Below are 247882 nucleotides of genomic sequence, written 5' to 3' on the forward strand. Positions count from 1 at the left end.
GAGAAAAATTGATGAAAGGTTGCAACGCAGGATAGTCCGGATGGTGGATAAGCAGCCCCAAACAAGTTCCAAAGGAATGCAAGCTGTCCTGCAGGCTCAGGGAGCATCAGTGTCAGCAAGAACTATCTGTCAACATTTAAATGAAATAAAACGCTATGGCAGGAGACCCAGGAGGACCCCACTGCTGACACAGAGACGTAAAAAAGCAAGATTACAGTTTGCCAAAATGTACTTGAGTAAGCCAAAATCCTTCTGGGAAAACATCTTGTGGACAGATGAGACCAAGATAGAGCTTTTTGGTAAAGCACATCATTCTACTGTTTACCGAAAACGAAATGAGGCCTACAAAGAAAAGAACACAGTACCTACAATGAAATGTGGTGGAGGTTCAATGATGTTTTGGGGTTGTTTTGCTGCCTCTGGCACTGGGTGCCTTGAATGTGTGCAAGGCATCATGAAATCCGAGGATTACCAAAGGATTTTGGGTCGCACTGTAGAGCCCAGTGTCAGAAAGCTGGGTTTGCGTCCGAGATCTTGGGTCTTCCAGCAGGACAATGACCCCAAACATACGTCAAAAAGCACCCAGAAATGGATGGCAAGAAAGCGCTGGAGAGTTCTGAAGTGGCCAGCAATGAGTCCAGATCTGAATCCCATTGAACACCTGTGGAGAGATCTTAAAATTGCTGTTGGGAAAAGGCGCCCTTCCAATAAGAGAGACCTGGAGCAGTTTGCAAAGGAAGAGTGGTCCAAAACTCCGGGTGAGAGGTGTAAGAAGCTTATTGATGGTTATAGGAAGCGACTGATTTCAGTTATTTTTTCCAAAGGGTGTGCAACCAAATATTAAGTTAAGGGTGCCAATAATTTTGTCCGGCCCATTTTTGGAGTTTTGTTTGACATTATGTCCAATTTGCTTTTTTCCTCCACAGGGAATAAACCTGTGTATAGCAAAACATGTGTTCCTGCAATACTTTTCTGTGAGAAATACTTGATTTTCTGGAAAAATTTCTGGGGTGCCAACAATTTCGGCCATGACTGTAGATGTTAGACACATAGATGATAGAAATGATAGAGAAGATGATATAGTGAGATTATAGACAGATATGATAGATAGATAGAAATACAGTGTTACAATATCGTCTTGTGGATGCTTTGTTTTTCTGAACTACAGGATTCTGGCAGTGGTTAAAAACACGTGCATAAATAATCCAGTGTCCCAGGACAAGATCCTGAAATTCTTGGTAAGATGAAGAAAAAAAAAAGTGACCCCAGGGCTTTCCCTAAACAAGCACCTTCAGGCTGGGTTCACATGTGCTTAGCTAGGGTACTGTATTGACCCCATTTGGAGAGTTCACAGGAGGCTCTAGAGCAGGGGTCCTCAAACTTGGCAACTTTAAGACTTGTGGACTTCAACTCCCAGAATTCCTCAGCTAGCCCTGGCTGGGTGAGGAATTTTGGGAGTTGAAGTCTACAAGTCTTAAAGTTACCAAGTTTGAAGACCCCTGCTCTAGAGAGTTCACAGGGGCACAAGACGAGAAGCACACCCCTCCCCAAGCTTGGGATATTCACGTGATCACGCATTCGCACGACCCGTAACTGAGCTTGGGCACAGGAGGCCTTCCCCTTTGGGCTCAGCACGATGGGTCTTGGGGTCGGAGAAGGGAAGCCCCGCAGGTGGGGAAGAGAGGACCGTCCCCACGTGCTAATCGCGGGTATTTAAACCCGAGTTCACCAATGAATTGCCACCTGCGCCGACCCAAGCAGCGGGCTGGGTTCCCTCAGGACCCCCAAGCGCCCTTCTTGTGGCGGAACCCCCGCGAGGGCGCCCCAGAGCATGTACAGAGTGCCTTTTCTGACGCCGAGCGCCAAGCCCCGGAGAAACACGCCTCCGAGCGGAGAGGTGGAAAGGAGGGAGCTCGGCCAGCCCGGGCACGAAGGGAAACCCCCCCCCCGGTTCCCCCCCCCCCAAAAAAAACCCCACCGGGCGCGGCGCTTACCTCCGAGCCCCTGACCGGCGGGAGCAGCGGGAAAGCACTCCGGGCGGAAACCGCGCCCGCCGGAACCTTGGGAGCCAGGAAGAGGCGTCGAGTCGGGAGGCTAGAGCGGAGCGAGGGACGGGGCGTGGCCACGTGCCGGAGGGGAGAAATGGCGGCAGGACCTGAAAGGGCGGAGATTGGAGGCGCCCGTGGAGGCCTCGGTTCCCTCTGTCTGATTGGATAACAGGAAAGGAGAGCCGTCCAATGGTGAGGGCCGACTGTCGCGGTGTGGTACTTCAACTCCCAGAAGCCCTTGCCGCGCATGTGCAGTGACGCAGAAGTCGAGTCGGCTTTAGAACAAGGGTCTCTCCAAACTTGGCCGCTGGAAGACTTGTGGACTTCAATTCCCAGAATTCCCCAGCCAGCGTGCGCTGGCTAGGGAATTCTGGGAGTTGAAGTCCACAAGTCTTCCAGCGGCCAAGTTTGGCGACCCCCCTGCTTGGGAATGAAGGCAGGAAGGCGCCAGGCTGGGAAGCGGGTTCGAGTCTCCTGTGTGAAAAGCAGCGCTTGGGGCTGGATCAGCTCCATCCCTGGAGTTAGTTCGAGCCTGAGAAGGGCACCCGAAACAGCTTTCATTTCCAAGCTGATTCCTGCAAAAGGATGGCAGTCGCCTCCTAAAGTACTTCTGAACACGTGCAGAGTGTTTTTGCTTTGGCCCCTGCAAAATGGAGGAGCATGCAGGATGAGGCCCTGGGATGCCTGTCCTGGCCTCCTCCTGCCCCCAAGGCTGCCTAGGGCACCGGGAAAACTGGGGAAGGCAGGAGTCTCCCTTCCAAGGAGCAGCCACGATTGGGCGACAAGGATAAGACACAAAAAATGACAATCCCACAAACTGGAGCTTTGGAGCAGGTTTTGCACAAGGCAAGATAAAAACTGCTGCTATTGTGGGATCCTTCGTGGTCTCTGAGCTGGGTTGTTTTCTTGCAGACGTTTTGTTACCCAACTAGGTAACTTCATCAGAGCTAAAGTGGGGCTTGTAGGGAGGAGGAGAAGGAAGGAAGGACTGTGGAGTCCTTGGTGCTCTCTGTGTTCTGTACCAGCCTGCTACCGGCCCTGCAGAAAAGGCAGGGACTACCCCTTTACAAACGGCAAGAGGCTGGAATTACGCCTGCCAAATTTATAGCTACAAAAACAAACAAGACACGAACCAAGAAACGGGAGCTTTAAGAAACACGAACTATCCAAGCGGTTGCCTTCAGCAAACCAGCCCACCCCACACATTCCCCTTATATAAAGTTCAGAGCGTGGCTTCTCTCTGCCTCCTTCCGAGAAGCCCCATTGCCTTCCTCTGTTTACTCCTAATTGACTGCCTCCTGCGTCGGGCGTCCTTGAACAGGGCCAGCTGTGGGTCATCTTCATCCACGCTGTCAGACTCACACAGCTGGGTCTCCGTGGTGACCAAGTGGGAGGGGCCTGGCTGAGGGCTCTCATCAGCAAGATCTTCAACCCCCTCAGCAAGGTCTTCAACACCCCCCTCCTCCTCCTCTGAGTCGTCCGACCCAACTGCCGAACCCACAGGCTGACCCTGAATCACAACACTGGGCCGGGTGGTTTTCTTGCAGATGTTTCATGACCCAACTAGGTAACTTCATCAGTTCTAGAAGGGAGTGGAGTTTGTGGAGAGGAGGGGCCTGTGGGGTCCCTTGTGCTCTGAATTTGGCTGTTTTCTTGCAGACGTTTCATGACCCAGCTAGGTAGCATCATCAGTGTTAGCCAGCTGATTGAGTCATAAAACATCAGTAAGGAAACAAACTCAGTTCATTAGAGCCTGTGTCTGCAAAAAAAAACCCCACACACACCCATTTGTGAGAGGAAGTGGGGGGCTTCTCAATTTTAGACTCCGGGGTCAGGATCCATCCATTGAAAAGTAGCCCTCGCACCCCTCTGAGGCGTCTTCTGTCTTGACCCTTTTTTCCCCAGGGTCTGGCTCTATTCAAACAGCACACGGACTTCTTGATATGAAATGTTAGAATCCATGGGTTTTATTTAGCCACGGCGAGACATGATGTGGTAAAAGTTACACCAGATGTAAGTCCACAGCCCACCTTCTGCCCAGGACTTCAGACCTTGCGGTCATTTCCCGCCCCCCCCCAAAACCATTAAAGTAGTGTTAGTATATGCAACAATACTGGTAGTGTGTGTTTTCCTACCGCTGAATATCCATAATGCCCCCCCCAACAACGTCCTCCCCACTCCAAATTGGACTGTATAGAGGTGGTCCTCGGCTGACGGCCACAATGGAGCCAAAAATTTCCCACTGCTGACAAAACAATTGGTGAGTTTTGCCCTGTTTTACGACCTTCCTTATTGTTTAGCGAATCGCTGCAGTTAAGTTAGTCACACGGGCCTTAAGCGAATCCGGCTTCCCCCATTGACTTTGCGTGCCGGAAGGTCGCAAAAGGGGATCATGTGACCCCCCCCGGACGCTGCGACCGTCATAAGTACGAATCAATCGCCAAGTATACCTTAGGGATAGTGCAATAGTCATAAGCATGAAAAATGATCTTAAATACAATGCCAGTTGCCAAGTGTCTGAATTTTGATCACGGGACTGTGGGGGATGCTGCCAGGGTCATAAGTGTGAAAAATGGTCATAAGTCCCTTTTTTCCAGGGCCGTTGAAGCTTTTAACGGTCACTCAATGAACTGTGTATACCCCTCAACTGGGTTGGTAATTCAGCCTCCTTCTTTAATCACTGGCCCTGGTGATGTTCGTGAAGATAGGATGAACGCGTGTTTTTTATTATTTTTGTCTGAAATGGTATAGGGGGTTGGACTAGATGACCTCCTAGGTCCCTTCCAACTTTATTATACATATATATATATATATATATATATATATATATATATATATATATATATGTATGTATGTATGTATGTATGTATGTATATGTATATACATATATACATACACACACACATCGGCAAGTAGTCTAAAAATTTGAGTCCCAGGTATATATGTTTGTAAAAGATCAGTGTTTTAATATGTCTCTTTTACAAACATATATACGCATACATATACATAATAAAATATAATAAAGTTGGAAGGGACCTTGGAGGTCATCTAGTCCAACCCCCTATGCCATTTCAGACAAAAATTATATATATACATTATTTTAGGCGTAAGAAGGAGACGGCCGAAACTGCCCACCAGTGCCAACTACAGCTTGCTCCGATCCACGCCGACTAACTCGCAGTATTTTCTCAAATGATCTGCAACATAACAGGGAGCTTCCAGGCCGTCTCCAGGAGACACCAAACTGGAGGCGGCAGTTACGGAGAGTAACTATATATATTCCTTGTCCCATTTCCGACACGCTTTTTCCTCTTCCCCTTTTCGTCGCTTATTTTCCCCTAATTTTCATTTTCTTCACATTTCCGCATTTTACATTTTGATCGACTAATAAAAAGTACTCCAGTGGGACTCCTGCTGGCTGAGTCTCTGTGCTGTTAGGCACTAGGCTGATTCTGAGACTCAGTACCAGGCGCTCCTGTTCACCTCTGAGCTTGGGTCGTTTTCCTGGTTTATACCGCTGGGACTCAGTAGCACAGAACTAACCCAGTTAGGTCCACGTTGGTCTGTACCAGCTCAATCTCCAGGGGGCCAATTTTAAGCCGCCTCAGTTGGTGTTGTGCAAAGCATGGACAAATCTAAGTAGAACATAGAATAGCGGCGTTCAGAGGGGTTCTTGGAGGTCATCTAGTCCAACCCCCTGCTCAGGCCGGAGACCTTAGACCATTTCAGACAAGTGGCTGTCCGGTCTCTTCTTGAAAACCTCCAGTGATGGAGCGCCCACAACTTCTGGAGGCAAGCGGTTCCACTGGTGAATTGTCCTCACTGTCTGGAAATTTCTCTTTAGTTCCAGGTTGCCTCTTGATGCATTTCCCTCCGTTGTTTCTTGTCCTCCCTTCTGGGTGCTTTGGAGAAGAGCTCGACCCCCTCCTCTTCTTTGTGGCAGCCCCTCAAATACTGGAAGACTGCTATCATGTCATCCCTGGCCCTTCTCTTCATTAGATTAAACAAAGCTAGTTCCCTAGGTATATTATATTATACCTAGCCGGTATACCTAGTGGGTATAAGCCGTGTTGTTGTTGTTGTTTTATAGGAAAGTCATTCCCTTCCCTTGCATAATTCTGTTTGCAATACAGCGCACATCGAAGGCGATGAATTCAAATGATCTGGCGGAAGGGCTTTCCACACTCCACGCCTCCGGATGATTTGAAAAGAGGGTTCTTCTCTTCAGCTGCCCACTGGCCCATGGTGAAAAGCTGCCCTGGCGTGGGAGTCTGAAGGAAAAGGAGAATTTGAGTGTCATTTGGCCCATATTCCTGTGTCTTTTGGGGAACTTGGAAGGGGTGCCTAGGTGTATGTCTGGGGAAAAAACAGACCATGCACCTGTGGAAGGAGGAGGGGGAGGTGAACAACGACTATGGGCTGTTAGGTGTTCTCTGAGCTTGGTTGTTTTCTTGCAGATGTTTCATTACCCAACTAGGTAACATCATCAGTGGGGTTTGGAAGGAGGAAGAGGAGGAGGTAAAGGTAAAGGTTCCCCTGCACATGCGTGCTAGTCGTTTCCGACTCCAGGGGCCGGTGCTCATCTCCGTTTCAAAGCCGAAGAGCCAGCGCTTGTCCGAGAACGTCTCCGTGGTCATGTGGCCGGCATAACTGGACGCCAAAGGCTCACGGAACGCTGTTACCTTCCCACCGTAGTGGTCCCTATTTTTCTACTTGCATTTTTTACGTGCTTTCGAACTGCTAGGTTGGCAGAAGCTGGGACGAGTGACAGGCGCTCACTCTGCTACGCGGAACTCGGGATTCGACCCGCCAAACTGCCGATCTTCTGATTGACAAGCTCAGCATCCTAACCCACTGAGCCACTGCGTCCCTATTGGGGAGGAGGAGGAGGGGTGTATGGATGTCTCTGAACAAGAATAAGGATTCAATAAATACAATAAATACTGCAGAAGGGGAAGGCGTGCTGGTGCAAAAAGTGAAACTGGCGAGGTGGAGACGGCGGACCTCCAGGTTAGGGAAGCCCCCCCAGGAGAATGACCCAGGTCCGCCGATTCAGATAGCCAGAAGGAGAAAAAGGCCTAGAATTTGAACCCTGGGCCAAGCTTTCCTTCCTGTCTGCTGCAGTGGACCGATCTTTTACGTGGCCGTGGCTTCCTCCTTCCCGGCCACCAAAACCCTGCCAGGCCACGTCATGTTTGAGAGCCCACGGAGGAATTTGGGGCCACGCGTGGAAAGGCGAGATTGACAGCCGAGCCTCAGGTGAAGCCGGGCGGGTGTCCCTGGGCGCCTTCCCCGACAGCTTGCGCAGGCCTGAGCCCCCCAAAAGACCGCGCACCCCCCCTTTTGTGTCCCTGACTTGGCCGTGCCTGCAGGGGGGGGCAGTGCTGACCGGCAGGAGCGCTGCAGTTAAATGGCGATGTGGTCCTCGAAAAGAGAGAGCAGCAGGAGGATGGCCCAGCCGGCCAGGAGGCCCAGGTTCTGCAAGCCAAACAGCAACCAGGGTCGTTTGTCCTGCACGTTCATCATGGCGGGAAGCTGGAGGGAGAAGCAATCGTGGTCAGACGTTGTGAGGGGCAGTCCTCCGCTTACAACCTGTTCAAAGTTACAATGGCACTGAAAAAATGGGGGACTCTGGGCCAATCGCCAGGAGACGGTGAGTTCTAGTTCCACCTTTGGACATGAAAGCCAGCTGGGTGACTTTGGGCTAATCGCCAGGAGACGGTGAGTTCTAGTCCCGCCTTGGACATGAAAGCCGGCAGGGTGACTCTGGGCCAATCGCCAGGTGACGGTGAGTTCTAGTTCCACCTTGGACATGAAAGCCAGCTGGGTAACTTTGGGCCAATCGCCAGGAGATGGTGAGTTCTAGTCCCGCCTTAGGCATGAAAGCCGGCAGGGTGACTCTGGGCCAATCGCCAGGAGACGGTGAGTTCTAGTCCCACTTTAGGCCTGAAAGCCGGCAGGGTGACTCTGGGCCAATTGCCAGGAGACGGTGAGTTCTAGTCCCACTTTAGGCCTGAAAGCCGGCAGGGTGACTCTGGGCCAATCGCCAGGAGACGGTGAGTTCTAGTCCCGCCTTGGACATGAAAGCCGGCAGGGTGACTCTGGGCCAATCGCCAGGTGACGGTGAGTTCTAGTTCCACCTTGGACATGAAAGCCAGCTGGGTAACTTTGGGCCAATCGCCAGGAGATGGTGAGTTCTAGTCCCGCCTTAGGCATGAAAGCCGGCAGGGTGACTCTGGGCCAATCGCCAGGAGACGGTGAGTTCTAGTCCCACTTTAGGCCTGAAAGCCGGCAGGGTGACTCTGGGCCAATTGCCAGGAGACGGTGAGTTCTAGTCCCGCCTTAGCCATGAAAGCCGGCAGGGTGACTCTGGGCCAATCTCTTTCTCTCAGCCTGACCTACCTCACAGGATTGTTGTGGGGAAAAGGACGAGAAGGGTGTATTAGGCATATTCACTGCTTTTGAGTTATTTATAAATAATAATAAAGGTGGGACATAAATAAAGATTTTTCCACCTCCGGCTCTTCCAAATGTAGACTGGAGGACCCTTGCCTCTTTCCGACATTCTTTCATTGCTTTGGCATCTAACCATTAGTCCAGGGGTAGGCAACCTTGGCGCTTTTATGACTGGTGGACTTCAACTCCCAGAATTCCTCAGCCAGCATGGGGGAACTATGGCCCCTTCATGACTCGTGGACTTCAACTCCCAGAATTCCTCAGCCAGCGTGGCTCAGCTTGGAAACCTCTCCCTTTCCCCTCAGCATGGCTGGCTCAGGAATTCTGGGAGTTGAAGTCCACCAGTCCTTAAAGAGCCGAGCTTGCCTACCCCTGCGCTAGTCACTCCTTCCCCCCAATAAAGTATCTCACAGACCCCTCCAGATTTGCATTTGGATGGTCCCGGTTCTGCCTTTTCCACGCTGCTGCCCTTTTGGACCCCAAGCCCCATAACTCCCACCCTTCGCCAGGGTGGGATTTGCAGCCCAGCTCCCCCCGCAGGGCCGCAGGGCTGGGGAAGGCTGCCGGCCCAGAGAGTCCGGCTTGGAGGGGTGGGGGCCAACAGGGCTGACTCACCATGTCGCACAAGGCCACGTAGAGGAAGAGGCCCGTGGCCACGGTGAAGACCCAGGCCTCGAACTCCTCCCCCGTGCTGACCGAAAGGGCGATGTAGAGGCCCAGGAAGGCCGTCAAGGCGCTGACGAAGTTGAGCAGCAAGGCCCGCTTGACGCTCAGCCCGGCGTGGAGCAGAGCTGCGAAGTCTCCTGGGGGGGGGCAGAAGGGGCCAGTGAGAAAAGAGCCTTGGTGGAGCAGTGGGCTGATGCCTCCTTAAGTAACACCAGCTGCCTGCAATTAGTGCAGGTTCGAGTCCCACCAGGCTCAAGGTTGACTCAGCCTTCCATCCTTCCCAGGTAGGTAAAATGAGGACCCAGATTGTTGGGGGCAATTAAGCTGACTTTGTAATAATGCCGCTTGGGGTGTGTGTGAAAGCCCTAATAAGCAGGCATATACATAGAATGAAGGCTACTGCTAAGCTTGTAAGCCGCCCTGAGTCTTCAGAGAAGGGCGGGATATAAATGGAATTAAAATAAAAAATAGAAATAAAAAAAGGCGGGTGGGTGGGTGGGGGAGGGCTTGGCCAGGGCTGGCTGGGTCCTTTGGCCAAAGGGTGAGCTGAGCTGATGGCTGCAGCCATCCCCACGGCCCAGCCCTGGTAAGGTGACTTAGCTGGGTCATGCAATGTCTGCAGGGGAACAGCCAGGCTCAGAGCGGGGGGGGGGGGGGAAGGAAGGGGGGAAGGATAATGGTGGGTGGGGAAGGGAAGGGAAGAAGAAGAGAAGGAATGAAGAAGAGAAGGGAAAGGAAGAGGGAAGGGAAGGGATGAAGGAATGAAGAAGGGAAGGGAAAGGAAGAGAAGGAATGAAGAAGGGAAGGGAAAGGAAGAGGGAAGGGATGAAGAGAAGGAATGGAAAAGGGAAGGGAAAGGAGGGGAGGGAAGAGAAGAGGGGGAAGGGAAGAAGGGAAAGGAGGAGGAAAGGGGGAAGAAAAGGGAAGGGAGGGGATGAAGAAGAGAAGGGAGGGGGAAGGGAGGAGAAGAAGAGAAGGAAAGGGGAGGAAGGGAAGGGATGAAGAAGAGAAGGGAGGGCGAAGGGGAGGGGAGGCGAGGGGGGAAGAAGAGGGAAGGGAAGCAAAGAAGAGAAGGAATGAAGAAGAGAGGGGAGGGGAGGGAAGGAAAAGGGAGGAGGGGAGGGAGATTGCTGACGACCTGACAGGTGCCCTCCATCCCCAGGGGGTCCCATTCCCCCCCCCCCGCAGCCCACCTAGCTCGTGGGGCAGCTCGTGGCAGAGGACGGCCAGGGAGGTGGCCAGCCCGGTCTTCCAGGAGGCGGAGAAGGCGGCGCCCATGGCCAGCCCGTCAGCGAAGTTGTGGATGGCGTCCCCGATGGTGATCATGTAGGGCAGCATTTGGAGCTCTGGGGGCGAGAAAGGGGGGGGCGGTGAGGAGAGTGGGTGGGGGGCTCCGGAGGCCCACGGGACCCTCCTCCTCCTCCCGGGGAGCCCCGGCGCTCAGCAGCGTCTCCGGAGGGGCCCAGGGCCGCCTTCGCTCCTCACCTCGGCTGAGCTCCGTCTTGGGCACCTGCCGGCCAAAGTCGGTGTCCTCCACCGAGACCTGCGGGAATCAGAGCAGGGAGTCCCGTGAGGAGACTTTGGGAAAGGGGGCTCCCCCCGTCCCGCCTGGACCAGCCCCTCCCCAGACCCCCCCTCTCTTCCTCCTCCTCCTCCCCTCCCCCTTTCCTTCTAGCACTGATGATGTTACCTAGTTGGGTAATAAAAGGCCTGCAAGAAAACCACCAAGCTCGGACCCCACAGCAGTCGTCCTACTCCTCCTCCTCCTCCTCCTCCTCCTCTGCTTCCTCTTCCTCCTCCCCCTCCTCCCCCTCCCCAGACACCTTACTCCTTCTAACACTGATGATATTACCTAGATGGCTAATGAAACGTCTGCAAGTAAAGAGCCAAGCTCAGAGAGCACCAAGGACCCCACAGTCCTTTTCTACCTCCTCCTCCTCCTCCTCCTCCTCCTCCTCCTCTCTGCACAGTCCCTTCCCTTCTAGCACTGATGTTGCTACCTAGTTGGGTCATGAAATGTCTGCAAGAAAACAACCAAGCTCAGAGAGCACCCAGGACACCACCATCCTCCTCCTCCTCTTCCTCCTCCTCCTCCTCCTCCTCCCCCCTCTTCCTCCTCCTCCTTTTCCTCCTCCTCCTCCCTCCCTCCTCCTCCTCCAGGGCGTTTGGCACGGAGACCCACCAGGTCAGCGTTTGAAGCTCCCTTCTCTTGCTTCCTCCTCTTCATCTCGTCCTGGTACAGCTGCAGCGACAGGCCGTGATCGCACTGGTGGCCCTTGCTGGACTCAGAAGACTCCTACGAAGAGAAGCGGGGGGGGGGGAATGTTCAATCGGCCTCACCAAGGTGCCCACTTCATTTACGGATAGTCCCCGAGTTAGGACCATCGTTGAGCCCAAAATTCCTGGGGCTACCCGAGATGGTTGCCCCATCGCCTGACCTTTCTTGCCATGGTTGCTAAAACACAGTTGTTCAGTGAATCCGGTTTCCCCCCATTGACGCAAAAGGGGATCACGTGACCCCGGGACAGTGTGACCGTCCTAAATACGAGTCATTTGATCACGTGACCCTGGGGACGCTGCAACGGTCGTAAGTGTAAACAATGGTCGTAACTCCCTTTTTCCGGGCCTGTTGTGACTTTGAACCGTCACTAAACAAACTGCTGTAAGTCGAGGACTACCTGTACATAAAAAATAGTGGTACCCCGAATTTTTAAGTTAGTGGATTTGAGGGTCCCTGACGCAACCCTCGTTCTGGTGTGGGGCACCGTTGAACTGAAGGTGACAAAGTTTTAGTAGTAATTGGACTATTCGGCTCAAGTTACCAATATTTGGAGAGCCACTAGGGGGCAGCAGGGTGCTTCGGAGAAGTCCTCCATAGACTATTTTGGTAGCCTGTTTCCTGCTAAACTAGAATAGAATAGAATAGAATAGAATAGAATAGAATAGAATAGAATAGAATAGAATAGAATAGAACAATAGAATAGAATAGAATAGAATAGAATAGAATAGAATATAGAATATAGAATATAGAATATATAGAATATATAGAATATATAGAATAGAATACAATAGAATACAATAGAATACAATAGAATACAATAGAGAATAGAATAGAATATATAGAATAGAGAATATAGAATAGAATAGAACAGAATAGAATAGAATATAGAATATAGAACAGAACAGTATAGAATAGAATAGAATAGAATATCAAATATAGAATAGAATAGAACAGAACAGAATAGAATAGAATAGGAGCTGGAAGGGACCTTGGAGGTCTTCTAGTCCAGCCCCCTGCTTAAGCAGGAGAACCTATACCATCTCAGACAGATGACTGTCCAGTATCTTGCTAAAAGTCTCCAGTTATAACTGCTCACTTAATGACGGGGCAAAATTATGAGGCACCTATCTGGGGATACTTACAATGCAACACCCCCCACATAATCACATGGTCACCTGCTTGATAACCAGCCCGAATTTACAGCCATTTGTAGTCTCCTGTAGTTAACATGTAATGACATTTTTTGCTTAAAACTGGCATTTACTTCTGTTTGCCCCATAGCAAACAATTGTCTCACTTGACCACCAGTGTGGACCTTTGCACTCTATATAATGGATGGAAACTGACCAAAGAGAGAAGCAACCTGGAATTAAGGAGAAAGTTCTTGACAGTGAGGACAATCAACCAGTGGAACGCCTTGCCTTCAGAAGTTGGGGATGCTCCATCACTGGAGGTTTTTAAGAAGAGGCTAGACAGTCACCTGTCTGAGGTGGTATAGGTTCTCCTGCTTGAGCAGGGGGCTGGACTAGAAGACCTCCAGGGTCCCTTCCAGCTCTATTCTATTCTAATTACCATTCCAGACAAATGGCAGTCCAATCTCTTCTTGGCAACCTCCAGGGATGGAGCGCTCTCAACTTCTGAAGGCAAGTCGTTCCACTGGCTAATTGTTCTTACTGTTCAGAAATTTCTTCTCAGTTCCAGCTTGCTTCTCTCCTTCATAAGTTTCCATCTTTTACGCCTTGTCCTGCCTTGAGGTGCTTTGGAATGACAGAATTACAGAGTTGGAAGGGACCTTGGAGGTCTTCTAGTCCAACCCCCTTCTCGAGCAGGAGACTCTATACCATCCTGGACAAATGGATTTTCAATCTTTTCTTGAAGAAAGACCTCCAACCATGGAGCATCCACAACTTCTAATGGAAAGCCATTCCACAGATTAATTGTTCTCACCTCTCAGAAAAATTCTCCTGAATTCTAGGTTGAATCTCTCGTTGATAAGTTTCCACCTGTTACTTCTTGTCCACCCCACACCCCCAATTCTGTTGCCATGGGAAACTGGGGCACAGAAGAAGCAGCCAACTCACCTTGCTGTGTGAATGTCCCAGGAGGATGAAGAACTTCTCCAGGAGGAAAAAGAGGTAGAGACCCCCCAGCACGGCCAGCAGCCTCCAAAGCATGTCCTGACCTTCAGGTCCATGGTGGATGTGGGCATCGTCCCCTCCGTGGGAGTGAGAATGGAGGCCCAGGAACTGAAACGAGAGGGGTGGTCCCACTGTAATTGCAACCCCAAACAGGAGGACAGAGTGGTCTTTCAAAGCCAGCAGATCACGAGAGGGTTGGGTCTGGCAGAGCTACTAATTACACTTCCGTGACATTTCTGCACTGCCCAGATAGTCCTCGAGAAACTAATGGAGCCTGCCCATCGCGAGAGGTGGGGTCTGGCAGAGCTACTAGTTACACTTCCACTACATTTTTGACCTTCCCAAATGCAGGTGGACCTTGAGATACGGTCATAATGGAGCCTGCAGCAAGGGATGACCTCCGTTAAGTGAGAAACGTCCAGAGATCTTCCAAAGTTTAGTATGCAATGGGTGACGGACACGTGGCAGGTAGCTCCAAGGCCCATGGGGGCCCTAGTGGGGCGGGATGGAGGGGGAGATAGGCAGGGGGCACTGCAACATCCCTGTGGTTGGTTGTAAGGGTCAATGACTGGGGGTACCACAGTCCCCATACCTTCAAAACAGGGTCATAAGTAGCTTTTTTTGGGGTGTGTGTCTGTTTTGTAACTTCAAACGGCTGTTAAGTGACCGGTCGTATCTAGAGGACTACCTGTACAGCACTCTTCTCAAATACTTTGGGGGAGGAACAAGGCTGTGTTAGACTTAGAGCAGGGGTAGGCAACCTTGGCTCTTTTATGACTGATGGACTTCAACTCCCAGAATTCCTGAGCCGGCATGGGGCAACTATGGCCCCTTCATGACTTGCGTACTTCAACTCCCAGAATTCCAGAGCCAGCATGGCTCAGCTTGGAAGCCTCTCCCTTTCCCCTCAGTGTGGCTGGCTCAGGAATTCTGGGAGTTGAAGTCCACCAGTCATAAAAGAGCCAAGGTTGCCTACCCCTGAACTAGAGATGGGAAGGGCTGAGAAAAACAGTGGAAAAATTGGGGGGGGGAGTGTTTTCTTCCATTTCTTTGTTTGCCCCCCCAAAGCCGTTTCCCCCCCCCCCAATTTTTCCACTTTTATTTTTCCTCAGGCCTTCCAATCTGCCCTCCTTCACCTAATGTTAGACATTTTGGAGACCCCCTCAGATCCCTGAGCATAAAAAGGATTTGTCTCACTAAAGCCTCTTTTCAGTTGTATCTGGGGCTGCCCCCAAACCCAGCCCAGAACCCCACCCTTTCTTCTCACAGCCACCTATAGGTAGTCCTCGGCTTATGACCACAACGGACTCCAAAATTTATGCTGCTAAGTGAGACATTGGTTAAGTGAGTTTTGTCCCATTCCACGACCTTCCTTGCAACAGTTGTTAAGTGAATCACTGCAGATGTTAAGTTAGTAAAACGGTCGTTAAGCGAATCCTGCTTCCCCCCATCGACTTTGCTGGTCAGAAGGCCCTAAAAGGGGTCACATGACCCCAGAGACGCTGCAGCCATCGTAAATGTGAGTCAGCTGTCAAGCATCTGAATTTTGATCACCTGACCTGGGGATGCTGCAGCGGTTGTGTGAAAAATGGTCATAGGTCCCTTTTTTCCAGTGCCACTGTAACTTCAAACGGTCACGAAGCAAAAGATTGTAAGTCGAGGACTACACCTGCCCCTCTTTTCACGCCCAGAGTTCCCACCTTCGGATGGGAGGAACCAACCGGGCTGCAGACCCTCACCTAAACCAGCCCCTCAGGGGGACCCCAAACTGTGACTTTCCCCCAAACCTTTGGGTCCCCCTTTCAAGTCCCCTGCTCCCCCCCACTGCACAGACCTTGGGGATGAGGTGCAGCATGGCGTCCCCAGTGAGGGATCCGACGGCCAGGCTGACGAAGGTCTGGATGACGTATTGGTAAGCGCTGATGCAAGCCGTGCAGAGCAGAACCACAATGCCGAAAAGGGCGCACAGACACACCAACAGCGTGGCCAGCGACCCATAGAGGTACTCTGGGGAAGAGACTAGGTTAGACTAGACTAAACTAGACAAGACAAGACAGGACAATATTAGGCAAGACTAGTCTAGACTAGACTAAAGACAATATTAGACTAGACTAGACAAGACAATATTAGACTATAGACTAGACTAGACAAGAGAAGACTAGACTAGACTAGACTATAGATGAGACTAAACAAGACTAGACTAGACTAGACTTGACTCAACTAGAATAGACTAGATAAGACTAGACAAGACTAGACTATACTAAAGACAATATTAGACTAGACTAGACAAGACAAGACTAGACATATTAGACTAGACAGGACTAGACTAGACAATATTAGACTAGACAAGACAAGACAATATTAGACTACACAGGACTAGACTAGACTAGACAAGACAAGACTAGTCTAGACTAGACTAGACTAAAGACAATATTAGACTAGACTAGACAAGACAATATTTGACTATAGACTAGACAAGAGAAGACTAGACTAGACTATAGATGAGACTAAACAAGACTAGACTAGACTAGACTTGGCTCAACTAGAATAGACTAGATAAGACTAGACAAGACTAGACTATACTAAAGACAATATTAGACTAGACTAGACAAGACAAGACTAGACATATTAGACTAGACAGGACTAGACTAGACAATATTAGACTAGACAGGACTAGACAAGACAAGACAATATTAGACTACACAGGACTAGACTAGACTAGACAAGACAAGACAATATTAGACAAGACAAGACTAGTCTACTCTAGACTAGACTAAAGACAATATTAGACTAGACTAGACAAGACAATATTAGACTATAGACTAGACTAGACAAGAGAAGACTAGACTAGACTAGACTATAGATGAGACTAAACAAGACTAGACTAGACTAGACTTGACTCAACTAGAATAGACTAGATAAGACTAGACAAGACTAGACTATACTAAAGACAATATTAGACTAGACGAGACGAGACAAGACTAGACATATTAGACTAGACAGGACTAGACTAGACAATATTAGAGTAGACAGGACTAGACAAGACAATAAAATATTAGACTACACAGGACTAGACTAGACTAGACAAGACAAGACAATATTAGACAAGACTAGTCTAGACTAAAGACAATATTAGACTAGCCTAGACCAGAAAAGACTAGACTCTAAACAAGACTAGACTAAATTTTTAATTTATTTTTAATTTTTTAATTTTAATTTATTGCACAGAGGACTTTAATTTTAATTTTATCTTAATTTCTGTACTTATTATATTATATGTTATTGTTGTTAGCCGCCCTGAGTCCTTCGGGAGATAGGGCGGGATATAAGTCCCATTAATAAATAAATAAATAAATAAATAAATAAATAAATAAATAAATAAATAAATAAATAAATAAATAAATAATAAAATAAACAAGACTAGACCAGACAAGACTAGACTAGACTAAAGACAATATTAGATTAGACTAGACTAGACAAGACTAGGCTAGGCTAGGCTAGAACAGAAGAGGAGAACACAGAACAGAATAGAACAGAATATAGAAAACAGAACCGAACAGAAAAGAATAGAAAAGAATAGAATACAGAGAACAGAATGGAACTGAAAAGAGAAGAGTACAGAACAGAAAAAAGCAATAGAGCAGAACCTAGAAAACAGAACAGAATAGGATATAGAAAGCAGAGTAGAACAGAAAAGAACAAAATAATAGAACAAAATAGAACAGAATAGAAAACAAACAGAAGAGGAAAAAGAAAAGCAAAACAGCTTTATTTGGCCCAGTGTGGAAGCCACACAAGGAATTTGTCTCCAGTACAGAAGTACTCAGTGCACTTGCAAAATGCATTATTCAAGGCGTGTGTGTGTGTGTGTGTGTGTGTGTGTGTGTGAGACCAAAACGTTCACCCCCGTGCCAGAAGGGGTCAATGGTGCTTCCAAAGAGATGTCCTCCTCCTACGTGCCTCAGAAGGCTCCTTCGTGGGGCCCTGTGGGCGGTGTGAGCCTCCTGGCCACCTCCACCTTGGTTAAGCCTTCCGAGCTCCACCACTCCTGACCAGCAACCACCAGGCCTGACCTGAAGGAAGCAGCTCCGAGGCCTCCGAAGCAGCAGAATAACAGAAGGGAGATTCCCCACGGGAGACCTCCAAGACAGAGGGCTGATTCCGGTGGCAGCCATTTTCCTGAGCAGCTGGTGTCCAACCTTGGCAACTAGAAGACCGGCGGACTTCAACTCCCAGAATTCCCCTGGGGAATTCTGGGAGTTGAAGTCCGCCGGTCTTCAAGTTGCCAAGGCTGGACCCACCCCTGGTTCAGAAAGGGCTGGGGCAGGCGGGGGACGGACTCACTCTCGGCCGTGGTGAGGCGCCCGTCTTCTGGAACCTTCCGAGGGGCCGTGCAGGCCTGGCTGAGCTTCTGCTGCACCAGAGCTGGGCTCAGGCGGCTGAAATCTGGGCGGCTGACTCCGGTGGCATCGTCAATCTCATAAATCTTGAAGATGTCGCTGGGGCTGAGGCAGACCTAGAAGGAAAGAAAGGGGTCCCTGAGGGAGCAGCCTTTGGCTGGGGAGGGGAGGGGAGGGCTCTGGGCAGTGGCCTGTAGAGCGTGGGAGTGGAGGGGCTTGACCTCCGTGCGGGAAAGTGGAGCCAGGTTGGATCTTGGCTAAGGAAGCTGCAGGAACGGCCAGTCCTGTTTCTCTCCCTCTCAGCTGCCAACCACACGAACCCAACCCAGCTCTTCTCGTGGCGGAGGGTTACGCAGTGGACCATCCCGACCGGGCTGGGATGGGGCAGGGAAGAGCTGGCATAATTTCCACTCGGGGAAATAGAATAGAATATAGAACAGAACAGAACAGAATAAAATAGAATACAATAGAAAATATGGAATGGAATGGAATGGAACAGAACAGAACAGAATAGAATAGAATAGAAAATATGGAATGGAATGGAATAGACAATAGAATAGCGTAGAATAGAATAGAAAGTAGAATAACAATAGTACAGAACAGAATAAGGAATAGAATAGAATAGAATAGAATAGAATAGAATAGAATAGAATAGAATAGAATAGAATAGAATAGAATAGAATAGAATAGAATGGAATGGAATGGAATGGAATGGAATAGAATTGGAAGGGACCTTGGACGTCTTCTAGTCCAACCTCCTGCTCAAGCAGAAGACCCTATGCCACTTCAGACAACTAGTCATCCAATCTCTTCTTATAAACCTCCAGTGATGGAGCACCCACAACTTCTGGAGGCAAGTTGTTCCACTGATCAATTTTTCTATGAGGAAATATTTTTCTTGCAGGTGTTTTATTACCCAACCAAGTAACGTCATCAGTGATCTTCCTTCCTTCCTTCCTTCCTTCCTCCCTCCCTCCCTTCCTTCCTTCCTTCCTTCCTTCCTTCCTCCCTCCCTCCCTCCCTCCCTCCCTCCTTCGTACCGTGTCCCAGATGTTCTGGTGGGCATCTTCTTCTTCCAAGCCAGCAGGACTTCGTTTTGAGCGCACTGGAGAACTTTCACTTCTGTTTCCATGTGGCTCCATGTGGTGGTGATGGCCTGTTTCATTGCCATGATGATGGCCTGTTTCATTGCTGTGGTGATGGCCTGTTTCATCACCGTGGTGATGGCCTGTTTCATTGCCATGATGATGGCCTGTTTCATTGCTGTGGTGATGGCCTGTTTCATCACCGTGGTGATGGCCTGTTTCATTGCCATGATGATGGCCTGTTTCATTGCCGTGGTGATGGCCTGCTTCATCGCTGTGGTGATGGCCTGTTTCATTGCCATGATGATGACCTGTTTCATTGCTGTGGTGATGGCCTGTTTCATCACCGTGGTGATGGCCTGTTTCATCACCGTGGTGATGGCCTGTTTCATTGCCATGATGATGGCCTTTTTCATTGCCGTGGTGATGGCCTGCTTCATCGCTGTGGTGATGGCCTGTTTCATTGCCATGGTGATGGTGTGAGTGATCTTCATAGCCTCCATGATCATGGCCATCTGGGTGACTGTGTGTGGCATTTCCATGATCATGGTCGTGGTCATCGTGTGTGTGTCCACCATGTCCATGGTCACTGTGGTCATGTCCACCATGCCCATGGTCGCTGTGGTCATGGTCATCATGCTCATGCCCATGGTCACTGTGGTCATGTCCACCATGCCCATGGTCGCTGTGGTCATGGTCATCATGCTCATGGCCTCCATGTTTACTCCCAGGACCCACTTCCAACTGTACCATTAGTTTGGTCAACCCTGTTGGGAATCCAGAAAGGGCAGAGGTCATTGTACCGTCTTAGAGACCCATCCTACCTGCTCTTCTACACTCATCATCTCAACTTGGAGTCCTCTAGATCTGTTGGCCACTAAGCAGCCATCCAAAGTTTGAACTAGCCTGACCCAAAGAATCATGGGAGTTGCCCATCTGGGGGGGGGCAGTCCTAATCTCTCTATTTGGGTTCCTTCAAAAATGACCTATAATCCCATCAAACTATAGTCTCTTATGACCTTGACTTGGGTCTCCTAAATCTTTGTCCATGTTGACTAGGAAGTCTTGAAACCCAGAACAGCTCAAGGCCGTCCTGTTGGAGAAGTCTTAGCTCTTCCACCATGGTCATGATGTAGAATAGGGTGTCCAACCTGGGCAACTTTAAGACCAGTGGGCTTCAACTCCCAGCATGGTTGGCTGGGGAATTCTGGGAGTTGAAGTCCACAAGTCTTAAAGTTGCCCAGATTGGACACAGCTGATATAGACACAGGGTGTGTGGGTGTGTCCCAGGCCTATTGTTATTTACACCTCACTTCCATGGCTTTGTCCCCCAAGTGTAGATGGTATCATGAAATCGTTAGACAAATGAATGGAAGATTAGTAAAAGAGAATCTCTGTAGCTCAGGATTGAATTGGGGAGTCCTTGATGCTCGCTGAACTTGGTGGGTTTTTTGCAGATGTTTCGTTATTCATCTAGGCAACATCCTCAGTGTGAGAAGGGAATGGGGTGTGTGGAGCAGAGGAGGAGGAGGGGGGGGGACAACAATGATTGTGGGGTCCTTGTTAATCTTTGAGCTTCATTGTTTTCTTACAGATGTTTCATGACCCAACTAGGTGGCAATATCAGTGCTGATAGGTAGATGAGTCCAACCTTGAGCTACAAATATTCTCTTCTATCATAAGAGCTCTGAGCAGTTGCAGATCATTATTATTATTATTATTATTATTATTATTATTATTATTATTATTATTATTATTATTATTATTATTACATTTATATACCGCCCTTTCCCGAAGGACTCAGGGCGGTTTACAGGGTGATTAAAAAACCAAGATACAAAAGTTAAAAACAAATTTAAAAAAATTATATTTGTCCCTGCATAAATAAATAAAACCCCAGTTAAAATAAGATTAATCCTCAGCCTGGGCCAGAGAGCTCGAAGAGCCAGGTCTTCAGGCCCCGGCGGAATGAACGGAGGTCAGGGGCAGTCCTAAGCTCCACTGGCAGCTGGTTCCAAAGGGCCGGCGCCCCCACTGAGAAGGCCCTATCCCTGGGTGTTACCCGCCGGCAATCTCTTACCGGTGGCACCCTGAGAAGACCCTCCCTGTGGGAGCGCACTGGACGAAGGGAACTTGATGCCGGCAGCAGGTGTTCCCTCAGATATCCCGGACCCAAGCCATTTAGGGCTTTATAGGTCATCACCAGCACCTTGAATCTCACCCGGAGGGCAACCGGAAGCCAATGCAGCTCACGGAGTAGAGGTGTTACATGGGAGTATCGGGAAACCCCCATCACGACTCGCGCGGCCGCATTCTGCACCAGCTGAAGCCTCCGAGTGGTCCTCAAGGGCAGCCCCATGCAGAGAGCGTTGCAGTAGTCTAGATGGGAGGTCACGAGCGCATGATGGTAACTCTACTCCAGGGGGGTCAAACTGCCGGCCTGCGGGCCAGTTGCATCATATGGAGAAGGTCCCCACCCCACCTCTGGCAGTGCAAAAAACATCACGCTATGTTGTGACATGTCATGTGACATGGCGACTTTTGACATCTATGCTCTACTCCAGAGGTAGGCAACCTTGGCTCTTTTACGACTCATGGACTTCAGCTCCCAGAATTCCTGAGCCAGCCATGCTGAGGGGAAAGGGAGAAGTTTCCAAGCTGAGCCATGCTGGCTCAGGAATTCTGGGAGTTGAAGTCCACGAGTCATCAAAGAGCCACGGTTGCCTACCCCTGCTCTACTCCATCACTAAATAGCCCCTAGTGAGGGCAACGGGTGTGTCTCCACCGCTTCCAAATTCTGGGCAAATTCTGCTTTGGTCATAACCTCATAATGTTGCAAGACATCTCTTTAAGGCAGACTTCCCAAGCTGGGCACCAAAATAAGGAGATGCAAGGGAATTGGTGTCTTTAAAACGGGTTTTCCACAAATCCTTGGCCCCGCCCAGGGGAGCAAACCTACAGCTTGGAGACTTACCTGCGAGAGTGAGGTTGTGAGTCCCGTTGCTGTAGTGTTGGAAAATGTAATCCAAAAAGTAGTGTTGGTGAGGCAGAGCGTGGAAGCAGCCACCTCGCAAGACGTGGTAGGAGAGGAAGGCCAACATCTGCCCGGCTGGATTGGATGCCACATGGGGGGAGACAGATGTGCTGCTTTTAAGGATCTGGCCCACTTCTGCACAGGGCTGGGAAGCGGAGGGGAGCAGGTGAGAAATTTAGCACAGCCATGATTTTTTTCTCCAGCTACAGGCGGAGAGCGACTAATAAACCCAATTAATTAATAAATGAGGGCTGAGGGAGCTAGGTCTGTCTACCCCAGGGGTAGGCAACCTCGGCTCTTTTATGACTCATGGACTTCAACCCCCAGAATTCCTGAGCCAGCTGGCTCAGGAATTCTGGGAGTTGAAGTCCATGAGTCATAAAAGAGCCGAGGTTGCGTACCCCTGGTCTACCCTATCATAGAGAACAAGAACTGAAAAGCTGGTTTCTCTGTGTTTAAAAAGCAAAAGTTGCTTTCCCATGTTTCAAAGGTTTAAAGAGTGACAGGATATTTCAGCAGGAAACAATCCTCCTGGAATCCTCCCTATAACATAATAAGGGCACCTTAGAGGTCTTCTAGTCCAACCCTCTGCTCAACGCAGGAGACTCTATTCTCCATGCTTGGGAACCTATGGACTTCAATTCCCAGAATTCTCCAGCCAGCCGTGCTGCATTGGCTTTTTCGGCTGCTGCCACACACTGCCTGCTCATGTTTAAGGGATTGTCCACTAGGACTCCGAGGTCCATCTCACGGTTACTGGTTTTCAGCCAGGTTTTGCCTAATCTGTACTTGTACCCTTGGTTTTCCTTTCCTAGGTGTAAAACCTTGCTCTTCTCCACATTAGATTTCATGTGGCTGGATAGGGTCCATTGTTCAAGTCTGTCAAGATCTTTTTGGATCCTGAGTTTGTCTTCTGGGGTGTTGGCTACTTCTGCCAGTTTAGTGTCATCTGCAAATTTGATGACAATTCCCTCGCCTGAGTCATTAATTCCCTTGCCTGAGTCATTAATGAAGATATTGAAGAGTCCTGGGTCTAAGAGGGAGCCTTGTGGTACCCCACCGCTTACTTCTCCCCATGTGGATGTAGTACCATTGAGGACTACTCGTTGAGTACAGTTTGTCAGCCAGTTACAAATCCATCTGGTGCTGTGGAACAGCTTCCCTCCAGAAATCGTGGGCACTCCATCACTGGAGATTTTTAAGAAGAGACTAGATAATCATCTGTCTGAGATGGTCTAGGTTCTCCTGCTTGAGCAGGGGGCTGGACTAGAAGACCTCCAAGGTCCCTTCCAGGTCTATTCTAGTCTAGTCTAGTCTAGTTTAGTCTAGTATATTCTGTATTTCTATTCTATTCTATTCTATTCTATTCTGTTCTGTTCTGTTCTGTTCTGTTCTGTTCTGTTCTGTTCTATTCTGTCTAGTCTAGTCTTGTCTGGTCTAGTCTATTTTATTCTATTCTATTAATTCTCCATTCCATTCCATTCCATATTTTCTATTCTATTCTATTCCATTCCATTCCATTCCATTCCATTCCACAATTCTATTCTATTCTATTCTATTCTATTCTATTCTATTCTATTCTATTCTATTCTATTCTATTCTATTCTATTCTATTCTATTCTAATTCCATTCCATTCCATTCTATCCCATAATTCTATTCTATTCTATCCCATAATTCTATTCTATTCTAATCTATTCTATTCCATAATTCTATTCTATTCTATTCTATTCTATTCTATTCTATTCTATTCTATTCTATTCTATTCTATTCTATTCTATTCTATTCTATTCTACTGTTCTGTTCTGTTCTGTTCTATTCTATTGCTATTCTCTCTTCTATTCTATTCTATTCTATTCTATTCTATTCTATTCTATTCTATTCTATTCTATTCTATTCTATTCTATTCTATTCTATTCCACATTTTCTATTCTATTCTATTCTATTCTATTCTATTCTATTCTATTCTATTCTATTCTATTCTATTCTATTCTATTCTATTCTATTCTATTCTATTCTATTCTGTTGCTGCCTAAGCCACTTTCTCAGAGAAGGTCCACCTTCTCAAACCTTGACCCAACAGCCTCTTCCTGGAAATCTGGACCAACTTCATTTCACTGGAGGCCCACTGAAGTTCATGGTTTCTCCAGGACTTTAATTCATCAGGGAGGGTTTATGGCAAGTTTGCAGGCTTTGTGGTAATTCTGAATTCTATCTGCACTATATCAGTTTATGTGTCAGGCTTGATGATTTTGTGACTGTTAGGATTTACTGATTTTTATGACTCTGGAGTCAGCTGGAACCCAGCAGACCCCCAACGCTGGTATCTCTATGGTGACCTCTCTCATCTAGGACTCTTCCCAGGCCAGCTGTGGCCCCACCACTGCCCCTTACCTCATCTTTTTTGACAGACTTGGCGTTCCTCTGGATTACAAGCATCTGCCGGGCAACTTTCTCCGAGGTGGGCCCGGTCGCTGGGTTCCCATCGAAGAATTTGGTTTGGAAACCATGGACCTCAGACACCCAGTGTTTCTTGGTCATCGCCGTGCAGGCAGCCACAGGATCAGAGAAGTAGACCACCAACCCTGCCGAGAAGGTTGGCAGCTCCAGGGACGTGAGGTTGACCTCTCCAGAAGTTGTCTTCCCTACGAGTTCAAAGATGTTTGCGGGCGAGAGGCACTGCAGAAGAGAAGAGGATTGACACGGTCTCGATCTCGGTCAACGTGGGTTCCGTCAGGTTTATTCCAAAATGGGTTTCAACCTCGGGTTGAAGGAGCCGTGGTGGCACAGAGGTTAGAAGGCAGCACGGCAGGCTAACTCTGCTCACTGCCAGCAGTTCGATCCTGACCGGCTCAAGATTGACTCAGCCTTTTGAGGTCAGTAAAATGAGGACCTCCTAGATTGTCAGGTCAATAGGGTGACTCTGTAAACTGCTTAGAGAGGGCTGTACAAGCACTGTGAAGCGGTATATAAGTCTAAGTGCTGCTCTATCGGACTGAACATCTCTGGAATATGTGGAGATAAGATTACAGGTAGTTCTCGACTTACGGTCAAAATTGAGCCCCAAATTTGTAAAGTGAGTTTTGCCCCATGTTACAACCTTTCTTGCCACAATTTGTTAAACAAATCACTGCAGTGGATAAGTTAGCCACACGGTCGTTAAGTGAATCTGGCTTCCCCGGGGATTTCGTCTATCAGAAGGTGTTGCAAAAGGGGATCGCATGACCAGCACCCTGCCAGGACGCTGCAACCGTCATAAGTAGGACTCGGTTGCCAAGCCTTGGAATTCTGATCACATGACCACGGGGATACTGCAACGGTCGTAAGTGTGAGAAGTCACTTTTTTCAGGGCTGCTGTAACTTTAAATGGTCACTAAATGAACTGTCGTAAGTTGAGGACTGTCTGCATTGTGGAGAACACTAGAGGACCTTACAAGGATGAACACCAAGGAGACCCAACTGGTGTTTCTCAAACCGGACCCCTTAAAGGCAGGTGGACTTCGACTACCAGAATTCCCCAGTCAGCAAAATAAGTAAGTAAGTAAATAAATCATAAATCCTACAAAAGAAGCACACTGAGGGAGGAAGGGAATTAAGACAAATTAAGATGCAGGGACATCATGCTGATCACAAAGATCAATTCGATACAGAATAGAGCTGGAAGGGACCCTGGAGGTCCTCTAGTCCAGCCCCCTGCTCAGGTGGGAGACCCTTGCAGAGTAACAGAGTTGGAAGGGACCCTGGAGGTCCTCTAGTCCAGCCCCCTGCTCAGGTGGGAGACCCTTGCAGAATAACACGAATTGGAAGGGACTGTGGAGGTCCTCCAGTCCATCCCCCTGCTCAGGCAGGAGACCCTTGCAGAATAACAGAGTTGGAAGGGACCCTGGAGGTCCTCTAGTCCAACCCCCTGCTCAGGCAGGAGACCCTTGCAGAGCAACAGAGTTGGAAGGGACCCTGGAGGTCATCTAGTCCAGCCCCCTGCTCAGGCAGGAGACCCTATCCTATTGTAGACAAATGGCTGTCCAGTCTCCTCTTAAAAACCTCCAGTGATGGAGCACCCACAACTTCTGGAGAAAAGCCGTTCCACTGGTTAATTGAACTGGGATTATAGAATACCAGAATAACAGTGTCAGAAGGGACCTTGGAGGCCATCTAGTCCAACCCCCCCTGCTCAAGCAGGAGACCCTATACCATTTCAGACCAGTGGCTGTCCACTTTTCTTTTTAAAAGCTTTCAGTGACGGAGCACCACAACGTCTGGTGGCAAGCTGTTCCACTCCTTGATCAGTTTCCATCCGTTGCTTCTTCTCCTGCCTTCAGGAGCTTGGGAGAATAGGCTGACACCCCCCCTCTTCCTTGTGGCAGCCCCTCAAACACTGGAATACTGCTACCGTGTCACAACCTAATCCTTCTTTGTCATGGTTTCCCCATCCTGCTGGCAAAAGTGGGCCATCGAAAGAAAGAAAATGCACACTTTCGATTGGTGATGCTGGATAAAGTTGCAGACAATTGGACTTGGATGGTGAGCAGATATTGTGGAGAAGGCAGGACGAGAAGCCACGGATGGAAACTCATCAAGGAGAGAAGCATCCTGGAACTAAGGAGGAATTTCCTGACAGGGAGAACAATTAACCAGTGGAACGGCTTGCCACCAGAACCTCTGGGTGCTCGAGGCTTTTAGGAAGAGATTGCCTCAAATTGTATCCGGTCCCTTGCTTGAGCAGGGGGTTGGACTAGAAGACCTCCAAGGTCCCTCCCAGCTCTACTCTGATTGAACTACTGTCTGAAATGCTATAGGGGCTACTGCTTGAGCAGGGGGTTGGACTAGACAACCTCCAAGGTCCCTCCCAGCTCTGTTTTGATTCTGAACCTGAATCCTAGCAGGTTCTTAGGCGAATGAGCAGAAAAGAGAATCGAAAGAGATCCAATTAGTGTCACTCAAATCTCAGCAACTTGAAGCGGGCAGGACTTTGACTTCCAGAATTCCCCAGCCAGCAAAAGCTGGCTGGGGAATTCTGGGAGTCAAAGTCCAGCCCGCTTCAAGTTGCTAAGCTGGAGACACATTGAACTGAACAACGGCGCAGAGGAAAAACCTTGGGCACTAATCTGGAGAGCGGTTAATGGTTCGCCGGACTCCTGGTCTGTTTGAAGTGCTTACACAGAGTATATGCAAATAATATACAATACAGGGGAAAAAATGAACCTGCTCCACAAGTCTTCCGGTAAATGGGAGGTGTAAATAATCAGCTTGGACGGGTGACAGACACGGCCTGTAGAGATAACTGCCATGGTTATAGTGAAAGGAAACACCCTCATCCAGGCTGGCAACGAAGGCACCCAAGGCACGCTCTGGATTTCCTGCTCCCCTTATAATAATAATAATAATAACGTTGGAAAGGACCTCGGAGGTCCTCTAGTCCAACCCCTTGCTCAGGCAGGAAACCCTATACCATTTCAGACAAATGGCTGTCCAGTCTCTTCTTAAAAACCACCAGTGTTGGAGCATTCAGAGCTTCTGGAGGCAAGGAGTTCCACTGGTTAACTGTTCTAACTGTCGGGAAGTTTCTCCTTAGTTCTAGGTTGCTTCTCTCCTTGATTAGTTTCCATCCGCTGCTTCTTCTCCTGCCTTCAGGCGCTTTGGAGAAGAGCTTGACTCCCTCTTCTTTGGGGGAGCCCCTGAGATACTGGAAGAGTTGCTATCATGTCCCCCCTCGTCCTTCTCTTCATTAAACTACTAGACAGACCCATTTCCAGCAACTCTTCCTTGTATATTTTAGCCTCCCGTCCTCTAATCATCTTTGTTGCTTCTCTCTCCGGGGTCCCCCCAACAAATAGCTAAGATGACCCACTCACACTGGCAGCAGGGGTAGCACCAGTCCTCGCCTGACCGACCAGAATATTTATTGATTGATCGATCGCATTGATTTGCCGCCTGCCTCGTAGCCAACGATTCTGCTTCTAAGCCAGGCAGTCGTTAAGCAAGCGTTGTCCCGTTTTACGGCCTTTTTCACCCCATGGTTGTTAAACGAATTGCTGCCATTGTTAAGTGAAACCCAGAGTCGTTAAGCGAATCCGGCTTTTCCCCACTGACTGGGCTGGAAAGAATCTAGCTGGGGAGGTTACGAGTGGCGATCACATGACCCAGGACAGCTGCCTTAAGTTTTTTTTTTTTAAAAAAATATTTATTTATTTATTTATTGTTTTATAAATAAATAAACTGTGCTAAGTACATGCCAGTTGCCGAGTGCTCAAAGTTTCATCCCATCATCGGGGGTGGGGGGGAGGCTGCGACGGTCATAGGGGTGAAAAACAGGCGTAAGTCCCCTTTTTTCAGTGCAATCCTGGTGATAACTTGAGAGCTACCTGTCAGAGGCACCTAAGCTTAGAATCTGGAAGAGCTGAGTTCTGATCCTGCCTTAGGCACGAATGCTGGCTGAGTCTGGCCCAGTTATTCACGCTCAGCGCCAGGAGAAAAAGGGCGAGCGGGGCAGATGGCGAGAAAACCACACAGACTTGTCCGGGAATTGCCCGGACTCACGGCTGACTCGAGGTTTGCAGAAATTCGTCACAGCGACCGGCTTCAAGTCTGCCCAGTCTTGCAGATCGGGGCTGCCCAGAATAGCAGAGCCGGGATTTGCAAGCCAAGAAGCCTGCCCACCGCTAACCGAAGCCGGGCGGATCCCGTTGATCGAAGGTGTGGGCTTTTCCGCGCACAGTTTGCAAACGTTTTGCAGGGCAGCATCAAATGGGAGCGGAGGAGAAAGGAATTAGAGCACGTCGGAGGGCCAAGACTGGATCTGAGCAGGGCAAAGGGGCAAAGGGGGCACCGGCGGGGTGGGGGGGGGCAAACACAGGTAGAACAGCCCAGTCAAAGTTTTGCCTCTTTTCTTGGTGTGTCCGGCCACCGGCTTGACCATTTGACCGCTTCTTGTGCTCCTTATCAGCCCACCGAAACTGACCCTCCCCGGGGTATCCCCTCCTGCTAAGGACCCCCCCAGGGTGGGCGTCTGGGTGCTTCCGCGTTCGGCTGCAAAAGATCTGATTTTCTTGCTAAGGTGAGCAAAGACTGAGGCTGGGACGGGGGGGGGGGCATTCCAGCCACCTGCCCTCTGCTGAATCCCCTTTTCTTGGCACGAGGGAAGGGAAGAAGGGAAAGGAGAAGAGGAAAGGGAAGGGAAGGAAGCAAATGGATGAAGAAGGGAAGAAGGGAAGGGGAAAGGAGAAGAGGAAAGGGAAGGGAAGGGAAGGAAGCAAATGGATGACAAAGGGAAGCAAAGCAAAACAAAAAACACTCTCTCTCTCTCTCTCTCCCCCTCTTCCTCCTGCCAACCGAAACGCTTCCCTTTCTTGGGTTCAAACTTTGTGCAACCCATCTCAGCTCCTAGGAATGCAAGGCAGCTCCCGGCATTTTCCTTTAAGGCTTCTCGCTCGAGTCATATTTCCAGTTTTCCCCGTGCCAACTTTTCCTGCCTTGGCTTCGTAGCAGGATTTTCCAACTTTCCAACTTTAAGACGGGGGTACTTGGACTCCCAGAATTCCTCAGCCAGCTTAGCTGGCTGGGGAATTCTGGGAGTCGAAGCCCCCCCCCCCCCCCCGTCTTAAAGTTTCCAAGATTGGTAAACCCTCCTTTATAGGCAGAAACGAGCAAGCTTGGATGGTTCCTGGTTGCAAAGTCAAACCATCCCCAAAGGGAGCAGGGGGTTGGACTAGATGACCTCCAAGGTCCCTTCCAACTCGGTCTATTCTATTCTATTCTATTCTTATTCTTATTCTTATTCTTATTCTTATTCTTATTCTTATTCTTATTCTTATTCTTATTCTTATTCTTATTCTTATTCTATTCTGTTGTTCTATTCCATTCCATTCTATTTCCCTGATTTATAGTGCTTTGTTTAGTGGCCATTCAAAGCTACAACAGCACTGAAGAAAAGTGACTTACGACAGATCCTCGCACATATGACCACCACATCCTCAGGGTCACAGATCAGAATCCAGGGCTTAGCAAACCAGCACGGACACAGGTGGTCCTCCGACTCATGACCAAAACTGAGGCCAAAATTTCTCTCGCTGAGGGAGACAGTGCCAAAGTGACTTTTGCCCTATTTTACAACCTCCCTCGCTACAGTTGGTAAGTGAATCACTGCAGTTTTAAAATTAGTCACACGGTTGTTAAGTGAATCTGGCTTCCGCCTTGACTCTGCTTGTCAGAAGTTCACAAAAGGGGGAATCACTGCGACCGTCGTAAACACGAGTCGGTTGCCAAGCGTCTGAATTTCGACCAGGTGACTCTGGGGGATGCAACAAAGGCCGTAACTGTGAAAGACGGTCATAAGTCCCCTTTTCTTAGTGCCGTCGTAACATTGAACAGTCAGTAAATGATCTGTTGTAAATTGAGGATTACCTGTATTTATGACGGACGGTCGCAGCATCCCGGGCTTATCTGGGATCATCATTTGTGACCTTCCCAACCGGCTTCCGACAAGCAAAGTCAACGTGGGAAGCCAGATTCGCTTAACAACTGCACGGTTCACTTAACAACGGTGGCCAAAAAGGTGGCAAAACCGGGTGCCACTACCTTAAAAACCGCCTCGCTTGAGAACGGAAACCCTGATCTCAACGGTGGTCATAATCTGAGGACTACGTGGTGGTAACCGGCTCCATCCTACGGCCTCCTCTCCCCGTCACTCTCTCGAGAGACAAACAACCCCCCCCCCCAAGATTATGCACAAAAATGGAAGGACATTTTTTTAGATGCCCACAACGGGCCAACAGCTGCCGAAGTTGAGGGAGGCTGCAGAACAGGCTAAACTTTGATTAAAGCAAAAAAAAAAGACCATTACTATTGTTTCTCCTCGGAAACCGCTTCTGGACTTTGTGCTCGAGGTGGGGGAAAAAACATGAAACTTTGATTTGGGGTTTTTACCGATTCGATAGCTTTGTGGTTACAGAAATGGCTAGTTTATATTATTATTATTATGATGTAAAAGTAAAAGTTGAGGTTTGATTTGATTATTCTCCTACAGACCAAAGGGAGTCGGAAGTAAACACCGTGTCTTCCTTTTTACCGGTTTCCCTTCCCTTAGAACAGAGTCGGAAGGGACCTTGTAGGTCATCTAGTCCAACCCCTCCCCCCCCCCCCGCAAGCAGGAGACCCCACCCCACCTTCTCCCTCCCCTATTTTTCCTTTTGTCTTTTATATTATTAACTAATTTTTTTAAAAGGGAGAGAGAGAGAGAGAGAGAGAGAGATCACTCCCCAGGCTGCCTCCTCTTCATTTCAGCCCCCAACCCATTTCTTTCTCCTAGGTGAAACCTCCTTCTGGGGTCTGCCAGCCAGCCCCCAAGCCCCCCTCCCTGTCTTCTCCGGGGACGGTTTTTCCCAACTAACGCAATTCCAAAACTCCCCGCAAACGTCCAAAAGCAGAAGTTTCTCTGCGCCGCGGCTTCCTTCATCTCGGCGCCTCTGACGAAGCTCGCCAGCTGCCTGTGAAGCCAATGGAGTAGCTGGGGTGGGGGGTGGGGGGTGAGAATCCCCCAGCTTTGGGGGCCGTGGTAGATTAAGACCCCCACTCTTTCTCTAGGGCTTCCTATAAGGCGAGGTTTCCTGACGGGGAGAACAATAAACCCGTGGAAGGACTTCCCTCCAGAAGTTGTGAATGCTCCAAGTCTGGAAGGGAGACGACTGGACAAGCTATTTGTCCGGAACGTTATAAGGTTTCCTATCTTAGCGGGGTGGGGGTGGACTAGAAGACCTCCGAGGTCCCTCCCGACTCTGCGATTGTCTATTCTTTGGGAACGGTCAAGCAGATGGAGGTGGTCTGCACCCAGCTGGCCCGGGCGAGTGGCAGCCTTGGGGTTCCCGGGCACAGCCTGTCGCAGAGGCTAGGAAATTAAGGGGTGTCGGGGTTGGGGGGGGTCAGCCAAGCCAGGCCCAAGTCCCACTCCCCACTCCTCTTCCCCTGCGCTTCTCTCTCTCTCCTTTCAGCAGGAGCCGCAGCTGCTCTCGGGTCCCTCCTGCCCGGCCGGCGCCCCAGCCCTTTGCACCCAGGCTGGAGTTTGACCCAGGCTTTCCAGCTGCAGGGAGGACCCCGCCCGCCCGCCTGCCCGCCCGCCTGCTACCCCCGCACGGTACCTTTTCACACGGCACGGCCGAGCACTGCACCCGGGACCTTGCGATATTTAACAGGGCATCCACCGAGCGCCGGGGCAGAGCGCCTTCCCGGCGGCCGGACAGCAGAGCCCAGAGCTCCTGCACCGCCGGCTCCGGGGGGGGCTCCGGCAGGGCGGCCCCCAGCAGGCAGAGGAGCAGCAGGGCCACCCGGGGAATGAGGCTCATGGCTGGGCAGGAGGGCACGGCTGGCAGGAGGGCTCGGCTGGGCAGGAGGGCTCGGCTGGCAGGAGGGCTCGGCTGGGCAGGAGGGCTCGGCTGGCAGGAGGGCTCGGCTGGGCAGGAGGGCTCGGCTGGGCAGGAGGGCTCGGCTGGCAGGAGGGCTCGGCTGGCAGGAGGGCTCGGCTGGGCAGGAGGGCTCGGCTGGGCAGGAGGGCTCGGCTGGGCAGGAGGGCTCGGCTGGCAGGAGGGCTCGGCTGGGCAGGAGGGCTCGGCTGGGCAGGAGGGCTCGGCTGGCAGGAGGGCTCGGCTGGGCAGGAGGGCTCGGCTGGGCAGGAGGGCTCGGCTGGCAGGAGGGCTCGGCTGGGCAGGAGGGCTCGGCTGGGCAGGAGGGCTCGGCTGGCAGGAGGGCTCGGCTGGGCAGGAGGGCTCGGCTGGCAGGGCTGGTGCCAACAGGTGTCTTCCTGGCCCTGGGAAGTCGGGAACAGGTGCCTGGGCGCTGAGGTCTCCGGCGGCTGCTGCGGCTGCTGCTGCTCAGGTGACTGACTGGCTCAGGGTGGAATTGCCCCAGGTTAACCATTCCCCGAAACCTGTCTGGCTCCAGCGAGCCCCTGCTCAGATGGGAGGGCAGGCCTTGGCCAGGGGGAGCAGGCGAGGTGGGGCAGGGAGGGCCGGGAGCAGGAGGAGGCAGGGCGGCCGGGCCAGCAAAGCCGCCAGGAAGGGAAGGGAAGGCGCGGCGCCCAGGCTCTCTTGCTCAAGCCCGTGAGCTCATCCCGGCCGTCGGGGCTGGCGGGGGCGCCGGGCTCTTGCCTAACCCCGCTGCGGGGGTGGGCGGGCAGGGAAAATCCCTTTGCGAGCCGGGTTGAGTCACGTGGGCGGTGGGGGGGGGTTGAGAGGGGGATGTTTAGAAGAAGTAATAATAATAATGTTGGAAGGGACCTTGGAGGTCATCTAGTCCAACTATGCCATCGGTAAAAGGATTCCGGTGCTGCCAGAATTTGGGGGCCGGTTCTGATGGAAAACATCAGACTGTGCGTGTGAGCTTCAACCGTGGGAGTTTTTAAGAAGAGATTGGACAGCCATGAGTCAGAAATGGTGTGGGGTCTGCTGCTTGAGCAGGGGGTTGGACTAGATGACCTCCACGGTCCCTTGCAGCTCTCTTATTCCGCAAGTCTCTCCTGCTTGAGCCGGGGGCTGGACTAGAGGACCTCCAGGGTCCCTTGCAGCTCTCTTATTCCGCAAGTCTCTCCTGCTTGAGCAGGGGGCTGGACTAGAGGACCTCCAGGGTCCCTTGCAGCTCTCTTATTCCGCAAGTCTTTCCCGCTTGAGCCAGGGGCTGGACTAGATGACCTCCAGGGTCCCTTGCAGCTCTCTTATTCCGCAAGTCTCTCCTGCTTGAGCCAGGGGCTGGACTAGAGGACCTCCAGGGTCCCTTGCAGCTCTCTTATTCCGCAAGTCTCTCCCGCTTGAGCCGGGGGCTGGACTAGATGACCTCCAGGGTCCCTTTCTACTCTGTCGTTCTGTTACCGCTGATCTTCCCCCTTCTTGAGCTGAGGGACAGATGAGGCACAGCCTCTGCCCATGTTGAAAGAGCCTGGCCCTTCCCACCAACGGCAAATTTGCGAGCGAGGGTTTTGCCGATGCTCAGAAGAGGAGAACAACGAAGGAGACCGGGATCTGAAGGCAAATTTGCCCAAAATGAAAGAAACGCATTTGAGGCAGGATCGTCTCAAAGGTGCTTTTTTTCTGAAAGGCAACTGGATTTCCTTGGGATTTTTTTTCTGTGAATGTTTTCACTTCTCATCCAAGAAGCTTCTTTGGCTCTTCATGAACTGAAGAAGCTTCTTGGATGAGAAGTGAAATGTTTTCAAGGAAAAACCAAGAAAGTCCAGGTGCCTTTTGGAAAAAACGCTCTTTGGAGACACCCGTGATCTGGATGACTGACAGTCTCCATAAATATTGAGGTAGGATCGACTTTGATGCTAAAATATATAAAAAACACTTGCAGGAATTGGATATGTCTATTTTAATGAAAAGAAGGACAAGCGGGAACGTGATAGCAGTGTTCCAGTATCTCAGGGGCTGCCCCAAAGAAGAGGGAGTCAAGCTGTTCTCCAAAGCGCCTGAAGGCAGGACAAGAAGCAATGGATGGAAACTAGTCAAGGAGAGAAGCAACCTAGAACTAAGGAGAAACTTCCTGACAGTGAGGACAGTTAACCACTGGAACAGCTTGCCACCAGAAGCTGTGAATTCTCCAACACTGGAAGTTTTAAAGAGAAGACTGGACAGCCATTTGTCTGAAATGGTATATAGGTTTTCCTGCTTGAGCAGGGGGTTGGACTAGATGACCGCCAAGGTCCCTCCCGGCTCTGTTATTCAGCCTGCCGTTGGGTTCATGTCTGCTCAACCTGGTTTTTTCCCTTCCTTGGGTTCCTCAGCAGGATTTGACTCATCCACTGGTTTGAACCACAAGATGACACAAGCCTTTTTTGGCTTCTGGGTGCGAAACCTGATCCCTGTTGAATCACCCAGACACCTTCCCACAGCAGGCAGGGGAGGGGGCAGGCCGATGGGCTCTGCGGCTGCCAGGAGGGCTCTGGAGTCTAAAGACAGACGGTCCTCAACTTACAAGCATTCACTTAGTGGCTGAAGTTTCAATGGCCCTGAAAAAAATGACTTACGGCCTGTCCTCGCACTTACGATTCTTGCAGAAGCCCTAGGATCACATGAGCGAGATTCAGGTGCTTGGCAACCCGTATTTACGATGGTTGCAGCGTCTCAGGGTCACACGATCCATGTTTGGGACCCTCCTGTTGGCTTCCGACCAGGAAATTCAACAGGGGAGTCTGGATTCGCTTAACGACTGTATGATACAACCACAGTCATTTCCTTAATAACAATCATGTGATTTGCTTAACCGCTGCACTAATTCACTTAACAGCTGGGGGAAAAGGAGGTTATAAAATCAACCCTGAATCTCTTAATAACCGCCTTGCTTAGCGATGGAAATTCTGCCCCAGTTCTGGTCATAAGTAGAGGACTTGCAGGAGGGCTTGGGAATCCAAAGACTGGTTTGTTCTTGGCTTAAAGGAAGATGTCAGAGTATGCACTAACTTATTGCACTGAGATAACCCAGGAGTAAACACAGTAAACAGTGGTCTATAGTAAATGGTGGTTTATCTTACACTATCTACAATATCATATACCAGGAACAATATACAGACATGTGCTCATACAGCAGGATCCAACAAGCCACAATTACAGCAGGAAATGGAAGAGAGAACACTTCATCAGAGCCTTCCCTTCATACAAAGGTTCCTAAAGAGACACAGACCCTGCTGAGTCATTCCCATCGTTACATCTTACATCCCACACTACATAAGCTGGTTAGCTACCAAATTAATACCTTGACAGAAGACAAACCACATTTCATTGGTTGATGCTGAAGACTCTGCATAGCCCGGATTTTCAGTGGGTGTCCGTGAGTTTTCCAGGCTGGACCGAAGATGCAGAACCAAAACAGATCCAAAAAAAGGCATACAGATGGTCCTTGACTTACAACTACAATTGCTAAATGAGACGGTTGTTTAGTGAGTTTTGCCTCATTTTTCACCTTTCTTGCCACCGTTGTTAAGTGAATCAGTGCAGCCGTTAAGTGAGTCACACAGTTATTAAATGAATCTGGCTTCCCCCATTGACTTTTGCTTGTCAGATGGTCACAAAAAGGGGATCACGTGACACCAGGGACCCTGCGACCGTCATAACTCTGAGTCAGTGGCCAAGTGTCCGAATTTTGATCGTGTGACCACGGGGATGCTGCAATGGTTGTAAGTGTGAAAAAACATGTCACATTTTTCAGTGCTGTTGTAACTTTAAACAGTCACTAAATGAACTCTTGTGAGTCAACAGTTAATTTTATTGTATACAAATAAAATTAATAATAATAATAATAATAATAATAATAATAATAATAATAATAATAATAATAATAATAATAATAATGACTACCTGTATAATACAGGGAGTCTTCGACATACAACAACAATTCAGCCTGCAATTTCCGTTGCTAAGTGGGACATTTGTTGTGAGTTTTGCCCCATTTTACGACCTTCCTTCCCACAGTTGTTAAGTGAATCATTGCAGTGGTTAAGCTAGTCGCATGGTCACTAAGTGAATCTGGCATCTCCCATTGACTTTGCTGGTCAGAGGTTTGCAAAAGGGGATCACGTGATCCCGGAGATAAATACGAGTCCGTTGCCATGCGTCTGAATTGTGATGACGTGACGCCCGGGAGGCTGCAACAGTCATGTGACAAATGGTCGTAAGTCACTTTTTCCAGTGCTGTCGTAACTTGGGACGGTCGCTAAATGAAACATTGTATGTCGAGGACTCCCTGCATTCAAAAACAGGAGGATCAGACTGGGATCTGTTCTCCACAGCTGGGGGAGCTTGCCAAGAGTGAGTCAGCCTTTCCCAATTAGGCTTCCCGGAAATTGGACTCGAAAGCCCATCATCCCCAACCAAAAGAGTAGCATTAGGGTTCTCTCTCCCAGGAAGGGCCAGTTGGCCTTTTTGAAAATCCAGATATAGCCCTCGACTTATAATGATTCGTTTAGTGACTGTTCGAAGTTACAACGGCGCTGAAAAAAGTGACTTAGGGCCACTTTTCACACTTAACGACCTCTGAGGCTTCTTCGTGGTCACTTGATCAAAATTCGGACTCCTGGCCACTGGCTCGTCTCTATGACGGTTGCAGAGAAAATCAAAGTCAATAGGGAACCCAGATTCGCTTAACAACCGTGTTACTAACCGAAGCGTGGCAGCGACTCACTGAATACATTGTAAAAGGGGGCAAAACTCAACGTGTGTCTCGCTTAGCGACGGAAACTGCGCTCCCTTGTGGTCGTAGGCCAAGGGGTCCTTTCATCCTCTCTTTTTCGTCTTTAACTGAACAACTGCAGTGATTTACTTAACAACGGTGGCAAGAAAGGTCGCAAAATGGTGACGAAACTCACCTAACAACTCTCTCGCTTAGCAACGGAAATTTGGGGCTCCATTGTGGTCATAAAGCAAGGATGACCTGTAATTTAGATTCCTGCCCTGAATGGAGGAGGTTGACTTGATGACCTACGGCTCCCAAGAAAATCTGGATTTGGCCATTCTGAGGTCCCCCGAAGTTGTGTTGACTTTGCAACACAAAGGTCTCCAAAATCCCAGCTTTTCTCTCCTTCCCTGTGTGAAAAAAAGTCTCGGAAACTTCAGGTGTGACAGTCCCATACCCGCAAGGTTCACTTCGCCACTTAGACTTCGCCCGATTTGGATGGGTTTTTATGCAGCCACAAACAGAGAATTGATTCTGCTTGGCTGGTTTTAATTCCACCCCACCCCTGGAGACAATTATCCTTTGGAGAAACAGCTCCGGCCCAACCTGGGTTTCCAGAAATTGCGCAGGTGTGGCTGTTCTCACTTACCTGCAGGTAGAAATCTGATCCTCCTGCAGGATGAAAAAATCGCACCAGAGAGTGGGAGTACAGATAATCCGTGGCTTATGATCACATCTGAATAACAGAATGACAGAATCGGAAGGGACCTTGGAGGTCTTCTAGTCCAGCCCCCCTACTCGTGCAGGAAATCCTCAACTGTTCTGGACAAATGGCTGTCCAGTCTCTTCTTAAAAACTTCCAGTGTTGGAGAATTCACAACTTCTGGAGGCAGGTTGTTCCACTGATTAATTGTTCCCACTTTCAGGAAATTCCTCCTTAGTTCCAGGTTGCTTCTCTCCCTTGATGAGTTTCCCTCCATTGCTTCTTGTCCTGCCTTCAGGGGCTTTGGAGAATAGCTTGACTCCCTCTTCTTTGGGGCAACCCGCCAAATACTGGAAGACTATTTTCTTGTAATAACTTTTATTAATTTTTTAATTTTTACAAATCATAAGTGCTTAGTAAACCACGTGTTGTCTGTGTCCATTTTTTACTTAAAAAAATACTCATTAAGTTCCTAATCTCTACCTCTTTTTTATTGACCAATAATAAAGTATATCTCACATTTAAAATTATTCTATGTCTTTTTCTTTGTCCTTCAATCCAGCTCATCTCTCAATTATATTTGCAGCTGAGGCCACATTATTGAATCAATAGCCTGTTTTTCCAGCTTTTATTTCGATTCTGATTTCCCTCAAATACTGGAAGACTGTTATCATGTCTCCCGTAGTTCTTTTCTTTTGAACTTTTACAGAATACAAAATAACAGAGTTGGAAGGGACCTTGGAGGTCATCTAGTCCAGCCCCCTGGTCAGGCAGGAAGCCCTACACCATTTCAGACAAATGGTTGTCCAGTCTCTTCATAAAAACCTTAAAGCACCCACAACAGGCACCAAAATTTCCATTCTTAAGCAAGCTGGATGAGTTGTGCCCAGTTTTAGAATATTTATTGACATGGTTGTTAAGCGAATTGGTTATTAACTGAATCAGAGGGCTGTTAAATGAATCTGGCCTCTCCCATGGACTGCTTGATGCCGTAACCATCATAAATACATACGGGTTGCCAAGTGTCCGAATTTTGATCACCGTAATGATGTTTGTAAGTGTGAGGACCAGTTGTAAGTCGCATTTTCAGTGCTGTTGTAACCTTGAACAGTCATTAAATGAGTGGTTCATAAATCGAGAACGGCCTATATTCAACTCAAGTTTCAAAGTGAGATGTCATATGCAAGGATATCCAAACTTGGCAACTTGTTAGACTACAATTCCCAGAATTCCCCAGGCAAAAAAATCTTTTGGCTTAACTATGCCCTATTACAGAGGTGTCCATGCTCGGCAACTTTACGTCCTGTGGACTTCAACTCCCAGAATTCCCCAGTCAGCATACCTAGGATGGCTAGGGAATTCTGGGAGTTGAAGTCCACAGGTCTTAAAGTTGCCAAGCATGGATACCTTTGTAATACGTAGATAGGGCAGTGGTAGGCAACCTTGGCTGTTTTATGACTCATGGACTTCAACTCCCAGAATTGCTGGCTCGGGAATTCTGGGAGTTGAAGTCCACGAGTCATAAAAGAGCCAAGGTTGCCTACCCCTGGGATAGGGCATAATTAAAAACAAGAGTTTTAGAGTCATTTCAAGATTTATCAGGTTGCAAAGGATAGAGAAATCTTAAATCTCTTATTCTGACAAGTGTCTTCTCCTTCCTGGCCGTGCCAATAACCAGGTGAATATAGCCATCGTAAAGTCCCAAAGGGGCTTTTTGCAGGAGGCAACTGGACTTTCTTGTTTTTCCTTGTGAAGAAGTTTCGCTTCTCATCCAAGAAGCTTCTTCAGCTCTGACTGGATGGTGGGGAAGGGAAGGATTTATACTCCTTGCAGAGAGCTGGTCATTTGCATTCCAAGTGGCCTCTGCAAAAAGATGCAAATGATGAGCTGTCTGCAAGGAATATAAATCCTTGAACCCTCCACCACCATCCAGTCAGAGCCGAAGAAGCTTCTTGGATGAGAAGCGAAACGTCTTCAAGGAAAAACAAGAATGTCCAGGTGCCTCCTGGGAAAGCAGCTTCGGGACAACCATCATCTGGATGACGGAGAATCCCCACAGACACGCAGCCATCATAAAGGTGAACGACCTCTGCAGATTGATGGACGCTCATCCACCCATCGGTTGCAACCCAGGTTATTCACCACTCAAGGTTGTTCAACTCAAACTATTATAAAGTCTGAAGTCTCTCCCCCCCCCCCGCCCCTCCCTTTCCATCAAAGATCATCTTGGGGAGCTTGACTAGACTTTCCACTTCCCTTGATTGTGTGGCCCGTAACAATGAAGTCCTTTTTAAGTCGCAAGGGTCTGTGTGATTGTGAGATCGTCACCTTGCTAAAATGCAGCTTTCTCTAATCTAGCAGTAATTGTTGGGTGGTGCTCGCTGACTCGGCTCTGGTGCTGCCTAAGGAGATTTTATTTTTTATTTTTTTTAATCCCAATGCAGAGAGCAAAGTGTATCTTTGTAACAATCCTCAGATCTATTAAATCTCTCAATGGTCCGCCATTGGATTTCTGATTTCTGTTTGGCCAGAGTGAAGGAACAGAACAGAACGGAACGGAATGGAATAGAATAGAATGGAATAGAAATAAAAATTAGAGTAGAGTAGAATAGAAATAAGAATTAGAATGGAATGGAATGGAATAGAATAAAAATAAGAATTAGAATAGAATAGAATAGAATGTGAAGTGAAGTGGGCCTTAGAAAAGCTGAGCAACAACAAAGCTAGTGGAAGTGACAGTATTCCAGCTGAGCTATTCAAAATCTTAAAAGACAATGCAGTAAAAGTGCTACACTCAATTTGCCAGCAAATTTGGAAAACTCAACAATGGCCACAGGATTGGAAAAGATCAGTTTACATTCCAATTCCAAAGAAAGGCAGTGCCAAAGAATGTTCAAACTATCGCACCATTGCACTCATTTCTCATGCTAGTAAAGTCATGCTTAAAATCCTACAAGCTAGACTTCAGCAGTATGTGGATCGAGAACTACCAGAAGTGCAGGCAGGATTTCGAAGAGGCAGAGGAACTAGAGATCAAATTGCCAACATACGCTGGATCATGGAGAAAGCTAGGGAGTTCCAGAAAAACATCTACTTCTGCTTCATTGACTATGCTAAAGCCTTTGATTGTGTGGATCATAACAAACTGTGGCAAGTTCTTAAAGAGATGGGAGTACCAGACCATCTTATTTGTCTCTTGAGAAACCTATATGCGGGTCAAGAAGCAACAGTGAGAACTGGACACGGAACCACTGATTGGTTCAAAATTGGGAAAGGAGTCCGGCAAGGCTGTATACTGTCGCCCTGCCTATTTAACTTATATGCAGAGCACATCATGAGAAAGGCAGGGCTAGATGAATCAAAAGTTGGAATTAAGATTGCCGGAAGAAATATCAACAACCTAAGATACGCAGATGATACCACTCTAATGGCAGAAAGTGAAGAAGAACTAAAGAGCCTCTTGTTGCAGGTGAAGAAGGAGAGTGCAAAACTTGGGTTGAAACTTAACATTAAGAAAACCAAGATCATGGCATCTGGCCCTCTCAATTCCTGGCAAATAGATGGGGAAGAAATGGAGGTAGTGACAGATTTTATTTTCCTGGGCTCCAAGATCACTGCAGATGGGGACTGTAGCCAAGAAATTAAAAGACGCTTGCTCCTGGGGAGGAAAGCCATGGCAAATCTAGACAGCACACTAAAAAGCAGAGACATCACCCTGTCAACAAAAGTGCGTATAGTCAAGGCTATGGTCTTCCCAGTTGCAACGTATGGCAGTGAAAGTTGGACCATAAGAAAGGCTGAGCGCCAAAGAATTGAGGCCTTTGAACTGTGGTGCTGGAGAAGACTCCTGCGAGTCCCTTGGACCGCAAGGCGATCAAACCGGTCAGTCCTAGAGGAGATCAATCCTGACTGCTCTTTAGAAGGCCAGATCCTGAAGCTAAAACTCAAGTACTTTGGCCACCTAATGAGAAGGAAGGACTCACTGGAGAAGAGCCTAATGCTGGGAAAGATCGAGGGCAATAGAAGAAGGGGACGACAGAGAATGAGGTGGCTGGATGGAGTCACTGAAGCAGTAGGCGTGAGCTTAAATGGACTCCAGAAGATGGTAGAGGACAGGAAGGCCTGGAGGAATGTTGTCCATAGGGTCACGATGGGTCGGACACGACTTCGCAGCTAACAACAACAACAACAACAGAATAGAATAGAATAGAATAGAATAGAATAGAATAGAATAGAATAGAATAGAATAGAATAGAATAGAATAGAATGGAAAATTAGAATAGGATAGGATAAGATAGGATAGGATAGGATAGGATAGGATAGGATAGGATAGGATAGGATAGGATAGGATAGGGTTAACCTTAGAGATTAAAGAGAAAGAGGATTCAATTTATTTTAAAATGCGATAAATTTTACCAATGGTTAGGAAAACGAACTAGCGAGAAGTGAATGTGATATGTTATTTTGAATATATATTAGTAAGGAGAATGATATGTATTGACTAATTGATACCATTTATGATTATCATTTAGCATATATATTATAGCTATTTACTGTTATATTAATTAGCGTTAATTGAACATACGTACCTGGACAATAGAGGGACGCGGTGGCTCAGTGGGTTAGGACGCTGAGCTTGTTGATCAGAAGGTCGGCAGTTTGGCGGGTCGAATCCCGAGTGCCGCGTAGCAGAGTGAGCGCCTGTTACTTGTCCCAGCTTCTGCCAACCTAGCAGTTCGAAAGCACGTAAAAAATGCAAGTAGAAAAATAGGGACCACTCTGGTGGGAAGGTAACAGCGTTCCGTGCGCCTTTGGCGTCTAGTCATGCCGGCCACATGACCACGGAGACGTCCTCGGACAAGCGCTGGCTCTTCGGCTTTGAAACGGAGATGAGCACCGGCCCCTAGAGTCGGAAACGACTAGCACGCATGTGTGGGGGAACCTTTACCTTTACCTTACCTGGACAATAGTCTGTTTGCTAAAGCTTGAAAATGTTATTGGGGGGCAACCCCAATGTTGTTCCCAACCCCGTTCCTATCCCAATCCCGATCCTTACCCTGGTTATATCCCGTTCCTAACCCTATAAAATTCAATAAAAACTTATTAAAAAAAGAGTAGAGTAGAGTAGAGTAGAGTAGAGTAGAGTAGAGTAGAGTAGAATAGAATAGAATAGAATAGAATAGAATAGAATAGAATAGAATAGAATAGAATAGAATAGAATAGAATAGAATAGAATAGAAAATATGGAATGGAATGGAATAGAATAGCGTAGAATAGAATAGAAAGTAGAATAAGAATAGAACAGAACAGAACAGAACAGAATAGAATTTGGAGCCCCAAATTTCCCGTCGCTAAGCAAGAGAATTGTTGTGTCAGCCTTGCGTCCTTTTTGTGATCTTCCTTGCCACAGCTGTTAAGTGAATCACTGCAGGCGTTCAGCGAGTCCCACGGTCTTTAAGTGAATCCGGCTTCCCCACGGGCTTTGCTCGTCGGAAGGTTGCAAAAGGGGATCAACATGGCCCACGGGACACGGCAACCCTCATAAGTGCATGCCAGTTGCCAAGTGTCCAAATTTTGATCATGTGCCCTTGGGGAATCCTGCAACGGTCATAAGTGTGAAAAACGGCCATAAATCACTTTTTTTCAGGGACTTCGAACGGGCGGTGTTCACCGGCTTGGCTCTGGTGCTGCATAAGCATCAGAGCAGAGTGCAAAGCCTATCTTTATGGCGCTCAGATTATTTCTTATTTGTGCAACATTTCAAAATAGCAACTCGGTGGTAAAATGGAATAATAGCCTCATGTTTACATCAATGGCTCCTCACCTTAAGCACAGAGCTGTGCTTATTATTATGCCTTTTAATATTTATTTATTTATTGCACGGCACGCTCACATCACATTTCCAGGAAAACCCAAGAGAGAAGAACGCAAAGTATGAAATACAACATCTAAAATATTAAAAACGCCTGTCTAGGCTGCAGAACGCAGAACTAAGGAGAAACCTCCTAACAGCAGGAAATATTAACCAGTTGGAACAGACGTTGTCTTCAGAAATTGTGGGTGCTCCAACACTGGAGGTTTCTTTGAAAGAAGAGGCTGGACAGCCACTTGTCTGAAATGGTATAGGTCTCCTGGGAGAGCAGGGGTTGGACTAGATGACCTCCAAGGTCCCTGCCAGCTCTGCTATTCTGTAATTCTATAATCCCTGATCAACTAACCAGTGGAACCGCTTGCCTCCATAAGTTGTGGGTGCTGCATCACTGGAGGGTTTTAAGAAGAGATTGGAAAACCGTTCGTCTGCATAGGGTCTCCTGCCTGAGCAGGGGGTTGGACTAGATGACCTCCAAGGTCCCTTCCAGCTCTGTTGTTACTGTACAAATATAATTTTTTGCTTCATTTGCCAAATCAGCAAAGTCTCCCTTACGGGCTCTGTTTGACCACCTTGTCACTATATGTAAGATAGTTTGTTTTTCAGCCCCACGGTCACAATTCAGTGATTTTTTTAAATAAAATGTGGGGGGGGGTTTTCGGAATAGGTGCTTCTGATTCCTTCTTCCCCAGGACACCCTTTTCCAAACATCTTGCCTGAATTCCCTGACTGAATGGCTTTTGTTCAGACAGGTTCAGCTGGAGCTGTGTTCAATAAGAGTACATTCCCCAGACCGGGACTATTGTCTCCAGAGGCTTGGGAGAGCAGCCTTCGTCAACACAATCGCAGTCCACAATGGTGGAAAAAGTCGCTTTGATCACCCATCCTTGTCACACTTACACACACACACACAAACACAAACCCCTACGGAGGGTCAGGAACCTGATTCAGTGTGACCCAGACCTGTTACTTCTGACCTGTGAAGACGCCAACCGTCAAAAGCAGGTCACCAACTCACACCTCTGAGGCTTTCCCTTCTAGCGAAGTCAACAGCCAACACAATGACTGGGCAGCCATTTGTCTGAAATGGGATAGGGTTTCCTGCCTGAGCAGGGGGTTGGACTAGATGACCTCCAAGGTCACCTCCAACTGTATTATTATTATTATTATTATTATTATTATTATTATTATTATTATTATTATTATTATTATTATTATTATTATTATTATTATTATTATTACACAGTCAGCTAGATGTTCAGACTGGATCTGGCCTTTTTGTCTACCTATCGAGTCCTTACCAAGGACCCAGGATAAGCAGATGTGGATGTTTGGTGGTATTACAGATCTCGTCACAGGATGGAAGCAGCTCCTAGTAAGGCCGCCTTTTGCAACTGATGGCGAATTTGTCAGTGCCGATGATGGTGCTCAAGCGGTGCTCCAGTTGTTTTGGGATTGCACCCAAGGCGCCTATGACTATTGGTACTACCCTTGCTTGCCTTTGCCACAGTCTATTTCTATTTCGATTTGTAGGTCTTCGTATTTTGTTGTCTTCTCCAGTTCTTCCTCGTCTATTCTGCTGTCTCCAGGCATTGCCACATCCACTATCCAGACTTTTTTGTTTTTCTTATCGAGAATTGTTAAGTTGTTTTTATTATTATTATTATTATTATTATTATTATTATTATTATTATTAGTAGTAGTAGTAGTAGTAGTAGTAGTAGTAGTAGTAGTAGTAGTTTTCCTACTTCAAAGTCTAGGGTTTTAAGGCAGTTTCTTGCTGGAGGCAAAATCTATTCTTAACGTCAGCTGGGTGTAGGTCTGCCCCATAGCTGTGGGTCCAGATGGGGAATAATTTAATTTTTAATTTTAATTTATTAATATTTCTATACCGCCCTTCTCCCGAAGGACTCAGGGCGGTGTACAGGGCAAGAATAAAAACACAGAATTACAAAAGTTAAAAAGTAATTAAATACATGCCCACTAAAAAACAATACATAGTAAAAACCCCAATAAAATGACAGTAAAAACCCCACCATCCCCCCTCAGGCCAGGCCGGCTTGTTCGAACAAGTATGTTTTTAGATCGCGGCGAAATTACAGCTCTGGTGGTCCAAAATGGCTTGGGAGGGAGGGAGGAAGAAGAGGGAGGGCCATTTGGGCATAAAGTTCAGAGTTGTTGACAAGCCCTACCTCCTCCGTCAATCCACGGGTTTTCCCTCTCTTATCTCGCACTGGACCAGCTGCAATTATAAAGACATCAACCAAGATATAATTTGTTTTCCTTTAGGAAAGAGGGAGGCAACGGGCATTTATTGGCTCATAACTGGGCGAGTGTTTGTATTTACGATCCACAGCGTTTTATCAAAGATTCCTCTGAATAAAGTCAAGATCTTTTCTGAAACTTCCTGCAAAGTTTCATTGCCCTGCGACCTCGCGGTTTACAGTTCTCCGGCCCTTTCGGCTTCCCGGCTCCCATCATTCCCAGCCCTGACCTGGAGTTCAAAACAGCCTTTCCTGCATGTTGAGGCCTGAACACATCAGTCCGTTTGGAAATTGCCGGGTGTGCCTCTGGAAAGCTTCCCTCCTCCTTCACACAGGAGCATCGTCTTGCTGGGATGTTAGGTCTGGTTGGCCATAAAAGAGAATATTGGTAGCTCAGGGTTGAACTGGGGGGTCCCTGGCGCTCTCTGAGGTTGGGGGTTTCCTTGCAGAAGTTTCATGACCCAACTAGGTAACATTGTCAGTGCTAGAAGGCTAGTTGGGTTATGAAATGTCTGCAAGAACCAATTTCAGAGAACACCAAGAACCCCACAAGTCTCCTCCTCCTCCTCCTCCTCCTCCTCCTCCTCCTCCTCCTCCTCCTCCTCCCTTCTAGCACTGAATGTAGGAAAACAACGAACTTCTGAGAACACCAAGGTCTGCTTAATCCTCCTCTCTACAAATCACACTTTCTTCTAGTACTGATAACGTTGCCTAGTTGGGTCATGAAATGGAACGAAGGGAGGGAGGGAGGGAGAAGGGAAGGAAGAAAGGGAGGGAGGGAGATGGGAATGGGAAGGGAGGGAAGGAAGGAAGGGAAGAGGGAGGAAGGAAGGAAGTGAAGGAAGGGAGGGAGATGGGGATGGGGATGGGGAGGGAGGGAAGTAAGGAAAGAAGGGAGGGAAGAGGGAGGAAGGAAGGAAGTGAAGGAAGGAAGGAAAGGAGGGAGGAAGGAAGGAAGTGAAGGAAGGAAGGAAGGGAGATGGGAAGGGAGGGAGTTAGGGAGGAAGGAAGGAAGAAAGAAGAAAGTAAAGAAAAAAAGAGAAGAGAAGAGAAAAAGAAAGAAGAGAAGAGAAAAGAGAAAATAGAGGCAACCACCTGCCCTGCCTTTGTGCCCGCCTCCTTCCCTTCCCATCCATCTCCTTTGTCAGCTTCCACCTTCGCAAGAAGTTGCAAGGAAACGTTGGCTTGATTTCTGCCTGCCCAGTGTGGGAAACTAAGCACATTGGCTGCCGCTCCCATTGTCTACCTTGGCTTTGGGGCTGCCCCGTGGCGTCACCCCTGCCCACTTCCTCATAGCTGAGATGTCTTGGCCACAACGTCGCCCCTCTCCAAATTCCTGGGAGGGGCCGGGGGAGGGGCGTGCCCGAGGGGCTTGGGCCGCCAGCTCAGATCTTCCCTTGTGTGTGTGTGTGTGGGGGGGGGGAAATGTTGCCAGCCTCTGCCCTCGCCGGGTGCCCTGATCCGGTCGCAGCATAGAGTCAGGTCTTGCCCAAGAACACTTGGCAAAGAGGTCCCAAGCAAAGCTCGGCCGGACGGACAGATGCTGCCAAAGGAAACCACCTCTCCAGCTGTTTGTCAGGTTGACTTTTCCTGGTCGGACTCCGCACTGGTCCTGCCCAGAGCTTTTAAGATTCCATTAAGATGATGGAAGCTGTCAAAAGTACTCTTAATAAATCATTGTCAAAGAAATCAGGCACAGTTCTTGGCATGGGTTGAAACCTCAAGAGGAACAATTCGCAGAGGGATCTTGGCGTCCTAGTGAACAACCACTTAAGTATGAGCCAAGAAACACCATTGCCAAAAAGGCCAACCCAGTTCAGGACTGTGTCAACAGAAGGATAGAATCTGACAAAATGAAACTAGAATGGAATGGAATAGAATAGAATAGAATTATGGGATAGGATAGGATAGGATAGGATAGGATAGGATAGGATAGGATAGGATAGGATAGGATTATGGGATAGGATAGGATAGGATAGGATAGGATAGAACAGGATAGGACAGGATAGGACAGGATAGGATAGGATAGGATAGGATAGGATAGGATAGGATAGGATAGAATAGAATAGAATTATGGGATAGAATAGGATAGGATAGGATAGGATAGGATAGGATAGGATAGGATAGGATAGGATAGGATAGGATAGAATTATGGGATAGGATAGGATAGGATAGGATAGGATAGGATAGGATAGGATAGGATAGAATTATGGGATAGGATAGGATAGGATAGGATAGGATAGGATAGGATAGAACAGGATAGGACAGGATAGGACAGGATAGGACAGGATAGGATAGGATAGGATAGGATAGGATAGAATAGAATTATGGGATAGAATAGGATAGGATAGGATAGGATAGGATAGGATAGGATAGGATAGGATAGGATAGGATAGGATAGGATAGGATAATGGAATGGAAATAGACTAGACTAGACTAGACTAGACTAGAATAGACTAGACTAGAATAGACTAGAATAGACTAGAATAGAATAGAATAGACTAGACTAGACTAGAATAGAATAGAATAGAATAGAATAGAATAGAATAGAATAGAATAGAATAGAAAATATGGAATGGAATGGAATGGAATAGAAAATATGGAATGGAATGGAACAGAACGGAACAGAACGGAGTGGAGTACAGGTGGAAGAGACCTTGGAGGTCTTCCAGTCCAGCCTCCTGCTCAAGCAGAAGACCATTTAAGACAAGTGACTGTCTAGTCACTTCTTTTAAAAAATAAGGTTCTACATGTAGGCAAGAAAAACCAAATGCACAGGTGTAGTATAGGGGGTACCTGGCCCAATAGTAGTAACTGCGAGAAGGACCTTGGAGTCCTAATGGACGATCCCTTAAATATGTGCCAGCCGTGTGCTGCAGCTGCCAGAAAACCCAACACAGTCTTTAGGCTGCATTAACAGAGGGATAGAATCAAGATCACGTGAAGTACTAATACCACTTTACAAGGCCCTGGTAAGGCCACACTTGGAATCCTGCATCCAGTTTTGGTCACCACGATGTAAAAAAGATGTTGAGACTCTAGAAAGGGTACAGAGAAGAGCAACAAAGATGATTAGGGGGACTGGAGGCTAAAACATATAGGGAACGGTTGCTGGAATTGCGTATGTGTAGTTTAACGAAGAGAAGGACGAGGGGGGACATGATAGCAGCCTTGCAATATCTCAGGGGCTGCCCCAAAAAAGAGGGAGTCAAGCTCTTCTCCAAATCACTCGAATGCAGGACAAGAAGGAATGGCTGAAATGCCTACGGCTGGCTCAGGAATTCTGGGAGTTGAAGTCCCTAGGATCATAAAGGGTCCATAGTTGCCCATCCCTACTCTGAAGTTTGATATACCGAGAATTCACTTTTTTCTTTTGTGGGAAGATCAATTCTACATTGGTCGTTAAAGAGCAAATGTTTATTCAATGTGGGGAAATATTTATTCAAGGAATATGAACTGAACGAGAAGAAATTGTCCTTTTGGTTTGCCAAGCTAATCTGTTGCTGGATATATGCCAATGTATTCAGGTTCCTCCTTAAACCAAAAATGGGGGTACAGGGTTAAAGATGGTCTACCTCACAAGGTGGGCCTTAAAAACAGAGCCCCTTGAAGTAAAATTGCCCTTGCAGCTCTTTAAGGGGTAGGCAACCTCGGCTCTTTTATGACTCGTGAACTTCAACTCCCAGAATTCCTGAGTCAGCATAGCTGGCTCAGGAATTCTGGGAGTTGAAGTCCACGAGTCATAAAAGAGCCAAGGTTCCCCATGCTGACTCAGGAATTCTGGGAGTTGAAGTCCACGAGTCATAAAAGAGCTGAGGTTGCCTACCCCTGGAGTTCTAGATTTACAATTATTCATTTAGTGGCCATTCAAAGTTACAACGGCACTGGGGAAAAAAGGGAGATAATGGCCATTTTTCACATGACCATTGCACATCCTCATTGTTAAATAGCGGGTTCTTTGGCGCAGGAATGAAGACGCGGAACGGAGTACAGGGTAACTCATCATTTATTTTGTGCAGAATCTGTACTGAGCAAATGGCTGCAACTAGCCGCAATATATAGTTTAGATTTAGATTTAGATTTTATTAGATTTATATACTGACCTTTCCCGAAGGACTCAGGGCGGTTTACAGGGCATTTTAAAATCACATCAATATAAAATACAAAGTTAAAAGAGAATTAAAAGATTAAATTATCCCTGAAAATAAAACCCCAGTTAAAATTCTCAGCCTGAGTCAGAGAGCTCAAAGAGCCAAGTCTTCAGGTCCCGGCGGAATGAGCGTAGGTCAGGGGCAGTCCTGAGCACCACGGACAGCTGGTTCCAGAGGGTAGGCACACCCACAGAAAAGGCCCTCTCCCTGGGTGTTATCCGCCGGCAATCTTTTACCGGTGGCACCCTGAGAAGACCCTCCCTCTGCGAGTGCACTGGACGAAGGGAACTTGATGCTGGCAGCAGGTGTTCCCTCAAATATCCCGGACCCAAGCCATTTAGGGCTTTATAGGTCATCACCAGCACTTTGAATTTCACCCGGAGGGCAACCGGAAGCCAATGCAGTTCACGAAGTAGAGGTGTTACATGGGAGTATCGGGAAACCCCCATCACAACTTGCGCAGCTGCATTCTGCACCAGTTGTAGTCTCAGAATGGTCCTCAAGGGCAGCCCCATGTAGAGAGCATTGCAATAGTCTAAACGGGAGGTCACGAGCGCATGAGTGACTGTGCGTAGGGCATCTCGGTCCAGGTAGGGTCGCAACTGGCGGACCAGGCGAACCTGGGCAAAAGCTCCCCTGGTCACAGTTCGTATATGATCTTCAAAATTGAACCATGAGTCTAGGAGGACGCCTAAGTTGCGAGCTCCCTAGGCGGCAGCCAATAGGTTTAAATCAACCATTGCCGCCTATGGATAGCCAATTGCAGCACAGGAGACTTGGAGTCTGGGTTGCTGGAGAGCCGTTAGCTGCTCCAGCAACCCACGTGGTATTACTATGAGCCCAGTACATAACACCCCTCCCCTCTTAGATCAGACAATATTAACATAAGTTAGTCTTAATGCAATTATCAAGACCCATTATCAAAACTCACTAAAATAAAAGTAATAGAACAAAAAAAAACCAATAGGTTACAACGTGATTAAAAAAGGTCTGAATGAATAGGCTTCATGGCTAGCATACTTAGACAGTTACAACATAGCACTAGTTTCTGTAGTATAGTGGCATACAGCAATACACAATATTATAGCTCTTTATTTTACAACGTAGTAAGCAAGATATGAAGGAGGCTTGTGTGCCCTAGTTGAATGTCTCGGAGTCCCCATCACTTTGTGGTCTACCAGCTTACCCAGTGGGCTGGGTAGACTTGTGTCCCTTTGTGCTCCTGAGTCAAGGGGATTAGATGCACTCTGGCTGGCCTCTCCAGGTTGGCCCACCCCAGAGTCAGACTGATCAGCAGAGTAGGCGCAGCGGTTGCTGAGGTTCAGTTGGCTTGTTCCTTCAGGGGATCCATGTTGCATTCCAGGACTCCCCACTTCTCCCTCTGGTTCCACCTCAGTTATGAAGGAAAAGTCCTGAGAGTCCATGTGAGGACTGGCTTGGCCGCAAGTTTGAAGACCTTGGGAGGGACTTATGATGCAGTCCTCACTTAGTCTGGTCTGGAAACCGTTTCCTGAGTTGATCAATGTGTCGTCTGACAACTCGCCCTCCCTCCAACCCCACATCATAAGATAGGGCTCCGGATGCCTTGGTCACCTGACCAGGAACCCACAGATTCCCATGACCATAGTTCCTGGCCCAAACCCAATCGCCCATGTGCAGCCCCCTTGGGGGTTTTGGTCGAGAGGCTTCTGCTGCCACTCTATCTGAATGCAACCTGTCCAGTTTAGTGATAAAACGCCTCCCCCAACGTAGTTCTGCAGGGCTTTTGCCTGTAGCAGTGCAGGGCGTGGAATGCTGGCAGAGTAGAAAATCTGCCAATCTGTGATGCCAGTCACCTGTGACAATATGCTTGAGTGATTTCTTCATTGTCCTCACCATGCGTTCAGCTTGACCATTAGAAGACGGATGAAAAGGCGCAGACGTTGTATGTCTGATGAGATTAGCTCTAAGGAAGGCCTGAAATTCAGCAGCAGTGAATTGGGCCCCATTGTCAGAAACTAAGACATCTGGCAGCCCATGTGTAGCAAAGAGTTTTCTCAGCACCTGGATGGTCCTCGCAGTAGTCATGTTAGGAACTGGAATTACTTCCAGCCATTTGGAATGGCTATCCACAACTATAAGGAAGAGCTGTCCCTGAAAGGGCCCAGCGTAGTCTATGTGAATCCTAGACAAGGGAGTGTATGTTTCCTCCCACCTGTGAACTGGAGCCTGTGGCATTTCAGGCCTCAATTGCTGGCATGTATAACAACCATGGACTTGTGCCTCAATGTCCTTATCAAGGCCAGTCCACCAAAAGTAGCTTCTAGCTAAAGCTTTCATTCTGACAATGCTTGGGTGGCCTTCATGTAATGACTGTAAAACTCTGTCTCTTAGGGAAGTGGGAATTATGACTCTGTTTCCCCATAATATGCACCCCTTGTGGGCAGATAACTCATGCCTTCTGACAAAATAGTTTTGAAATTCAGAACCTGGGCTTTTATCCAACCAGCCCGTGTATACCCATGACAATACTCTACTAAGTATTTTATCTGTGGCAGTTTCAGCAGCAATGTCCCCCGCATGGAGGGGAAATTCAGGTATGTCCTGTATGGACAGTATTCTAACACCTGGAGCCAGATCTGGTTCCATTAGTGGCAGTGGTAGTCTGCTGAGGCCATCAGCATGGCCCATTTCTTTGCCCAGTTTGTGAATCAATTTAAAATTGTATGCAGATAGGAAAATAGACCATCTCAACATTCTTGGAGGAAGTATGTGGGAGGTTTGTTTGTCTGTTGTGAAAAGTCCCAACAGAGGTTTGTGGTCAGTGTAGACCATGAAATCCCTGCCATATAAATAGTTCCAGCAACGATGGCTAGGGCCTCTTTGTCAATCTGAGCATAGTTGCACTCAGCAGAGGACAATGTCCTAGAGTAAAATGCTATAGGAACCTGTGTTCCATTATTTTCTATGTGGCTTAAAACTGCCCCTACCCCATAGGGAGATGCATCACATGCAAGACTTTTTTCATGTAAGTTAGTCCATTTCCATGGAGCTTTCTTATCTAGAAGCCTGTGGAGGGGCTCTGCTAGTGCGGCCTTATGAGGTAGAAATGTGTGGTAGAAGTTTAAGAGGCCCAAGAATGCTTGTAGCTCTCCTTTGGATTTGGGCCTAGGGGCCATTTTAATGGCCTTCACTTTAGAATCAGCGGGGTGAATGCCGTTAGCATCAATTTGGAAACCCAGGAATTCTGTTGAAGAAACCCCAATACTACATTTGTTGTTTTTTAATTTGAGGCCTGCTTCGCGAAGCCTCTGCAAGACAGCCCTGAGCCTACTAGCCAACACTTCTGGGGTTTCTCCTGCAATAAGAACATCATCAAAATAAGGGCAGATGCCCTGAATACCCCAGAATGCATGCTCCATGATTCCCTGAAAAATACTCAGTGCAACACTGACTCCAAACTGTAAGCGTTTAACTTTGAAAGCCCCCCCCCTTTGAGTCACGATCGTTTGAGCCGTGGCTGTGGCCTCATCAACCGGCAATTGCTGATAGGCCTGTGCTAAATCATGTTTAGCAAAAATAGTACCCCCTTGCAAGGAGGCTAAAATATGATTGACCACTGGAACCGGGTAAGAGTGTTGTTTGACGGCTTTATTTAGAGTGCATTTATAGTCAGCACAAATGTGAATTTCCCCGTTGGCTTTAATTGGAGTGACGAGAGGAGTTTCCCACTACCCACCATCAACAGGCTATAATACGCACTGTTCTACAAGCATATCAATTTCTGAATCAATTTTATGTTTTAAGGCAAAGGGGACTCTACGAGGCTTAACCCTGATTGGAACTATGTTGAGATCTAGCTTAAATGAGATAGGCAGGCCTGTGTATGTTCCTAGGGTTGAATCAAAAACATCTGCATAGTCTTCACATACTGACGTGAGGTCTGCAGTTTGTGTCCGGTTTATGCCAGTAATCTGAATACCTAAGGCATCAAACCAATCGAGTCCAATGAGACTCGTTCTCTGGCCGCCTACTACTATTACATTCAGGTGCCCCCAAAACCCTTTAAACTTTACCAACAAAGTGGCTTCTCCCATAACTTTAACGTGAGCATTTTGAAAATCCGTTAGGATTATATCTGAGGGTCTTAGTTTGGCCCAATTGTTACTGTGCCTACACACGAAGTTAAAAGTGTCTTGAGAAATAATTGAAACTGCAGAGCCAGAGTCCAATTCCATCTTACATGGAACTCCTTGTAGCTCTATCATGAGCTTGGGTTTGAGGAGGCATTGAGCCCCGGTGCGGCATACGCTTCTACGGCTTCTGAAAAAACCCACACTAACTGCACCCTGGGCCCTCTCCTAGTCGGTTCTTCCGACTGGTGTTTGGGTGGCCAGTCTCTCTGGTGGACTCTGCAAACCACTGCGATGTGGACTGTCCTTCTGCAAGCTCTGCACGTGGCTGATTGGAATCTGCAATTGGCGCGAAAATGGTTGCCGCCGCACCCCTTACATCTCAGTAAGAGAACTGCCTTGTAACCGTCCTCTCACTGCTGGCTGTTGCGGTGTTGCACGTTGGGTTGCTTTTGGAGTCTGTTGATTTCAGGTTCTTCTTCCTCGGAAGATTCTTCGGTGCGTTTGGTGTCCTCATGGTGGACCGTTTCTTCATGCTTTGTCATTTTGGCGGGCTGTACTGCTTGAACTGCGCCCCTGGTGGCTTCGTCGGCCATCACTTCGTCTTGTGCTTCAGAAAATGCTAAGTTTGGTCTAGCAAAGAGTCTCTGCTGAAGCATTCGGTCCCATAGACTGCAGATGAGCCGGTCTCGTAGTCGCTCTTCTAAATTTGAAAATTTGCAAAGGCATGCAGCCTGCCTCAGGCCCGCTATGAACTCGGAAGCTGATTCACCCGGTTGCTGCACTCTTTGGTCGAACTTGAACCGCCAAGCCATTTCAGACATCTTGGGCTGGAAGTGCCCGGTTAGCTTCTTTTTGAGGTCTGCGTAGGAGACTGCTTCAATCGGTGTCGGCGCAAAAAGGTTCTCGGCCAAATCAAAGGTTGCTGGGTCGCACACGCAGAGTAGTGTTGCGGCCTTCAGTCCTTCTTCCGCGATCTGATTGGCCCTGAGGTAGTTTTCTACTTGTGATAGATATGATGGCCATTCCTCCGGGTGTTTCACGTCGAATTCTCTCAGTTTCCCGACCTTCGGCATTCTTTTGCTGTTTCCTGCGTTCTTCCGGATCCTGCTTCCAGGCTCAGGGAACGAGTCCACTGAGCACGAGGTCGCTAGCGTAGCTTGCTAGCCGACCTTGAGAGAGGGGGGGGAAAATGCCTTTTCCCTCCGGTGTGCGCTGGATTTCCCTTGTAGACTTCAACTCTTTATTCAGTGAAGCAGGATCCCACCCTCATCGCCACTGTTAAATAGCGGGTTCTTTGGCGCAGGAATGAAGACGCGGAACAGAGTACAGGGAAACTCAAATTTTTATTTCGTGCAGAATCTGTACTGAGCAAATGGCTGCAACTAGCTGCAATATATAGTCCAGTCCCTAGGTGGCAGCCAATAGGTTTGAATCAACCATTGCCGCCTATGGATAGCCAATTGTAGTGCTGGAGACTTGTAGTCTGGGTTGCTGGAGAGCCGTTAGCTGCTCCAGCAACCCACGGGGTATTACTATGAGCCCAGTACATAACACCCGTGGTCGCGTGATCAGAACTCAGAGGTTTGGCAACGGACTCATATTTATGACGGTCGCGGGGTCCCAGGGTCACGTGACCACTTTTTACCACCTTCTGACAAGCGAAGCCAATGGGGGAGCTGGGTTCACTTAACAAGGTGTTGCTACCTTAAGAACGGCAGCGATTCACATAGCAACTGTGTCAATAACAGCCGTAAAATGGGGGGTGGAAACCTGCTTAGCAAATGCTTCCCTTAGCAACGCAAATTTTGGGCTAAGTTGTGGTCGCAACCCTGAAGATGAAGCTCTGAGGAAGAAAGCAATTTTTCTGCGCTTTCCAGCGTGCAGCGTCCGGCTTCCCAAAGGGTCCAGCTCTGGGTCCAGTCTTGTCCGGGAGGCTCCGGCCGCCTCCAGCTGTGGCTTGACCCAGCTCCACCTCTGGAGCTACGGGGGGGGGGGGGAGGCGGGGGGGGAATGGGAAATGAGCATGGCGCCATCACACGACCCAGGGGAAGCGAAACAGCCTCGGAAGGTGCTCTGTGGGGGGGGGGGGACATTTTGCAAGAGATGGTGGTGGAGAAGAGCCATGCCAGCGTCATTGTGCCCGCCTCAGGCCAAGCAATAGATGCAGGACAAAAATTAAAACATGGGAAGGGAGAGAGGGAGGGAATGGGAAGAGAGAGGAAGGAAGGAAGGGAATGGGAAGAGAAAGGAAGGGAGGGAGGGAGGGAGGTAATGGGAAGAGGAAGAGGAAGAGGAAGGGAGGGAGGGAGGAAGGGAGGGAGGGAATGGGAAGAGAGAGGAAGGAAGGAAGGGAATGGGAAGAGAAAGGGAGGGAGGGAGGAAGGGAGGGAGGTAATGGGAAGAGGAAGAGGAAGAGGAAGGGAGGGAGGGAGGAAGGGAGGGAGGGAATGGGAAGAGGAAGGAAGGGAGGGAGGGAGGGAGGGAGGGAGGGAGGAAAGAAAGAAAGAAAGAAAGAAAGAAAGAAAGAAAGAAAGAAAGAAAGAAAGAAAGAAAGAAAGAAAGAAAGAAAAAGAAAGGAGGGAGAGAATGGGAAGAGGAAGGAAGGAAGGAAGGAAGGAAGGAAGGAAGGAAGGAAGGAAGGAAGGAAGGAAGGAAGGAAGGAAGGAAGTTAGCTTTTGCAGATTCTCAACAGTGACAGGTGTGCCTGGGAAATGTCTTCCTGAACGCCAAGGTCTTCACCTTGGAGGGAAGAAAGGAAGGCGTCCCCCAGCGGAGATCACAGCAGCCAGGATGAAGCCCCCGCAGAGGCAGCAATCCCCCTGTGGGAGGGAGAAGTCGCAATCTGTAATCAGCTGGCGCTGGAGATGTCACCCAGCGGGACGAGTGGATACCGGCGGCTTAATTGATGTAGAATGATTCATTACAAATGAAAGCCCAGCCACCCGGCCGGGTCCCTTGTGCCTGCAGCCCTCCCGCCAGCCCACTCTGGAAGCTCATCAGCAGGACAAGAGGACCATCAGGCACAGCCTCTTCCAGGCAAGAGTGTGCACTGAACTCCTTCGACTTACGGCCACGGTCGAGTCCAGCACTTCTGTCGTTAAGCGAGACAATGGCTAAGTGAATTTTGCCCCATTTTAGCACCTTTTCTGCCACAGTTGTTCAATGAATCACTGCACTTGTTCAGTTAGTAACACAGTTGTTAAATGAATCCGGCATCCCCTGTTGGATCACATGACTCACTCAGGGCCACCGCAACCATCACCGGTACATGTCAGTTGCCAAGCCTCTGAATTTGGACCACGTGATTTTTGCTTTTAACGTCAGGAAAAAAAAAATAAAAGCAGGGGGAAAAAAACCCCTACCCAGAATTGCTTACTTTTAGGATCTTTGCTGCTAAGCTCTGGCTGGGGATCTACTAGCTGGATGGCCAACGTGACCTGCTGCAGCTGACTTTGGAAACTATCAGAACTGATTAATTTACTGAGTGGGATCCCCCAGGGGTAGGCAACCTTGGCTCTTTTATGACTGGTGGACTTCAACTCCCAGAATTCCTCAGCCAGCATGGGGGAATTATGGCCCCTTCATGACTCGTTGACTTCAACTCCCAGAATTCCTGAGCCAGCATGGGGGAACTGTGGTCTCTTCATGACTTGTGGACTTCAACTCCCAGAATTCCTGAGCCAGCATGGCTCAGCTTGGAAACCTTTCCCTTTCCCCTCAGCCTGGCTGGCTCAGGAATTCTGGGAGTTGAAGTCCACGAGGACAAAATTGCTGTTCCCCACCCCCTAAAAAAAAGAAGGAGAAGGAGAAGGAGAAGAAAGAAGGAAAGAAAGAAAGAAAGAAAGAAAGAAAGAAAGAAAGAAAGAAAGAAAGAAAGAAAGAAAGAAAGAAAGAAAGAAAGAAAGAAAGAAAGATAGATCTGACTGGGAAGCCGCTCAAAATACAACCCGAAGAAGATTCTGGAGCATCTTTCTCGACCTTGGCAACTTTTAAGATCAGGTGTGTGGACTTCAACTCCCAGAATTCCCTGGCCAGCATGCGCCCTGGAGAGATTGGGGGGTAGTCCTTGTAGGGTTTGCTGGAATTTGTGGCTGCTCCATCACTGAGAAAAGATTGGACAACCATTTGTCCGGGATGCGATAAGGTCTCCTTCCTTGGCAAGGGGTTGGACTAGAGGACCTCCAAGGTCCCCTCTGTGTTTCTGTGCTGACAGTGCAAGAGACCTGCAGAGCGCCCTTTCATACTTTCTAGGAAATCTGCTTGGGTATTGTTTTGCTTGCGGGGGGGGGGTTCTCCTCCTGCCCCCCCCACAAGAATTTACTGCCATTGATCTGCTGGTTGGGACCTTTGCCCCCTGCCCCCTGCCTCTTGATTGTCCCTTGATCCCAGAAGAGCTGATAAGGCACTCATAAAAACAGGCTGAGGCCGGATCCTGGCAGACAGTTTAGCAGCTGGGGATAGGGGAGGGGGGGGCAATAGGACTCAGGAAAGACCCTTGGGGGTTTATTTGGGGAGGGGGAGGGGGAGGAGGCAAAGCAGGGGAGACACATAGGACAGCCTGGGGGGGGGGCTCCTCTGTCAGCTCAGGGTGGGTGGGGAACTGTTCATAGTGATGATAATGAGGTGGGGATGATGTGATAGCAATGGAATCCTTCTGTGACTCCTGGAAATAAACCCTAATTGTAATCCTTTTTTTTTTAAAGCAGGTGAGGGATCCTCAGTGCTAGATAACATGATCAGTCCTGGAATGGAGTTTGTGGAGAGAAGGGAAAGCAGGAGGGAGGGAGGGAGGGAGGAGGAGGAGGAAGACTCTGTGGGGTCCTTAGTATAATATTATCTCATTGATAAAGAGCTAGGTTGTTTTCCTCCAGACGTTTCATGACCCAGCTAGGTAACATCATCAGTGATAGAAGGGATGAAGGTTTCCAGAATGAAGGAGAAAGAGAAGGGGAAGGGGAAGGGGAAGGAAAGGAGAGGGAGGGGAGGAGGCGATGGAGGAAAGGACTGTAGGGTCCTTGGTGCTCTCTGGGCTGGGTGGTTTCCTTGCAGATGTTTCATGACCCAACTAGGTGACATCATCAGTGCTAGAAGGGAAAGAGATTGGGGAGAAGGTGGAGGAGGAAGAGGAGGAGGAGGACTGTGGGGTCCATGGTATAATACTATCTCCCTGATGCAAATGTCTCCATCTCGTTTATAAAACGGTGGGATCCTGTGGGAACCTTGCTGTCCTCTGAGCTGGCTTGTTTTCCTGCAGACGTTTCATGACCCAGCTAGGTAACAGCATCAGTGCCAGTAAGGAATGAGTTTCGCTCTTATATTATGTACTCCTGGCTTGCTCGGTCAGTCTTGCTGGGCTTGTGGCCAGTCCTGGCAAAGAAGGTCGTTTTGGTCCTCCGGCAAGGACACTCTATGAGTTGCTTCCGCTCCACTTGGCACAGCTCCCCCCTCCCCGGATCAGGGTCTGGTGGGGGGGGGGGGAAGAGAACTTTCCAGTAAAAGGATTATCCCGATTTGTTTGGAAATTCCCACCCCTGCACCTCCAGATGGCCAATAGCACTGGGTCCCCAAGACTGGGAGAGTGACCAGCCGTGGGGTCGCTATTTCCCTCTACGTCCCCCCCCCACTTTATCTTTGGCTAGGCCTCTTAGAGGACCCAGCAGGAGGACAGTGCAGACTCCCCTTCCCCTCCTTTTCCGCCAGCCTGGAGAAATTCCCTCTGATGGCGGAAGAATATAAAATAGCGGAATCCTTAAATAGGGAAGGGCCCCTTTAAATCCTAGAGAGCAACAGCCATGACCCCTTAGAAAAAGGTGTGTGTGTGTGTGTGTGTGTGTGTGTGTGTGCAGCCTTGGGAACTTTAAGACTTGTGGACTTCAACTCCCAGAATTCCCCAGCCATTCTGGGAATTGAGGTCCCATCCCCTTAAAGCATTCTGGCTGAGGGATTCTGGGAATTGAAATCCCTCCCTTAAAGCATGCTGGCTGGGGGAATCTGGGATTTGAGGTCCCCCCCCTAAAGCATGCTGGCTGGGGGATTCTGGGAGTTGACTTCCCCACCTTTTAAGCATGCTGTCTGGGTTTTTCTGGAAGTTGATGCCCTCCTTCTTAAAGCATGCTGGCTGGGGGATTCTGGGACTTGAAGTCCACAGGTCTTAAAGTTGCTGAGGTTGGGCGCCCCTGTTCTATAGGAAAGGAAACCCATTGTTGAAGGAAAAGTCTTCATCGTGGTTCAGTCCAATTCGGGAATAAACAAACATGGAGACTGCTTTAGAAAGAAGGTCGCAGTTTATTGAAGAGGAGAGCCAGACAGGAAGATGGCTCTCGAAGAAAAAAGAGAGTGAGCACATGGAGGGAGTGGGTTTTTATACCCTCTGGAGCCTTTTGTTTGGAGTCGTTTCCTGTTCCTGTTTGAGGCTCTGCATTTCCTGTGTCACGTATTCTGACCTGAGTCCGAGTGTGCCTTTCTGGTATTCTAATGGTGGTGGGTTAATCCCAGTGCTTTTTTTGTAAAAGAAAAAGGTGCCGGAACTCACACATGTCATACAACCCACCTTGCCTACCCTACAAGGTTCCATCCAAAAAAGGTGCCGGAACTCCGTTCTGAGCGTTCTATGACAAAAAAAGCCCTGGTTAATCCTATTATGTCCCAAGGGTCATATCCTGCTTCCCTGTGGCTGTGGCTGATGGCTCTTAGATTTTTGGTGTTGATTCTAGGGATCTTTCTTCCTAATCCCAGTTTCCTGATTCCAGTCTTTCTGACAAGATTATCTATCATCTGCAATTCTGCAGACTTGGGTTTCTGCTTGGGACAAAGACTTGGGGGCTTTTAAAATCCTTTAGGCAAATATATTCTGCCCTCTTAAACATTTCCTTCTCTAGGAGGCTGACTCCCCACACCACTTATCAGAAAACAAATAACGCTACGGACGCCGCGTCAACCGGGAACTAAGCAACCCAGCTTAAAAACAAGGCACCTAATTTTAGAACGGATTAAATTATCCACGGGACGGTTTCAGCCTCGCTTCCCTTTGCGAAACTGAACCGATAAGCTGCAGGAAGTTTGTGACAATGCGGTAAGATTAGGAAAGTTTCACAAGGACCCGCCGTGACTAAATGCCTTCGAAATCCGACAAACGTAAAGCTTTGTACCGAACACGGCAAACGCCACTAACCCGAGCGTGGAGACGAAACTTGCGCAAAGAAACCGCACAGAACGGCCCGTTTGAGACTTTTCCTATAAATATCTGAGCCAATATTGACTCAGGGAAGTGGACGGCGAGCCCTGCCTCTTTTTTCCGCAGAAAAACGTTGAGTCCTCGGTTTACGGCCACAGAGGAGCCCGTTTCCATTGCTTAGCGAGACGGTGGCTAAGCGAGTTTTGCCCCATTTTACAACCTTTCCCCGCCACCGTTGTTAAGCGAATCGCTGCAGTGGTTAAGCTAGTCAGACGGTCGTTAAGTGAATCTGGCTTCCCCTGTGGACTTTGTCAGAAGGTCGCAAAAGGGGATCACATGACCACCACCCCCGGGACGCCGCAACCGTTATAAGTACGAGTCAGTTGACGAGCGTCCGAATTTTGATCACGGGACCACAGGAACGGTCATAAGTGCGAAGCGTGTTCATAAGTCACTTTTTTCAGTGCGGTTGTAACTTCGAACGGTCACTAAGCAGACCGTTGTAAGTTGGGGATGAAATCCGTATTAACTGCTTTTGGGGAAGACTCCAAACCCGGGCAGAGCAGGGGCCCGTGTGCTGTTGCCAGCCTGGCGTTTTGCAAAAGTCGGTGGCCAGTTGAGCAGAGGGGGGTCTTGGGGTCTCAAAACGGGCCGGGAAGGTTGCAAATAGCAATCACGTGATGCTGGGACCGTGCAACAGTCACAAGTACATGCCAGTTTCCAAGCGCCCGAATTTTGATTACATGACCACGGGGATGCTGCAACGGTTATGTGAGGGAGGGCCGGCTGTAAGTCGCTTTTTTCAGTGCCGTAACCCAAGGACTACGTGTATGAGTGTACAGGAAGTCCTCGACTTACAACAGTTCGTTTAGTGACCATTCATAGTTACAACGGCAGCAGAAAATGCGGCTTATGATCATTTTTCACACTTACAAAAACCACTGCAGCATCCCCAGGGTCACATAATTAAATTTGGGGACACTTGGCAATTGACTCATGTTTATGACGGTCGCAGCGTCCCGGGGAATCACGGGATCCCCTTTTGCGACCTTCGGACCAGCAAAGTCCATGGGGAAGCTGGATTCACTTAACGACTGGGGTACTAAATTAACAGCTGCAGTGATTTGCTTAACGACTGTGGCAAGAAAGGCTGTAAAACTCACTGAACGAATGTCTCGCTTAGCAACGAAAATTTTGGGCTCCGTTGTGGTCGTAAAGCAAAGACCCCCTGTATGGATATAAGATTTAAAATCAGAAGGAATCGGGCAATTTCTCCAGCTCCCCAGCCTTATTCAAAGGTTTCCTGACTAGCAGGCTAACACAAAAACGAAATGCGTTAGTTGGAAAATGCACTAACTAGTCCGCTACTCATTTGCTACCATAGACTAACTCTGCTGGCCTCCCACCACGTCTCAGGTGTCACCACAGGAATTTGGACCTAAGCAAAATGGACCCACCTGGTCTGAAAAACAAATAACGGTATTTGTCTCTGCATTAGAACTCCACGCCTGCAAACAAGCGGGACAAAATTAAGCTGCGGCCAACTTAAGCAATGATGCAAGAATTTGTCTTCTGTAAAAATAAGATAAATAGAAATTATCCTATAAAAGGGAGCCAGTTTAGTAGAGGTTAAGGAACCAGGCTAGAAAGCAGGTGACAGTGAGTTCTAGTCTTGCCCTAGCCATGAAAGCCCGCTGAGTGACTTTGGGCCGATCCCTGGGTGACCGTGAGTTCTAGTCCCGCTTTAGCCATGATGTTGTTGAGCAGAGCATCTTGCATCACCCACAACTGGGGGATGATCTATCTCAGGGGGATTTTATAGTGATTAAAAAGCCGGTGTGTGTGTGTGTGTGTGTGTGTGTGTGTGTGTGTGTATTTGTGTTTGTATGTGATGGAGAAGACTCCAGGCACTCTCAAGAGATCCCAGCCTGATTTCTTTATCCCCCCCCCCCAAACTATTACAGGCAGTCCTGGACTTACCACCACAACTTAGCCCAGAATTTCCGTTGCTAAGCGAGACACTTGTTAAGCGAGTTTTGCCCCATTGCAAAACTTTTCTTGCCACATTTGTGAAGGGAATCGCTGCAAGCCATTAAATCAGTCGCCCGGTTGTTAAGTGAAATCGGCTTCCCCACTGCCTGTCAGCAGGTCGCAAAAGGGGGTGTCCCCTGATCCCGAGAAACTTCAACCGTCGCAAATGTGAGTCAGTTGCCAAGCCTCCAAACGTAAATCATGTGACCACGGGGGAATGCTGCAACGGTTGTTAAGTGTGAAAAACCGCCCTTAAATCGCTGTTTTCGGTGCCGTTGTAACATTGAACGGTCGCTAAATGAACTGTTGCAAGTGGAGGACCATGTGAATTTTTTTTTAATGGGTAGAGTCTGATAAAAAAGGTAGAGCTTTGATCCCACCATTGTGGTGTCCATTTTTTAACTGGATTGGGCCATATTTCCTGGGCAGAAACTCAGCCTCCAGTTCCCCCCCCCACCCTTTTTGAAATCTGCCTTCCGCAGCCTGACTCGCTTGGCAATCCTTTAGAATGGAATGGAATAGAATAGAATATAGGATATAGGATATAGGATATAGGATATAGGATATAGGATATAGGATATAGGATATAGGATATAGGATATAGGATAGAATATATTGAATATATTGAAACTCAAATACTTTGGCCACCTAATGAGAAGGAAGGACTCACTGGAGAAGAGCCTCATGCTGGGAAAGGTGGAGGGCAAGAGAAGAAGGGGACGACAGAGAATGAGGTGGCTGGATGGAGTCACTGAAGCAGGAGGCATGAGCTTAAATGGACTCCAGAAGATGGTGGAGGAGAGGAAGGCCTGGAGGAACATTGTCCATAGGGTCGCGATGGGTCGGACACGACTTCGCAACTAACAACTATCTATCTATCTATCTATCTATCTATCTATCTATCTATCTATCTATCTATCTATCTATCTATCTATCTATCTATCTACCTGACTGCTCTTTAGAAGGCCAGATCCTGAAGCTGAAACTCAAATCCTTTGGCCACCTAAGGAGAAGGAAGGACTCACTGGAGAAGAGCCTAATGCTGGGAAAGGTGGAGGGCAAGAGAAGAAGGGGACGACAGAGAATGAGGTGGCTGGATGGAGTCACTGAAGCAGGAGGCCTGAGCTTAAATGGACTCCAGAAGATGATAGAGGACAGGAAGGCCTGGAGGAACGTGGTCCATAGGGTCGCGATGGGTCGGACACGACTTCGCAACTAAGAACAGTTTGTAAGCCGCCCTGAGTCTTCGGAGAAGGGCGGGATATAAATGGAATAAAAATAAAAATAAAATAGAATATAAAATAGAATAGAGTGTAGAATAGAATAGAATATAGAATACAGAATCAGAATATAGAATAGAATATAGAATAATACAATATAGGATATAGAATACAATAGAATATAAAATAAATAGAATATTTAGAACAGAATAGAATATAGAATAGAACAGAACAGAATAGAGCTGAAAGGGACCTTGGAGGTCTTCTAGTCCAGCCCCCTGCTCAAGCAGGAGAACCTAAACTGTCTCAGACAAGGGACTGTCCAGTCTCTTCTTAAAGACCTCCACGGATGGAGCGCTCATGATTTCTGAAGGCAAAGGTTGAATGTGATTCTGATTCACAAGCTGACTCCCTACCAAACCCAGCTCTGGGCTTTCGTGGCCTGGCTGGGCTTGTCTCCAGCTGCATCCAAGGCTGGCTCACCCCCACTTTCCCCCCCCCCCCCCCCCCCGTTAGCTGCAGGAGCAGCAGCAGCAGCTGAGAGGGAGCTGAGGAAAGGGGGCCCAGTGGCCTAATGGATAAGGCATCAGCCTCCGGAGCTGGGGATTGTGGGTTCAAGTCCCACCTGGGTTGCACAGCCCCAATTTTTTATTGGCAGAGCCAGAGAAGGAGGGGAGGGGCTCTGAGAAGAGGCTTTAACACACACACACACCCGGGAGGGGGGGGGGCTAGTAACAGAGTAATCGAGTTGGAAGGGACCTTGGAGGTCTTCTAGTCCAGCCCCCTCCCACCCTCTTAAGCAGGAGACCCTCTGCCAGGGGTAGCCAAGTTTGGGAACTCTTAAGACTTGTGGACTTCAGCTCCCAGAATTCTGCAGCCAGTCATTCTGGGAATTGGACTCCCCTCCCCCTCCTTTAAAAGCATGCTGGCTGGGGAATTCTGGGAGTTGAAGTCCACAAGTGAGAAAAGGGCCAAGTCTGAAGAGCCCTGCTCTAACCTCTCCCGGAGCAGCAACACCACCTAGTGGCCGTAACTGGAGGTTACACCCTGAGGTTCTGCATAGAGTGCGGATTCTGCTTGGGGACGCTCTGTTTATGCCCAGAAACCCTCCTCTCCATGATCTGATGCATTTAGCCCCCGGGGACAGCTGTATTATCCTGAATATAACATGTTAACCCCAGGGAAGGATGCCCGAAGCCCCCCTAGATGCTTTTCAACACCGGGGTAAGCATTTTTTTCTTCCCTGACCATTTCAGCTTTGTATCTCATCAGTGCTTTTTAGATTTTTTTTCTATCATCTCCTTCCTAAATTTATTCTTTAAAAATCGAGATAATTTTTCAATCTGTCCAGGCAACCTGAGTTATTATATTATTAATAATTAAATTATTATTGTTGTTATTCTTTGTTATTATTTATTGTAATAATAATAATAATAATAATAATAATAATAATAATAATAATAATAATAAATAATAATAATAAATAATAATAATAATAATAATTTTATTTATTTTATTTTAATCCCATTTATATCCCGCCCTTCTCTGAAGACTCAGGGCGGCTTACAATTTAAGCACAAACCAATGTGCTTAGCAATAATAATAATAATAATAATAATAATAATAATAATAATAATAATAATAATAATAATAATAATAATTAATAATAATAATAATAATAATAATAATAATAATAATAATAATAATAATAATAATAATAATAATAATAATAATAATAATAATAGGGTTGGGGGGTCTCTGGGAATGCACCCCCGTTGCCCCTGCATGGCTTGGCCCCCGCCCGAAAGAGCCCCAGTGTGCAATCTGGGGGGGGGGACCCGGACTCCCCACTCGCTTCGGCAGGGCTGGGCCGGGGTCAAGGAGCCCCGAAAGGGACACCAGACCCCCGAACAGAGACGGGGGGGAGGGGGGAGAGGGAAAGCAACGCATTAAACACGCGAGTGGGTTCACACGACCCTCCAGACCCGCGAGAACGGGAGGGAGAGAAAGAGGGGGGGAGGCAGGCGGGGAGCCCCCCCTCCCTTCCCTGGCGCGCAGAACTACCACGCCCACAATGCCTCGCGCGGCGGGCCAAGATGGCGGCGGGGGCGGGCGGGTGGGGAGGGCGCCGTCGTTGCGGCTGCGGCTCCTCCGCCGGCGGCGTCCGGGCGCTGGGTGAGTCCGCGGGCGCTGGGACCGGGGGAGCGGGGAGGGGGGAGGCGAGCTAAGACCCCCCCGGGGACCCCCCCAGATGGCCCCTTTCCCGCCGCCCTCCCCCACCCGAGCGGTTTAGGGGAGCCCCCTCCCCAATCCGGAGGGCGCCCGCTTGGCGAAGGGCTCCCGGTCCGCCTCTTGCCGCAGAGCAGCGGGGGGCGGGAGAGGGGAGGGGGAGCAGCCTGGCCGGGGGGGGCAGGTGGGGGGGTCTCTTGGGGGCCGGTTCCGGCTCGGGGGGAGCACCTGGGCGCGGGGGTGGGTGGGTTGCAGCCGGGGGTCGCAGGGGAGCCCCCAGACCCGGGACGGGACCCCCCCCGATCCATTCCTTTCCCCTGGGGGGGGTTTTCAAACCTGGAAGGTTCGTTTTCAGGCTTTGAAGATTGCAACATTGTAACCTTTGGCCGCTCTGGCTTCTCATCTCGGGGGGGGGGGATCCGGTGAGACCCCTCGGGCCGCCCTGGGGGGTCCCGGGAGGAGGAGGAGCGGCTGCTCTCCTGCCCTCCCTGCGGGCCAGAAGACGGGGAGCGCGGGGGGGGGGGTCAGCTGTGGGGAAGCCAGGCGGAAACCAGGATCAATCCCAGGATAAGGACTTTTTCCCCCCCACTCCGAGGTTTTATCTTCCTCCTGGCCCTTTTGAACCCCTGGAAGTGTTTCCCCCCCCCCCCACTGTCCGGTGCACAGAAGAGCTGGACCTTGGAAGGGGGAGGGGCCTTGTCCAGCCCCCCCCCCACTCATTTGCGTGTCTTCAAGTCAGAACGGCTCCTCGCCACCTGGAGAGCCCCCCCTCCCCCCGGTGCAGCATTTGGGGTGAGGGATATAACGTTTGTGGCTCAGGGATGAACTGGGGGGGCCCTCCAGCCTTGTCGCTTTCTCATGACCCAACTAGGGAACACCATCAGGGCTAGAAGGGAGGGGGGATTGCAGAGAGGAGGAGGAGGAGGAGGATGACAGTGATGACTGAGGGGGGGGCGTCTTTGGTCCTCTCGTTTTCTTGCAGACTTCACATTGCCCAAGTAGGTAATATCACTAGTGTTAGAAGGGGGTGGGTAACCATGTGCACGGATGAGGTTGCCTAGTTTGGGTCATGAAAGGTCTGCAAGGAAACCACCCGTCTCAGAGAGCAACAAGGACCCCCCCAGTCCTTTCCTCCTCCTCCTCCTCCTCCTCCTCCTCCTCCTCCTCCTCCTCCTCCACACCTCACTCCCTTCTAGCACTGATGATGTTACCTAGTTGGGTCATGAAACATTTGCAAGGAAACCACCCATCTCAGAGAGCACCAGGGACCCCCCCAGTCCTCTCCTCCTCCTCCTCCTCCTCCTCCTCACACATCACTCCCTTCTAGCACTGATGATGTTACCTAGTTGTTCCTCCTCCTCTTCCTCTTCCTCCTCCTCCTCCTCCTCCACACACCTCACTCCCTTCTAGCACTGATGATGTTACCTAGTTGGGTCATGAAATGTCTGCAAAAAACCCGCCCATCTCAGAGAGCTCAAGGACCCCAGTCTCTCCTCCTCCTCCTCCTCCAGCTCCACTCCCTTCTAGCACTGATGATGTAACCTAGTTGGGTCATGAAACATTTGCAAGGAAACCACCCATCTCAGAGAGCACCAGGGACCCCCCCAGTCCTCTCCTCCTCCTCCTCCTCCTCACACATCACTCCCTTCTAGCACTGATGATGTTACCTAGTTGTTCCTCCTCCTCCTCCTCTTCCTCTTCCTCCTCCTCCTCCTCCTCCACACACCTCACTCCCTTCTAGCACTGATGATGTTACCTAGTTGGGTCATGAAATGTCTGCAAAAAACCCGCCCATCTCAGAGAGCTCAAGGACCCCAGTCTCTCCTCCTCCTCCTCCTCCAGCTCCACTCCCTTCTAGCACTGATGATGTAACCTAGTTGGGTCATGAAACATTTGCAAGGAAACCACCCATCTCAGAGAGCACCAGGGACCCCCCCAGTCCTCTCCTCCTCCTCCTCCTCCTCCTCCTCACACATCACTCCCTTCTAGCACTGATGATGTTACCTAGTTGTTCCTCCTCCTCCTCCTCTTCCTCTTCCTCCTCCTCCTCCTCCTCCACACACCTCACTCCCTTCTAGCACTGATGATGTTACCTAGTTGGGTCATGAAATGTCTGCAAAAAACCCGCCCATCTCAGAGAGCTCAAGGACCCCAGTCTCTCCTCCTCCTCCTCCTCCAGCTCCACTCCCTTCTAGCACTGATGATGTAACCTAGTTGGGTCATGAAAACCACCAAGCTCAGAGAGCACCAGGGACCCCCACAGTCCTCCCCCCCCCCCTCCTGCACAAGCTCCCCTCCCTTCGCTGGGCAACGAAAGGTCTGCAATCCTGGTTGTCCCGAAGGTGCTTTTTCTTTTTTTCCCCCCAAGAGGCAGCTGGACTGTCTTATTTTTCTTGGATGACATTTCGCTTCTCCTCCAAGAAGCCTGTTCAGCTCTGAGCGGATGGTGGGGGATAAAAGGATCTGTACTTATACGCGGCACAATGCCATGAGACACGTGCGGATCTGCACATTAGGGGAACAGAGCAGCCACCTCACAAACACCTGGCAGAACACAGGCGAGCCAGCCCGTCGGCACAAGAGTCGGCACCTCCATCTTCCTTTCAAAGACGAAGGCCGCTCTTTCGAAGACAGCAAAGTCCACAGTTTGGACAGAGAGGACCGCTGGTTTGCAAGGGGGGGGGGGTGTCAAAGAGGCCATCTAGGTCAAAACTGAACACCCCTCTCTCAAGAGAGGGGGAGGGATACGACATCCTCTATCTCCGGTCTACCGGTCCTTTCAGCAGCTCCAAGAAGGCTCCACACCCATTTCCAACTCTCAGGTGACCCCGAGGAGACAGATAAGACCTCCAGGTGGCCTCAATGACCCTCTAAAAGGAGGCAAATGACCGGCTCTCTGCAAGGAGTCTATATCCTTCCCTTCCCCACCATCCGTTCGGAGCCGAAGAAGCTTCTTGGAGGAGAAGCGAAACGTCTTCAGAAGAGAAACAGTCTGACTGGCTTCTGAAAAAAAGGCCCCTTTGGGTTTGCAAAAAAGCAACCAAGCTCAGAGGGCGCCAAGGACCCCCTCATTTGGAGTTAGGGCCGGTGGGCTCTTCTTGAGAGCGCAATTTCCGCCCTCCACGCGGAGGAGGGTTAGGGTTCATCGAGAAGGACTGTCAAGGCCAGCCATCCCGAGGTGCCTTATGCAATCCTGACACAGCCCGGGGACATGTCAGGCAACGCCTGGATGCCTCCGTGATGGGCTGGATGCAAGGACCGCCTGCTGCGACAGTGCGACAGCCCCATCAGAGGCACTTTAGGGAGCGCCTAGGAAATTGCAGGGGGCATCTGTGGTCAACGGAGCAGGAGGCTTTTCCTGGAACCTCGGTGGTCCCTGAGCGGGGATCTTTTCTTGGAGAGGTTTCCTGACCCAAACTAGGTAACGTCATCAGGGACCTCTTCCTCTCCTCTCCTCTCCTCTCCTTTATTTTCTCTCCTCTCCTCTCCCTATTTCCTCTCCTCCTCTCCTTTCTTATTTCCTTTCCCTATTTCCTCTCCTTCCTTCCCCTCCCCTCGCTGCTCTCTAAGCCTGGTGGTTTTCTTGCAGATGTTTCATGACCCAAACTAGGCAACATCAGCTAGCACTGACTGTTAGGCATATGGTGCTAGCCTACAATGTTGGGTTGAAAATATATTAACCATAATGCTATGTCTTTAAGTTGTTAATTGGCCAATGGGTGTGTAAGTGTTCTCATGGCCATAAGAGGAAGCTAGGAACGTAGCTTCTCTCTCTCTCTCTGAATTCACTGATCTCTACTATTACTGTTTTTGCTCTGCTGTTGGTTTACTACTGTTGTAAACCTGAACTGTGTATTGACCTCTGGACCGGTAAGAAGACTTTGTAGTTTGGATTACTCCTTGGACTGTTGCTATTGTCTATGACCTGGACTGTTTATTTTTGACTGTGCATTTTTGTTTTTACACCACCTCAAAGTAAAATACTTTTTGCTTTTTATAACTCAGTGTATTCTTGTGTGACTTTACTGCTCTCAGTACCATTCCTTGTCTGTGCAAACTCTTTGGTAGCACAAGGAGACCTCTGCACACTACAAATTCCTTAACACTGGTTATGGGCCCAGGCCTGTACTGAGAGTAAGTACACACAGTATTCCTAGCTGAGTTTGTATTTGGTGTAAAATGGCACAGGAACTGTTGTCAGGCATCTCCTGGATAACCCGGTTGGATGGGACAAACTATGTTTCCTGGTCCACAAAATGCTGCTTGCTTTTGCGCAAGGAAGGACTATGGGCTGTTGTAAATAACCCACCAGATACTACTGCTTGGGATCCAGATGACGAAGAGGATGTAAAGAAGTTAGACGACTTTAAACGAAGCAACGAGAAAGCTCTTTGCATTATTGGACTAACACTGAATGACCAGCAGCTTGTCCATATTCGTGGTGAGGAGTCTGCTGCTAGGTGTTGGGATGTTTTGCGAAGGCTTTATGTTCGTGACAGTGTGGGTGCACATATACACCTTACACGTAAGCTGTTTAGGGCTCGTCTGCAGAAGAATGGAGATATGCTGACCCATTTAAATTACATGAAGGCAACTTTTCAAGAGCTTCATGAAAAGGAGCTGATTTTTTCAGAGTTGCATCAGGTCTACATTATTCTGTCATCTTTGGATGAGAGTTATGATGGGTATGTTTCTTCTTTGGAAGTCCTGACCAGAGAGGAACTGACATTGACTAACATTACTGGGAGACTGCTGGAAGAGTCCAGAAGGAGGCGTGACAGAGACCAGCTGAGAGAGACACAACCACTAGAGGAGCAGCAATTCACCACTGCTTACAACGTCAAGAAATGTTATTCTTGTGGGGCTAGAGGGCATATAGCCAAATTCTGTAGAAAGGGTAAAAAACAGAATGTGAATAGCAGTGGGAAGGCTAAGAAGGGCGTTGGTTTGACTGTTTCTGGTGAATCAACATCCAGAAACAATGAATTGTGGGTTGTTGATAGTGGGGCTTCACAATGCATTACTAAAGTGAAGGATAGGTTTATTAATATGAGAAACAGCAACCAATATGTTTCACTGGCAAACGGTTGGAGGATGAAGGCCTCTGGTGAAGGTAATTCCTATTGTCCATGCATTGATGAACAGTTACCTATGTTATATATACCTAAACTAAGATTCAACCTGTTATCTGTAAGGGAATTGGTTAAAGTTGGGTTTGTGGTAACATTCAGAGGGGAGCAATGCACTATTGAGAGGAGTGGAACCTGTGTAACTGCTAATTTGAAAAATGGTTTATTCGTTCTCACAAGTAACCAGGTTAGTACAGTTAAAGCTAACTCAATATGTGAGAACAAGAAGCCACATGATGAATGTATACATTTATTGCATAGGCGGTTAGGGCATGTAAACTTTAACTCACTACGAAAAACAGTTGAATTAGTAGAAGGAATTAAACTGAAGCCATGTAGTAAGTATTTGAATTGCAATGCCTGTAATCAGGAAAAGAGCAAGGCAACTCCTGCAAACAGGATAAACGGCTTCAAAACAACTGTTCCTTTGGAAGTTGTGTTTGCTGATTTAATTGGACCCATGAAACCAAGTTTAGGAGGGTCATGTTATGTTTTAAGTATATTGGACCACTACTCTCGTTATGGTTTTTGTTATCTGCTTAAGTCAAAGGCAGATACTTTCCAACAATTTGCAAACTGGCTGAAGTTCGTGGAGAGAAAAACAAAGAGAAAGGTTCAGTGCATAATTACTGATAATGGTACTGAATTTACAAACAAGCGTTTTGTTGATATGCTACAATCAGCTGGCATTGAGCATAAACGTTCAGCCCCATATAGGCCTCAACATAATGCTTTTGTTGAGAGACGTGGGCAAACGTTACAAGCCATGATGAGAACCATGTTACAAGATTCTGGCTTAACAGATAGACTGTGGGGGGAGGCAGCAAAATGTGCAAACCATGTTCTGAATATAGTTGTTAATACTTCTACTGGTAAAATACCATATACTATATGGCATGGTAGAAGACCAAACCTTGATTACCTGCACACGTTTGGCACCCCAGCTTGGGTCCACATTCCTGCACAACTCAGGAGTAAAGGCCAACATAGGGCTAGGCAATTATACTTTGTAGGTTATGAAGCTAACCACAGATCCTATCGTTTCTGGGAACGAGGCACAACTAATGTATATAACAGTGCGAGTGCAAGATTCCTTGAGCACGTTGGTTGGGATAGGTTAGAGCAAGAAACTGTTAATACTGATCCTCTAGTGTTTGAGGACTCCTCTGATAACGTAACTAGTAATGATAATGCATCTCCTGTAAATATAAAAGATGAAGAGGAGATAGGGGAGATAAAAGATGAATCAGAGGAAGGAAAGGAGCCAGAAATTCAAAGCCCTGTAATTCCTTGGCGTTCAACGCGCATCAGACATCCACCTGATCGCTATGAAGCTAGTAGTATGTCAAGTTAGTGTAGAGCCTTCTAACTATGATGAGATCAGGATGTATCCTGAAAAGGAACAGGCATCATGGAAAGCTGCAATGAACAGGGAGTTGAATTCTTTGCAGGATCTTAATGTTTATGAGAAAGAAAAACTGCCACCTGGTGAGCAAGCTATAGGTTGCAAATGGATATATAAAATAAAGAAGGGTGTAGACGGAACTATAACCCATAAGGCACGTTTGGTTGCACAAGGTTTTGCCCAAACTACTGAGGATTATGACGAAGTGTTTGCACCCAGTCTAAGGGCAACTACTTTAAGAGCAGCTTTAGTATGGGCGGCTAAAAACCAATATATGGTTAACCATGTAGATGTTGAAACTGCATATTTACATGCTCCATTGCAACATACTATTTATTTAAGAATACCACCAGGATTGACCAGTGATAGAGACCATGATTGTTGGGAATTAAAGAAAAGCCTCTATGGATTGAAACAATCAGGCTATGAGTGTAATAAATGTTTAGTTAATGAGTTAAGTGCAATAGGTTTTGTAGCCAGTAATGCTGATCCTTGTTTGTTTAGAAGAGAACACAACGGAGCATTATCTTTTATTTTATTATTCACAGATGATATTGCAATAATAACAAAAACTGAGTTAGAAGCACAAACTATCATTTCAAGATTGCAAACTAAATTCACAATTAGAAATCTTGGAGAAATTAGCCACTATTTGGGGTTAGATATTGTGAAAACAAATAGGGGTTTTAAGGTGTCGCAAGCCAGTAAGATATCTCAGTTATTAAAGAGATACAATATGGAAATGTGTAAACCAGCTAAAACTCCGATGGCTATGGATTTTAAGGACACTAATGTTGAGAGTCCTGTATTTGATAAGACTATGTACCAATCTTTGATAGGAAGTCTTATGTATCTGAGTAATTGGACTAGACCTGATATTTCTTACTGTGTAAATCAATTAGCTAGGTACAACAATAATCCAACTGTTAGACACTGGCAATCAGCTAAACGAGTATTAAGGTATTTGAAGCAGACTATTCACTACTCGTTATATCTAGAGCCAAATCGTGAGTTAATCCTTACTGCATATGCAGATGCGAGTTTTGCCTCTGATTCAAACACTCGTAAATCTACTTCAGGGTTGGCTGTAATGTTGGGTGATTCTTTAATTGGATGGAAATCTATTAGACAAAAACACATAAGCTTATCTACAATGGAGGCTGAATTTTCATGTCTATCAGTGTTATGTACAGAACTGCTAGTGTACAAACAATTATTGTTAGATATGGGTTTAAATGTAAATGATCCATTCATTGTATATGAGGACAATCAAGCTGCGATAAAGATGGCTAATAATGCTGCAGTAAGAACAAGATCTAAACATACTGATCTTCGTTATTTAAATGTCAGACAATGTGTCAAAGATAAATTAATACAGTTAGAGTATTGTCCATCTGATGTAAATATTGCAGACCATTTTACGAAGGTACAAAGTGCTGTGAAACACAATGCTAATTGTGAAAGAATGTGCATAAGATTGTAAGAGTTATATATTATTCTACCCAAAGGGGAGAATGTTAGGCATATGGTGCTAGCCTACAATGTTGGGTTGAAAATATATTAACCATAATGCTATGTCTTTAAGTTGTTAATTGGCCAATGGGTGTGTAAGTGTTCTCATGGCCATAAGAGGAAGCTAGGAACGTAGCTTCTCTCTCTCTCTCTGAATTCACTGATCTCTACTATTACTGTTTTTGCTCTGCTGTTGGTTTACTACTGTTGTAAACCTGAACTGTGTATTGACCTCTGGACCGGTAAGAAGACTTTGTAGTTTGGATTACTCCTTGGACTGTTGCTATTGTCTATGACCTGGACTGTTTATTTTTGACTGTGCATTTTTGTTTTTACACCACCTCAAAGTAAAATACTTTTTGCTTTTTATAACTCAGTGTATTCTTGTGTGACTTTACTGCTCTCAGTACCATTCCTTGTCTGTGCAAACTCTTTGGTAGCACAAGGAGACCTCTGCACACTACAAATTCCTTAACACTGACAATGCCACTTAATTTGGGTCCTGAGAGGTCTGCAAGGAAATAATCAAGTGCAAAGACCCCTGAGCTACAGATATTCTCCTTTATCGGTTTCCTGCAGCTATTTTGGAAAATAGCAGTAAGTAGCCGGTTGACTAACAACTGTAAGTAGTTTCCATTAAAGGACTGGGGTCAAATCCTTACTGTGGTCATAGAGCAGCATAGGAAAGACAAATTGCAAACAGCCATTTTCAAAGCGAAAAAAAGAATATAAAACACATGAAATTAAAATATATACTGCGTCCTGGACATAGCTCTATGCCAGCAATACTTGAGGAATATCTGCGTCTCTCCCCAGGCAGCTGATATTTCAAAAAAAATTCTCTACATAGGACGTTAAAGGGCAATTTTCTGAAATGCCGTTGGTGATCCAAATTCAAGGGGTGCAGCAGGAATTTTTCAGAACAGTTTTATGCCAGGGCTTCTCTAATTGATCCCTAATAGCACTTTTACTACGCACATTTTAAAGAGTGAGACTTACAAGGGTACAGAAGCTTCTTTGCCATTTTCCTGGCCACATAAAATGTGGAAACGAAAGTGTACGCTCTGCTCATTTTTTCCTTTCATAATAAGATGGCGTATTTTTTTCCATCACATTGGGAAAAAAATAATTAAAATCTGTGAGTAAAAATTGAGGCCAAATCCTTTTCAAATGAGAGTCTCCGTTGCATTCTTGCCATTTCATATATGCATATATATATATATACATATACATATATATATACATACATACATACACACACACATATATACACACACACACACACACACATATATATATATATATATATATATATATATATATATATATATATATACACATACACACACACACACACACATACATACATACATATATAAAATCACCATTAATATTTGGTAAACAGTTTGTTGTCTGGGTTTATATTTACAAACAATAACAATTACTTTCTATAATTCCTTACTCCACATAGTAGCCTTCCTTGATTTTCTCTTCTTCCAATAATATTCTCTTTTATCGACCTGAAATTAGTACATTACTTTGTATTTTAGCAGATGACAATTGAATAGAGACATTTTTCTAGTGTTTCTGCAAGTAGCAACCACATCAATAGGAAGCGTCTTTCTAAAAAAACAAAAAAACAAAAACTGCACTCCTGCCATTTAAATTCAGTTTGGTTGCAAGCAGTAATCTCCGAGGATATTGGTGAGTGGTGATCAGGGGATCCATTCAGCCGTGTCCGATTCTTGGTGATCCTCTGGGCCAGGTTTCTCCATATCTTCCGATCTGAAGCTGGAAGTTTCTGTTCTTCTATGCCAGGTGTAGGCAACCTTGGCTCTTTTATGACTCCTGGACTTCAACTCCCAGAATTCCTGGGCCAGCATGAGGGAACTATGGCCCCTTCATGACTCCTGGACTTCAACTCCCAGAATTCCTGGGCCAGCATGAGGGAACTATGGCCCCTTCATGACTCCTGGACTTCAACTCCCAGAATTCCTGGGCCAGCATGAGGGAACTATGGCCCCTTCGTGACTCCTGGACTTCAACTCCCAGAATTCCTGGGCCAGCATGAGGGAACTATGGCCCCTTCATGACTCCTGGACTTCAACTCCCAGAATTCCTGGGCCAGCATGAGGGAACTATGGCCCCTTCATGACTCCTGGACTTCAACTCCCAGAATTCCTGGGCCAGCATGAGGGAACTATGGCCCCTTCGTGACTCCTGGACTTCAACTCCCAGAATTCCTGAGCCAGCATGGCTCAGCTTGGAAACCTCTCCCTTTCCCCTCAGCATGGCTGGCTCAGGAATTCTGGGAGTTGAAGTCCACGAGTCATAAAAGGGCTAAGGTTGCCTACCCCTGTTCTATGCTCTGCGGCCCTGTGTTCCCCTTCCCCAGGAAGTCCTCAACTTACAAGGGTTCGTTTAGTGACCGTTCAAAGTTACAACGGCACTGGAAAAAGGGACTTATGACCATTGCAGGTTCCTCACAGGTGATCAAAATTCAGACAGTTGGCACCTGGTTCATATTTGTGACGGTCGCAGTATCCCAGCGTCATGTAATCCCTTTTGGGGACCTTCTGACATGGGGAAGCCAGATCCACTTAACGACGGTCCTTAAGCAAATCTGGCTTCCCCATTCTCTTGGCTTGCCAGAAGATCCCAAAAGGGGATCACTGGAACCGTCATAAGTACAAGTCGGTTGTCAGGTGTCTTGAATTTTGATCACGTGACCCACGGCCGTAAGTCTCTTTTTCCAGTACCTTTGCAACTTCAAACGGTCGCTAGACGAACTGTAATCGGTGGCAAAGCTATCGGTTATCAGAGAAACGGTTCTGATGTGGCCTTTCTTTCTTTCTTTCTCCCAGATTATCGGCATGTGGGAAATAGAGGACAAATGACACATTCATGATGCCGGGACGTGAGTAGAGAAATCTGTTAATTGTGTACATGGAGACTTTTAAGACCCTTGGAAAAAAGACCGGGTGGGGGCGGAGGGGGTGGGCGACAGGGCGCTTATTACTGAAGATAGATAAATCTCTGGCTTCTCGTCCTCCGAAACTGCCAGAGTCTGGGTAATTGTTATCCAGAAAAGGATGAGCAATTTGATTTACTTGGCAAAGATTTGCGGAAGTTAAAGCAATCCTGAAGGGGAATCTAGCCGTGCCTTGACTTGCAGTCAGTCTCTGCAACTCCAGACGAAGCTTAAATGGCGAGTGGGGGGCTGAACTACAGGGATATTTATTCTCCAAGCACTGCAACACTTTTGAATTCTGCTTTGACCAAGGCGGGAGAGATCGAGAAACACTTTACCCCTCTGAGCCCAAGAAAAATATAGGGTTTCCTGCCTGAGCAGGGGGTTGGACTAGATGACCTCCAAGGTCCATTCCAACGTCATCATCATCATCATTATCATCATCATTATTATTATAACCTGGTTTTTCGATCTATCAGGCCTGGACTGAAGGGGTTTTAGCTTTTTAAATGTTGTTTTAACTGGGCTTAATTAATTTAATGTATTTTAATTCTATATTATTTTTATATTGTATTTTATGCTGCCCTGTAAACCGCCCTGAGTCCTTCGGGAATAGGGCGGTATAGAAATTTAATTAATTAAATAAATAAATAAATATAAAGCTTTTATTCATAAAACATGAAACTCAGTCAACTGAACACTCAAATTGACTGGCACTAAGGGTTGACACGGGTTGCTGCCAGCATCCTAGGTATCAACCAGGCATCTCCTTAAAATGTCGGATGTTCCGAGTAGCGCAGTTTTTTGTAGCTTTGCTGGAGTTATTGCAGGAAGCTGCAATTTCTTGATGTGTTTTGCAAAGTTTTTGGACATAGCTCCCAGTGCCCCGATGACAATGGGTATCACTGTTACATGTTTTATCCATAATCGTGCAGTTTCTATTATCATCATCATCATCATTATCATCATCATCATCATCATTATTATTATTATTAAAGAAACAAAGTTGCAATGAAGGAGTTCACAGCGTATAGAGACTTTGGAACCGGTGCATCAGCTAAACCTGCCTGTATTCTTTCGTACTTGTCCGTGAAAATCTCTCCTGTTCTTTTCCAAAACAATTATTTATATTTTTTTTGCAAAGGAAAAGTAATAGTTTGATTGGAATGATAGCTTTCCCCCCCCCCCCGCCATGGCACAGAGGGACTTTGACATGGATGCCTTGGATTGCGTGCCTGGCTGAGGAATTCTGGGAGTTGAAGTCCACAAGTCACAAAAGGGCCAGGTCTGAAGACCCCTGGGTTAAGGTCTTGCCGCAGGATGGAAGCTGTTCCAAGTTGCCTTTTGCAATTGACTGATGGTGAATTTGTCAAGGCCGGTGGTGTTCAAGTGGTTCCCCAGATGTTTTTTGGATTGCATTCGAGGCACTTATTACTACGGGAACTATCTTTTCCGCATTTCTTTTGCCACTCTCATTCTCCTTCTATCCAGGTGTTTGTATTTTGGAATTTTTCTCCACTCCTTTCAGATTCTGCAACATCCATTATTCAGACTTTTTTCCCCCCTGTCTTTCGTATCGTTGCTCACGATTAGTGTGGGTTCATGCCCCACACACTGAGAATCCTTGTTTTACGGCATGTTTGACTGCAGGTAGTCCTCAATGTACGACCACAATTGAGTCCAACAATTTTGTTATTAAGCGAGGCATTTGTTAAGTGGGTTTTGCCCCGTTTTATGGCTTTTCTTGCCACAATTGTGAATCTTTGCAGTTAAGTTGGTCACACGGTCGTTAAGTGAATCCGGCTTACCCCATTGACTTTGCTTGGCAGAAGGTCACAAAAGGGGATCACGTGAACACTCCCCCCCCCCCAGGATGCAGCGACCGTCATAAATGTGAACCAGTTGCAAGCGTCCAAATTCTGATCATTTCACCCTGGGAACGCTGCAACAGTTGTAAGTATGAAAATGTAGGTCACTTTTTCAGTGCCCTCATAACTTTGAACCCTCACTAAATGAACTGTTGTAAATCGAGGACTACCTAGATTTAAATCAGTCTCCAGTGATAATGATAATAATAAAAACAACAACACGCCAGATATCGCAGTCGTAGAGAACCGAAGCGTACAGTTGATTGATATCGCTGTACCAGGAGATGCCAGAGTCGAAGAAAAAGAACTGGAAAAAATTACGAAATACTGCGACCTGGCCATCGAAATGGCGCGATTATGGATGAAACGTGTAACAGTGATACCCATTGTCATCGGGGCACTGGGAACGATGTCCAAAAACTTTGCAAAACACATCGAGAAATTGCAGCTTCCTGCAATAACTCCAGCAAAGCTACAAACAACTGCGCTACTCGGAACATCTTACATTTTAAGGAGATACCTGGTTGATACCTAGGATGCTGACAGCAACCCGTGTCAGCCATTAGCGCCAGTCAATTTGAGTGTTCAGTTGACTGAGGTTCATGTTTAATGAATAAAAATTATATAATAATAATAAAGTTGGAAGGGACCCTGGAGGTCATCTAGGCCAACCCCCTGCTCAGGCAGGAAACCTTATACCATTCCAGACCAATGGCTGTCCAATCTCTTCTTAAAAACTTCCAGTGTTGGAGCATTCACCACTTCTGGAGGCAGGTTGTTCCACTGGTTAATTGTCCTTGCTGTCAGGAAGTTTCTCCTTAGTTCCAGGTTGCTTCTCTCCTTGACTAGTTTCTATCCGTTGCTTCTTGTCCTGCTTTCAGGCGCTTTGGAGAATAGCTTGACTGCCTCTCTTCTTTGGGGCAGCCCCTGAGATACTGGAAGGCTGCTATTATGTCCCCCTTGGTCCTTCTCTTCATTAAACTACACATACCCAATTCCAGCAACCGTTCCCTATATGTTTTAGCCTCCAGTCCCCTAATCAACTTTGTTGCTCTTCTCTGCACTCTTTCTAGAGTCTCAACATCTTTTTTACATCGTGGTGACCAAAACTGGATGCCGGATTCCAAGTGTGGCCTTACCAAGGCGTTGTAAAGTGGTATTAACCCTTCATGTGATCTTGATTCTATCCTCCTGTTAATTGGGAAGCGTTTTGGGGAGAAACCCCTGAGGTTCATGCGGCAAGAGTTGGTGCATTCCAACGACACTGATTCTCTGCCTAACTTTGCTTTGACTGATGACGGTGCTTGGATGAGCAAGGGAACGCTCCAGATTAACAACATGTGGTCCAGTTGCCCTGATTCAACCTTTAGATATGGAGGGCTGCTTCCTCCGATAAACACATCTGGATCTGCTCCCATCTTTCCTTTTCCTACATCAACATTGAACGTTTATCCCTTTTTACTATTCTTTACCCTTTTTATTGGCTGTACAATACATAATAGTACACAATAATAGTACTATTATGATCATGGTATGTCCCACGGTCTGCCAGATGTTCAGAGCGGATTTGGCATTTTTGTCTGCCTATTGAGCCCTTTCCAAAGACCTGGGACAAGCAGATGTTGGTGTTTGATGGGGATACAGATTTTGTCGCAGGATGGAAGCTGTTCCAAGTCAAGCCGCCTTTTGCAATTGACTGATGGAGAATTTGTCAATGCCGAAGGTGTTCAAGTGGTGCTCCAGATGTTATTATGGTTCATCACTTAGCCAGATGTTCAGAGACAGATTTGGCATTTTTTCCTACCTCTCTAATCCTTACCAACCTATTATTATTATTATTATATTCCATTGTTTTGCAAGTCTACTGAGTGCTTCCGTGCAAACTCCTTGGGTGTCTCACCAAACTTGGCCAAATAAAGAAAATTAATCAAATAAAATGGAAGTGGCTGCAGGAGAAAAAAATGCCGGCCTATTGAAATCCAAGTCATTTAAGGCCAAAAATCTGGATCTCCGGGGAGGCAGCGCACTCACCTCTGTTGCCACAGCAAAGCCAAGCCGAACTTCGGAGCTGGCAACTTTTAATGATGATTAGAGGTTTCGGGAGCAGCCGTGACCTTTCTTCCCGAGCAGTTTGCCGGACGTGTTTGGACTTGTTGGAAAGCTTGTTATTCACCGCTCTTCCTGGGCTGCACAGAATAAACGCCGCATCCCTGTGTGTCCTTTCTGTGGAGGGACACCGTCGCTCCGGTTGTGAGTTGCACTGGAGAAGGAACAGGCCACGAGACGCTGGCCGGTTTCTCCTTTCCAGGGTCCTGCATTATTAAGGGGAATTGCACTCGTGGCCTCGTTCCGCGAGCCTGGGTGTCGATGTCAAATGCGGATTGAAAGCCGGTGTCCGAATTCAGCAATGCTCCAGTGCAGGCTGAAAGGACACCGGAGGAGAGTTGAGGGCACCCACCAGGCTGAATGACACAAGCCGGCAAGGATGAGGACCTATGTGGCTGTTCCTGTAGCTGAGCGAGATGCTTCTTACGCCTACAACCCTGCCTGGGAACCGGGACCCTTTGCGTGTTTCGGTAGGGGACACGTCTCCTCTTCAGCTGAAGACCTTGATGGGAGAGCAGCTTCTTCCAAAGTCAGGAGAGCAGCAATGCTACACAACGGCTGCATGATTGTGCAGTTTCCTGGTTGTTTGTTGTGGCTGTGCAAGAAGCAGCTAGCTTGTTGGTGGTCTGGAAGATAGTGTGGGTTTTAACCCCATAGACTGGACAGGGTGGGCAACGCTGGCCCCTTGACCACCTGTGGACTTCAACTCCCAGGATTCCTGAGCCAGCCTGGCTCAGAAATTCTGGGAGTTGAAGTCCACAGGTGGTCAAGGAGCCATCGTTGCCCACCCTGTCCAGATAAGCAGTGGGGCAGGAATGGGGGAGAGAAGGCAGCACACCTACGTGGAGGAGAACTGGACTTATTATTTGCTGAAGTCTTCAAAAATCAGCTTGCTCATTTGCAAATAAATAAATAAATAAATTGGTTTAGGTTTCTTGCAATGTCTGATGATAAAAAAACGAGATTTTTATACTTCTGCAATCACTTCATTCTGGCTAATGAACCTAAGAGCCTAAAGTTCCCAACAGAACTTCTTCGTCTCCCTTCCTGCACTGTGAAATAATCTATCGACGTAACAGAAAGGTAGGTTTTGATGGAGCAAAGAGCCAGGTGGGGGAGATACCCCAATATAGTGGAAACAGCTTTTTCTATCTAGGATATTGGTGCATTTGCTCTGGGCTTAAAAGAATCTTTGCTTTTTGTTTCTGAGACTGCATTTTATTTTATTTTTATTATGATGATGATTATTTGATTTACAATGGCTGAATTTTTCAGGAGGGAGTGAATTGAGAAACATCCTGCAATTATTTTCCCTTTGCAAGTTCATCAACAGATGCTTTGATATCTTGAGAATTAAGAAGCACTTTTGGTGGTTAACGTAAACCTTTTGGGCTCCAGGGAACGGTTCTGTGGAGAAAGGTTTTTCCATGGACCGGAGAGTGTGTGGTTTTGTGTGCTGCCTGCATCCCATGGATGAGGCTTTGCTTGTTTGTGTGGACCGGTTGCTGGCATGCCACAGCGTGGTACTGGTCCACGGACCGGGGGTTGGGAATCCCTGGTGCAAAGAGCTCCAGTTTTTCTTTAAAAAAAACAACACCTTATTTGATTTGTTCCACCACAATAGTTGCCAGGGAACTGAGTTATTAGTGTGAGACACATCTGGAGGCAGCTGTTGGGCACGTTGAAATGCAGCTGCTGTGAGCCAGGCATGCAATCTTATTGCCGTCCTTAGGAATGTTCACCCATCTTTATCTTAGGAATATCCATTATCAAGCAGAGTTTGGTGTAACTTTCGGGAAATGCTGCAGCTTTGAAGGCGGTCTGAGAAACAAACAGGTTACTTCACTCATTTGGGATTTTTCTGGATAGCCACTTGTCTGAGATGGTATATAGGTTCTCCTGCTCGTGTGGGGGCTGGACTAGAAGACCTCCAAGGTCCCTTCCAGCTTCTACTCCATTCCATATATTTCTATTCTATTCTATTCTATTCTATTCTATTCTATTCTATTCTATTCTATTCTATTCTATTCTATTCTATTCTATTCTATTCTATTCTATTCTATTCTATTCTATTCCATTCCATTCCATATTTTCTATTCTATTCTATTCTATTCTTCTATTCTATTCTTATTCTATTCCTGTTCCTATTCCTATTCCTATTCTATAATCTATCCTACTCTATTTTATTCTACAATCTATTCCATTCCATCTATTCCATTCCATTCCATTCCATATTTTCTATTCTATTCCATTCCATTCCATTCCATATATTCTATTCTATTCTATTCTATTCTATTCTATTCTATTCTATTCTATTCTATTCTATTCTATTCTATTCTATTCTATTCTATTCTATTCTATTCTATTCTATTCTATTCTATTCATTCTATTTCTATTTCTATTTCTATTTCTATTCCATTCCATTCTATTCCATTCCATTCCATATTTTCTTTTCTATTCTATTCTATTCTATTCTATTCTATTCTATTCTATTCTATTCTATTCTATTCTATTCTATTCTATTCTATTCTATTCTATTCTATTCTATTCATTCTATTTCTATTTCTATTTCTATTTCTATTCCATTCCATTCCATTCCATTCCATTCCATTCCATTCCATTCCATATATTCTATTCTATTCCATTCCATTCCATTCCATTCCATTCTATTAATATTTTCTATTCTGTAATTCTATTCTATTCTACTCTGCTCTATTATTCTATTCTATTCCTGGTCGACTAGATACCCTTTGAATGTCTGCACATTTTCCCCACAGGGTTTTTCACTCTGAGTGCGGTGTTTAGACAAATAATTCCTTGATTTCCCAGGGGCTTCCCAATTTGTGCCTGTTCTCCACTGCCAGGATTAAACACTCATTCTCACTCGTGATTTAGGGCTCCATCCACACGTTCACAAGTAATCCTCGACTTAACAACAATTCATTTAGTGACCATTTAAGTTACGATGGCGTTAAGAAAACTGACCTATGCCTGCTTTTCATGACTTACGGACGTTGCGGCATCCCCCGGGGTCACGTGACCAAAATTCAGACTCTTGGCAACTGACTGGTGCTTATGACGGTCACAGCGTCCCGGGGGAGGTGACACGATCCCCTTTCGCGTCAACGGAGGAAGGCAGATTCACTTAACAAGGGCAGTGATTCACTTAACGGCTATGGCAAGGCAGGTCGTAAAATGAAAGTCACTGAACAGGAGGAGAGTCAGCCAAGCCTCCTGGGGCGGTGCATAAGTCTAAATGCTAACGGGTTGGTTATTAACAACTGTCAACCAAACTCGCTGAACCGCCCTCTGAGAAATGTTGGCGTCTGTCGCTGTCATAAGTCGGGGACAGCCTGCGTGCTGCTGCCACGGATTGTTTGTCCGACGCCACGAAAAGTAAGCGCGAAGATGAACTTGCTCTCCCTTCGGCTGCAGCTCTTCCCTGCCAGAAAGCGGTTGCAATCCCCCCGTGGGTTGCCCAACTGCCATTTCGCTGTCTGAAAGTGACCGTTGGGGAGACTTGAGGGGGGGGATGCCAAGCAAGGTGGCCCCGACACCCCTTTCTGCACCCCGTGAACTGGCCAAGGGCAAAGCTCCCCTCTGTGTTGCAGAAGAAAAAACACATCCGTCGGGAACGGACGTCTCGTTTCCTCCTCCTCCTCCTCCTCACGGCCCTTTTTTCTTCCCCCGCAGGCGTCTGCTGCTGCTGCGCGGCCCTGCGCCCGCGATACAAGCGTCTGGTGGACAACATATTCCCCGAGGACCCCAAAGTAAGTGGGGGAGCCCTCCCGGCGGCCCCCGATCAGCGGCTCTGGCACTGGGCGGTTTCTGACGTGGCGGGGAAGCCGCTGTGCGTTCGCGGAGATCGGCACGGCTCTTTCCCTTTTTTCATTTGATGGGTTGATTCTCAGGCTGATGCTCTGGGTGGTGACCTTGGGGGAACGCAGGCCGTCCGCCCCCTCCCCCCGCGAGGGCTTTCTTTTCCAAAGGCCCCCGCCAGCTGTGCAACCACCTTGGCCTCTCAGAGTCCATTCTTATGTGCTCCGGATTCAAAAGCTGCCTTTCCCTTCTGCTCTAACCCAGGAGCCTGGGAGGGGTCTTTAGAACAGGAGGCAGAGCTGAGCAAGGGTCCTCCCTCCCTCCCTCCCTCCCTGAGCTTGGTTGTTATAATTGATTTTCTTCCTTCCTTCCTTCCTTCCTTCCTTCCTTCCTTCCTTCCTTCCTTCCTTCCTTCCTTCCTTCCTTCCTCCTTCCCTCCCTCCCTCCCTCCCTCCCTCCCTCTCTCTCTCTTTCCTTCACTCTCCCTCCCTTCCTCCTTTCCTCCCTTCTTTCTTTCCTCCCTCCCTCCCTCCCTCCCTCCCTCCCTTCCTCTCCCTCCCCTCCAATCCTTCCTTCCTCCCTTCTTTCCTCCCTGAGCTTGGTTGTTATCATTGATTTTCCTCCCTCCCTCCCTCCCTCCCTCCCTCCCTCCCTCCCTCCCCCTTCCTTCCTCTCTCCCTTCCTCTCCCTCTCCTCCAATCCTCCCTCCCTCCCTCCCTCCCTTCTTTCCCCTCCAGTCCTCCCTCCCGCCCGCCTTTCCTTCCTTTAAAATATGCTTCAGGAACCGGAAGGTTATTTCTGCTCCTCTTGTATATTTCTGCATTTTTCTCCTCCTGCCTCCTCCTCCTCCGGGATTGCCAAAGGCCAGCAGCATCCGACCGATTGCCCCCTACCGTGCCCACCTCTTCGGGGGGGGGGAGGGGGGTTGGGGGCGTCCTGGGGGAAGCTCCCGAGGCTTAGCCCAGCCGGATCTTCTCTCGGCTGCCTAGGATGGCCTGGTCAAGTCCGACATGGAGAAGCTGACCTTCTACGCGGTCTCCGCCCCGGAGAAGTTGGACCGCATCGGCGCCTACCTGGCCGAAAGGCTGAGCCGGGACGTCATCCGCCATCGCTACGGGTGAGGCCTCTGGGCGCCTGTTGCGCCTGTTCCTCAGAGGGGGGCTTTGGACGTCCTTCGCGGGGGCGGGGGTGCGCGGGTGCGTTTCACCTTTCAGCACCGCTCTGGATGGGAAAGCTCGTAGAAGCCTAGGCCGTGGAGGGTCCTTGGGGGTCTTCTGGTCCAGCCCCCTGCCCAAGATCATAAAAACATTGGGCTGGAAGGGCCCTTAGAGGTCTTGTAGTCTGACCCTTTCCCCAGGATCATAGAGTCATAGAAACATAGGGCTGGAAGGGCCGTTAGAGCTCTTGTAGTCTGACCCTTTGCCCAGGATCATAGAGTCATAGAAACCTAGGGCTGGAAGGGCCCATGGAGGTCTTCCAGTTCAATCCCCTGCCCAGGATCATAGAAACATAGGGCTGGAAGGAACCTTAGAAGTCTTCTGGTCCAGCCCCCTGCCCAAGATCATAAAAACATAGGGCTGGAAGGGACCTTAGAGGTCTTGTAGTCCGACCCTTTCCCCAGGATCATAAAAACATTGGGCTGGAAGGGCCTTTGGAGCTTTTCTAGTCCAACCCTCTGCCCAGGATCATTTAGAAACAAAGGGCCGGAAGAGACCTTAGAGGTCTTTCAGTCCAACCCCCTGACCATAGAGTCATAGAAACGCAGGGCTGGAAGGGCCCTCGGAGGTCTTCAACCCCCTGCCAGGGCAGGAAATCTTATTGCTTTCCCCTTGTTCTTTTGGAGAGAGAAAAAAAACCTCCTTTCCTCTTACCTTTTGGGGGCCTGGACCCCTTCTGCCAAGGGGGAGGCAGAGCAGAATCGCTGCCGGCCCCATCCAGAGGAGCCCCGTTTGGGGGGGGGGGCTGAGCATCTCTCTCTCCCCTCTGCTGCTGCCCAGGTACGTCTTCATCGCGATGGAAGCCCTGGACCAGCTCCTCATGGCCTGCCACTCGCAGAGCATCAAGCCCTTCGTGGAGAGCTTCCTGCACATGGTGGCCAAGCTGCTGGAGTCCGGAGACCCCGAGCTGCAAGTCCTGGGAACCAACTCGGTGAGTGGGCTCTCCCGCCCTCCTCATCCTCTGGGGCCGCGGACGTCTGCCTCCCACGGGGGCTTTGGAGGAAACGGGGGCGACCTTTCTTCAGATCTTTCCCCCCCCCCCACAGTGTACAGCCTAAGTCCTCAGCTTACGACCACCCCTGAGCCCAAAACCTCTGTGGCTAAGCGAGACATTGCGCCAAGTGAGTTTTGCCCCATTTTACGACCTTCCTCGCCACTGTTGTTAAGTAAATCTCTGCGGTTGTTAAGTCAGCCACACGGTCATTAAGTGAATCTTCCCTCCCCCCCATTGACTGTGCTTCTCAGAAGGTCACACAAAAGAGGGGCACGTGGTCCCTGGGATGCCGCGACCGTCATAAATAGGAAGCAGTTGCAGAGAATCTGGGTTTTGATCACGTGATCGTGGGGAGGCTGCAAAAGTCGTAACTGTGAAAAACTGTCGTAATTCGAGTTGCCACTGTAACCTTTGAATGGTCATTCAAAGAACTGTCGCAAGTCAAGGACTTACTACCTGTATTCCCCGATTGTTTTGTTCAGCAGACTTTGTTCAGAGACAAAGCTGGATTCACTTAACAACCGTGTTACTAATTTAACAACAGCAGTGATTCATTTAGCAGTCCTTGGTGATGAGAAAGGCCGTAAAATGGAACAAAACTCATTGAGCAATTGTCTCGCCCAGCAACAGAAATTTTGCGCTCACTTGTGGTCGTAAGCCGAGGACTAACCTGTACTTTCTCAGAGCTCATCATTGCTCTGTTGCTAACCTTGCGGCCGGCCTCCTCCTCCACCTCCCCCCCTCCCCTGCAGTTTGTGAAGTTTGCAAACATTGAGGAGGACACCCCTTCCTATCACCGTCGCTACGACTTCTTTGTGTCCCGCTTCAGTGCCATGTGCCATTCCTGCCATGACGATCCGGAAATACGGAATGAGTAAGTTGCGTGTGTGAGTGTGCACTTTCCAATTGTTTCTTAAGTTAGCGAACCAAGAATCGGTCAGAGCATGCACATTCTTACTGCGCTGAGATAATCCAGGAGTAAATACAGTGGTTTGTATTAAATGGTGGTTTATCTTACACTATCTACAATATCATACGCCAGGAACAATCTACATACACGTGCTCATACAGCAGGATCCAACAAGCCACAATTACAGCAGGAAACAGAAGAGAGAGAACACATCCCTTTATACAAAGGCTCTTAAAGAGACACAGACCCTGCTGAGTCATTCTCATCATTACATCTTACATAAGCTGGTTAGCTGTTAAACAATTCCTTGACAAAATCTCTCTCCACTGACTCTTAGCCAAGCATAGTTTTCTTTTATAAGATAAGATAACCTTTATGGTCGTTTTTTTTTCCTGTGAACACACTGGCACACATTAAAAAATGAAATTCTGATGCCCGGTCTCAAAAGAAAAAAGTATATATTTTATACCACATATTGTACGGAACAAAGCTGTGACTAAATCTAGATGTTCTGCTTCGGATACCACAAAACCTCCTCCCAAAAGGTAACAAGGAAAACAGGTCATGGAGAGGATGTGTAGCATCCCTACCGCACTGGACCCTGATCAAGCAGCGCTTATATGCCACATCCTGGATAGAAGTGAACATTCAATAATCTTTTCTGCCATCCTCACCACCCTCGGCACTGCCTTCCTGATGCTGTCGATCGTCCCCTGTAGAAAGTGGTCAGAACAGGGGAAGGAAGATGAGCTTTTCGCATGCGACACAGAAAATGCAGGCACTGCTGTGCCCGCTTCACCAGTGTCTCGCTGTTGAGCGACCAAGCCAGCCTACTCGTTAGCTGCACACCCAGGAATTTGATGCTGGTAACCATCTCCACAGATGAATCATTAATGCACAAAGAAGTGTGGCTGTGCCTGCCTTTTCTGAAATTGACAATGATGGGAGAAACAGATGCGACAATATGTAAAGGTAAAGGTAAAAGTTTCCCCTGCCCAGTCATGTCCGACTCTAGGATGTAGTGCTCGTCCCAGTTTCTTAGTCGAGGGGGCCACTGTAGTCCTAAGACACTTCTGTGGTCATGTGGCTGGCATGACTATAATGCGAAAGGCACAGGGAACACGGTTACCTTCCCACCGAAGTGGTATCTGTTTATCTACTCACATTTACATGCTTTCGAACTGCTAGATGGGCAGGAGCTGGAGCAAGTGACAGGAGCTCACCCCATTGCACAGCCCTCGGGTCTCAAACCAGGGCTGTCAGCTTTCCAGCTGACAAGCTCAGCATCTTTAGCCGCTGAGCCATCACTCCCCTGTGACACTCTCTGTGCTGTGCATTTTAAGGTCATCTGAACACATCTCTCCGCACGTACTTATTTCAGAGGACAGCAAAGGAGATGCTCTAGTCATCACAGATGGGGCGGGGAGGGGGGGCTTTTACAATGATGGGCAGTGATCTTTGGGTGCCTTTTCCTCCCCAAAACGCTATTAGAAGTGGCTCAGCACTTCGAGACAGCATCAAGGTGCGCAAAAACGCAATGGAGCGATTCCGTTACAAACAGTATTTTGATAAGTCACCAGTGCTACACGCAGTACAACTCTAGTAAAGCTGTGTGAGAAAGTTGCCCTCCCTCAACAGGAATTCCCCTGTTGTTGCCACCCTTGGGGAGCAAAGGGGAAGGGGCTGGGCAGGGTCCACGTCAGGCTCAAAGATCAGGGAAGCCATGCCGAGTCTCTTGTTAGCAGTTGCCTTTAGGGTTCCTCGCCTCTAGACAGAATCTTGCCGAACTAAAGCAGACTCTCTGCATAATCAAAGATGTATCCTGAGAACTTCTAGGGAAGAGCTGTCTTAACACTCTTCCTTGCAACCACACAGTCTAAACTTCTGGGTCTTCTGGAATGCAACCTCTCCCGGGAATCCAGACCACATTCCACCACAGTCCCTGATGGCCTGGAGCTGTTCCTCAGCTTCAAAACCTGAAGTTGAAAAAGATGAGCAGTGCTGTGACTGCTAAATCCATGAACTGGGCATGTCTATTTTAATGAAAAGAAGGACGAGGGGGGACACGATAGCAGTCTTCCAATATCTCAGGGGCTGCCCCAAAGAAGAGGGAGTCAAGCTATTCTTCAAAGCACCTGGAGGGAGAACAAGAAGCAACGGATGGAAACTCGTCAAGGAGAGAAGCAACCTGGAATTAAGGAGAAACTTCCTGACAGTGAGAACAATTAACCAGTGGAACAGAAGCTGCCTCCTGAAGTTGTGGATGCTCCAACACTGGAGGTTTTTAAGAAGACACTGGACAGCCGTTTGTCTGAAATGGTAGAGGGTATTCTGCTTGAGCAGGGGGTTGGACTACAAGACCTCCAAGGTCTCTTCCAACCTGTTATTCTGGATTCTGTAAATGGCAACTTGGGCAATAAAAAAGGGCTAGTAACTTATTGCTAAAAGTGGGTCAAGGAGCAGCAAATGTGCTGACTTCTGCTGGTGTGTCAGCCTGCACAGAAGGATTTAATTTAGAAATAGGATTTGCAGGGCAATTGATTGCGCATTCCCCTGTTCCCTTGAGTTACCCTCTCTAACATTTCTGCCTCTTCCCACAAGGATCCGGATCGCCGGCATCAGGGGCATCCAGGGAGTTGTCCGTAAGACGGTGAATGATGAGCTCAGAGCCACCATCTGGGAGCCTCAGCACATGGACAAGATTGTCCCCTCCCTGCTTTTCAACATGCAGAAGACAGAAGACCCGGATGGGTATGTCTGCCTTGAAGAAGACTGTGTGTCTTCTTCTCTCTTTGAGGTCTCCCTTGATCTTGGTTGATCTCAGTTGACTAATGTTGATTAATCATGACCACTGTTGACCAATGTTGCCTTCTTTTGACCAGTGTTGACCTTGGTTGATCTTTTTTGACCTATGTTGACCACTATTGACCTTGGTTGACCTCAGTTGGCCACTGTTGACCAATGTTTACCACTGGAACTCGGTTGATCTCCGTTGACCAGTGCTCACCATTGTTGAGCTTGGTTGACCAACATTGACTCCTGTTGACCTTGGTTGACCTCTTTGACCTTCACTGACCAATGTTCACTTTTTTACTTTTTTTGACCAGTGATGACCACTGTTGACCAAGGTTAACCTCAGTTGACCTCTGTTGACCAATGTTGAGCACTATTGCTGTTTCCCTGGGAAACAAAGCGGCAGCAGCCATGAGCAAGGGGCAGCCGAGAAGGAAAGAGGCTCACAGGAGCCAGATGCCTCCTCTGGGAATGCGTGTGGCCCTCAGCATCTCTGCCCAGCTTGGCATTCCTGCCCCAGCCGTGTCTCTCTTCCTTCCAGCCGAATTGGACCACCCGCCTCTCCTTCCGGCGAGAAAGAGGAGAACCCGGCTGTCTTGGCGGAGAACTGCTTCCGAGAACTGCTGGGCCGTGCAACCTATGGGAACATGAGTAACGCTGTCAGGCCAGTCTTTGCGTAAGTGGGGCCCTCCAGAACCTTTGGGGTTTTGCTAGGAGTAAGAGGTGAGCGACGGAGGGCAGCTGCGGCTCCTAACCCGAGCCATTCTGACTTCTGCTTCACTCTGTGTCGACCCACGTTTGCAAACTGGATTGGCTCCTCGAAAGAACTAAAAGCAGTGTGGAGTAGTGGAGGGAGTCTAGCCACAGACTGTGCGGCCTCTTGTGGCCTTGCACCTTGCTGCTTAACTTTCCCTCTGGAGTTGACCTTGGAAGCAAATGAATTCGGTCTGGGGCCCTTGGTGCTCTCTCAGCTTGGCGGCTTTTTTGCAGACAGTTCATTACCCAAGCTAGGTAACATTATCAGTGCTATAAGGGGGTGGGGTTTGCAGAGAGGAGGAGGAGGAGGAAGAGGAGGAGGAGGGGACCTATGGAGTCCTTGGTGCTCTCTCAGCTTGGTGGTTTTCTTGCAGACCTTTTCATTACCTAACTAGGTAACATCACCGCTGCAAACCGCAGCACCGATAAACAAACCATTTGTTTTTAACAGGCATTTAGGCCATCACAAACTCTGGGACCCGAATGAATTTGCCGTCCATTGCTTCAAGATCATCATGTACTCCATCCAAGTAAGTCTTTCCTTGCTGGCTGGGGAATTCTGGGAATTGAAGTCCACACATCTTTGAGTTGCCAAGGGCAACAAACGCTGTTTTGGAGATTCTTCCTTTGGCTTTCCAGCTGTCCCTCTGCTTTTTCGGGATGCCCCCAAACCTGTTCTACGACTCCCGTTTCTCGTTTGGTCTCAGAGGCACAAAAATTCTGGAGTGGGAGGACAGTGACTTGACTACCGCGCTGGAATGGGTCCAACCTTGTGTCCCTTTCCTTTTCCTTCCCAGGCCCAATATTCACACCACGTGATACAGGAGATCCTGGCACATCTGGACAGCTGCAGGAGAGATTCTCCCCGCGTCCGAGCTGGGATCATCCAGGTCCTGCTGGAGGCGGTGGCCATCGCGGCCAAAGGATCCATCGGTGAGTCCCGTCAGGCCCGCCCGGCCTGTGGTTGTGAGAGCTGGTTGGTTGTAGGGATGTGCGGTTGGACACGGGGCTTCCTCTGGTGGACAGGCGGTGCTCGCCTGACCACCATTCATTTAGTGATGCTTCGAAGTTACGACGGCACTGGAGAAAGTGACTGATGACCGTTTTTCATACTTATGACTGTTGCAGTGTCCTCATGGTCACCGGATCAGAATTCGGACGCTTGGCAACTGATTCACATTTTATTTTATTTTATTTTATTTAGAAAAATTTTATTGGTTTTGTAGTTTTACATTTGAATATTTGAAAAGCAACGTGGTAGCTGAGTTGGTCAATAATTCAATAGCATGCAAATATCTTTAGTACAGATCTCAAACTATTACATTTAATGTTTCCTCTCTTTTCCCCTTAGTATTTACTCTATCATCTTTAATACAATTCTTATTATATCGATTAAATCAAAAATAACTTTCTTACATTTATCAACAATTTTTAATTTATACATATCCTAGTTGTTTTAACATTCAATCTTTTTAGACAATGTCCTGGTTAATTTTTTCCTGATTTTTAGGTTTCCCATTAATATTTATATTTAACATTTGATATTTATAATTTCCAAGTTTTAAATAACCCCAATTCCCTTTATCACAATTCATCACAAGATCTGAGGTTCAAAATACACATCTTATGTATTTGGGTTCTCACCATCTTACATCAACTATTTAGTCATACGATATAATATTCTTATTTTCTGGTAATTTCCAGATATCTTAAATTTAGTAACCAAAATTGAAAAAAGTGACTTATGACTGTTTTTCACATGATTGTGACAGCGTCCTAGTGGTCACCGGATCAGAATTTGGACACTTGGCAACTGACTCACATTTATGACAGTCGTAGTGTCCCGGGGTGTGTGTGTCATGCGATCCCCTTTTGTGACCTTCTGATAAGCCAAGTCAATGTGGAAGCCATTTAACACCCGTGTGACTAACTTATCCACTGCATTGATTCCCTTAACAATTGTGTCAAGGGAGGTCATAAAATGGGACGAAACTCAACAAATGTCTCTCTTAGCAGCCTAAATTTGGGGCTCACTTGTGCCCATAAGCCGAGGGCTTCCTGTATAAACTACGAAACTCGCAGAAAACTTGTGATGGTGTGAGAAAAAGACCTTGTGGCGAGAAAGGTTGTAAAATGGGGCCAGACTCACTCAGCTGTCTGCCTTGGTTAGCAACACAAATTTCGGGCCCAATTGTGGTCCTAAGTCAAGGACTGCCTGTACAACGGTTGCAGCCTCTGGGGTGGCAGGGGCTGGGGGGGGAGAGTCACGCAACTCCCTCTTGTGACCTTCCCAGCCGGCTCTTGACCTGCAGTGGGGGAAGCTGGACTCACTTAATGACCTCATGATTCACTTAACAACTGCCTTGCTTAGCAATGGTCGTAAGTCGAAAATTATCTACAGGAAGTCCTCAACTTACAACAGTTCCTTTAATGGCCGTTCAAAGTTACAACGGCACCGAAAAGAATGAGTTACGGCTGTTTTTCACACTTAACGACCATTGCAGCATCCTCCCCCCGGGTCACGCGGTTTTAATTCAGACATCGCTCGGCAACTGACTCCTATTTACAACGGTCGCAGTGTCCTTGTTTGTTGGGGGTGTGTGTGTCATGCGATCCCCTTTTGCAACCTCTTGACAAGTAAGCTCAGTGGGAGAGGCCAGAATCGCTTGAGATTAAACTAACCGCTGCAGTGATTCACTTAACGACTGTGGCAAGAGAGGTCGTAAAATGGGATAAAGTTCACTTAACAAGGGTCTCGCTTAGTGACGGAAATTTTGGGCTCAGTTTGTCGTCCTAAGTCGGGGACTCTCTCTACCGGATGGAATGCCTGCCAATTATCCTCCCCCCCATCCCCCTTCCCCCACCCCCACCCCCGGCAGCCATGTGAGGGTGATGCTAAGAGTTGCTGCGTCAGGGGAGCGTGACGGGAAGGCCCTGGAGTAAGCAGAAACCTGCTGAGTGGCATTACTCGAGGCTGGCAGTGCTCAAACGTCAGGGATGGTTAAGGGGAAAAAAATCCCGCCAGGTGGAAATTAGAGATAATTAGGGTTAATTAAGGATGGCATCGGAGACATCCTGGCTTGTGCTGGCTGAGTTCTGGCAGTCGAGAGGATCCTGGACTAAGAAGGAGGCACGTTGGATCAGGGGAAGAATCGTGGATGTCGGTAGCAAAAGGACCGGGGCACAAATGGCAGCCCAGGATGGCAAGGCCTTCCAGGAACTCAAGAAGAAAGACGCAGACGGTGAGGAAATTGCTTTTCCCCAGGGCAAAACCTTTCCATGGTTGCTGCTACAAGGCGGAAAAATGTACTCGCTAATCCTGGTTGGTTCCCCCCACCTTGTTAAGTGGAGAACCGGTTCTAGAGTATAATCCCAAAAGCAACTGGATTGCCTTGTTTTTCTTTGAGGGTGTTTCGCTTCCAAGAAGCTTCTTCGGTTCTGACTGGACGGTGGGGAAGGGAAGGGTTTATATCTAGACTGAGTTAGAGCCGAAGAAGCTTCTGGGATGAGAAGCAAAAGGTCTTCAGAGAAAAACGAGGAAGTCCAGTTGCCTCCTGGGAAAAAAAAAAAGCTCCTTTGGGATAACTACGACCTGGAGAATGTCCGTGGACATTCCAAAGTGCAACTTATTTCTAGTTCTTATGCTCTTAACTATGTCACGGAACATTTTTAATTGGGGGTTGATTGGGGGGTCCATATGGGCTCTATCTAGAAATGAGACGGCAAAGAGATTCTCGGCGGTGGGAGATGCTCTTGGTGGGCCTAATTTTCTTTTATCTTTGTTTTTTTTAAAAAAGCCTAGAGCTGTCGTTGTGTTAGCCTTCCCGGGTAAACCAGACAGGAAACACAACCAGATGAACTAACTCTACACAATAATAATGATAATGGTAATGATAATAAATAGAATAGAGCTGGAAGGGACCTTAGAGGTCTTCTAGTCCAGCCCCCTGTTCAAACAGGAGAACCTCTACCGTCTCAGACAAGTGACTGTCTAGCCTCTTCTTAAAAACCTCCAGTGATGAAGCACCCATGATTTCTGAAGGCAACTTCTGTTCCACTGGTTAGTTGTCCTCACTGTCAGGAAATTTCTCCATAATTCCAGGTTGCTTCTCTCTTTGGTCAATTTCCAACCATTGTTTCTCATCCTTCCCTCTGGTGCTTTGGAGAATAACGTGACCCCCTCTTCTTTGTGGCAGCCCCTCAAATACTGGAAGACTGCTATCATCTCTCCCCTATTTCTTCTTTAGACTAGCCAAACCCAAGTCCCGCAGCCGTTCTTCGTATGTTTTGGTCTCCAGGCCTTGGATCATCTTAGTTGCTCTTTGAATTTTTTCCAAACTCTCAACATCTTTTTCGTGGTATGATGACCAAAATTGGCTGCAGTATTCCAGGTGTGGCCTCACTAGGCTTTTTATAAAGCGGTAGTAATACTTCACGTGATCTTGATTCAATAATAATAATAATAATAATAATAATAATAATAATAATAATAATAATAATAATAATAATAATATTATAATACAATATCGTGAAAAGGTCCAGTTCAGAAGAAACCAGCACCTCTTGTATCAGTCACTTGATGAAAATAAAGTCCAAACTACTGTTCTACCATGTAAAGAAAAAACCTTAAACTTTTGGAAAGAACTGTGGGAAAACCCAGTGGAACATAATAAAACTGCCTCCTGGATCAAAGATATCCAAAAACAAGCAACACAAAACAAAATGGAGAATATTGTAATAACCACCGATATGGTTGCAAAACAAGTAAAGAAGGTCAAGAACTGGAGTGCACCTGGCCTGGACGAGCTGCATGGATACTGGTTGAAACACCTCACCAGCCTCCATCACCGCATGGCCACTCAGTTTGATGAAATGCTTCAAAATGCCATAAGTGAAGGATGGTTAACAGCTGGTCAAACATATTTGATAATGAAAGACCCTGAAAAGAGCGCAGAACCAAGCCCAGTTACTTGTCTGCCAACAACGTTCAAACTTTTTACAAGAGTACCGGCAACTTCAGTATTCCATCATCTGATGGAAAACAATTTGTATCCAGCAGAACAAAAAGGAAATTATAAAAAATCAAGAGGAACAAAAGATCAGCTGCTCATTGACAAAATGGTACTTAAAAATGCAAAACGACGAAAAACAAATTTAAATATGGCGTGGATTGATTACAAGAAAGCATTTGACTCATTACCCCACAGTTGGATTAATGCATATCTGGAAAACTTTGGAATCAGCAAAAACATCTGTACATTTTTGAAAGCAAATATGCAAAAATGGAAAACAGTTCTAACAGCAAATGGGGAGAACATTGGTGAAATCAACATCAAACGAGGAATCTTCCAAGGGGACTCACTTTCACCACTACTGTTCAACATTGCATTAATTCCATTGACAATAATATTACGAAACACAAAACTGGGATACCACATCTCAAGCCAGCATGGCAAGATAAACCATCTACTATACATGGATGACTTAAAACTGTATGCGAAAAGCCACACTGAACTTGAATCAATACTCAACACAATTCAACTGTTTAGCAGAGACATGAGAATGGACTTTGGACTTGGAATCGCTGTCGTTGTTTAATCGGCCACATGGCCGTTAAGTGAATCCGGCTCCCCCATTTTGCTTTGCTCGTTGGAAGGTCGCCAAAGGGGATGATCACCTGACACACACACACCCCGGGGACACCACTACCGTCATAAATCCGAGTCAGTTGCCAAAGTCTGAATTTTGATCACGTGATCAGGGGGATGCTGCAACGGTCGTGTGAAAAACGGTCGTGAGTCAGTTTTCTCAGTGCCGTGGTCACTCTGAATGGTCACTAAACAAACGGTCGTAACTCAAGGACAACCTGTACTTCCTACCTCGGTTCTTGCTAGCATCTTTTTTCTTACTAGCCTTAGAAAAACCATCTTGGGCTCATAACAAGTTTGGTTATGCGTGAACTTTCTCCCGAGCAGAGACGTAGAGCTTAGATCAGGAATTCTCACGGTGAATAGTTGTGACTTAGAGAGGCATTTCATTGGGTCCTTGCGGCTTATAGAGCCGGTTTGCCTAGTGGTTAAGGCGGCAAACTAGTCCTGCCTCAGGCAAAAGGCCATTTGGGTGAGTCACTGTCTCTCAGCTGCAGGAAGAAGCCGATGCACCTCTGAAAATGGCTACTTAGGCAACTGCTCTTGACTTGTCCCGGAGGCCAGTCTGGGCTAGGAGCCAGATGAGAAGCTGGGAAATTAATTAGAATTAGAATAACAAGAGTTGGAAGGGAGCTTGTAGGTCATCTAGTTCATCCCCCCACCCAAGCAGGAGACCCTACGCCAGGGGGTCTTCAAACTTGGCCCTTTGATGACTCGTGGACTTCAACTCCCAGAATTCCTCAGCCAGGCACGGCTGAGGAATTCTGGGAGTTGAAGTCCACGAGTCATCAAAGGGCCAAGTTTGAAGACCCCTGCCTTATACCATTTCCATCAGATGGCAGTCCAGTCTTTTCTTGAAAGCCTCCAGTGATATCAGAATCAGAATAACACAGAGTTGAACGGGACCTTGGAGGTCATCTAGTCCATCCCCCCCCCGCCCAAGCAGGAGACCCTCCTCCATTTTTGACGGATGGCAGTCCAGTCTCTTCTTGAAAGCCTCCAGTGATGAAGCTCCCACAACTTCTGAAGGCAACTCCTGTTCCATTTGTGGATTGTTTTCTCACTGTCAGAAAATTCCTCCTTATTCCCAGGTTGAATCTCTCCTTGTTCAGTTTCCATCCGTTGTTCCTTCTCTGGCCTTCAGGAGCTTTGGAAAACAGGTGGAACCCCCCTCAAATATTGAAAGATGGCTGTCATGTCTCCCTTGGTCCTTTTCTTCACTAGACTAGCCGTGCCCAGTTCCTGCAAGGGTTCTTCATATGTTTTAGCCTCCAGTCCCCTGATCATCTTTGTGGCTCTTCTGTGGTGAAAAGTCATCCTGGCTTAGGCCCAAAATTCACGGGGTCACCTCGGGCCGGTCTCCCTCTCCTTGCCGGGGAAAGCATCAGAAGACCTACGGTGATAATTAAGTTTGCAGATGATACCACCGTAGTAAGTCTTATTACAGGTGGAGATGAAACAGCATACAGGGCGGAGGTACAAAAACTATCCATACGGTGTTCCAAGAACAACTTGCACCTGAACATCGGCAAGGCGAAAGAGATGGTGCTAGACTTCTGGAGGAAAAAGGAGGAACCTGCCCCATTTTACATTGGGGGGGGGGCTGTGTAGAGAGAGTTTCCTCCTTTAAAATTCTGGGAGTCTACCTCTGTGAAGATCTGACCTGGAAAGTTAATACAACCCAGGTGGCTAGAAAGGCCCAACAGAGGCTTCACTTTCTCAGGGTCTTGCAGAAGAACAGGGTAGAACAACGGCTAATGACCCTCTTTTACCGGTCTACGATAGAGAGCGTCCTCTCGTATGGTATCGTGGTTTGGTATGCTGGTCTGACAGCTGCAGATAGGAAAGCATTACAGAGGGTGGTGAGCACAGCACAAGACATCGTGGGCTGTCGCCTGACACCACTGGATGACCTCGCCAGGGCCCGCTGCCTTGGAAAAGTGAGGAAAATTCTCAGGGACGACTCACACCCTGGACGGTATCTCTTTACTCTCCTACCATCCGGTAGGAGATACAGGAGCATAGCCAGCCGTACCAACAGGCTGAAAAATAGCTTTTATCCGTGGGCTGTTAGGCTTTTGAACGGGATATAATTTTATAAACTTTATGCATGATTGACTTGTGAGGCCGGTGTGTTGTGCAATTAGCTCACATGGTGTAATAAGATGGAGGGTTTGTGTCACTGTGAGTTGTGGTGGTGGGGGGGGCATGAAGGGAGGCTCAGCCAATCTCAATGTATACATGGTTGTACTTTGACAATCAAGGTTCGTTCATTCACCTGGGCAAGGAAACTGCAGGGCACCAAGAGAGTATTTGTAGCCGAGTTGAACTGTGGGTTTCTTAGAGTTTGATGGGTTTTTTTTTTACAGATGTTTCGTGACCCAACTAGGGAACATTATCAGTGCTAGAAGGGAGGGGGCTTTGGGCTCTGACCTCGGGTCGGTTTGAGTTCAAACACAAGGCTCAAATGTGGGAGTTGGTGAGTTCTAGTCCCTCCTTAGCCATGGAAGCCGGCTAAGAAGAAGTGAGGTGGCTTGGGCTGAGAGAGAGTGACTGGCCCAGAGCCACCCAGTCGGCTTTCATGACTAAGGCGGGACTAAGAACTCACCGTCTCCTGGTGATTGGCCCAAAATCACCCAACAGGCTTTCATGACTAAGGCGGGACTAGAACTCATTGCTCCTGGTGATTGGCCCAAAGTCACCCAGCCGGCTTTCGTACCTAAGGCAAGATTTGAACTCACAGTCTCCTACTTTCTTGCCTGATGCCTTAACTACTAGACTTTGGGCCAATCACCAGGAGACGGTGAGTTCTAGTCCCGCCTCAGTCATGAAAGCCAGCTGGGCGACTCTGGGCCAGTCACACACTCTCAGCCCAACCCACCTCACAGGGGAAAAATAGGAAAGAAGAAAAGATGTTTGTCACTTTGAGCTATTTGTAAAAGCAATAAAGACAGGATAAGTAAAAAAATTTTTTACCCTGCTCCGTTGGGCAGGACCCACCGTCCTGGAGGTCTTCAACACCCTGCTGAAGCACCTGAGCCTGAGTGTGGATTTTGAACTGGGCAGCGGGAGGGACCCTCACGGCAACACGGCCCCCAACGCCGCCTCCAAGGAGAACGATGAGCGCATCGTCCAGAACGCCATCATCCAGACCATCGGTGAGTGAGTCTCGCCTTGCATCTCTTTTTTTGTGTTTTGTACCTTCTCATCCCCTTGGTGCAAAACAGCCCCCCCCCCCCGGTTATTCCTTTCTGTGACCACTGCATAATTCAAGTCCACCCAGCAAATGTTACGGTTGTTGTTGTTGTTGTTATTATTATTAAGCTTTTATTCATAAAACATGAAACTCAGTCAACTGAACACTCAAATTGACTGGCACTAATGGTTGACACGGGTTGCTGCCAGCATCCTAGGTATCAACCATGTATCTCATTATTATTATTATTGTTATTTGTTATTGTTATTATTAATCATAATCATAAAGTTGGACGGGACCTTGGAGGTCCTCTAGTCCAACCCCTTGCTCAGGCAGGAAACCCTATACCATTTCAGACAAATGGCTGTCCAGTCTCTTCTTAAAAACCTCCAGTGTTGGAGCATTCAGAGCTTCTGGAGGCAAGGAGTTCCACTGGTTAACTGTTCTAACTGTCAGGAAGTTTCTCCTTAGTTCCAGGTTGCTTCTCTCCTTGGTCAGTATCCATCCGTGGCTTCTTGTCCTGCCTTCAGGCGCTTTGGAGAATAGCTTGACTCCCTCTTCTTTGGGGGCAGCCCCTCACATATTGGAAGGCTGCTATCATGTTCCCCCCCCATCCTTCTCTTTGTTCCAGGAACCCAATTCTGCAAACCATGTCCAAACCTTGAAACCCGGTCTACGAAGAAGCAAATCCGTGCAGGGTCCAGCCCCTTCCCCTTGCAGCCGTTCCCCCATTTCCTTGGGCACCCACCGTTCATACGTCTCTCCTTGCATAAAATTAAGCCGTGCCTCTTTTTTGGGGGGGCGGGTTAAAAAAATATTGACCTACAGACTGAATGAGTTTCAGCTCCAGCTTATACGCACACAAGGCACGCAGGCTATAATTAAAAGTCTGGTTCTAGTTTTTAATTTGGATTTTTAAAAAGCTATTTCTAAGGCAGCGTTTCCTGATATTGCACTTACGGGTAACTCTGGATTAGGAGGAACTAGGAAGAGTCCAAGGATGGCCTGGCATTCATTTCCTGGTTTTTAAGGGGTGTTTCTCAACCGTGGCAACTTTAAGATGGTTGGGCATCAACTCCCAGAATTCCCCAGCTAAGGTTGAGAAACAGGGGTTTTTCCCCCCCAGCCTTCTCTTTTTATTTTATTCAAAAAATAAAATAAAATACAAATGAAAAACTTCCAAAAAAACCAGGCAAACCCCCCAAACCCAAATAAAAGACATAAAAGTGCATTAAAAAAACTAATACATACACATATCTTATCCGCGCCCCCCCCCCAGTTGAATACTAATAGGTTACAAGAATATTAGTTTCCCACCCCTTGGGAAACAGCGTTCCCCCCCACACACACACACAAATTTTAAACTGTTAAATCTATTTGCAATTGATTAGCCCAACAGCTATAAACTCTTATTAGAGCAAATGGTTAACAGGAAGACCAATCAAAATAAGAAAGAAAATTTCAAGGCCCTGTTTCCAAACTGGTACCTAAAAATGAAAAATGCAGGAATCCACAGAATGGGGGGCGGGGGAAATAACCAAAACGCAGTTTTCAAGCAATTGTTGAAAAGGTAAGCAGAGTTTTCTCAACCACTTTAAGATGGGCGGACTTCAACTCCCAGAATTCCGGGAGTTGAAGTCCGCCCATCTTAAGGTGGCCAAGGTTGAGGGATTGTTTTGAAGGAATTGTTTTAAAAAAAGTGGTCCAAGGATTTCACAAGAGGTGGGGAAATTCCTGGCCATTATCCTTGCATTCCCTGTCTTAGGAATGGCTGGAAGGGTTTCATGCTTTTCATTCCCCCCCTGTAGGTTTCTTCGGAAGCAACCTGCCCGATTACCAGCGATCGGAGATCATGATGTTTATCATGGGGAAAGTCCCCGTCTTTGGGGTCACCGCCCAGACCTTGGACACTAGCGAGCTTGGGTTCGTGTCCCCATTTGTCTTCTGTTTTTCTCCCTGCAAACGGGTATTAATAAGCGTAGGGGCCGTGGTGGCCCAGGGCTTAGAAGGCAGCATTGCAGGCTGACTCTGCCCACTGCCAGCAGTTCGATCCTGACCGGCTCAAGGTCGACTCAGCCTTCCATCCTTCCGAGGTCGGTAAAATGAGGACCCAGAATGTTGGGGGCAACAGGTTGACATTTGTAAACCGCTTAGGGCTGTAAAGCACTGTGAAGCGGTATATAAGTCGAAGTGCTGTTGCTAAGTGCTATTAAGAGCACAGCTGTTAATATGAATTCTTAGGGTGCCTGGACTAAGATAGGAGGATCTTTGTAGCTCAGGGTTGAAATGAAGGTCCTTGGTGCTCTCTGAGCTTGGCGGTTTTCTTGCAGACGTTTCATGACCCAACTAGGTAACATCATCAGTGCTAGAAGGTGCAAAGCTCATTCCCTTCTAGCACTGATGGTATTATCTAGTTGGGTCATGAAACGTCTGCAAGGAAACAGCCAAGCTCAGAGAGCACCAAGGACCCCACAGTCCTCCTCCTCTCCACAAACCCCACTCCCTTCCAGCACTGATGATGTTCCCTAGCTGGGTAATGAAACGTCTGCAAGAAAACCACCCAGCTCAGAGATGACCAGGGATCCCACAGTCCTTTCCTCCTCCTCCTCCTCCTCCTCCTCCTCCTCCTCCTCCTCCTCCTCCTCCTCCTCCTCCTCCTCCTCCTCCTCCTCCTCTCTGCAACCCCTCCTCCTCCCTGCTCTGAAATATTGACAGCTGGCTTTTGAAACCAGGCCCTTCTGGGTGCATTTTGCTTCTGCGAATTCTCTCTTTGGAGAACTTTTTAAAAAGCCTTCCAGAGCGGGAGAGGGGCTGTGGGGCCTTTGAGGTCAGGCGCCTGAGGTCGACGGCTCCTTGTCCCAGTGGATGGTTTTCCATCCAGGAATGCTGCTGGCTTTGGGGGCAGCCCCAGCATTGCTCCTGCCCTGGACCTTTTCCCTGTTTCTTTCCAGAATATAATACTTTCTCTGCTCTTTCCGGTCTCGCAGGGATTTGGGGACCAGGAGAATCCAAATCATGCTGCTGCGGTCATTGCTGATGGTAAGGAGGAATTCTGGGATGGGGGTCTGGGGGATGAGATGCCGAATTTCAGGGGTGGCATCTCCAGATCTCCCCTAATAACAGAGCTTCCGTCCGGTTTGTTTGGAAGGTGGCTCAATATCCCAAAACAAACAAACTCACTTGGAATTCCAGGAACAAAGCTTTATTTGGAAAGAAGCGTTTGCAAAGGCTTGGTGGACTTGAGCTCACGCAGGAGATTTCAAGCCACACTTTAACGAGATGTAAAACACCCTTTTAGGCCCTGTCCCCGAAGCAGGTTCCCCCTCCCCTATCGCTCTCAACACCCCGTTCTAAATACGCGATAAACTAAACTGAGGCGCCTAAACCAGGGGTAGGTAACCTTGGCTCTTTCATGACTCATGGACTTCAACTCCCAGAATTCCTGAGCCAGCCATGCTTGAGGGGAAAGGGAGAGGTTTCCAAGCTGAGCCATGCTGGCTGAGGAATTCTGGGAGTTGAAGTCCACGAGTCATGAAGGGGCCATAGTTCCCCCATGCTGGCTCAGGAATTCTGGGAGTTGAAGTCCACGAGTCATGAAGGGGCCATAGTTCCCTCATGCTGGCTCAGGAATTCTGGGAGTTGAAGTCCACGAGTCATGAAGGGGCCATAGTTCCCTCATGCTGGCTCAGGAATTCTGGGAATTGAAGTCCACGAGTCATGAAGGGGCCATATTTCCCCCATGCTGGCTCAGGATTTCTGGGAGTTGAAGTCCACAAGTCGTGAAGGGGCCATAGTTCCCCCATGCTGGCTCAGGAATTCTGGGAGTTGAAGTCTGCAAGTCATGAAGGGGCCATAGTTCCCCCATGCTGGCTCAGGAATTCTGGGAGTTGAAGTCCACGAGTCATGAAGGGGCCATACTTCCACCATGCTGGCTCAGGAATTCTGGGAGTTGAAGACCACGAGTCGTGAAGGGGCCATAGTTCCCTCATGCTGGCTGAGGAATTCTGGGAGTTGAAGTCCACGAGTCATGAAGGGGCCATAGTTCCCCCATGCTGGCTCAGGAATTCTGGGAGTTGAAGTCCACGAGTCATGAAGGGGCCATAGTTCCCCCATGCTGGCTCAGGAATTCTGGGAGTTGAAGTCCACGAGTCTTAAAAGTTTGGGGATCCCTGTTGTATCCTGTCTTCCCTCCCCAGCCCTTCTGCTTATGAGCATCTTTCCCTCCGGAAAGGTTGTAGGGGGCTCCTTGTGTTGGATAAACAGGTGGCAGATCACACTGTCAGGTGGACTTCCTGATCACGGACTACAGCTCCCAACATCCCCTGACCTTGCAGGCCCCAGCTGACGATTTCTAGTGTACTTTTTGGAAGGCCTGGGTGGCAAGGGGCCTTGTAGTGGGCATGAAACCCTCCCAGTTGGTGTCCCTGTTCTCTCACAAGTAATCCTCGACTTACAATTGTTCATTTAGTGACTGCTCGAAGTTATAACAGACACTGGAAAAAGTGACTCTTGACAGCTGTTCACCGTTGCCGCCTTTGTAGCCTCCCCCTGGTCAGGTGATCAAAATTCAGATGCGTGGCACCTGACTCCTATTTATGACGGTCGCAGGGGCCCGGGGTCATGTGATCCCCCTTTTGCGACTGTCTGACAAACAAAATCGAGGAATTCACTTAACGACCGTGTCCCTAAATTATTGACTGTTAAGCATTTTTAACCGTTAAACAAGGTCGTTAAAACGGGGCATCATTCACTATACTGTCTAGCTGACTAGCTGCATTTTTGAATCCCGGGCTCCTTTGTGGCTTGAGTAGCGCTTGGGCTCATTTGAGCCGCCGGCGGTCCTGGCTGTGAGGGGTAACTCGGGACCGCTCCTCGGCAGGTGACCTCCGGCTACAACGCGAAGACCATCGCCTCGGTGCTCTCGGCGCCCTTCCTGGACCCTCTGCTCTCCACCTCCCTGATGGAGGACTGCGAACTGCGCCAGCTGGTCCTGGAGATCCTGCACAATCTCATTGACCGGCACGACAACAGAGCCAAACTTCGAGGGATCAGGTAGGAGTCAGCCGCCGGTTCGGAAAGAAGGACTCCGGGCCCACCTTTGGCCAGGAATAGGCTTGACTAGAGGCAAAGCTGGATCGGAGGTTTTCGCGCCCAAAAGTTACCGTTAACTTTCCCTTTCCCCGCAGCCATTCCCTGGTTATCAGGGATGCTCCAATTAGGTGTGAACGAATTATTTGGGTAATAGTCCCTCATTTTACGGGCTTGCCGATTCGGCATTTTTTTCGGCACGACCTTGGAACACCGGTGCTTCTCACGGGACGGCACAGCTGGGTTTCGATTCTTCCTGTTGCCCTCCCTGCCTCCCCAGACCCCATCGCTCCCTCCGACATAAGTGCCTCGTCCATAGGGTTGGACTAGATGACCTCCAAGGTCCCTTCCAATTTTATACTACTTATTATTATTATCATCATCGTTGTCATCATCATTATTATTATTATTGTTATTGTTTGTTATTGTTATTGTTATTGTTATTTGTAAGCAGTGCCGACCTTGGATGGGCTTTCTGATTTAATCCATTTTGTGGCTGCCTGTTTACATCAAAGATGGATTTTGTTGTAGGTCGTCCTCGACTCCCAACAGCTCATTTAGTGACCATTGGAAGTTACAATGGCACTGAAAAAAAGTGACTTACGACCATTTTTCACACTTATGACTGAGGAATCTTCCCCCTGGTCACCTGATTTACATTCCGATGTTTGACCACTGACTCCTATTTACGATGGTTATGCAGTGTCCCGGGGGGTGTGTCACGTGATCCCCCTTCGCGACCTCCTGGCTGACAAAGTCAGTGGGGGAAGCCAGATTTGTTTAACGACCGTGTGACTAATTTAACGACTGCGGCAAATTTGGCAAGAAAGTTGGTCCTACAGTGGGGCAAAACTCACTAAACAGGTTTCACACTTAGCAACATAAATTTTGGGCTCCATTGTGGCCATAAGTTGAGGACTCTCTGTATTCCGGGGGTCTTCCAACTTGGCCCTTTTATGACTTGTGGACTTCAACTCCCAGAATTCCTCAGCCAGGCACCTGGCTGAGGAATTCTGGGAGTTGAAGTCCACGAGTCACAAAACGTTGGAAGACCCCTGCTGTGTTCCATCACAATTTTCCACTTAGCTTTTTCCAGGCGGCCCATCAATCTGTCAGTTGAGATGAATTCTCTGCCTGGGTTAAGTCCTTGATACAACAAAGCAGGAAAGGTGCCACGGCCGTGTAGTTTACAAAGAGTTTCCATTCTCCTCTGAGCGCTTCCTGATTTTAAGTGGCCCCTTGTTGCTTCTGTAAGGAACCAGCAATAATTTCTCCCCCCCCCCTCCCCGTTTCAGAATCATCCCGGACGTCTCCGATCTGAAGATCAAGCGAGACAAAATTTCACGGCAAGACGTGAACTTTATGAAGAAGGTAAATATATATATATATATATATATATATATATATATATATATATATATATATATATATATATATATATATATATATATATATATATATATATATATATATATATATATATATATATATATATATATATATATATATATATATATATATATATATATATATATATATATATATACAGTATAGAGTGTTTTTCTATTTGTAAAATGCTTTTTCTTTTAATTGCTTTTATACTTGGGGAGTTGTAAGCTACCCAGATTCATTGATTGAAATGGGTGGCTATAGAAAAAGGAGGGAGGGAGGAAGGGAAGTAAGAAAGGGGAAAGGGAGGGAGGGAGGGAGATAAAAGGCAAGGGGAAGGAAGTTAAGAAATGGGAAAGGGAGGGAGGGAGGGACTGGGAGGGAGGGGGAGGGAGGGAAGAAATGGGGAAGGAGAGGAAGGGAGAAATGCACCATTAATTCCTCGCTCTTAGCATCAACAGATTGTATCTCACAGATTGTATCTCCCCCGCGCAGCATGGCCAGCAGCTGTACCGGCACGTCTATTTGGGCTGCAAAGAGGACGACAACGTGCACAAGAACTTTGAGCTGCTCTACACCTCGCTGGCTCTGATCACCATCGAGCTGGCCAACGAAGAAGTGGTCACTGACCTCATCCGCCTGGCCATCGCTCTGCAGGTACCTCGGGGGGGGGGAGGGGGGAGGAAGGCCAGGCTGGTGGGGGGGAGGAAGCCTGCTTAGGGGGTATTGAAGATGCCTAAGCAGATGAACGTCCGCAAAAGGAAGGAAAAAAACCCCGCACCCAATAACGCACACGCCTGCCTCCAATGCTTTCCAGGAAGTAACTTGGCACTTTGTGAGTTTTGATTTTGTTCCTTTTTCTCCTCTTCCTCCATCCGGAAGGATATTGCCATTCTTAACGAGGACAACTTACCCATGTTCCACCGGTGCAGCATCATGGGGCTGGTCGCCGCGTACCTCAACTTCCTAAGCCAGATGATTGCCGTCCCGGCTTTCTGCCAGCATATCAGCAAGGTGTGTGTGGGGGGCAAGCAGAGTCGCGGTTGGTCCCTTTTCCTCTTTATTTCTTTTTGGCCCTTCTTCCTTGGAACATTTTGCGCCCTCCCCCCACCCCCAGCGCCCACCCCCGGCAGGCAGCGAGCCGTTTTGGGTGCTCCAAAGAAGCCCCCCCCCCAATCAGGGAGCAACTGATTTCATCCTGCTGGGTTAACAAGTTTGCTCCCGCTGCTTTCCAGGTGATTGAAACCAGAACAGTGGAAGCTCCGTACTTTTTGCCGGAAAGCATACTTCGAGACAAATGCAGGTAAAAAGGCTTCTGGTGGGGCTGATGAAGGAAGCTAAAATTTACAAGAGAATCTCTGTAGCTCAGCATTGAACTTTGGGGTCCCTGGTGCTCTCTGAGCTGGGCAGTTTCCTTGCAGATGTTTCATGTCCCAAACTAGGTAACATCATCAGTGCTAGAAGGGAAGAGGGGAGGAGGAGGAGGAGGAGGAGGAGGAGGAGGAGGAGGTGGTCCTTGGTGCTCTCTGAGCTGGGCTGTTTTCTTGCAGATGTTTCATGACCCAACTAGGGAACATCATTTAGGCTTTTTCCATTGGACAGATTGTTCAGAGCACACCGATGCAGTTTAGCAATTTAATTTTTATTCTGACATTCTAAAGATGAACCTGCAGCACTTTACTAAATTCATGTTAGATTTGATTGGTGTCGAGGACCCAGATTGTTGGGGGCAATAAGCTGACTTTGTAAAAATGCCGCTTGGGGTGTGTGTGTGAAAGCCCTAATAAGTAGGCATATACATAGAATGAAGGCTACTGCTAAGCTTGTAAGCCGCCCTGAGTCTTCGGAGAAGGGCGGGATATAAATGGAATTAAAATTAAAAAAATTAAAATATTATCAATAATAATAATAAAAAACCTCGACCAAGAGGTTATTACAGTAAGATGGGATGGTGAAAGATTTCAGCCAAGTTCCCTTCCAGCTAAGAGGAAAGAGGTTGAGTGGGTTGAAAGGGGAACCTTGGAAGGCAATAAGTAAGAACGATTTATCATTGGGACGACTTGCCTCCAGAAGTTGTGGCCGCTCCGTCACTGGAGGTTTTTAGGAAGAGGTTGGACAGCCATCTGTCAGGAATGGTGTAGGGTCTCTTGCTTGAGCAGGGGGCTGGACTAGAAGACCTCCAGGGTCCCTTCCAGCTCTGTTCTGTTAGAGATCCACTCATAACCTCATTGATTTTCCCCTTCATTTCGATCAATGCATTTATTTATTTTTTTACAGCATTCCCCCGAACTTTGATAAGGACGACAAGAGCTTGTTCTTCCTGACTCACAAGATTGTGGAATCCTTAGGAGGCAGTGGCTACAGCGTGGAAAGGCTGTCGGTGCCTTACGTGCCCCAGGTGACAGGTGAGTCTCTCTGGGCGTGGTCTTGGCCATGGATACGTGGGTGGCTCGTGGCAGTAGTCCCACCCAGCCTGCCGTTACCAGTGCAGCCACGCCCACCCAATGGGCTACGTCCACCCGGCGCTGGACGATACAGAAGTGGGTTTGGGGTTGCAGTTTGGGCACTCCGTCTCTAGAAGGTTCGCCGTCTCATAGGCACCATCTCAGACAAGTGACTGTCTAGCCTCTTCTTAAAAACCTCCAGGGATGGAGCACCCACGATCTCTGGAGGCAACTTCTGTTCCACTGGCTAATTGTCTTCACTGTCAGGAAGTTGGACATAAACATGTTAGTTTTTGGCAAAACAGTTGTAAAATTAGTGACCGTGGGACACTGCCAATGGATAAAAATACGTCTGGTTGCCAAGCACCCAAAATGTGACTGGGGGACATGGTGACCATCACAATTTTAAATCCAGGTCATAAGTGCCTCCCAGGTAGGCCTGTCAGAAGTTCGATTGGTCACTTAAGTGACCAGTGGTAAATCAAGGGCTTACCTGCACACTCTACAGGTTTTCATCATACTCCTAATTTCTGAAACCTACTGATTCACTCTCTCTCTCCCCCTCCCCCCCTCCCTCTTTCATCTATCCTCTATCCTCTCTCATTCATCTACCTACCTATCATCTATCTATCTATCTGTCCATCCATCCATATCTGTGTCTCTCTATCCATCTATATCTATCCATCCATATCATCTATCTATCTATCCATCCATATCTATCTATTTATCTATCTTTCCATCCATTATCTATCCATCCATATCTATTATCCGTCCATCCATCTATCCATTCATCCATCTATCATCTATCTTTCTATCATCCATCCATGTATTTATTTATTTATTTATTAAGAAAATTTATGCATAAATTACCAGATATTGTATACTATAATTTATATCACCCACAATGAGAAGTACGAACTTATCTGACACTGTCTATGTAGACGAGGACCGGCTGTCACGAAGGAAGAGTATTGTGGACACCGTGTCTATTCAGGTGGACATCCTTCCTGGAACCGGTGCAGAAGACAAGGTATCTTCATGCACTTAGGAAAGTCTTTTCATCTTTCTTGTTCCTTTAAGGCGAGGGCTCTCCAAACATGGCAGCTTTAAGACTTATGGACTTCAACTCCCAGAATTCAGTTCCCAGAGCTGAATTGAGTTGAAGCCGACAAGTCTTAAAGTTGCCGAGTTTGGGGAGCCCTGTCCTAAGTGATTTCACCTTCCTACCTGTCAATTGTACCTATCCATCTATCCATCCATTTGTACCTGGCCAAAGTCACCCAGTTGGCTTTCCTGCCTAAGGCAGAACTAGAACTCACCGTCTCCTGGTGATTGACCCATAGTCACCCAGCCGGCTTTCCTGCCTAAGGCAGGACTAGAACTCCTGTTTTTTAGGCCTTTACTCCTACACCAGACTGGCTCTCCATGTGCAATTGTGTATAATTGTTTACAGATTCAACATAATGTAGTGTGAATAGGGCAGGTGCAGAAGCTTGGATATCCTTTTTTAAAAAAAAAATTATTGATTTTCTAATGTTACAATTATATCTTTGAAAAGCATCGTGGCGACTAAGTTACAATAATTCAATTACATACAGATATTATTAGTACAAATTTGAAACTATTACAGTAAATTCCTCTCTTTTCCCCTTAATATGTACTGTCTCATATTTAATACGTCTTATTCTGTCAATCAAATGAAAAATAACTTTCTTACATTTATCAATATTTTTTAGTTTATATATATCTTAATTGTTTTAACATTCCATCTTTTAGACCAGACATGTCAAACACAAGGCCCGGGGGCCGGATCAGGCCCGCAAAGTGGTTTCATGCGACCCGCGAAGCCATCCTGGAAAGAGTGAGGGAACGGCCCCCACTGCCTTGGCCCTGAGACCCTCCTTCTGCCAGAGACCCTCAGATCTGTCCCACTCCTGCCCAGGCCCCCATAGGCACCCTTGAAGCGAATGATGTAGAGCTGGCCACGCCCACCCAGTAGGCCATAGGCACTCTAGCTACGCCCACCCAGTAGGCCATGCCCACCCTGGCCTCACCCACCCGGCCCCTTGAGGGCAACCGCAATGCTGATGTGGCCCTCAATGAAATTGAGTTTGACACCCCTGCTTTAGACAATAACCCAATGAATTTTTCCCAATTTTAATTCTCCATTAATATTTAAATTTAATGTTTAATATTTATAGATATTAAAAGCTTGGATATCTTTCCGGTCAACCCTTTATATCACCTCCTCTGACAAAAAGAACAGATTCCAGATGTTCCCAAAACCATCTTTCTCATCTTGGTTTTGGGGTGTTTCCCCACATTTCCTGCAGATCCTCTAGCTCCAAAATATGGTTGGGCCTCCTTGCAGGCCCAGGTTGACAGTTGCGGCATTCCGATGGTTTCTACATGGTTAATTCGTAGTTTCCTCCTTGCAGTTCCCTCTTGCCTAAACCAGAGCTGTAAAACAAGAGTAAATTATTTTATTTTCCTTTCTGTTTGACTGTTGTTCTATTTAAGCAAAACACCTCTTCCCTCCGTCCCCAGGTCAACAGCACGGAGGAGATTACTTTTGAAGCGCTGAAGAAGGCAATAGGTAAAATGCATCACGATATATAGCTTCTTGGATGAGAAGCGAAACGTCTTCAAAGAAGAAAAAAAACAAACCCCCCAAGAAAGTCCAGTTGCCTCTTGAAAAAACACCTTCGGGGTAAAATTTATATCCTCTGCCCATCCTTAGTGTGTCACACTCTTAACAAGCAGCATGATTCCCCCCCCCTCCCCAATAATGTAATCATAATCCTTGCTACTGTGGATTGGATCTGGAATATTTATGGAGATTCTCCATCATCCAAGGTTGTGGTTGTCCCAAAGGTGCTTTTTCCAAAAGGCAACTGGATTTTCCTGGTTTTTTGTTTTTTTCCCCCCTTGAAAACGTTTCGCTTCTCATCCAGGAAGTATCTGCAGAACCGAAGAAGCTTCTTAAATGAGAAGCGAAACGTTTTCAAGGGAAAAAACCCCCCAAAGAAAGTTGAGTTCAAGATGCTTCTTGGATGAGAAGCAAAACGTTTTAAAGGGAACAAAAAAACCAGAAAGACAAGTTGTCTTTTGGAAAAAGTACCTTTGGGGCAATCAGGGGTGAGAAAACACAGCTGCGTGTTTAGTAGGTCAGTTAATATTCATGATGGGACGAATTAGGCTCCAGATTGGATCAGGTCCGTCCACTAAAGAGTCTGAACTAATCTTTCCTCAACCAAACCAAGCTTTTCTTTTGAAGTATTGTTCACTTATTTTTTTTTCATTTATTTCGCATGGCGTAGCAAAAATACAGCGTAGTGCACAAAATGAGTAGCTCAGAGGTGCCTGTTTATTCCGACAGAATGGAAGGCTAAGTGTCCCGGAACTTCCCAGAATTCCTGGGAAGTCTCTTGTCCTCTTGGCAGACCACAGATGCTTTTACTCTAGAGAAGACCTGCACGGTCTCTGGCGTAGCCATCCAGCCGCCCATGGCCGGGCTGAGATTGCGTCCCAGGCCAACTGCTTCAACCAGGGTGTTTTGGGGAAGCTGTTTCGCCGTGTGTTTTGTGAACAGTTTTTTTTTGTGTGTTTCTTTCTCTCTCCTTTCTCTCTTTCCTTCTCCATCCCTTTCTCCATTGTTTGTTTTTTTTAAAAAATTATCAACTTCCCAAGATAATACTGGCCTTGAAGAGCAGGAGAAGGAGAAGAGGCGTCTTGTCATTGAGAAGTTTCAGAAAGCTCCCTTCGAAGAGATTGCAGCACAGTGCGAGACCAAGGTGAGCCGAGCAAGCGACATCTTCTACAACAGCCCCCGGCTTGGTGATGCCCAGATAGCCTTGCAAGGCAGCTGGAGGGTCCACTTGAGAGAGTGAGGATCCCACAGCACGAGCTAAGCTGGGGTGACCAGAGGCCTCCACTTTCCTCCATTTGCGGTGCTCGTGGTACCACCTTGTCCTACAAGGGTGAAGAGTTGGGAGATACAATCTGGTGCAGAGTTGGGAGATACAATCTGGTGCAGTTTTATTCTGCATAACGGAGTGTGAGAATCAGGGCAGACGAGTGTGCAAAGCGTGAGGACGGGACAAAACCTTTCACTGTCCCTCCTACAGATGGGAACTGGCATCCAGAGCAGGATTGTCAGGTTGAAACTCTTGGCTGAACAAGAAACACCCTGTTTAAAATTTCTGCTCGACACAGTAGGAAACGGGGTTGTAGCTGTGGACAAAAACACTGCCTTCTCTTCTCGGGAGATGTGGGAAGAGAGAAGGCGGGCCACGTTACGGTGTTTTTCTCCCAAAGAGGATTTTTTCCAGCTTTATCAGTGAGGGATAATCCAGAATATGAGATGCTTCAAGACGAGAATACAGAATAGAATACGGAATAACAGAGTTGGAAGGGGCCTTGGAGGTCTTGTAGTCCAGCCCCCTGCTCAGGCAGGAAGCCCTATACCATTTCATACAAATGGTCAGGAAATTCCTCCTTAGTTCCAGGTTGCTTCTCTCCTTGGTTAGTTTCCATCCGTTGCTTCTTGTTCTGCCTTCAGGGGCTTTGGAGAATAGCTTGACTCCCTCTTCTTTGGGGCAGCCCCTGAGATACTGGAAGGCTGCTATCAAATCACCTCTGCTCCTTCTCTTGTTGGAACTTAGATTGTTATGACTCTAAGAATAAGAATCCTAGGGCTGTAAGGGGCCCTGGAGGTCTTCTAGTCCAGCCCCCGCTAGGAACACAAGTCCTTATGCCATTCCATTGTCTTAACTCATTCTTAAAAACCTCCAGCGATGGAGCACGCCCAGCTCTGGGAGGCCGGTTGTCCCACTGAAGAGACAAAAGAAAGGAATCTCGCCTTGATCGCCACTCGATCTCACTCGGTCTGTTTTCTCTCCAGGCAAACCTCCTCCACGACCGACTGGCTCAGATACTGGAGCTCACCATTCGGTAAGGGGAAATTCCAGAAGGGCTAGTTGGATTTTGGCTGGGAAACAGGAGGACTGGAACTTGGGAGTCGTGAGTTCAAAGGGTGGGAAATTCAGGAATGACCAAAAGACGGTACAGGCAGTCCTCAACTTACAACAGTTCATTTAGTGACTGTTCGAAGTTGCAACAGGACTGAAAATAAAGCGACTTAGGGCTGGTTTTCACACACAGGACCATTGCATCACACGATCGCAATTTGGGTGCTTGGCAATTGGTGTGAATTTACAACGGTTGCAGCATCCTGCGGTCACATTTGCCACCTTCTGAGAGTCGGTCAGTGGGGAAGCCAGCGGGAAGCCACCAATCGTGGCCACGGACATTGTGCTTAACGACCGTGGTGATTCATTTCACAATTGCAGCTGGACACAGGGTGTCTCAGTTTACATCCGTGTCACTTAGTAACGGAGTTGCCAGACTCGGCTGCAGTCGCTAAGCGAGGACCACCTGTAATATTTAGTTCTGATAAGTTGGTCCTTGGTGACAATTGCTGGATTCCCCAGCGTCTGGGTTAGTCTCCGTTGTCTTTTCCACCACGCCAGGGACTTTTTACTTGTTCAAGTATTAGTTTGCAAACTGTCTCCAGTAGCCATCAGAAGACAATAAAAATGACAATTTAGGAAGTTATACATTCCTCAGCTGAAGCCATTTCGGATCTGACTGTATTGAAAAAGCCGGGTCCAAAGCCAGCCGAAAGACAGGATTGTCCAGCGACGGGATTGTCCAGCGGAAAGTCTGCCTTGTGACCCTGTGGCCTTTCTCTTCGCAGGCCCCCTCCCAGCCCTTCGGGAACACTGACCATCACCGCCGGCTGCCCCCATTACCAATCGGTTCCCGTCTATGAGATGAAGTTTCCGGATCTTTGTGTGTATTGAGGGTCTTCAGGCCCCTTCTGGGAATTATCTTAGTCTTAGAGCACACGCCATGTAAAGCCCAGAAGGAGTTCCTAGCCCTCTTCATTCACTCTTTGCCACATTTTTAATCGATGTTTTCAAAAACGGCCAAGAAGTGCAGCTAGGCTGGGATTGTACCTGAAATGCTTTTATTTTGTACACTCTTCTTGAAGCTGTTGTGAAGAAAACGAAAAAGCGGAAGACGGTTTATTTTGGGCAACTTGTTTTATGGTTTGGAAGGCAGATCATTCCACTTGGTCTAGAACAGGGGTAGGCAACCTTGGCTCTTTGATGACTCATGGACTTCAGCTCCCAGAATTCCTGAGTCAGCTATGACTCAGGAATTCTGGGAGCTGAAGTCCATGAGTCATCAAAGAGCCAAGGTTGCCTACCCCGATCTAGAAGTTACAGTGCTAACTCTCAAAATTCTGGGCTGGCTCATTTACTCTCAAACCTTTTTGCGTAACGTAAATCTCTAGCACCTTAAGCGATACAATAAGTGGGCATTTTGCCATCATTAACTAAAGGATGATGCTAAATACTAGGCCACATTGAAGGACTGGCACGTGTTCACACGCAGTAGCTAATCTGAACCATAGTTTTGCTGCCTCAAAATTCTGTGCTTCTGCAAATAGTTCTCACATGCACTGTTCTGGTAAAAAAAAAGCCTCATTTTGAGCTTTAAAGCCTGCAGTATTTTTTCATCTTAAAAAAAATGTCTAGTCTACAGCCCATACTTTGGGGTGAAAGTGTATTTTTGCTGCACAGCGGTATATAGAGGATATAAATATATATATATTTAGTATAGCACAAGATATTAAGGGCATTTTAAAATGAGAGGGTTTTTAAAAACACATTTCTGAAATTGTAATAGAAGAGTTGGTTATTCTATGAACTATTTCTCTCTGTAATATAGCGGTAATAGTGATATTTTGTTAACAAGAACAAAAAAAATATGGATGGAGCCCCTAGGCAAACTTAGAATTTTTATTGTAATGTACACGCTCCCCTTCTTTTTCATCCGCCATTTCTCTTCTCAAAGGCCTCCTGGTCAGTAACACCCATTGTATGAAGGATTTTAAGTGTTTAGTCTGTCCTACAAATAACTTCGAAAGCTCAGTAAACAGCTGGCAAACTTTGGTAATTTTAAGACGTCCTGTAGTTGCCAGTTTGCCGAGGGGGTGTTGGCCCAGGGACACGAATTGGGTAGAAGGGAAGTCCTAGGAATTTTATACTTTTGAATTTTTTGGCCAACCTATTGAAAGAGCCGAACTGCGGACGTGCTCACCGTAACCAAGCCCTTTTTTTCAGTTTGACAGCGCAATCACAGCTCTTAGTGGAGGACGAAACCGCCTCTCTGGTGCAGCATCCCCCTGTGATTGCAGCTGCTCCGGCCTGCTCCGACGAGAGGCAGCGCCCCTCGCAGGACGCCCGGGCCCCCCTCCCTTGGCACCCTTAGCTCCCCCTTTTTGGTTTTGGAAGGTAAGCTGTATGGGCGTCTGATGTCATCCGAGGGGTGTCTTCCCGAAGAGCGAAAATGCCAAGGGAAGGCCCTCCTCCACACACCTGTCTTTCTCCAAAGTGTGGCTGCTTACGCGCCAGCCCCGAAGGGTAGGCCAAATGCGCTGCCATGATTCACCCCATGCAGTCTGTGACCGTCGGTCCTGCTGTCCGTCCAACCGCTTCCCCCACTGCTCTGCATGCAACAGACGCCTGGCCTTCCATGCCTCATCTGCTGGGCTGCCTCTCCATCTTTTGTTGTTGTGTTCCACAGTGGAACTTTGGCATTTCCACACTCTCGTGGTTCTTGTGTAGCCTTGAGCGGGGCGGGGGGAAACGGAAGCGGTGGGCTTTTTAGGACAGGCTGCCTCCTGGCTCTGGCGCGCTACGCTGGCCTGGAAAAGCGCAGCCTCCTCTGGCGACAGTGGCCCAGGAAGCTCGTGCAGCCACGTTGTGGATTCTGTAACTATTCCTCGCACTCCAGAAGGCCTGTGTATGTACTTGATCGCCCGTGCTCGTGGCCGTGTCGGTGTCGTTCGAATGTTTTTGTCACTCGGAGGTCCCGCCGGTAGTTTTAGGCAGACCAGCCTGTTCCTTAGCATCTCAGCTGTTCCATTTGAAAGAATGTTTAGCTTTCCGTTGGCATTTTGTTTTAATGCAACAATGAAAACGGCTCTGCTGCGGAGCACAGCCGCTAACAACCGAATTGTCTTTCACCGATGCTTCAGTAGATCTCTGCACTCTCCGTACGAGCTGTTTGGTTAAATGTAAGAACACTGTGCAAATCCACTTGTAAGCAATAAAATTTGCATAAAAGAAAAAAAATCGCAAATTATGTTTTTCTCCTACTTTACAGCTTTTGTTGACGTGAAATGATTCAGGTAACGGAAACCCTTCAGTGAAACAATTTCAGTACAGCGATAGCGAAGTGTCTGCCTTTTGAGAGGGGGAAAATGCCGCAGGGGTGGGCAACCTGCAGCCCCACTGACCACCTCCCTCCCCATTGAGAATCTGCAAAGCTCTTCAAGGCTGCTTAATGCTCCTCTTTTAAAAATGCCCAACCTGGGGAAAAGAAGTCATATGTTGTCCCCTCCTTCTCCGGTCACCTCCATGGCTTGCTATTCCGCTCTACCGGCTCCTTGGGCACGATACCCGTTTTACATCCAAATGTTTGATCCTCATTTCTTCGCAGCCTGCTGGGCAGCCACTACTGGCAACCTGGGTGAACTTGGTGGGCGTGAAAGATCCCCACTTGTGTAAGACAGCGTCCTCTCTTGGCCCTTTTATGACTTGTGGACTTCAACTCCAGGAATTCCGCGTGCCTGGCTGAGGAATTCTGGGAGTTGAAGTCCACAGGTCACCCAAGGGCCAAGTCTGAAAACCCCTGGGCTGCAGCTTCCATCCCTCTAGATCTAGGAATCACGTAAAGAGAGCGCTACCACGGGGCAGACCAAGAAGAGTTGGAGGGAGAACTGGCTTGTTGCCACCCACAGCTTTCAACTAAAGCCACAGCTTTCAGACAACCCCATTCCTCCTTACTGATGGCTGTAAACGAAAGCAGCTGTTCTTCTGCGGGCAGCTTCAGCCACAGCTCCAGCTAGCCAAGACCAGCCACAGCCACCCATTCAAGCAGATGCCACGCTCGGAACGCCAAGACAAACCGTTGTCCAAAAATGGGTTTGGCCCGGCACAGAAGCCGATCCAAGAGCCAAATAGGAGAGATGGACTTTTGCAAAACTTTTACGGAGACCTAGTCCAATTTGGGGGCTGACCCTGAACAACCGTATAGCACGATCTTTTATGTACAAAGTTGATTTCCAGAAGTCACTTTTCACAAAGCTATTGCCTTTTTTTGGAGTTCTTCCTTGCTTTTAGTCTGTGTGTCTATTTGTCTAGGGCGGCGGGGGGGGGTTTAAACTGCCGGCCCACAGGCGAGACGCGTCACAAGGAAACCGCACCCACCCCATTGCCGGCCATGGGGACAAAGTTCCGATACGTTGCGTGACATCACGAGTTTGACACGTCTGGTCTATGGAGTTTGAGCACACGTGTCCTTTTGCCCCTAGAGAGGTATGCCTATGTGTCCCTTTGCCCCTACTTGTGGTTTCTGCTGCTTCTTTTCTTGTGGCCCATCTCGAAACTCCATCAGTACAGGTTGTTATCTTTCCTTCATCTCTTGACACGTCGTAGGGTTACATTCTTCTACATTTTTATTTCTTCCGAGGAAGGGCCAGAATAGAGTTGGAAGGGACGTTAGAGGTCCTCTAGTCCAACCCCCTGCTCAAACAGGAGACCCTGCCTACAGTTAGTCCTCAACTTACAACCACTCATTTAGTAACCTTTTGAAGTGACGATGGCAGAGGAAAAAAGCGACTTGCAGCCAGTCCTCACACTTAAATTCAAGGCAACTGGGATGCATGGATGGCCACCCTGTCCCGGGGTTGTTGCGGTTGCCGTTTGTGACTTTTGCATCCAGCTTCCGACAAGCCAAGTCTAACGGGAAACTGGATTCGTTTAATGACCACACCATTCACTTAACAGCTGCAAGAACTAGAGTGGCAAAAGGGAGGTAAAATTAGGTGTGACTCACTTAGCAACCGAATGGAGGCTCTGGTCTCAGTTGTGGCTGTAAGTCGAGGACTGAGACCAAGAGCCTAGACTAGGGGTCGGCAACCTTAAACCCTCAAAGAGCCACTTGGACCCATTTCCCACAGAAAATACCGGGAGCCACAAACCCCTTTTGACATCTAAAATGAAGATGATACTGCATATATCATTTTTTACCTTATGTATAAAAAATAGTATGTTGCATTTATGAAATCAATGAACTGCTACAGAGAAAAATTTTTATTTCTGCATGCAACAAAACCATTTTGAACTGGGAAAAAAACGCTGCGTTGAAGGTTACTTTCAAATAAAATACTCAATGTCTGTTTGAGTCCTCCTCGTATTTATGAAATAAAAAGCCAAACTTAAGTTATCCACTGCAGCAAACCAAAAATGCCTCTGCTTCTGTGTGCCATCATCCTTACATTGCATGTACTGGACCGTGCAATCAACAGTCAACCTGAATAAAAAAAAGGATTACTTCACTGAACAATGTAAAATACATATTTGCAAAACAATAAGCCAATTAAAAATATTTTATTTTACCTGGTTAATGTGATTTTTGCTTCTCAGCATCAGCACAGAGTGTTTGCACATCAGGGCTGTAAGACGTCACCTTCATCTTCACACAGGATTGTAAGCTGTTGACTGCGAGGCGTGAGCGGTATTTATTTTTAATATAATTCACGTTGGAGAAGACCTGCTCACATATATATGTGGATCCGAAGATTGACAGGACTCCAAATGCGTATTTTTTCATGTTCGTATAAGTGACGGGGATGGCATTCCATGTTTCGAATATAAGTTTGTCCGGTTTGGGAAGGTTTTCAATATCACTCCATTTCTGATTTTGAGCAAGTATGGCCTTCTGACGGGCGACATCTTCAAGATTATCCGTCAAGCGTTGGAACTTGGACACCCACATATTTTTGTCGGCTATGTCGGCCAGTTCCATCTCCAGATCGGATTGACTTACATCTGCAAATGCAGTCATATTCAATGCAGATGGATCGATGGTCAGGGGAGTGACAGGGAAAGACAATGTGTTTTTTTCCTCTCTGAACTCACAGAATCGCTTCCCAAACGATGTTTGCATTGCGGTGACTGCGGACTGCAAATACTCCAAATTGATCATGTTGTGACTTTGTCTGAACTCTCTCAAGGAGGGGAAGTGGGACAGTGTACCTGTCTGTAAATCTCTGGCAAACATTGCCAACTTATGCTCAAATGCCAAAACCTCCTCCAGCATGTGCAGGGCTGTGCCTCCTCTCTCCTGAAGAGTTGTGTTCAGGGTGTTCAGGTGCGCTGTCATATCTACCATGAAGTGTAGCTTTTCCAGCCATTCTGGCCATTGCAGCTCAGGAAAGGTGAGCCCTTTGCTGCCCAGGAAAATTTTCACCTCTTGCAGACATGCGGCAAAGTGTTTTAGCACTTCCCCTCTGGACAGCCATTGGACTTTGTTGTGCAACAGGAGATCAGAAGATGTGCTTTTCACCTCACCCAGTAGCAGACTGAACTGATGGCGATTCACACCTTGTGCCATTATTTTATTGACAAGCTGAATGACAACATTCATTACTTCTGCGCATTCCAGAGGAAATGTTTGAGCACACAATGCCTCTTGGTGCATGATGCAGTGAAACGTCAGCAGCTTTCTACCCAGTGACTTCTGCAGCAAAGCCACAAAGCCCTCCTGCGCTCCCGTCATACTCGGTGCCCCATCAGTAGCCACTGACACCAAGTGAGTGGTGCTTATTTCTTTGGTTTTAAAATAATCCAAGACAGCCTCACAGATGTCCTCCCCCCGGGCTTGGCCTTTCAGGGGTATAAACTCAATCATTTCTTCCTGTGGCCCAACAGAGTTCACGTATCGGCAGAACAACGCTATTTGCTCAATGTCACCTTTGTCTTTAGATGCATTACAGGCTATTGAGTACGCCACAGCTGAATTGATGTCTTTAATTTGCTGTCTGGTGATGTTTTCTGCCATATCTATAGTCCTGTCTTTGACAGTCTTTGCAGAGAGAGGCATATCTCTGATTCTCTGCACAATTTCGCTCTTGTTGTTAAAGTCCGAAAATAGATGTTCTGAAATCTTAACGAACAATTCTTTGATATAATCTCCATCTGTGAACGGCCTCCCGTGCCTAATGATTTCCTGAGCGGCCACAAAACTAGCGTAGGTAGTTGAATTTGCAGACTTCACCTTCATAAAATGACTTTCGCTCAGATCAACCTTCTGCATCAGCTCCGAAATGGCTTTTTTTCTCTCGTCTCCATCCGGATATTTTTCAGCGAAGGCCGCGTGTTTATTCTGGAAATGCCTCGCAACATTTGACTTTTTGTTGTTTGCCAATTTGTCACCACATATTAAACATACCGGTAAGCCGGTCTCGTCAGTAGTGAAAGCAAAGGAATATGCCCACCTATCATTAAACACTCTGTTCTCCTCCGAAATTTTTCTTTTCTTGCACGGTTTATCCATGGTCGGCCTAGCGGGGGGTCAAAAAGCACGATTAATCTCCCCCTCCGGCGAGTATTGCGCGTTGGCGCTTATGGCAAATATTTCGAGCAAGGAGGATCAGCAGCAGAGATGAAGAAGCCACAGGCGGCTCCAGAGCCTAGAAAGAGGGCAGAGAGGACAAAAGAGAGCCAGTCCAAGCAAATCAGCATCCAAAGGAGGTTTTTCCCCCCCCCAGGCAGCTCTTCCTTTCCCTCCCCTGACTTTATCATTTGTTAAATTAATAAGCCGAAGGGTTTCATTCCGCCCGCCGTGGACGATGGGCTTTGTCGACCCTCCCCGAGCGCGGCTTCCACGCGGGCTGCTTTCCGGCCGGCTGAGGCGGGCTGGAGGCGCCCCGAACGCCCGGAGGCAGGGAAGAGCGGCCGCAGACGCCGCCTCGGGCGGTAGCTCGGCTCTCCTTCCGCGGGCCTGGAGGGAGGATGAGGCGGCAGGGAAGAAAACCCGCGCAAGATCCGCCTCAGCCCGCTTCTGACGAAGGCGGGAAAGCGCCGCCCTCGGCCTCCTCAGGAAAAGCCCGCGCTGTCCCGACAGGCACCGCGCCGGCCACCCGGAAGCCGCCCGCTCTGTCCCCCTTCCCCGCGTCTATGGTCGCAGGACCGGAAGTGGGCGTGCCCAGCCGCGGGAGATCCACGGAAGGGCAGGTGAGCGCCGCTCCGGCCCCGACGCGAAGCTCCCGGCCCGTCAGAGCCGCTTTTCCCCTCCCGGCGGCGGCTCCGCTTTTTTCTTCGCTCCTCGCGCCTCCTCCCGCTTTACCCCCCTCCCCCCCCGCCGTTTCCGGCTCGGCCTGGCGGGCCCGGGTTCCCTTCCGGGGCCAAATACGAGCCGTACGTGAGGGGCCGGGGGGGGCAGGGGGAGGAGATAGCGCAGCTTCTCCCGCGTTCGCGGCGTGGGGCTCTTCCTTCCGCGCAGCGTCGCCGCGGAGTGGGGGGGGAGGGAAGAGGGCGGAGCTTTCCCGCCGGGAACCCGGAACCTCTCACGCAGCTCCGCCGCCGCCGCCGCCGCTCTTCTCTTTCGTAGCTCCCCGGCCGAGGTGCGCGCGCAGCTCCCGCCTGCCCAATCGAGCGCCGAGCGGAGGAGGAGGAGCGGCAGACGCGGCCAGCCGATCGGCCGACCTTCCGGGAAGCGGGCCTGCGCGTTGGGTGAGGCCGGGGTCCCGGCGGGTGGGCGGGCGGCCGGCCGGGAGGCGGAGGAGGAGAGCGCTTCTCCCCGGGCCGGAGGGGGGCGCGGGCCGCCCCGCTTCTCGCTACCGCCGCCGCCGCCGTCCGTCTCCGCAGCTGCCCAGGGCCCCGCCGGCAGGATGTTCCACGGGATCCCCGCCAACGCCGGGATGGGAGGTGAGGCCTCGGCCGGGGGGGGAGGGGAGGGGGGAGGGGAGGGCCGTGGCTGGCGGGCGACGCTCACCTCTCCGCTCCCTTCCGCTTTCAGCCCCCGGGAACAAGCCGGAGCTCTACGAGGCAAGTCGGGGGGTGGGGGGGCCTCCCTCCCTCCCTCTGTGCGTCTCTCTGTGTGTGTGTCCTCCCCCCCCTTGGGGACGGGAGGGGTCCCCCGAGGCCGGCCGTTGCAGGCGCTGCCAGGGCTGCCCTCCCCCTTGCTTGAAAGGGGACGGGGGGGGGGTTTCCTCCCTGTAGCCCCCACCCCCACACAGTGCCCGCCCTCCCTCCCCCCCCCACCCGGACAGGGGTCGGGAGCAGCTCTGAACTTCTCCTCCTTGCAGGAAGTGAAGCTGTACAAAAATGCCAGGGAACGGGAAAAGTGAGTATTTGTCCTTTAGACTTTCTCTTCTTCCTTGTGAGTATTTGCATTTCCTTTTTTTCTTTTTTTTCTTTTTCTTTCTTGTATTTCCTTCCTTTCTTTTCTTTCCTTTTTCTTTCTTGTATTTCCTTCCTTTTTTCTTTCTTTCCTTCCTTTCTTCTATTTGCATTCCTTCCTTTCTTTTCTTTTTCATTTCTTTCCTTCCTTGTCCTTTTTCTTGTATGTACGCTTCCTTCCTCTTTCTTTCTTTCTCTTTCTTTTTTTCTTTTTCTTTCTCGTATTTACATTTCCTTCCGTCCTCAGTAAAATGAGGACTCAGATTGTGGGCAACGTGCTGACCCTGTAACCTTCCGTGGGAGGGCTGTTAAGCTCTGTGAAGTGGCATATAAGTTCTAAGTGCTGTTATTCCTTCTCCTTTCTGTTTATTGACTTTATATGGCACCCGTCCTGCTATCCAGTAACTCTGTGTCTCCCCCCCCACCCCAAATGATCCCCTCTGCCAGAAGTCTCCAACCCTGGCCACTTTTAAGACTCGTGGACTGGGGAATTCTGGGAGTTGAAGTCCACAAGTCTTAAAAGTGGCCAAGGCTGGGGAGCCCTGCTCCGTACAGACTTGCGGGCCTCTCTGAATGGGGAGCCGCTGGAGGTCAAAGGGAGAACCAGCAGCCCGGGGCTGAGTGCGCAGAGCAACCCGAGAAGGGGCCCCTGGGCCCAGCCCCCGCCCCGCTTGGGAAGGTGCTACTGCACTCCACTTGGTTTCAGATACGACAACATGGCCGAGCTGTTCGCTGTGGTGAAGACTATGCAAGCCCTGGAGAAGGCCTACATCAAGGACTGTGTCAACCCCAACGAGTAAGTGTCTGAAGGCCTCACGGCAAGTATTATAGCAAGACACGAGTTCGGTGGGATCTTGGAGGTCCTCTAGTCCAGCCCACACTTAAGCAGGGGACCCTGTACCATTCTACTAAGGAAAAAAGGGAGAGAACAGGTCCATTGCCCGGAGAAAACCTGAAATGAAAGGCCAGCTGGTGATCCTGCCTGGCCTCCTCGGATGCTTCTAGAGATCGGGCTGGAATCTGATAGGAGAGCCTGGTCTTTCCCGGGGGAGACTCATCAACGGACTCAGAGCAATTAGAGGCAGCGCAAATTAACCCCCTCCCCTTCTTTGATGGATCCTTAGACTTCCAGCGGCCTGGAGGAATTTTTGTTGGCCTGCTCCATCTGCGGCAATGCAGGTCGTCTTTAACTTACGGCCACAATTGAGCCCAACGTTTCTGTTGCTAAGTGAGACATTTGTTAAATGCCTTTTGCCCCAATTGACGACTTTTCCTGCCACAGTTCTTAAGTGAATCGACGCAGTTGTTAAGTTAGCCACACGGTCGTTAAGTGAATCCAGCTTACCCCGCCAACTTTGCTTGTCAGAAGGTTGCAAAAGGGGATCACGGAACCCCATTTATGCAGCCGTCATAAATACAAGCCAGTTGCCATTTTGATCAGGTGACCGTGGGGAATGCTAGGATGGTTTGCAAGTGTGAAAAATGGCGATAAATCGCCTTTTTTTCAGAGGGTTGTAATTTCAAACAGTTGCTAAACGAATGGTTGTAAGTCAAGGACTACCTGTACGAACTTAATTCTCACCAGTCACTGCCAAGGAGGGACAAGACTATACATACAAATATTTCAAATATTTTGTTACGGTTTTAACTGGCTGCATTTTTAAACGGATTTTATGTTTTCTAAACTTTAGTTGGGAGCTGCCCGGAATTGGCTGAAAGATGGGGCCGTAATCAATGTTTTAAATAAAGACCCCTCCTCTTTGCTGAAGGGGCCACGATGGCTCAGCAGTTAAAGCTGCCAGCCTGGGCTTGAGACCAGAGCACTATGCACTGGGCTGAGCACTACGTGCTTGCCCCAGTGCCTGCCCACCTAGCAGTTCAAAAGCACGCAGATGCAAGCGGGTAAATAGGTACCACTACCGTGTTTCCCTGATATTAAGACCCGGTCTTAATTTACCATAATTGATCACATGACCGTGGAAATTGTCTTCGGACAACGGTTGGCCAAGAAACAGAGATAAGCGCGCACACAGTCGGACACGGCTGGACGGGGGAAGCCTTTACTTTTCCCCCACCCCATTGCCGCTCACTTTTGGACCCCTCCCTTCCTGGCAGGTACACGGCCGCCTGTTCGCGCCTCCTGGTCCAATACAAGGCCGCCTTCAAGCAGGTGCAAGGGCTGGAGATCAACTCCATCGATGACTTTTGTCGCAGGTTTCGAGTAAGAGATCAAAGGGGGGGGGGGTTGCATGAAAGAGCGCCTGGTGACGGGGGGGGGCAGGCCTGTTCAGGGGAGGGGGGGAATCTGAGAAGCGGTCCCTTTTTCCCTCCCCAGCTCGACTGCCCGCTGGCCATGGAGAGGATCAAGGAAGACCGGCCCATCACCATCAAGGACGACAAAGGCAACCTCAACCGTTGCATCGCGGACATCGTCTCGGTAGGTTTTGGGGGGAGACCCCGGGGGGGGCACTCTCCACAAGATACATCTGGCCAGGTGCCTGACTGGGGCGGCTTTCTCTCTCTCTGTGTCTATTCTAGCTCTTTATCACCGTGATGGACAAGCTGCGCTTGGAAATCCGGGCCATGGATGAGGTAAGATCCTGGTTTCTCTCCCCCCCCCCACCATCGACTCTGGGGAGAAAAGTCTGAGGACCCCCACCCCCACCCCCCCGGCTGCTCCCTGACCCTGAAGCCACAACGTTCAAGGAGAGGGCTGCAAAAACAGTTACCTCTGCCCATGTTCAAGCAGGGCCTGTGCCCCATTCCTCCAGATCCCTCCCTCCCTTCCGCATTTTTCCCTTCCTCTTCCTCCCAGACTTCTTCCTTCCTCCCTCCCTCTTTTCCTTCCTCCCTCCCTCCCTCCCTTTTCCTTCTTTCCTCACTCCTTCTTCCTATCCTTCCTCCCTCCCTCCCCTGACTTTCCTCTCCCTTCCGTAGGAGGTAAGCAAAGTTTCCCCTTTCTCCTCCTCCACAGATCCAGCCAGACCTGCGAGAGCTGATGGAAACCATGAACCGCATGAGCCATTTGCCCCCCGACTTCGAGGGGCGGCAGAAAGTGAGCCAATGGTGAGCTCTTTCCTTGGCCCGACGGCACCCTTGCCAGCGTGTGCCCCTCCGTCCCGTTGGAAGGCGGGGCTGGGTAAAGCCAGAGGAGATGCAGAAACAAATGCCGATTCTTTTTCCCTTGCGGGGGGGGGTGCTCTCCGGCCTTGGCTGTTCTGCAGACGTTTCACCACCCAACTAGGGAACTTCACCAGTGCTAGGAGGAGGCCGGTGGGTTTGGAGAAAGGAGACGAGGGGAGGAGGACAATGACAACAACTTGGGGGGGTCTTTTTTTTGCAGACCTTTCATTACCCGACTAGGTAACGTTATCAGTGGTAGGAGGGCGTGGGATTCTCTCTCTGCCCTGCCAATGTCAGCAGGAACGGCCTTGGCAGTTCCTTTATTGGGCTGCTTACTGTTTGGTCGCCTAGTATTAATTTAATTAGTCTTTCCTCCTCCTCCCCCGGAGAGACTGGGGAGGCGAGGCAGGCCCCCTCCTCCCCCTCTGCTCAAGACCCGTTTCTCTCTAGGCTGCAGACCTTGAGTGGGATGTCGGCTTCCGACGAACTGGATGACTCCCAGGTCCGTCAGATGCTCTTCGACCTGGAGTCGGCCTACAACGCCTTCAACCGCTTCCTGCACTCCTGAGGCCGAGAGAGAGGCAGGGCCCTTCGGAGGGGAAAATGCAACAGGCGCCCTTGGGTTCCGCTACGCCCACACAGGCTTTCGAAGGCTGTCGGGTGTCTGTTTGCCTGTCTGAATGCAAGGACGACTCTAGTTTCCCTTCCTTCGGAGAAAGAAGCCCTGGTCAATCTCTACGGTTTATCCCTCTCCTCCTTGCGAGGGCTGCAGTGCAGATATTTACCCCACGGGGGGGGGGGGAACCAGACCCTCCTTTTGCAGCCTTGAATTGGAGCAGCAGCATAATGGGGGGAGGGGCTGCGTGTATTTATTTGGGTTTTGCTTTCGCCTCGGAGAGGCAATTTTTGTGGGTCTGAAGCAAATAAAACCTTTCTACTATTAAAGCCAGCAACATACCCGATTTATTCAGAGGTCGCTTCCCCCCCCTTCCTCTTCTCAAAGTTACAAAGACCCTTCCCTCCTTGCTCCCCCCAAAAACCTTAAACGGGGGGGCACCCCTCCCCAGCTCTACTTACAGCCAGAGAAGCAGTGGCATTCAATAAATAAGGGACGGTTCAACGCAGGACAGCGTTATGAGAATTATTGGTTAAAAACAGCAGCTCGGTCCGCGGAAGGGACGTGGCACTTTGTCTCCCACCCAAATTTGCTCTGCAGGCACAAAGTCCTGAGTTACACAAGTTGGATTTGTGGCCATCCGCAGCCCGTTTTCCACTCAGGTTTGGCTGTGCAATTCCACAAGTTCCACTGAGATTCGGCCGGGCTGGGATGGCGTGAGTGGCATGCAGCCCATGTCACCCGACGACTCAGCCCTCGATCGATGGACCCCCCCCATCTTGAGGGCTTCCTGCGCTACAGGCTCTGGCAGAAAAGTTTGTGGTGACGGGTGACGGAGTGAAGGGAAGTGTTGGCCGGGCTGCGCCAGAGCTTGGCCACGTCCCGCTGGTCGCTCCTGCTTAGCTGCCGGCTGCAGAGTTGCAGCTGACCCACCAGAGAGGAGAGCTTCGTCCACGTGGCAGTCTCCAGGGGTCCACGGACAGAACAGCCTAGGAAAAAGGGAGGGAGAGGGGCAACTCAGCAATCGTCTGGGAAGGGCCCGTCTTGAACCCAGGCCCTGCTCTCCCTGCCAAGCAGCAAAGGCGGGCTTCAATTTATTCATTTATATTAAGTTTATCGCCCGTCTCACGGTCGGGCCACTTACAATGCCATAAACAATTGGTAAAAGAGTGAGCATCGAAAGTTAAAACCCAGAGCGGTTAAAACGTTTGATGCCTACCAATAAAAAGGTTCAAATGAACAACCGTGCCAATCAAAAACGGGAAGCTTTTAGTTAATGCGTTGCCCGGTTTCTTTCAATGGTATCCTTGCTCCGTTGAGAAGTAACTCCAGAAGCCAACTGGCAAGCGAGAACAAACGGACCTGGGAGAATCTTATTTATTAAGTTTCTCTCAGAATCCATTTATATCACATTCATAAATGTATGTTTAAAACATTATCCCCCTATGGATCCTGCCATCTCCCGAGGAAGGAGGAGCGCATGTGGATTCAAAGACCAAGGGAACCTTTTGAACTGGGGGATCAAAAGGGAGGGTTAGGGAAGGAGGCATCTGGCCTGTGTCTCCACTTGAATCTGTAGAGGAAGAAGGCAATAACCATACAGATTCAAAGTTCCATTTTTCGCACAAAAGGGATGACATGAAGTAAAATGATGGGGGGCTGACCGAATGGGGTTGAGGGAAGGGGGGTTAAACCGGGAACTCTTTATAAAGTTTCAATTTGTAAAACAATACCAAGTCCTGTCTTGTATTTCCACAACCAAGCATGTCCTAGTAAAGATTCCTTTTGGACTAGAACTGACTCCCAAGAGTTTTTGTTTTCCTAAGACGTGGATTGGGGTGGGTCCTGAAAGTTTCTATGCTTTCCTGCGCCTGGTTCCTAGAAGGAAGTGCATTTGGGCAGGGATAGGAAAGGGAAGCAGACCAAGCGGCTTCCTCCGTTTTGTGAAGGACAGACGCAAACAGAGGAGAATATAGCATCCTTGGTGCTCCCTCAGCTGGGTGGTTTTCTTGCAGACGTTTCATGACCCAACTAGGAAACATCATCAGTGCTTCTAAGGAATGGGACTTACTAGCACTGAGGATGTTACCTAAACGTCTGCAAGAAAGCCACCCAGCTGAGGGAGCACCTGGGACCCCACAGTCCTTTCCTCCTCTCCACAATCGTCACTCCCTTTTAGCACTGATGACGTTCCCTAGTTGGGTCATGAAACGCCTGCAACCAAGGTCCCCTCAGAGCAGATAGAGGCCGGAGTTAGCCAACCTACAACATGCACTAAACTCCAGGGCAGGGTGACGCGACACCCTGGTTCAGGCAACAGTGGCTGCAGCCTTCGGCCGTAGAAAACCCCGGCAAGCTCACCGGCCAGGCTAAGGAACCGGAGCCCTCGCTTCCGCTCCTCCAGGGTGACCAGCAGCGTCCGGAGGCCAACCAGGCCAATGGCGGGGTTTGCCGACAGGTCCAGAGAGACTAAGGACAGGCAAGCGGAGAGGCTCCTGCGGAGAGAGCAGCTTCTGAGTTAACAAGTCGGGAGGGGACCTTGGAGGTCTTCTAGTCCAACCCCCTGCTCAGGCAGGAAACCAGGCAAATGTGCTTGGAAGGTGGTCTGCTTGCAAGGTTCAAGAGAGGGGTCTGCAGAGCTCCCTAAACCACAAGCCCACTCCCATCAACCTCTGCTGGGCTACTGGGGAAGGAGACCCCCCCGCCGCTGCCTCCTTCCATCTAGAAGGACTTGCTTGCTTTGGGGTTCCAGCTGTGCAGAAGAGCCCACCCAGCAGCCCAGAGAGCGTCTCCTGTTGGACGGCAACATGGAAGGCGAAAAGCACAGCGGAAGTTGCCCCCAATGCAGCCTGGGATGATGGTCCCTATCAGGGCTTGTTCTCGGGTCCCCTCCCTCTTCCGCATTCTCACAACCGGGCAAAAGCAGCTTCCTCACCTAGCTAGCTCTGACAAATCTTCATCGTCCAGGCGATTCCCAGAGAATACCAGGTGGGTCAGAACGCAGCCTTCCTGTCCGGAGAAGGGTGAAAATTCAGAATTGAGACTGGGGGGGGGGCTGTGTCTTTGATCTTCCCCCCATCCCCAAATTTCACAACGTCTCCGGGCGGATCAGAGAAGACCAACCTGCATCAGATACCTAACCACGCTGTCCCTCAGCTGCGGCCGGTCGCCCGCCTTGAGGTCCAGGCAGCCCAGCTCCAGGTGGGTGAGTGAGTCGCAGGGCAGGCTTTTCAGCAGCACCCCAAGGCCGCGGGACCCCAGGGCATTGTGGGACAGAGAGAGACTCCTGAGGTGCACAGCTCCTGCGAGGAAACAGGAGGAGGTGAAACGTCTCCAGATGTTCGAGGGCCAGAGCGTGGCCCACAAGGAGGGGAATGAGGGAGGACAGGGGAGGTACCGAGGGCCACAGAGTCTCCTAATGCAGGGGTCCCCAATCCCAGGGCTGTGGACCAGTACCGGGCCACAGCATGCCAGCAACTGGGTCGCACAAACAAGCAAAGCCCCATCTGTTGGATGTAGGCAGCACACCAAACCACACAACCCTCCAGTCCGCGGAAAAACCTCTCTGCCCGGAACCGGTCCCTGGTGCCCAAAAGGTCGGGGACCTCTGCCCTAATGCCAGTTGTCTTCCGGGTGAGGTTCAAGGTCTTGGTTATGATCTTTAAGTCCTTACATGGCATGGGTCCGGGTTACCTCAGGGACCACCTGCTGCCGGCGTCAACTCCCCTCCGCCCTGTGCGTTCCCACAGAGAGGGCCTCCTCAGGGTGCCTCCGGTCAGGGAATGCCGACTGGTGGCCCCCAGGGGGAGGGCCTTCTCTGTGGGCGCTCCGGCATTATGGAATCAACTGCCGGTGGAGCTCCGGATGTCATCAGACCTCCGAACCTTCCGTCGCGGCCTGAAGACCCACTTATTTGAATTAGCTGGTCTGGCCTGATGGGGGAATATGGGTTTTAAATTGTTGTTCTTAGTATTGTATTATTGTTTTTTTAACTGGGCATTGGTTTAATCTTTTTTAACTTTTGTATTGTTATTTATATATGCCCTGTGAACCGCCCTGAGTCCCTAGGGAGAAGGGCGGTATACAAATTAAATAAAACCTAAACCTAAACCTAATGCAAAACTTTATTGAGTACATCGCTTCGGCACAGATGACAGCAAAACCAGCTGTGACAAGACACCCCCCCAACCCAAACCCCTACAAGAAAAGTATGGAAGTCTCCCTCTTCCCTCTCGGCAAGATCCCATTGCCCAATCAACTACGCTATGAGAAAGTGTCTGTGGGTGTAGCCAGACGCCTGGTGTAACGTCCTTGAATCTCACAGTCTGTCTTCTTAATCTTTGAAGATTGCATTCCAATCCCTTCCCCCCAACCCCCACCCCTGAGTTTGTTGGCAAGCTGAGGAGCAGAATGGGTCACGCCAGCAAAACCGTGCTTCAAAACTTGACAGGAGGGCGAGCCCCCCTCGATTCTGGACCTTCCCCCAACCCCTTATCTTTCAATAGCCAGAGGTGCCCCTGACCCCCACGCCTGTCCCGCCTTCCTACCTTTCAAGGCGCTGGCCAGCAGGAGAGAGTGAGGTTCCGGGAAGGTAGGGCCGAGGCCGCAGGCTTGTAGTTGAAGGGTGCTCAAAACAGGGCAGGCCTGAACCAGCGAGGCCAGGGACTGGGCGCTGCGGTCACCCAAGGGGTTCAAGCTGAGGTCCAGCTCTTCTAAGTTCTGGAACGAGGAAAGAGGGTGAAGGGACAGCCAAGCACCGGTCAGGAGCTGCAGAGCCAGGAGGAAAGTTCGTTTGAAAGCTAGTGCCTCCACGCTGGTTTCTCATCCGTGGTTGAGAGTTGGACTCCAGAGGGAGTTTAGTTTAAGACTATATCAGGGTTAGATTTCTTTAGCTAGCTACAGGTAATCCTCAACTTACAACAGCTCACTTAGTGACCGTTCAAAGTTACGACATCACTGAAAAATGACTTGTGGCATGTGCAGGGGAACCTTTATCTTTTTAAGGTACTAAATGACTCCGTCTGGCCGATGATCTTTTATTGGGGCTTATTTTGGGGGTGGGGCTTATGTTAAGAGCATCCTGGAAAAAAACCACGCTAGCCAGGGATTATTTTCCTGACTGGGTCTTATTTCCGGGGAAAGACGGTATTTATGAATAAAGGTAAAGGTTCCCCCGCACGCGCGTGCTAGTCGTTTCCGACTCTAGGGGGCGGTGCTCATCTCCGTTCCAAAGCCGAAGAGCCAGCGCTTGTCCGAGGACGTCTCCGTGGTCATGTGGCCGGCGTGACTAGACGCTAAAGGCGCACGGAACGCTGTTACCTTCCCACCGTAGTGGTCCCTATTTTTCTACTTGCATTTTTACGCGCTTTCGAACTGCTAGGTTGGCAGAAGCTGGGACGCGTAACAGGCGCTCACTCTGCTATGCGGCGCTTGGGATTCGACCCGCCAAACTGCCAATCTTCTGATCGACAAGCTCAGCGTCCTAACCCACTGAGCCACCGCGTCCCTTATATATAATTTATGAATGGGAGGCTTTAAATGAAAGGTACGCTCTGCTTTTCTTCCTCCCTTCTACCTGGAAGGTAAACGAGGCGGGAAGGCCTGCAGCCAACTTGTGCAGCCCGTCGGAGCCCAGCCGGTTGGCCGAGAGATCCAGTCGCTTCAGCCCAGGGATGGTCCTCAGGGTGGCCTGGAGCTCCTCGGCCGAATCGTCCCCCAGGCCGGTCCCAGAGAGGCACAGCTGGCGGATGGAGGCCTGCAGCTTGAGCGCCCGCAGGAGAGGGCGCAGGTGCCGCTGGCGCAGAGCCGTGCCAGAGACGCTGAAGGACGAGCCCGACTCCTGGCGCTCCAGCAGCTTCACCAGCAGCGGCTGTTCTCCTGCAGGTCGGGGGGGGGGGGCGGAGAGAAAAGGACCCAGGTTAGCCAAGCCGCTTGCAGGGAGGAAAAGCAAACATCCCAAAGGTGCTTTTTTCAGGAGGCAACCGGACTTTGTTTGTTTTTCTTTTGAAGACGTTTCGCTTCTCCTCCAAGAAGCTTCTTCGGCTCTGACTGGATGGTGGGGGGAATGGAAAGATTTATCCTCCTTGCAGACAGCCGGTCATTTGCCTCCTTTTAGAGAGCCGCTGAGGCCACTGGGAGGCTTATCTGTGTCCTCAGGGTCACCTGAGTGGTGCAAATGGGTGTTCCAATCCTTTGAACAGCTCCCAAAAGGCCCCGCACCCATTTGACTTGTATTCCATACAGGGGGCCCTTAAGGCATAGCCATGCATTTAGCAAACGTTCAAAGGTTGTCGCACCACGCTTCTGCGCACATGCGCAGCCTCAAGTAGGCTTTTAAAAAACTCTTAGCTCCCCGTTTGTACTTACAACTGCGCCTAAAATTTTAACAGGGGTGCGCCTGAGGGGCGGGAATAAACCGAGAGAGGCGGGCTGGGGGCTTACCCAGCGCCAGGGTCTGGCAGGCCTTGCGGTATCTCTCCACCAGGGGTGGCAGGTCCCAGGACTGCACTTCCGCCAAGACCTGAGAGAGGGAAGGAGAGCAGGTGGGCGTGCTGGCCTGGAAGGGGAAGGCCCAGCCCCCCCCAAGGCCTGGGTTCTCCTGGGACCCTCCCCCCTTCCACACAGGGGTCTCCTGTTCAGAGGGGCAGATCCTCCGTCGCCATGTTGCAGGGCTCGCCCCCAGCCCACCCACCCCCGTCCCCATCCTCGACCTTTGGGGAGCAGCCAAAGCCCCCCCCCGCTGAACTCTGAATTCTGGCTGGCAAGGGAAGGGGGAGAGGGGTGTTGGGGCCTAATGGGGCACCCCAATCCGGATGTGGTTAATAGGCTAAGAAGGCCCCACCTCCACTCACATTTGAGCCTTGGTTCGTTTCTTATTTGGGTTTGTTTGGGGGTGGGGGGGGCTTTTAACGTTCGTTTAAAATGTTCTAATTGTCTGACATGGCTGTTTTGTGATGCTTTAAACCACCCAGAGACACTGGGCAGTGGGGTAGGCAGCATATAAATTTGGAAGGGAGGGAGGGAGGGAGGGAAGAAGGAAGGAAGGAAAAAAAGAAAGGACGGAGGGAGGAGAAAAGGAAGGGAGGGAGGAAGGGAGGAAAAGAAAGAAAAAGAAAGAAGGGAGGGAGGGAGGAAGGAAGGAAGAGGAGGGAGGAAGGAAGGAAGGGATGCTGTGGTGGAATCTCCACCCAGAGCAGAGGAGGAATAAAAAGTGGGAGGAAGCCAAGGAGATCATACCCTTGAAGCTTTTCTCTGCCTCTCTTTCTTCTTTTTCTCTCCTTCCTTCTTTCCATTCCCTTCCTTCCTTTCCCTCCCTCCCTCTTTTCCTTTCCTTCTCTCTCTCTCTCTTTCTCCCTTCCTTCTTCTGCAGCCTGGTGAGATTCTTGCAAATAGGAGCACAGCAATAAAGAACCCACTGAGAGCTGCTCGCGGAGTCCTTCTGGCGCCCGGCCCCCATTTCCGCGGCCCCCCACCCCTTTCCTCGCCTCCCCCAGCGGCCGCTCACCTCCTCGTTGCTTTGCAGGACGTCCAGGATGCTGTCTTGAGGGGCCAGCAGAGCCCCCTCCTTCTTGAGGGTCAGCCGGGGCAAGAGCCCGCAGGTCTGGTAGTAGCGCTGAGAGGCCTGCTGGGCCAGCCACGAGACTGGCCGGCTCTCGCCCTCACTGCCAGGAGGAGGAGGAGGGGGGGAGGCCGGTCAGCAGGGGCTTCTCCCCTGGGGTCAGCCTAACGCAGGGGCAGGCCACCTTGGCTCTTTTAGGACTGGTGGACTTCAACTCCCAGAATTCCTGAGCCAGCCACACTGAGGGGAAAGGGAGAGGTTTCCAAGCTGAGCTGTGCTGGCTCAGGAATTCTGGGAGTTGAAGTCCACCAGTCATGAAGGGGCCATAGTTTCCCTCATGCTGGCTCAGGAATTCTGGGAGTTGAAGTCCACCAGTCATGAAGGGGCCATAGTTTCCCTCATGCTGGCTCAGGAATTCTGGGAGTTGAAGTCCACCAGTCATGAAGGGGCCATACGTCCACCATGCTGGCTCAGGAATTCTGGGAGTTGAAGTCCACCAATCATGAAGGGACCATAGTTTCCCTCATGCTGGCTCAGAATTCTGGGAGTTGAAGTCCACCAGTCATGAAGGGGCCATAGTTCCCTCATGGTGACTCAGGAATTCTGGGAGTTGAAGTCCACCAGTCATAAAAGAGCCAAGGTTGCCTACACCTGGTATAGAAGAACAGAAACTACCCCCGGCCTAATAATATCCACCCCACATAATATCCACCTATGCAAAGAAAAAGTGCATGGGGGGGGGGGGAATCCTGTGGCACCCCCTCCCTGGGGAATCCAAGATAGCACCCCTCATTCAAGACTTATCGATTCCAAATGCAAGTCCTTGTTTCATGACCATGATGGAAACCAGCAACCTGGCTGTTAAGCAAAGCGTGGCTAAGCAAAACTGCCAGGAGGGTTTAAGACGTTGCTTTCCTTCGCTTGATTCATTTTCCTTCCCGTTTATGACTGGGAACGTCATAAACGAGAGGACTGGCCATACAGTTATTTTTTTTCATCCCCGTCATAAGCGCAAAAGGGGTTGTTAAGCGAGGCAGTTGCTCCATGAGGACTAAGCTGTAAAAATCCAACTCGGCTGCGTTGCTACGGCCAGCACAGCAAGGCCGCCCCCACCCCTCACGCAGCGCCCTCTTTTGGCCTAGAGATGGCACAGGAGAGTCTACAAGGGACGGTCCCCAAATGGAAGGCGGCGGTCGCAAAGTCTGAAACTCTGTCTGCTTTTTATGGGCGTCGGACTCTTGGGACCCCCCGCCTTCCCCCCGGCATCGAATAAAAATCGAATAAAATCATTAAAGAAAGGACCAAATGAACGGCAAACGACAAAAAATGGAAGTAATCTTTTAAATGATTTTAGATAATTCAGTTTAATTCAATTCCCGCAAGTTATCCCCTTCCGGCTGGCGGGAGGCCAGGCGAAAGATGGGCCAGCACTGGCTGGACTTCTGACCGGCCTGGCCTGGAGGGAGCCACGTGCCGAGGGGCAAGCCAGACCCTCCCCCCCCTTACCTTTGTGGCACCGGAATCAGGAAGACGCTGTCCTGGACCTGAACTCGCACCCGGACAGGAGGCGACGGCAGCTGCAAGGAGTGGGGGGGGGAGAGCAGAGGCTAAGGAAGCCGCTCGGGGTCCTCCCTGGCTCAGGATGGGGGGGCTCAGCCCCAAACCTCACCTGCATGGCCCCCGAGGACGGGCTGTCTCCCCTCCGAGGGGGACTGCTGTCGGTTCCTTGCAGGAGGCCACTGGGCTCAGCGCCGGGGTCCGGTCGTGGTGGGGGGCCGGCCCCTCGGCTCCTCCCCAGCAAGGTCCGGTCTAGGGTGAGGCGACTCTGGCGGGCAGGTCTCCTCCTCCTCCTGGCGGTGGGGGTGGTCTCGGGGGGCTGGCAGGGTGCCCCCCCTTCACTGTCCTCCGAGCCGGACCCCCAAGCCTGGGCTGGGCTCCGGCGGCTCCTTTTGCGAGAGCCCCCGCTGGCCCCCAGGTCGTCCTCCAGCCAGTCGTCGCCCACGTACTCGTCTGCGGGGATCAGGGCTGCGCGGGGGGGTCCCTGGTGGCGCTCTGGGCTCAGAGGGGGGCGGAGGGGGGCACTGCCCACCCCAAGCATGGCAGCTTGATAGTCTGCAGGGGGCGCCCTCCCGGCCTCCGCCGCCAGGGCCGGGTCAAGCAGACGCTGCCTCTTCTTGACCGGCCGCAGAGGCGCCATGCAGTCCTCCGATTCCGGCTCTTGGTGGCGCTGCCTGGCACCAGGGGGCTTCGGAGGGGGGCACTCGGAGAGCTCTGCATCGAAGAGCTGGCTGGCGGGGTCTCCACGGGGAGGCGGGGGCCGGGAACCTACAAGGAAGTTGGATTAGGCCAAAGCCCCCCACTTTCTCCCCCAGTCCAAGCATCCTGGGAAGCTCCAGGACAGGAAGGGGTGTCAACTGGGGTGGGGGGGCTCCCAATCATTTAGGGCAGGGGTCTTCAAACTTGGCCCTTTGATGACTTGTGGACTTCAACTCCCACAAGTCATAAAAAGGTCATAGTTCCCTCACGCTAGCTGAGGAATTCTGGGAGTTGAAGTCCACAAGTCATAAAAAGGTCACAGTTCCCTCACGCTAGCTGAGGAATTCTGGGAGTTGAAGTCCACAAGTCATAAAAAGGTCACAGTTCCTTCACGCTAGCTGAGAAATTCTGGGAGTTGAAGTCCACAAGTCATAAAAAGGTCATAGTTCCTTCACGCTAGCTGAGAAATTCTGGGAGTTGAAGTCCACAAGTCATAAAAAGGTCACAGTTCCTTCACGCTAGCTGAGAAATTCTGGGAGTTGAAGTCCACAAGTCATAAAAGGGTCATAGTTCCCTCATGCTGGCTGAGGAATTCTGGGAGTTGAAGTCCACAAGTCATCAAAGGGCCAAGTTTGAAGACCCCTGATTTATGGGGGGCAGCCAGGTCCTGAACACCCTCTCTTCCTGATCCTGCCATCCTCCTCCGAGCTGCTAAAACCGGGGTCTTCAACTCCCAGAATTCCCCAGCCGGTTAGCCAGCATGAGGAATTCTGGGAGTTGGTCTCCAAGTCTTAAAGTTGCCAAAGTTTAGAGACACCCCCCCACACACACACACACACCCCTCTTAGTGCTAAAACGAATGTGAGCCGGAAGCTTGGCCAACCCTGGTTTGGGTTTTGCGGCTGAATGTGGCTTCCCCACCCCCACCCTGTCCCCCCCCAAGCTATTAGCCCCATTCCACAGTTTAGGGGGTTCCATTCCCAGCCAGGTCACTCTGCATTTGTGTACCTGGCCAGGTGAAGCACCTGACTTGCACACAGAACGGGCACAGAGCAGCCTGCTCACAGGCTACTCCAGTTTGAGGCTTGTACTATTTAGCAAGGTCAGTCAGGGGTCTCCAAGCTTGGCAACTGGAAGACGTGTGGACTTCAACTCCCAGAATTCCCTAGCCAGCACGTCTTCAGGTTGGAGACCCCTGTTGTAAAAGGAAGCAGAGAAACAGATTGAGATCCAAGTTCTCACAACAAGGGGGTCTCCTTGGATCATGTCCTCCCACCTCCGAGTCTGGCTGGCGCCTGGCCTGAAGCAACCCCCACCCCCACCCCTCCCACCATCCTCCTGGGTGCAGTCTCACCTTGCTCTGCCATGGTTTTCCGAAGCAAACTCTCCATGGCTTTGCAGCGGTCGCGGGTTTCCTGGTCCAGATCCTTCCCGTAGAGTTGGACCCAAGCTTGGAGGGTGCCCAAAGGGGTCAGGCCCTGAAGCAGCGGGAAAAATACAGAACCTCAGCCCAAAGTCTATCGGGAGATCAGGAGACGGTGAATTCTAGTCCTGCCTTAGCTCTGAAAGCTGGATGGGTGATTTTGGGGCCGATCGCCAGGTGACTGTGAGTTCTAGTTCCAACCTAGCCATGAAAGCCAGCTGGGTGAGTTTAGGCCAGTCACCTGGTGACTGTGAGTTCTAGTCCTGCCTAAGCCATGAAAGCCAGGTGGGTGAATTTAGGCCAGTCACCAGGTGACTGTGAGTTCTAGTCCCACCCAAGCCATGAAAGCCAGCTGGGTGAGTTTAGCCCAGCCACCAGGTGACTGTGAGTTCTAGTCCTGCCCAAGCCATGAAAGCTAGCTGGGTGAGTTCAGCCCAGTCACCAGGTGACTGTGAGTTCTAGTCCCGCCCAAGCCATGAAAGCCAGCTGGGTGAGTTTAGCCCAGTCACCAGGTGACTGTGAGTTCTAGTCCTGCCCAAGCCATGAAAGCCAGCTGGGTGAGTTTAGCCCAGTCACCAGGTGACTGTGAGTTCTAGTCCCGCCCAAGCCATGAAAGCCAGCTGGGTGAGTTTAGCCCAGTCACCAGGTGACTGTGAGTTCTAGTCCCGCCCAAGCCATGAAAGCCAGCTGGGTGAGTTTAGCCCAGTCACCAGGTGACTGTGAGTTCTAGTTCCACCTTAAGCACAAAAGCCATTTGAATGACTTTGGCCCCCAGTTTCTTCTCTTTGAGCCCAATCCACCTCACAGGTTTGGTGTTGTGCGAGAAAATGGAAGGAAGAAGAATCTGGCATGCCACTTGAGGTATTTATAAAAATAACCAAGGCAGGATAAAAATGAATAAGTCAGTAGATAAGATAGCAAAGGGACAGAGAGAGATTCGAAAGTTAGAATAGAGCTGGAAGGGACCTTGAAGGTCTTCTAGTCTAGCCCCCTGCTCAAGCAGGAGAACCTATACCATCTCAGACAAGGGACTGTCCAGTCTCTTCTTAAAAACCTCCAGTGATGGAGCGCCCGCGATTTCTGGAGGCAAGCTGTTCCACTGGTTGATTGTCCTCACTATATCCCAGGCTGGCCAGCTTCTCCAATAAAAGTCACACCAGTCCTGACACTCACGCTTGCCCACCCACGTCCACCACCCACGGCAACCCCCAAGGGTCTCCTCACCATGGCATTGCGCAGCAACACTGAGGCGCCTCTACGGATCAGGAGCTCAGCCACATCAAAGTGGCCGCAATTGAGAGCATCGTGCAGCGGGGTGATGCCGTCACAGCCCGGCCCCCCTGGGTCGTCAGTGGTGGCGCCGTGGTCCAAGAGCAGGCGGACAATCTCTGAAAAAGATGCAAGGAAGTCACGGCCAACGTTGTTCTGCAGGCCATACAGATGAACAGAGTTGGAAGGGACCATGGAGGTCTTCTAGTCCAGCCTCGATCAACAGGAGACCCTTGCAGAATAACAGAGTTGGAAGGGACCCTGGAGGTCCTCTAGTCCAGCCCCCTGATCAAGCAGGAGACCCTTGCAGAGTAACAGAGTTGGAAGGGACCTTGGAGGTCTTCTAGTCCAGCCCCCTGCTCAGGCAGGAGACCCTTGCAGAATAACAGAGCTGGAAGGGACCCTGGAGGTCCTCTAGTCCAGCCCCCTGCTCAGGCGGGAGACCCTTGCAGAATCACAGAGTTGGAAGGGACCCTGGAGGTCCTCTAGTCCAGCCCCCTGCTCAGGCAGAAAGCCCTACAGAATAACAGAGTTGGAAAGGACCCTGGAGGTCTTCTAGTCCAGCCCCCTGCTCAGGCAGGAGACCCTTACAGAATAACAGAGCTGGAAGGGACCCTGGAGGTCTTCTAGTCCAGCCCCCTGCTCAGTCGGGAGACCCTATATACCATTTCAGACAAATGGCTTTTCCAGTCTTCTCTTTAAAACCTCCAGTGATGAAGCACCCACAGCTTCTGGTGGCCAGCTGTTCCACTGGTTAACTGTCCTCCCTGTTAGGAAGTTTATCCTCATTTCCAGGTTGCTTCTCTCCTTGATGAGTTTCCAGTCCTTCCCTCTGGGGCTTTGGAGAATAGATTGAACCCCTTGTCTTTGCTTACGAGCGGAAGCTGCACCCCCTTCGTTCAGTCCCCGCTTACCCAGGTGCCCGTGATTGCAGGCCTCGTGCAGGGGGGTCCATCCGCAATAGTCCCGGGGGTTTACAGGATGCTCCTGATGCAGAAAGAGGATGGTAAAGCAGGAGGAGGAGGCTGAGGGTTTGGGGCTATAAAAGGAACTTTTTTAATATATTAATTCAATCGAACTGTGCCCTATCGCTCCCCTCTGTTGGAAACTATCTTGTAGGTTTTAATTTTAATTTCTCCTTTCGGGGGGAGCCACAGTTCTAACTAACTTGTAAGCAGGAAGGGGGGGGGAAATAACATCCGCAGGGATTTCACACCTTCCCTTCTGAATACTAATTCTAAATCAGGGCTATGCAACCTTGGGCACTTGAAGGCCGGTGGACTTCAACTCCCAGAATCCGCCAGCCAGCTATGCTGGCTGGGGAATTCTGGGAGTTGAAGTCCACCGGCCTTCAAGTGCCCAAAGTTGGACAACTCTGTCCTAAAGGTTTGTTCTTTGAATAATTATTTTGGTCAAATATAAAGGGTGAGCTTAGAGGAAAGACAGGGTGTTCCTTCAGGCTGGCACAACGTGTTCCCCCCCTCAACCAGGCTGCAATTCTCTAGGTAGAGACAAAAGATGTGGGCTTGAACTGGACCCGAGAATGGGGTGCGCCACAAGGGAAACAGCCCCCCTCTAACCTGCCTTCAAACACAAGGTTCCCCTCCCCCCCCCCAGCCATCTTCTTCCTTGCAAGCCCAAGGCTGGAGCTGGGCATTTTATAGCCCCGGGGTCACCTCCAGCCCTTTGGCTGTCCCTGTCTGGCCTGCGCGAGTTCAACTGGAAATGAGAAAATCAAATCTAAATAAGCTGGGTGCTGGCGGCAGAATTAAGTTCCGCCTCTCGGTCTGGCCTTCTGCGACAGTCCCGTCTTTTCCTGTGGCCCCTCGGGAAAATTCCTTGCCCACCCCTGCCCCAAGACTGACCTTCTCCAGAAAAAACTGGACTTGGCGCAGATTCCCCTCGATGCAGGAGCGGTGCAAAAGAGTCTCGCCCTTGTCGTTCCGCTGGTTCCACTGAGGAAAAGAGCACCGACGTGGATCCCTTCCGCGGGAAGATAGGCAACCACCCGCCATACCAGCCCAAAGCCAAGGGGTCAAAGGAGCGCCTCAATGTAGTAGGCAAAGGGATGGCAGAACTTGGGGCCGAGTCAAAGGAGGTGTCAGCCAAGAATCCCTACAATCACTCCAGCCTCCCTCGAATTCCTTTGGCTCTGACTTATCACTGAGCAGGCACTGCTAAAATTCCTGTGCATAGGCCGTTGAGTGATAAATCAGTTTAACTGAGCCTTCACGTGGGGGTCTTTCGTGGCTGACACCCACCCCTACGCCCCTAGTCAAAGCTTCTGGGCTGACCTTGCTGACCCTCCGCCGCCCAGGGACTGTTTTGCTGTAGCCTTCCATGTCCTCTTCTTCATCTGGAAGAGAAGCGGGGGGCGGGTGTGTGAGTGTGTGTGTGTGTCAGAGGAAGCATCAGGGGCTCCAAAGTCCCCCTGGACCCGTTGGGCGGGCCCCCCAGAGGGCTCCAAGGCAGAGACCCTCTCCAACCCGTGCAAATTCCACTCCACACAATGTCCGTGTCTCCCTCTTGTACGACCTCTCCCTTCTAACATCATCCTGTTCCCCCTTAGTAGCTGCGCTCTGGGGCTGCTTTCCAGGCAAACCGAGGAGAAGGTTGAAGCGGTCGATGCCATGGGGAGGAAAACGAGGCTTGTTTGCTGCCCACCCACCCCCCACCCCCATATCTTGGCATTTCCAGGGGCAGTTGGCCCAGCGCTGTTGTGCGAAAGCGTCTTCCTGGCTTCCTTGGTCAGGGACCGACTCCAGGAACACCCCCAGGACTACAAAGCTGCCATTTCAAAGGGAGAAGCTCTTTCCTGGCACAGGCTGGTCCTGACTGCCTTTGGACCAACCAGGAAGAGGCGGGGCTCACCTGGATTAAGGTGGCATCCTCACTCCTGCCTTCCTTCTTCAGCAAGAACTCACAAAGGTTAAGTGACCGTTTAACAAGTCAGGACAATTGCAGCCCGCCTGTCAGCGCTGCTAACATCGAATGTTCTTGCTTGACAAGAGATGAAGAAGTAGCCGTTTCCTATGTTAAACTTGTGTATTGCTTTAAGACTAGTGCAGGGGTAGGCAACCTTGGCTCTTTTATGACTCATGGACTTCAGGGAGTTGACTCAGGAATTCTGGGAGTTGAAGTCCGTGAGTCATAAAAGAGCCGAGGTTGCCTACCCCTGGGCTAGTGTATTGCTTTAGTTTAAGGTTAGGAGGGGGAATGAGTAGGAATGCACCTTCAAGGCCATTCCTCTGGGTCTTCTAACGGAAGGGAAACTGATTCTTTAAATCAAGTGGAGAATGTGATTAATGACAAAATTAGAAAGGTGGAGAATTGTGTTTTAATATATTGTGCAAGGGGGCAGAGATTTCAGATTCCAGCTTCCTTCAAGCAAGCATTTGCCGGTGTATAATTAGGCTAATAAAGGACTTTTAAGGTAAACGATGCCTCAGAGTCACTTGAAAAGCCCATACTCGGAAACTTGACACCGCCCTTCGACCAGCCCCCCACCCCCTCTCCTCCACCAGGAAGGGCGAGACCTAAAAACTGGACTCCCTATAGGTGGTCCTCGATAGCTCATTTAGTGACCGTTCAAAGTTACCACAGCATTGGGGGGAAAAAGACTTTTTTTCACACGACCGTTGCGGCATCCCCAGGGTCACGTGATCAAAATTCAGATGCGTGGGAACTGGCTCACATTTATGACGGTCGCAGTGATCCCCTTTTGCAACCTTCTGACCAGCAAAGTCAATGGGAGAAGCCAGATTCACTTAACAGTCTTGTTACTAACTTAACAACTGCAGTGATTCAGTTAAGAACTGTGGCAAGAAAGATTGTAATGTAAGGCAAAACTCACTTAACAACTGTCTCGCTTAGCAATGGAAATTTTGGGCTCTGTTGTGGTCGTTGAGGACTACCTGCTTGTCCAGGGCCAGGAGAACCCGCCTGGCCTCTTTTCCCACAATGCTCACCGCTGTCAGAGAGCTCCACGTCGCTGGCCTCCAAGTCCTGGCTGTTCTGCAGCTCTTCTTCCTCGCTGCTCTCCCCGTCTGAGGGGCAGCCCTGGGAGGCACGGAGGGCCTGCAGCCGGGCTGACGTCTCTGCTGTGGCCTCTGGCGGGCAGCCCCATCTCTGCTGAGAAGCTTGGAGGTGCTGCAGGATCTGAAGCTGACAAAGAGCGATTGGTGTGATCATCTGGCTAATGTCAAGAATGAAACTTTGGCAGCTAGGTGCCTCTTCGTTTCAACTTGCCATTGGAGTAAAGATGTGTGTGGTTAAGGTGAAGAAACGAAACCTCTGCGATTCCGAAACAGACTGTGAGAGCCTGAAACCCTTCCAAGGACATTTCAGTAGGTGTGGAGAAGAGGCAGACGGTTCCCATAACAAAGTGAAATGGTTTACACGGACTACACGAGAGGGTGGGGTTTGGACTGGAGAGATTATTGTTTAATTCTATGAACTGGTGTCTGGGGGCCTCAGAGTTAGTTTTGCTTCGACGTTACCATGCCGTGTATTCATGAAACAGTAAGACTTTCGGAAACGAAATGAACTTGAGACTTTTATTTGGATCGTTGAGCTGGGTGTTGACAGCTTATTTTGAAGCGCAGCTGTCAGTCTTGCTCCAGGTCAAGCAAAGGCGAACTAGAGAGCGGCATTCTCCAAACCTGGCGACTTTAAGACTTGTGGACCTCAACTCCCAGAATTTAAGTTCACAAGTCTTAAAAGTCGCCAGTTTTGGAGACTCCCCCTCCCTTCTATAGACGGAATCGGGAGAAATCCCGTTTTTTTGCACGAAAAGCAAAATGTTTTGAAAGAAAAAAACCAAGAAGGTCCAGTTACTTTTTGAAAAAATAACCCTTTGGGACAACCATGGCCCTTTCCTGTTTTCACCACCTTCCTTTTGCGAACTCCCCCCAGAGCACCCCCCTCCCCCGCTCACCTCCAGTTTGGGGTCACCGGCCTTTTGGGCACATTGCAGAGCGGCTTGGAAACAGGTCTCCAATTGCTGGTAGGTCTCGCCAGCCTCCTCCTTGGCCAGGGCGATGTTCAGCCATGTTTTGCCCTCCTGGCGTGGACAGAATAGACCAAGCTTAAAAGCATTTAGACCTATGTCCCACTTCCTGGTGTTTTACAGCACTCTCTGGGCGGTTTTACACTGTCAGCATTACTTGCATACTTGCCCCCAACAATCTGAGTCCTCATTTTACCGACCTTGGAAGGATGGAAGGCTGAGTTGGCCTTGAGCCAGTCAGGAACAAACTCCTGGCAGGGGGCAGTTAGCCTGCAATACGCCTCATTCTCTCGCTCAGCGGAGACTTCTTTCGGGGGATGCAGCCTCTGCCGCCCCTTTCTCTCAGCTGCCTAGGCAGCTGAGAGAAGGGGGCGGCAGAGGCTGGATCCCCCGAAAGAAGTCTTCGCCGAGAAAATGGGGGCTGAGACGAGAGAATGAGGCGTCTCAGCGCCCATTTTCTCGGCGAAGACTTCTTTCGGGGGATGCAGCCTCTGCCGCCCCCTTCTCTCAGCTGCCAGAGAATGAGGCGTCTCAGCGCCCATTTTCTCGGCGAAGACTTCTTTCGGGGGATGCAGCCTCTGCCGAACTTCTTTCGGGGGATGCAGCCTCTGCCGCCCCTTTCTCTCAGCTGCCCAGGCAGCTGAGAGAAGGGGGCGGCAGAGGCTGCATCCCCCGAAAGAAGTCTTCGCCGAGAAAATGGGCGCTGAGACGAGAGAATGAGGCGCCTCAGCGCCCATTTTCTCGGCGAAGACTTCTTTCGGGGGATCCAGCCTCTGCCGCCCCCTTCTCTCAGCTGCCCAGGCAGCTGAGAGAAGGGGGCGGCAGAGGCTGCATCCCCCGAAAGAAGTCTTCGCCGAGAAAATGGGTGGCAAGCTTCCACCGCCCCATTCTCTCAGCGGAGGCTTGCAGAGGTGGCGGCGGAGCTGCGCGCGCAGCTCTCCAAACCGCCGCCGCCCGTTTGGAGAGCTGCTGCCTTCGTCCATGTTTGATGAAAGCAGCAGCTCTCCAAACTGGGGGGTGGAAGTTCTTTTTTTTTTTGTTCACTGGAGTATAAGCCGAAGTGGATTTTTCAGCCCAAAAAAGTGGGCTGAAAAATTTGGCTTATACTCAAGTATATACGGTAGTTATTTCTATTCTATTCTATTATTTCTTTCTCCTATTTTCTATTCTACTCTACTCTATTCTAATTCTATTCTATTCTATTTGTTATTCTATTCTGAGTTCTATCCTAACCTATCCTATTTCTCCTATTTTCTATTCTACTCTACTCTATTCTATTTCTATTCTATTTGTAATTCTATTCTATTCTATTCTATTCTATTCTATTCTATTCTATTCTATTCTATTCTATTCTATTCTATTCTATTCTATTCTATTCTATTCTAGAGTTCTATCCTATCCTACCCTATCCTATCGTACTCTACTCTACTTTATTCACCACTGCACAACCTTAAGTAGTCTCCAGGGTTCTCCAGCCTTGGCCACTTTTGTGGACTTCAGCTCCCAGAATTCCCCAGCCAGCCACCGTCTGCAGGCTTTAAAGTTGCCAAGTTGAAGACGTCTGTTTTACCTCACCATCTCCCTCCAGGATGCTATTGTCTCAGCAGGAGGCATTGGCTGGGGGTGGGGGGGAGCACATCTTGTAGACACCCCCCTGCAGCCTTCCTCCTCTTGTCCCCCATTACCTCCACGGGGTTCCCACGCCGCAGGGCCAGTTCTGCCTGGTAATGCTGCACCGCCTGGGCATGGTCCTTGAGGTCCCCAAAGGTGGCTGCCAAAGAGACGTGAATCACAGCCAACTCCTGCTCCGGACGCCCCAAGGCCTGGGCGTGGCTGAGCTAAAAAAGAGCAGCCCACACAGTTTAGGGGGCAGGAAATTATTATTATTATTACAGTATTATTATTATTATTATTATTATCATTGTTACTTCTGTTTGTAGTAGTAATATAATAATAATAATGATAATAATAATGATAATAATAATAATAATAATAATAATAATAATAATAATAATAATAATAATAATAATAATAATAATAATAATAATAATAATAATAATATAGCTCCAATTATTTTGGGATTGCACCCAAGTAATAGGTCCCTTGGGTGCAATCCCAAAACAACTGGAGCACCACTTGAGCACCATCATCGGCATTGACAAATTCGCCCTCAGTCAATTGCAAATGGCGGCCTTACTAGAAACTGCTTCCATCCTGCGACGAGATCTGTAATAACACCAAACATCCACATCTGCCTATCCCAGGTCCTTGGTAAGGACTCGATAGGTAGACAAAAATGCCAGATCGTCTGAACATCTGGCTGACTGTGCGATGATCAATAATGGAGCTGGAAGGGACCTTGGAGGTCTTCTAGTCCAGCCCCCCGCTCAAGCAGGAGAAGCTACACCCTCTCAGACAGGTGAATGTCCAGTCTCCTCTTAAAAATCTCCAGTGATGGAGCACCCCCATCACTGCCCGGGCAAGAGACCTAAAGGGGCCATTTTGGCAGGGGCAGCTGGCCCCTCTTCCTCCCCCCTCCCCCCATTCCTTCGCAGCCTTGCCCCCCCAAACCCCTTGCCCCTACCTGCTTCTCATAGGCTCCCACAGCCCGCCGATACTCGCCCATCTTGCAGAAAAGGTCACCCAGCTGCTCGGAGAGTCCCAGGGCTGCCTCCAGGTCACCAGCGGCCTCGGCCTCCTCCAGGGCTCCTTGCAAGCGACTCACCTTCGTGGCTGCCGGGCGGGAAGAGTCACACCAGGGTGGCGAGGGGCGTGGGGCACCCTCTAAGCCCCAGAGCCTGCGGCCGGACCCACAGGCACCAGCACTCACCGTAGCGCAGGTTGCGGCCAACGCTGTCCCGCTGCTGGGGCTGCCAGGAGCCCAGGCGGTAGGCCTTCTTCAGCGACCGTCTGGCGGCCACAAAATCCCCCAGACCCAGCAGGACCTGCGGGTGACCAAGGGCAAAGGTCAGAGAATGCCTCTTCCTCCATGCCCGGGCAGGCCAGGAGCACCACTGGGGATAGGGCTGCCCTTGTTCTCAAAGCAACATAGAAGCCTAGGGCTGGAAGGGACCTCAGAGGTCCTCTAGTCCAACCCCCTCCCAAGGATGGAACTTTATACCAGGGGTAGGCAACCTCGGCTCTTTTATGACTCATGGACTTCAACTCCCCAGCCAGGTATTCAGCCTTGGTCCCTTTAAGACTTGTGGACTTCCACTCCCAAAATTCCCCAGCCAGGTATTCAACCTTAGTCCCTTTAAGACTTGTGGATTTCAACTCCCACAATTCCCCAGCCAGGTATTCAACCTTAGTTCCTTTAAGACTTGTGGACTTCAACTCCCAGAATTCCCTAGCCAGTGCATGCTAGCTGAGGAATTCTGGGAGTTGAAGTCCACAAGTCTTAAAGGGACCACATTTGGACACCCCTGCTCTAGGATTTAGCCACGCTTGTGCAGAGCAAGGAGACAGAGCACCTTGGAATCCGTGGGGCCCAGGTGAGCCCCCCTCTCAAGGTGTCTTCTCTTACCTGGGCGATGCTGGCATAGCACTCGCTCTCCATGCATTTCTCCTTCATCTTGCAGGCGCATTCCCGGGCACGCTCCAGGCAGCGCATGGCTTTCGAGTGCTCCTTTTCCCGCAGGTAGATGTTCCCCAGGTTGAAGTAGGCTCGGAACAGGTCTTCCGACAGGTGGGCCTGCCTGGGAGGTGGGGAAAGAGACGGTGGGCGCCCTGGCAACGCCCTGCCTGATGGGCCAAGGAGTCCCGGAATCTCTCTGGCTGCCCGCAAGGAGCTTATCCTCCAGAGTTCCAGCGTTAAGAGTTAATATTTCCACCCTCACATTTTATTTTCTATATATGCTGGTTTGTATTTTGATGTGCTTCAGAGCTTGTGTGAAGTATGAATGAAGAAAAATAAATAAATAACCAATTAAGGTATTGGAGAGGAGCCCTTCGGACGTACGGACAGGGAGTTCTCGACTTGCAAGTTCGTTTAGTCACCGTTCAAAGTTACGACCGAAAAAAGTGACTTGTGATCCTTTTTTTCACACTTACGACCGTTGCAGCATCCTTCTCCCCCCCCCCCCGCCATGGTCACGCAATTTACATTCAGAATGCTTGACAACTGACTCATATTTATGTCCGGGCTCACGTGGTCCCCTTTTGCGAACTTCTGACGAGCAAAGTCAAAGGGGGGAAGCCGGATTCGTTTTACAACCGTATTACTAACTTAATAATTGCAGTGATTCACTTAACGACTGTGGCTGTAAAAGGGGCAAAACTCACTTTAGCAAATGCCTCGCTTAGCAACAGAAATTTTGGGCTCAGTTATGGTCCTAAGTCCAGGACTACCTGTAACAGAGTTGGAAGGGACCCTGGAGGTCCTCTAGTCCAACCCCCAGCAGAGAGCTGCCCCGAGCCCTCCCGGCCTCCGCAAACCCCAGGGCTTCCCAAAGCCCCCTGCTCCCCTTCAGCAGATTCAGCCCCAGGTGGAGCCGGGAGGAGAGAGGCGTGCCGTGGCCCCTCAGGAGGAACCCCCGGGGCCCCCTTACTCTGAAATGTAGATGCTCTTCTTGATGTAGGAGGTGCGCAGGGCTGGGTTTCTCAGGCTGTCATAGATCAAGCCCAGGTTGAGGTAGAGCCGTGCCCTCATCTCGCTCACCTCCCTCCGCGGGACCTGACCTGCAAGGAGAAGAGAGCCTGCGGGATCCGATCTGAGTTTGAGTTTGGTCCTTCCAAGCCTTCGGGGTCCTGCTTGAGCCCATCCTCAGGGGATAGGATAGGATAGGATAGGATAGGATAGGATAGGATAGGATATGGATATGGATATGGATATGGATATGGATATGGATATGGATATGGAATGGGAATAGAATAGAATAGAATAGAATAGAATAGAATAGAATAGAATAGAATAGAATAGAATAGAATAGAATAGAATAGAATAGAATAGAATCTGGAAGGGACCTTGGAGGTCTTCTAGTCCAGCCCCCTGCTCAAGGAGGAGAACCTATACCATCTCAGACAAGTGACTGTCTAGCCTCTTCTTTAAAACCACCAGTGATGGGGCACCCATGATTTCTGGTGGCAAGCTGTTCCACTGGTTGATTGTCCCCACTGTCAGGAGGTTTCTCCTTAATTCCAGGTTGCTTCTCTCTTTGGTCAGTTTCCAACCATTGTTTCTCGTCCTGCCCTCTGGTGCTTTGGTGAATAATTTGACACCACCACCACCACCCTGCCTTGTGGCAGCCCCTCTTCCTCTCCCTCTAGAATGTGTACACTGGGCTGTTCTAGGCATTGCATTTATATGGCTCCTGGCTGTGTGTAGCTTTTAGTTGTAGAGAGCTGATTTACCATCGGCCTATCAGGTACCTAGGAGCCCAGGGCACAGGGAAACAACAGTGGGTGACTTAATAGCCAGCCATCAACATCCTAATTAACAATTAAAAGCTGCACATGACCAGGAACCATATAAATACAATGCGTAGAACAGCCCAGTGCACGTATGTTATGTACATTCTATACACATCTATCTATATTATATATGTGTGTGCGTATGTATTCTGTACAACGCATATTGATGGGCTGCCACAAAGAGGAGAGGGGTCAACTTATTTTCCAAAACACCAGAAGTCACAACAAGAAGCAACGGACGGAAACTCATCAAGGAGAGAAGCAACCTGGAACTAAGGAGAAACTTCCTGACTGTTAGAACAATTAACCAGTGGAACAACCTGCCTCCAGAAACTGTGAATGCTCCATCGCTGGAGGTTTTTAAGAAGAGACTGGACAACCATTTGTCTGAAAAGGTGTAGGGTCTCCTGCCTGGGCAGGGGGCTGGACTAGAACAGAGGCCCCCAACCTTTTGGGCACCAGGGACCGGTTCCGTGGAGGGTGCCTGGTTTTGTGTGCTGCCTGCATCCCGCGGATGGGGCTTTGCTTGTTTGTGCGGACCAGTTGTTGGCATGCCGTGGCCTGGTACCGGTCCACAAACCGGGGGTTGGGGACCCCTGGACTAGAAGACCTCCAAGGTCCCTTCCAACTGGGTTATTCTGCCGTGCTATTTTGAGGAGAGAGACGTTCCCTGCAGACGGGCTCCGAAAGCTCGGAAGACGGAATCTCCGGTCCCGCTGACCCACTCAGATTGTATCCTGCCATATTATCCTGGCAAAGACGTACCTCGGTACTCATCGTGAATTGGTTAATGGGTGGCACCACACAAGAGGGGTGACGAGTACCAAAAACGAGTGCCAGACAAAGAAGGTATCTTACCAGTTGACCCTTTATTTCCTCCGGGAAGGACTTCTTGTCCATTCCCCACGGTCCTCCCCCTCTTTCTATCGCAGCGATTCGAGTAGGAAACAAACAAATACCAGGATGATACTTTAATGTCGGAACGCACCGGGTACCAAATTCGAGGAGTTTTGAAGCGGTCAAGTACCGAAGTACCACTGTATTTACCCTCGTTCGTGAGAAGACAGCTTGCTGTAGACCAGCCAGCTTCCACCCCGAACTCGGGAATCCTCCCGTAAGGAAGACGCAGGTTCTTAAACCCCCCCAAAGGCCTTGTCCCACTTTCAGAGGGGGGGATACCAACCCATGGGACCCCAGGGGGCCCTGCCCTGCCTCCCACCTCTCTCCAGCCGTGGTACCTTCCAGCTTCTCCTCCAGAACGCCCAGGCTCTTCATGAAGGCTTTCTCAGCCTCTTGTAGGGCTTCCCCCAGCGGCTCACTCTCGGCCATGAACATGTAGGTGCGGCCGATGGTGGCCCAAGCCCTCTGCTCCTCCACCCCGTTGGAGACGGAGCTGGCCAGTTCCAGATGGCGGCGCTGGTGCTGGGGAAGAGAGAGACGGAGAGGAAGCTGCGCTCACACAACCACCTCAAATCCCCGTTCGCTGGGTTGAGCGGTAAGTACGGGCGGTCCCTGACTTGCAACCGCTATGGAGTCTCGTGACGGTTGTGAAGCGGGTCATCGCGTGACGGCCGACCCGGTTTTCTGACCGATTTTTAGTAGCGGTCATTAAGTGGTTGTGGTTTGCTACGGTGTGTCTTTGCCCCAAACCGTAAAGGAAACAGCAAACACACAAACTGTGGCCGTGTGTTTCTGGGCTGCTTTGATTTCCAGGGCCGCCTGTCAAGGTTCCGAGTGATGATCCCAACAAAGTAAGCCCAGCTGAGACATTCCCGTCTCTAATGCAAAACTTTGTTGAGCACAGCATATCAGCACTGACGAGCAGAAAACCAGCTCTGGGAAATTGGGCGCCAGAGCAATAAATTAAAAGTGTAGGAAGTCCCTTTCCTCCTGACAGTGCCAATCACATTCCCCAATTAAGCGTCAGATAATTTGTTAGGAGAAAATCTTCAGTTCCCAGCCAAACAGTTCTTCAATGACCCTGATTCCCAGGTGCGCCGAGCACTCCGAACGTCCCCCTTCCCCCCTGCGTCTGTCGGCAAGCTGAGAATCGAAAATGGCCGAGCAGAATAACGTTCCTTCGAGGCTTGACACTGCCCAGACTTGTTTGCTGAGATGGACGGATACAGAAATCGGATCAAATCGAATCAAACCAAAAACGAAGTGAAGTGAACAAACAAATGCTGCAAACAGATCTAAATGCGATCTGGTTGCCGAGGGCCTGAAATGCAGTCACGTGACCACATGGGGGGAGTGTCATGTGACCGGGGGACGGGACTTTGGAACTGGTCACAAGCACCTTCTGGAGGGCATGTGGTATCTTTGAACAGTTGCTAAGCAACCGGGCGTTAGCCAAGGACTACCTGGACAATGTCTGGAGGTCCTTCCCACTTGGTGCTCCCTCCCGTCAATAATAATAATAATTTATTTATTTTTATTTTATTTAATAATATTTATATACCGCCCTTCTCCCGAAGGACTCAGGGCGGTGAACAGGGCAAGAATAAAAATACAAAGATTACAAAAATTAAAAAAGGATTAAATATATGCCCACTAAAAACAGTCAATACAATATTAAAACCCAAATAAAACAACAATAAAAAACCCCACCAATCCCCATCAGGGATAATAATAATAATAATAATAATAATAATAATAATAATAATAATAATAATAATAATAATAATAATAATAATAATAATAAAAAATTTGGAAGGGACCTTGGAGGTCATCTAGTCCAGCCCCCTGCTCAGACAGGAAACCCTATATACCATTTCAGACAAAGTCTCCCGGCCTTCCTACCTTGAGGGCAGCTTCATAGTTCTCCAGCTCAGCCAGGCACTCCCCGATTTTCCGGTGGGCGACCGCGCAGCCGATGAGGTCTTTGCTGCTCTCCAGGAGCTGCAGTTCCAGCCTGTGCTCGTCCAGAGCTTCCCGAAAGCGTCCTGCAGGGTGGAAGGGGCAGTGGCGACCGTCAGATGGCGGAGGAAGGAACTGTGGGAAATGTACCAGGGTGCTGTGGGGGCTCCATCCCGGGAGGTTTTCAAGAGGAGACCGAACAGCCATCTGTCTGAAACAGTTGTAGGGTCTTCGCCCTGGGGTTGGACTAGAAGACCTCCGGGGTCTCTTACAACTCTTGTCATTCTGTATTCTCTAAAAGTTCAGAAGCAAAGGACGAGGGGGCGGGGGATGATGGCAGTGTTCAAATACTTGAGGGGCTGCCATAAAAGAAGCACCGGAAGGCAAGGGAGAGAAACAATGGTTGGAAACAAGAGAGAAGCAGCCCGGAACTAAGGAGAAAGTTCCTGATAGTGGAGAACAGTTAACCAGTGGAACAGCTGGCCACCAGAAATCGTGGGTGCTCCATCACTGGAGGCTTTCAAAAAGAGATTGGACAAACATTTGTCTGGAATGGTAGAGGGTCTCCTGCCTGAGCAGGGGGCTGGACTAGAAGTCCTCCAAGGTCCCTTCCAACTCTTATTCTGTTACGAAGAGCAATGGAGGGGACGAATGGCCAGGCCTTCATTTCACTCTTCTGCAGAGCCTCACCTGAATCCTGAGGGTGTTCAAGATTTTAGTGACCGCTCAAAGTTACGGCACAGAAAAAAAGGGACTCATTTTTCAGTTACGACCTTTCAAGCCTCCCCACGGTCATGTGATCCAAATTCAGCCGCTTGGTTCACATTTATGACGGTCACTGTGTCCCGGGGCTGGTGGTGGTGGTCACGTGATCCTCTTTTGTGACTTTCTGACCAGCAAAGCCAATGAGAGAAGCCAGATTCGCTTAACAACCATGTTACAAACTTAACAACGGCGGTGTTTCACTTAACAACTGTGGCCAGAAATGCCATAAAAAGGGGTAAAACTCACTTAACAAATTCTCAATTGTGATCGTAAGACGAGGACTCCCGGTGGGGCAAACATGGGGGGCTCATGCACTGAACTGGGAGCAGAAAAGGGGGAAAAAGACCACTTGTGACAGTTTTTCACACTTACGACCGTTGCAGCATCCCCAGGGTCACGCGATCAAAATTCGGATGCTCGGCCACTGACTCGTACTTATGACAGTCGCCGGGATCCCCTTTTGCGACCTTCTGACCAGCAGAGGAAAGGCAGACCGCGTTACTAACTTAACAACTCAAATGATTCCCTTAACAACCGTGGGAAGAAAGGGTGTATAACAGGGCAAAACTTGCTGAACAAATGTTTCACTTAGCAACATAAATTTTGGGCTCAGCTGTGGTCGTAAGCCGAGGACTACCAGGTACGTTTCTCCTTTGTACCCTCAACCTCATAGAGTCACTGAGTTCTCTGTCCCCGTGTTTCCTCCTGTGCCAGCCATGCTGTCTGAAGTGACCGCTGTGGGTCGCCCCTGAAGCCCCCTGAGCGACGGTCTCAACCCTCGTGACGCTCACCGTGACGGGCCAAAACTTCTCCCAGCCGGTTGCAGAGTGTGGCTTCCTCCTTCTGGTCCCCCCTCCGCCGCGCTTTCTCCTTGCTCTTCTGGATCTCTGGAGGAGGCGAAGGGAAGTGGCAAGAATCTCAGCACAGGGTTTAAAAGGAAAGCGTTACGGAGGGTGGTGAGCACAGCACAAGACATCGTGGGCTGTCGCCTGACACCACTGGATGACCTCGCCAGGGCCCACTGCCTTGGAAGAGTGAGGAAAATTCTCAGGGACGACTCACACCCTGGACGGTATCTCTTTACTCTCCCACCATCTGGTAGGAGATACAGGAGTATAGCCAGCCATACCAACAGGCTGAAGAACAGCTTTTATCCGTGGGCTGTCAGGCTTTTGAACGGGAAATAGTTTTATAAACTTTATGCATGATTGACTTGCGAGGCTGGTGCGTTGTGCAATAAGCTCACATGGTGTAATAAGATGGAGGGTTTGTTGTCACTGTGAGTTGTGGTGGTGGTGGGGGCACGAAGGGAGGCTCAGCCAATCTCAGTGTATACATGGTTGTACTTTGACAATAAAGGTTCATTCAAACGATGGATCCTCCACTTGGCTGAGAGCCGGTTTGGTCCAGGCAAGAAAGCAGGAGACCCTGAGTTCAAATCCGGCCTTAAGCACAAAAGCTGACTGGGTGACCAGGAGACGGTGAGTTCTAGTCCCGCCTTAGTCATGAAAGCCTGTTGGGTGATTTTGGGCCAATCACCAGGAGAGGGTGAGTTCTTAGTCCCGCCTTAGTCATGAAAGCCGACTGGGTGGCTCTGGGCCAGTCACTCTCTCTCAGCCCAAGCCACCTCACTTCTTCTTAGCCGGCTTCCATGGCTAAGGAGGGACTAGAACTCACCAACTCCCACATTTGAGCCTTGTGTTTGAACTCAAACCAACCCGAGGTCAGAGCCCAAAGCCCCCTCCCTTCTAGCACTGATAATGTTCCCTAGTTGGGTCATGAAACATCTGTAAAAAATAAAGCCCATCAAACTCAGAGAGCATCAAAGAAACCCATAGTTCAACTTGGCTACAAATACTCTCTTGGTCCCCTGCACTCAGCTGGCTGGGAGACTTTGGGCCAATGACCAGGACATGGTGAGTTCTAGTCCCACCTTAGTCATGAAAGCTGGTTGGGTGACTTTGGGCCAATCACCAGGAGACTGTGAATTCTAGTCCCACCTTAGGTATGAAAGCCAGCTGGGTGACTTTGGGCCAATCACCAGGAGAGTGAGAGTTCTAGTCCTGCCTTAGCCCTGAAAGCCAGCTGGGTGACCTTGGGCCAATCACAAGGAGAGTGAGAGTTCTAGTCCCACCTTAGTCATGAAAGCTGGTTGGGTGACTTTGGGCCAATCACCAGGAGACGGTGAATTCTAGTCCCGCCTTAGGGAGGAAAGCCAGCTGGGTGACTCTGGGCCAGTCACCAGGAGACTGTGAGTTCTAGTCCCGCCTTAGGAATGAAAGCTAGGTGACTTTGGACCAATCACCAGGATCACTGTGAGTTCTAAAGCCAGCATTATTGTGAAAGCCCATGGAGAAAGTGTATTAAATATTTGTTGCCTTTTGAGTTATTCGTAAAAATAATGTAGACGGGATAGCAATTAAATAAATAAATAAAATACCTAGGAGCATCCCTTTATTGGCCTGATCTAGTACGGCTCTTCTTTTAACCATCATTAATTTGCACTGAGGGCTCCTGAATCTGAGATAACTTCACTGCAGTACTTTTCAAAAATGCTCACTGATTCGTGGCTGTAGCACAGCCCCTGTCCACACGCTAAAGTCGGTCATTTTCAGGCCCAGTGGGATAAGTGAAATTGGACCTTTTCTCTTCCAGGTTAAAGTCAGGCTTCTAATACAGGAAGTGGTCGACTTAATAAGTCTTTGTTTAGTGACCGTTCGGAGTTACAACGGCATTTTAAAAAAGTGACTTATGACCATTTTTCACACTTACGACCACTGCAGCATTCCCACAGTCACGTGATCAGAATCCAGAGGCTTGGCCACTTACATTTATAACGGTTGCAGCATCCCAGGCTCCTGGGATCCCCATTTTGTGACTTCCTGACCAGCAAAGTCAATGGGGAAGCCAGATCCACTTAACAACTGGGGCAAAGCTGACTTAACAAGTGTCTCGCTTAGCAACATAAATTTTGGGCTCAATTGTGGCCGTAAGTCGAAAGACTACCAATGGTCTATCTATAGCAGGGGTGTCAAACTGTCGGCCCGTGGGGCGGATGCGTCATGCCGAAACCGCACTCCCCTCACCTTCGGCAATGGGGAAAAAGTCGCGACACGTCACATGATGAGTTTGACACCCCTGGTCTATGGGGTCTCTCGCTTGAGCAGGGGGTTGGACTAGAAGACCTCCAAGGTCCCTCCCAACTCTGATGATGTTCTATGTACTGTGATCCATGTACTCTATATGTCATATGTTCTGATCTGGGACACGCTTAGATCCAAGCACGGGTCAGACCTATCTGGCCACCCAACCCCCTGGGAGGTTGGCAGGAAAGGCTGGGAGGAGGGGCCTGCCCCAAGAACCCCCCCCACGACCTGAGCTGTGTCCGAGGATTACCCCCCCCCAAACACAGTCCAGCCCCTTCCCCACTCGTCCCTTTGATCCCTGCAACAGCTCTTTTTCTCCCCTCGAAGGCGATCCCAGCATCCCGGAAAGGGGGCAGGGAAGGAAGGAAACCAACTGTAAGGGCCCGACTAGAGGACCTCGGGGGACCCTCCCCTTTGGAATCCCCCACCCCGCAGAAGCTAGAGGAAGGGGCTCCTCGAAGCGGGCCAAAAGAGGGCGCTGTTTTGCAATGCTCCGTCCCCGGCTCTCCCCGCCCGGTAATCCTCCAGCCGCCCCCGGACTCCAGCTCCCATCCTCCGCGCTCGCGGCAGCAGCGCCCCGCTGGCCGCGGAGGATGGGTCCTCGCGGCCAGGGCACGAGAAGCGAGGGATCGGGCGGGGGGGGGGGGTTTAGCCGTGGAGGATGGAATTTGTAGTCTTAACCCCCACCCCAACCCAGCACTCCCACCACTCACGCCGCAGCTCCCGGTCCCCCATCGCGTCCGCCCTGCAGCCGCCCGCGCGCCGAGTTCCCGCTCGTCCCCGCCGCGTCCTGATTGGCCGCACGGAAGACGGTGCCCCCTCGCCATTGGCTGGAGGCCGCCCTATCGAGAGCGGACTCCGCCTTCCTCCACGCCAGGGCCACGCCCCTTTCCCGGAGGTGGGGGGGCCGTCGGACAGAGAGCGGGATCCGGGCGTGGGGAGGAGTCGGCCGCAGCGGCGTGGACTTCAACTCCCAGCATTCCCCAGGCAGCTTTCTTAGCTAGGGAATGCTGGGAGTTGAAGTCCACCCATCTGAACCCGGTCGGATTGACAAACATTCCGAGAAGGCTGATGGGTGAACTTGCTTCAGCCCCCCCCCCCGGAAGGATGGGCAGGACAGCACGGGGGGGGGGGTTCCATTCCAGCGGAGGGTCCTGCAAGCCCCGTTCCACATCTGGGGAGGGGGGGGCGCTTCTTCTAACCCCCCTCCCAGCCGTGTCCCCCCCTGCAGAGAAGGAATTGGGGTGGGGGGGGCCCTGGTTCTGCAGCGGGGGTCGAGTTGCCTGGGCTCCCAGCATTGCAGAGAACTGGGCAGACCCCCCCAGAGCGGAAAAGTGCTGGAAAGCCTCAGGTACAGGCAAGCCCTCGATTTACAACCAAGTCCAGAATTTCTGTTGCTAAATGAGTTTGGTTGCGAGTTTTGCCCCGTTTCACCACCTTTCTCGCCACTGTTGTTAAGTGAATGAATGCACTTTATATATTTTTATTTATTTATTAATGGGATTTATATCCCGCCCTACCTTGGGACTCAGGGCTAACAACAACAAAACTTAAAGGTCTCTGTACAGTAAATTAAAAATAAAATTTGAAATAAATTAAATAAATAAATAAATTAAAATAAATTAAAGAATAGAGTTAGAATTGTAAATATAATTAAAATCCCTGTCAGTCTAGGTCAGCCAGGTGGAAAAGGAGTGTTTTGAGTTGTTAAATTAGTCATGGTTGTTAAGTGAATCTGGCTTCCCCCCTGACTTTGCTGGTCAGACGGTCGCAAAAAAGGGGATCACGTGACCAAAGGAACACTACGACCGTCGTAAATCTGAGTCAGCTGCCAAGTGTCTTAATTTTGATCACGTGACCACGGGAACGCTGCAACGATCGTTGAGTGTGAAACACGGTCATAAGTCCCTTTTTCCAGTAACTTTGGTCACTAAATGAACTGTTGTAATTTCAGGACTACCTGTAGTCCGACCCCAATTAAATCCTCATTACAGGGACCGACCAGAGAAGCTCAGTTCCTCTTTATGGGATTTAGAACATGGAACATCATCAGAGCTGGATGGGACCCTTGGAGGTCTTCTAGTCCAACCCCCTGCTCAAACAGGAGACCCTAGGGAAGGGGTCTTCAAACTTGGCCCTTTTATGACTTGTGGACTTCAACTCCCAGAATTCCTCAGCCAGCTTTGCTGGCTGAGGAATTCTGGGAGTTGAAGTCCACAAGTCATAAAAGGGCCAAGTTTGAAGACCCCTGCCCTAGGGCCATTTCAAGACAAATGGCTGTCCCGTCTCTTCTTAAAAGCCTTCCAGTATATTTTGCGGCTGAAGGTTTGCCATAACGCAAGCGTCGTCATCGGGGCGCAGGGAGAGGTTTGAACCGAGAAATATTTAGACATTTATTTTCTATTCCACGAATAGAAATTCTACAAATAGAATTTTTTTCCCTCTAGGCCAGGGTTCTCCAACCTTGGCCACTTTAAGACTTGTGGACTTCAACTCCCAGAATTCCTGGCTGGAAGTCCACATGTCTTATAGTGGCCAAAGTTGGAGACCCCTGTTCTAATCTAGGCCACAGGTGGGCTACTATTGGCAACTTTACAACCTGTGGACTCCCAAAATTTCCTGCTGGCTCAAGGAATTCTGGGAGTTGAAGTCCAAACAGGGTCATAAGGTTGCCACTCGCCCGTTCTCTTCCCATCGCCCTGGGCCCCTTTATTTCAGCAACAGAAAAATGCACAGACTTGCAATAAAAAAAAAGAGCCGATACATATCTCACGGCAGCCAAGATGTGCTTTTTCCCACAGGACAATGTCCCAGTTTGCAGGATTCATATATATTTTTCGGCCATTGCAGAGTATCCAATGGCCCATTTGGCTGCAACTGTTCTTGTTTGGAATGTTTTCCAACCCTGCAGTCTCCACGGGGCCGTTCGCCCATCGTCTGCTGAATCCTTTAAACATCTGCTGTTGTGTGAATGAATCTAGGTTTGAAATGGCTACAGGAGGAACTCAAAAGGGGGGGGTGATAAAAGGCAATGTTTTTCACCGTTCTTCACAAGCCATGGGTGATCTGGCTCCCTCCCAGCATCCTCATTGGGAAGGTAGGCATTTGAGGGTCCCGGGGGGGGGGCAAGGGGGGGGGAGAGAAGAGGGACACCACAGGCTTTCTTCAGAGAGATTGGTCCACACAGGGGTTAGGGACGTTTGTACTTATGAGCTGCATCTCTAAAGCAGATTCAGAATCCCACAATAGAAAATAGATGCTTATAAATTTTGGACCTGCTTTGCAAGGAGGGGGGGAGCTATTAATTGTTGCAATAGATTTGTCAGTGTTCAACTGGGGGGGGGGAGAGGAAGAGCTGAAGAAGCTTCTTGGATGAGAAGCAAAAAGCCTTCAAGGAAAAACGAAGGAAGTCCATCTGCCTCTTGGAAAAAAGCGCCTTTTGGGACACGCTGGACCTGGAGGATGGAGAATCTCCATAGACATTTAGCTACACCCTTTGGGATGAACCCCCTTCAAACGGTGTGGAAGTATGAACAGATTTCCGCAAAACATTGCAGAAGAACTGAAGAAACTTCTGGGCTGAGAAGCGAAACCTCTTCAAAGAAAAATTCAGAAACTCCGGTTGCCTCTTGAAAAAGCACTTTGGGGACAGCCTGGACCAGACATTCCGGGGGCGGGGGGAGATAAAGTGTGGGGTTTTTTTTAAAAAATTCCCGTTCGTTTAGCTTTCTTTCGTCTCTTCTTGTTTCGGATGTTGTATTTCGATCTTTGGAATAGAAGAAAACTGGATTGGGGCGAAAAAAATCCCAAAGTACGTACAGTCCTCGAATTATGACCACAGCTGAGCCCAAAACCTCTGTGGCTAAGCGAGACATTTTGTTAGCTGAGTTTTGCCCCGTTTGACGACTTTTCTCACCACGGTTGTTAAGTGAATCAATGCAGTTGATAAGTTCGTAACCCGGTTGTTAAGTGAATCTTTGCTCGTCAGAAGGTCGCAAAAGGGGATCCCAGGACACACACCCCCAAGCACGGCGACCATCACAAATGTGAGTCGATTGCCAAGCATCACGTGATGGTGGGGAGGCTGCAAACCTCAGAACCGTGAAAAAAGGCCACATGTCCCTCTTTTTCAGGGCCCTTGTAACTCTGAAAGGTCACTCAAAGGACTGTTGTAAGCTGAGGACGCCCTGTAGAGAGATTTCTCTTCTTGTTTGATTCCCTCCAGAACCATATAAATGCCCACAAACCTCCTGGCAAGGAGCAAATTCAAGCAAATGGCCAGGGCTTCTCCTGGTCTCCTCGGTGGCCCGGACTTGCCTGGCCACTAAGGAGTGCCCCCCCCATTTCCTTGGGGCCAGCAGCAGCAGCCTAAACCAAGTTAGGGGTTACTGCATTCCCCCACCCTCAAATAATCCCCTTTTAGAAGGAAAAGCTGCAGATCATCCTCCGTGGCTCTGAAGGGAAGGTCAACCGGGTCAAAGCGGCAGGGCCGAAGCCTTCTTGGCGGGCTCTCTTTCCATTATATATTCAAGATGGACAGTGTTTAACATTCATATGTTACGTATATGTAGGGGTGTAGGCCTATACGTATGTTGTATATAGTATGTCTTAGGTGCATGTATGGGTTCGCTTTGAGAGCGGGGAACTACATTTCATTTTCTGATGTGTGTCGTCGTGCCCACGGTAAACAAAGGACAATAAAGGTTATCTTATCTCCAAAGGCGGGCTAGGGGGAAGAGGTGATTTGACAGGTGGGCCTCGTATCCCAGGCTCTCCCAAGGGTGTCACTTTCCAGGTGGATCCTTCCATTCCCAGAAAGCCCCAGGTAGGGTGGTAGAAATATCAATCCTACTGGGACAAAATGCTGCTGAAAGTCTTAAGCGTGTCTTTGGCTGGGGGGGGGGGGAATTAAGGACTATGAATGTGGGTCAGGGAAACGTGGGGAATTGTTGTCCCAGGCCATGGGGGCATAGATTTACTCTGGGTTTGCTTCAGACCAGGGATGTTCAACCTAAGTGACTTTGAAGTCCTGTGGACTTCAACTCCCAGAATAACCCCAGCCACAGAGGTGGCCTTTGGTTTATTACCACGAATGGCTGGCTAGGGAATCCTGGGAGTTGAAGTCCACAGGTCTTAAAAAGCTTCCCCAGTTAGATTGCCCTGGTTTAGACTTTGCCATGTCCCAAAGACCACCATTTTTTTTTGGTGGTATTATAAAAGGGGAGGGTGGCTTCCCTCCGGAAAAGATGGCTCTGCATTCTCCGACAGCCCTCTGGGCAGTCCGACTTCGCTACAGCCCACCTTGAAAGGCCCTTCACTTTGACCAGCTTCTTCACACTCACACATACACACACACACACACACACACACATACGCACACAAGGAGACAGTGTGGTTTGGCAATTTTTTTTTAACTACATTACATACAGAAACTTGAAACGCAGACCACAAAAGAACAGAAGAACTCATTCCCAACGACATTAAAACCATTCCTCATTTTTAAAAGCCGTTTAAGTTTATAGGTTTAGTGCTCACAAGTATGGGGGGGGGAGAAGGACACATGGGGGACAGAAGGAAGGAAGCAGGAGAAGCGATGGAGAGGCTCCCAGGAGGGGGGGGGGAGAAAGCTGTTGCTCCCCCCCTTGCTATTCTAACCCCCCTCTCTCCTTAAGTGTCCAGGAGGTGGGCGGCTGGTGGGCACGGCGGCTAGCCCTGCGATAGAAAAATACCTGGAGAGTGAGCCCCACCCCACCCCACCCCGTCTCCCCACCTCGCCCCTAGCTGGCTTCCGAACCCCAAAGAGGCCCCCCCCGCACGCCCCAAAACCAGGAACACAAATCATGAAATCTGAGCCGAGTACGAAGGACAGACTCCCTTGCCAAGAAGCCGTTAGTTTTCTTCTTAAATTAGTTCAAAACGCTACATTCACTAGTTAAATAAATTACCCACGGTGAATACTGTAAAGAGTGTGTGTGTGTGTGTGTGTGTGTGTGTGTGTGTGTGTGTGTGTCCCGCCGGGCGCCGCGCACCCGGCGGGGAGAAGCAGGCTACAATCTTTTCGACGTCTAGCCGGAACTAGACAGGTAAGGCTCAGCTACCAAGCAGAAGTTGGAAGGAGTCCCAGAGGATGAGCGGGATGAGAATGAAGGATTAAAAAAAGCAAAAGAGGCTGGCAGTGATGACCCTTAGCTGGACAGGGATGCCCCCGGCGCCCACTTGCCACAAGGCTTTGCGGCACAGAATCCGATACGGATCTGATCTCTGGTTCCTCCGATGGATCTCTTCTGTCTTCAAAGTGGCTTGTTCTTTCCCTGTCTAATCAAGGGTGTCCCCGAGAGCTGTGGACTTCAACTCCCAGAATTCCCCAGCCAGCATACGCTGGCTGAGGAATTCTGGGCGTCGAAGTCCACAAGTCATCAAAGGGCCGAGTTTGAAGCCACCCTGCTTTAGGTCTTCGGGACCAGTTAGGGAGTCAGGCAGAGGAGTTTCGCTAGCACTGATCTGGAGAAAGAGGAGCTGCAAAGGACAAGGGCGATCCATTTCCTCCCCCCACACGCACACACACACACACACCCTGACATCCACACACCCTGGATGTGACTGCAGAAAAGGACCTCGGTGGATCAGCTGCTCCTAGAGGGGGGGAATCCTCTTTTAGGTTTAAAAAAAAAACAACAAACCAGGACCGGCTGCACTGAAATAATTATCGTAAAACTCACCCCCTCCAGCCGAGAAATCCGCTAAGGATAAAAGGATGTTTTTAAAGCCAGAAGGGAAATACTGCAGCCTTACTCGCAGGATGGGAAGACGGCAGAGGCCAATGTCCAAGGTGTGTTGTGAGATGCACATACCTAGGGTCACTTAAGTTCCCTCCAAGCAGCTAGAAGCCCAAACCTCTACTACTGGTTTGCTTCAACCTGGCACTTGCCAAATACACCGGACTGCATTTCCCACAAGGCTGGGACAAAACTGGAGAATGTCAGGTTGCACGGGGCCAGGATAAAACCTATGCCTGGCTAACCTGAGTACAGACGTAGTTGTTTCCAAGCAGCGCCGATACCATCTACAGTGTGTGTGTCTAGACCGCTAAAGGGATCGGCTGCTCAAACACTTTCGGACTCCTAGGATGTCTTCAGAAGGACAGAAAAGCAAAAGGGGAAAAAGAAAGAAAAAAGAGACCACTGCAGGGTGGCTTTCCCTGCAATGCAAAACATTGCTTACTCCAGAAGCCTCAATGCACCTTCTTCTCACATGCCCTATACCAGGGGCGAGCAATTACGGCCATTGGATGACCTGGGGACTTCGACTCCCAGAATTCCTGAGGCAGCCAAGCTGGCTCAGGAATTCTGGGAGTTAAAAGTTCCCAGCTCATCGAGTGGCCATAGTTGCAGAGTCCTGCTCTAAATAAGTCCCACCTCGGATGCCCCCTCCCTTTTCCTCTGGAAAGTCTGTCCCTTAAGTCCAACTCTTGATTACGTCCTTTCTCAAGGGGGGGGCGGCCTTGGAGACAGCTGTGCCCCCCCCACTCTCTCTAGCATTTCCTAGGGGCAGTTCCTTCCCACTCCGCCCTGTACTTTCCCAACGCAAAGGAGGGATGTGTGGGCAGGGCGATGCCTCCTTGCCGGGATGCCCATCGGCGTGCTGCGTGTGTGTGTGTGTGTTTGGGTGGAATCTAACTTTAGCTCCCAGACAGGAAACTTTTCCAGAAGTCTTTGATCCCGGAGAAAGCACTGCCAGCTTTTTCTCTGAAAGGAATTCCCTTTTTCCTCTCCCGAGGCTTGTCGCATCCCCCGGAGTGGCTGCCAAACAAGGGCAGATCGCCCTGCATTTTTCCTGAGGTCAGGTTCACCCCGAGCGCGCGCGAATGGAAAGCGGGCTCTGGAACTTTCTTTTTACACACCCCTTTGTGTCAAGGCCTGCGGTGGGAGAGGCTTTTGCACGCGCCAGCTGGGAGAGGACAGCTCTTCCTAGCCTCTACCTGGGATCAAAGACTTAAAGGTGAGAGAGAGAGACACGCTAATACTGGGGGCTAATGAAATAAAAGTCTGGAAACAATGGAGGCTCTGCTCCTCGGACAGAGCGCCTTCTCCGGGCCTGCAGCTGCTTGCCCTTCACAACCAGGCGTGCTACCGCACAGGCATTACCCCACAATGGCTATCTTGCTCCAAATATGTACGGGCAGGCTTCCCCCAGCTGCCACTGAGGCACGGGCACGCAATCGGAATAACTTAAAATGTGCTACTCTTCCTAGAGCAATCCTGCTGGCAGTCAAAAGGTGCCAGTCACAAGAGCCAAGCAGCTAGGGCAGGAGTCCTCCACCGCGGCAACTTTCAAGACTTGTGGACTTCAACTCCCAGAATTCCCGGCTGGATTTCTGGGAGTTGAAGTCCACAAGTCTTAAAAGTTCCCACGGTGGAGGACCCCTGGGCTAGGGGACCCTCGACCTGCCAGTTTGGGGGGGGGGGAGAGTCATATAGAAAGCACTTGCAGCTTACTTTGCCCAGATCAAGAGGTAGTTCCTGGTTTAACGTCGATGCGCCTAGCTCGGCGGGCTTCGGGAATTCCTGCCTGTGAATCTTCCACCAACTGGAAATGAAACAGCAGTGCCTAGGCGTGACCATTCTCCCTCTGCCAATTCTAGCTGGGCTACTCAACCGATTTTCAAATGTCAGAATCCACCCTGAAGCCAACCTCTGGGTAGAACCACCGACACCTCAGCAGCCGGAACATCCCAGGGCTATTCTGAGCAAAGACCTCACCCACTTTCGACCACGGGGGTGGACAACTATTGACCCTTTACAACCTGTGGGCTTCAATTCCCAGAATCCCCGAGCCAGCCTGGCTCGAGGAATTCTGGGAGTTGAAGTCCACGAGTTGTAAAACACCCCCGTGTTCTATTAAATGAGCACTGGATTCGCACTGGTCACCAACAAAACCAAAGGAAATGAGCCCCACTGGGGCAGCATTTTTGACTAGCCAAGCTGCATTCCCAAGTTGTGCAGGACGGCCTGCCAGCTTTTGCAAAAAAAATAATAAAAAATAAAAATAAAGAAGAGCTAGCTAGCAGCGGGCCTGGCCAGCTACACGGCTGTTGAGTTGCCCAGGACTGGAAGGCTATTGTCGACTTGTCTAAAATTGGGTTAGGGCCAAGAGGTAGGAGGAGAAAGGAGGAACAGGAACGGCGATAACAAAAATGATGTTGTTAATTCTTGACCAGCTGCAGGAAGAATGGCCCCGCCACACACGTTTCACGGGTCTGTAAAACATACCTGATCCCATTAGTTCATATAAAGGGTTAACTGCGGTCACAAGCTTCCTTTAAGAAACAAAAGCAAGAAAGTCAGGCGGGGATGCAAGACTAGGGTTTGGAAGGAAAAGAAAGAAGATTGACAGCACAATCGACGTATTTCTCATGATACATACTGGACGGTCATCCACCAACACGTTTCCCATTTTAAAATAGGCTTTTAAGAGCAAGAAGCAATTATCCCTGTAAGTTCTCACTGAAATTTGGTGAATGTCTCCCACGATCCTCATCCATAAACTTGCTATATATATATATATATATTTATATATACTTTTTTTTTAAACGTACATAAAATCACACTGTAAAATTGCATAATTACTAGAAGAGCCTGTTAACTCATTTCCACACGGATGTTCCAAAATACTGGGAAAGCTCCCAAAAAAAAAACCGGACGAAATTAATCACCCTGCATTCCGAGAAGTACTGCGCTGATTTGGGTTAGTTCGATGCCACTTCTTAGCCTGGGGAGGGGTTGGGGGGGGGGGCTAATGAAAGAGGACAGTTGTCGGGGTCTCTGGGTACTTTTGGGAAGTGCAATTCAAGCCACTTGAAGGGTGCTGCTTCCTGCCAGAAGGGACCAACGGTTGAGGAGGTAGCGCTCTCTCTCTCTCTCTCTCTCTCTCTCGTTGGCCTCCCAGGAACCTGACTTGATGTGAAAACAGTCACCAGCTCAGCCACAGTGAAAAAGCTGGGGAGGGGGCGAGGGGGAGGCCAGCGGGGAGAACCCCCTGGACTGATACATTCATGGACATTTGGGGCGCTCTGCTGCTCGTTCTCACCGCGAAGCACCTCTCGACAAAGCCTGGCATTTTGGCCATGTGGCACGCACTCTAAGTAAGAGACTGGCTGGCTACACCCCTCCCCTCCTTCCCAGGGGTCCCTGAAGCTATCTAACTGGAGAAACCCCCACCCACCCACCCCCCTCTATGCTCCCGATGCAACGAGATCTGCCCAGCGTTTCCAGATGCTACGTAATACTTGGATAACCCGCCAGGAGACTTCCCCATCATGGAGATCACACACAGCCATGACACAGATGCGGCCTTTTCGCAATGTATTGACCGGTAGGTCCCGTCAAGAAAGACCCGCTCAGGCCTTCTCACTACCCTGCATCAAGCTAACTCCCCCGGTTGCCTCTTTTTTTGCGGGGGGGGGGGGGAGGCGCAAGCGGGGAAAGAGTCCAAGAAGGCAGCAACTGCTTATAGGCCGTCGTCTACCGCACATGCAAAAAAGTCCTCTTTTTTTAAAAAGTAATCGGATAATTGTGGAATTAGAACGGGGCTGAGGCAGCCGTACGAGGTAACTCTGGTTCACTGGGACGTGCTCGGTCTCCCCTTTCCTCTCTCTCTCTCTCTCTCTGTCACTCTCCCAGGTTAGCTTATATGCTTACTTCTGTATCTGGAATATAAAGAGACGCAGGTTGATGTTCTTGGCGGCCAGCAGTTTGTTACACTCCACAGAGTCTACGATGGGCAGCGGCATGTACTCCGTCTCGTTATTCTCGTTGGAGAAGACGAAGTGATAGATCACCGGGTTGATTTTCACGTCGTCGTAGGGTCCTTTGAGCAGCAGGAAGGAGCACTCCACGGGGGAGCTGACCTTGCTCTTGAGAATGAGCTGGAAAGAGAGAGTGCGCTTACACGACAGGTTGGGGTTGCGCTCCGAGTCGTTGACCCGGGCCTTCAAGACCCACGTCTGGTTCAGCACCGTAAACCGGGGCGTCTCGTAGTAAAGGCGGGTGATGAAGTCGTCGGTCCGGTAGGGACGGAACTGGACCTCTGCAAGACAGCCAGGAAGGAGGGGCGTCGAGGGGGAGGGGAGGGGGAACAGAAAAAACAAAGAAGGAAAAAGCACAATTAAACGAGAGGAACCGGAAGCCGGAAGAAAGAAAGCTGAAGTTACCTGTACCGACTGTGCGTGGCCTTCTCAGACAGGAGACAAGGGTGAGGGTAGCCATTCAGAGCTAGCTAGGGCCAGAAGCAATTTGGCTTGTCCGGGGGGGGGGGGGGGGAGAAAAGCAGATAAAATCAATACATTTTATCAGTGCCAAAACCACAACACAGTTTCATCGTTGCTCAAGAGTGGGGAAGAGAGAGGAGCAACAGGGAAGCTTGGAGATGGTCAATACAAGCCCGCCCATCTGCAGCCACGGAGCCTCCGCCACGGAAGAACGGCCTCGGCAAGATGACAAGAGGCCAAACTACGAGAGCCGGGGGGACAGGTGAGGTCCAGCGCAGGACGGCCTGCCTTCTCCCACCCCAAAGGGGGAGAAGCTCTCATCTGGGGGTCCTCTTGGGTCTTCCGGCCTCGTCCGACTCTTTGCATCAAAGCTGCTGCAGGCCCGGCCTACCCGGGCAGCTTCTCCGCTGCAGCCACCAGCAGCTTGCCGTGCCCCGTGATGTCACACGGCCCTGGCCAGGCCTTCCGGGACAGCGGCCTCTTCCGGGACATCCGTGCAAGACTTCTTGGGTGACCGAGGAGCCGTCGCGGGGAGGCGTCCCCAAGGCAGACGGCTCTCCGGAGCCCTTTCAGACCCCAGAGCGAGAGAGGTGTGCATAAAAACAAAATCAGACAAGCCAGGGAAGGTGGCAGCTTTATTTTATTACTATTCACATATACACAGGTGAGAAGGCACAACAGTCAGGTATCATCAAAATGCAAAGACCAAACTAGGTGGCTGGCGATGCAACTTCTAGGTTTTTTTTAGAAAGAAACAAAACAAAACCAGGCCAGAAGAGCCTGGGGTGGGATACGTCAAGACGAAGAACAGTACACCGAATCATTTCGAGACTCCGTTTTGGAGGGGCCCCCCTCCTGCCCCCCCAATGGTTTAGCCCAGTCCAGTGTCGGTTCTTTTAAAACCCTCAAAAGTCCACCGAGTGTTTTGGGTGATTCGAGCTTATCAAAGATTGTTGGCCCGGTAATTTTTTTTAAAAAAAGTCTTTGGTGTCCCAAACCAATGGAGTTCTCTGTGGGCAAGTTTGGCTTCGTCGGTGTTTCCAGAGGACCGTTAGGAGAGCGCGGCAACGAGACCTGGACAAAGGAGGCGATGGGAGTTATTCAAGCCACACAATCAGCACTTTTGTTCTCTCCGTGTTAAAATAGCAGCACCACCTGCCTCTCTGGCCAGAGGCCGTCTCTGTCCTAAGCCTCTCTTCTCTCACAGGCAGAGGGGTTAGGGTGTTTCAGAACACCCGAAGGGGGGGGGGTCGCCAGCCCCCCGCTTCCGACTTTCAACCTGGGCAGGTTGCACCCCACTCTATCCCCACCCGGACCCCCAGCGCTACCCCTCGGGCGCTGCTGGGCTCCGCGGGAGAGCCGTGTCCTCAGGGAGTCCAAATCTGGCAGCGCTTGGAGGTCCTGCTTGCCCCCCCCCTCCCTCCCCACACCAGTTCCAGCTCTGGGACCAAAGAGGTTTCAGCAGGCAGACAGCCGGTCACCTTCCTTCACAGACTCCATTTTGTTTCCTTTTAAGCGCTAAGCACCTTTAACTTGGCTAAGAAACACACTCCGGTGTTCTCTGAGGCTCCAGCCTTGCTTGGGTCCGAGAGCAGATTATATCCCGGGAGGCTCTTTCTGTAGAAAACGTGAATATTCATAGGAAAGGAAAGATTTCAGCATCTATTTTCCTCAAGAAACCCCACAGCCATTAACAAGTGCTTTTTCCATGCAATTCTGCAGAGCCTCTTTCGAGATTGACAGGAGGAGGGTCCCACGCTTACCTGGCAAGGCCATTTAGATCCAGCGGGCTAAAGCGACATGGGTTTCCTTCCCCACCTGGCGAAGGTACATTTCTGACCCTGAGGGCATGCAGAGGTTGGGAACTTTGTGGACTAGGTCATGAAAACCAGAAACATTTTTTTTTTCATGCCAGAAAATGACAGGCCACTGCAAACTTTCAGGATGCCTACGACAGCAACCAAGAGGAAGGACACTCACCCGACTGCGCAACATCCAAGCTAGAGAGGCTAAAACAGTTCGTCCCCAAAGAAAGGGCTTTGGCAATAAAGCTCACTGACACGCTATTCAAGCAGCAGAATTCCAAACTAGAGGAAACTCAATATTCAGTCGACATAGAAACAGAGAAAGGAGCAGAAGCCACGTTGCTTTTAATCGTCTTGTCTTTCTTTTTTTTTTCCGGCCGGCCGTCTCTGACCGCCACATCTTACCTGCTTTTCGCAAAGATCCTTCTTCCGCAGGTCACCAGTGCAGCCCAGTGGCGTAATCGGCAGAAGAACACCTAAGAGCTGCTCAGTTCCGCTCAAGAGGCCTCAATTGTACACACAGAATTTGCAATTCCTTCCCTCCCTCCCCCCCCCCCGCAACTCCCTCCCACACCCTTAGTGTCCTTGGTGCAAATCAACCGCGGGCCTCCCTTAAAACTTGGATTCTCAGGCCAACCAGAGGGAAATCTCCAGGAATCAACATTTGGGGCAGCAGCCCTGTCTGACCAGCAAAGCCTCACTCTTCTGAACAACAGTTGCTGCATGTTAGGTAAGAGAAATAAGTTAAAATCGGCAGAACTGACCACCAAAACGAAAAGCCGGAAGAAAAACCAAGTCCTCGCGTGCCGAGCCTGGCCGCTCCCGATAATTACCTGTGTAACCGATTTTCTCGAAGCTCAGCAGGCCGAAGATGCTGTTGTACAGCTGCATTTCCCTTTTGTGCGTTTGGTCCATTTCGTCCAGAATCTCCATTAGCTCGTTCCCCGTCTTGGTGGGGTGGGTGCACTCCGCTTCGTGGACGGTCAGTTCGTGGTAAGGGCCTTGCCACGGGCACCCGATCCGCTTGTACTTGCACTGCGTCACCCTGCAGATTGAAAAGGGGTGGGGGGCAGAGCTCCAATGAGCGGGAAGCAAGGGCCGCAGGATGGGAGAGCGCAGTGGGCCAGAACGGGACAAGGCAACACAGCCACCAGACTCCATTGGTTGCCAGAGAGAGAACCTGCTCAAGAACTTACAAGGCCATCTAACCCAGGGCAAACTTGGCCCTGTGATGACTTGTGGACTTCAACTCCCAGAATTCCTCAGCCAGGCACATGCGTGCCTGGCTGAGGAATTCTGGGAGTTGAAGTCCACAAGTCATCACAGGGCCAAGTTTGAAGAGCCCTGATTTAATCCTACCAAGGATAAGAGCCAAACAATCATTTGACCTAAACAGAATGTACCAAAGGAAAAGAGTATTTGTCACTCAGGGGTGAACTGTGGAACAAAAGGGATCTTGATTTCACACACAAAAGTCTCTTAAACCAGGATCCCTACATTCTTACAGGCACCTGTTCTCCTTTCAGTCGGGTGTACGTTATATGAAGCCGATCTCTCCCGTCTGCCCTGAACCCGTGGTCAGTTTCAAGGGACGGCTTCCAGGGTCAAATAAGAGCGCTTTTAAAAAATCTCTTCGTGTTCCACATTTATAAAAAAAAGAATAATCCACCAAGCAGCTCCCTAACTTCAACCTTTCTTTAGAGATCCTTCGTACGGTGTTGCAAGAGGGACAGCACGCTTTTCAAATCCTTTCCTAATGAGATCAAGACTAACAGTTGACACACTCGCCAGCGAAATTAGCAGAAGCTTGCAAGAAACGTTTGATCACCCCAAGGCTGTTCCCTTTGTTTATACAATTAGGTAAGCTTCCATTAGAACAGCAGCCTCCAAACCTGGCAACTTTTAAGACTTGTGGGCTTCAATTCTCAGAATTCTAGCTGAAAATGGCTGGCTGAGGAATTCTGCCAGTTGGAAGTCCACAAGCCTCAAAGTTGCCAAGTTTGGAGACCTCTGTACAATAAGAGTATAATGCGGGAAGATTTTTATTTTCATTATGCTTTATCCTCTCTGATTTAACTATGCTGACCTCGTTCTTTATCAAAAACGTCGTGTCAGGCCAACCCACGCTGCAATTCACCTCTACACACCTCCCTTGGCGCAGGTATCCCTTCCACCGGCACTCCAGGATCTACCTATTCCAGGCAACCGAGGCGAGAGGCTTCCTTAAAAGTGTAGAGCTCCACTTTCCCAGAATCCCAAGAGACAGGGTCACCCCCAGGCTGGCTGGGAATCCTGGGAGCTGCATTCCACCATAACAAGAGTGACAAAGCCAGACCTAACGGTTTTGCCTTCAATTTTTTTTTATTTTTTTTGCACCACAGTAAAAGGCAAGCCGTGCCGTTTACCTGTCCTGGCACTCTTCTTTCTGGTGTCTCTCCAGAAGAGAGCGAGGGAACTGCCTCAGGCAGAACCCGCACTCCGAGGGCAGTTCGCTCACTGCTTTTTCCACCGCGAGGTTTCGGCAGCAAAGGCTCTTGCTGATCTCGCAGCGGCAGTTGGGACAGGTAGCCTGTTCCTCCTTCAGCCGGGCATCCGCCAGCAGGTGAATGAAGCATCCAGCACACATCAAGTGGCCATTTGTACACTGTGGGGGGGAAAAGGGAAAGCAGAACTTTAGAGCTCTTCTCCAACAGGCAGCCCGGAAGCACGCTTGCCAGGTAGATCCTTTCCACAGATTCATCTCTAACCCTTCACAGGATCCTCGGGCAGGTGCTGGCATCAATAAAGGAGAATATTTCTAGTTCAGGCTTGAAATGAGGAGGGGTCCCTGATGCTCTCTGAGCTTGGTGGTTTCCTTGCAGACATTTCATTACTGAACTAGGTCAATCATCTGTGCTGGTCACTACCCTGTTTCCCTGGAAATAAGACCTAGCTGGGAAATAGGCCCTAGCACAGGGGTAGGCAACCTCAGCTCTTTTATGACTCGTGGACTTCAACTCCCAGAATTCCTGAGCCACAGTTCCCCATGCTGGCTCAGGATTTCTGGGAGTTGAAGTCCACGAGTCATAAAAGAGCAGAGGTTGCCTACCCCTGCCCTAGCATGATTATCCAGGATGCTCCTAATATAAGCCCTACCCCCAAATTAAGACCCAGTTAAGATCGTCAGCCAGTATCGTACTTCCCTGAAAACAAGGCAAACCAGAAAACAAGCCGTAATGCATCTTTGGGAGCAACAATTAATGTAAGACCCAGTCCTAATTTTCGGGGAAATACAGTAACACTGATGACGTTACCTAGTTTGGGAAACGAAGTAAGCCACCGTGCTCAGACAGCACCAGTGCTGGCATTTTAAAGCTGTATTTGTTTGATAATGGCCTTATTACAGTAACAAAAAGAAAGATGGTGCCTCTTCCAGTGAGAAATAGCACGAACAGAGAAATAATTCATAATTCTGCCCACCTCTGCATAGGCATCCACAGATCACAGTCAGCACTCTCGCTTTAAACCCAGACCCCATGTAAACTCCGAGAGGCAAAAGCAGGCACCAGAGCAGCATTAGACCAGCTCTAAAGGGCTCTGCTCAGCCTCGCCAGGAGCTTAGGAATGTGGAGAGATTGTTTTACAGGTCGTGCACAAGACAGATGACGATGGAACGTTATTTTGAAGTGCTCATCCTATGAAAAGAGTGAGCCTTTTCAAGCTAGGGGAAAATCTGCGGTCAAGGAAAGGCATCCAATCTTTTGGGTTATGGTGACTCAACAGGTGGAATGCAATTAAAATCCTGGAATGTGGACCCAGCAATTACCCAGGGAATTCTCAACAATCCACCTTCAAAGACTTATCTATAATCTTTTGAATCAAGCCCGACTTCCTCCCCCAGGTAGTATTCTGGTGGACAATACGGAAGTAGTTTACTAATGTGATCTTCCGCAGGGTTTCTCCAACTTCCCCCTCTAGCCTGTAGCTCTGCTGGTCTTCGATTTAGGTATCAGCCAAGGCTGCTCCTGTTCAGATTTTCAAGAGCAGCCTAAATTTCTTGTATCCTGCTGTTTTAAGTAAATACAAAGTCACGAGCATTTGGGGGAGGGGGAGAACCCTCCAACTTTACATATTACACTGATACGAACTGAGCTGCCTGTAGCTGGGCAGAAAAAAATGTCCACGGGCATATGGATGGAGTTGACCCCCATCAACACTGCATGTACGGATTTTCCAAAAGCTTTGACCTATCACTTTAAGAATTGTTAACTGGTTTAAAAAAAATATCCAAAAAGCAAGCTACTTAGAGCAATAGTCTTCCTATAATGATGTATGGACAGGAAGGCCTGGAGGAACGTTGTCCATAGGTTCGCGATGGGTCGGACACGACTTCGCAGCCAACAACAACAATGATGTATGAGTGTGAGAATTGGACAATAAGAATGGCTGATCGAAGAAGAACTGACGCCTTTGAACTGTGGTGCTGGTGTGTTATTGTGTATATAGTATACCATGGACAGAACAACCATCAGAGAGGTGTTAAATTGTATAAAACCAGACCCACGGTTGGAAACTAAAATCATCTGATTTACTTTGGCCATGTCATGTGTGCAAAGTCATTGGAGGAGTCAATGATGCTAGGAATGGAAGTGGAACAAGAAGAAGGGGCAAGCAAAGAACGGGCTGCCTTGATACCATCACAGCTGATACAAAGATAAACATGCAACAACTGAAAGAAGATGTGCTTGAAGGCAGCGCGGAGACCACTTGCCTGTAAAATCCCCAAGAGTTGGACACAGCTAACTAAAGCTAACTAACTGGTTAAAAACAGGAACTTGTCCATGGCATTCCCTCCAATAAGGCAGCCTCAGCAGCCCCTCTTGGGAAGTGTGAAAGCCACTCTTCTGAGCAACCTTAAAAGCGTATTGGACAAATGACAGCTGAAGGAGCAGCTTTGGCTAGCCAGGTGTGGGCTTCCAAACAGACACGAGAGATCTTACATCTCCCTCTTCTTCTTCTTGCAAACATAAAGCAGTATCTGTCTGGCCACTGGGGGAAACAAAATGGCAGACTCCAATGGGCCCTGGCCTGATCTAGCCAGGTCATTCTTCACTTCCTTATCTTCTAAGGCAGGGATCTTCCAACTTGGTCCTTTTATGACTTGTGGACTTCAACTCCCAGAGGTCCTCAGCCAGGCGGAATTCTGGGAGTCCACAAGGCATAAAAGGGCCAAGTTGGAAGACCCCTGTTCTAAGGCCACTCTACCGACAAAAGCCTTCCGGCTGGACAGGAAGCACAGCTGCAGCCTAGCCTGAAAAAGGTTGCCTTGCTTTCCTCCCAGGTGTCAATCAAGAGTAGCCAGGAATTCTGGGTACTGTAGTCTTCACGTATCTAAAAGGGCAGCGTGTCGGGAAGAAGCTAACCCTAATGCAGAAATCTCTCCCCCAGGCACAGAACGGCATGTGTGATCAATTCACACACACAACTAGACACATGCTCACCCTTCCTTTGCTGCTGTTGTGCTGCATCAAGAATGCGCGCGCGCCTCGTGTGCTTCCGGATGAGAAACAGCAACTAGAAGGTCCAAATTCCTGTGGAACCGCCATGTTTAAGAAACCAAGGCAGGCCTGTGGCCTTGAAAGGGCTGTGACCCATGGGATCTAGCAGACATGCCCGGCCCTTTGAAAGCCCTCCTGAGAGGGGGAGAGAGGGGGGGGCTCAATCTGAGAAACAAGAGGCCGGCTTCCCAGGTTTATACTAACCAAATCGCACACAGAGGTTCACACCCTTGTAGAGAAAAGGAGAACAATTATACTCAGGGATAAAGCCAGGGAGTGCCCTTTGGCTGCTGCAGCACTAGCAGTTAAAATCTTCTGACACAAACAGAACAGAACAGAACAGCGGAGTTGGAAGAGACTTTTGACAGGCCTTCAAATCCAAGACCCTGCTGAAGCAGGAAACTGCTGTCTGTGCCATTTCAAGCACGGGGTTATCCAATTTCTTCTTAACAACCTCCCATCATTTATTGCTTTAGGCCAGGGGCCTTCAAACCTGGCAACTCTGAAGACTTGTGGACTTCAACCCCCAGAATTCCTCAGTCCACAAGTCTTACAAGTTGCCATGTTTGAAGACCCCTGTTTTAAGCTTTTAGCCACCAACTCAGGGGTCTTCAGACTTGGCCCTTTTATGACTTGTGGACTTCAACCCCCAGAATTCCTCAGCCAGGCACGCTGGCCGTAAAAGGGCCACATCTGAAGACCCCTGAGTTAGTGGCTAAAAGCTTAAAGCAGGGGCCTTCAAACTTGGCAACTTTTAAGACTTGTGGACTTCAACTCCCAGAATTCCTCAGCCAGGCATGTCTTAAAAGTTGCCAAATTTGAAGACCCCCTGCACTAACTGGATAGCAGAAGAGCAAAGTTGGAAGGGACCTTGGGAGTCTTGTAGCCCGGCCCCCTGCTCAAGCAGGAAACCCTACTGAACAAAGGAAGCAACGCAGGGGCAGTTCTGTCCCTTTGTGCAATTCCGGGTAGCTTTGTAGGAATTTGACTGTAAAGAAGGCAAGCATTTTTTGGGGGGGGGAGGGGGGGAGAGAAGCAGAGTTAGTCACGAGAGGAAGAGAACGGCCTGCCTCACAGCATCGGTTTCCAGCTCAGAGCTGCGTGTTGAAGAGTTGCAAGGATCCCTGCAAGCGATTCCGGGCATGTCACCCCATCACACCACGGAAGACTAAAATAAAGGCAGGTAGGAACACTATATTGACTTGGGGTTTTTCCCCCCTATCATGGTCCTCCGCTCACTTTCCTTTCAGTGACGTTTCAAGGCTCTTCCAACAGTATAATCCAGGGGGAGGCAACCTTGGCTCTTTTATGACTCATGGACCTCAACTCCCAGAAGGGCAAGCAGGACCTATGCTGGCTCAGGGATTCTGGGAGTTGAGGTCCACGAGTCACAAAAGAGCCAAGGTGGCCTACCCCCACTATAGTCTGAGGTGTACATTTTTGCTGAAAGGTGAGTATAGACCAGGGCTGGGCAACGGTGGCCCTTTTACGAACTGTGAACCTCCACTTCCGGCATTCCTCAGCCAGGCATGCGTGGCTGACTCAGGAATTCTGGGAGCTGAAGTCCACAGGGACCACCATTGCCCATCCCAATAAAGACTATACTAGTACTGTAAATTTCCCCTACCCAGGTTCACAACTAAATAGAGTTGGTATGGCTAGATGGCCAGTTTAGAGAAAAAGAGGACTAGGGGGGCATGATAGTATAATTCCAATATTTGAGGGGCTGCTCACAAAGAGGGGGGTCAACCTATTCTGCAGAGCGCCTGAAGGCAGGAAAAGAAGCAACGGATGGAAAGTCATCAAGAAGAGAAGCAACCTAGAACTAAGGAGAAACTTCCTGACAGTGAGGACAATCAACCAGTGGGATGCCTTGCCTTCAGAGGTTGTGGGTGCTCCATCACTGGAGCTTTTTGGGAACAGACTGGATAGCCACTTGTCCAAAAGGTCCCTTCCAGCTCTATTCTGATTGATCCTGCTGAATGGATTACAAGGTGTGCTTATTGTATGTGTGCTGAGAGTTTGGAAAAAGTCCAGAGAAGAGCAACAAAGATGATCCAAGGCCTGGAGGCTAAAACATACGAAGAACGGCTGCAGGACTTGGGTTTGGCTAGTCTAAAGAAAAGAAGAAATAGGGGAGACATGATAGGTGTTCCAGTATTTGAGGGGCTGCCACAAGGCACAGGAAGGGGGTCACGTTATTCCCCAAAGCACCAGAGGGAAGGACAAGAAAGAACGGTTGGAAACTGACCAGAGAGAGAAGCAACCTGGAATTGAGGAGAAACTTCCTAACAGGGAGGACGATTAACCAGTGGAACAGAAGTTGCCTCCAGAAATCCTGGGTGATCCATCACTGGAGGTCTTTAAGAAGAGACTGGACAATCACCTGTCTGAGATGGTGCAGGTTCTCCTGCTTTGAGCAGGGGGCTGGACTAGAAGACCTCCAGGGTCCCTTCCAGCTCTATTCTATTCTATTTGGCTTCCCCAAATCCTGGCTTTTCTAAAGTCTCCCCCAAGTTAAAAGTCAACTGCAGCTGATGACTTCCACGCATGTTCCTTGGTGGTGTCCTGGAAGAGATTTGCCCCTCCAGAAAGATTTTCATCTTCCGACTCTAACATCTTGATCACCCATCTCATTTTCCATCTGTGCTACGAGGGCATTTACGATTCCAAACTCTTGGGAAAGGACGGCCTTTCCTGAACGTTCAGCGCATTCAAGACTGCTGGCCAGACTGCCATTCATCTCTTTAGATTACAGGTAGTCCTCGACTTACAACAGTTCATTTAGCGACCATTACAATGGCACTGATAAAAGGGACGAACGACTATTTTTCACACTTAGGACCGTTGCAGCAACTGTACTTATGATGGTCGCTGTGTCCCGGGGGGGTGTGTCGTGTTATCCCCTTTTATCACCTTCTGACAAACAAACTCAATGGGGATGCCAGATTCACTTAGCGACCATGTTACTAACAACTGCTGTGATTCACTTAACAGCCAAGGCAAGAAAGGTTGTAAAAAGGGGCAAAACTCACTTAACAAATGTCTCACTTAGCAACATAAATTGTGGGCTAACTTCTAGTTGTAAATCAAGGATTGTCTGTACCGCACTGGTGCTTCTTTTAAATCATGGTTGCATAATAAATATATAATTCTTTTCATTGTAGGTAAGAATTAAAAAAGTAATTGACTGCAACTCCAAGGAAACCCAGACACTTGTCTCCCTCTGGGCAGGGGTCTTCAGACTTGGCCCTTTTATGACTTGTAGACTTCAACTCTCAAATTTCCTCAGTCCACAAGTCATAAAAGGGCCAAGTTTGAAGACCCCTGCTCTAGATCTTCCACTGAAACTCTCCCAAATTCTACAATCAAAGCAGCTGCTGTTTCAAATGCCTCCTTATCTTTACTCTGATAGTTGCCAGCTCAGCAAGAGAACTCCCTCTACTCAATTATCACCCTGCTTTCCTTTGCGACTTTCAAACAACCCAAGACACAAGCGACACCTGGTCATTATCACCAACAGATGTTGAAACCCCCTGGAAAAAAAATAAGTAGATAAAATTCCTTGTGGCAGATTTTCAAACCTCAAAAGCATTGCTCAGTATAATCACTGCCAGCTTCTTGTGGTATAAAATATCCGTTCACCCAGCTAACACTTCAGGGGAGTTTATCCAATTAATGAAATAGTTGCTAAAAGAAAGGCTGGCTCTACAAGCATGTGAAGGCAGGACAAGAAACAATGGACAGAAACGTACCAGGGAGAGAAGCAACCTAGAACTAAGGACGAATTCCCTGACAGAACAATTAACCAGTGGAACAGAAGTTGCCTCCAGAGGTTGTGGGTGTTCCAACACTGGAGGTTTTTAAGGAGGCGGCTAGACAACCATTTGTCTGAAATGGCATTGGGTTTTCTGCCTTGGGGAGGGGGTTGAAGACCCTCAAGGTCCCTTCCAACTCGTTATTCTGTAACACATCCAGACTCAACAAATTAACTGGTTGTCACTACTTAGAGAGGGTTATTAGGAGCTAGAACATAGCTGTACTTGAGATCAGCCATTTTCCAGAATCAACTTATTTCAACAAAGTTGCATTTCATGTCTTCTAGATCCCTGAAATTTCAGATGAAGAATGATTAATTCATAAAACTAGACTTAATAATAATAATGAAGTTGGAAGGGATCTTGGAGGTCATCTAGTCCAACCCCCTGCTCGGGCACGAAACCCTACACCATTTCAGACAAAGGGCTGTCCAGTCTCTTCTTAAAAGCTTCCAGTGTTGGAGCATTCAGAGCTTCTGGAGGCAAGGAGTTCCACTGGTTAATTGTTCTAACCGTCAGGAAGTTTCTCATTAGTTCTAGATTGCTTCTCTCCTTGACTAGTTTCCATCCGTTGCTTCTTGTCTTGCCTTTGGGTGCTTTGGAGAATAGCTTGACTCCCTCTTCTTTGGGGCAGCCCCTGAGATATTGGATATTTTATCAAGCCCTAGTATTTTAATACTACACAGAGAGAGGAAGAGATCAGGTTTCTGCTATTTTCCCCAGGATGTTTTCAGAAATAAGGAAATATCGCAAGTTAAGAAGGACCCAGACAGACTTACGGTGTGGTCTTTTCCACCTGGATACAGAATAGAGTCTCTTTTCCACGTTTATTTAACAATTATTTCCAAAGTGGCAGCCATATTTCTTAATAATGAGAAAAACGCAGTGCCTTTTTTGTAGCTTTGAGAAAAATTATAGCCACAGAAAAAGCAGAAGTCACCTTATATCCTGTTGTGCTATAGGTCCATCTTCTTTAGAATTATCTACATGTGACCAACATCCTGGTCGTACTGATCCTATTTCTTGAGTAGCAAAAACAAGTAGAACAATGGCTCAATTTAAACCAGCCCTTCTGTTCAACTTTGTATTCCTAAAGCACTAATGAGAATATCACACTCACTTCTTCAGTTCTACAGATTTTAAACCAAGATCAACTGATTTTATTAAAATTCTGAAAAATCACTTCCGGGTCCCAATGAGGAAAAAAAGCAAGTACCGTACTTTAAATAATTAGAGCAATTATTTATTTATTGGGCAAATAAGAGGCTCCAGTCTGCGACTCCAAGCAGCGTACAATTCCCCAGTGCATTTGAGATTAAAAACCAGTTAAAAAATAGCAATTGGAAATACTCCTGTGGAATCAGAAGTCTTGAATAACAACATTAACAATAACTCACGGCTTGGTGGAATAAGGAGATTTTCACCAGCTTCCTAAAAGCCAGAAAGGAAGGGGTGAATTATGTATGAGGGGGTGTGCTTTTGCAGGAGGAGGAGGACAGTGGCTGGAAAGGCAAGTTTGCAGGACCGCTGGAGGTAACAATCTCCGAGGGGAGGGACCCTGCGAAATATCCTGGTCTGCGTCATCAATTCCATCTCTATAAGCAGGCAATGCCTCCTCCAGGGCTGTCTGCAATAGCAGACTAACTACTTTCTCCATAGTCAAAAGGGAAGGTTAGAGACAATTGCCCAGAACATCTGAGTTAAGCAATGGCCTCTTGAGGGAAAAAAAAGGGCCCCACTTTCTAAGAAGGGGGTTCATACGCCTTCTAAAGCAGGGGCTCCTCAAACTTGGCCACTTTAAGACTTGTGGAGCCCTCTTCTAAAGGACATATCTGCATTGCTTGGATCCATATTCTCTCTCTGTCTCTCTGTCTCTCTCTCTCTCTCTCTCACACACACACACACACACACACACAGAGGCCTTCGGGGAAGAGCAAAAATGCAGACCGAAGCCAATGCTGTACAGGATCCTGTCCGCTGTCTGCCACCCGTTCTGAAAACTCTCCGTGCACCCCCTGTAAACCATAAGAGTTCCATGAAGTGCCTATGGCAGCTCAATCGAATGGGCCCTTCCTCCCTGTGGAGCTTTTTGGCACCAGAGAACTCTACAACAGAGGCCTCCAAACTTGACCACTGTTAAGACTTGTGGACCGGGGAATTCTGGGAGCTGAAGTCCTCGAGTCTTGAAGTGGCCAAGTTCGGAGACTCCTGCCCTGTTAACTAGTGGTCATCGGAGCACGACAAGACGTTAAAATCTCTAAAGCCTCAGATCACGAGGAAACAAAGACGGGTGTATGATGGATGTCCTAGGGCAGATCCAGAGTTGCATGAGTTCTTAGGCAAGCCAAGGTTCTGTAGAACAATCAGCCTCAGAAACTCCACCCCGGATCACGTCGAGGAGCTCAGACACAGATAGTGTCCTGTAGCAAGGGGAGTGCACAGGACCAGCATTGCCATCTGGTCCCTGGCGTTCAACTTCACCATTATCACACCTCATCTAGCTGTCTTAATGCCAGCAGGATGCCGTATTACAGCTACCAGCTAGTTTGAGTTTTCAGCTGATGGCAGACACACACTTATGAGAGGTAAGTTCCCCACTCCGGGCCAAGCCAGGTCTGTTCCTCCCATTCACAATCATCATATAATAGAATAGAGCTGGAAGGGACCTTGGAGGTCTTCTAGTCCAGCCCCCTGCTCAAGCAGGAGAACCTATACCACCTCAAACAGGTGACTGTCTAGCCTCTTCTTAAAAATCTCCAGTGATGGAGCACCCACAATTTCTGGAGGCAACTTCTGTTCCACTGGTTGATTGTCCTCAGTGTCAGGAAGTTTCTCCTCAATTCCAGGTTGCTTCTCTCTTTGGTCAGTTTCCAACCATTGTTTCTTGTCCTTCCCTCTGGTGCTTTGGAGAACAACATGACCCCCTCTTCTTTGTGGCAGCCCCCCAGATACTGGAATACTGCTATCCTGTCTCCCCTATTTCTTCTTTTCTTTAGACTAGCCAGACCCGAGTCCCGTAGCCGTTCTTCGTATGTTTTACTCTCCAGTCTCCTTTGATCTTCTTAGTTGCTCTTCTCTGAAGCAAAGGGGGGCAAAGCAGTCCAGGGCTCCCCAAGGACCTGCTCACCTGTTCTGTGGGTTGAAAACTGGGCACCAGTAGTAGGAAAATAGCCACATCTCCTTCCCCAAAAAACAAGCCTGCTCCTGCCTCCAGCCATCTCTCCCCCTATAGTGGAGGCATACAATGTTTTTCCAAAATAGCTCAAAGAATTTTTAATTAACAGAATAATTGGAATCCCCAGGGGGGAAAAAACATACAAGTGAAAAGTACAAGCCTCAATGCCACAAATATATCACATCTCCATACTGGTCACACTAACTGGGTTTGTTAGCCTCCTCCTATCTAGGCAAGGAAAAGGGCAAGCAGGAACTGTTGTCTGGCAGTCCAATTCTGGTTGACGTCAATGGGGACGTAAGTGGAATTAGCAGAGGTAGAAGCATGCACATCCATGAAGCTTTGATATAGACCTGTTAAGCCAATCACTTTAGAGCAGGGCTCTCCAAACAGGGCAACGTTAAGACCTGTGGACTTCTGAGAGTTGAAGTCCACAAGTCTTAACGCTGCCCTGTTTGGAGACCCCTGCTTTAGAATTCTACTACTATATGGGGTCTTAGACAAGAGGGCACCCATCACCAAATTCCAAGTGCACAGGTTTCATTACTACAAATAATTTCATTACCCCAGAGTTTAATTATCTGTATACTCCTCCATCCTTTTATGATGATGGCACAATCCTATGCAACAGACAGAAAATACCATGGAGATTAAGATACACGCAACAAGTGCCACACAACCACGGTCACGACCTTCACAATCAGAGATTTAACCAACACAGACTGTATGCCATTATTACAGGGTCGTGCAACGTGGTTGAGAATTCAGTCCCCTTACATACCAATTAAATATAAACAAACATTTAAAGCTGGAACAGAGGAGGAAGAGAAAACAGATGGCCATTCTTCCCTCTCCCAGGAAAGGAATCATTAAAACATAACCGGACAAAAGTCCGTGTAACGGTTGGCTTGGCTGCCTTGCCCAAAGAGCCTTTTTTTTGCTTCTTTGACCTAAAATGATCACAGGAGCTGGAAAGAGAAATACAATTCTTTATTGGCCAAGTGTGGTTGGACACTCAAGGAATTAGTGCACCACTCAAGCAAAAAAAAAAAGACTGCCCAAAAGAAAAATCTAGAAGAAGGGGATGCAGCTCGACAGACCACACTATGCTACCTTGCAGAACTCTTTCATGCCAGAACAGAGAGAAAACCGACTTATCCACCTGAGGCCACCATCTTGATTCATCCAATAGCCTGGGAAATCTAAAACACGGGGTTTTTTTTAGACAGGAGATTTACTATTCATTCTAAAAATGCTTGTTTGCCCATCAGTCGTGGATTTTCAATGTTAAAAAGATCTCTATACTTCTTTTGTGACCTCTCTTCATTTCACACTAGAAAGCAACTTTTAACTTCTCCCTGTTCCATTTTTTTAACGATCGTACTTACTTCAGTACCAAGCTCCAAAGTCTTAACATTTACATTTTGTTAAAGAAATAAATTGGAGTGGGAGGAAAAGGTTCAAACTCTTCTGTGTTCCAGTCCAGTTTTATCTGAACACCCACTGATAGTTGTTAAAAAATTAATAGCAAAGTATTATTAACAGCACCTTGCTGGGGAGAGAAGCATATCTGTGCAACAAATGTATGCCAACAAGTAGTTTTTGTGAACCCAATCAATGTACTGGCTACATAGGTTCCTCTTTTATTTCCTGTACCTCCATCCTTCAGGCTCCAACACTTTCTTGTAATACCTAAGGTGCCTAGTTACAATATACGTCTTTATGCAGGAACATTAATATACAAAACGCTCTCATGGACAACTATAAATCTAAAAAGGAAAAAGCAGAAAAGATAATGTACCAATGACTGCTAAGAACATTAAATGCACCAGGTGGTCTAAAAGTCTGCTATCCAATTATAAAGAATGGTTTTGAACCCAATTTTTATGACAAAGCAATAAATAACATGTCTAAATCCCACGACAAAAGATCAGCTCGTGCAGTAGCTTATTCTCATTTATTATAGAAAGCCTTCCTCCTGGAATTTTAAATTTCAAATATCAACAGGAGGGGGGGGGAAACCCTCAGTACCATCTCTTTCCCCAGAGCACTGTATCTCAAAATAAGGCTCAATCAGAAAACTTTACAGGGCTATGTTACAAAAAGTAACTCTGCAGACTAGAAGACCCAACAGGGAGATATTATGATAAGAAAAGCCACACCTGATGAGTAGATGAAAGGGGAAGGCTAGCAGGAGATGGGAGGGACCAGGGACAACCTAGAAAATTTGTTTTCTACCTTTATGCAGGTAGGACAGTGTATTATATACACCGCACCTGTAAAAAACACAAGTGAGTCACCCAAGGCGAATAGGAAGCCTTTAACACATCTCCATCCTAATCTCCCAACAACCCCGGCCTCATCTTCCTTGCTTTCCTGTTCAAACAGCCAGCACACCACACCATTCGTTACTTACCTTTATCACACAGGCGATACTGCAAACGCCCCCTTTCTTTCCCCCCCCAAAAGGCATCCCTAGCCTCCTCTTCCTTGCTTTCCGTTCAAAAAGCCAGCACGCCACACCATTACTTACCTTCATCATACAGGTTCCTGCAACCCCCCCCCCCCCAAGGAAAAGGTAAGAGGAAGATTCGTTGGTGCCATGGCGCTATTATTTCTTTAAACAGCCATCTAGGGGGCCCTTCGGAGAGGAGCAACCTTACAGGGTGCAATTCCCTGGAGCCGGGGTCTCCAAACCTGGCCCCTTTTAAGATGGGTGGACTGCAACTCCGCTGGCTGGGGAATTCTGGGCGTTGCAGTCCACCCATCTTAAAAGGGGCCAGGTTTGGAGACCCCTGCTGTAGTCTAGAGCAGCGTTTTCCAACCTTAGGAACTTGAAGATGTGTGGACGTCAACTCCCAGAATTCCCCAGCCAGCATAGCTGGCTGGGGAATTCTGGGAGTTGAGGTCCACGCATCTTCAAGTTCCTAAGGTTGGAAAACGCTGGTCTAGAGCAAAGCACCTTTTCCAGGTATCCCTTCAGGCTCCTAAATTCAGGTGGGGCTACAGAGCCCCCTCCCCCCTCCCAACAGGCTTACTTGCCCACCACTCCCACCTCCAGCCAGGAGGGTGGGTGGCTCAGGGTCGCCCCTCTGGAGAAAGGCCCTTTCAGCCCTGGGCTGGTTTTTTTTGGGGGGGGGAGGAGTGAGGAGCTCGGCCCCCCCCTTCCCTCGGGGGCTGAGTCGCCCCCCCCCTCCAAATCTGCACCCCACCCAAGGAGGGGCGAGGAGGGGCGGGCCGCACCTGGTAGACGGAGGCCTTGGGCAGGTCGAGGCACACCGTGCAGCACAGCACCGAGTAGAGCCGCTCCTCCAGCTTCACGCCGCCGCCGCCGCCGCTGCCGCCGCCGCCCTCGGCCCCGCCGGGCAGCTTCAGCCGCTTCTTGGGCGGCGCGTCGGAGTCTCGGTCGCCGCCGGGCTCCGGCTGGCCCTGCCGGCCGCCGCCCCCCGCGCCCGCCCCGCCGACCCCGAGGGGGGCCCCTGCCTCCTCAGGGCCCGGGCCCGCCGCGGCCACCGCGTCCCCCAGCGCCAACGGCCCCGCGGCCGCCACGCCGGCCGCCGCGGCCGCCACCCCGCTGCCGGGCTCCCGCTCGTCCGGCCCCGACATGCTCTGGCTCGGACGCAGCTTCAGCCGGCGGTGCTCGGCCCCGGTCCGGCCGCCTCAGACGCCGCCATCTTGGTTTGGCTCCTTCCCCAGGCAGGCGGCGGGCGGGCGTCGTCGCGCCACGCCCCCCGCTCGGCGCGCTCGGCCAATCCCCGCCGGCCGCTCTCGCCGCCCACGCCCGACGCCCGTCAATGGCCCGACGCACAAGCAACGCGCGAGGCGGCGAGACAAACGGCCGCCTCCTCCAATCGCTAGGCGCAGGCCGAGACGGACAGGGCGCGCGGCTGCTCGCAATTGACGCTTTTAAGGCCCGCCAATCGGCGCTCTCCGCGGGCGGGGACCGGTGCAGAAGGCGGGGCCGCCGGTAGGAACCCCTCCCCCCAAGGACGAACCGCGGGCCCCGCCCAAAGCAGCGGCAGCCTATCCTCGGCGGGGGGCGGGGCCAGGGTGGGCGGAGGGGCGCAGGTGAGACCGGGTGGCTTCCCCAGCGTCGTTGCCCAACCGGGCGCCCGCCAGGTGATCCCGCGCTGCGACGCCCGCGCGGCTCGGCCCTCCCGCCCGGGCGAGGCTGGCGAGAGCGCCTCACCTGGGGCTGCTTGAGGCCGCCTCGTTCTCGCTGCCCCGCTCGCAGGTAGCGCAGGTGGCCGCCCAGAGCGAGCAGAGGCGGCGGGTGTAGCCGGGGTGAGATCCGGCTCGGCAGGGCTTTTGCCCCAGGCAGGGGGTCGGCCGCCCTGCGCCCCACCGTCCCCCCACGTGGAGTGCAATGACTTAACAAGTCGTCCCTAACTTACAACCATCCGTTTAGTGACCGTTCAGAGTCTCAACGGCATTGAAAAAGTGACTTACGACCCCTTGTGACACCACCATGGTGGCATCCCCGTGGTCACATGATCGAAAATCACATGCTTGGCAACTGGCGTGGACTTAGGATGGTTGCAGTGTGTGGGGGGGTGTCACGTGATCCCCTTTTGCGACCTGACAAGCGATGGTGATGGGTGAAGCCGGATTCACTTAAGAACCGAGTGACTAGCTTAACACCTCCTATGATTCGCTTAACAGCCGTGGCAAGAAGATGGTAAAAAATGGGGCTTGCTTATCAGCAGATATGTTGGACTGGGTTGTGGTCATAAGTCGAGGATCACCTGGACTTTCACGGAAGAAGACATCCACTGGTTGTGGGTCAGACTGTCCTCCCCTCCTAGAAGTCCCTCTCAGATTTCCAGCTGCCCCCTCCTGCCAGACACGCACGACCAGCCTCGCCCCCCCCCCCCAAATCTTTGGCCTTTTGCCTGCTTAGCCCTTCTTTCTCTGCCTTCTTCTCAGAGAGGAGGGGCTGTTTTCTCCTTTCCAACCCCCCCCTCGCCTCTTAATTGTAGAGATAACAACACAAGGTTTCAAGGAGGAGACCAACTCTTACCCCCAACCTTAATTTTTTGGAACCAAGTGGGGCAGAATTACATGTAGTCCTCAACTTACAACAGCTTCGGCACTGCAAAATGTGACTTAGGATCGTTTTTCAGAGTCCTGACCTTTGCGGCATCCCCAAGGTCATGAGATCAACATTCAGATGCTTGGCAATTGGCTCGCATTTATGACTGTTGCTGTGTCCCAAGGTTCACGTGTTCCCCTTTTGCAACCTTCTGACGAACAAAGTCAATGGGGAAGCCAGAATCACTTAACAACCGGGTTACTAATTTACCAAATGCAGTGATTCAGTTAACAATTGTGGCAGGAAAATGGGGCAAAACCCACTGAACAAATGTCTCACTTAGCCACAGAAATGCGGGGCTCGGTTGGGGTTGAGTCAAGGACTACCTGTGTATTCCTTCAATACAGCCCCACAAGGACAACAGGTACTGCGGAGGTCAGCAGCCCTCTGCAACCGCACCCCACGCGCTGAGGACAGCTTCCATTTCAAAGAGACGCAGACCGAAACAAGCTATTGACTTTTATTCCAGGGCGTCTGGCATTTTTCTCGGGCCTCTCAAATTTCCTAGGGGGGAAAAAAGAGGCAGCTGAATTGCAGTTGCACTGGGCAAACAGCCAGATGTTTTCAGGACTTTGTTTGGCCTCCCCAGAGGCCTGACCGAGTGGGTGGGGCCGTGCCAGGGTGAGTAAATCCAGAGTAGTATAGCTGGTTTTACCTGCTAATCTGTAGGGCCCCTTTTTTCTCTCTATAGAGAGAGGAACTTATCCAAACTTAACCGAAACTTAAACTTACCCCAACTTAAAATACAAGTGAAAATAAAAATTGTAGGGAAGGGGTAAAAGCGAAAGAGAGAAGTGTGGAATAAAGGGTAAAGAAAGAAAAACTACGCATTAACTCTGAACTCTTTCTCAGCACAGTAAAATAAAAATAACAGCATTGCAGCCTCAACTTTTCACTTTCGCATATAGTATATGCGTATATAGTATACATCATATGTCCTCAACTTGGGACAACTGAGCCCAGAATTTCTGTTGCTAAGCAAGACAGTTGTTAAGTGGGTTTTGTCCCACTTTGCAACCATTTTTGCTACAATTGTTAAATGAACCACTACAGTTGTTAAGTTAGTCACACATATATTAAATAAATCTGCTTCCCTCATTGACTTAGCTTGTCAGAAGGTCACAAAAGGGGATCGTGTGACCCCGTCATAAGTACATGCCAGTTGCCGAGCCTTCAAATATTGACCACGTGAACAAGAGGCTGCCTCAATGGTTGTGTGAAAAATGATCATAAGCCACTTTTTTTTAGTGCCGTTGTAACTTCAGGCAATAAGCAAATGGTAGTAAGTCAAGGATTATTGGTACTTAGTATGTACTAGCCATTTCTATAATAACAAACTTATCTAATCAGCAAATCCCAAAGTCAGAATTTCTTTTTTTTTCTGTCCCAAGTACAAAATCTAGAAGCAGTTCCCAAGTAGAGATGAAATTGGATGTATTCTTTTAAACAAAGCAGTTAATTTGGCCATCTCTGCTAGCTTCATTTACAGCTATCCTTCCATTGTGGGAAATTAATGTATCCTTTCTGTTTTTGCCCATAAAATACTTGTTCTAGGTCCCCCTTTTCTGAAGTTCTAGTGGGAGGAAGTGGGTTTTGCAATGGGTAGCCTTGTATCCTCCTCCACACCCCACAACAGTCCTTCTGGAAAGGCCAAATTATTTCTGTGTTTGTTTTTCTACTGTCTACTCTTCCTAAGGCAGCCTGACCAAAGCCAGCATTGATTAAAAACAAACAGAGGAAAATAAACAAGGAAACCGCCTGCCATAAAACCAAAACAAGGGCTGTGTTTACACCACGTGCTTCATCAGAGGCCAGAAAGGTTTGAAAACAAATTTGTTGACCTTGCTCAATCTCTTGGCTTTGATTCATTTAAGGATGGGTGTTATTTGTGGTAAGAGAGAAGATTGGTTAATATCCTGAAATGACCTGATTAGGGATGTTGCGAAAGCAGCCACAAGAGAGGGAAATAATTAAAATAATTTGTGGCCATCTATTAGGCTTGGTTCTGGGGGTGCAATGGCTGAATGCTTGCCACCATATCCGGTCTTTAATAAAGTTAGGTAGATTTCTCAACCTTGGTGACTTTAAGGCAGGTAAACCTCAACTCCCAGAATTCTGGGGAATTCTGGGAGTTGAAGTCCACGTGTCTTAAAAGTTGCCACAGTTGGGAAACCCCGTAATAAATTGTAGCTTTCCCTAGACGGGTGGGGAACCTTGGCTCTTTTATGACTTGTGGACTTCAACTCCCAGAATTCCTGAGCCACCCACGGGAGTTGAAGTCCACAAAAGGTTCCCCACCCGTTAGGATGTTCCTTTCATCTCTGATTTTTCATCTTCCTTATTTATCTAGATCAGGGGTAGGCAACCTTGGCTCTTTTAATGACTCGTGACTTCAAATCCCAGAATTCCTGAGTCAGCCCTGCTGAGGGAAAGGGAGAGGTTTCCAAGCTGAGCCATGCTGGCTCAGGAATTCTGGAAGTTGAAGTCCATGAGTCATCAAAGAGCCAAGGTTGCCTAGCCCTGATCTAGACCTTTTTCAGCTTTTTCCTTGGTTCAAGTTTTCCCCTTTCCTTGTTTCGGTTTGTTGGGTCTTTATACAACTCCTGCACCCAGTACTTTAACTTTTAAAAATGTTTTAAACTGTGCAGTTCACTTAGTCAGCTATGACAGATGGGCGGCTATATAAATTTATAAAAATCATGGGTAACAGGGAAAGCTTCACTTGTTGAATTCCCATTTGGCATAAAGGATTTATTTTTAAAAAAAAATGCTTTCATTTTTATTGGTACCCTACCCTGAATTGAAGGGACGCGGTGGCTCAGTGGGTTAGGACGCAGAGCTTGCTGATCAGAAGGTCGGCAGTTTGGCGGGTCAAATCCCGAGTGCCGCGTAACAGAGTGAGCGCCTGTTACTCGTCCCGGCTTCTGCCGACTTAGCAGTTCGAAAGCACGTAAAAATGCAAGTAGAAAAATAGGGACCACTATGGTGGGAAGGTAACAGCGTTCCGTGCGCCTTTGGCGTCTAGTCATGCCGGCCACATGACCACGGAGACGTCCTCGGACAAGCGCTGGCTCTTCGGCCTTGAAACGGAGATGAGCACCGGCCCCTAGTCAGAAACGACTAGCACGCATGTGCGGGGGAACATTTACCTTTTACCTTTACCCTGAATTACGGGATTACAAGGCCATAAAAAAGGGAATTTGATGGTATGTTGTTTATTACGTTTGCGGTTATTTTATTCTCATGTTTTAATTGTATCTGTATAAGCCACCAAGAGTCCCTCTTGATTGTGGTACAGAAATGTGTTAAGCAAATAAATAAAAGAACCCACTTTGAAATCTATGTTGTCTAAGGTGTCTCCTCTCTCTCTCTCTTTCTCCTTTCTCTTTTTTTCTCCTTCCTTTTTCTTTCGTTTCCTTTTCTTTCTCTGAAATCTCCCCTGGTTTGCCAGCTGCTTCTTCCCTTACAAATTGCTGGTTAGCTCCACATTTGATGACAGTGAACTCATAGTTGGCATGCACAATGGAAAGCAGAAATCAGGTCACTGTGTGCTTACAACTCAGTAAATAAATCAGTAACAAGTATGAGAGAGCCAGTTAGATCTATTTTTATTTTTTTTTATTACCTACATTTATATCCCGCCCTTCTCCGAAGACTCAGGGCGGCTTACAAGCTTAGCAATAGCCTTCCTTCTATGTATATGCCTGCTTATTAGGGCTTTCGCCCCCCCCAAGCAGCATTATTACAAAGTCAGCTTAATTGCCCCCAACAATCTGGGTCCTCATTTTACCTACCTGGGAAGGATGGAAGGCTGAGTCAACCTTGAGCCTGGTGGGACTCGAACCTGCACTAATTGCAGGCAGCTGATGTTACTTAAGGAGGCATCAGCCCACTGCTCCACCACTACTCTCATCTAGTAGTGAAGGCACCAGGTTACAAAACCAGGAGATGGTGAATTCTAGTCCTGCCTTAGCCATGAAGTCAGCTGGGTGATTTTGGGCCAGTCACCAGGCTTCTGTGAGTTCTAGTCCTGCCTTAGCCATGAAAGCCAACTGGATGACTTTAAGCCAGTCCCTCTCGCTCAGCCCAGCCCACCTCACAGGGTTGTTGTTGCGGGGAAAATGGAAGGAAGAAAGCGTGTTGCATTTGGTCAACCTCGTAGAGTTAATTATAACTCTGACGGAGCTCAGCCGTCTCCTCAGCCCAGCCCAGGTCCGAAGGGCAGAGTGCAGACAAACAGACAGCGGAGAGCAGGAGGGTGGCAAGGAGGCTGGCCGGATCCTGCTCTGGCCAACCGGGCATGGGAAGGGAGCCTCTGCAAGAGAAAAGGGGGGGGGGCTACCTGGGTCCCACTTCGGGCGGATACCGACCCCCCCCCCCCAAAGTTGCCCTGTATCCAAGCCGGGAGGATGCGCGGCGGCAGGAGCAGCCCGCGCTGGAGCCCCCTTGCGGTGCAAGCTCAGCGGGCAGGCGTGGGAGAAGGCGCTGGGCTGCAGGAGGGCTTCCTCCGAGGGAGGAAGGGACGCCCTGCCCGTCTTCACCGGGTGGGCGCGCCGTGCAAAGCAGGGGCCGGATGGATGGCCCCTGGAGGCCCCGCTTCCTGCAGGGCTATTGGCCTCCCCGACTCGAGCGGGGCCCGGGAGCAACCGAGCAGCCCTCCCGCCCGGGCAGAAGCCCCCCCCGCCCCCGCCCCGCGGACTCGCCTCCGCTAGCCGGGAGTCCGCCGAGCGCCCCACATAGAGTTCTCCCAGGCTAGAGCGGCACCAGAGGGAGGGGAGCTCGGCCGGCCAGCCCGAGAGGCGGAGCTGAGCCATAGAGTCTGTCTCGCGAGCGAATCAGGGCGACCGTTCGGCGCATGCGCACTTCGCCAACCCTCCGGCGTCCCAGCGCCGGTTTCCCCCCCCCCCCCGCCGGGGCTTTTCGCTCCTCCGCGGCTGGGACGAATCCCGCCCGAGGCGCTTTGCACGCGCTCAGAGGCGCCCTCGGCCGCGCCGCTATGGGGATCGTCAAGCTGGCCGAGGTCATCAAGGAGGAGGCCCCGGACGCCGTGCGCCCCGCCAGCCTCGAGCAGTACCGCGGTGAGTGCCTCTCCGCCGCCCTCCATCCCCGAGCATGCGCAGAGTGCAAAGAGTACCGGCCCGCCCTCGGCCCCTGAGCATGCACAGAGTGCAAAGAGGGTGGTGGTGGTGGTGTCTGCCCTTAGTCTTTGGAGCATGTACAGAGTGCAAAGGATACCCCACCTGCCCGAGCGTGCGTAGAGTGCAAAAGTGCTCCATCCCTGTGCATGCAAAGAAGGACCTTCGGTCTCTGACCATGCACAGAGTGAATAGAGGAGCCGCCCACCCTTGCCCCCCCCCGAGCATACACAGAGCGCAAAAGTGTCCTTTCTGCCCTCGATCCCCAAACATGGGGAAAAGCGCCACCTGTCCTGAGTCCCTGAGCATGCACAGAGTGCAAAGGGAGCCCTGGGGAACCCTGGTGTCATTCTGGGGCTGCTAAGCCTCATTAGGCAGCTGAAGGACTCAGCTTGGAATTTGGAAAGTTTGTGAAAGGAAAGTTGCAGATGCGGTGAGTGTAGGGCAGTGGTAGGCAACCTCGGCTCTTTTATGACTCCTGGACTTCAACTCCCAGAATTCCTGAGCCAGCATGGCTGGCTCAGGAATTCTGGGAGTTGAAGTCCAGGAGTCATAAAAGAGCCGAGGTTGCCTACCCCTGCTCTAGAAAGATGTCAGCTGAGGCACATAGATAAATATAAACTCTGGTAACCCCTAGCTTCTTATAGTAGTAAAAGACACCCCCCCTTTTGATAAGAAAGCTTATTAACCTAAAAATGCGATGTATAAAGAAGGAGGGCAAAGCAGAAGGATCCAATCGAAAAAAACGCGTGCCAGCCAGCCAGTGATTCTTAAGAGGCTTCCTTAATCGTAATAACCATATTAAATTTGTGCACTGTGCGAGGTCTCTCGGTTCTACCTTTGAGGCCGGCAACCTTTTGCCCGCGTTCTCCAATAAGGGAAGCTGAAAATGCCACCCCTCGTCTCGGGGGGGGGGGCGTGTTTCTCGAGTGGCTGTGGCGCCAGGATGAGACCCGTTTTGGGTACCACACAGCCAAGGTGCTCTCTCTGTGCCCTCAAGAGACCGGAACGGTTTGGAGCGGGGGTGGTGATGGTGTGTGTGTGGATCTGCCACTAGGCAGGTGGGCACTGTGCCAGTGGAGCCCGACCCGGTGAAGGTGGAGGGGCAGAACGATAACTTCCCCTCCAGCCTGCTCAGCCTGCCTTGTTCCTCCTCCTCCATCGGTGACTCAGGACGGGTAGTGGCTCTGGACACTTCCGTGGCCGTTTATCAGTTCCGCACAGGCATGCCGCAGATCATCAACCGCCATGGGCAAAATATCAGGTGAGCAAAAGGGGGGAACTCTTCCTCCTCCTCCCCCCCTCCCACTAAGCAGAGGGAATGACTTACCCCTGAAGGAGACCAGACCATCAGGGGTGGGGGGTGGATTCTCACGTTCTCCTTCCAGGCAGGTGTGGGAGCAGTCTGTGTGGGAGGGGGACAAAGGGGGTGGCGTTCCGCCTGGGTTGCGCTGCCTGCCCTGGGACCTTGCCTGACTCTTTTGTGGCCCGGCTCATGCATACAGGTAGTCCTCAACAACCGTTCTTTTACAACAGCACCGAAAGCAGTGGCTTAAGACCGTTTCTCACACCTAAGAACGTTTCACCATCCCCCCAGGCAGCAGAGGTAGGCAACCTCGGCTCTTTTATGACTCGTGGACTTCAACTCCCAGAATTCCTGTGCCAGCATGGGGAACTGTGGCCCCTTCATGACTGGTGGACTTCAACTCCCAGAATTCCTGAGCCAGCATGGGGAACTATGGCCCCTTCATGACTTGCATACTTCAGCTCCCAGAATTTCTCAGCATGAGAGAACTATGGCCCCCTCATGACTTGCGTACTTCAACTCCCAGAATTCCTGAGCCAGCATGGCTCAGCTTGGAAACTCTCCCCTCAGCATGGCTGGTTCAGGAATTCTGGGAGTTGAAGTCCATGAGTCATAAAAGAGCCAAAGTTGCCTACCCCTGCCTCAGGGTCACCGGATCAAGATTCAGATGCTCGGAAACTGGCATGTACTTAGGACGGTCGCAGTGTGTCCTTGGGGGCGGGGTGTCATGTGATTCCCCTTTTGCGACCTTCTGACAAGCAAACAAATGTGGCAGGGAAGGTCGTGAAATGGGGCAAACCTCACTTAGCAGCTGTCTCTCCCACGGATATCTTGGGATCCGTTGTGGTCGTAAGTCGAGGACCGCCTGCATTCTCTGCTCACCGTCTCCCCCCTTTCCCTTCTAGTTCCCTGCAGGGGCTGTTTTTTCGGACGCTGCGCCTCCTGGAAAAGGGCATCCAGCCGGTCTTCGTTTTTGACGGGAAGCCCCCAGAGCTGAAGCAGCGGGTGGTACGTACAAATCTGGGGGGGGGGAAGACGATGCCCAGATAAACTCCTGCTTGCAGAGCAGAGGGGAGAGAGAGAGAGAGAGAGAGAGCTGTTTGGGGAATCTGCCAGCCATTGGAGGTTGCCAGCCAGCCAGGCAGCCCACTGAAGCCCCCTCCTAGGGACCGAGTTCAGGTAGCCCAGCGGTAGGCCACCTCGGCTCTTTTATGACTCATGGACTTCAACTCCCAGAACTCCTGAGTCTGACTCAGGAATTCTGGGAGTTGAAGTCCATGAGTCATAAAAGAGCCGAGGTTGCCTACCCCTGAGGTAGCCGGTCGAAGGAAATCACTCCCACTGGTTACGTTACCTAGTTTGGGTCATGAATGTCTGCAAGGAAGCAGTCAAGGACCCCACAGTTGTCGTCCTCCTCCTCCTCCTCTCCGCAAGCCCCCCTCCCTTCTCGCACTGATGATGTTCCCTAGTTGGGTCATGAAACGTCTGCAATGAACGAATGAACCTTTATTGTCAAAGTACAACCATCTATACGTTGAAATTTGGCTGAGCCTCCCTTCGTGCCCCACCACCACCACAACAACTCACAGTGACAACAAACCCACCATCTTGTTTATACCACGTCAGCTAATTGCACAACGCGCTGGCTTCACAAGTCAATCGTACGTAAAAGTTATTTCCCGTTTAAGAGCCTGACAGCCCACGGATAGAAACTCTTCTTCAGCTTGTTGGTACGGCTGGCTCTACTCCTGTATCTGCTACACTGCATCATAAAAGAGCCTACCCCTGGCCTAGACTATTCTTCCCTCTGGTGGAAAATTGCACAGACTGCACAAACTTGGGGAGAACTGTCTTTAGACAAGAAAACCACCCAGCTCATAAAGCACCAAGGACCCCACAATCAATCTCCTCTTCATCTTCGTCATCTCCTCCTCCTCCTCCTCCTCCTCCTCTCCACAAACCCCGCTCACTTCTAGCACTGGTGACGCTAACTAGTTGGGTAATGAAATGTCTGCCAGAAAAGAACCAGGTTCAGAGAGCACCAAGGATCCTACAGTCCTCCTACTCCTACTCCTCCTCCCCCTCCCCCTCCCCCACTCCCTTGTAGCACTGATGACACTACCTAGTTGAGTAATGAAACATCTGCAAGAAAAAACAGAGCACCAAGGACGCCACACTCCTCCTCCTCCTCCTCCTCCTCTCCAAACCTCCTTTCTAGCACTGATGATGTTGCATAGTTAGGTCATGAAACGTCTGTTAAAAAAACACACACGCAACAACCTCATTTTAAGAGCACCAAGGATCCCCCAGTTCAACCCTGGCCTCAAATATTCTCCGTTCTTGGGAAATCACTCGATCCTGCGTTTCCCTTGCAGCTAGCCAAGCGGGCCGCCGTCTCTGGAGCCAGGCGGGGGACCGCAGGTAAAGTCGGGACCCCCTCCCTGCCGGGGCGGGTTGGGCCTGCGGGATTCCAATTGCCAACTGGGTCTTTCTTCCTGCTCCCCTTTCAGATTCCGATGTTCCAGCGCGGCTCCCAAGACGAGACTCGGAGACGCTTTTGACGCTCCTGGGCGTCCCTTACATCCAGGTAACAGCCCGGCAGGCATCCGGTTTGCAGAGAGTGGAGGGCCTTCACCGCCTTGCTTTGGGGTGGGGGTCTCTGTTTTGGGCTCCGCTGGGAGCAGGAGGAAGACCAGTTTGGTCCTCCCAGCTGGACGGGCTGCCTTGACGGCTGCGGTTACCTTGACTACAGCTTATGACCGCCATTGGGCCCCAAATTGCCCTTGCTGAGCAAGACACCCCGTTTTCCAACCCTTTTTTTTTAATCACCGTTGTTAAGTGAATCACTGCAGCTGTTAAATTAGTCGTGGTTAAGTGAATCTGGGTCCCCCATTGGCTTGTCAGAAGGTGGCAAAAGGCGATCGGGGGACCCTGCGACTGTCATAAGTGTGAGCCAGTTGCCAAGGGTCTAAATTTGGATCACGTGACCAAAAGGGGAGGCTGCAACAGTTGTACGTGCAAAAGACGGTCCTAAGTCTCCTTTTCCCCCCCAGTGCCATCAGACAGTCACTAAATGAACTGTGGTAAGTCGAGAACCAGCTGGAAATGTTTTGGCCTGTTTCCCCTGCAAAGCTGGTCTCTGCTGCCCACGATCCCCAAGCGTCTCGCCACTCGGGTGGGTGAGGGTTGCAGTGGGGAAGGGGCTGGGCCAGGAGGGGGGAAACCCAGCTCCAGGCCCCCTCAGGATCCGCCCTGGGGGGGGTTTGGACCAGCCCCTCCCTCTCAGTCCAGTGGCGAAGGGGGTCCAGTGGAGACGGGGATAGAGATCCAGGTTGCAGGCATCCTCAAGTTAAAACCGTTAGTGTCAGTTCGAAGTTACAACAACACTGAAAAAGGGGGCTGGCCACTGCTTTTCACGCTTAACGACCATCGCAGCATCCCCCCAGGGTCAGGCGATCAAAATTCAGGTGCTTGGAGACGGACTCATATTTACGACGGCCAAAGTGTCCCAGAGGGGTCACGAGATCCCCTTTTGCGACCTTCGGACAAGCCCAGTCAATGTGGGAGGCCGGATCCACTTAACAACCGTGTTTCTAACTGAACAACTGCAGTGATTCACTTAGCGATGGTGATAAAGGGTTGTATAGTGGGGTGTCTTGCTTAGCAACGGACATTTGCGGCTCGGTGGCGGTCGTAAGCTGTAGTCCAGCCGTAGTGCTAGAAGGGAGTGGGGTATGCAGGGAGGAGGAGGAGGAGGAAGACTGGGGTCCTCCTTCTCCCTCTTTCTCTTTTTCCTCCTCCATGCAAACCCCACTGCACTGATGATGTTCCCTAGTTGGGTAAAGAAATGTCTGCATTCAAACCATAAACCCCGTAGCTTTACTTACTTCATCGGAGGCCAGAGTTTCAACCTCCGCCTGACTGGAAATGTCCCTCCCACCCTCGGGGTGTGACTTAGGCGCCTGCGGAGGCAGAAGCCACGTGTGCCGCCCTGGTGAAATCTGGGCACGCCTGGTGTGCAGCCACGGAAGACATGGACGCCCTCCCCTTTGGGGCCGTGCGCCTCCTGCGGCACCTAAGCGCAAAGGAGAGGTGAGTGTTACGGGCGTGAGACCGTAAGCTAGTTGCAAAAATGTTGAGATCGGGCTGTCCAACCTTGGCAACTTTTAAGACCTGTGGACTTCAACTCCCAGAATTCCCCAGCCAGCAGAGCTCACTATTTCCAATGTTAGAATGTCTTGTGTCATTCCTATAGCTCAGGGGTCTTCAAACCTGACCCTTTTATGATTTGTGGACTTCAACTCCCAGAATTCCTCAGACAGCATAGGGGAACTATGGCCCCTTCATGACTTGTGGACTTCAACTCAGCGTGCCTGGCTGAGGAATTCTGGGAGTTGAAGTCCACAAGTCATAAAAGGGCCAAGTTTGAAGACCCCTGCTATAGCTGTTCAGTCAGGTTTGTCTAATCTGTTTTAATAAAAAACTGTAGTTTCCCCTAGATCAGGGGTAGGGAACCCCTGAGACAGCTGGTTCAGGAATTCTGGGTATTGAAGTCCCACAAGTCATAAAAGAGCCAAGGATCCCTACCCCTGCCCCAGGGTCCAATTTTTAAAACTGTTTTTAAAACTTTTTACATCTTAGGAAAATTTAAAAAAGAGGTCGACTTTCCTACCGGTCCAGCTCTAGGGGGCGCTGTTCAACTCCGATTCACAGTGCCTGGCATAGCCCTATGCCAAGGCTCTTCAAACTTGGCCCTTTTATGACTTGTGGACTGGGAGTTGAAGTCCACAAGTCATAAAAGGGTCAGGTTTGAAGACCCCTGCTCTATGCCAAAGGCCATGAAATGCCATTGATAGTTTTCTAAAATTAAAGTCTTAATTGGCATTTTTACATAATTAGATTAATTAATTCATCCCCATTGTGTTTTTTGTTGTTTGTTGTCCAGCCATCTGGAAGAGATCTCCTTACCCACCGTCCTGCAGAAGCTGGGAATGACTCAGGAGCAGGTGCGGGGAACCGGCCTTGATTTGGCCTCCAGCATTTCAGCCTTTGCCCACCACCCTTGTCTGTATTTGGAAGCCGAGCAGAACGGGGGATCCTTCGGCATTCCCAAGAGATAGACCCCCACCCACCCACCCTCCAAGACACTGGGCTGCAGTTTAGTCTGGGAAACAGTTAGTGGGATACCTTGTCCCCAGGGCCGGTGGTTGCTCTGTGAAGTGGTGCTTTTCAAAAATATATGGGACGACCATTTGACTGGGATGTTATAAAGCATCCTGCCTGGGGCAGGGGGTTGGACTAGATGACCTCCAAGGTCCCTTCCAGCGCTAGGATTCTCTGATCAATTTGTCTGTCTGTGTGTACATCTGTCCATCCACCCATATCTATTTATCTAGCTCTGTCTCTATATCACCTGTCTGTCTGTCTATCTATCTATCCAACTATTTTCAAGAAAACATTGCACAACAATTTCTCTGGGATGATATAAGGACTCTTGCCTTGAGCAAAGGGTTGGACTAGATGACCTCCAAGGTCCCTTCCAGCGCTAGGATTCTCTGATCAATTTGTCTCTGTGTACATCCATCCATCCATCTACCCATATCTATCTATCATCTATCTATCTATCTATCTATCTATCTATCTATCTATCTATCTATCTATCTATCTATCTATCTATCTATCTATCCAACTATCTATTTTCAAGAAAACATTGCACAACAATTTGTCTGGGATGATATAAGGACTCTTGCCTTGAGCAAAGGGTTGGACTAGATGACCTCCAAGGTCCCTTCCAGCGCTAGGATTCTCTGATCAATTTGTCTGTCTCTGTGTACATCCGTCCATCCATCCATCCATCTACCCATATCTATCTATCTATCTATCTATCTATCTATCTATCTATCTATCTATCTATCTATCTATCTATCTATCTACCTACCTACCTACCTACCTACCTACCTACCTATCTATCTATCCATCCAACTATTTATTTTCAAGAAAACATTGCACAACAATTTGTCTGGGATGATATAAGGACTCTTGCCTTGAGCAAAGGGTTGGACTAGATGACCTCCAAGGTCCCTTCCAGCGCTAGGATTCTCTGATCAATTTGTCTGTCTCTGTGTACATCCGTCCATCCATCCATCCATCTCCCCATATCTATCTATCTATCTATCTATCTATCTATCTATCTATCTATCTATCTATCTATCTATCTATCTATCTATCTATCTATCTATCTATCTATCTCTATCACCTGTGTCTGTCTCTGCCTGCCTGCCTGCCTGCCTGCCTGCCTGCCTATCTATCTATCTATCCATCCATCCATCCATCCATCCAACTATCTATTTTCAAGAAAACATTGCACAACAATTTGTCTGGGATGATATAAGGACTCTTGCCTTGAGCAAAGGGTTGGACTAGATGACCTCCAAGGTCCCTTCCAGCCTTAGGATTCTCTCGGCTTCCAAGAAACTGGAAGAGGGCAGTGGCAAAGCCCTCTTGAAGGAATGCTGGGGAGTCTGGACGGATGGTGACCCCTTTCCCTACCTCCTCACCCCCCCTCCCAGTGACAATCCTTTCTGACCAGTTGAGGGCCTGGAGCCCAGGTGAAGCTGGTGGCCATGTGGTACCGCAGGTTGGGGATGAGGGGAATTGTAGTCTGGCTCATCAGGAGAATGGGAGGGGGTAGATGGGGATAGACGTATTTATTTACTTAATTACTGTATTTAGAAGACCTGTGTGGTCACCCACTCACTTTTAGTGACTGGGCAGTTTACAGAGGGGGAAAAAACCCTAACATGCCAAGAATAAAAATCGCGTTTCCTTTCGCCAAGCGACGCCCCATTCCTCTCTCTCCCAGTTTGTGGACCTCTGCATTCTGCTGGGCTGCGACTACTGCCACAAGATCCGGGGACTGGGCCCCAAAAAGGCCCTGAAGCTGCTCCAGCATCACGGAAGCATCGAGGAGGTCCTGCGGAATACCAGTCGCCAGGTACCCGGCCCTGCCCTCAGCCATCCCGCTCTCGGCCCTCTGCAGGTGGGCAGCCTCTGCTTTTGGACGAAGCCCCCTTGGGACAAGCGTCAGCTGGACGGGCGAGACCCTCCAGAGACATTTAGGCCCCGTGAGAAGCAGAGGCTCCTGGTCAGTAAGGAAAAGCCGGCAGGACCTTCAGCCTGGTCTTACAAGGGTCAGCCTCAGCCATGCCATTAGTGTGTAGAATCACAATCAAAGAATCATGTGGCTGGAAGGGACCTTGGAGGTCATCTAGTCCAACCCCCTGCTCAGGCAGAAAATCCTATCCTATTTCAGACCAATGGCTGTCCAGTCTCTTTTTAAAAACTTCCAGTGTTGGAGCATTCACAACTTCTGGAGGCAAGGAGTTCCACTGGTTAATTGTTCTGACTGTCAGGAAGTTCCTCCTTAGTTCCAGGTTGCTTCTCTCCTTGATGAGTTTCCATCCGTTGCTTCTTGTCCTGCCTTCAGGTGCTTTGGAGAATAGCTTGACTGCCTCTTCTTTGGGGCAGCCCCTGAGATATTGGAACACTGCTATCATGTCACCCCTACTTGTTAAGCTAAATATACCTAGCTCCCTCAACCGTTCATTATTCAACTTGGCTTCCAAACCCCTTATTGTTGGCAGCTCTTCTGCACACTCTTTCTAACGGGCATTGGATGCTTTACACGCTTCAGATAAACGGAAGGGTTTTGTTAAAGAACTATCGCAGCAGAGAGAGCCAGTCTGGTGTCAGCCTTGGGCTACTCCCTAGGAGACACTGAGTTCTAGTCCTGCCTTTGGCCTGAAGCCAGCTGGCTGACTTGGCTCAGTCCCTTTCTCTCAGCCCTAGGAAGAAGGAGGCAAGGAGCAACTACAGGTGAAACTCAAAAAATTAGAATATTGTGCAAAAGTTCATTTATTTCAGTAATGCAACTTAAAAGGGGAAACTAACATATGAGATAGACTCATGACATGCAAAGCAAGATAGTTCAAGCCGTGGTTTGTCATAATTGTGATGATTATGGCGTACAGCTCATGAAAACCCCAAATCCGCAATCTCAGAAAATTAGAATATTGTGAAAAGGTGCAATATTCTAGGCTCAAAGTGTCCCACTCTAATCAGCTAATTAAGCCATAACACCTGCAAAGGGTTCCTGAGCCTTTAAATGGTCTCTCAGTCTGGTTCAGTAGGAATCACAATCATGGGGAAGACTGCTGACCTGACAGTTGTGCAGAAAACCATCATTGACACCCTCCATAAGGAGGGAAAGCCTCAAAAGGTAATTGCAAAAGACGTTGGATGTTTCCCAAGTGCTGTATCAAAGCACATTGATAGAAAATTATGTGGAAGGGAAAAGCATGGAAGAAAAAGGTGCACAAGCAGCAGGGATGATCACAGCCTGGAGAGGATTGTCAGGAAAAGGCCATTCCAAAGTGTTGGGGACTTTCACAAGGAGTGGACTGAGGCTGGAGTCAGTGCATCAAGAGCCACCACACACAGACGGATCCTGGCCATGGGCTTCAAGTGTCGTATTCCTCTTGTCAAGCCGCTCCTGAACAACAAACAACGTCAGAAGCGTCTTACCTGGGCTAAAGAAAAACAGACCTGGTCTGTTGCTCAGTGGTCCAAAGTCCTCTTTTCTGATGAGAGCAACTTTTGCATCTCATTTGGAAACCAAGGACCCAGAGTCTGGAGGAAGAATGGAGAGGCACACACTGCAAGGTGCTTGAAGTCCAGTGTGAAGTTTCCACAGTCTGGGTTGATTTGGGGAGCCATGTCATCTGCTGGTGTTGGTCCACTGTGCTTCATTAAGTCCAGGGTCAACGCAGCCGTCTACCAGGAGATTTTGGAGCACTTCATGCTTCCTTCCGCAGACGAGCTTTATGGGGATGCTGACTTCATTTTCCAGCAGGACTTGGCACCTGCCCACACTGCCAAAAGCACCAAAACCTGGTTCAGTGACCGTGGGATTACTGTGCTTGATTGCCCAGCAAACTCGCCTGACCTGAACCCCATAGAGAATCTATGGGGCATTGCCAAGAGAAAGATGAGAGACATGAGACCGAACAATGCAGAAGAGCTGAAGGCCGCTATTGAAGCATCCTGGTCTTCCATAACACCTCAACAGTGCCACAGGCTGATAGCTTCCATACCACGCCGCACTGAGGCAGTAATTGCTGCAAAAGGGGCCCAAACCAAGTAGTGAGTACATATGCATGCTTATACTTTTCAGAGGTCCGATATTGTTCTATGTACACTCCTTGTTTTATTGACTGCATGTAATATTCTAATTTTCTGAAATTGTGGATTTGGGGTTTTCATGAGCTGTACGCCATAATCATCACAATTATGACAAACCACGGCTTGAACTATCTTGCTTTGCATGTAATGAGTCTATCTCATATATTTTAAGTTGCATTACTGAAATAAAGGAACTTTTGCACAATATTCTAATATTTCGAGTTTCACCTGTATGTGTGAGAACTTGGCCACAAAAATCCAGGCAGTTATTCATACAATATCCAGGAGTCGTGACTGCCTTGAGGGCATCCCCGTATAGATATGTAGGCAGACAGGGTAAACTCACTGGGTTTTGCTAGCCTGGAGTAAGCTGTTCAGTTTGACATAACATGTGAAAAGGAACACTCTCCAAGTCTTGTAAACGGAATAGCAGAGTTGGAAGGGACCTTGGAGGTCTTCTAGTCCAACCCCCTGCTCAGGCAGGAGACCCTATTCCAGGGCTAGGCAACCTTGGCTCTTTTATGACTGGTGGACTTCAACTCCCAGAATTCCTGAGCCAGCCACGCTGAGGGGAAAGGGAGAGGTTTCCAAGCTGAGCCAGGGTGACTCAGGAATTCAGGGAGTTGAAGTACGCAAGTCATGAAGGGGCCATAGTTGCCCCATGCCGGCTCAGGAATTCTGGGAGTTGAAGTCCATCAGTCATGAAGGGGCCATAGTTCCCCCATGCTGGCTCAGGAATTATGAGAGTTGAAGTCCGCAAGTCATGAAGGGGCCATAGTTCCCTCATGCTGGCTGAGGAATTATGGGAGTTGAAGTCCGCAAATCATGAAAGGGCCATAGTTCTCCCATGCTGGCTCAGGAATTCTGGGAGTTGAAGTCTGCAAGTCATAAAAGAGCCAAGGTTGCCTACCCCTGCCCTAGACCATTTTACACAAATGGCTGTCCAGTCTCTTCTTAAAAATTTCATTGATGAAGTCCCCACAACTTCTGGAGGCAAGCCATTCTACTGATTAATTGTTCTAGCTATCAGGAAAATTTCTCCTTGGGGAGAAACGTTAAGGCTTGCCGCCTCTGTCTCCTGCACCCCTTGTCTTAGGTGACCTTGAAAGGATAGCTTAGACTCCGAGGGGGAAGTTCGAAAACAACCGGTGGTGGAGTCCCTACTTTACCAGACTCCTGAACCGCAGGATGTTCCTAGATTTTGGGGGACTCGGGAGCTGAAGAGAGGAAAAAATCTGAAGGTCTGATTTGCTTTGCAGTCTAGACTAAACAGATCCTCCTAGATGTAAATAAAGCATTACTGACAATTGAGAAAAGCCACAAAGCTCCCCCCCCCAGGAAACACGTGGTTGGTTTGTGTCTGTGTGTGTGTGTGTATGTGTGTATGAAATAAGTGCTTGGTGCTCTGAAGAGTTTGGCAATTTGCTTGCATTAGCTGACCAGGTAACACCATCAGTGTTAATCCCTGCTTATCTGGGTGTTGGCTGCTGTGCTTTTTTTTGTTTCCTCCTTAATGTTTTTATAGTCTCTTGAATGGCTTGTAAATGTGGTTTTATCTCTAGGTGCCTGTTGATGGCTGATGGGTCTGAATGCCAGGCTTTGATGGGATTAGGGAAAAGAGGGCGGTCTAGGACAATGGGAAGGCAAAGGGGAGGACGATGTGGTCTCCATTTTGAGGTTTCTCTTATTTTTTCCATTGCACCCCATCCCACCAATGGCTCTCCTGCCCAGCCAGGCCTTAACAGCAGCTCATCTAAATCTGGCACAAAATCTGGTGTTGCTACTCTGCAGTTTACCATGAACTCGATAAAGGAGAATACTTGTCGCTCAGGGTTGAAATGAGGGGTCCTTGGTACTCGCTTAGCTTGCTTGTTTTCTTGCGGACCTTTAATTCCCCAACTTAGGTAACGTGGGAGTTGAGGCTAAAGAAGCTGGATTACATTTTCTAGATCCCCGGAGATCCTGCCACAGGTCACATTTTACTTACTGTTATTATTGAATTTATTTGTCACCCATCTCACTCTGAGGCTACTTTGGGAGTCTTACGACAACAGTAGGATGTAAAATTATTTTTTAAAAAAATGTAATAATAATAATAAGCAATGAAACAAGAATAAAATAATGAAAATACAGCATAATGAATTAAAAGATGGAGGAGAGGGGGCAGGGGGGGAAAGTGGGGTCTGGTCTTAGTCGATAAGAAGAATTATTGCAGGATTCTCAGGGACAATTCCTTGAGTGAACAGGTATTCTATGGAGACGGCCTGCCGGCCTATTCAGAATTACACCCTGTAGATTTCTTGAGGACTTACCGCCTGGCAAGTCTTGTGGTTTTGGGATGGTTGTTTACAGCAGTAGCAATAGGACTTATATACCGCTCCACGGTGCTTTACAGCTCTCTCTGAGCAATTGACAGAGTCAGCCTATTTGCCCCCCAACAATCTGGGTCCTCATTTTTACCGACCTCAGAAGGATGGAAGGCGGAGTCAACCTGGGGCCAGTCAGGATTGAACTGCTGGCTGTGGGCAGAGTTAGCCTGCAATCCTGCATTCTAGCCACTGGGAAGGGAGGGAGGAAGGAAACAAATCTAAGAAGGAAACGAAAAGGCAGGAAGGAAACGAAAAAGCAGGAAGGGAGGAAGGAAGGAAATGTAAAGAGAAAGAAGTGAGAATGAGGAAGGAAGAGAAGCAGCAATAGCTCTTAGACTTACATCCCGCTTCACAGTGCTTTACAGCCCTCTCTAAGTGGTTCACAGAATCAGCAATCTGGGTCCCCACCTTACCGGCCTCGGAAGGATGGAAGGCTGAGTCAACCTTGAGCCAGTCAAGATCGACTTGCTGGCTGTGGACCACCAGGGCTCTTTTATGTTTTTTTTATCACACTTAGGTAAACTCCTTCGGGAGGCCCAGTGCATGAGTTGGGCAGCCAGAGAAGCCCCCTTAAACAAAGGCCTGAATAAGCCAGCCAGCCAGCCTGGCCCATGTTTGCTTGCAGCCTGCACTTTTCATCTGTTATTGTTGTTAGCTGCAAAGTCGTGTCCGACCCATCGCGACCCCATGGACAACGTTCCTCCAGGCCTTCCTGTCCTCTACCATCTTCTGGAGTCCATTTAGGCTCACGCCTACTGCTTCAGTGACTCCATCCAGCCACCTCATTCTCTGTCGTCCCCTTCTTCTCTTGCCCTCCACCTTTCCCAGCATTAGGCTCTTCTCCAGTGAGTCCTTCCTTCTCATTAGGTGGCCAAAGTATCTGAGTTTCAGCTTCAGGATCTGGCCTTCTAAAGAGCAGTCGGGGTTGATCTCAGATAGATAGATAGATAGATAGATAGATAGATAGATAGATAGATAGATAGATAGATAGATAGATAGATAGATAGTTGTTAGTTGCGAAGTCGTATCCGACCTATCGCGACCCCATGGACAACGTTCCTCCAGGCCTTCCTCTCCTCCACCATCTTCTGGAGTCCATTTAGGCTCCCGCCTACTGCTTCAGTGACTCCATCCAGCCACCTCATTCTCTGTCGTCCCCTTCTTCTCTTGCCCTCCACCTTTCCCAGCATGAGGCTCTTCTCCAGTGAGTCCTTCCTTCTCCTTAGGTGGCCAAAGGATTTGAGTTTCAGCTTCAGGATCTGGCCTTCTAAAGAGCAGTCAGGGTTGATCTCCTCTAGGACTGACCGGTTTGATCGCCTTGCAGTCCAAGGGACTCGCAGGAGTCTTCTCCAGCACCAGAGTTCAAAGGCCTCCATTCTTTGGCGCTCAGCCTTTCTTATAGTCCAGCTTTCACTGCCATACATTGCAATTGGGAAGACCATGTTGTTGTTGTTAGTTGCGAAGTCGTGTCCGACCCATCGCGACCCTATGGACAACGTTCCTCCAGGCCTTCCTGTCCTCTACCATCTTCTGGAGTCCATTTAAGCTCACGCCTACTGCTTCAGTGACTCCATCCAGCCACCTCCTTCTCTGTCGTCCCCTTCTTCTCTTGCCCTCCACCTTTCCCAGCATGAGGCTCTTCTCCAGTGAGTCCTTCCTTCTCCTTAGGTGGCCAAAGTATTGAGTTTTAGCTTCAGGATCTGGCCTTCTAAAGAGCAGTCAGGGTGGATCTCCTCTAGGACTGACCGGTTTGATCGCCTTGCAGTCCAACGGACTCGCAGGAGTCTTCTCCAGCACCACAGTTCAAAGGCCTCGATTCTTTGGCGCTCGGCCTTTCTTATGGTCCAGCTTTCACTGCCATACATTGCAACTGGGAAGACCATAGCCTTGACTATATGCACTTTTGTTGACAGGGTGATGTCTCTGCTTTTTAGTGTGCTGTCTAGATTTGCCATGGCTTTCCTCCCCAGGAGCAAGCGTCTTTTAATTTCTTGGCTGCAGTCCCCATCTGCGGTTATCTTGGAGCCCAGGAAAATAAAATCTGTCACTACCTCCATTTCTTCCCCATCTATTTGCCAGGAATTGAGAGGGCCGGATGCCATGATCTTGGTTTTCTTAATGTTGAGTTTCAACCCAAGTTTTGCACTCTCCTTCTTCACTCGCAACAAGAGGCTCTTTAGTTCTTCTTCACTTTCTGCCATTAGAGTTTCATCTACGGAGGGTTCAGTTTTCATCTGGGCCCCCGCAAAAGAGCTTGGAATCCGAAACAGAACAGCATGTAAAAGAGGGGGGGGGGAAACAAACCATCGATAATATAAAAGGTAGGGATCCCTCACAAAAGGTCATTGAGACTTTTAATGTGGGGGAGGTCCTCAACCTTGACCACTTTAAGACTTGTGGACTTCAACTCCCAGAATTCTGGGAATTGTCCACAAGTCTTAAAGTGGCCAAGGTTGAGGACCCCTCTTTTAGGGGCCTGAGAAAATGGGTTGGACCCAATGTGGCAGCGCATAGCAGCACAGGTAGTCCTTGAGTTACGGCCGCAATGGAAACCAAAATTTCCTTTGCTAAGGGAAACATTTGTCAGGCACCCTTTGCCTCACTTTACGACTTTTCTTGCCGCCATTCTGAAGTGAAGCACTGCAGTCAAGTCGGGGACATGGGTGTTAAGCAAATCTGGCTTCCCCCTTGACGTTGCTTGTCATGAAGGTTGTAAAAGGGGAGCACATGTAACCGTCATAAATACGAGCCTCTGAATTTTGATCACCTGCGATGGTCGTAACTCCAAATTTTGATCGCCTGTGACGGTCGTAACTCCGAAAAAGGGTCACGTCGCTTTTTTCTGTGCTGCTGTAACCTCGAACGGTCTCTAAATGAACGGATGTAAAAGGAACATGTATTGGAACTTTCCCCGAGAAAGGGTCCTGCCGCGGGGCCAGCCTGGGAAAGGCCCCGCGGGGCTTCTGCCTCTCCTGGCAAGGCCTCGAAGGCTCATGCTCACAGGCCCCAGGTCCAGGGTGGCCGTAGGGGGAGGGCTGCTGCTGATGCTCAGGACTTCTTCTTCGCCACCCCCACCCCCCATGCAGAGCCACCCGGTGCCTGATGGTTGGTGCCTGGCGGAGACACGGCAGCTGTTTCTGCAGCCGGAGGTGACGGATCCAGGCCAGGTGGTGCTGGAGTGGAAGGAGCCGGATGAGGAGGGCTTGGTGAAGTTCCTGGCGGAAGAGAAGTGCATGAAGTGAGTGGGCGAGTGGGACCTGGCCAGGCCCTTTGAGCCCCCCCCCCCCCGGCAAGAGGGTGTGGCCTGGGACTCAACGTTTCGGCCTCGGCTCTGGGGCTGGAAAAGAAGACGGGCTGGGCGAGCGGGCAGTTGTGAAGACTCTGGGTGCTGGGCTTCCTCACTGACCACCCCAGCAGGATGGGAACATACGTTGTACAGTATATTTCTCTATAGTACGTATGTTGTATATTTCTGTACATATGTTGTATATAGTCTGTTAAGGTGTGTGAAATGTATGTGTTTCACTTTTGAGAGCGGGCAACTAAATTTCAGTTTTGATGTGTGCCGTTGTGCCCACAGTAAAAAAAAAATGACAATAAAGGTTATCTTATTGAACTGAGCAGTCCTTGGTGCTCTCTGAGCTTGGCTATTTTTCTTGCAGATGTTTCATGACCCAACTAGGCAACATCATCAGTGGATAGAAAGGGGTGGGGGTTTCGGAGCAGAGGAGAAGTCGAAAGGGAGGAGGGGGAGGAGGACTGAGGGGTCCTTGGTGCCCTCTGGGCTTGGCTGTTTTCTTGCAGACGTTTCATGACCCAACTAGGGAACATCATCAGTGCTAGAAGGGAGGGGGGGTTTGCATCTTCTAGCATTGATGGTGTTACCTTCTTGGGCAATGAAACGTCTCCAAGAAAGCAACCCAGCTCTGAGAGCACCAAGGACCCCACATTCCTCCTCCTCCTTATAAACCCCACTCCCTTCTAGCCCTGATGATGTTCCCTAGCTGGGTCATGAAACGTCTGCAAGGAAACCACCCAGCTCAGAGAGCACCAAGGACCGCTCCTTTCAACCCCGAGCTACAAAGGGTCTCCTTTATCGGTAGGATGGGGGCTGTAGTCGCACCCAAACGGAGGCCCCAGCTCTAGGGAAGAGGAGGGGGCCCTGCTGCCAGTCTGAAGGCTCAGAGGTGCTTTGGGAGATGGGGAGGAGGTTGCAGGCAGCTGTCGGGAGAAAAGGAGGTAGGCGGGGGGTGGGGGAATTGGGGCAAAGTGTACTTTCTCCTGCCATCTGCTCAAAGTGAGAAAGCTGCCCCCCCAGCCCCCGTGTCTCCTCTGGGAAGGCCAGGGACCCTCTGGCCCATCTCTCATGGACCTCTTTCTCTGGAGATGCTTGGCCAGCCCCAAATCACTGCCCGGTCTCCAGTCTTCATGCAAAACCTTCACTGGAAATCTCTTGCCTAAACAGGGTTGAAATCCCCCCCCCCCAAAGTGCAGGTCTTCATCTCGGCTTAAGATGCCCGCAGTGTCCATCCATGCCAGGCGTAGTCGGGGCTGCCTGCTGGCAGATGGGTCTAGCCAAGTAGGGGTGAACCCCACCCCACCCCCGTGCCTGCCTTCCCCCCCCTTTTGCCCTCTTCACCCCAGCCCCTCTTCCGCAGAGAGAGCCGAGTTCGGGGTCGCCTGAAGAGGTGGCGGGACGCCCGCCTGAAGCTCAGCAAGGCTTCCCTCCCCAAGACCAAGGGCAAGGCAAGGAAGGCAGCTGCCAGCCGGACCATGACGGATTTCTTCCCGGTCACCAAAAGCCCAAACAAGGTGAGGAAGAAGACAGAGGAGGGGCAGTGTTCCCATCTACCCACACACCCACCCCCCAAAAAGGGAGCCTGGAAGGCAGGGATGCAGGAGGGGGGGCAGATGGGAGGGGTCTGTGCTATCTACTGAATTGTCTTTGCCCCATGGCCTCAGCCTGGGGCCCTGGGCAGTTCCAAAAAGTAAGTAAGTAAGTGTGTGTGTGTATGTGTGTGTGTGTGTGAGAGAGAGAGAGAGAGAGAGAGAAAGAAAGAAAGAAAGGATAGATAGATAGATAGATGGAGAGAGAGTGTAATGGATGATAAAGAGATAGATGATGGATGAAAAGGGGAGGGAGGGAAGGATTGAAAGAAAGATAGCGAGATGATGATAGGTGGGGTGGATGGATGGATGTAAAGAGAAAAGTATGGATGGAGGAAGGGAGAGATAGAAGAAGGTGGGAGGGAAGGATTGAAAGATAGCGAGATAATGGATAGGTAGGTGGGGGGCAGGTGGATGGACGGAAGGCAGGCAGATAGACAGATGGAGAGATAGGTGGGTAGATTAAGCACTTGGTGGCTCATTTCCAGAAGCCCAAAGATCACGTGCAGCCTTTGGAACTGTCTAGAGACCCGGGAATGCCAGAGAGGGAAGCAGAGGCTTGAAATGTACCAGCTACCTGGGCAGGGTAGGTGGGCAAAGGCACTAGGTCAGGGGTAGGCCACCTTGGCTCTTTTATGACTCATGGACTTCAACTCCCAGAATTCCTGAGCCAGCCACGCTGAGGGGAAAGGGAGAGGTTTCCAAGCTGAGCCATGCTGGCTCAGGAATTCTGGGAGTTGAAGTCCACGAGTCACAAAAGAGCCAAGGTGGCCTACCCCTGGCCTAGGTCTTTGCAGCCTGCTCTGCGGTCCAGTGTAAACAAGGTTAAGGCTCACGAAGCCTCGCGTGCTGTTTGAAGTCAGCCCCTGGGTCTGACCTTCCCAGGGGTGTTCGGAGGTGGGTACGGTTGAACCCTGCGTTCTTTTTCTCCTGCCGTATCCCACAAAAGCAGCTTGCTTGCCTGTTTCCCTAACTCCCCCCTCCCCCTTTTATACAGGCACCCACCCATCAATCTCCCAGAAAGAAGAAGCAGAAGTGCCGGGGGTCATCTGAAACAGCCCCAGGAATTGGAAGGAACGGTTCCCTCCCTGGCGCATTCCTTGGTGCTCCCTGAACGTGGCAGTTTTCCTGCAGACGTTTTGTTACCAAACTAGGTAACGCCATCAGCGCGCCATCCGTTCCCTTCGCCTTGCACTAGACCAGGGGTAGGCAACCTTGGCTCTTTTATGACTCGTGGACTTCAATTCCCAGAATTCCTGAGCCAGCCATGCTGGCTCAGGAATTCTGGGAGTTGTAGTCCACGAGTCATAAAAGAGCCAAGGTTGCCTACCCCTGCACTAGACGCCTCGTCTGCTTCCAGGAAAGTTCTCCGCTCTCCTTCAACACACACAACTGTCCGGACAAGCATTGCATCTTAACAACTGAGCAAAACCAGCCAAGAGGTTGATGCCACCTTACAAATTAACCATGGTTCGATAGAATATTTGCAGCTGAGGGTTGGACTGCGGGGTCCCCGGGGGCTCTCTGAGCTCGGTGGGTTTCTTGCGGATGTTTCATAACCCAACTAGGTGACGCTATCAATGCTAGAAGGGAGTGGAGTTTATGGAGAAGAGGAGGAGGAGGAAGATTGTGGGATCCTCGGTGCTCTCTGGGCTGGGTGGTTTTCTTGCAGGCATTTCGTTACCCAAGTAGGTAACAACTAGGTAATGCCGCTGGGTGTGTGTGTGAAAGCCCTAATAAGCAGGCATATACATAGAATGAAGGCTACTGCTAAGCTTGTAAGCCGCCCTGAGTCTTCGGAGAAGGGCGGGATATAAATGGAATAAAAATAAAAAATAAAAATAAAAAAACATCATCAGTGCTAGAGGGGAGTGGGGTTTATGGAGGAAGAGGAGGAAGACTGTGGGGTCCATGTTTCATATAGTGCATTTTCATGGCCTTCAGTCACCTGGATCACAGACATGGAAAATTACCTTAAGAGACAATTTCTCTGTTCTGCCCCCTTTGCTTTGGGGGGACAATAAAGTGGGGGGGGGTCAGGAGGAGATCTTTTCATTGTTCTCCTCCTCATCTATTTAAATGACAGGCGGATTTCTGCATAATCTATCTTAGGATAATGCTCTGAGGGTTTGGTGATCTGTGGCCCCATTAAGCTAATGTATAATAAATGAGTGCATAAAACCTGCTATTTTATCTCCTGGGGGGGGAAAGCAGGGGAAGATCATCCTTTTAGAAATTTTCATGGTTTCTTTTTTCTATGAGAATCAATCTTGAAAGGCAGCAGGCTGAAGAATAAAAAAAAAGAAAGGTCAAAATGATGGACACTCATGAACTCTCTTCCAGGGTATTTTGGCAAAATTTAGGGACAAATCAGACCGACCATTGGATTTCCTATTTTAAAAAGTGGGACGATCCATTGTTGCGTGTTTCCTTGTTCCAGCAATATTTGATGTATAATGAAACCAACCAAGCTGGCTGGGTGTTTCTAAAAAGTTCCTCCTAAATTGTAATTTTTTTAACATGGCAGGAAGAGAAAACGACTAAAGATATGACAAGGTGATTTTTTATTGGTGATACCAGTTCGAGTTATACCGAAATATCAAATCAAATTTAATTTTGTCCCTGTGTTAAGAAATAGGTTATTGGATTTAGAAACTCATGATTGGAAATTTGGGTGTGACAAAGCTAATGTAGATTTTAAAAACCGTTATGTCAGGTCGGCTATTCTTAAAGAGTATAGAATAAATAGAAATAAAGGTTCTGCCTCAAAACCCCTTTGTACCTTTCAGCTCGAGAAGTATTTTATGGACGAGAGATGATAAGCACAAATGGTTAATTTATCCTGCTGTACCTGAATTGGTGAGGGTGAAATTTCGTTCTCCGAGCTTGTGGGTTGGTTTGTCAAGTGGATTGTAAAATAAAAACATAGCAAAGATTTAACAATAGAAGGATATCCTTGCCAGTAATTTTTTTTAATGTCCAATTGTTAGGAAAAACCTAAGGTGGATAAAACATTTTAGAGTTTTGAACAATGTAAGTTTGAAACATAATTATGTACGAATGGTGAATGTGTTATTTTTAAAATGTATAAACTTTCATTCAGACTTGAAACAGAAGAGTGAATGAATGAAAGAATGCATGGTAACATGCACTAAAAATTTGTTTACAATATACCCAGGGAACAATGGGAAAATATGTGGTTGAAAGGATTAAAAGGTATATTATGTTCTAACCTTAAAAGAGAATTTTTATAAGATGATGTAATGTTGATATTTGTCACCAGAGAAATTGTCTAGAACAGGGGTAGGCAACCTTGGCTCTTTTATGACTCGTGGACTTCAACTCCCAGAATTCCTGAGCCAGCATGGCACAGCTTGGAAACCTCTCCCTTTTCCCTCAGCATGGCTGGCTCAGGAATTCTGGGAGTTGAAGTCCACGAGTCATAAAGTGGCCTAGGCCACCTTGGCTCTTTTATGACTCGTGGACTTCAACTCCCAGAATTCCTGAGCCAGCATGGCACAGCTTGGAAACCTCTCCCTTTTCCCTCAGCATGGCTGGCTCAGGAATTCTGGGAGTTGAAGTCCACGAGTCATAAAGTGGCCTAGGCAACCTTGGCTCTTTTATGACTCGTGGACTTCAACTCCCAGAATTCCTTCAACTCTGGGAGTTGAAGTCCACGAGTCATAAAAGAGCCAAGGTTGCCTACCCTGGAATGTATAAAGATACAGGTAGTCCTTGCCTCATAGCAATTGAGCCCAGCATTTCTGTTGCTAAATAAAACATTTGTTAAGTGAGTTTCCCCCCACTTTATGACCTTCCACAGTTGTTAAGTGAATCCTTGATATTGTTATGTTACAAGGTTGTTAAATGAATCCAGCTCCCCCACTGAGTTTGCTTGTCTGAAGGTCGCAAAAGGGGATCATGGGACGTTGCGACCGTCATAAATATGAGTCAGTTGCCAGGAGTCTGAATTTTGTTTACATGACCCTGGGGGATGCTGCAAAGGTTGTAAGTGTGAAAGATGGTCGTAAGTCAGTTTTTTTCCAGTGCCGTTGTAACTTTGAATTGTTGTGAGTTGAGGACTGCCTATATTTTGAAGCTTTGGCAGAAATGTAAACACCCCGAAGGAACGTTTTATTGTGTTTGATGGCCGTGTAAAAACACAAAAAAAAAAATGGAGAGAAATATATACTGTTTATTAATTCAAGATTTTAAAGGTTGAATCCAGAGCTTTTTTCTTTTGGGACTAATGGTCAGGCAATTAGGGGGGTGGGAAGTCCTGGCACTTTGTTTTTGTGCAGCAAGACTATCATGTGTTCAAATATGGAAATGTACAACACACCCACAACAGAGGAATGGATGGCGAAGATTACGGAAGTTGCAGAGTTGGATAAATTAAACTCTTTGAGGGGGGAAAAAGGGTGGGGGGGAAGTATCTACATTTATGGTCAACTGGAAACCCCTTACAGGCTTTTTGCAAGAGACTGGAAAAAATGCACTTGCAATTTGTGGCTTTGATTATTAGGAGGGGAAAAAGAATAATCGAAAAAAATGAGCTCTTTTATAATCACAAGTAATATATTTTTTTGTAATTGTACTTGTATTTGCCACAAAAGAAATCGGAAGCTTCTTTGTATTTTATTATTATTATTACTATTATTATTCTTTCTGTTGGCGCTTCCAGGTTGCTTTTTTCTTTCCATATTGCTTGGTGTTTGTTTTTGTCTTCTCTGTAAAATGTTTAATAAAATGTAGTTTTAAAAAATTAAATTTTGTGCTGGCCATACCCACTACCCTTGGTGTTGCCTCTAGATGGGCATCGGCAGGAAGGAAGGAAGGAAGGAAATGGGAATGACAAGGAGGGGAGGAAGGAAGGATGAAAGGAAGGGAGGAAGGAAGTATGGAAGGAGGGAGGGGGAAAAGGGGAGGGAGGGAGGGAGGGAGGGAGGGAAAGAAGGAAGTCGAGGCAGCAAAGGTAATTATAGAGAGAGCAGTGATAAATATGTAAGAGAGAGAGAGAGACAATGGATGGATGGATGGTAGACTGGATGGATGATAGATGGTAAATTTAGATATAAGATAGATGATGGATAGATAGATAATGGCTAGATTGGATGGATGGATGATTAGATAGACGGATAGATAGACAGACAGACAGAGAGATCTTGGGCAACCCCTCAGATGCTAACCAGGCCTCAGTTGGAGAGAGGAACTGCTTGGCTTTCTGGCTCGGCTTTCTGAGAAAGCCTAAAGATGGTCTCCCTATTTCAGCATATTTTCTCCCCTCCATGGGGATCCTTCTGAAGCTGTCACTGCAGACTCAGCTAGCTGTCAAGTATGAAGTTACCAAAAAGACAACCAGTCCCTGAGGCTGCTCAGAGGATCTTGAGCCTTGTGTGTGTGTGTGTGTGTGCGCGTGTGTGTGTGTGTGTGCGCGTGCGCATTTGTGTCTGGGGTGGAGACTTCAACTGGGATGCTACCTTCCAGATTGCCAGTTGCCGATTTTGTCCTTCCTGTTCTATCTTTCCAAGCCTTTAACTGGGGGGCTGTAAATGCTGCTGCCTGGTTGCTGAGCGCCTGAACTGTGGCCATGGTGTGTGTGTGTGTGTGTGTGTGTGTAGGGAAGTGGGGGGCATGACTGTCAGAACCTCATACCTGGTCATAAGTCCTCCCCCAGGTAAGTCTATCTGAACCTCATGATTTGAGGACCACCTGTGCTTGCCATCTGCAGATTATGATGGGTTGGGGGTCGCATCCTGGCGGCTGCTGGGCACAGTGAATCAGATCCCCCCCCCCCCGCCGGACCTGAGGGGGGGTGTCCAGGAAAACCCAGGCCACCCCCCTCCACCCTGCAAGGCCTCCTTCCCGGAGGCAGAATCACTCCCAGCTCATGAGCCTGGCCTGAGGGAGGGGTTTGGATTTGGCCCAGGTGGGTTGTGTGTGTGTGTGTGTGTGTGTGTGTGTGTCTTAATCTGCTTTTCAATCAATGTATTGGACTTTCTGCGGCTGTCACCCAGGGCCAAAAACAAATCCAACAAACACACAGGGACACACAAACACGGATGCACAAACATAGATACAGACAGGCGCATAGGGACACACAGACAAACGGACACAAACACACACACACACACACACACACACACGACCAAGATATCCGCACACGCACACACACACACAGACACGTAAGAGATACACACGTACAAAAGCAGGCAGTCGCGCGCACACGCACACACACCAGACAGACACAAAGCCAGAGACACAGACACACACACACAGACACACCCGCAGCCACCCCCGGGCGCGCGCGCACGCACGGACACACAAACCCCGACGGACGCAACCACAGCCACGCAGCCAGGCGGAGAGGCAGAGGCGCGCCCACGCAGCCCGCGCGCAGAGACCCCACTCCGGGACGCGGGGCGCCCCTCGCCTGGAACGTCTGAAGCGGGGCCGGCGGCGCGTGTCGCCTCCTCCCGCCCTCCAGCTGCCCGTCCCGGCCGGGAGCGCCTCCGCCTCGCCGGCATCCCCGGCTGCGCCTCCCGGCTCCGCCCGGGCCCCGGCGGCCACCCTGCTCCTCCGCCGCTGGGAGGGCTCCGGCCGGCCGGGCTGCTGCGCCACGGCCCGGCCCGCTCCGCCCGGCGCCCATGTACGCCTTCTACTCGCTGCTGGTGCTGCTCTTCTACGCGCTCTTCAAGAAGGGCGAGGCGGGGGCGGCCCGGGGGCGGCGGAGGGCCCCCCAGGCGCTGCCCCTCGCCCGCCCGGCCCGGGTAAGAGGCGGCGGCAGGAACCGGCTGGGGGGTGGGAGGGGGATGCGCGGGACCCTCGCTCTCTTCTTCCAGGGCGGGGCTCCGGGGAGATGCGCGGCCCGCCCCCAGCCCCCCCTGGCCGCCGCCCGGGGGAGTGGGGGTCGCCGGGGGGGGCTTACTGCCGAAGCCCCTGGGCTGGGGGCGGCTGGACCCTCCTTGCCCTCTCGGAAGGAAGGGTCCGGAGCATCCTTGCCCCGCTTGGGGCGGGGGGGGGCGTTTCCCACCCTCCCCACAGCTCCCAGGACTCCGGAGGGCGGGGGGGCGGTTGGTCCCTCCTCGCCCTCTTGGAAGGGTCGGGGGTCGGCGACGAGCGCGGGGCCGTGGGGAGGGGGCGTTTCCCACCCGCGCCGCAGCTGCGAGGACCCCGGTGTGTGGGGGGGGGGCGGATAGCGCGGCCGGGGAGCGCCCCTCCCTCTTGGCCGGGTCCAGCTCCGCGGAGAACCGCAAGCATCCTTGCAGCGGGGTTCGTTTTTGGGGGGGTGCAAAGCCCGCGGACCCCCGCAAGAGCCTCCTTTCCGGCCTTAGGGGGGGAATTCAGCGCGCCCACCTGCCGCGGCCCAAGCTAGCCAGAAGGGATCCCCTTATGCAAATGGATCCTCAAGGCCAGTTTGGGGGGGGGTTGCACAACAGCAGCCCGCCCCCTTTCTTGTTGCGATCAGCCTTTACCCCTTTGCTGTAGTAACCCAGCAGAATATCTGGACCCTGATTGATTGATTGATTGATTGATTGATTGATTGATTGCTCCCAGTCCCTAAAGTGGCTGGAATTCCTGCCTGCTGCTTCTTTTTTGGACGTTATAACGTGGCTTTAACTGAATTTGGTTATTTCAGCTTTTCAACCCTGCTAAGCTGCTCTGGGGGCTCCTCCTGAAAAAAACTGAATCGTGTCTTAAGGATCAAGTCTTATCAAATAAAAGAAGCGAAGGGAACTATTTTTTTTAAAACCATCCTGGCAATTGCAGTTCATTTAGTGACCCTTCAAAGTTTCGACGGCACTGAAAAAAATGGACTTATGACCATTTTTCACCTGTCCTTGGATGAAGCCCCCGCCCCACTTTGCCGTATACCCGGAGGTCACGTGATCAAAATTCAGATGCTTGGCCACCGACTCGGATTTATGACGGTTGCGGCATCCCGGGATCACGTGATCCCCTTTTGCGACCTTCTGAAAAAGTCAGTGGGGAAGCCGGATTCAATTAACAACCGTTTGGCTGATTTAACGATTGCGGTGATTCATATAACAACGGTGGCAGGAAAGCTCATAATGTGGGGCAAAAGGTCGTAAAAAAAAGCAGCAGAAAGTTAGGGGGTCAACTGAGGTCATAATTGGAGGACTGCCTGTATTTATTTATTTATTTATTTAAAAGATTTATATGGCCGCCCACTGACTCTCGGTGACTGGGTGGCTTACAAAGTATTTTAAAAAAACAGTATACTGTAAAAGAATAAAAAACAGTCACACCGCCCACTTCTGCCCCCAGGGAAGCAGGGAGGGTTGTTAAAATTCACTGGCAGACTTTCTAAAGTTGGCCCCAGGCGTGTTTCTTCTGCTCTGCAAAAAGCAGGTGATGTTTCATCTGCCTGTCCCAGCCCCCTCCCCAAATACCTGAGGCCGGATTAGCCTGATAAAAGGTGGCCTGCCTGTGACAGTAGGTGCGGCCCAGACAATTGCAACCTAGTGTTGTGTGTGCAATGCAACGTTTCCAGGAAGGCAGAGGATTGATTGCAAACATTTTATTCAACTTTTGTTGCATGATGGACCTATGTCTATTCTATGTTTGTAAACACAGGTCCATCATGCAACAAAAGTTGAATAAAATGTTTGCAGTCAACCCTCTGCATTTAAATAATAATATTAATAATAATGGAAAGAACCTTGCAGGTCTTGGGAGGGGTTCATCCAAAGTGCATGGCTAAGTGTCTTAAGGAGAGTTTCTGTCATCCAGGTCATGGCTGTCCCAAAGGTGCTTTTTTAGGAGTCCACTGGACTTGCAGACAGCTGGTCATTTGCATTCCAAGTGGCCTCAAGGACCCTCTAAAAGGATGCAAATGACCAGCTGTCTGCAAGGAATATAAATCCTTCTCTTCCCCACCATCCAGTCAGAGCTGAAGAAAGAAGCTTCTTGGACCAGAGGAGAAACATCTTCAAAGGAAAAACAAGAAAGTCCAGTTGCCTCCTGAAAAAAGCACCTTTGGGACAATTCATCCTTCATTGTGGATTCTGGACACTGTTTCCCACGCTGTGGGCTTCTGAGGCAGCCCAGGATGTTTGCACCACAAAGCCACGTCTACTTGTGCAAAGCTCCACGTAGATTTCACACGCCTCCTCGTGTTGAACGGATGAATATATGACTTTAATAATTAACATATAATCTCATAAATAAATAATAGGTTCCATAAACAGAGGGGTGTGTCTCCTAGAGCTCCTGGCAAACTGGCAGTGCTGGAAGAGAGTTCTCCTGAGCATGTACAGAGTGTCTCTTCCTCTCGGGAGATTCCCGTGGCTTGTGGTTCTCTCAGGTGACTCTGCTCCAGGTCCTTTTCTCCCTCTCTATCACATACACAAACAGACACACACACACACACACACACCTGCACCCCTGTCTTCTAGCAGCTGCAGCAGCCTATAGATTTGCACTGCACGTTCCCTGGAGGACGAGAAAGAGCCCCACCCTCGGTGATGGGGTTTCCATAGCACCTGCCACTATGGCAACAGAGCCAGAGCACCTTCCCCATTCAGGGGCCACTCAGCTGGGAGAGGGGTTACCCCAGGCCAGCCCCCCAGGGAGGCCACACCTGTGTGCCTCTGGCCAAGGCTGTGCATGATGGAGAGCGAACCGTGAGCCGTGGCAGAGGGCTCAGACTCCGGGGATTCGGCTCTGCCGGATCCCCCCAGGAGTTGCAAGTAGCCCGGCCAGGATTGCAGCACACCAAGCCGAGTGTCTCGCACCCGTGTGCCACACCAGGTCATGTAGTGCCAGTGCAGCTGGGTGTCTAGCCACTAGAATGGCGCTTGCGTGTGTTGTCTCCCAGAAATGCTGAGAGGGAAATGCCAGTATTTGAAAGAGACAGCTTGGTCTAGTGGTTAAGGCCCCAGGTTAGAAACCAGGAGACTGAGAATTCTAGTCCCGTCTTAGGCATGAAAGCCGGCTGGGTGATTTTGGGCCAATCACCAGCAGACTGAGAGTTGTAGTCCCGCCTTAAGCGTAGAGGTTAGGTGGGTGACTCTGGGCCAATCACCAGGAGGCGGTGAGTTCTAGTCCCACCTTAGGCATGAAAGCCGGCTGGGTGATTTTGGGCCAATCACCAGGAGGCAGTGAGTTCAAGTCCTGCCTTTGGGATGAAAGCCAACTGGGTGACTTTGGGGCAATTACTCTCTTTTGGCCCAGCCTACCTCAAGGGTTGTTGTTGTGGAGAAAATAGGAAGCGGGAGGACTATTAGATCCCCTTGGCTCCTTGAGTTATTTGCAAAAATAATAAAGGCAAGATACAAGCAAATAGATCCCCCAGTTTAGGAGAGGAATTCCGTCTGCGGGGCCTGATTGCCAGCCCTTGCCGGGCGAGCTGGGTATTGTAGCCGATGCCAGCTGGCACCTTCTCAACGGGCCGAGTCCCAGCCCCATGGAGATGTCCGAGGCAGGAGGCTGTGATTTGCCTGTTCCTAATCTGAAGCAGGCACCTGGGGGGGGTGGATTCCCACAGACCCTCCCAGGGGGCTGACCCGTTTCTCTGCCTCCCCAGGGCCGCAGAGCTTTCTCGGAGGAGCTGCCAGAGGAGAGCCCCAAGACCCCCTCGCCCGACCACCGATGGTTGCAGCTGATCGATGTGGACAGTAGGCGTCTCTCCTCTTCTGCCCCCCCCCACTGGGGCAGGCTCAGCACGGGGGGGGGGGGAGGGGTTGGGCCAGTTGTCCCCTCCTCCCTCCCCAGCAACAGATGCTGGCAAGGGGCGCTGCCAGGCTTAGGGTATGGGCAGGGTCCAAGGTCGCCTGGAAGCCTCTCACTGGAAGCAAATTAAGGGGGAGGGGTCTTCGTTCTCTCTGCTTTGCAGCTCAGACTCAAGCGAGCATGAGGGGTGCTGGGTGCCTTCTGAACTCCGTGGTTTTCTTGCAGACGTTTCATTACCCAACTAAGTAAACCTCCTCCTCCCCCCCCAACTCCTCTTTCTTCTAGCACTGATGATGCTCCCTAGTTGGGTCATGAAACATCTGTAAGCAACCAAACCAGGTCAGAGAGCATAAAGGACCCCACAGTCCTCCTCCTCTTCTTCCTCCCCCTCCCCCTCCCCCTCTCTCCTACCTTCTCCTTTATCGGAAGCAAGGCAGCATCCCAGCCAAGCTGAGCCTGGCAAACTGCTGGCCTGCAGAGGTGGGAGGGGGCGCCTGGGGCATAGGGAGGGGGCTTTCGGCAAGGGGCAGCAACTCAATCTCACCGGCCTGCTTGGTCTTGGCAGGCAGCTCCGAGAGCGACCGAGGCAGCCCCACGGATGAGGAGGAGGATGACCTGTCCTTGGATGAAGCCCCCACCCCACTGACGGAGTTCCTGGCCCTGAAGCGCGAGGCAGCAGCTGCCGAGAGGGAGATGCTGTGTGGAAAGGTTGCCCCCAGTTCTCCTGGCTTAGGTGGGGGGGAGTTGCAGGGCCTGAGTTCAAATACCCCTTGGCCCGGAGGAAGAAATCCCCCCCCCCCGGTCCAGCCGTGCCTCCTTCTAGCTGAAGGAGAAGCAAAGGAGAGGGTCCCTGGGGTGTTGGTCTCGCAAGGAGGGAAGGAGAGAGGCCTGTCCTGGGGAGGGGGATATTTCACCTGGGGCCTTCAGCATTAGTGGTGGGGGGCTATAAGAGCCGGACCCTGCCTTTCTTTCTTCCTTTACTGCTACATTCACACAACCTTGGTGCAGAGGCAGGGGTTCTAGTCCTGCCTTAGGCACAAAAGCCAGCTGGGTGACTTTGGGACAATCTCCAGGAGACTGGGAATTCTAGTCCTGCCTTAGGCATGAAAGCCTGCTGGGAGACTAGGGAGAACTGGCCTGCTGTTGCTCACCCTGTGGCTAACCTTGCTCTCCCCTCTTCCCACCTGCCCACGGGACCCCCACCTTCCCCTCTCCCCACGCAGCCCCCGGAGTCCCCCCTGGTGCAAATGATGCTGCAGCTCTTCTCCTTCCTGGAGCGCTACACCCAGTTGCAGCAGCTGCAGGAGAAGGCTGGCGAGTATCGTTCGCGCCTGCACTGGGAGGAGAGCCGGTGGCGCCGGCAGAAGCGGGCTCTGAAGAGGGCCTGCCAGCAGCGGGTGACGGACAAGCTGAGCGTGATCCAGAGCCTGGAAGCCATCATCCTGGAGCAGCAGGGCATCCTGGAGAAGATGCAAGCAGGTGAGGTACCCCCCACCCCCCCACCCCGATAAGGATCCAGTCGAAAAGCCAACACAGTCCTTGGTTCCATTAACAGAGGGATGGAATCCAGATCAGGTGAAGTGTTGATACCACTTTACAAGGTCTTGGTAAGGCCACACTTGGAATCCTGCATCCAGTTTTGGTCACCACGATGTAAAAAAGATGCTGAGACTCTGGAAAGAGGGCAGAGAAGAGCAACAAAGAGGATCAGGGGACTGGAGGCTAAAACATAGGGAACAGTTGCTGGAATTGGGTATGTCTATTGAAGAGAAGGACCAGGGGGGACAGGATAGTACTGTTCCAGTATCTCAGGGGCTGCCCCAAAGAAGAGGGAGTCAAGCTATTCTCCAAAGCACCTGAAGGCAGGACAAGAAGCAACGGATGGAAACTAATCAAGGAGAGAAGCAACCCGGAACTAAGGAGAAATTTCCTGCCAGTTAGAACAATTAACCAGTGGAACCACCTGCCTCCAGAAGTTGTGAATGCTCTGACACTGGAAGTTTTTAAGAAGAGACTGGGCAGCCATTTGTCTAAAAGGGTCTAAGCTAGGGCTTCCTGCCTGAGCAGGGGGTTGGACTAGAAGACCTCCAAGGTCCCTTCCAATTCTGTTATTATCTTTCTCTGAGGTGCCTTCAGGAGGGGCTGGCCTCCCTCCAGATCTTGGGGAGGGGGAGCTGGATGGGGGGCGTTGCCTGGTCCACCCTGAGGAGCGCAGAGGTCCAGGCTGAGCTTTGGCCACCTGCGCAGGACCCTTCCCTTTCCTGCCCACCCCCACTGCAACCCTTCTCCTCCCGCCAGGCCCGAAGCTGCCCTCCGCTGGCCTGCTCTGCCCTGTGGCCCCCGGGGGCCTGCACCAGCTGGTGGAGTCCCTCAGCGCCCTGCAGGGGGAGCGCAGCCGCCTGGCCGAGGAGGTGGAGGGTCTCCAGCAGCGGGTCGAAGAGCGAGAGAGGGAGAAGCAGCGGTTGGCCAGGAGCTTCCGCCACCAGGTGAGACCCCAGCCGAGCGCTGGCTATTGTGCTGGAGCAGGGGGGGGGTCAGACTAGAAGATCTCCCAAGGTCCCTTCCCAATGGTTATTCCATTACAGGAAATTCTCGACTTACGACCACAGCCGAGCCCAAAGTTTAGGTTGCTAAGTGAGTTTTGCCCCATTTTGCGACTTTTCCTGCCAGAGTTGTTAAGCGAACGAATACAATTGTTAAGTTGGTAACACGGTCGCTAAATGAATCCGGCTTCCCCATTTCACTTTCCTTATCAGGGGATCTCAAAAGGGGATCACCTGAGCCCAGGACACTGTGACTGTCATAAGTCTGAGTCAGTTGCCAAGCACCCGAATTCTGGTCCCGCGAGGGTGCTGCAACGGTCGTCCGTGTGAAAAAACAGTCTCTTAAGTCCCCCTTTTTCACTTTGGACAGTCAGTAAATGAACTGTTGTAAATTGAGGACCATCTGTATTTTATCCTCCCTGCCTGTCGAGGAAGATCTTTCAACGGCTGCTTGGGGTTGCATGCAGAAGCGGGGGGCTGGGGGGCACTTGGGTGGCCCCAAATCTGGCACCCAAAGAATTTGAGGGTGGGGGTCTTGAATGGGGGTGACTGGCCCGGGGCTTCTTTCCTGGCAGATCCGAGGCCTGAAGCAGCAGATCCGAGCACAGGAGGAGGAACGTGAGCAGATCCGTCTGGGCATGGTGAGGAACGGGCCCCTCGCTCCAGGCGGGGAGGCCAAAGGGAAACGGGGACAAGGGGGGTGGGGTGGGGAGAGTCCCAGCAGGTGCCGTAATGGGGGAGGAAATGTGGGGTTTCTTCCCCAAGAAGAACAGGTCGTGGCTCGTGCAGGGAACTCGTGAATCATGAACTCAGGATGAAGGAGAGAAGCAACCTGGAATTAAGGAGATATTTCCTAAGAGTGAGGACAATGTGAGGACAATTAACCAGTGGAACAGCTGGCCACCAGAAGTGGTGGGTGCTCCATCGCTGGAGGCTTTTAAGAAGAGACTGGACAGCCACCTATCTGGAATGGCCTCAGGGCTTGAGCAGGGGGTTGGACTAGAAGGGGGGTCCCCAACTCCCCACCGGTCCATGGCCTGCCAGCAACTGCGTCACGGAAACAAATGAAGACCCTTCCGTGGGATGCAGGCCCCCTCCGGTGCGCGGAAAAACCTTTCTGCACGGAAGCGGCCCCTGGTGCCCCATAGGTTGGGGGTTGCTGGACTAGAAGACCCCCCGAGTCCCTTCCGGCTCCCTCCTCGACTGAACGCCTCTTTGGCCCCCAGGGCGTGACGGACTCGGAGAAGCGGATCCACAACCTGACGGTGGAAAACGAAGGTCTGAAGCAGAGCCTGCAGCTCTCCCAGGGGCTCCTCCAGCAGACGGCTGCCCTCTCTGCCCAGCCCCCCCCTGGGACGGCCGTGGTGAGACCCTCCCCTGCCCCCTTGTGAGGGCCAGCCCAGGGACCCCAATCCGGCCCAGGGCTCCGTGACCTCTTAAGAGGGGCCTTCCTGCCCCCGAGTGGGCTGAGATTCACATTCACCCTTCCAACTCTATTCTATTCTATTCCATTCCATATTTTCTATTCTATTCTATTCTATTCTATTCCATTCCATATTTTCTATTCTATTCTATTCCATTCCATATTTTCTATTCTATTCTATTCTATTCTATTCCATTCCATTCCATTCCATTCCATTCCATTCCATTCCATTCCATTCCATATTCTATTCTATTCTATTCTATTCTATTCTATTCTATTCTATTCTATTCTATTCTATTCTATTCTATTCTATTCTATTCTATTCTATTCCATTTCATATCCTATCCTATTCTATTCTATTCTATTCTATTCTATTCTATTCCATTCCATTCCATTCCATTCCATATTTTCTATTCCATTCCATTCCATTCCATATTCTATTCTATTCTATTCTATTCTATTCTATTCTATTCTATTCTATTCTATTCTATTCTATTCTATTCTATTCCATTCCATTCCATTCCATTCCATATTCTATTCTATTCTGTTCTGTTCTGTTCTGTTCTGTTCTGTTCTGTTCTGTTCTATTCTATTCTATTCTATTCTATTCTATTCAAATGGGGCCGGGGGAAGGTCAAGTCAGCTCTGTGGAAAAGCATCTTCGGAAGAGCGGAAATGCCCAGTCCTGCCACAGTGAGTTGCGAGGGCAGCAGTGTCACCACAATTGACTCCTCTGAGCATGTGAAGAGTCACAGACACGCTCTGCTCTGCCATCAGACAAAGCATTCAGCTGATTTGGCCAGGAAAGGGGGCACCGGCGTTCAAAGGGGCTGGGGGCTCCTCTGGGCTGGGGGTTCTCATGTCTTGGAATCTGCTCCTTTCCCCCCCCCATCCCCCCGCTCAAATTCCGCATGCAGCACATAGGTGCGTGTAGGTGTGAGTTAATTCTTGCTGCTTGCGATGTAATTTTTCACACTTTTTGCCACACGCTAAGCAAATAAAAACTCTTGGGGCCGCTTGCAGGAGAACGAGGCTCTCCGCAGCCAGGTCCTGCAGCTGGAGGCCAGCCTGCAGCGGAAGGCGGAGGAGCTGATGCGACTGGAGGCGCGCCTGGACCGGCTGCAGTGGCTCCGGGAGAGAGAGGTGTGGCAGCTGGACAAGCAGCTGTGCGGGCTGCAGCTCCCCGGGGAGAATCTAAAGAACTGCCCTCCTGCGGTCCAGGTGAGTGCGGCTGGGGGTGAGGCCCCTTCTCTGCATGGAAATACGTGGGGGGGGGCAAACCAAGGGCAAGGAATAAAAAAGAGGCGTGCCCAGACCATCGGGGAGAAAGAAAAGGAGAAGCGGGTGGCAAGTCATTATTCTTTATTAAATTTCCACGCCACCCATCTCTCTCTACCAAGCAATCCCGGGTAGCTAATAATAACGAAATAAAACTACTGCAGGATTAAAACAGGAAAGCCTCCGATGTTCAAAGCGGAAAGCTTAAAATTAAAAGTAAGAGACGGGTCACCAGGCGGGGAAAGAAGAAGCTCCCCAGAAATTACTGAGGACCCCGTCAAACAGCAGGGACCCCTCCTTTCTCTTTGCCCTCTTCGCGCTGCGTCCCCCTCTGGAGGAAACAGCCCTGCCATCTCTGCCTAGGGCAGGGGTAGGCAACCACGGCTCTTTTATGACTCGTGGACTTCAACTCCCAGAACTCCTGAGTCAGACTCAGGAATTCTGGGAGTTGAAGTCCGTGAGTCATAAAAGAGCCGTGGTTGCCTACCCCTGCCCTAGGGGCACGCCGCATCCCATGCCGCATCAGCTGTGCCCAGCGTCACGACGGCATTCTGGATAGGTGCCTCGTGCATGTGCTGACGTCGCTGAGCCAAGGTGACCCCAAATGGTGTCATTGTTGGCCTTTGTCCCGGATGACCCAGGCTGGCACTGTGGCTTCTCCCCATCTGGGCATGCCAGCGAGGGCCATCCTGGTCGCATCTGCCTGGCGCAATGAAGACAGGGGTGATAGGAAGCAAGGCTTTGGACCAGCTGGGTGGGGCAGGAGATAACAAAACAACAGTGCTCCAGTTCTGGAGGCTTCTAAGAAGAGACTGGACAGCCATTTGTCTGAAATGGTTTATACCAGGGGTCTTCAAACTTGGTCCCTTTATGACTTGTGGACTTCAACTCCCAGAATTCCTCAGCCAGGCACGTGTGAAGTCCACAAGTCATCAAAGGGCCAAGTTTGAAGACCCCTGGTGTATAAGATCTCCTGGCTGAAGCAGGGGGTTGGACTAGAAGACCTCCAAGGTCCCTTCTGACTCTGTTATTCTTAGCCTGCTCTGCAAACTCTGTCTTTAACAAGCCACAGCTAAAGAAAGGGCAGCCAAGTGCCGCGTGCGAACCAGACCGTGGCCTTGCCTGGGGAGGCTCCGTGGGGTGTCCTCTCCTGAGGTGACAACAAAACAGCAGAGTTGGACGGGACCTGGGAGGTTTTGTATTTGGGTTTTATTGCTGCCCAGAGTCTCCAAGAGTGAGTTGGGTGGCCCCATCCATTTTCTAAATAAATAAATAAATAAATAAATAAATAAATAAATAAATAAATAAATACATGGATGGATGGATGGATGGATGGATGGATGGATGGATGGATAGATGGATGGATGATAGGTGGATGATAGATAGATAGATAGATAGATAGATAGATAGATAGATAGATAGATATGGATGGATGGATGAATGGATAGATGGATGGATGGATGGATGGATGATAGATAGAGAGATAATAGATGGATGGATGGACGAATATACAGATAGACAGACGGACAGACAGAGATAGATAGATAGATAATAGATGGATAGATGGATGGATGGATGGATGGATGATAGACAGACAGACAGACAGATAGATAGATAGATTAGATAGATGATAGATAGATAGATAGATAGATAGATAGATAGATAGATAGATAGATAGATATAGATGGATAGATGGACGGATGGACAAATATACAGACAGACAGATAGGGATGGATGATGGATAGATGGATGGATGGACGAATATACAGACAGATGGATGGATAGATAGATAGATAGATAGATAGATAGATAGATAGATGGATGGATGGATGGATGGATGGATGGATGGATGGATGGATGGATGGATGGACAGACAAATATACAGACAGATAGATGGATGGATGGATGGACGAATATACAGATAGATAGACAGATGGATAGACAGATGAATGGATGATAGATGGATAGATAGATAACCCACCCACCCCCTGGTTAATCACAGGATAGCTGAGCAGGCCCAGAGCTGGCTGGGGGAGCACGAGGGAATCCTGAGTTGGGAAGCCCTCCCCACTGAAAAAAGGCGGAGACGTGCCAGTGGGGAAGCCCGGAGCCCCCAGTCTGACAAGCTGGGCGGGTGGCAGTTGAGGAGAGGGGCTAAGAGGGTTCCCTTGCAGGGGCTGAGGGGTCTGGGGGTCATCCATCCCCTTCTTATGCGCCGTGCCGACCTTCCCCCCGCCCAGGGCCTGGGGCTGCCGGCGGACCCCTCGCAGGAGCTGCAGGCATTGGCCCAGGCGGAGGAGCAGAACCGGCTCCTGATGCAGCAGCTCTCCTCCCAGGCCCAGCGGTGCCAACAGCTGGCGGAGCAGCTGCAGAGTTCGGAGGGGGCAGCATCTGCCCTCCGGCGCAAGGTAAGCTGCAGGTCTTGGGCCGTGCTCTGCCCCAGGGGAGGGGCTCACCTCGACATCTGCAGCGCCCTCCCTGAAGGAAAGGGCAGCTGACGGCCTCTCCTGTCCCGGGGATGGCCCGGTCCCGGTGTGTGTGTGTGTGTGTGCGCGTGCTGTGGGGTCACTACAAGTAGCCCTTGACTTACCACCATCCATGTAATTTGAAGTTACAAGAGCACTGAGCAAAAAGCGACTCATGGCCGTGTTTCACACTTACGACCACTGCAGAATCCCCACGGTCACATGGTGAAAATTCAAACGCTCGGCAACTGGCGTGTACTTATGACTGTTGCAGCATCCCCCTGGGGTCACGTGATCCCCTTTTGCCACCTTCTGACAAGCAGAGTCAACGGGGAAGGCAGATTCATTTAAGGACCAGGTGGCTAACTTAACAACGTCAGCAATTCACTTAACGGCTAAAGAAGGTCATAGAATGGGGCAAAACTCTCTTAGCAACCGTCTAACTTAGCCACAGAATTTCGGGTTCCCCAACCTTTCCGGCTTTGTGGACCGACGAGAGAAGAGGGGGAGGGGAGTTCCGTGCAAGTTGCCAGCAAGCGCGCACGCAGCTCCGTTTTCTCGCAGGCTTTGTACATGCGCCAGCCGCTCACACACACAAGTGGAGCGCACCCACTCGCCCGCTGCTGGCGCAAGCCAGGAAGACCGTCTGTGCGCTCGCCAGGCGTTTCCACGGCCCGGTTGCAAACCCCTCGTGGCCCGCCAGTGGGCTGCGGCCCACAGGTTGGGGACCCCTGTTTCCGAGCAAGGCTCCCCAACCTCGGCAACTTTAAGACTTGGGGGGCTTCCAGCTCCCAGGATTCAGCTGAGCGTTGAAATCCACCAGTTGTAAAAGCTGCCGAGGTTGGGGACCCCTGAATTAGAAGGAAGAGCTTGAGGGAGGGGCTTCATCGGCCACCTTGAAGGCGGAGGGTGGCCCCTGCCCCTCCTGAAGGGCCCTCTCGCCCCGACAGATCTCTGCCTACGAGGATGAGGTCTCGGGGCTGCGCCAGCAGCTGCTGCAGGAGATCCATCAGCTGGAGGAGCAGAAGGCGGCGGCAGTGCAGGAGGCCTGCCGGGGGTCCGAGGAGCGTGCCCGGCCCCTGTGCCAGCAGCTGGCAGGTATTGGGGGGGAGGAAGTCGGGGGGGGGGGGGGAATGCATCAGGCCCCAGGGAGGGTGGATTCCTCCCCCCAGGGAAAGGAGGGCTCCTGCCAGGAACAAGCAATTTCCTCCTTGGAGTAACTGCAGGCTGGCGGCTCACCCTGGCCTTCTCCCCCTCCCCCATTTTGCCCCCCCCCGTTCCAGGAATGAAGCGGCACCTGCACACCCTCCGCCCCTTCCTCCAGGGGCTGCAACTGGATTTCCGGAGCTTTCGGGGAGAAATGGGGAGTTTTGCCCACTGTTACAAAGCTGCCATGGAGGAAGCCAAGCTGCAGGTGAGGCTCAGCCGGGCTGCCAGGGGGATTCTGGGAGTTGAAGTCCAGCAGTCTTAAAAGCTGCCCTCTGTGCCCCCCCCCCCGGGGATGCCTCCCTTTTGCGGCTGGTCCCCGCAGAGCCTCAGATTCCCTCCGGGAGGAAAGTCAGGTCGGGAAGGGCCTCGGGGCAGGCTGAAGAGGCTGCTCCCCGCAGGCTGGGGGCTTCTGGGGGGGCTGCTCTCCCCCCCCTCATGCTTCCCCCTCCCCTCCAGATGTTCTCGGTGATCAGGGCGGTGGCGCAGGGCAGCCACGCTCTGCAGGAGCGCTACCAGCGGGAGGTGCAGCTTCGCAAGAAATATCAGGACCAGCTGCTGGAACTGAAAGGTGTGTGGGGGGGTGCCTGGGTATGCAGGGGGGCAGGGGGGGGGCTTTCCCTGGCTTGGTTTCTTGGGGGGTGGGCAGACCACGAGAGGCTGAGGGAAAGGGCGGATCCCCTGGCTGGCTGGGAGGAACGGAAGCCCCTACACAGCTTCCGAATTCAGGCTGGATATAAATAGAAGGAAGTAAAGTAATAGACAGAATTAAATTAAATAAATAAAAATAAATTAAATAGTAAACAGATAATGTAAAATAAAATAGCAAAAATGGAAAATACAATAAAACAAAGAAATAAAATAAAAAATAAATCAATAAAGCCAAACTTAAGAAAAAGTAAGTGGAATAATAAAATAAAGATTAAAATCAATAAAACAAAACTAAAAAAATAAAACCAAGAAAAAGTAAACTAAATAATAAAAGAGAAAGTGAATAAAATAACAAAAAAAGGAAAAAAAAAGAAAAAAGAAACTAAATAATTAATGCATTAAATTAAATTAAAAAAATCATTAATGATGATGATGATCATCATCATGTCCCAGGGGAATCTTTGCCACTGCACAGATTGGGGGTGGGTGGGTGGGTGGTTCTGAGGGCCCCCAGTCCTTCCGGTCCTTCGACTCCCCCTCCTGCCCCCCCCCAGCACCAGTGAGCAGGCTCCCCCCCTCCCCCCCCCCCGGCCAAACACCCAGCTCTGAGGGCCCATCTTAGTCCCAGGGAAGGGCCTCCTCCAGCATTCATTTCACGGGCATAATCTTGGCTCTGTCCATCCCTGCTTCCCAGGGTCTTTGACTGCAGCAAGCCTCATTGTGGACTAGCAGCTTGAGGGCTCCTCCTGGAGGGCAGGTGGTCCCTGCCTTTCCTGGATGCCACCTCTGTTCCCAAGAGAGGGGGAGGGGAGGGGCCTTTTAATTCCTCACTCCCCCTCTTCCTTGCCCAAATTGTAGAAAAGCAGAGATTGAAGGGCCCCCAGCAGCCGAACAAAGAAGGACACCCCGCAATGGAGCTGGTGGATCTCCGGACGCAGCTCTGCAGCTTCCCTTTGGCCCTTCCCGGTCTAGCCTGAGGCCCTGAGATCTCCTGGTGGTCCCCCTTCCACTTCCAGAAGCAGAGATGAGATGCGCATAAGGCCATAGGCAGTGGAAACGGCAGGGAAAGCTGCCTCTGCCACAGGCAGCTGAGGTGTAGGGAGAAAGCATCAGGGGGGGCTCGTTCCTGTGTACGGGGACCCCCCCAGGAGCCCAAAACAGGGCCCTGCCCTTCTGCCTTGGTGGGTCAGCCTGAACGGACCCTGCCCGCCCTCCCCACCCCGCAGGCAACATCCGGGTCCTCTGCCGCCTGAAGCCGCTGACCGAGGAGGAGCAGCAGCAGCAGGGGGGGGCCCAGGGGGGGGCCGGAGTGGAGGCCAGCCCGGCCGAGGACGGCTATGTGACCGCCTGCTACAAGGGGAAGGAGCACCGCTTCAGGCTGGACAAGGTCTTCCTGCCCTGTGCCACTCAGGAGGAGGTGAGGGCGCCCCGTGGGCCGGCCGCCACTGGGGTCTCGACTCAGCCCCCCACTCCCCGGATTCCTGGGGAGACAGAACTGAGGGGACAGGATGTGGAGGGGGCGGGGGCAACACATCACTGTACAAACTCTGGGAATGTTGCAACTGGGATGAGGTCCCATCGTGCCCTGCCTTATACTGGAGGGCTCTGTTTTGGGGGGGGGCTGCCTGGGGGAATTCCAGGAGCCCCCTCTTTCCCCCTTAAGGAAAAAGGGCACCACTCTCTCATTTCCCCTGCGGGTTTGTGTGTGTGTGTGTGTGTGAAGCTTTAGGGCAGGGGTCTTCAAACTTGGCCCTTTTATGACTTGTGGACTTCAACTCCCAGAATTCCTCAGCCAGCATGCACGCTGGCTGAGGAATTCTGGGAGTTAAAGTCCACAAGTCATAAAAGGGCCAAGTTTGAAGACCCCTGCTTTAGGGGGATCACGAGGCTATGCGGGGTCCTGACGCAGGTCAGTGGGTGACACCCGTCCCAGTTTCTAGACCCCCCTCTGCCCCCTCCCCGCTCCTTCGCAGCTCCCACTCTCTATGGTACCTGTAAGGAAGTGGGGGCAGCAAAGGCCATTGTTTGGTGAAACACCCCCCCCCCCCAATTCCTCTCTACCCTGGCAGGTCTTCCTGGAGATTGAGCCGGTGGTCCTGTCTTGCCTGCAAGGCTACAACGTTTGCATCTTTGCCTACGGGCAGACGGGCTCCGGCAAGACCTACACCATGGAGGTAAGGCCTTGCCCAGTGTGGCGTGGCTGAGTGGGGCTCCCACCTCAGGGGGGGTCGGGGATCTGGGACTGGGCCGGCAGTGGGTCTCCGGTGAAAGGGAATATTTGCAGCTCAGGGCTAAACTAGGGGGGGGGAATCCTTGGTGCTCTCTGAGCTTGGATGTTTTCTTGTGGACGTTTCATAACCCAACTAGGGAACATCATCAGCTCTAGAAGGAAGAAGGGTTTGTTCTCCGATTATACACAAGGCCCTGTCAGTTGTATGTAAAAGAGGGCAAACCCCCCTCCCTCCTAGCACTGATGATGTTCCCTAGTTGGGTGATGAAACGTCTGTTAGAAAACCACCCAGCTCAGAGAACACAAAGGACCCCACATTCTTCTTCCTCCTCCTCCTCCTCCTCCTCCTCCCCTCCTCCTCCTCCTCCTCCTCCTCCTCCTCCTCCTCCTCCTCCTCCTCCTCCTCTTCTTCTTCTTCTTCTTCTTCTTCTTCTTCTTCTTCTTCTTCTTCTTCTTCTTCTTCTTCTTCTTCTTCTTCTTCTTCTTCTTCTTCTTCTTCTTCTTCTTCTTCTTCTTCTTCCTCCTCCTCCTCTCCACACGCCTCACTCCCTCCTAGCACTGATGATGTTCCCTAGTTGGGCGATGAAACGCCTGCAAGGAAACCGCCAGGCTCAGAGAGTGTCCAGGCCCTCATGAGTCTCTAATGCCCCTCTTGTGCAGAAGAGGAAGGGAGTTCCAGAAGAAAAATGCCCCCCACTCCCACCCCCCGGGGCCTGCTTCCCTGGGAGGAAGAGGTTCCCAAGCTCTGCTTTGCTTCCAGGGGCACCCGGGGAATCCGGGGATCAACCAGCGGGCCCTGCGAGCTCTCTACCAGGAGATGGAGGCCAAGCAGGCGGAGGCGTGGAAGTTCTCCGCCCACCTGACCATGGTGGAGATCTACAACGAAGTGATCAGGTGAGCAAAGGGGGTGGTGGTGACCGGCACCCCCTTCAAAAGGCAGCTCTTTGCAAGCTGGAGATCAAAGGCAACCGAGAGCATCTATCCGGGCCTGATTTGGCCTTTTCTGGCACTGCCTGGGACCCAAGGAGGAAGAGCCAGCCCCCACGGACGCCTTAACTTTGCTTTGTTTTTTAACCTTCCACGCCCCGCAGAGGTTTCATCCTTGAAAGATGCTATTTATTTATTTCCATCCCGCCTTTATTACTTTGTAAACCACTCAAGGCAGTGAACATATCTAATCTTCCTTCCTCCTGCTGTTTTCCTCACAACAACCCTGTGAGGTGGGTTGGGAGAGACGGATTGGCCCAAAGTCACCCAGCCAGCTTTCACGAGGAAGGCAGGACTAGAACTCCCAGTCTCCTGCTGATTGGTCCAAAGTCACCCGGATGATATTATTATTATTATTATTATTATTATTATTATTATTATTATTATTATTATTATTATTATTATTATTATTATTATTATTATTATTATTATTATTATTATTATTATTATTATGGCTAAGGTACAACCCGAATCCTGAACCCCAAAAAGCAATCCGTTCCATTGATTAATTGTTCTCACTCTCAATGGGGATAAAGAATAACTGAGTTGGGAGGGACCTCGGAGGTCTTCTAGTCCACCCCCCTGCTCAAACATTTCAGACCAATGGTTGTCCAATATCTTCCTAAAAACCTCCAGTGATGAAGCAGCCACAACTTCTGGAAAGCAAGCCAATTCCACTGGTTAATTGTCCTCACTTTCGGGAAATTCCTCCTAAGTTCCAGGTTGCTTCTCTCCTTGGTTAGTTTTCATCCGTTGCTTCTTCTCCTGCCTTCTGGTGCTTTGGACAAGAGCTTGACCTCCCTCCTCAAGTATTGGCGGACAGTTCTCTGCTCTCAGTTGCCTGTTCTCTCTCCCCTCTCCAGAGACCTACTGACCAAGGATCCTCAGGAGAAATTAGACATCAAGTTGCATCCTGATGGGAGTGGTCAGCTACACATCCCCGGCCTCACCAGCCTGGAGGTCCAGAACTTCTCCGAGATTCAGAAGGTCGGTGAACTGGACCTCTGTCTGGGGGCCAGCTCGGCCGGGTGGGGACTGCCAGCCCGATGGTGAGCACGCTGGCCAGGGAGGGGGTCTGCCAGGGAAGGTGAGGTTCTGGGTTGGGGATGGTCATTGTTGCTTGGCGTGGCAACGCCAAAGCTCACCTGTTGCCGGATGATGGGTGTGAGCCAGTTTGGTCTAGTGCAGGGGTCTCCAAACTTGGCAACTTTAAGACTGGTGGACTTCAACTCCCAATCTGTTCTGGATACAGGCAGTTGCTTTCGCCCCAGCCCCAGACAGATTAACTCCACGGAGGGTTTCATGCAGATTACTTTATTCATCAGGATTTCTCTAAACATTAACTCACAGTTATTGCAGAGATTCTTCTCAGGCACATTTCACAATCTGATCCCATCACGTAGGTTAAAAAAACAAAAAAGCTTCTTCCATACTAACGGAGCAAACAGATCGCGTGGCTGGACTTCATAGAGACCTCGCTGACTGGAAGGTAGCCAGGAGATCTAAGGGTCTCTGGCAGAAGGAGGGTCTCTGGGCCAAGGCAGTGGGGGCCGTTCCCTCACTGTTTCCAGGATGGCTTCGTGGGCCGCATGAAACCACTTCGCGGGCCGGATCTGGCCCCCGGGCCTTGTGTTTGACATGTCTGCCTTAAGGGGACAGTTCTTAATTCCTAAAATACTACTTGCTCTAACAGCACAGAGAATTCTGGGATTTGAAGTGCACCAATCTTAGGAGACCCCTGCTCTAGTGGTTGAGGCAGCAGGCTAGAAACCAGGAGATGGTGAGTTCTAGTCCTGCCTTAGGCACAAAGGCAGCTGGGTGACTTAAGCCAGTCTCTCTCTCTCAGCCCTGGCAAGGAGACAATGGTAAGTAAGCCGCCCCCGAAATCTTGCCAAGAGAACTGCAAAGACTTCTCCGGGCAGCTGCCAGGAGTCCATCCTGACTCGAAGGAAGGCACAAACACAAAAAAGAGAGAAGGTGGCTAAATCCTTTTGTTGATTATGGATTTATTTCGTGCAGATTTGCCTTTCAGACGGAGCCTCCGGGCCCTGGATAATGGCTCTCCCCCTTAAGAGGGGCGATCCTGACCAATTCCCCTCCCCTTTTGCTGCACCCAGATTCTCCAGCTGGGAAAACGGAACCGCACCACTTTCTCCACCCACATGAACGCCCACAGTTCCCGTTCGCACGCTCTGCTCACGCTCACGCTCAGCGGCACTGAGCTGGCCAGCGGCACCAAGGTGACAGGTAGCTTCCCTGGGCAGGGCAAGGGCTGACCTGGGCATCTGAAGAGGTTCCAGAGAGACCTCCAGATGCAGGGTGGGAGAGGCCTTGGGCTTCTCAAGAGGATGGGCTTTGGAGGACACCCTTCAGCTTGGAAGCCCCCCTGCTTCTCCCTCTCCGCCCTTCCAGGGCAGGGAAGGAGCTGGGCTGCTGGGCTCCTGCTTCAGATGGCCTTCCGGCCGCTGCATGTGGCAGCCTCTCCATCTGGGCTTGCTTGCACCCTGCCAGTCCTTGGCCTCCCTTAGTGACGCTCTCCCTCCAGGTGTCCTCAAACCTTCCATTGACACTGGGGGGAGGGGGAAGCCCGAAGGACCCCCGCCACAAAATGCTCGGTGCCCTTTTTGCCCCCTTGTCCTGGGGCGATGCAGGGCCTCTTCCAGCCCTGGAGAAGCTTGCCAACCACACTGCCCTCGCAGGGAAGCTCAACCTGGTGGACCTGGCCGGCTCAGAGCGAGTGTGGAAGTCCGGCGCGCAGGGGGAGCGGCTGAAGGAAGCCCAGAGCATCAACCGGTCCCTGCTGGCCCTGGGCGAGGTCATCCAGGCCCTGCGGACCAAGCAGGCCCACGTGCCCTTCCGCAACTCCAAGCTCACCTACCTGTTGCAGGACTCTCTGGGCAAAGGCAGCAAGACGGTCATGATGGTGCAGGTGAGGGGAGGTGGCGTGGCTGCCCCCCCCCCCGAGGTAGCAGGGCCCGAGACCCTTGGCTGGAAGTCCGCCAACGGCTGCAGGGGCCAACAGTCAGCCTTAGGGCTGCAAGATCCCTCCGGCTCCTTGGCCTTCCGTGGGGAGACCCTCTCACCCCCCCCATTGCAAAAGGGGCTAGGCTGCCAGGCACCAAAAAGGCCAAAAGACACCCCTGGGCCGCCCGGCTTTGGGTTTCCACCTGCTTCTTAAACGGCCTCTCACGCCATGGAGACGGAGGCGCCATTCCCACATCTTGCGGGCGCCTGGGGTGGGGGAAAGTGCCATCTTCTATGGAGCTTCTCAGTCATGGTCGCCCCAAGGGGGCTTTTTCCAAAAGGCAAGTGAACTTTCTTTCTTTCTTTCTTTCTTTCTTTTTCTTTCTCTTTCTTTTTCTTTTTCTCCTCTTTCTTTCTCTTTCTTTCTCCTCTTTCTTTCTTTTCTTTCTTTTTCTTTCTCTTTCTTTCTCTTTCTTTCTTTCTTTCTTTTTCTTTCTTTCTTTCTTTCTTTTTCTTTTTCTTTCTTTCTTTTTCTTTCTCTTTCTTTCTCTTTCTTTTTCTTTCTCTTTCTTTCTCCTTTCTTTCTCTTTCTTTTTCTTTCTTTCTCCTCTTTCTTTCTCTTTCTCTTTCTTTCTTTCTTTCTTTCTTTCTTTCTTTCTTTCTTTCTTTCTTTCTTTCTTTCTTTCTTTCAAAACGCTTTGCTTCTCATCCGAGAAGCTTCTTCAGTTCTTCAGAAGTTCTTCCGTTATTCAGAACTGAAGAAGCTTCTCACATGAGAAGCAAAATGTTTTCGGAGAAAAAGAACCCGAGAAAGTTTGGGCCATTTTCTCAGCCATTCCTGCAGGATTTGCAATGCAGAGGGCTCTGTGTGTGTGTGGGTGTGTGTGTGAGACGCAGTTGTAGGACCAGGGCTCTCAAATCCAGAGCCAGCTGCCAGGACAGAGGCAGACCCTCGGGTCTCCAGCAGTGAGACCTTGGGGAGAGTGTCGGTCCTGCCTTCTGGAAGCCTCCAGGTCCAGGACCCTCCCCCCTTTTTTCTCCCCTCCCTTGAGAGCTGGGGGAGGGGGCACATTGGGATTGGGCAGTGCCCCCCAGCACCTGGCACGTGGGCTCCAGGAGTTCCAGCCGGGCGGGGCACCAAAGGGCTTTCCTGGTGGGAAATATGCTTGGGGAGGGGCTTCGGGGCCTTCAGCTCCCCCTTTTCTCCCATCTGCCTCCTCAGATTTCCCCCCTGGAGGAGAATGTGGGCGAATCCATCTGCTCCCTCAAGTTTGCCCAGCGGGTCTGCAAAGTGGAACTGGGCCCAGCCTCCCGTCGCATCAAGGCCCCGGACCAGCGTGAGGTCTGAAACCCCCGGACCTCTGGCAGGCCTCCCTTAGGCTTAGGGAAGGAGCTGAAGGACTGGGCAGGGGGTTGCCTTGACCAATGGATCCTGCCAAGCAAGCTGGGCAAAGCATCTTTGAGGCTCCTGGTGGGGCCCCTCTTCAAATCTGGCAGCCTCCTTGCCTTCCAGCTCTGCCCCTTTTCTGCCCCGGTTCTCATATTTGCAGGGCCCACCCCTCCCCAGGGCAGAGAAAGCTCCCCCCCCGCATTTGCCCCCCCTTTCCCGAGAGCCTCCCTCATTTGCCAAGCATCCCCCCCCCAAAGCAGACTTCCCAGGGTGCAAAAGGAGTTGGGGGCTACATTTCCCTAGCCCGATTCACAGGACTAAGAAGCGGCATTGCCCCCCTGCAGACGGGGCTTGGAGCCAGTCCCCCCCGGCCTTCCCCAAAGGAGTTGCCCACCTCCTCGCATCCCCCTTACGTCTGTCAAGTGTTAAAGGGCAGGTATTGGGGTGCGACCCCCCCACCCCACCCATGGCATGAAAGAGGATTGCTGGCACAAGCCCACATCCTCTTAAGACCCAGGAGTGCATATTGGAACACCTTGCAACTCTACCTGGCTTTTCGCTGTGCAGGACAGCCCCCCCACACACACACAATTTGGGGAGACCACCCGCCATTATCTTTTTTTAGCAGAGGAAGCTGACACAGCTGCCCAGAACTTTCCACCCAAATGGCAGGAACTGCCTGCTCGACGCCCCCCCTCCCCCCAGATTTGCAATGGGCCACTTTTATCAATGCTGCCTGTGATAATATATTGCGTCATGTTTTGCACATCGAAATCAGAGCTGGAAGGGACCTCGGAGGTCTTCTAGTCCAACCCCCTGCCTGGGGCAGGAGACCTTATGCTTCCCCCTTTCCTTTCCGGGCCCAGTTCCTGCCACATGAGTGAAGCCTCAGAACGATAAAGGACAATAAATTGGCATTGCCAGCTCGCCCTGTGGTCAGACTCTGTGTATGTGTGTGTGTGTCCTCCTTTTCCTTGGCCCATTTGTGCTGCCGGTAGCATCAGCCAGGTTCACACACTTTGCACCCACACAAGAGGGTTTGTTCCAATCATTATTTGCAACTGAGCTGTAACTGGCTGGTTTAACTAAGGAGAAACTTCCTGACAGTTAGGACAATTAACCAGTGGAACCACCTGCCTCCAGAAGCTGTGAATGTTCCAACACTGGAAGTTTTCAAGAAGAGACCGGACAGCCATTTGTCTGAAACGGTATAGGGTTTCCTGCCTGAGCAGGGGTTTGGACTGGATGACCTCCAAGGTCCCTTCCAACTTTTTATAATATTATTAATTTTTATTTATTATTATTTATTATTATTTATTTTTATTTATTATTATTATTATTATTATTATTATTATTATTATTATTATTATTATTATTATTATTATTATTATCCTAAAGCATCCTTATCAGGTTACCAACAAAGGGGAATATTTGTAGCTCAGGAGTAAAAATGGGGGTGGTCCTTCGTGCTCTCTGAGCTTGGCTGCGTTCTTATTTTTTTTTCTTTATTAGTTTATAATATAAAATATAAAATTATGGAAGATAATGGGAAAATTAGTGAGGAAAGAGGGAAGTGGAGAGGGGAAAAAGGAAAAAAAGGTGTTGACTTTGACTTCCTTTGTTTGGTAGAGTAGAATAAGAACATCAAACCTCAATCTTTTACCTCAGGGGTCTTCAAACCTGGCCCTTTATGACTTGTGGACTTCAACTTCCAGAATTCCTGGTTGAGGAATTTTGGCCTCAATTATGGTCGTAAACCGAGGAGCACCTGTGGTATAAACTAGCCATGTCTACAACAACAAACCAATCTCATTGGTAAAACCCCAAATCAAAATTTCATATTTTTTTTCCACCTCAAGCACAAAGCCCAGAGGTGGTTTCCAAGTAGAAACAAAAGTAATTTGCAGCCATCCGTCCATTGTGGGAATCCATGTGTCCATTCCTTTTTTGCACATAATCTAGCTGCTAAGCTTGGCTGTTTTCTTGCAGAGGTTTCACGACCCACCCAGATGAGCTGATCACTGCTGGTATTACCTACTTTGGGTAATGAAAACCACCCAGCTCAGGGAGCACCAAGGACCCCACAGTCTGCCACCTTCGCTCTGCAAACCCACCTTCTCTTCCAGCCCTGATGAGGTTCCCTAGCTCAAGGGTCCCCAACCTGTGGGCCACGGGCCAGTAGTGGTCTGTGGTCTGCTGGCCACCAGGCCGCAAGACAAGCTGGCCAGGGTGCGTGCTTTGTGCCCACATCCCCCTCGCACTAAAACAGGCTGCCGCTGCACCTTGGGCTAGGAAAATGGGACACTGCCATGGTCCCTCAGGACACAAAAATGGGGACGCCACTGCGGCACCTCGGGTTGCAAAAATGGGATAATGCCACACCACGGGGTGCAAAAACGGGGCACCGTTGCGCTGCAAGGTGCAAAAACTACTTGTCACGCCGCAGGGCATGGAAATGGGGCACACCACAGGGTGCAGAAACGGGTGCCAACTCCACAGGGCACAAAAACGAGCCACCGCCACTACAAGGTGCCAAAACAGCCACAGAAACTACGTGCTGTGCCACACAAGAAAAGGGCCAAGGCCGTAGTATCACGCAGGTGCTAGTCCCGCCCCATATGCACGTGTGTAAAATGCTACCCCCCCCTTTTCCTCTGGCCTGCCAACCTCTTCTAGGCCAAGCTCAGAGGTGGTCTCCTCCTCCAAGCCCCTGCCCTTCTACAGTAGCACGGATGCGGTTACCTCTTTGGGTCATGAAACATCTGCAAGGAAAACAGACAGCTCAGACGGCAACAAGGACCCCTCATCCCCATCATGGCTTAATCAGGGAGATTATTGATGGCACTGTGGCTGAACTGCAGTCCATAAGAAGTGCCAAAAAACCAGAGAAGGAAACAACCATGTTTGAAATATAAAATTTGTTAATTTAATAACACATTCAACATGCCCTTGAACACTGGGCAGAAATGAAATTGACACACTCGGAATAAATAGGAGAATTTGTACACTTTCGTTCAGGGGAATGTCGGCCAGCCCCTTCCTCTGAATCGGGGCACCCTCATAAAGGGGGGTAATGGTGGGGGGGCAGGGGCTGGAAGGGGACCACCCAAGGGAGAGGGGAGAGCCAGGGGGCATCTGGTGCCCGGCCAGGTTGCTGCGCTTCCACTGGGGCGACGGAGACGCCCGGATACGGGTGGGGAGGGCAGGGGGCCGTCACCAAGTTCCAATACGGAGAACCCCCGTACGGGGCAGGGCCTAAAGTGCAACAGGGCAGGCTGAGCGAAGCCGGGATGGTGAGAAAGGTCGGCAGGGGGCAGGGTCCCCGAGCTGGGGGCAAAGTGCCATGGCTGTTGTGCCAAGGAGGCATCTGGAAGCAGTCTCTGCAGCAAGAGGGGGGCAGCTGTGCCTGAGGGCTGGCCGGCGGGCAAGGCTCCCCCTGGCTGCCCTCGCCCAGAGGGTGGAGGCGGCTGACGGAGGCCCTGTCCGAGCTTGGGGGCCTGGATCCGGCGCTCGCCTCCTCGCTTGGGGGCTTCAGCAGAGACTTGATGGTGAAGGTCGTCTTGCCCAGAGGCTCGGGGGTCTCCTCTTCCTTGAGGGGGAGGGCTTCGGCAGGGAGGGGCGACTGGGGGGCCGGAGCACCACCGGGAGGCACGTAGGGACGGCCGTGCAGCACAAAGGGACTGAGGTCGGGGGCGAAAGCCACTTCCCCTTGGCGAGAGATGGCCGTGTTCTGCAGCTTCAGGGCTTCTGGGGGAATGCGGTCGACGTCCACCGCCCAGTAGTTACCCTTTCCTTTCGGTTTGGACGGATCCTTCAGCACCTGGGGGGTGGGGATGGGAAGGGTCTCTGTAAGGAGGCAAACCCCCACCCCCGGGTTCAGGGGGAAGAGGTCCCCCCGCCCTTTCTTGCTCTTTAGCTGAAGGATGATGATGGGATTTGAAATCCAGAGTATCTAGAGCGGGCTCTTCAAACGTGGCCCTTTTATGACGTCGACTTCACACCCCATAGGCCTGCCTGGCGGAGGAATTCTGGGAGTCGAAGTCCACAAGTTGTAAAAGGGCCAAGTTGGAAGACCCTGATCTAGAGCAGTGCTTCTGGATCTCAGGAATGTTACCACGGGTGGACTTCAACTCCCAGATTTCACCAGCTAGCAATGCTGAAGAGTTGACGTCCAGGGGGGGGGGAATTCTGGGAATTGAGGTCCACCAGGGGGAATTCTGGAAGGTGAGGTCCACCTATCCCAGGGGTAGGCAACCTCGGCTCTTTTATGACTCATGGACTTCAACTCCCAGAATTCCTGAGTCAGAATTCTGGGAGTTGAAGTCCCTGAGTCATAAAAGAGCCGAGGTTGCCTACCCCTGACCTATCCTAACCTTCCTGAGATCCAGAAACACCGATTCAGCGCTGGATTGAAGACTTCCCAGAAAAACATCTCTAGATGGTTTGGAGGGCCCACCGGACCCAGCCACCAAAGACACCCCCGCCCCCCCAGACAGGGGACCCACCTGGCTGAAGAGGCTCCTCGGAAAGGAGGCCTGCATCCCACCCAGCCCCCCCCCTTACCATTCTGAAGCAATCGTTGGCCGACAGGTTGTGCCTGATGGAATCCTTCCAGCCCAGGTAATTCTCTTTGAAGAAGGGGAAGAAAACCCCGATCTGTCGTGTAATCTGGGAAAAGAGGGAAGGGGGGGGGCGTGAAAGGGCACCCGCCTTAGAGCTGCTGGCCAGGCGGGGATCCCCGTCCGCCACCTCTTGCCGGGGGCTCCCCAATCCCAACCGATACCAGCGCCCGATCTTCGCCCGCGCCAGCCGGAATGGGGCCGACGCTCCGGTTTGAGGAAGGGGTTGGACTAGAGGACCTCCGAGGTCCCTTTCCAACGCTAGGAGTCCCGTGTTCTGCGCTCTAAGGCGGGGAGACCAACGGAGCCAAGCCCGCAGGCGCCCTGCCCGTCCGTTACTACCTGGCTTCCGAGGGCCAGGTAAGCGGCGTATAAATTTCGGAAACGAAACACAAAAAGATTTCGGAAACGAAAGACAGAAAGAAACGCACAAGCGCCCGGCGCCGTCGGGGCGGGGGGGGCGGAATCCAGCGCCCCAGGGAAGCTCCCGGCGCCCAGGCCACCCCGGGGAAGGCAGAGCAGCGTCGGGGGAAGCCGCCCCTGCCCCGACGCCCCCTTCCAAGCCCGGGAGCCCTCCCCGAAGACCCCCTCCCGGGGGGGCACCCCGAAAGAGCGGCGCCGGCGAGCTCCGACGCTCGAAAGCCCAGCGGGGAGGGAGGCCGGCCGGGCGAGCGGCGGGGAAGCGGCGCGGCTCCCGTCCGACGTCCCGAGCGGCCGCTAAGCGAGGAGGGCCGCGGCCGCCCCCGCGAGGCTCTCCCTGGAAGGCGGGAGGGGGGGGGTCCCTCGGGGTCGCTTACCTGGGCGAGCTTCAGCTTCTTGGCCGGGGAGGCGGTGATGACCAGGGCGATCATGGCCAGGTAGCTGTAGGGGGGCTTGGCGTGGCGGCTGTAGCGCTTCTTGGGCCGGGCCGGGGGCTGCTCCGGGGGCTGCTCCGGGGGCTGCTCCGGGGACCGCTCCGGGGACCGGCCGGCCTTGCGCTTGACTCGGGGACCGGCCGGAGGGCTGCCCCCCTCCGCCTCCTGCATGCCCCTGTCCGGCTGAAGAGCGGCCGGTCCCCCCCAGGGCGGGGGCTTAAATGGGCGGCGGGCTCCCGCTCTGGTGGGGCAGACCCGGCGGCTCCAGGCGCCGAGGGGGCGGGGAGGTGTCCCCCTCCCCGCCGAGCCAATGAGAAGCCCGAAAGCCCCGCGACCAGCGCCCCGGGCTGTGGATTAGTGGGCGGCAGGTCACCGCCAGGAAGTGGCCCTCCCGCCTCCGCCCCCACCTGGCCCAGGTTTGGCCCTGGGGGGGGTGGGGGCTGTCTCAGGGCAGAGGGTTGGAGGCCCACCGGCTAGTCTGCGAAAAGGCGACTCGGCCCTTCCAGAGCTGCAAGGAGGACGGGCTCCCCGAATGCAGAACTGGAGTCACTCCGGTTTGGCTTGCTTGCCTTCAACCTCTTGCAGAGCCCTTCCCACGTTCAGAGAAAGAGGGGGGTGCGTTGCTCTGGCCTTTAAGGGGTCCTTGATGCTCTCTGAGCTGTGGGGTTTCCTTGCAGACGTTTCATAAACCAAACGAGGTAACATCATCAGTGCTCTGGGAAAGGGAACGTCTGCAAGAAAAGCACCCAGTTCAGAAAGCACCCAGGACCCCACAGTCCTCGTCTTCCTCCTCCTCCTCCTCCTCCTCCTCCTCCTCCTCCTCCCTGCAATCCCGCCCCCTCCCTTCCAGCATGACCTATAAATATTCTCCTTTTTTTAGTATCTGGCCTTTGCATGTGGTGGCCAACCAGTCATTTTGTGGCCGAACTGGCTTTAGGGTATTGTGTGAACCCAGCCACCGCCTCGGGAAGGTGATTTGAGGTGTTAAGGCCACCTGGCTTTAGACTGCTTGACGGTGATGATGACGATGAAACAAACCATGGTTTGGCATGATGCCCACTCAAGCAGCTGAAGCCTGCAGGGAATTCCAAAGGCCCAAATTCGGGTCTTTGCACTTTTCTCCTTACCCAACACGTAGGCAGGCGGCAGTCCACCCAGAGAGACCGCCTAAAGGAGCTTTTTCCAAAGGGCAGCTGGCCGGCCATCCTTGGTTCTTGAGAATGTTTTGCTTCTTATCCAAGAAGCTTCTTGGATCAGAAACAAAAGTTTTCACAGGAAAAGAACCGAGCAAGTCTACTTGCCCTTTGGAAAAAGCAACTTTTGAGAGACTCTCCAGAGACATTCACCCAGAGAGACGTGCAGAGCCCATAATGCTGAGCTAGATGGGGCCAGGTATTGTCTCTGTGTGTTTGAGACCCTTTTAGGCTGTTTTCCTCCCTTTCAAAGTCGTCCTCGTTTTACAAATTCTCTTACAAATTCCTTGTGTGTTTTACAAATTCTCTTACAAGTTCCTTGTGTGTTTTACAAATTCTCTTACAGGTTCCTTGTGTGTCCAGCCATATTTGGCCAATAAAGAATTCTATTACAACCTGGCAAGAGCCCTGGGGCATCCCCCCCATTTTGCTTCTCACACCTGGGGGTCCATGAAAGCTTTCCTTTTTTCCTGCCTCCACCCTTGAGATAACATTGTGTCCTCAAGACCGGCCCTCCCCCTCAGACTGGTCTTCCAGGACTTTATCAGCTCACATCTGGGGGTGGGGGTGGGGGTCAGAATGAATGCTGGCTGAGGAATTGCTTCTGTTCAGCCACCGGCCCTGCCTCCATCTCTCTTCATCCCCAAGACAGGAAAAACATGGCAAACCGTTGGCCTTCTCCTTCAACTGACTGGTAGTTTTGGTTGCAGGAATTGGGTGTGTCTAATGAAGAGAAGGATGAGGGGTGCCATGATAGCATCTTCCAATATTTGAGGGGCTGCCCCAAAAAAGAGGGGGTCAAGCTATTCTCCAAGGCACCAGAAGGGAGGACAAGAAGCAAGGGGTGGAAAACTAATCAAGGAGAGAAGCAACCTGGAACTAAGGAGGAAGTGAGAACAATTAATCAGTGTTGTTGTTGTTAGTTGCGAAGTCATGTCAGACCCATCGCGATCCCATGGACACCGTTCCTCCAGGCCTTCCTGTCCTCTACCATCTTCTGGAGTCCATTTAAGCTCAGGCCTCCTGCTTCAGTGACTCCATCCAGCCACCTCCTTCTCTGTCGTCCCCTTCTTCTCTTGCCCTCCACCTTTCCCAGCATTAGGCTCTTCCCCAGTGAGTCCTTCCTTCTCATTAGGTGGCCAAAGTATTTGAGTTTTAGCTTCAGGATCTGGCCTTCTAAATTAATCAGTGGAGAACAATTAATCAGCGGAACGGCTTGCCTCCCTAAATAGGGATCCGCTGTGAGCTGCAGTCGCCAAAGCAGTCCTGGTCTGCATTCATGGAAGGATAGAATCAAGATCACACGAAGTGTTAATACCTCTTTACAATGCCTTGTAAGGCCACAATTGGAACATGGCATCCAGCTTTGGTCTCCATGATATATAAAAAAAAGATGTTGACACTCTAGAACAGGGGTGTCCAACTGCCGGCCTGCAGGGCAGTTTCATCATAACGAATTGCTGGCAATGCAAAAGGAGTCGCGATGCATCGCAACACATCAGGTGACATGGCAAGTTTGACACCCGTGCTCTAGAAAGAGTGCAGAGAAGAGCAACAAAGATGATTAGGGGAATTGGATATGTCTAGTTCAGGGGTAGGCAACCTTGGCTCTTTTATGACTCGTGGACTTCAGCTTCTGGGAGCTGAAGTCCACGAGTCATAAAGGAGTCAAGGTTGCCTAAAGGACTAGGGGTGACATGTTAGCAGTCTTCCAATATTTGAGGGGGGGCTGCACAAGGAATAG

The 247882-nt window shown here is 49.9% G+C and overlaps 9 protein-coding genes across 14 annotated transcripts in view; 4 read left to right on the plus strand and 5 right to left on the minus strand.

Annotated features, from left to right (window-relative positions):
* CPSF1 (cleavage and polyadenylation specific factor 1) overlaps positions 1 to 2018 on the minus strand; it is a 48683-nt gene extending 46665 nt beyond the window's left edge. For 2 of the 3 annotated variants that reach the window (XM_081323525.1, XM_081323524.1), the window contains exon 1: positions 1995 to 2018. The gene's annotated coding sequence lies outside the window, so the exon portion shown is untranslated. The remainder of the gene's footprint in view (positions 1 to 1994) is intronic. The other variant, XM_081323526.1, reaches the window with a different exon arrangement.
* Positions 2019 to 7377: 5359 nt separating this feature from the next.
* Positions 7378 to 32440, minus strand: SLC39A4 (solute carrier family 39 member 4; the record flags this gene model as incomplete). Its single annotated transcript, XM_081325639.1, has 12 exons — positions 7378 to 7583; positions 9120 to 9307; positions 10364 to 10516; positions 10656 to 10713; positions 11353 to 11466; positions 13533 to 13697; positions 15424 to 15596; positions 17934 to 18105; positions 19030 to 19841; positions 22049 to 22253; positions 24501 to 24785; positions 32237 to 32440. The coding sequence occupies 12 exons, from the start codon at positions 32438 to 32440 to the stop codon at positions 7455 to 7457; spliced, it is 2658 nt and encodes an 885-aa protein (XP_081181765.1). The 3' UTR covers positions 7378 to 7454.
* Positions 32441 to 66899: 34459 nt separating this feature from the next.
* EFR3A (EFR3 homolog A) lies at positions 66900 to 118886 on the plus strand. 2 transcript variants are annotated; one of them, XM_081323532.1, is made up of 26 exons: positions 66900 to 66955; positions 77920 to 77972; positions 85694 to 85770; positions 86809 to 86936; positions 87817 to 87967; positions 88783 to 88904; positions 91542 to 91691; positions 92275 to 92409; positions 92941 to 93019; positions 93287 to 93422; positions 101131 to 101295; positions 103142 to 103256; positions 104321 to 104372; positions 106213 to 106385; positions 107717 to 107792; positions 108306 to 108467; positions 108693 to 108824; positions 109046 to 109113; positions 110088 to 110215; positions 111196 to 111284; positions 112802 to 112850; positions 113945 to 114048; positions 115158 to 115207; positions 116013 to 116107; positions 118493 to 118517; positions 118829 to 118886. In XM_081323532.1, exons 2-25 carry the CDS (start codon positions 77960 to 77962, stop codon positions 118510 to 118512), a joined length of 2469 nt encoding a protein of 822 aa, XP_081179658.1. In that variant the 5' UTR covers positions 66900 to 66955; positions 77920 to 77959; the 3' UTR covers positions 118513 to 118517; positions 118829 to 118886. The 2 variants fall into 2 exon arrangements, with proteins under 2 accessions (XP_081179658.1, XP_081179659.1); XM_081323533.1 differs by lacking the exons at positions 118493 to 118517; positions 118829 to 118886 and having other exon boundaries at positions 116013 to 118461.
* Positions 118887 to 120465: 1579 nt separating this feature from the next.
* On the minus strand, positions 120466 to 123321 carry LOC308665481 (general transcription factor II-I repeat domain-containing protein 2-like). Its single transcript, XM_081323534.1, has 2 exons — positions 120790 to 123321; positions 120466 to 120703 (listed from the first exon to the last, which is right to left on the minus strand). The coding sequence occupies exon 1, from the start codon at positions 122726 to 122728 to the stop codon at positions 120794 to 120796; it is 1935 nt and encodes a 644-aa protein (XP_081179660.1). The 5' UTR covers positions 122729 to 123321; the 3' UTR covers positions 120466 to 120703; positions 120790 to 120793.
* Positions 123322 to 123370: 49 nt separating this feature from the next.
* VPS28 (VPS28 subunit of ESCRT-I) lies at positions 123371 to 128647 on the plus strand. Its single transcript, XM_081323538.1, has 10 exons — positions 123371 to 123408; positions 123785 to 124101; positions 124193 to 124225; positions 124486 to 124519; positions 125282 to 125371; positions 126691 to 126796; positions 126911 to 127012; positions 127114 to 127167; positions 127550 to 127641; positions 128149 to 128647. Exons 2-10 carry the CDS (start codon positions 124065 to 124067, stop codon positions 128264 to 128266), a joined length of 666 nt encoding a protein of 221 aa, XP_081179664.1. The 5' UTR covers positions 123371 to 123408; positions 123785 to 124064; the 3' UTR covers positions 128267 to 128647.
* A 325-nt stretch (positions 128648 to 128972) lies between these two features.
* Positions 128973 to 158745, minus strand: TONSL (tonsoku like, DNA repair protein; the record flags this gene model as incomplete). The annotated part of the gene is made up of 26 exons (XM_081323530.1): positions 128973 to 129303; positions 130676 to 130809; positions 131250 to 131323; positions 131438 to 131616; positions 132862 to 133033; positions 133890 to 134191; positions 134756 to 134834; positions 135819 to 135975; positions 137379 to 137449; positions 137542 to 138197; positions 139483 to 139606; positions 140776 to 140939; positions 141735 to 141807; positions 142686 to 142775; positions 143115 to 143176; positions 144789 to 144984; positions 145757 to 145882; positions 147514 to 147666; positions 148413 to 148561; positions 148659 to 148773; positions 149355 to 149526; positions 150379 to 150508; positions 152479 to 152662; positions 154043 to 154185; positions 155656 to 155751; positions 158724 to 158745. 26 exons carry the CDS (start codon positions 158743 to 158745, stop codon positions 129110 to 129112), a joined length of 4017 nt encoding a protein of 1338 aa, XP_081179656.1. The 3' UTR covers positions 128973 to 129109.
* A 9508-nt stretch (positions 158746 to 168253) lies between these two features.
* ZFTRAF1 (zinc finger TRAF-type containing 1) lies at positions 168254 to 187312 on the minus strand. The gene is made up of 4 exons (XM_081324277.1): positions 186855 to 187312; positions 173487 to 173725; positions 171915 to 172126; positions 168254 to 169095 (listed from the first exon to the last, which is right to left on the minus strand). The coding sequence occupies exons 1-4, from the start codon at positions 187215 to 187217 to the stop codon at positions 168704 to 168706; spliced, it is 1206 nt and encodes a 401-aa protein (XP_081180403.1). The 5' UTR covers positions 187218 to 187312; the 3' UTR covers positions 168254 to 168703.
* A 6305-nt stretch (positions 187313 to 193617) lies between these two features.
* LOC308665275 (flap endonuclease 1-like) lies at positions 193618 to 215240 on the plus strand. Of its 3 annotated transcripts, XR_014025851.1 has the most exons (12): positions 193618 to 193781; positions 195012 to 195102; positions 196050 to 196152; positions 197520 to 197565; positions 197655 to 197731; positions 199103 to 199236; positions 200090 to 200150; positions 202007 to 202138; positions 209840 to 209991; positions 211412 to 211565; positions 212638 to 212817; positions 212962 to 215240. XR_014025851.1 is itself a non-coding variant. In XM_081323084.1 (11 exons), the coding sequence occupies exons 1-11, from the start codon at positions 193700 to 193702 to the stop codon at positions 212752 to 212754; spliced, it is 1149 nt and encodes a 382-aa protein (XP_081179210.1). In that variant the 5' UTR covers positions 193618 to 193699; the 3' UTR covers positions 212755 to 212885. The 3 variants fall into 3 exon arrangements, 2 of the variants coding, with proteins under 2 accessions (XP_081179210.1, XP_081179211.1); XM_081323084.1 differs by lacking the exon at positions 212962 to 215240 and having other exon boundaries at positions 212638 to 212885; XM_081323085.1 differs by lacking the exons at positions 202007 to 202138; positions 212962 to 215240 and having other exon boundaries at positions 212638 to 212885.
* A 2680-nt stretch (positions 215241 to 217920) lies between these two features.
* On the plus strand, positions 217921 to 240353 carry KIFC2 (kinesin family member C2). The gene is made up of 20 exons (XM_081323531.1): positions 217921 to 218133; positions 218233 to 218410; positions 222190 to 222280; positions 222901 to 223043; positions 223559 to 223814; positions 224634 to 224821; positions 225454 to 225519; positions 226105 to 226242; positions 227325 to 227522; positions 229820 to 229987; positions 230995 to 231142; positions 231328 to 231458; positions 231710 to 231821; positions 233128 to 233318; positions 233971 to 234075; positions 234892 to 235025; positions 235982 to 236105; positions 237236 to 237365; positions 237818 to 238047; positions 239305 to 240353. The coding sequence occupies exons 2-20, from the start codon at positions 218288 to 218290 to the stop codon at positions 239428 to 239430; spliced, it is 2802 nt and encodes a 933-aa protein (XP_081179657.1). The 5' UTR covers positions 217921 to 218133; positions 218233 to 218287; the 3' UTR covers positions 239431 to 240353.
* Positions 240354 to 247882: the final 7529 nt, after the last annotated feature.

This window comes from Vipera berus (genome assembly GCF_964194415.1).
Source record: "Vipera berus genome assembly, chromosome: 3".
Classification (NCBI taxonomy): Eukaryota; Metazoa; Chordata; class Lepidosauria; order Squamata; family Viperidae; genus Vipera; species Vipera berus.

Excerpts from the sequence above, each read along its gene's own strand:
- LOC308665481 (XM_081323534.1), bottom strand. The coding sequence starts at position 122,728 with ATGGATAAACCGTGCAAGAAAAGAAAAATTTCGGAGGAGAACAGAGTG.
- EFR3A (XM_081323532.1), top strand. Across the intron at positions 91,692-92,274 it reads AAGACAGAAGACCCGGATGG|CCGAATTGGACCACCCGCCT; the intron begins GTATGTCTGCCT and ends TCTTCCTTCCAG. Across the intron at positions 110,216-111,195 it reads TTACGTGCCCCAGGTGACAG|ACGAGGACCGGCTGTCACGA; the intron begins GTGAGTCTCTCT and ends CTGTCTATGTAG.
- KIFC2 (XM_081323531.1), top strand. The coding sequence starts at position 218,288 with ATGTACGCCTTCTACTCGCTGCTGGTGCTGCTCTTCTACGCGCTCTTC. Across the intron at positions 235,026-235,981 it reads ATCTACAACGAAGTGATCAG|AGACCTACTGACCAAGGATC; the intron begins GTGAGCAAAGGG and ends TCCCCTCTCCAG. Across the intron at positions 236,106-237,235 it reads ACTTCTCCGAGATTCAGAAG|ATTCTCCAGCTGGGAAAACG; the intron begins GTCGGTGAACTG and ends TGCTGCACCCAG.
- LOC308665275 (XM_081323084.1), top strand. The coding sequence starts at position 193,700 with ATGGGGATCGTCAAGCTGGCCGAGGTCATCAAGGAGGAGGCCCCGGAC. Across the intron at positions 197,732-199,102 it reads TGGGCGTCCCTTACATCCAG|GCGCCTGCGGAGGCAGAAGC; the intron begins GTAACAGCCCGG and ends GGTGTGACTTAG. Across the intron at positions 202,139-209,839 it reads TGCGGAATACCAGTCGCCAG|AGCCACCCGGTGCCTGATGG; the intron begins GTACCCGGCCCT and ends CCCCCCATGCAG.
- VPS28 (XM_081323538.1), top strand. The coding sequence starts at position 124,065 with ATGTTCCACGGGATCCCCGCCAACGCCGGGATGGGAG. Across the intron at positions 124,226-124,485 it reads GCCGGAGCTCTACGAGGCAA|TGAAGCTGTACAAAAATGCC; the intron begins GTCGGGGGGTGG and ends CCTTGCAGGAAG. Across the intron at positions 126,797-126,910 it reads ACTTTTGTCGCAGGTTTCGA|CTCGACTGCCCGCTGGCCAT; the intron begins GTAAGAGATCAA and ends TTCCCTCCCCAG.
- ZFTRAF1 (XM_081324277.1), bottom strand. The coding sequence starts at position 187,217 with ATGTCGGGGCCGGACGAGCGGGAGCCCGGCAGCGGGGTGGCGGCCGCG. Across the intron at positions 173,726-186,854 it reads CCAAGGCCTCCGTCTACCAG|TGTACAAATGGCCACTTGAT; the intron begins GTGCGGCCCGCC and ends TCCCCCCCACAG. Across the intron at positions 169,096-171,914 it reads CGAGAAAATCGGTTACACAG|AGGTCCAGTTCCGTCCCTAC; the intron begins GTAATTATCGGG and ends GCTGTCTTGCAG.